The following is a 278,722-nucleotide window of genomic DNA, read 5'->3' as shown; positions in this document are numbered from 1 at the left end:
CTTATTTGGTTGGAAAGTCTATTTTGGGACTTTTTATCTGACACAGTAAGACTTAGGCAGAGCCTTCCTTTCTAGGAAAAGGCACATATTATTAGTGCTTTATGAGCAGAAAACCTCAGGCCTGTTAGAATAAGCAGCTGGCTCAAGATAGCACATTAGTTGCAATTAAAAATATTTTTTAGTTATTCCTGTGATCAGTTGGAATGACCTAGACTGCCTTTAATTTGTACTGGTGGGTTGGGTTTTTTGATTTTTTTTTTTTTTTAAGGTTGTTTTTTGGTGGTTGTTGTTTTTGTTGGGTTTTTTTTTTTTAGTTTTACCAACCTCCTTAGCTGCTACTTAGGATAAAGATGCCTTTCTTTCACTCAGTATAACAAGTATTTCAAATTCATAAAACAGCTCATTTACAGTGTTGAGAAGGATACTGTTGTTCTATCCTGACTGATTGAAACCAAGTGTCTGCAAAACTGAATACATGATAGTCTCTATACGTATATGCCTTCCAATATTTCCCCCCCCCCCCCCCCCTTTTTATTGTGTTCTGACTCAGAAGGAAAGCCAACTGCTCTGGAATCCCCTGCAAGATGGGATAGGGCTCTTCCAGGTGGGCTGCAGCTCCAGGGGATCCTGCAGTCTCCAGCAGTTTTCCTGGCAAGCGACCTTCGCCATCCAGACTTCCTACCAGCACAGCTCTGCTGGCAGGAGACCAGGCAAAGTTCTCCTGGACTCCTCTGTTGGTTCTGGTTCTGCTGGAGCTACTGGAAGATAAATGATCTTTGGGTAATATATTGGTTTGGACAGGTTGGCAAACTCAAACTTGAAAAGCTTCCAGGCGTGTTTTGTTTAAAGCCTTCTCAAGTGCTGTTTCAAAGGGAGCTGTGCTGAGGAGCAGGTTGTCCTGTAATTGCCTAATGCCTCGTTAATCAGCTTTTCTGAAGCACAGGACATACACTAACATCTTGGACTTAATAGAGATCGATTTGATTCAGTAAAGTAAGTCTGCGTCTGCAACTAGACACCTTCCCAAACGGCAACTTAAAAAGGTTAGATTTGGTCATTGCTTAAATCAGCAGCAAACTGAATTTTTGAGGTGATGGCTGTGTCAGCTTAGCTGTATCCCCTGGACCTTGCTGGACCCTGTGCTGCAATCGTACGTCCCACCGGTCTTCTCTGTGCAACTGGCATCGTTTAATTTTACAACCGCCTTTTAATTTAGTGATGTAGACACATTTGATCGGGATGTAAATTGCAGGAAAATGCTGGACAAAGAAATGAAACGCAGCTGGCCCCTGTCAGCCTTAGCCATCGTCTCGGGCTGGACTCCAGCTAGGACAAGGCTGTTGCTACTTGAAGGCGAACAGAGGAGTCACCGTTAAGCCAGAAACATGTCACCCCCTCTGAGAACCACCGCTCTTCTAGATAATGAGGGTTGATCGTTTTGTTTGTACAAATGCAACGTACACCACCTATGAATTCCCAGCTTTTCCATAAATGTTGCACTCGGAAGAGTCTGAGGGTTGTTGGAGAAGTTACTGGCTTGACAATGGGTTGTTTTCTTTGTTGGATTTTAATGAGCTTTTGTGATGAAAACCAAATTTCTTTACAGTGTAACTTTGTGGGGGTTTTTTTCATGCTTTGATTCAGTTTGACAATAAACTATCTGTGTTTTTTTTTTCATCCTCTTCATGTCTGATAATGCATATAGTTGAGGTCTGCCCCCAGAAATCCCCCTCTCCCTCTGCATGCCATTCTCCTTGGGGGAAATACTGGGGGGAAAAGCAAAGACTTCATAGAATCAGGCCAGAAGGTTCTCCTCATTCCATTCCTGTCCCAACTCTTTGGACTTGCTGGGCTTTAATAAAGATTAAAGCCATGACTGCTAAGCATCAAGGGCTTCTTCCTCTAGCAGCATATTTGGCAGGTAGGTTCAGTTCCCACTCTTTTTCTGTTAACCTGCTGAGATTTGAATTAAACAATCTTGCTGCTTCCAAAGCCACCGAAGCCTGTACACAAGCTGGAGATGAGAAAGGAGCAAGATTCTGGATTCTGGGAGGGGAATAAGGTGGTGGGAGAAAACAGATGGTGCAAACTGGTGGGGTTTCCTATACGACCCTGGTTTAGTTCCTGCGTGCAGCATCCCTTGCCTTGCGTTCGAGGCACCCCCTGAAGCAGACGGTTGATTCCCCACCTGGCTGCCCTTGGTTTGCACGGATAAACGGGAACCTGAGAGCGGATCAGGAGGCACGTCGCTGCATTTTCTTCCAGACTGCAGCGGCGTCTGTCTCTGTTGCACTTGGCAATGCCTGTTGTGAGTACATCCATCAGTGGTGATTTTGAGCAGGTGACCTGACACTGGTCTTGGGTTAACCAGTGACGACCAGTCTATGCTCAAACAACATTTATACTCTAAGCAAACTGGAGGGAACTGGGGGAGCTGCCTTTTACTTGAGTTGAATGGGTTCAAGGTGACCATGTGAAGCTGCCTTTCGACTGACAAACATCTCGGAGTTGGGTCTTCAGGCAGTAGCATCTAAGTATCGTGCTAAAGAAGTTTGGTGTAAGTTAAGCACCCGCTAGCAGGTTAGCCCACAGAAATATGAAAGCCTGACATATTTTTGTGTGTGTTTTTAATAGGAAAATCATTTTATAAATGTTTTTCAGATTTTTTTTCCTAATCTCTAACTAATCACCTGGTTACTATGTGCCATACCATGAGAGGTTGAGAACCGTAGATAGGTGTAAAATTCACGTGCATTTTTATGCACCTGAAGTTTTGGGCCATAGTATCTGGTGTCTTGTGCCATTTTGTTCCTTCATGAGCAAAAATGCGTTTGTGAGAAGAAGAGAGGAAGATTTTTGTTGAGACCTGAGCCCATTTCTAGCTTAGTGGGGCCACGTGCTGTCTAAGAGTAGGGGTAAGACTGAGCACGTCCAGGTTCCTGCCCTTGGCTCTGCATCACGGGGCCAGGTAGCTCTGTGACCCTTAATTTTCCTTTCAGTGTTTTCTCTAAATAGTTTGTGGAGCCTTGATGTCGTCTGAACCCTCTGTAACGCACCTTAGTAATTCAGTTAAGGCAGGTTCAGATGAATAGTAGTTCACTGGCCTGATCTCTAATCTGCTGAATGGATCTTGAAATAATAAGTGGAGGGATACAGGCAAATATTTGGGATGATGGTGGTTGCAGTTGGAAAATGGTTGGACTCCTGCATCCCGGAGAAGAGGATGAGTAGGCAGAAAGGATGGGAGCTGGGGGAGGTCTGGGGTGACTTTGTGGCACTGAACTGTGGTGGGCCAGGCTGTGGCATGGTCTGGCAGTGGGTGTACTTGGCTTTTATACATCTGTCATCAAAGTTTTATGAAAATGGAGAGCGTTTTAAAGGCTCGGGCCATGCAGGGCTTGGTCACACCACGAGATGGTGCAGCTGTGCAGCATTGGCTTTTAAAGGCGCCGTAAAGGAAATAAAAGACATTATCTCGAGTAAAAGCATCACCAGAACTTTGCTATCTGAATCTCCTGCCAGGGTTGCGCTCCACAGGTCCACGGATAACGTCTTCCTTCAGTTAAAAATCTCTCTTTAGTATTTCAGAGGCAATTTCTTCATTTGCCCAATGAATGCTGAGTTTCCTTTGCAAAAGGAATGGGTGTCTTCACCACTGAATGCAGGGCAGGTAAGTACTCACGATAATTTTAGTTAATGATGATTTTTTTTTTTCTTCCATGAAAATGCAGAATCATATGATAAGCACATGAAAAATAGAGAAACCGGTATTTCTCAAATAATTGAGTTGTTACACCTTGCCCTAGTGTGGTAAACCTTGTTTCTTCCAAAAGCTTTGCTGCTAACCTTTTTCGGTTTTTTTTTTTTTTTTTTTTTTTTAAGCAACATTTTAAATTGTTTGGGACTTGGCTGACGTACATCGCGAGAACCGTGGACAAATGTTAAGTCTCCAGGAGGTGGGGGGGGGTGGAAAAAGAAGAAATAAATCGGGTGCCAAGCTGGCAGGTGTGTAACAAGGCATCGCTCCCGCATCTTTTCCGCTTCCCCGCCGGCGCGAGCGCGCTGAGCCGTGCGCGATGCCGAGACCGGAGCCAGCGCGCGGGGGCGAGGGGGGACGGCGGCCGGGCCAGCAAGGCAGCGTCCGCTGGGGAATGGAACGCACTTGCAGGGCTGCGTCTCCCCCTGAAATCAAATCAAATCATCAAGTTTGGAAAAGGTCTCTAAGATCATCGAGTCCAACTGCCAAACCAACGCCGCCATGCCCGCTAAGCCATGTCCTGAAGAGCCGTGTCTACGCGCTTTTTGAGTATCTCCAGGGATGGTGACTCCACCGCTTCCCTGGGCAGTGTGTTCCAATGCTTGACAACCCTTTCAGTGAAGAATTTTTTTCCTAATATCCAATCCAAACCTCCCCTGGCGCAACTTGAGGCCATGTCCTCTTGTCCTATCGCTTGTTACTTGGGAGAAGAGACCGACCCCCACCTCACTACACCCTCCTTTCAGGTAGTTGTAGAGAGCGATAAGGTCTCCCCTCAGCCTCCTCTTTTCTAGACTAAACAGCCCCAGTTCCCTCAAACGCTCCTCAGAAGACTTGTGCTCCAGGCCCCTCACCAGCTTGGTTGCCCTTCTCTGGACACGCTCCAGTACCTCCATGTCTGTCCTGTAGCGAGGGGCCCAAAACTGAACACAGGACTCGAGGTGCGGCCTCACCAGTGCCCAGTACAGGGGGACGATCACCTCCCTGCTCCTGCTGGCCACACTATTTCTGACACAAGCCAGGATGCCGTTGGCCTTCTCGGCCACCTGGGCACACTGCTGGCTCATGTTCAGCCGGCTGTTGACCAACACCCCCAGGTCCTTTTCTGCCAGCAGTTAGCACATTGTCTGGTTTCATGTGCCCAGCACATGCTCTTGTTTGCTGCAAGAAGGTTGGGTTTGCAACCCATAAGTCTCCCTTGCAGCCCATCTCCTTGGCTTTCTGCTCTCATTGTGCGTTCGGTTGCGTGCTGCTTCCCTCCTGGAGAACCTGCCCTCTGAGGGAAGATTGAAGGAGTTAGGTCTTTCTTCCCTGGAGAAGAGAAGACTCAGGGGGGACCTCATCACAGCATTCCAGTACCTAAAAGGTGGCTACAAAGAGGACAGAGGCTCTCTCTTTGCAAGAAGTCATGGAGAAGACAAGGGACAATGGGTACAAGTTGCACTGGGAGAGGTTTTATCTTGACAAAAGAAAGAAATTTTTTACAGTGAGAACAGTCAATCACTGGAACAACCTCCCCAAGGACGTGGTGGAGTCCCCATCGCTGGAGGTTTTCAAGATGAGTTTGGACGGGGTGCTAGATAACGTCATCTAGGCTCCCTTCCCGTGAAAGTTTGGACCAGATGATCTTTTGACATCCGTTCCAACCTGGGCTGTTCTTTGATTCTATGACTCCCACGTGTCGTCCTCCACCTCCTGGCAGGCTGTCCCCAGGAATGGGGTGGCCGCCTGTCCTGGTGAAGGAGGAGGGCTCAGCCGCTCCAGCAGCCGATGAGGATTCATCCAACCAGGGTATCACCTCCAGCTCTGCTACGAACCCTCCAGCTTATCTTGGACACACTTCTGGCTCAGTTGTTCCCCCCTCTTTTGCCCCTGCTTTTAGAGGAATGAACAGATTTCCCTGAGCGTTCGTTGTTTTACTTCTCCAACTGCGAAACATCTGGATTGGAGGTCACTAAACCCCTTGCAATCCTGCTCCTCATTAGTTCTGGGGAGCAAAACCGCTCTTCTCATTCAGTTAGAATATTTTTGTTTTGCACATATTGCCATTTGAGTAGAGAAACAGCGTTACTAGAAGGGAAGATGAACGTTCACCAATGAGACAACATGGGGCCAAGAGGTGCTGATGGGTGTCTCCAGACACGCATGGGAGAAGCAAAGCCCATCTGGCTTCACCGGGAACATGATGCACCATGGGGTGAATTGCTTGTGTTTAACCTGAAGGTTCATTCATCCTCTTACAGCCATCCAAATATTTCGACAAGGCACAGCTCCAGCCTCAAATCAGTACGTTTATTAATATAAGCTGCCCTTGCAAAGAGTGAAAAAGGTCGTTCTTGTGGATTTAAATAAGCACCACAGGTTCTCCTGCCTTCCTGTGGTGAGGGGGAGGCTGCCTTGAAAGTTATATCCCAGGCTGGGATCCATGCCTGGGCCAAATTCCTGGCTTTTCTAGGTGACAGCTTTGCCCATCATGGGCAGCCTCCAGCTGCACGGGGCCCTGGGGGTGCTGGAGCTAATGGGACCCTACTGCAAGGAACGCCTGCATCTCTGTTAGCAAAACAAAGACGTTCTCTGGGCTGCAAAAATCAGATTATCTGCGAATACACATTCCCCACGAGATGCAGAATAAAGGTGCAACTCCGTTAATGTAACCCAACCAATACGGAGAATTTAATTTAAAAGGAGAAAAATTCCTTGAGAGGCATCTCCCACCCTTTACAGTGATATATAACCTGTGCCAGGGAAAAGGTCAGCTCCAGTTAATGACTTGATGTTAAAAGTGGCTCTGAGCTCCCCGAGATCCTGTTTCTCCTTGAATCGTTTCTGTTGCTTGGATGCTGTTGGGGCACAGGCACTCCTCAGCTCCACACCAATGGAAAGAAGGAAATTATCTGAGTTCCCATCTTCTGAGGGGTAAAAAAAAAAATCTACAAATAATATGTTTTCTTATACCTTCTGTAAAGACTGCAGCCTCATCTCATTTGATTCTATATCACCCTGACTCTCCCGAAAATCCATACTTTCGGAGCTGGGGGAGAAACACCTTTCAACTGCCTGCAGTGAGCCAGCTACAGGCAGCAAAGGGAATCGGTTTTTCTGGCTGCTTTAGATTTTCTAAATTTTAACTTTACAGAAAATCAAGTTCTTCTTTAACTTCTTCATAACAGGTTGTCAGCTCTGATGCTTTCGTGATACGTTTTTAAAATAATGAATTTGATGTGCTCTCTGACAGGCTGGATTGCACAGGCACTGGTTTTGTATGTTCTCACCCATTTTGGGGGATCTTGCAACCAAAATGGGTATCAGCTCCATCGTGGATACAGAATTGTTGAAGCACAACGACTACTTAGTCGTAATAGCAGGTTCCCTTCCCTAATATCTTTTTCAGCTCTAGAGCAGATATACCCCGAGAACTATTGCATGATATTAGCGAAGCAGGAATTGGATCATTATGAACCTCCATAATTAAAGAGAATAGCAGCTCATCCTCCAGCGAGACGAGCGGTTTGATAAATGTAGAGAAGCGCTCCAGCAAATGAAGCGGTTCAGGATCTGATGAAACTTAACCCAGAGGGAAGTGAAACACAAGTTAGCTGCCAAGACAGACGGTGGAACAAGAAACCAGAGTGGTTTATAGGTCTCTGCCTTCAGAGTAGAAGAAAGTAGTCACCGTTTCATGTTCCTCAGCAGCCTTGTAAGAAACATGGTAGTAGAGGGGGGAGCGCTCCATTGAGGGGCAACGTACCCATTTTACAGATGGGAAGTGGAGGTGTAGGAGGGAAGAGGAGAGGCCAGACCACATAGGTGACCTGTGGCAGAGCTTGGACATCGGATCCGGGTCCTCTATGTCCCACTCTGTGGCTCACAACATTGTCCCCTCCCCACAAGCTCACCACCCAGGTACTCACAGCCTGTTGGTGATGAAATACTGACAGTTTTTACTGGACTGAGGCGTGTTTGATTTACTGGTCCATACAGACTTGAAGCCCAAACCACCTAACCCTGGCTGGGGGAGGAAGGACACCTCCAGCCGTAGGCAACCCTTCCCCATCTCCATGGGAGACCATCACCCTCTCGGCTCTGCGGCACATCTCTCCAGCCCCCCTGATGTTTGCTGTGGTGGGGGGCCAGACTGGCTACAAGAAACCACATCCAATGCAGTGGCCTATGCCTTGGTAAACCTGAAGGACTGAAGTGGGAAGAGCATTCTTAAAAGCCTAATCTTGCTTGTGTCTCTATATCCTGCCGTTGCATCAGCTTTGGTTTGGATCTGAGTCACCCAGGCTATGCTGATGTAACAGCCAAGTGCTAGAACAACTTGGGTTCACTGATCAAAATAAATGCTTTGCATCCTGGTATAAAACCACAAACCATCTCCTGTCTCTGGTTCCCCACAGGTATGGACTCCAGACGCAGCACATCACCTCAAGGTACCCCGTCCACCAGGCTTTACAAACCTCTCATCCCTTGCCTCATGGTAGGAGCTTGTTCTTGACAAATTATTTTCAGCAGAAGCTGGCAATCTGGAACAGCAGAGTAACATCTGGAGTAAATTCAAGTCATGGTTGAGCATCAGCTATAGCTTATAAAATCGTCTTGACATAGTATGATAGTTAAGGTGAAATTTGCTGTAGGGAAGCATCTCTCCTGCAAAAGGAGAGGATTAGTAAGCGCGTGGTGAGCACTAGCAGGTCATTTTGGTGGAGGGGGGATGCATGTTTGCTCCCAGAGACTTCTAACTTCATTCTGGGACATCAGAGATTTCACTGTAGGAGAAGAGATCCCGACTGCCATGGCACCGCTGAGAAAACCCTGCCAGGAAAGGTGTGACGTGGAACAGGATCTTCTGTGCTGTGTCCTCCCACCGCTGTACTCCATGCTCTGGAGAGCTGGTTCTTCCACCATGACCGTGATTAGAGCTGGGTGAAAGTGCTCTGAGTTGCTTTTTTAAATGCTAGTCTTTTACCAAAACAAACCACAAACTTGTCCATTCCTACAAAACTTCTGCTCACCTCTCCTGTTTTACAGCCAGCTATAGAGCAATGAAAAAATGTCAAATTTCTTAATAGCATTTTCGAAGTTCAAAGCAGTTCTGTGATTCTTATTTCCCATTTTTTCCTTAAATGAACAGCAACTAGAGCCTAATTACTTTTATCTGCTAACAGCCTCTAGAGCTGGTCTAAGGGCTGTTATAAATAAGCTGCACTGCTGTAATGAAAGAAACACAGAGATGGGAAAACAAAGGCTGCTACAGTACCGGTGAGCTCTGTTTGGCCTCTGAACATTCAATTTGAAGTTGCAGCTGGCCTAAACCACTATTCAAGGAAAAGAAGTGGAGAGAGATGCTGATTTCTAAATGGTCCCAATCCAAGCCTGGAAATTGTATGAAGGCACAGTCCTGTTTTCCTAAATGTCTGTTCAGAGCGTATCCTGATGCTCTATTTAAAAACGCCCAGTGGCAAGGTAGGAAGGGAGAATGACTTTATCAGGCTAAGGTAAGCGGGAGGATGGGAAGCACAAGCTGTCAGGTACCGGAGCTGCCTTCAGATCTGTAAGCAACTTCAAAGCAGTTCAACAAAACACTCGCTGTCTGAGTTGGAAAACGTGCAAGATCGGGGAAAAATAACGTCAGATGCTTTTTGCTGGGGAAAAATGGTCGTGGGAGAAGTCTCCCTCATTGCAGGTCAGCCCCAGTCACTGGGTGGCAATAATCAAAAAGTCATATCCTCTTGAGGTGGGTGTTTTCCCTGCAGTTACCTGCTCCGGGTGATGTTTGTCTCCATCAGTTGCCTGTCCGGGGTATGTAACATAGCTTTGCTCATCCTTCAGCTCCCCCAGCCTGATCCGAAGCGCATTGCTTACAGGAAATTTGAGCAAAAATTGCTTTAGTCATGCCCAAAGCTCCATAGAAAGAACTAAACCCTCCTGTCTCAAAGTCGTCATCTTAAGCTCAGTGGACTTGGTGGGGCTTTCCAAAGATCATTTCTTAATGCAGTTTCCCCCAGGGAGAACCCTTTCCCGCATGGTTTTGGTTACTGCCTTGAGTGAATCAAATTATCGTGCTAGAGGAAGATAAAAGAGAGGCACTATTTTAAACACCGCTGTTATTTTAGGGAAGCTCCATGCAAAATTACGTTGTTGTCAGTGGGGCTGTGGATACAGTCACAGGTGACTGATGGTCTCCCAGCCGAACCGGGGAAGCAGTGTTTGTGGTGGGTTTCTGAACCCATGGAGAAGTGATCTGCAGTTCAAACACCGTGAGGAGTAGAGGTGAGCCTTCCTAGTGGTGATTAAAATTAGAGATGTCAGCAGGGACTTCTTCCTTCATGATAAATCCAAGCAGATCAAATATACAAATAGAGACCAGAAGACTGCATTGTAGGGAGCCATGCTGCAGAAAGTGAGCGGGGAGATGTGATGGATGACAAGGTCTGGATCACTTACACCGTGCTTCGGAAGAAAAAACAACCACAAGTTTAAAATAACAAACCATTGCCAAAAAAAAAAAAAGTCTCATTCGAGGAATATATTCAAAAGGAGAGTTATGTAAAATCTGGGAAATAATTGCTGCTGCTCTACTGGATGCCAGAGAGACTTCGATTGGAGCTGTGGTCAGTGCCAGTGTGCTCTAAGGCAGAAATTATAGATAAAGTGGGCTGGCAGAGCCACAGAAGGGAGAGTACAGAAAGCATGGCCCATAGGAAAAAAGCACACAGAGAGGTTTTTCTAGAAGAAAGAAAACGTTGTGTCAGGATAAACGCCTGGTTTTCAGCAGGATGTCAGATTTGTATCACATCTAGAAAATGGCTTAATTTTCAACAACAAAAAAAGATTTCAGCAATGTATTGGGACTACCGTACAGCTACATCCTAGCTATAAGTGAGCATGATGCGGTTGGACTAGATGATCGTTGTAGGTCCCTTCCAACTGAAATCTAACCTAATCTTCTTTTCTCTTCCTCTCCTCAAATCCAACCACAACACTCTGGCAGTGTACGAGTCTGCAGGCTTCAAACATGGCTCGGCACAAGCTGTGTGGCCTCTTCAGCATCCTTCACATTTCATATTTCCCCTGTGTAAGTGGGGACACCCTTCATCTGGACAAACATAGCATGCACCCTGCCACCATCACCATGCTGCGGGTGATGCTTCTTTCCCTTGACACCCCCCCCCAGAGTCTCTGGGACCACAAGGCACCCTGCATTTCCATAGGCACGTATCTGTAACTGGGATTTTCTGGCATGAATGCATCTGGGCTCACTTCAAAAGTAAGTGTTGTGAAAGCTCCCAGTGGCTGGGCAGGATGCTTACCTGGTGCTGCTTTGCTTTCGGGTAGCGTGAGGTGCAAAGCACCCAGCGAGGCAGCCTTAGAGGAGCCTTTGGGAAGTGTAATCCGGCTGGGAAGGCTGATTTAGGAGAAGAGAAAGGGGATGTAAGGAAATAGCTTCAAGCGTGTGTCATCGGAGATTTGTTTTGGAGTTTGGCTGAAATGGCTGAGAGCTGGGGTGTGGGTTTTTATTGAATAATCACCACTTTCTGGGTAAAGTGGAAAATGTTCCTAAGAAATCTCTAATTTTTCAGTCGTTCATGCAAAAAAGCCACTCTGGACCGTGCACTTCCTACGTGTAAAGTGTGGTCCTTTTAAAATGGCAGGTCCTTTGCTCCCCGGGCAGGTTATCGGAGCAGCAATCCCTGTGCTGCACCCAGCCTCCTGCTGAGGAAGCAAAGATTGCAGCTGCCAGGACCAGCAGAGAAGTGCAAACACGCACATTGCTCATTGCTCGGTGCTAACTGCTCTCCTTCAGCTTCACTTGCACCGCCTGGAACTTGGAAACCAGTCCATCCTGTTCAAATCCCCTCCCTCAACTGGCTCCTGGCCTTCAGCGCCTTAGAGATGGGCTTTTCCCTTGTGGGACTGGAAAATGATTCATCCTCCAGCCCAGGAATGCAACCCTGGAGGCATCGTTTGCGGTCCTCTCCCAAAACGCTCTTCTGGAGCTGGATTTCTGCGCGGAAGGAATGTGGTCTGGAAAAGTCCTCCCCAGTAAATCCTTGAGCAAAGAGGAGTCGAGTCCCAGTCTCATCCAGATCCTCACCAGGGGCAGAAAACATCCTAAAACTGAAGATGGGTGCAGCAGATGCACCCTGACGGCCAGGACTCGCTTCCTGCTCGGGGTGCGAGTGTCCTGCCCTTCCCTCCTCCCGAGGCTGGTGAGCCTCAGTATCACCCTCCTCCTCCTCCCTGTTTGCAAAGGGAGCGATGCTTCGCGCTCCAGGCGAGGCAAAACGCGTGCGAACACGGCCAGAAAGCCCGTGTGTGAGTGCACGTTGATGCCGTCATGTGCGCAGCGACGTCCCTGGCATCTTGTTATCCTCTGTCCCCAAGCAGTTTTGGTAAGAAGTGAAATCGCTCATTGCGTTGTGCGGATGCCTACGGGTAGAGCTGGTGTCCATTCGCTCTGTTGGATAATATGTTTAATCCAAATAAGCCAAGCCCTGGGCATAAAGGAGGCAATTCTGTGACTTCTGATGCTTTCCCTTCATGCCAAAAATTGCTCAGGTAATACTGCCCTTTGCAGCATGGGCTATTGATGTGAGCTGTTGTTCAGGAAAGCCAGGAAACATAAGAAGGAGAAATAGGGGAGTGGCACAAGGATGCCCCGAGCGCAACCTCTCCCTTGTATTAGGAGTTCCGTCCCGCACAGAAGCAACGTGGGTTTCTTCTTTAGTGTTCAAACACGGTAACCAGAACTGCCCAGGAAAAGGTTCTCGGCTCATTTGAGCTCCTCACCGGTGTCATTGCTCCAACCCGTTAAGAGCAGGCAGCTTCGGTGTTTTCACTGACTAACCACCAAAAGGCTCTCAGGAGGAATTGGTTTTGCCTGAAAATGAGCGGGTTTCAGGGAGCACCACCGTTCCTCACCGGCCTCTCATGCAGAGCTTGATGGCGGCTGGGGGGACACCATTACTTGTTGGCACCCAAACTCGTAGCTGGCTTTTTAGATCTAAATGCAACTTGATAGGATGTATGGCCCAGTGGGTAGTTTAGGGGAAACAAGAGACCTGGGTTTCAGCTCTGGCTTTGACTTTCTGGAGATCATTTCTGATAAGGCAACTTAACTCTCTAAACAGTGATGTTGCCTAAAAAGTGGCTGCATGAATTCTTCAATCACTGAAACATCTGTAATAACGAAAACCAAGTTGTTTCCCTCAAATAGCCCTTCCTCTTCCATTCTCAGAGAAGCTCTATGAGTCCTAGTTAACCCAACCTTCTCCAGCCCACCCTACGTGTGATCTCCTACGTGTGACCCTTGGGCTGGTCTACAAGTAGGTGGAGAAGACGTGCAGAAGGCCGTAGGCCCCGTGGGGAAGTGCATACAGCACCCAGCAAAGTGCCTGATCTTCATTCATGAGCCGGACCGAGGCTGTGACGGGTATCGGTGCCCTCCTCATCCTCACAGCAGCAGTATGGGAGCTCCTTCCAGCAGCCTGACGTGACATCTGATGTCGGGAGGGTTAATGGACCAAGCATGCGCGTCAGGTGTAGACAGTGCTCTGCGCCCTTTGGGGACCGTGGAAAACAGGGAGAGGCAACGTGTAGCAGGATGACAATTTTAGGGTGATTGATTTTTCTTGCTCCTTCCTGGTTGGCACAGGCAGGGCTGCATTCCTGCAAACAATAGCTCGCCTCAGGGCTGGCCCCAGCCCCGGCTACCTGCTGTACCCTCAGCCCTGTAGGCAAGTTCTTGGCTCTGCCTGAAGGTCCCTCGGCTCAGCAGCTTGCGTGGTTTGTCCTCCCACCCCTTCGCCTCCTAATTTTTGGAATTCATTAGCTCTCTTTAGCAGATGCGAGCAACAGGAGATGGTAAACTCAGCTCAGCTACCAGACTATCTGTCCTGGGGAAATTTTTGCTCTATTTTGGGGACAGACTCTGGGGAACAAACTCAAAAGTTCCCAAGAAAAATCCAGATCCTCTCCCAGGGCACAGTTCCCATCTGACACGGTACATGGACGTCCCCTACCCTCTCCATATCTGGGCACCACAGACTGGCAGCTGCTATGGCACTAATTTCGTGGGGGAGGCTGGAGTGCGTTGGTAGCAGGGCAGGGCTTCAGGATTTCATCCCCCACACCAGCCCTTATCAGAGAGTGACTTTCTGTAGTCACACGTGCAGCTGGGTCACTGAAATGAGATGGGTTAAAAATGAAGTTTGCAAGGGAGGGTGGAGTTGTTTTGTGGGCACTCAGGTATGGTCACCAACGTGAGCGATCAGGTTTCCCACAGTTGTGAAAGCTGCTGGTCTGCCTGAATGCTAAAAAAAAAAAAAAAAACAGTGAGGGCGAGAGCTCCAGCAGCCTTCGCCAGTAAAGCCAGCATGTCCTGCAACTACACCTTTCAGCAGCCAGTGATCCGAGCGCACCTTGAAACCATTGGGACCAGTTGGCTTCACTGAGTGCTAAAGGACCAGCCTTGTACCCCACAGGAGAGAAACCCAGGTCACATCTCCTGCAGGGTTGGGGTGAGCTGTTGGGGACCTGAGTCGGCTTTCTCGTTCTTGCATGGACATCCCGTGTAATCTTTTCCAAAAGGTATAAATAACCTCTGTTCGCTTCAGCTCCCACATGACAAGAAGACATTAATCCTTCATCTTGCTTGCTTGTGGTGTGATTCTCATGAAAGGACAATCCCAAGGAGCCTGGACCTCAGGGGATTGTCACCACCATGGCACAAGTGAGTTACTCCTCTGCTGCCCAAGGGCTGCGGCCGGATAACCTTTGCCAGGCTCGTACACCCATTTACCAGTGCCGGTGCAGCTGAGCCTCCCCTGCCTGGGCAGCCTTTGCTGCGAAATGTCTCCTTTCTGCCGGATTCAGCTGATGCTGGAAATCGCAGAGGCTCTGCTTGATGACCCTGACCAAAGCGTGCTGGAATTTGCTGGGTTTCATAAGGTTTTCATTAGGGCTGAGAGAGAGCCCCTGAGGTTTTCTGAAACTCCGAAACTATCTGTACAGCAGTTTGCAAAACCGCCTCGCTTGTAGGGATGTTTGTTTTTACTGATCCTCTCTGCTTTTTGTCGTCTTCTCCTCATTCTTTGTCTTCTTCCTCTTCAAGATTCATGTGCTGCTCTACCTAGGGGAAACACCTGGTCCAAACCACGGCTGAGGACTGAGGACAGGGTGGTGACAGGATGCTCAGGATGAGGTTTGTCTTCATTACCGAGCTGCCAGGCTGGTGCTTGGGTTTGTTCGTGTCTTTACTACCCAGTTCCTGCAGTGATACTGGTTGGGAAACCTTATCCATCTGCCTGGTATCATCCCTACAATAGCAACTGATAATCCCTGCTACCGTATTAAGACAGATATGAGACAGGTAAACATCTCAGTGCAAGGCTCCCACGATGCCTTACCCTGGGATTAAGTCTGTAAGTCATCTATATTTGCTTTGCAAAGGGCTGAATTGGGATTTAAGATCTCTAGAAGAAGAGTGTAATTTAATAACAGTAATCAGCAGCTGATAGTCTGGGTCCTCAGCTCAGCTGGTTGTGGCTTATGTAAAAATGAGAAAAACACTCAGGAACAGGAACACAATAGTTTTGTTTTCCTGTATGTTGTTCCCCCATGGTTAGATTTTGTGAAGTCCACCATGTCTCCTTAAACTCACCCCATTAGACTCTCCATCTCTTTACCTAAAGGACCAAGTCTTGCTGAGCCTTCATTGCCACCAAGTACTTCCCTGAAGCTTTTTGGCATTCTGGAAAAGCAGGCTAATTCCCTGAAGTAGTAGCAAATCTAAGCTTTTCTAGCACAAACCTCATTCACCCTAGCAGATAGTCAGCCAATAACCCAAAGAACACCACGTGCCCAATCTCTGGCATCAGCGTTAGGAGTCGGGTTTGATGGCAACCTGGGGGCGATGGGTTTGGCAGACTCGGGTCCTTCTGGAAGTCTCCCCAGATAAAACGAGGATCTGAATACATCCGGATCCAAACTGGAGCCCCTGTGCCGCATTCCTCCTCTGGCTGGAAGGCAGCCAGGGCTGCTGTTTGCCCGTGCCACGTCACGGTCCCACCTCGGCTATCCTGTTTTCTCAGCGCACCGGCTAATTCTTGGCGGCGGGGCACGAAAGCAAACGGAGAGAGGTGCAGAGGAACCCACGCCCACAGTGCACACAGGCACGGCCAGCCGCCCCCGGAGATTATCACCTCCCCGGCTGACCCTGCGCTTGGGCAAGTTGCAGATTAACCTCCCGAAAGGTGACAGTAGCTGTTTTGCTCCAAGGCAGGAGTCATTTGCCAGTGGGAGTCTGGAAGAAACGCCCTCCCCGAGGATTTTCCTCCACATTACCCGAAACGTAATTTTGGAAAAGAAAACACGCTGCAGTATATCACTGCAAAGCCTTCAGTAGCAGCCAGAGCTCACGCAGAAAAACCAAGGGAGGTCTGGCGTGGAATGTCCATTTCCATCAGTGTTGTTATAGCCCATTATTGTAGTCAGTGCAGTTAACACTCACTGCGGTATTTCTCCTTGCTAGCAGAGACTTAAGAGTGGTGCCTCCCACCTTCAAGGATGGGTCATAGACATTTTAGGACATAGAAGAGGGGTTCAAGATTGGCCAGAAGCCCTGGGAGACCTTGCTGTCATGCTACAAAATGTCATAATCTCTGGCCCTCTCTCCTTTTCTTTTGGAGGGGGAGTGCTTTTTCCCATAAGCCTGAGGAAACATGAGCCCCATATCCCCAGTTCACAGCCCAACATAGCTGGTTTAAAATGCATTGAGATTGCCAAGCAATAAATTGGAGCAACAGGTATAGGTTTCTTCTGCCTCAATGTTGTAACCCTTGTGCCAGAGAGACCGCTCCTGTCTTAACCTGCTGCAAGCTGTTGTCTCCGGGAAGGGGAACTGCACCTCTAGAACTCTCGCCAAAGCTATTCCAGCTAATATCAGCATTTACCCTTGTGTCCTTGGCTTGCCAAGGCCACTCTTTTCTTCTGAACCGGGAGAAGAGGATTTGGCCCTTCCTACTCCTGCCCGTGCGGGATCCACCGTTCGCACGGCTCCCTGCACAGCGTTGCCCAAGAGCTGTGCTGAAAGGGCTCGTTTGCAGGATCGAGTCTTCTCTGGATGCCGAGAGCCGTTGACCGACACGAGCCGATCGGAGGAGGATGCAACGGTTCCCTACAGCTCAAGACGATTGTGTCTCCATCGGTGCAGGTCAGCCTCGTACCGTGGCACTGCAGCAGGGGAGCACTCCTTACCGCGCTGCCCGGGCACCTTCCCTTGTCCCAAGACATTTCCATTTGCTGCCGTTAACCATTAACCAGCACACTCTTACCTGTCAAAGGCAGCTCTGTGCTGCTCGCAGAGCGCTGCCCCGTGAAGCCCCAACCTCCACCAGTCCGAGCCTGCCAGACCAAAGAGCAAAGCTGTGTTCATTTTCCCCACATCAAAACTCCCCTTGCAGGAGCTGGGGCAAATCCTGAGGCTGGTGCTCAGTCCCTTATGGCTGCCGGTCATCCCTGCCCAGCTCACGGCTTAGGGGTCATGGCTGGCTGAGATGTACTTCTCGGGGGGGGTCTTTTGCTTCAGTAAGTTATAAGCCCCCAACAAGTGAGGTCCTTGCATCTATTACGGTCGATATACATGCACATGTATTGCTTTCTCATTTTTCCCCATACCCAGGAGTACAGCAGATGGGGGAGCAGTAAATTATAGCCCAGTCCTCCTCTATCAAATATGTAGGGATCTGCCTATGAGGCACTATGTAGATTTTCATTTGGACATGATGATTTTGTAGGGCAGAGAAATGCCTGAGTGAGGCTACATGAGGAATGTGTCGTAAAACGTCACGTGCTTTGGTTGTGGGTCAAGGAAAGCTCCCCGAAATGTTCTCAGAAATTCATGCAATGCTTTGGCTGCTACAAGCCAGGACATTTAACCTCACTTAAGTAGCGATGGGTCTTTGCACTGATGACTTGAGTAGCTTGCGGGGATTTTTGCCTCCTTCCCTTGCTTTTCCAAACCGTGAGGCCCCTGCTGTGTTATCTCATCTGCAGGGTTTGGCCCTTCCCTCTTCCTCCCCAAGCTCCATACCCGAAAGCAGAGTGGAAATACCTTTGCAACGTGTCATTTTGCAAATACATCCTTGGCAGAGCCTGTTTCCCCATGCACAATGTTAACCTTGTCCACAGGCATGTGGGACGGGCAAGGCTGAGGCAGATGTGGGCCATTACACTGCCAAACCTTGCTTTGCACTTCAGGAGAGTCTTCCTCCCAGCAGCTTCTGATTCACCCCAGCATCAGCCTGTGACAATGTCCTCAGTGTCCTAGGCTTGCACTGGGACACTGAAAACAGCCTCATCTGCCATCTGTATGCATGAAAAAAAATTAAACCACAAAATCTGTGAGCTCTGGGAATACCAAGTCAAGGCTTAGGACCAGAATATGAGTGCATCAGGTCATGCACATGAGAAAAATAGCTGGAACAGGAACGTCTCAGATCATGTTTCAGTTATGAAAGTCAGGCTATTCTGTTTTCCACCAGTACTGAGTTAAACTGCTCGGAAATAATGTTTTCTGCTCTATAACCCCATGGCATGACCACAATTAGCAGGAAGCAAAAGTGCCTACAGCTCAGCACTAAATGAGCCCATGTTTTACGACAAACATTTTCTTTTCTCTTCGCATTGACTGTTCTAAACTGCTTTACATGTATTGCTATGGATTTGGGCTCCTTAAAAGCTCAACAGGATTATTTACTACTTTTTCACTGTGGCAATGGAAAGGAGTGGGGACAGGCAGCCCAAACATCACCTGTGCATGAGCCCGATGTGCATTACCCAAAGCCGTGGGTATAGGAATGACATGCTTCATCCCAGAGCTCAAATTCATGTAGCTGCAGCCATGGAAACGGGTTGGTTTACATCAGCATATATCAGCACTGAAAAGGACCCAGACACACAGCAGCTATTAATTAAACCCTTGGTGCTGGGAATAATGACTTCATGTGGCAAAAGGGGAACCGGAGCATGACGGACTTTGGTGCCGATCCTCCGAGATCTCCAGGTATCCTCACCCCACCTTCTAACACCTCCCACCAGAGCTGCCGCTGTACGACCCTCACCGCTGGGCCAGCAGTGGGCTTGAGGTTGGCTCCAAAGATAAGAGCAGAACCTGCCGCAGGTCCCCGTCTTCTGTAGACCGGAGGAAGACACAAAAGGTGGTTCCTCTGTTCCCTGCAACTGAGCATGATGAAATGAAAAGAATGAAAAATGAAAGGCGAAGGCTGTTATGGGTTTTATGAGCTGTAGCCTGCTGACATTAAGGGATAAATTGCTTGCTAAGACTCAGTTTTGGATCTTCAACCATGAAACTAAGATCTCTGAAGTGTTCCTCTCGGGTATGGGTACACCTAGGACAAATGAGCAGGTTCAGCTTGCGCCCTGAGTTGCAGCTATCTGTGATTAGTGGTACAGCGGTCTAATGTCACAGGTATTTTGGGTGCTCTTCCCATTACGGGTCCCTTAGGTCTAAGAGCGGTCAGTGGATGAGATCTGTGGAAACTGTTGGTTTAAACCCATTCTGACACCTGGTTTAGCTGATGAGCTCATCCATATCTATTTTCAGTTTGTGTGGGTTAATCGAAAAAATTAAGGAAATGGCAAGAGAAGCTTGATGTGTAGGAAGGGAAGGATTTGGATGGTTCCCAGTCCAGAAAGGTTGTGTAGTCTCCATCCTTGGAGATATTCAAAGCACAGCTGGACACAGTCCTGGGTCCCCAAAAGGCAGAGCCACCGGCTGACAACAGGGTACGGAGCGGTGCCTCCATGCCTCTCCAGTGAGGCCTCTCCATGCCTCCACCAGCAGCCAGCAGCACCATGCGGATGCCAGAAAGGAGCAGCTGGGAATGAGAGGAGATGGTTTGTCTTCAGGTCATCCACAGCCAGTGGCATCAGGGCAGCTTTTGGAGGGGGTGGCTGCGTATTATGGCCACCCTTTACAGATACTTTTTTCTTAATGGTAGCGCAATGATGATCCGCAGACACGGCTTTCTGCTGCAGAGGGTGGCTACAGCAAACACCGCCAGCTTCGCTGGGGTTTTCTGGTTTATCATTACATTTCTGCTGGGAGGGCAGCCCGGTTGCACGCTCCAATGCTCTGTTACGTCCCCATTTCGGCCAGTAATCTTGGCGGCAATCCTCCTCACCCCTGCTCGCCATCGCCCTGGGCTGCAACGCACCCAGGGCTCCAGCCTGCGAGCACAGGGAGACCCGGCTCGGCCTCGCCGGGAGCGCAAGAGCAGGCTGTCTGCCCCGAGAACCTCTCCCCTCGGACCAACTGTGCCAAAATTCGGGACAGTCGGAGTCAGGGACTGGAGCTGGGACTCTTGGGCCCAAGCATTAACGCGGCGCTGAGCAGCACCGCACCTCGCTTTGTCCGGCAGAGGCAGAGAAAAGGGGGGAAAAAGTCCTCCCCTGCCCTTCTAAATCTGGACAAAACAGGTTTCTAATTAAAGCAGCGCTTAATCATTATTGGTCGGCGAATGCAGGGCTGGTGGGTATTTGATGCAAACAGTGAGTTGGTTGAAACTCTCTCACACCGGCTCCCTCTTTGTCCCTCCGTGAGCCTGGGAATGGGTGTGATCTCCGAGTAGGAGTGTCTCTGCAGTTAAGTAGAGGATTGAATTACTGAACGCTGCCGTTCCCGAGCTGACAAGGTAGCAGAACAGCAAACAAAAGTGCCTCGAAACTAGCTGGCGAAAGAGGAGAGAAAGCGCTGGCTTCGGCAGAGAAGGGAGACCCGCGAGGATACCGCGTGCTTTCCAGCAAGGTAAGCAGCTTCCCTGCACCCCTCTTAGTTCTATTTCTAAAGGCCAGAACTGTTTGATGACTTTTGCTCTGTGGGATAGTAAGAAACACCCAAAAAAAATTGAATGGAGTTCATATTTTTTTAAAAATCGCTCACCTGGTGTAAGCCAGGATGTCTTTACTGAAAGCAATGAGCCCATCCTGATTAGCACCGGTTGGGGTTGGAACACGCAGCTATCTCAGCTCCCCAAGAACCCAGCCAGGCTACGTATCAGCTCCAAGGACACATGCTTTTCGTTTAGCTCTCTGCACAGACTGGCTTTGATTTCACGCAATGAGCAATTAATGGCTTTTTGTTTTGGCCTGGTTTGTTTTATGCTTTGCTGCTGTGGGGATTTGCTTAAAGCTCGCCTGCCTTTGCAGCGTGGTTACGGGTCCAGGCAGTGACAAAAAGTCGTTGTAAGTTCTCATCGATAGGTCTTGTTGTCGTCTCGTGGATAGATCTGCTAATGGCTGAACTGCTGGGCTGTTTTGCTCTGTAAGTACGGAGTTTTTTCTCATCCTGTTCATTTGAGATGCAAATTGCACTGAGATAAAATTGAGTTGTAATGGAGTTGAGCTGCAGGCTTACTTGCCAGTATTTTTCTTAGGCGTGCCTATTAAGAACATAAATATTTAACACAAAGGAGAACCGATATGAATTAGCATCTGTGGGAGGTTCGCACTTATTCAAGGCTGCCCTAGCATAGATGTAAACAAATGTTATAACAGCTGAAGCAAAGTGGCCTCACCAGAGCAGCGCTTAGACCATGAATCATCCAGGTGCTCTTCACACACCGCTGCTAAATGGGCAGATTAGAGCCGGCAAAATAGAGATTAGGCAATCACAGAGCATCGGCCTTCCTTTTCGGTGGGGTTTTACCATTCCCTGCCGCTCGGGCTGAGATGCCGGGTCGAAGCAAATGCGAGGACGGGCACTAGCCAATGCAGAGCAGATGAGGAAAGCCGTGACCCATCTTCCCTCGCCTTCCTCCTAGCAGAGCGAGGTGAGCCTCCCCTCTCCTCCTCCCTGTACGAACAGGCTGCCCTCTTCCTCCTCCAGCTCCCTTCCCACCGGCAGACACGTAGGTCTCATGACGTTATTTCCCAGGCAGGACTTTGTGGCAACAGTTGCCAAGGTCTCCCAGCTGGGAGCAAAGGTTTCGTGCCATGGCCACAAACGGTGTCAACCTGGTCTCCTGCCTTCCCCTGTATCTTGGGGCCCCTGGTTAGGTTGAGACAATAAACCCCTGCTCTTGCATGGCCAGGGATGCTGAAGACGCTCACGGTGTCTCCTGATCTTTTCCATGGAACTGCACAAGTTTTTCTGGACTTTGAGCACGGAGGTTGTTACCTTTTCTGCTCTGGACCCCACCGGGGAGGTGTGGGACGTGTGACACGGAGGAGATGCACCATGGACTCTGTGACTTCAGGCTGGATCTGTCCTGCAGCCCGGTCCTCCGGCACCAGCCATGCTGTGGTCATTTGTCCCCAGCCAAGGAGGAGACCAGCTCAGACACCTGCCCCGTGCTTGGAAGATGCTGGGGCTCTGCTCTGTGCCGGGCACGTCCTGCTGCACCAAAAGCTTTCCCTCAATTTTAAAAGAGCTAAATACATGGTAGCCCACGTGCAAGCAGAGCCCCGAAATGCCCTGTGCGGTGAAGGGGAGCTCGGGGCACGGCGAAAACCTTTGTGCTACCTGGCCCAGCTGCATTTTAGCCAGCCCTGGGGAACGCACGTGCCACCACCGCTCCTCCTCGAGGTCCCTCCTTCGTCACAGGGGATGGGCTCTTTGGCAGCCTTCCGAAATTTGCTCTGGACTGACACAAATCCACAGGTTGGGCTTTCTATGTATGAAATGTCCAACTGCACAAGGAAGGACCCCAGTGTGGACGCACCACACCCAAAATGTCTCTGCTCTAGCTCTTTGTTTATTCACCTATGTTCTTCAGCTTGTGTTGGCCCCTCAGAGAAACAAACCGTGCAGTCACAAGGGGATACACACTCCTACGACTCATTAAAGCCTCTCTTCTCATGCTCTCCCTTTCCACATAATACAACCCTGGAAATGGGCCTAATTATGATTTATCCTGGATGAGTATACATTTCCACTGTCTTTCCACTCATTCTGGGTGTAAAAGGAATGCAGGAAGGGGTGAATATTGTTGCTAAGCCTTTGGCATCCTTCAGTCCAAAAAGTCCTCTGAGATCTATGTTAATTTCTGACATCGGATAGTGTGCTTTTGCTTCAGTTGCCTTGATTTCCAAGGACCTCTGCTTGAAAAAGAAATCCAACCATTTGTTATCCATCTTTAGCTGAGCCTATTCATGCTTATCTCAGGCAGTGCTGGGCAGAGTAACAGTGAAACTTGTTATTACCTTATATCCAAGTCAAAGACATGAGACGTAGGGGATGCTAAATTGCATGGTTGAGCTTCATCCCGGCCAGTTCCTGTGGAATGAGCTATTCAGAGCGGCTGACCTCTCCTACCTAAAAATGTCCTATTGCCATGCCCGGGGATGAAAGAATAGGTTTCTGGCTGGCCCTGTATTTAAAACTGCTCTTACAAAACAGGATAGGAAACAGGCAGGGCTAGAAATCATATTCTTTCTGGGTGACAGAGACTATCGAGATACCCACCTTCCCTTTGGGAGGGTGCTAGAGCCTGAACTACTGTACTTTGTTGCTGTTTACAAAATAGCTGCCTGGGTTTGAGCAAATCCCACCCATCCCAGTCTTTCAGATGCCTAGTTCCCTTCCCTGTGCTCAGACAAAACTCCCATTGGCAGCTCTGGGTGCAAAAGGCAGTCCTGGATGAATGACTCTTTCTAAAGCTGTTTTCAGTATTTGCGGGGATGTTTTATTCATTTGGCTTTATGCAGTTGATGTGCTACTCTCTCAAAGCTGGCCTTCATTTCTGCCAAGAGGGGATTGCACACCACTCCCGCGCTCGCGTGCCGTGCTCCTGCGTGGGCTGGGTTTCGCTTTTTATGCCAAGCGAGTGCCAGATGCGCAGCCCCGTGGGCTGGGGCTTTGCTCCTGGCTGTGCCGTGTTGGCAGAGAGCTGTGCTTAGGCGGGCAGGAGCCCCAGAGGTGGGCAGCGCAGGGTTTAGCTCACAAAAATCACGACGCACCAACACCATCTATCACACCGCACGCGATAGCACCGGGGCGAAGTTATGCCTCCTTATTGCCCCGTGTTCCTCTGCCTCTCGGTCCCAGTAATCCACCCCATCTCCATTTGCCCCGTTGTCTCCCTGGACCCTCTTCCTACCACAACAGAGACTAGCCACCAAAAGCCATCTCGGGAAGGAGACGCGACCACGGGGTCTCTTGAGGGTGGGATGGTGGGGAGGTGGCTCCTCAAGGAGCAATCGCTTAAAGCGGGGAGATGCAGGTGGAGACTGAGTGGCACCCACAAAGTCACAGGAAGGCCAGGCGTGACCTTCCAGCCCACCCTGGGTTGCAAGGGCTGGATGAAACAGTGATAAACACACCACGTATGTGGCTCTGAACATCCCTCTGGTTTCACACAAGCCTAGAGGATAACGCTAGTATGGGTGACCGGTACCAAAAAGGCAGGTGTTGCTGGTGTTCCCTTGAGAGAAGATCCCGTGAAGGTCTGTCTCCATTTCAAAGACTTTAAAGCTCATATAAGCTAACTCACACCTTGGCTTAGCACCCCGTCCTTAAATGTGGAAGCCTGGGTTGGGTTGGTCGGTGCCTGCTTTTTTTTGACAGAAGCTAGGTGTTTTTCAGGAGAGGTGTGTCAGCCAACATACACAAAGGGAAAGCTTTCCTTTGCAGCTCGAGAAACAAACCTTTCCCCTGAGTAAATCCGTTGCATCTCATCGGGCAAGCGATGGAAATGCACAGTCACCCACGGAGCACCATGCTTAAGTCCAGGTCATTTCATTTGAAATCTGAAAGGTAAACCTGTTTTTTCCCAACAGTCCTTGGTTTCTCTTCCCAAGTTTGATGTGATGCTTGCAGGTCTGAACTAAAGCAAAACTGGACCGGTCCCTTCCTTTCGATAGTTAATATTAATCTTGCTGCTTTCCACTGGGAAGCCAGTGCTCTGGGAACCAGTTCTCCAGCCGGTCTGAGTGGAGCCAGACCAGCACCCCTGCTCCATCACCATCAAACAAAGGTGCTGATAGCAAGGGCTTATTCAACCACACTAGTTAAACTGTGCACCGCGGAAAACCTGCTCTTTATCTTGCACACATACATGTATGCACATATATGCACGTGCACAGTCTTGCAATAAATATAAAGCCGTTATATGCAGCAGCAAAAATCATAACTCTTAGACTTGGGTTTTTGAGAAGGATGGGCCAGGTGGGCACTGGTACTTGGGTTTTATTTACGGTATTTGGCTCGGTTCCCACTGACAGATCTGGCAAGCAGAGTCTCAGGGCACAGTGGATGGGACTGAGCTCCCACGCTCTAAGAGAGGTGAAGGGCTGCGTGGCCAGCGGGGCTCTCCGCTTGGCGGTTTTCCCCGTAGGCCAGGGGGACGGTAAGTCCCTTCTGACCAAGATTCACTGGAGCTGCCCTAGACCCAGTGTCAGGATGAGAGGAACCACCCACGGAGAGTTCTCCTTGGACTTAAGCACCCAAAACTCAGACATCCAAGTGAGGGTGGATGAGTCCCAGCCTCTAACCCCCCCCCTCCTCACCTTCCTCCAGGCTCTTTTAACCCTGCATAGGACGTGGTGGCCTTTCCTCATTTTCAGCTGGCAAAAAGTGCCTTCTTTTGAGGATTTCTCCTGAACTTCCAGCTGTTACACCCTTCCCATAAGCTTTTGAAGTGCAGCTGCTTCCCAGGACTCAGGGGGGTCTTGCACAGGTGACCAAACACACACTCTCTTCTCTTTGATATCTCAGCTCTGGTTTTACTTACCTGCAGTCATTAGGTTAAATAACGCTCTGTTAAAATGCTGCTGGGGGAAAGGATCGTCACTTTTTTTCTTGGAGGTGGTGAGTAATTAGAAGTTAGTTTGTGAGAACGTTTCTAACCTGAACCACTTCTCTGGAAACCAGGAAGAGCAATTGAAATGGCTTCAGCTTTGTTTTCCTTCTGCGTGCATCTCCTGCCCTCGCTGTGGCACGAAGCCCTGCCTTCGGGTTCAGTGCTGGTCCCCAGCCAGTGATCTCTCCCTTTCACTAGGGGAGAAAGAGCTGAAAGAAAGGAGAGATTTGTTCGTAACGAATTGGCAAGCTACGTGCTCGCCTTTCCCTTGGGACGTCTCTGTACCGTTACTGACTCAGTAACCTCACGAAGAGGAGCCAGAGGTGGAACGGATACCTCTGAAGTAGGTGTGTGCCAAGCTGCGTTTTATTATTTGAAAATAACGCACCTGGCACCATACCAGGGGCAATGCTGCTGCAAGGCGCTTGCACGCAGAAGGCTTTTAACAGCTTCTTGTGCCACTGGTTTTTTTTTTTTTTTCTCACGGATCTTCAGAGAAAGGTGGGTTTGCACCGAAAGAGTTTGTTATCGGGCACCGGGACTGATCTCGGGGAAGTTACTGCAGCTCAGGCTCTGCTGCTGCTTCTGAAAGCTTTGAGTCTAATAGGGCTGCCCTCCCCCTGCAGAGATGCTACCTGCCCGGGAGAGCCTGCTGCTTTCAAAGACATCCTGGGGAAGGACTTCCCAGGAAAACAGTGAGTCAAAACCTGCGTGGGAGCTCTGACCTTCTCTATGGGACACCAAGGCAAGGACTGCCAGCCTGCACATTCAGCCAATTTGCTCTCCCTTTTCCAGTGCCAGTCGCTGCTGAGCACTAGGCTCTGCATCCAGCATGATGAATGTGGAAACTCAGACTGCATGACTTGGGATTTGTGGCTGGTGTTAAGGCTTTCTGATTTAATTGTCAGTACATTGTTCTTACATTGTTGAGAACTTTGCTGGGACAATACAGCTCTACTGTTCCCAGGACAAAGAGTCAGTTGTTAAAATTTTAGAGGGAGGGTTCAGAAATAGCAGCAGTTTTGGAAAAATCTGCTCCTACAAATCAATTTCCCAAGACCATCTGCTTGAAGATCAGACTGCTGGAAAGCTACCAGCAGTGAGATAAATAGGACAAAGGAGATCATAAAGAAAGATGTGGAGAGATGAGCGAGTTTTTCTGGATGGAGCGAGGTGTTGAGCTAGAATTTATGGCAGGTGGAAATGAGGCAGCTGCAGGGACTAGTCAAAGTCAGAAGAGATAAATCGTGAGTTGCCTGCCCTTCTAAATCAGATGTCCTCTGAGGAATTTGAAGAGACAGTTGAGATACAGATTGAGGGCTGTTGCAACTGGGAAGGTGGTTATTTCCCCGTAACCTACTATTTCCTTGTTCTCCTTGCTTTTAAGTAAGGATCAATGGTAGGATTGGAGAATTAGCGCGAAGCCCATCTGCATGTGGCTCACAAGGGGCTGAAAGATAAAGGCTCACAGCACCAGTGGGTTTCTGGGAAAGACTATGTATAAGCTACTAAGTCAGAGATGCCAGAAATGGACAGGGGGTGAAGGCACGGGTTATAGGAAGACGCATTAAGCTGAAGGTCTACTTCTTGGTAATGCCTGGGATGGTCGTTGGAGATGGGGTAAATTTCCAGGGTTCAAGAGACACAGCAACTGGGTCCTGGAGAGACTGGTCAGCTTTTGTCAGACAGGGCAAACCGGTTATTGCTCTTGCAGAACCTGAGCAATTACTTGGCTAGGTGGATCCATGTTTGTGCATCCTTTGAATTTAGTGAACAGGGAATTCAAACCTCTACTGGGGTATAGAGCACTTCCAGTGTGAGAGGCCATCATTAACATAAAATCAACTCAGTGGTTCTCCTCTTCGTCCCAGGCTCTTAAATCGTCACTCACATTAACCCTGAACAGACTTTAGCATCTCAGTCCTCAGCATCCCAGCACTTGCCCCATGAGCAAAGAACAAAAAAGACCAGTCACCTGCGATGGCAGGTAGCTGTTTGGACGAGACGTGGTCTGGTGATCCCTGGCAGCCATGCATGGAAAAAGGAAAAACCCGCCCATCGGAACGCAGTGAAGTCCCTTCTTAGCTCCAGAGCCATTGACACTGAGAAGGTGAGCAAGAAGCTTCTTCACAATCTTAGTTCATCCTGTCCAATGCCCCATCTCAAGTTTTGATCCATCTCTACTTAAGAGAAGACTAAAAAAGCCCTTTGACCCCTTTTATGATCCACCCAGATGATTTGGTAGCACAGATAGGGGATCTTTTCTGACTGGTGGAGGTGGCTGACATGAGGGTCAATCCATGTTACTGCCTTAATGTCAAATTGACGGGAAGGCGCAGCTTTGCTGAAAGTGCATGTCCTGGTTTCAGCTGGGATAGAGTTAATTGTCTTCCTAGTAGCTGGTACGGTGCTATGTTTTGAGTTCAGTATGTGAAGAATGTTGATAACGCTGATGTTTTCAGTTGTTGCTAAGTAGTGTTTAGTCTAAAGTCAAGGATTGTTCAGCTTCTGATGCCCAGCCAGCGAGAAAGCTGGAGGGACACAAGAAGTTGGGAGGGGACACAGCCAGGGCAGCTGACCCAAACTGGCCAAAGGGATATTCCATACGATGTGACGTCACATCTAGTATAGGAACTGGGGGGAGTGGGGGCGGGGAATTGCCGTTCAGGGACTAGCTGGGTGTCGATCGGCGGGTGGTGAGCAATTGCACTGCGCATCATCTGTACATTCCAATCCTTCTATTATTACTGTTGTCATTTTATTAGTGTTATCATTACCATTATTAGTTTCTTCTTTTCTGTTCTATTAAACCGTTCTTATCTCAACCCACGAGTTTTACTTCTTTTCCGGATTTTCTCCCCCATCCCACTGGAAGGGGGGGGCAGTGAGTGAGTGGCTGCGTGGTGCTTAGCTGCTGCCTGGGGTTAAACCACGACCGTGCAGCACCTGAGGAGGGGCTCACGGTCACAGACCCCGAGGAGCCGAGCCCAGAGAGCACATCCCAGCCATTTAGCCGTCTCATTTCAAAGACATTAAGTAAAGACAAGCCTGCCAGCTTCCCTAATAAGCTGTTCCAATATTTAATTGCCCACCATGATCAGAAATAGCATCTTATTTCAAGGCCTGTTTTACGTAATTTTAGCTGCCAGGCAACAGCTCTTTCCAAGAAGGCTGAAGTGCTCTCTGTGGTCAGCCGGGTGCGTCGGTGCAGAGCCTTCTCCTTGGCATGCTGGCCACACTGAGCTCCTGAACCCGGACCTCACGGGACTGAGAGGAGGAGGGTGAGCCGAGCTGCACTTTTTCCTTTTTTCCCACCCCCCCAAAACACATATCCCATTCCCTGCCTCATCACCATGTCCCAGCACATCCAACATGGGTAATGCGATTCAGCTTCTCTGATTGCAACCCTTCCTGTGATTGTGCAAGAGGATAGGAGCTGTCACCAACACACACGGTTATGTATGTCGCAGGTGCTCTCACCTATGCAACCTTTGCCTTCCTGCCAAAAAATTGGAGGAGGATATTATGTGACGGATTGTGTGACAACATGAGAGAGAAGACAAGTCCCACTGCTGGACCTCCCTACCTATCATTTCCATGTGAGATAAAAGCCACTTTTTCTCCTCTTGCAACACGAAAATAAAAGACAGCTTATGTTGGTTGAGTGCCATACTTCTGGACAGTCACCGTTCAAAGCAACGGTCCCGAGCAGTAGCTGGTGAGCCGCACAAGGTAACTCAATGTTGAATTTCATTCCTCTGGGCAAAACAAGAGTTAACTGCTGTCCTCTCTGCAAACGTAAAATGGCACCTACTTGGGCCCAGATGCCCAACTATAATGGAGACAATGAAAGCAATTCAACAGCCCTGGTTTACCTCATCTAATGCCAGTCCAAGTATTCCCAATAATTAGGCCTTTCAGCCTAGAAAGGCTGGAGCCACAGCTGCTTCCTATTTTCCCGAAGCTGTACAGAGCATTAGTCATTTCACTGGGGTTTTTTTATTACCGTGACTACAGCCCAGTAAGTGTGCCGCCAAAACCCAGACAAGCCAAATCAGGCTTAATTCAGAACGTACTTCGGGAGTTTGAAATGATCTCCTATCCCCCTTCTGAGTCCTTATTTTCCCTCCCCACCCAAACAGCCTGAGTCTGCCTGAAGAAATGTCCTGCTAGGTCTGCTTTCTCAACACGTACCGGGTCGACCAAAATGAAGTAGTGATTGTTGGCACTTCCACCCCAACTGTTATTCATTAACCAATCTTGGGAGTGACCTTGACACTTAATTAGTCATCCAGTCCTTCCTGAAGGCAAAGCTTTTCCCTACACTGTGCTGATCAGAGAGGGGATGGGGGATCATATTTAGCAAGCAGGAGCGTTGCTGTGATTTTGGCAGGACGTGAAGGGGAGCGGGTGTAACAGAGACCCATCTGCCCTCACCCACCAGCTTTGTTACCTAGATCGCTTTAGGGAAGGCTTTGTTTTTAGCTCTGGAGGCTCCAGGTTGTTCCCACTGTGACATCCAGCCAAGATGCCAGCCACCGATGTTTGGTTTCCAGGTCCTCTGCCCTCATCCAACAGCAGCATTTGCTCTTTGCAGTTTAATCTGTAGTATCTTAACCGAGTGGGGATGACCCAGCAGAGCAGCTCCAAGCCAGCAGTTGTCTTTGCTATGCAGTGGCCGCTTCAGCCCACGCTCATCGTGTCAACTTGTCTCCTCTTTCCGTGGTTGCGAAATGGTGGAAATAGAGTTGCTGGCCCTGGAAGTGGAAATTGGGTAGTCGCATATTACTAATGTGGAGGCAAAGAGGGGAGGTACAGCTGCTTTAGTGCCTCTCTCCTCGCTTCAGAGGTAAAGTTGTGTCTGTGTACAAGGAAGCAAATGTCCATCCCCATAACCAGTTTTTTTTTCTGGTGAATTCCTGCCCCAGAGGCAGTTGACTCATGCTTCTTGCCAATTTGCATTTCACCCAGCGCTGGGCAAAACTGGTTTGACTGAGATAGGAACTGACCCGGACATCTCTGTTCAAACCCCACAATGAACCCAAGCCTCTCAACATCCCCTTTTAAAAAAAAAAAAACGTTAGAAAAGTTTCTGCCCTTCCTGGTTTCAGCACAGATAGGAAGTTCTCACTCCATAAATACTGGATTTTGTGTCTGGGCAGGAGTTGAATTATGGGATCATCTAATTAAAAACCCACATTAAATCATTAATGAAATGAGCTGTCTGATTATATAAGACATATTCCTATTATTTCTAACTTGGCTAACAGCCGAAAGAAGCTGGAAAGTCCAAAGAAACAGCCAACCTTGTCTGTGCTTCACACTCCCCCCAGCTTAATGACTAAGGAGGAAGGGAGAGGCAGCATTTCCCAGAAAAGTGGGGACCAGCACTAATGGGCAAGTTTCAGATGGAGAAAGGAGCTCCAGGAGCAGAGCAGATCCAAGATCCCTATTTTGAGTCAAAGAGCTTTGGGTGGGAATCGGTAGAGCATTGCTGGCTTTCGGAGGGTTTTGTCCAACACGGCTGGCTGCGCTCAGAGGAATCTCAGCATCCTTTGGGTTAACTTTTCTGATGGGAGAGGTTGGGATGCTGGGAGAAGCAGGGAGCCAGCTGTGTCTCACAGCTGCCAGTTTCCTGCGCTGTTAGCAGGCGAGCAAGACGCCTGCTGCCTTCCACAGGGAGCCGTGTCAGTTTTGCTGAAAAATTTCTCCCCCTGAAGTCTCCCTCACATACAAATGTCTTTACTGGATTTGTTTTCAGGTTGTTCCTGTTTTGATGCTGGAAGGAAAAGCTCTAAATAAATTTAAAAGATAACTGAGGGAAGGAGGCTTCACTTGGGTTTTTCTTTGATAGGGACCTTTTGAATGCTGTATTAAAAGAAAGGAAAGGTCTTTTGGTTAAAGATCTGAACTGGGATCATGTTTTTGGCTTCAGTTCCTGATAGACCTGGACTTCACAGTAGGTGAGTCAGGACCACATTCAGAAAGTGTCTAGCTCCTCTGTAGACACTGAAATATCTTCCTGGATCTGCCTTTTAATCTGTGTGGGTCTCAATTACCTTTCTGGGAACTGAGACGAAAAATGTCTTTTTTCCTCCATGCTGTTTGTTGTCTTGCCTGGAAGCTCTCTGGAGGACCTGAGAGGGAGATGAAGGTTGGTGAATGTGCTCCTGCTGGGTTCATGAGGCTACATGGACTCAGTCTTCCACAGTCCTTCAGACTGCGTTCAGGAACGAGTGAGCGTGTCTGACTCCTGCTACCGAGTGCTGACGGACCGTGGGTGCCTGCTCAGTTAGTCGAGAGGTGTTGGGGATGTGCTCAAAACACCCCTGGAGGTACCTGCATCTCTCTACTGCCTGTGCAAGGAGCCAGGGACTGGCAGCTCTGGGCTGGGGGAGATCTGGATGGACCAATGTTCCTACCTAGAACAGCAATTTTTGTGCTCTTACTTAGTGTGCAAACCCTTCAGGAGAAGGACCATCGCTTCTTATGACTTCATGGTGCCAAGTGCAGCACGTCTCTCCATGCTCTCAGAACATGAGCAATAAATCCCACGCCTTTTGGCCGGGGATCATCTGTCTTTGTTCTTTTCTTTCCTCAGAAGAAGCTTCTTCCATGGCTTTGTGCAATAGCTTCTTTATTTTTCATCTTACCGTGGCTCAGTTGTTGTGCCGAGTCGAGGCAGCCATGGCACCATTCCTTCTCGTAGGCGGTTTCCTACAGCTGAGCAGAGGAGCGCAGGAGAGGCCGTGGCCTACAATCAGTGCAGCCTTTTCATCCAGAGACAGAGAATAAAATGCAGTCAATCAAGTTGTTGTTTTTAACGTAGTACAATTGTTCAGCCTGTCATGAGCAAATGCAAATCGGGGGAGCGCGCTGGCGAAGCAAATGAATGCAAAACGCAGAAATCAGTGAGCTGTGTTTTCTCTCGAAGCTGGACCTTGATTTGTGAGCAGGATTGACTCATACGGGAAAGGTTGATATGGGTCTTGCCCCTACGCAAGCACAGTCTGTCCCGTGGCTGCTGCAGCAGATCTGAGCTGCTCAGGAGGCACCGGCCATGCCCCATGGGCCCACCAGCTCTGCTGGGATGTAACCCATCGTTTTCATATGCATCAGGTTCAGGTATGATTTGCTTCAGGAGGTTGCCCTGTAAACAAGCTGGGTTCAGAAGTTGCTTCTTGAGCAAAACGTCAGCTATCCAAGCAGTAGGAACAGGGAGCATAGCTAAGGGTAGTCCTTTTTTCTTTTCACGGCTGGTAGATACTATAGATGATAGATGGGACATGTTCTCCCAACAGAGGGGCAGCCGGAGAAACCAAAAACATCTCAAATGTCCCCAGACACCTTTGTGTGGGCAACTGAAACCTGAAACCTACCTCTTCCCCATACAGGCAGCAGAGCCTAGGTTGCTGCTCAGCTACGTGTAAAGACAACGTCTGGGTCATCAATTGGATGGCTCCATATGCTCTGCTGACTGTGCTGGCTAAGTCTCCATTGACCTTTACGGAGCTGAGAGCCTGGTGCCCTGCCCTGAGATACCTTGCAGGTGTCTTAATTTAGACCTGAACCTCATCCTCAAGTGGAAGGGCTTCATTCCATAGGCTCCCAGTGCCCCAGGGTACCTGACCCGACCTCCAGTGGCTGCTCCAGGAGGGCATGGGTCTCCTGGAGGTTCACTGTTGTCTCTGCCACCCCTCATGCCATGGTGAGAACAAAGCAGTACTGATGTCAGGTCCAACACCCCGGCGAATCCTTTCCACCTATTCAAATAGGGGAAAAATAATCCCACACCGGAACAACAGTATCCTATCCAGGCTTTGCTGGGCTGTGATTCCCACACTTTGCTTGGTCCCCCATGAGCATGGATAGCCTGGGAATGCAGGTTCATCCCACCTAACTGTTGATAAGTACAGCTGTGCTCTCTTCATAGTCAGCAGAGAGATAGAGACACTTCAAGGTGTGGATTATCTATATTAAACCTCCACTGACAGTAAGAGGAACCCAGCTGATTAGCACACTTTCTATTGTATCCAATTATATAGATATTTTGGTTTTTTTCTTCCTTTCCCTTCTAGGTCAGACTGCAGGATGACAGACAGTGACACAAATCTCCCAACTATTGAGAGAAAGCTGGGACTGCAGATATGGGGCATAGAGGTATGACAAGAGGCAATGATGGCATATGTCTTCTGCACGTGTGTGTATATATGTTTCAAGAAAGAGATATCTTGAAGTAATCTGGGTGGGAAAAGAGGGTCTCACAGGTAAGATACAGTGGGAAACAGGAGACCGAGCATCTCCCTATGCAACTTTCAACATGTTATTGCTTTGGTTTCCCGCTCTGCAAAACAGGGATAATATTGACTAAGGAAACATGAATGCGGTGGGACTGAAGCTGTTCCTCCAGCACTGGAAGCTTTCTCACCCCTTTGGGAACCAATGCAAGGCTGCTTTAGCACACCAGAAATTAATTCCCTGTTTCACCAGGAAGAGGGTTTACGCATAGGTAACCTTAGTCTATACCAGCAGCTGCTGTGGGGAAAGCACCCATTTTTGGAGCAAAGGCATCCCATGGAGTCTATTTGCACTTCATCCTTGTCTTTCCCACTCTGATCAATGGGTCACTGCAAGGAGACATACTGCAGCCTGCGAGGTCACCTTCTGCTTGTGGTGATATTTGGTTTTGGAGTGGAGCTGGGCTGTGCTCCATTCTGCCTTTTTCTGACCCAATTTGCCAAGAACGTTCCCCTGCAATGAGAGGGGGCATAGACTGAGGTGCAGAGTCCCCTCGGGAGCAGTGGGACGGAGCTCCAACACATGTCTCCAAGTGGTGGTGGCCCTCCACAGGTCCCAGCTGTGTTCCAAATATCACAGGGTCTTTGCCTTTCCATTTCTCTCCGAAGCACTGTACTAAGCTTCTTTCCAGAGAATCTGTAATTAGAGACGAGTCGGTTCACAAGGGTCAAGCTGGTATGCCGGGAAACCAGTTAGGCCACCAGAAGAATGCATGTCTCTAATTCCAGGGAACCACAGAGCCAGTTCAAGCCCAGGAGCTGCATGTATACTGGTGGGTGGCACATCCAGGCACCTACACTGGGCAGGCCTGGCTGGTTAATTGTGCACTTGCACCAGATGAAGTGTGCCATTAGGGCCTGGAGGGGTGAGGGACACATCAGTGTCCTCAAGTCTGTCTTTTCTCAGCACTGCTGGTTGCTATGAATCCCTGGCAAAGTGGTTATCCTAACAAAGCTCTGAAAGTTATCCTTGAACTTATGGGTACTGAGTAAAAACCATGCCCCAAAACTAAACCTAGGATGAGATGTGCTCAGTCCCCTGGGAAATTCCCTACAAATGCAAGCTCTGGAGCACTTCAGCCTGACCTCCAGGTCTTCTTGCTCCAGACCTACAGGATTGCAGAAGGGCAAGGAAACTAAAAATACTTGTCAATTTGTCCAGGAAGCATTATCCTTTGCCCCTTCTCACCCCTTAGTACTTTTTGGATATCCCCCAGAAGTGGCTTTTCCCAGCTCACAAGCACAGCCTTGATTCCTCCTTCTCCAAACCCTGATTGTCACCTTAGTGTTTCGTGCACCCCAGCTGTCCTTTTTCACACACATCAACTTCTGCCTCTGAAGCTCTAGCAATGACCCAAACACTCATTTCTTTGCAGAATATGAAGATGGTTCCTGTACCTGAAAAGGCTTATGGGACTTTTTTTGAAGGAGACTGCTATATAATTCTGCACGTAAGTAAGGCTAGCAAACATTGGTCTCTTTGGTAGGCAACTGGTTCAACCCTTTTTGTTTAGCTCTGACTTGGATCCTAGGCACCCTCACTGGTGAGAGCAGCACTGTGGGTAAAAGTGGTTGTACATGTACGGTCACCATCTAATCACACACCTGAATTTAATGTGGCTGTTGCAACAACACTGTGTGTTTAGTAAATCAGAAGTCCAGAGGAACCATTAACTTACTAATTCATTAAAATTATTTAACTGAGTCATATCCAGACATGGCAAAATATCCAGTACATTCCTGGCAAACTAAATAAAGGCCTACATTTGCATGACTTACGGGAGTCTTTTGGGGGTGTGAGAGTTGGCTGACTGGAGGGTCTCATTTTCAGCAGATGATGTGGGTTATGGAGGTGTGCCACTTGGTGTCACACAAGCAGCAAAGAGGCTCTGCAGCCCTTCTCATGTCCCCATTAGGACACTTCATCTGTTCCTCCCAAATTTGGTCCAGACCTACTTGCAACCAGCTGAACCCAGGCTAGCCAGAAGCATGAGGAATTTCTGAGAACCAACTCGACTATATGGGCTGTTCAAAATGCCTTGTGTTCCTGAAGCTCTGTGGGAGGATGATGTGTTGCACTCAGCTCCCAAACTTCCTTCCAAACCTCTTCATCTTCACAGAGCAATCCAGGCCCCATTGCATCTAACAATGTCCGTACAGTGGAAACCAGAAGCGTTTCCCAATTCCTGGGTCTGAGTGTCCCTCCTGCAAACATCTCCATCAGTCAAGAGACAGCAAAGCCTCCACTATCCCACAGGAACCAAAGGCACATCCACTATACGTCAAGCTAGGAAATCAGGCTGAGATAGCGATGCAGAATGGGTCTCCTGCTCTAATTCACCCTCCACATGCCTTTATGCTACCTTTCAAGTGCTGAATTGATTTGGTAGCAGCTACCCAAAGACATGCTTAGAGCAGAATATGAGTGTTCTTGCAAGGAGCTGACTACAGATATCGGTATAGATTTTGATGCTCACAGGCTCAGCTTATGTTGCAATAGCTTCCCCAGGTAGAAGAGCCCTTAATCAGCCCACAACTCTCCTTTCCCCCTGCAGATGGGAGGGTAAAAATACTCATCTATGCATTCTGCATCTTGACTGGAGCCTCTCCAAACAAAGATAGTCCACAAGACAATGGGACTTTGATCATCTTCAATAACAGGGTATTAAACTGAGTGATTTAGCAACAAATTAATTAGCTGTGCCTAGAGGAACCGAGCTGTATTTTATTCAACTTCTTCTAGTGTGTTTCGCTGTGGTATCACTGCACAAAGCAAATAAACAGAACTTAGTGTCAAATCCAGTTTATAAAATGAGCTTTTATTACCTTTCCCAGGTGTCCATGATAGGGTTTAACACAGTAGGTGCTGAAAAATAACTGGCACAACTCACATAACAATAAGTGCACCTGTTCTCAGATCCCTTGCCTCCTCTTTCTAGGCTATTGGGTTTTTCTGTAATAAGATGAATCACAGCATGCACACGCAGGCTCACCTCCATTTGGAGTTACGTCTGTTTTGCAAGTCAGCAGGAATTCAGAGGCAGTTTGTGTTACTATGTAGCGTGATATGAGAAAGAGAGTGGGAAAGAAAGGATAGTATCTCCAGGCAAATAAATAGCAGTGTACATTACATTTAAAAAGGTGATCTATGAATCATAGAATCATTTAGGTTGGAAAAGACCTTTAAGATCATCAAGTCCAACTGTTAACCTAGCACTGCCAAGTCCATCACTAAACCACGTCCCTAAGTGCCACATCTACATGTCTTATGAACACCTCCAGGAATGGTGACTCCACCGCTTCCCTGCACAGCCTGTTCCAATGCTTGACAACCCTTTCGGGGAAGAAATGTTTCCTAATATCCAATCCAAACCTCCCCTGCCACAACTTGAGGCCATGTCCTCTTGTCCTATCGCTTGTTACTTGGGAGAAGAGACCGACCCCCACCTCACTACAACCCCCTTTCAGGTAGTTGTAGAGCGATAAGGTCTCCCCTCAGCCTCCTTTTCTCCAGGCTAAACAGCCCCAGTTCCCTCAGCCGCTCCTCATCAGACTTGTGCTCCAGGCCCCTCACCAGCTTGGTTGCCCTTCTCTGGACACGCTCCAGCACCTCAATGACTTTCCTGTAGCGAGGGGCCCAAAACTGAACACAGGACTTGAGGTGCGGCCTCACCAGTGCCGAGTACACTGGACACAGGACAATCTCTTCCCTAGTCTCTTTTAAATTTTAATATCAAAATCTACAAAAGTAGGACAGGTTGAACGCATTGATTTTTGTAATTGCAGATGTGCTCAGTTTTCCTTGATAACAAGAGTTATAAAAGCACATAAGACACAAACATGCTTCAGTGCAATATGTACATAAGCCACATAAATGGTCTCCCAAATCAGGTCCCTGGCTCCAGGCTGAAGCTCTCAGGGACTATCCTAAGGCTCTGTCCTTTCTCCCCTTCCCCAGGAGAAAGGCAGAACTGGGAAAGGTCCTGAGATAGGGCTCCATGGTTACTTGGTTTTGGCAGGTCTCACTGGCCAGCAATGTTGTTTGAAACACGCATATGGGCTGTGTCTTCATCCTGACTCGTCTTTCCCAACTCTTCCAGACCAAAAGAACCTCTCACGGCTCCGCTGTGGATTTGCATTACTGGATTGGCAAGGATTCATCCCAGGATGAGCAAGGGGCCGCGGCCCTGTATGTCACCCAGCTGGACAACGCGCTCAGGGGGAACCCCGTGCAGCACCGAGAAGTGCAGGGACACGAGTCTGAGACCTTCCAAAGTTATTTCCGCAACGGCATTATGTGAGTAGCATAAAATACCCTGCAACGAGGTGGGTTATGGTCCCCGGGGTTCCCTCTGCTTCTCCACATCTCAGAGCTATCAGCATCCCAAAAATCTGAAAAATATGGATCAGCACTGAAGTCGGTCAAAATTCAGAAGAAAAATTTCCTATTTTGAAAATTTTAGTTGTAAGCATTGAGTCTGGAACCGTGTCATTCTGTTCTACTGATCATTTTCCCAGATGTTTGCTGTGATTGCACCTCCCTTTTGTTCACCTTAGGGTATTCTTTCCTCTCCTCTACACACTTTAGATAAATATGTCCATTCAGGGCAGTTCAGACTAATATCCACAGGGAAAAGAAGTGCTGATTTGGCTCACACTGGGAGTAATATTCCTGTAGTGGAAGGAAAGTTTGACTCTGAACTTCTGCCATCTAAAAGATACTGTTGAATCCAATTCTGTGGTCTTTGCTCCCTTTGGGGTCTTTGGAAGGTGACTCCAACAGCTGTCCTCCTGGAGGACCTTCACTGGCAATAAACAGCTTAAGTGCCTTGCTTTTAAACAGCTGAAGAAAGCTCAGATGAAAACCCATCCTCAGTTAATACCCTGTATCCCAATCTGGTTTTTGATACCTCTGTATTGTGCATCTCTACAACCTTTCATGAGTTTCCTCAGGACTTTTGTGAGGCAAAAAAAGTGCTTTTATCCTCATCATAAAGATGAGTAAGGGGCAATGAAGGACTAAACTTCAGACCTTCAAAAGCATGTAGATTTAGAAGTCTATTTGGAAACCTATCTGCCTCTGAAATCAGGATGAGTTAGACTTCTTCTTGGTCTAAACCACATCCCTAAGGTCAAGCAGGAAGTCTGAGGCAGAATTAGAAATTAAACCAGGCTCTTTCCACACCTTGGCAGGTGGACTAATCACCAGACCATCCTTCTGTGGATATGTTCAACTGGGCCAAACAAGTCTAAAGTACTGTGAATCATTCACACGCCTGACCACGTTTGCCAATCTATTCCAAGCTATGATAAAATACATGTATTACCCACATGGCAAAATTATAAGACTCTTAGTAATCGTCGCTTTTTCCCACAAACGGCAATTACATTCTGTCAATTATTACTATAGTATGAACATTGGATCTGTTTTCTAAAATGGTATAGGATCTGTGGAAGTGGGTTAGCCTTGCCCAAAATCCAGTAAAAAGGCTCTGGGACTTCCCTGGGGGACCATGTCCTTTCATGATGTGATCGTGTCTTCCTTGCAAAGCTGCATGGAAAGGAGGGGATGGCATCATGCAGTGAGGCAATACAGTGCTAACAGCGGCTATTACAAAGTGTGTGTTCAAGGATGGAAGAACAAAATTGGTAGATTAAATTTGAGAGGACAGTGTCCTATACCTTTTTACAACAGCATTTTGTTCTACTTATGGCAACAATTTCCTCTCTAAGCTACTTTTAAAAGAATAACTATTTTGAACAAAACCAGATTTTAGCAAAAAGTCTGTTTTCTGCAAAATACATTTCATTTTTTAATTGAGTGTTTAGAGCATATTTCAATTCTGAGATGCCACTGCCATGGTTAATGGGATTTTCAGTTTGGTTGTGTTGCGTTTCCATTGCCATCCCTGACCTACCTGTTCATCTACACACCTTCTCCCAAGATGCACAAAAGCAACACAACACCCATAACAGGCGGATGAACAACGTGAGGAGTCATGGTTTGACCAGGGACCATAAACAGTAGCGTGAGGCAATACAGCATTTGACATTCCATTTCTAGGACTTTGAGATTATATTGGCTCTAAGTTTTTTGGTTGTCACCAAAAGCTTGAGCTGTTCTCAGAGGGTAGAGGGAAAGGCATTTTCTAACCAGCTCTAACTCTTTATTCCCTGCTACACAACAGCTACAAGAAGGGTGGAGTGGCTTCAGGATTTAAGCATGTGGAGACCAATATGTACAACATCAAGCGTCTTCTTCATGTCAAGGGGAAGAAGCATGTGTCAGCCACAGAGGTAAAAAGAAAAGCCCTCTCTTCTTATGGATCATTTCTCCTTGCCTCTACTCCTACACCCATTTTCGACCAGGTTTGCCTGCTAGACAGCTCATCAACCCCTACTACAGGATTGTTTTGAAGACCTTGCTTGGGCATTTGGTATTATTACGAGAGAAGCCATTGAGCTCTGAATAGCTGAGTGCTACAAAAAATGAGGATATCATTGCAGACCAGTTCTCACATCCCCAGGGGCAAGTTTGCAATGGCTGTGACTTGTCTCCTGCAGCTCTTGTTGTCCCCCCCCTGGTTTGCCAATTTCTTTAATTTCCTCATGACAGGTAGCACTTTCCTGGGACAGTTTCAATAAGGGTGACGTTTTCTTGCTGGACCTCGGGAAAGTGCTGATTCAGTGGAACGGCCCCAGCTGCAGCATTGCTGAGAAATCCAGGGTGAGTACAGACCTTTGGTTTACTAGCAGTATTTTGTGATGCCTGGAGGGGAAAAAGAAAAAAAACAAAACCAAAAAAACCCCAAAAAACCAGCACTCAGTGTTTGCACAGGGAAAATCTCAGTAAAATCAGCAATACACAGATAAACAGAGAAGATCATGGTAAATCATCTACTTGCCCATCTGCTGGTATCAGAGGCCCAACAAACTGCTTTGCTCCAGTTCAGACCTGGCCTCAGCTTGGGTTTCATGGACGGCCGTGAGCACATCAGTAGCTCCAGCTCCAGAAAGGCATCCAGCTCCTCTGCTTCTGGGGAGGTCCGTCTCCATCCCTCTGTGACCCGTAGTTTGCATGATGTGGGACTAAAAATTCAGCAGCACCAGTAGGTTTAGCTGCAGTAACTACCCCATAGGTAGATGAATTTTCTTTTTTTTTTTTTTTTTTTACAGAATCACAGGGAATTCCAGCTTGGTCAGTATGAGACAAGCAGGAATACATAACCCAGGTGTTGATAGGTCAGATCCATAGCTCTTAAGGCACTTTGCAAAGGGGTCATTATCCTTATTTTACTGATAGAGGAACTGAGATACAGAGATGTAATAAAGCAAGATATATTAGTGGGTTATCAGCAAAGTTGGTGGCCTAATTTGTAGCCAGTCATTATTAAAAGACAGGTGGGACTGCTCTTCACATGATAGTGCCTGATGAGCTAGGAGATGGGGAAGCTTCGCAGGGAAGGCACTTTTCCAGGACACAATGGCTGGAGAAGATCCAATGGAGGGTGGGGAAGAGACAAAGAAACTCTCAGGACACAGAGAAGGGGGAGCAGGTAGAAGGAAGGCTGCTGTGAGGAAGAGGCCATGGTTCATCTCAGGCCTGGCAATCAAGCAGGTCGTTTCCTAGGTCTAACAAAGAGGGGCCCCTTTCAAAGCTATTGCGGTAAGAGGCATGGAAAAAAGAATTCAATGGAAAATGGAAATTTCAGTCTACTTAGATGCTTGGCATTTCAAGCTGCTTTTTTTACAGAAAACATCCACGGGTTTTGAATACTTGAAAGATTTAAATGTAAAATGTCACCACAGGGTACCCAGGGTCCTGCAGCTCTGCAGCATCCAGCTTCGTTGTCCTCAGCGTGCATGCATCTCTCTCCAGACCATCTCAGAAGATATTTGGACCTGCTCATGTACAGTCACTCATAGGCAACACCTGCTGTGGCTACTGTGTGCCTGTGCCCTGCGGGAGCGAGCACCCGGAGTGACTGTAATAAGCAATATTTTCCTGAGAGTTAGTTAATAAGCAGGCGTTATAGACATCCTCTTTTTTTAATAGCTAAATTTGGAGGACACTAGAAGCTTCAGAGCTCTGTGGTAATCTGGCTTGGACTATTGGTGCTTAGTCATTGCTGTAGGTCTGAGTCACGCTGAATTCGTTGTCTGGATCAGGACTTACCCCCCGGTGATCCTTGTGCAGGGTCTCGTGCTGGCTCGCAGCATCAGGGACAGCGAAAGAGGTGGCCGCGCTCAGATCGGCATTATTGACAACGAGAAGGACTCCCCAGACCTCATGCAGATCATGAAGATGGTGCTGGGTGAGAGGCACGGGGAGCTCCGAGACGCCATCCCCGATGCGAAAGCAGACGAGCTGCAGAAAGCAAATGTCCGGCTCTACCAGTAAGTCCAGGGATGGGCTGCAAACCCTCTCCTTTCTCACGGCGAGTGCTGTGAAGCTGACTCTGCTTGGTGACTCTGTCTTCCAGTGTCTACGAGAAGGACAATGACCTGGTGGTACAGGAGATAGCCACCCGACCCCTGACGCAGGATCTGCTCCAGCACGAGGTGAGAGAAAGCCGTCAGTCCTTACAGCGAGAAAAGGATGCTGTGGCTTGCTATATTTTCAGCTGAGCACCTGTTTCAATGGTATACCCTGTTTCCCGAAAATTATCAGCCCTTCCAACCATTCAGGTTTATCAGGTGTCCTCTGAAAACAGGACAGCTTAGCCCTACTAAGTGGCCAGAAGTAGGTGGTGCGTTGAAGCTGCTCTAACGAGAGATGGCAAATTGACCTTCTCAGCCAAAGATGACATTAGCTTGGCAATCAGAGTCAGGGATTGCTGTGGGCCAGCAATATATTCCAGATGGAAATAAGGCTTCTCAATACCTGATGTTCAGGGATAGCCTTCCACCTGCAGAAATCAGAGCAAATAAATACTCTGCTCACAAAATCATGAAGATACGTTTTCCTGCTGTAGCAAGTGGCTGGTTTCAGTGACCCACCCTGCAAGGAGATTCCTTACAGACCCTCTGTTCAAAGGCTTTCAGAAAACAGAATAATATCCTTCTGGCTAGAATTTGTCAGAGAATTGCTCATGCTTAATTCTCTGCAGTGCAAAGCAGCCTGTTCCAAAACAGTGTTGTGCTGCAAGGCTCCAGCTCCCTTATTCACCCTGGTGTCAGCCTTGTTAAATCTCAGTCTCCTTCTACAGGCATGCAAAGCTTTTGCTTTTCTTGCCAAAGTTCAGTCTGAAAAACGAGAAGCCTTTGGTCACGCAGTGGTTTGTCAGTTTGGAGCACCAACTCTCTGCAGTGGAGACAGGCTGCTCAGCAGCCATCGCATCCCCTTTGGGTTCGGGATCCTGCTGCATCCACAATAATGCAACACTTTTAGCTCCAGATCGGGGACACAAAATAGTCATGCAGAAGATGTCTAATTTGGACTTTTCCTGCTCCTTTAGTAGCAGTTTTGGCATAAATGAGCACCACCATCAGCAGACTGAGGATGATATTTCAGCATACACTTCTCCTGGAGCGTTTTGGAGCTGGTGTTTCCATTGGTTTGGGAAAATCTGTCATGAGATGGTAATGGCCAGTTTTGAGCAATGCCTAAGAAAAACACATATTTTAACTCATTACAGTTAAAGGGCAGCTGCCTGGGTCAGGTGTGCTCACAAAGTCAGCATACTCATGAACCCTTGCACTGTAGGGTTGATGGTAGTTGTAGTCCATTTATGAACCACAGTAAATTCATCCTCTGTTGCCTCTGCTAATGATTGCACCAGGGTTAGAGCTCTGCAAGGCAAGGAAATGAGCTAGATCTACATCTAATCTAAATCTTCCAGAAGGATCCAACCCGAATAGGCTACAAATTAGGACCTCTGCCTGCACAGAGTTTTTTTATGTCTGTTTTTTTTGTTTCACCTCAGGACTGCTACATTTTAGACCAAGGTGGGTTTAAGATTTACGTCTGGAGAGGAAAAGCCTCCAGCCTGGAAGAGAAAAAAGCAGCCTTCACTCGAGCTGTGGTGAGTTGTAATATAGTGCAAACAATGTCGTGGGAGGTTGACTAAGTGCTAATCTAGATCTGACCACTAATTACAATTAAGTGTAGGTCTTGAGGAGCTGGCCTGTGTAATAGCAGAGAGAGAAGTTAAACATCTAACAGAGGCGTGATGACGTAAACACAAAATTGTTAGTCACCAAATTGCATTAGAACTAAGACCTGCCACTAAAACTACGAAGAAATTTGTTAAAGAAAAGAAAGTGTAAAAGAAAATACTTTGTTACGCAGTAAATGGTGGATTTCTGGAATTTGTTGATTCAAGAGATGGTGGAGACAGAGAGTATCAGCAGGGTCGAGATGGGATTAGACAAATTCATGGTCGAGAGGTCCATAAACAGATATTAAAGGGGCTCTTACATTCTCTCTAACATCCATGACCCATTATTGTGGATGCTGGGGAGAGTGAAGGGATCACAGCCACCAAGCTCATGTGTCACTAAACGGCATCTCTTAATGCCACTGTCCCAGGCCCACGGACCACTGCTCTGGCCCTGAAAGGCATCTCTTGTGTTCCCAACCAAGAGTAACGCCTTGTGCAAGTCAGTGGGGAACTTGATTACTTGGGGTCTCTGGAAAAGCCAGACCTTTTATGTAGGTGCTACAGGCCTCAACTGCAAGTCCATTACAGGCAACAAGTCTTTTTCACAGCACCAATGGATCTGGGCCCAGGTTCTGCATGTGTCCTTGTTTCGGCTGGAATAGAGTTAATTTTCTTTCTAGTAGCTGGTATAGTGTTATGTTTGGGATTTAATATGAGAAGAATGTTGATAACACACTGATGTTTTCAGTTGTTGCTAAGCAGTGTTTAGTCTAAAGTCAAGGATTGTCCAGCTTCTCAAGCCCAGCCAGCAAGAAGGCTGGAGGGGCACAAGAATTTGGGAGGGGACACAGCCAGGACAGCTGACCCAAACTGGCCAGAGGGGTATTCCAGACCATGTGATGTCATGTCCAGTATATAAACTGGGGGGAGTTGGCCTAGGGGAGATCACTGCTTGGGAACTAACTGGGCATCCGTCAGCAAGTGGTGAGCAATTGCATTGTGCATCACTTGTTTTGTATATTCCAATTCTTTTATTATTGTCATTTTATTATTATTATTATCATCATTATTATTGCCTTCCTTTTTGTCCTATTAAACTGTCTTTGTCTCAACCCATGAGTTTTACCTTTCTTTCCCGATTCTCTCCCCCATCCCACTGGGTGGAGGAGAAGTGAGTGAGCGGCTGCGTGGTGCTTAGTTGCTGACTGGGGTTAAACCACAACAGCCTGTGAATTTGAAGATGATACAGGGCTCTTCCACTGGGTAGAAGAAGATCTGTTATTAACTGCTATTAATTCAGATTAGTGAACCTGAGGCAAGCACAGGGCTCACATTAAGGTAGAGCACACCAGCATAGTGCCCTGGCACCTATGCCGCTCCTCCAGATGAGCTGCCATGCAGTTAGTTATTTTCTGGCAGAGCATGCCTCAACTCTTCCTTTCAGAAAAAAATTAGCCTCGAGGGAGCCTGAGCAAGTAAGGCATTTGGTAGGTTTTTTCACAAGTTGGCACGTTGAAGTAAATGCTACAAGGGAACTTAGCTTTTAATTCATCTGTTCACTTATGTCAAGACCATAAACGGCCTCATCTTCAATGAGCTCTCACTAGGAGATACTGAACTTCAGTGGCCCCACCTTCAACCAGCCAGGTTGAGACACCCAGCCAGGGAGACACCCAGCTCCAATACCAATTGCACCTATTGTCTTGGAGAAGAAAAGCTTAGACAAATTTTGCCTTAAAACTTATCTCGCAGTCCTCTGTGCTCCTTTCAAAAGCTTAACTCGGATGCTTTTTAGTAGGCAATCAATCAGCTCTGCAAATTCTGGCCCTGAGCTACACATGTAGAACAAAAGATATCTCTTTCTTTCAGTGTGGCAGGTGGGAGGGATGGGAAGACCATCTGCTCCGCTTTTCCCTGGGGGTAGTGTGTGGCTGCAGTATTTACAGCAGAAGATGAATGCTCAGAAGCCCACAGCCAGGCTCCTTTCCTGAACCACGGCTGTCAGCACTGTACCTCCAGGTCATCCTGGAGCCTGCAGAGATAAACATGAGAGCAGTTCCCAAAAAACGAGCAATGACTTTGGCATTGTGGCAGAACACAGATAATTTTCTTCCTTCTCATATTGTATCAAGCACCTCTTTTGAAGTAGTCTTTTAGCTCAATAGTAGTTCTATCGCAAAGAAATAATGTGGTTTTAGAAAAAAAAAAAGAAAAAAAAAATAGAGATTTGTGAGTGTTTAGTCCCTTCAGAACACACATCATGCTCTGGGGTACTTAGCTGGCTCCATCCCTTCACTACCCTGGCATGCATGCTCTCTATCATACTACAGGGAGGACAGTCTCCTTGTTTTATAGAGGGACAAAAAGGTTGGAGAAAAGCAAAGAACTGAACTAGGCTCTTGGGTCATGGGCGCACCCCACCACTGCTCCCTCCAGTCCTAGATCCATCCCCAGAAGCCATCAATGGAGCTGTCTGAGATAGAGGAGGAAGAGTTTCATTAGACCCATTGAGTGAGATTTTCTTCAAGATTAAGGTGCCATGTAGAGATTAAGTGTCGGATGTGACCCAGGCGACCAGCCTCTAGGGTTAGGGTTCAGTCCCCTAAACACAGAAATAAACATGGATACTACAGTGAGAGCTTGTAGGCATCTCTGTTTGTAAGTCTGAACGCAAGTCTTGGGGTGAATCCTGCCCCTTGGTCATGTGTTCACTGGAGGATGTTCACTCTTTGGGCTCTTTCAGGTCCACATCCCTCTTCCCATGTGTGTAAAAAGCTCCGTGTGTCCCCACTAATGTCCTTTTTCAACCCCACTAGGGTTTTATCCAAGCCAAAGGCTATCCTTCATCCACCAACATTGAAGTGATCAGTGATGGAGCAGAGTCAGCCATGTTTAAACAGCTCTTCCAGAGGTGGACGGAAAAGGATGAAACGCAAGGACTGGGCAAAGTCTACACTACTGGCAAAATTGGTGAGCATGTTTGTCCTGGATTTGGCTTTCCTACCTGTGCTAAGCCACAGCTGAGGGAACATCATTCACATTAACTGTCTCCTGCCTTCAGTATCCTGAAAATCTAGTGCACATTCTTGTCACACCTTGTATTTTCCACCTTCTTCAGTAGATGCAAAGGATTTGGGAACTGAACAACATTCAGAACTGCTGAGGCTTCTTATATGAACTAAACTGCCACTTATTCCAAATGTAAATGTTGGCAGAAGATCACTTTCATCTGAAAAATTGCATGTAAAATTTCACACATGCAGAACTTCCTAATTTTCTTTATAAAGGGCTAATACTGAACCTGATAAGGAAGTGTTGAACAACATTCTGCTTTCATTTACACTGGCATCCATCCAAGACCCTCCTGACATCAATGGAATTATTCTGTATTTACACCAGGTGTAAACGGTGCCTCAATTTATCACACTGCTGAAGTGAATATTACAATGCATTAACCCCAAAGAGTAAACAATACTGAAGAGAGAGAACTTGTTGATGAATGGTGGGATGGTGACAGAGATGCTGAATGTCTCCATCAATAATATCCTGAGAGCCGCGAATCTCTTGGCTTTGCAAGTTCTCTCTTTTCTCTCGACCTCTGTCTTTCTCTGTGCTGTCCATAAATACTCTCTCTCTTTATCATGAGCTGGAGAAATGTAGCCATTTTATTTCTGAAAGCAACATTTTAAAAGGAGGTAAATATGTATAGATTTGGAAAACAATTACGAATTTTCAGTCAGGAGACAACTAATATCTTTACCAGCCAATCATTACTGGAACGCGCTATATGGCCAGTTGCCAGCCTGTAACAGATCAACACTGGAGTGTGTGAGCTCTTGCATATTCCAAAATCAACATTGGCTTACTGGTGGCAAGACTGACTTCTTGCAACGGCGGACCAGGCTTTTCTCGCGTCTATAACGATTGCATGTGTGCGTGAGGGTGATGCAGAGGGTTTGTATGTAACTGTGCATTCACCGGGTTCTTGGTTTTTTTTCTGCTGGTGCATGCAGCCAAGGTGGAGCAGGTGAAGTTTGACACCACTCAGCTCCACGCCAGACCGGAGCTAGCTGCTGAGCAGAGAATGGTAGATGATGCCTCTGGGGAGATAGAGGTGAGAGAGCTCCTTTCGCTGACAGACGATGCAGTTACCAGAGCGTTTCCAAACGCCTCTGCCTTTTCACACGCAGCAGCTGTACGGAGCTGTGGAGAAGTGCCCACCTATCCTCCCCAAGAAAGCGTGGTTTCAGCCAGAGCAACCTGCTTGCCAACTTTAACTAACGCAGCAGTTACAGTAGCTCGGGGGCATTTCTCCTCCAACCCATGGCCTGTGGAGCAAAGCAGTCACCAAGCTGACCCCTCTCCTGCTGTGTGCATAGGTCATGAGGCGATACAGTCGATTCCCTTCTCACCCTGTCTCTCAGTTAGGTCCATATCAACCAAACTTGTGCAGAGCAGAGGCCCCTCTCCCATTCTTGTGGCCTCCCATGGAAGATGGAGCTGGTTGAGAGAGGGACTGTGGGGCTGAGAGGGACCTGGAGGCTGCTCCTCCTTGAGGGCTACAGACTGCTGAAAGTCCATTAATGGCATATGTATTGTGGCGGTCATTGGAGAGACCGGACTTTGCCAGCAAGCACTTAGTCAAGCTGGGGGAACATAGGCTGGCGTCTGGAGGAGAGGGGAAGGTTTATCTTTCCAACTGAAGACCTGAATTTCAGTGGTCTGCTGGCAAAGGGGCTGCACTCCGTCTTCACGTTGACTCCACTGCTGCTCACCGAGATGTTTCTTTCACTAGGTGTGGAGGATTGAGGACTTGCAAATGCAGCCAGTGGATCCCAAGACATATGGGCAGTTCTATGGGGGTGATTGCTACCTGGTCCTGTACACCTATCTGAGATCAGGCAGGCCTCACTATGTCCTCTACATGTGGCAGGTAGGTCAAGACAAAGCAGAAGGGGCTGTTCCCAATCCAGTTCTTCCCAACCAGAAGAACTCACACGCCCTTTGCTCATTAGTTGTCCCTTGCAAATAGCCCAAGCTGTGCTTTGTAGGCAGCATGGACACTCTGAGCCCAAGGTGGCATCAGACTGAGAGCCAGCAATGTCAGACAGAAATAGTGAAGGATGATGTGACTTACAGTGCTGAGGTCAAACTTTGCAGTCTTTCAGATCGTCCCTTAAAGCCTGAGCTCCTGGAGACACGTGAGTATATGAATATCTCTGCTTTCCTTTTTAAAGTATACTTACCTCCCCTGGAATGCAGAGAGAAGCTTTGAAAATGGGATGCTAAAGCCTCCAAAACCAGAATGCAAGTGAAATTTAAACATCTGGTCGTCTTAACTCTGATCTCACGATATTATATGCAGGGCTTGGGATTGGCAAGATGTTACACCGTGCAGAGCTTTATACCCTTCACCTCATCACGTTACATGTGGCATCTCTTTCTTCCCCAGGGTCGCCATGCCTCTGTGGATGAAATCACCGCCTGTGCCCTCAATGCCATCGAGCTGGACAAAAAGCATGGGGACGAGGCAGTGCAGGTGCGCGTGACGATGGGCAAGGAGCCCACACACTTCCTGGCGATCTTCAAGGGCAAGCTGGTCATTTACGAGGTAATGTAGCTTTGTGCGCATGGGCAATGGAAGGTGCAAGAACCAACGATGGCTTGGCAGTTGCGATGGAAATAGTCCAGGAAAATGGGCTTGTATTCAGGAAAGGAGCCTGCCAGGACTGCATGGGCTGGCAGATGGAAGTGGTGGAACATTTCTACTACTTCCCAAGTAGTCTGAACACCATATGTGTAAACACAGTCCTGGACTGACCCAGACTCAGCTGTCCACCCCTGAGCTCCAGCGTTAATGTGTAATGTTCTTTCCAACTCTATCCCAAAATATTTTGCGGAGTTACAATACGACAATCATCCTCTAAATTACAGATACGACTATCCAGAAAGGGTCCTCCAAAATATCCTACAGTTACGTGATTTGAGTTGTCCCTGCCTGAATTATATCACATTAACTACTAATCCACTTCACTTGCTGCTTTGGCTGTCAGCGTCAGTGGTGGAGACATTGCAAATGGCTGGGGAAGAGGGAGTTTGCCCTCAGCTCTCAGTGTTGGTCGCACCATACAACTTCTATGGCAGGCGTTCAGCTAGGCTGAGTGCAGCTGGAAATACGAGTCCAGCTGCCTTGCCCAGTTTACATGGCAAATGCTTTGCAGACACTGAGATCTGTTCACATTGAACTTGAACATCTTGATGGGAGGTGGGAGAGACTCGGAATAACCAGGGAGAAATGTGGAAGTTATGACATGTGGGTTTTATTCTGACCTGGAACCAGAAGGTATTTGGATTTCCTCACCTGCTCTGTGCAGGACCGTGGTCCATCGCTGGAGCAGTATGGAAGGTTATGGCCCCAAGAGCCTTCTTCCTCAAACCAGCTGCACCCTGGGTTTGCGTGTCCTCCTCACCTCCCAGTACCATCCTTCCCTCTGTGTCCTTGCAGGGCGGCACGAGCCGGGCTCAGAAAATCACGCCCGAGCCGGCGATCCGCCTCTTCCAGGTGAGGGGCACGGACGAGATGAACACAAAAGCCACGGAGGTGCCAGCCCGGGCCTCCTCGCTCAACTCCAACGACGTCTTTCTGCTGTCGACCAGCCAAGTCTGCTACCTGTGGTGCGGGAAGGTGAGACTGCAGTGAGTCCAGGGAAGGCAGCTGAAGGGACCCAAAATGGCTGATGTGGGGCTTGAGCCTCCGACCTCCACTGAGCTGTGGGCAGGTAGCCCATTAATTTCGATAGAGCGAGGTGCACCCAGGAGAAGGCTCTGTCTGTGGAGGATCAGCAGTAGCACAGCCCTCTTGCTACAGAAGTAACCCATCTTGGGATTCACCTCACCTCATTTTAGATGTACCTACAGCTTTCAGCTGAATAAAGCACCCCAAGTTCTCCAGCTGTAAGAAATTAGCCAGCATTAGAGCATATTCATTTATCCTGGTTCAGTCGTGTGTTTCAGGATGAGATTGTAGATCAAACCGAAGCAGAAGGGTTGCCCAGAGAAGTTGCAGATGCCCCATCATTTCGAGTGTTCAAGGCCAGGTTGGATGGGGCTTTGAGCAACCTGGTCTAGTGGAAGGTGTCCCTGCCCATGGCAGGGGGGTTGGACTAGATGATCTTTAAGGTCCCTTCCAACCCAAACCATTCTATGATTATATGAGTTTTGGTCTAGATGCCATTGGCTGCGCTGAATGTCCCTTCAAGGACTAGAAATGGATTCTGAGTGACCAGCTCAGATGAGACCCTCAAAAGCATTCAAGCAGGTCTAAAACTCTCCAGAGGAGGGTAGGACCAAGCCAACTTTTCCCCACAGATAAGTTTTGCCAGGCTGTCCCTAACTCCACCTCAATCTTACGTCCTGAACACAGGGATGCAGCGGAGATGAGAGGGAGATGGCAAAAATGGTAGCTGACATCGTTTCCAAACGGGACAAGCACACCATTTTGGAAGGACAAGAGCCCGCAGAGTTCTGGGAAGCCTTGGGAGGCAAAGCACCTTACGCCAGTGAAAAGAGGTAATAGTGACCTGCTTGTTCCTCTGGGCTTGGCCAGGCAACATTAAGCAAGGGATCAAAACTTTGCAGGAAGGTAAAAATAAGCACTCTGATACTGTGTCCTCACTAAAGGGAGAACGAGGTCAGAATATCACCAAAAGCTTGGTCGGAAACCACACCAAGATGTCTCTTTCCTAGGTTTTGGGTCAGGCCTTCTGTGAAGTAGGAGCTGCAGATCCAAACCCTGCAGACAAGGGTGTGCTACATCCTCCTTTTCCCACAGTAAATCCATCCCATATCTTGTCATAAGGGCTACTTGAATCCCATGCTCCATTTCCAGCTATTATTGGGTTTATGGGCAGCCCCAGAAGATTCATGAAACTAAATCTGCTTTTGAACAACCTGGATTTCTCCAGCCCTCTGGGCAGGTGATGGGTTCCTCTGCAACCAAATGATCTGATGTGGCTTTCACCTGACATCAGGCTCATCTCCACAATGAAAGAAGGGTTCTGCTTTTGCCCTCTTTGGGTGGAGAAAAAGTTACCTTTAAAAATTGTTAAAATGGTCCAAGAATCCCGAGACCCGACTTTGCTGACTTTCAGGCCCTCAGATGAGCGTTGCCATGTTCCCACCTCTTCCATCAAGGTCATGACAAGTAGCGGCAGGGCCCTGCAGTAAACCACAAGGGAAAGGTTTCCATCTCTCTTGCTTTTTCTTTCCCTGCCATGCATGAGGAAGGTTTCAAGAGCAGATCACACACTACCAACCTCGCCTCTTTGAGTGCTCCAACCAGACGGGTCGATTCATCATGACAGAGGTGGTGGGCTTCTGCCAGGAAGACTTGGATGAAGATGATGTCATGCTGCTAGACACATGGGAAGAGGTCAGCACAGACTCCCCTTCTCCCCAGACGTGTTTTCAAACAGGTTATGGCTTAATTGGTTTGAATCCATCCTTCAAGGTGAAACCAAGGGTAATATCCCTTCTGCCCCATCTCCAAACCCTTCACGATGCTTGGGCGCATGTCCAGTCCTTCACAAAACACATGAATGAGGTAGTATTGCTAGCCCCGTTTCAGAAAGGAGGAAACCAAGACACCTGGTCCCTGCCTTGCTCCAAGTTGAGAAGAGCTGGACCTGCTCCAGTCTTTGCCAGCTCCTATAAGGATGTGGCACCCAGAAACCCTCCCCCTCATTTCCCAGCACCAATGGTGACAACTTGCTTTAGACTATCAGAAACTGTCTCCGGGGGCTTTGCTTTCTGAGGCCATTGGAGTTTTGGCCCATGCAAGGACTGAGTTTAGCTACCTTGAAACGTACAAGAACTGTTTCCTGAAATATTTGTGCTTTATGCCTGTGTCAAAAGCAAAATCTGTCTTGGCTGGGAGTAAATCTGGGATCAAAATCCCAGGGAACTATTGGGAAACAATATTTCCAGTCTTATCTCTGCTCCAGTTGGCAGGGGAGAACAAACAGCCATGTCTGCACAGGTCTTAACTACTCGCTGATCTTCAACACCTTCTGTCCTTGCAGATTTTCCTTTGGGTTGGCAAAGCCTCCAACACATACGAGAGGAATGAAGCAATTGCTTCGGCTAAGGAGTATCTGAAGACCCATCCGGCAGGGAGAGACTTGGCAACTCCGATAATACTGGTGAAGCAGGGCTATGAACCCCTCAACTTCACAGGATGGTTCAACGCTTGGGACCCCTACAAATGGAGCGTAAGTTGCTGGAAAAGCCCTGTGGTGTGCACGCGTGCTCAGCGGTGCTTAAAGGGTGTTATTGTCAGTGACCATATCCTCTGTGGTGCATGGAGCGAAACCTCGCTAGGACATTACCTGAGCTTCATGCCTTCCTGGTGCTACCTGAGCAGCTTCTACTCCTTCGCCAGCAAAAAAGTAGCTGGTTTTGGTGAAACTGAGGCTTTTGCAAATATAAGTAAATGTGCTTGAATTCACAATATTCACATTTTTATTTTAAAAAAGGTTAGGTTCCAAATCAGGTTTGTGATTTCAGCTAAAAATGGGTTGGGACTGCTAGTAGTAAAACCAAGTACAGAGTGAAAACAGAAGCACCCCACGTCATAAAGAAAATTGAAAAAAAAAAATGTTCATTTTTTCAAAATGCAGTCACAGAGAAAAATTTATGGCCCAGCTTGAAGGGCAAACTCTGGCGAAATGAAAGATGCGAGCAGACAGGTCTCGTGTTCAGGTTTGCAGGCTGCCCATCAGAGCCCAGGAGCTCCTGAGCAAGGTCACCCTTGGTCCCTACATAGAACCCTTCTCAAAAGCTGATTTACAAATACCAGTTCTTCGCTATATAGCAATGGAAACGTGCCTGAGGAGATGCCTGGGAAAGAAAGAAGTCCTTTTTCTCCTCTTTCAAACACATGGGCTTCAAATCATTTCAGGAGTATAACGCGGAGCAGAGATTTGCTGTTGTGGCCAGCGCATAAAGCCCCACGGCGCACTGTAAGGACCCAGTCTCCAACCTCGGTTGGGCACAGCGTGGTTGGACGGGGGAAGGAGAGGTGCACTTAACTCCACGCAGACCATGCACCAGCCGGTCCAGCCAGCCTGGGGACTTTGTGCTACAGCACAGAATATATTGGGAATAAAGAACAATCCTGGAGGGGCTTTGGTGATTAATAGAGCCAGAGTATCGGTTTATAGCAAACAGCCAGGTGGAAGCAACGCTGCCAGGCTGTGCACCTAAATTCCTGCCAGCTGATGGCACTGGTGTTCACGGCTTAAACAAACAAACAAAAAAAAAAAAACCAAGGCAGAGGATGATGGGCAGTTGGGAAAAGCTCAGCTCCCAGATGCTGTATTCCCAGAGCTTTCCCCGGTGGGCTGCCACTGATTGTCCCTTCTCGCTCCTGTTTTTTTCTATGAACATGGGCGTTCAGCCAGTTCGCAAGCAATCCGGTCTTCTAGTTGCCCAAAGGGCTGTGAGTGAAGTCCCATGCTGGAGCCTGCAGGTGGGACAGCCAGGGCAATGGCGTGAAGGTCCCCAGGGGACTTCACACTGCAGGAAAACTCATACAGAGATATTTTATTTCCTGTAACTGGGTTTGCGTCGTCTTTCTTTGCAACCAGTGTGGTGGTAGAGAGCCTGTCTTGACAGCCGGGTTTGGACAGATAAGACAGCAACTCCCAGAGCAATGACCTGTAAAACAATGTTGATGCTTAGAACAAAGGTCAAACCTTGGTTTTTTCTGAGCAACCGCTGAAAAACAAGGATACAGCTCATAAAATATGTGCCTCTCAAAATATCTCCTGTAGGCAGCTCCAGCAACTACAGACAAGCAATCCAAACTGTTGACATCCCAGAAACATCTGGTGTGTGTGTTCATTGCTCGGTTTTGGGTCTAAATTTGTTTGCTCTGCAGTCCATGTGTTTATGTTGTTTGTTCTTGTTGGGGAACTTTGCTCGATGATTCTGTTAAGAACTGACATCTCCTGGCTGCTTAGGAAAACACAGTCATGAGCTGTGCTAATATATCTAGTATATTCCATTTTTTTAGGAAATAAGAGGTAGCTGGTAATACATGGCACCAAATTACAAGAAGTCAGGGATTGAGGCTTTGAAAAATCGGTTGCTTTAGCTAAATGAATCAGGGAAGGGAAAAAAGGAATATTATTTTATCCCAATTTTTCATACATTGCAAGATTCATTTAAAATTTAAGAGATTTCAATCCTGTAGTAAATATGATTTCTCTTCATTTGCCTTCTGCTCTCTCAAGTCTTTAAATTTCCTGGTTTCACCCATTACTGTACAACTGCAAAGGCTAAAGTCCATTTGTTTCTTTGTTTTCAAGTGAAAGCTCAGATTCTGGCACAGTCTCCTGATTCCAGGAGCTGGGATGTGCAGGAGGCACCAGCTGCCACCTGCATGGGCACCACTCCGCTTTAAAATTCATATGATCTCCTGACCCCGATAGAGAACAGGAGCATGTGCTAATTAAAGGCAGCCCGTGCTTCTTACAACTCTCTTTATCTTTAGGATGGCAAGTCTTATGAGGAGATGAAGAACAGCTTAGGAGAGATGTCGGCTATATCCGAGATCAAAGTGGTGAGTTGCTTCTCGACCATATGGGTGGGAAACGCCTGGGTTTAAGCCCCACCACGTCCCCCAGCCTGTTCGCACGAAGGAGAGGACATAATGATCAGGGCAGGCATGGGGACCTCAGGCTGTCAGGATCAGAGCTGTGCTCCTCCGTGGAAAGCAGAGGGAGACGTGATTAATAACTCATAAATACACCCAGATCTCCTGGGGCTTTTCCAGTCCTGTGCAGAGGCATCTGTGAGCAGGAGACTGGCCAGCTGCTTTCTAAACTACACACGCAAATACAAGTGTGTGCAGCTATAAGAGTGTGCAGTTGTATGAGTAGTTTGCAGCGGTGGGGCCCCTGAGACCCCAGACAAGGAGCCCCCGGTCAGGGAGGGCACAGCCCAGTGGGAGATCCTACAAAGCACAGAGGAAACCAGATCCCAAGAGTCCCAAACGTGATTGTCACACGGAATCAGTTCTGCCCCGGACAGGGGCAGGAGGAAGGCTTGAAGGAAGTGGCAGGGGCTTTGAACCACGAGAGATGGCATATCAGGGAGGGTATGCAGGTAATTTAGAAGTTTTAGACATGGTATATATCTAATCTCACCTTCTGTCCTCCCACATGCACCTTCCCTTGCTGTTACCGTGAGAAGAATGAGACTACAGTGAGTATTTTCAGTTATTTCTAAGGGCCCTCATCAGTGCTGTGCTTTTCACAGTCCTAACATCACGATGTAACGTTGATGGAGGTGCTGGACTAATGTTTTAGTTCAGACTTTCCCTTTGCTGCTTTGGAGCAACAGACCAACAGACAGTCTGTGCCAGAAACAGTCCCCCAACCCCAACAGAGAGGAAGGTCCTGGGATAACCCCCAACTTGCTCTGCCAGAGCTTCTTGTCTTGACATGTTTTCCTACCTTTGGCAGGACCTTAATAACATCAGCCTGAACAAGAAAACCCTCAGCATGACCAACTTGGCAGGTTCAAGTATGGCAAGTGCTTCCCCTGAGTATAAATCGCACTTCAACCACAGTGACAGCAACAGCTACAGCAATAGCAGCACCTACAACAGCAGCCCTTGCGTGGTGCCCAACGGCGAAGGAATTTACTCCCGAGAGGTGCTGATGAACAAGACGGTGGATGAACTTCCAGAAGGCGTGGATCCTACTAAAAAAGAGGTGACAGCATTGCTGGTTTGATGCCTTTGTAGCTTAACCTGGAACTTAGTCATTGGCTAAGTGCACTAGTACTTTAGACTATTAAGTCCTGCTTCAGGTTCAAGGAGATACCAGCTGGACACATAGGTCTCATCAAAAAGCAGGAGCTTCACGTAAGAGGAAATTGTAGTAGTTTTACCCTACTTGATGTATTTCTTTTTTTTTTTTTAGGGGAGCGGGGGGAGAAAAATGAGTTTTAAATAGTTACTTTTCAAACTATTTTCTTCTGCTAGAGTTGTTTAATTCTGCCACCCAACCTCTGTCCTTGGAGGGACAGAGAATGAAAAGTACAGCTCCTGCGAGACAAAGTGACACAGCTGAGAATGAAGCCAGGAGTTGCATTTTGCATGGGCTGTGGGTGTTTGTTTTCATTTGAAACTCCTTCCAGAAGAGATCTCTTTTTTTTTTTTTTTTTTTGTCAGAAAGCTTGCATTTCAGCAAATCCCATCCAGGGACAGGGAGGAATGCCACATCTCAGATTTCCGATCAACCCAAGGATTTTGGCAACGTCTGTAGCTGAGTCCAAGCAAGCCGATGGGAGGGACAAAGGGGCCTGATTCCCTCTCCTCTCTACGACCCGTGTTTGACCAATGTCTTGTCCCAGCAGATCTCCTGGCAAAGGCCAACACCCACAGCCAGAGAGCTGATCCACAGCCGGGCCAGCAGCTCTGCCCCACGGCAGTGCCCACGTGCTGATGATTGTATTTCAGCTGGGATGTACATGAGCGCTTTCTTCTACCCAAAATGCCAGGGAAAACTAAACCTCCGTTTCCCACAGGGTCTTTCTCAGTATCACTGATGAGCCCATTATCTACAAAACCTTCTGTCTTTCTAGCAGTGAGAGTGACTATTTCCAGTGGAATATTTGGGGGGTGGAACCAAGCGAGGGGGAGATGCTTTCGCTGTGAATCACTACCTAAGAAACCACCCAAAACTTTGGCCAGCAGAACATCACCGATGCACCATGAATTGTCCTGGCCTCCATATGATTAGCAGGCACCAAACTCCAGCCAGAGCATGCTAACCCCTCAAAACCAGAGCATTCCTTTGGGCTGGTGGGCTTTTATTCCCCTGGTACTTTGGGAAGCGGGATGAGGAACAGTTGCTGGGACGTTCCATTTCCCACCATGAGGACAGGCAGTAGGACAGGAGCTATTGGCCTGGAATCGGGGGTCAGCACTGACACAGAGAAGAAGGGATGCAGCCGATGGGGGTGTCCCGGCCTCTGCAAAAGCCAAAGCTGACCTTTCCTTGCTCTCTCCTCCCGCTGCAGTACTATCTCTCTGATGCTGATTTCCACGATATCTTTGGGAAGTCCAAGGACGAGTTCTACCAGATGCCCAAATGGAAGCAGCAGAACGAGAAGAAGCAGTGTGGACTCTTCTGAGACCACAGGGGCCATCCAGCTTCCAGTGACTCTGGGACCAACCCTCGCTCTCTTAGGAGCTGCAGGGAAGAAGTACAGACATTTGCTCAATGAACCCAACCCAACACCTCAATCAGGCCAAGCTCCAGTGCAGTTATTCCAGCAGCCACTGTTCAGGGGACGGCTCCTTTCTCCCTGCAAACCCTGAACCTAAGGAGGCAGGAATGTTTCTTCTGCAGGAACGACTTTGCAGGATGTTTTTGCCTCTTTTTGACACTTTATTGCTGATAGCCATGAAGACAAGTGTGTGTCACACAACTGTACTGTAGCGTCTTCTTTCCTCTCCATTTTGCAAATTGCCCCATGCACAAGGTCATGATCTTCCTTAATTTGTAGAAGTTTAGAATTAGGCAAGACAAAGGCTGCTTGCAGCTGCTATGTAAATTCTGGGTGGGGAGAGGAGGGGGAAGCCCTAGAAGGACAGAGGGGGAGCCCTGAGTTCAGGAAAAAGGTAATGGAGTAGCCAGATGTGTGATGGGGTAGCCCATGACATGACACCAGCCAGTTCTGCCCCTTCTTACCTTGCAGAAAAACTACTCGCCAAAGAACAGCAAGAATCAGTTGTAGACTAACATGGCTAGCCCAGTGCAGGTAAAACAAATGAGAACCTGGCTTGGAAAAAACCCACTTATTTAGAACATATTTATTAGCCAATCTATTTCAAGAGGATGATGAGATTTAGGGCTAGACATAGCTGTTGATTTTGACTCTCTTTTTTTTCTCATTCAGATATAGCATCTCCAATCTCACCTAGCCTCCATGTGCACAACTGGCATGTGCAGGTGATCGTAAAAGTCCACCTGCCTGCAGACGAGAGGCTTGAAGAAGCCAGGAGGGATTTGGGTATGACCTGAGGCAGAGTGTGTCCCATGGAGGGTTTTGTCAGGGCTTCATCCCTGTGATGTCCTTTGGGCTGAGAGCGCCCAGTCCACACTGCAAGCTCAGTCTGATTGGGGAGGGGAGGGGGAAATGTGAGCGATCAGTGATTAAGGGATATAAATACTTTTCATTCTCTGTAAACAAAAGAAGGAAACATGTATGTTTAAAAACTCAGAGGTGTGGTTTTGCAGCTTTACTCCATTTCCAGCCTGATCGGTGATTCCAAATAAACAGCCAACCAGCAGCACTGAAAGTGTCCTTGATCAGCGTGTGGGGTAGAATGGTAGTAGGGAAAAGCTCTGCAGGGCCAGAGATCCTTCAAACACCTGGTCTTTAATGGGATTTGGGATTTTTTTTTTTAAAAGAAAAGAACAAACTGAGAAGGTGGGGTCCCCCTCTGTTCCCAAACACCACATAGCCAGGACCATTTGTCTCCCTATGCCCAGGTACCCTGCTCTTGAAGACCCCCCCCATTGCCCATGGTGGGTACATGGCTCTTCAGCAGTTGGCCTGAGTGCCCACCCTTGCTGCAGGGATGTGGGGATGGAGCTGAGAAGCTGCGGGTGGCTGTTGGTTGAGGAGCTAAGAGCTCTCACGCAACACCCGGGACCATGCGCTAGTGGTGAAGTGTCACTATCTGGCTGGGCTGGAGGCAGGGACCTCCAGGTGATGGGGTCTTCTGGACAGATCTTTATGTTTAAGAATTGGTGGTTACTCCAAATAAGCCACAACCCCATCATTACCTCCACGCTCCTGCCACCATTTTGTCCCACTTCTGCTTGAGGGGCCAGCCCAAAACCCATTTAAACCCCCCGTGCAAAATAAGGTACGAGTAAAGCAGAGACACAAATCGGCCGAATTACCTGCATGATTGCTCCTGTTGTGTTCACACTAGATACAAACAGTGCACGTTATCCCTGTTTCAGCCTCTACTGCCACTGCTGGAAGCAACAATATTTGCACCGCCCTGCTGCGGCATCCTCCTGCCAGCTCCTAAATTAATGAATTGCATGTGCTCCTCAAGAAAATGCAGCGATGGCACCTATCATCAGCCCTGACTGTGGGCCTGACGGGCATCATGCAATGAAATAGAGACCAGTGGAAATATAGTTGGATTAGGGAGATTAGGCCAGTTTGTTACAAATTGCTTTAATTCCTGCTGCTGTGATGCTCACCAACGCACGTGGAGCGCTCCTGCCAGGACTCAGAAACCGGCACAGGATTTTACAGATAATAAATCCTTCTGATATTTGAGCCTGTTAGAAACTGCTGCTGCTCTCCTCTTCTCATGGGGAGAGTTGGTTTTACTCTCTGCCTCTGATTTCTAAGCGAAAGATTCTCGCCCACATCCTCCCTTTCATGCCGCTTGCTGCTTTTGCTGTGGTGTCTGGTGGGCCATGTCCTGTTTCTGCTGCTCTTTTCACCAGAGCTCTTCCCTAGAGTGGGGCTCCAGCACTTCCTAATCTGCTCAGAGACGAGGTCCCTCGATAATGGCACGGACCATGTCCCTTCCTTTGGGGAGAGAGGAGACCTTGTAGCATTGTCCATCTCGCTCTGGTCCATCCCATCTCTATCTCAGCTACTTTCTCCCTGTCCCCCTCTTCGCTAGTGCTGGCCACAGCAGACAGGTGAGAGCTGGTTTAGCTCAATAATTCAACTGAAATCTAATCTTGCAACACCAAAAATGCAAATAATTTGTTCTTAGCCAACTCAGCGGGCTGATCCGACTCGCCCCACAAGAGCTGATGCTGGCACAAGCCAAGGGGCAGGAATGCCTCTGATCGTGCTCAAGCCGCATGGTGCAAGCTCCCTGTGTGGTACAGGGCAGCCTTGGGTATCCTTCGTTCATGATTTTATCCCATGTTTCCTTAAAACAAAATGCTCAGAGCATCCTGGGAGCAGGATGTCCCTGAGTTGGAGTCAAGGATGCTCCAGCCTTGGCCTTCAAATGTGTCTCCTGATACAACACGTCCCAGCCCAGAGGTGAGCTAAGAGAGAGCCACGTCACTGCAGGACACCCTGTTCTGACTTGGTGGCCTCTGCCGCTCTTGAACTCATTCAACCGCTGGTTGTTAATTCAGTATGAGCCTTTGAGTTGTGGATATAATTCACATTTAATCTGGCAATGGTTTACAGCATCACACAATATTATAGTCAAGAGGAAAAAATCAATGTGTTCAGCAATGATTACTGCAGCATAATAAACTCCAGGTAGGAGTAAATGAAACCCAGTTTTGCAGTGGGCCCAAGGATCACTAAATCCAGGCTATTTTGGAGTCAAAAACAGGTGGGGGAGTGAGTGGGCTGGAATTTGTTCAACAGGACATTAACCTCTTTGGTATCAGCCCATCCCCTCCACAACCAAGCATGAAAAGCTCCAGAAAGACTGACACCTTTAAGAAATTAAGCAGGTCTGTCTATCTCCAACTTCATGTGTGTTGCATTCAAGTAAGACAAAGAGGCATATAGTGACAAGTAATTGGACTTTTCCAGATTTTTTTACTTTTAATAGTCTAACAATAGTCTAACACATTGTTAGTAACACAGTTAGCACTTCAAATTATATATTATTTTATTTCAACAATATTCCCTTAACTCTGTAGTTGTACTCGAAGAAAAATCACTTGTTGCCATAAATACTGTGTTGCTGTTCAAAACACTCCTGTCTGTTTGTGCTAGGTTACCTCTACAGTGCAAGTGGGACCAGACTAACATTTACAACAGTTTCTACTGCCACTTCCTCTGTGTTAAAAATGACGTTTTTCTATAAAAACACAAACAAAGAAAGTTTTACTGCATTACAAAAAAGCCCTACTGTCAGTTGAGTGTATTTCCACTGTCCTCAGCAAAAGACATTCTCTGAGGTCCCTTTGAGTGGGTTTCACTTTGGGTCAGAGGGAAATCTGCCGTTCGGCAGCTTCTTTCTCCTTCACAGGATGAGAGGCAGGCTTTGAATGCAAAGCGACCTGGCTGAGAGCCAGGCACAGCGGCAGAGTAGTGTTCGTGTATTTTTTATTATAATACAAAAGGAAAGTCGAGTTATATAACATGAGCCTTTGTAGTGCAGCTTTCTTTTTTAATCTGTAACAGAAAAGAGCAGAATTGTGTCCCCATTTAAGACTTCATTTGGTGAAAGATGGCTAACATCTGAAGTTGCAAGAAGTCACCTGGCTTCTGGTCACTGATTTCAGTGGTGAGGTGGATTTTTTTCTTGCACAGATGTTGGGTGTTTTGTCCAGATGTCTGACCGAACCCAACCCAAGAGCTGTACTTTGCTAAAAAGGAGTCCCTATCCTCTTGCTAAAAGCAAAATTTAAAAATCACACTAAACGAAGTGAACTAAAAACACAGCTGGATTGGTCAAACAGGTACAAAAGGATTAATCTCAACAGCAGCATCAGGATTTCCAGCACGCAGAATGGAGAAGGTCAATGGCTATTTCACATCAGGGGTCCTGTGGAGCACCGTGTGCTGCTCCAGAGAAGGCACTGGGGATCTGCCGGGTCCCTGATGTTGACAGACTTCACACACTGAATTCCTTCTAGGTCTGTAACGAGGTTCACTGTGCCATGAAAGAGCTGAGCTGCTAATCACAGTCCTGGATATTGACGTACACAAAGAGGGTGGAGGAGGAGTACGGATCTCCATTCTTGGTTAGAAGATGGATGTGGCGATAACCTGGAAGCAGAGACACAGATGGAAAGTGGCCTTTAGTCCGACTGGAAAAATATTTGCTAACATTTGCCAAGACCCTGCAAAAACATCGCCCTGCCTCAGAGCATTTTGCTCCCAGTACCCCACAGAACAGGCAGGTCTGAGAGGCATGGCTTTGAGCATTGGTAACATATCGTGCCCAAGGCCACTGGTGACAAGGGGATCCCTTCTTCACAAACAGAATTAACAGCTGCCCAATAAACCGTTTATCATCTTGATCATTATCATACCCCAGAGAGAGGACCTGTTCTGACCTGAGGTACGATGGATCTGGACCTCTCATCTAGGATACTGGAGTTTCCCAGAGGGCTCAGTGGTTGTGAAGAAGAGGGAGCAGGGCCTTACCTTGCTTCAGACTAGTGAAGGGAAGGGTGTACTGCCCAATGAAGTCATTCTTGGTCGACATGTCAAAGTCTTCTACCACAAACCGGACCAGGGCAAGTGCAGGGATCTCTATGTCAAATGTAAACTCTTCATCCCATTTCGGGTTAAAGCCTGGGCAACATAGACAAGGATGGAGATCAGAGCTGCTCACAAACAAGGAAGGAAGTGAGAGATGCTCACAAGCAAAGATGGAGGTCAAAGATGTTGGCAGATAAGAATGGCAGTCAGAGATGCTTGCAAATGGATGTAGACTTTGCCTGACTGCCAACCTAATCTGACCCAGGCCAAAGGTCTTAGGAGGTGCTGAGACCATTTTTCCCAGCTCTGATACTGATTTGCTACCTGTTATTAATAAAATCCTTCAGCTTAGGCTGCTTAGTGCAGACCTCAGCACCATGGTCCCAGAAGGCAGCGAGGAGCAGGAGGGAGGTGAACTCAGCTCTGCTCCACAGGCTCTCACTGGCTGATACATGGATGTCTCTGGTTGCCATTGGACCAGCTGCAAATTTTTACAGCCCTAAACCAGGGGTGAGCAAAGAGGAGAGCTGTGCCTTTGTGTTGTGACAGCCTTCTGGGGCCTTAAGCCTCACTGAGTGCTTGAGGTACACCCATCTGTCACCATTCTGTGCCTCAGTTTCCCTATCTGTGAGAAAGGTTAATGAGGAGTGTCTGATTACATAAAGCATCATCAAGTCTGTGGACAAAATGTTTTATGTCTCCCTGCATAAGGGCAGTGTCTGAGACAGCCAGACTAGCCCTACTTCTGTTATGGGTAAGGATCTCATGGTCCAGACTCACAAAGCAAACAAAACCCAGATTGTCACATCAGATGAGAGTTGAAGAGCAAGCTCAGTGCTCTCTCTCCAGGTCACGGCGGGTGCTCTCCGCAGTATCAATAAACCACTCCCCAGAAACAAACAGGAGAAGACAACCTGTTTGGAACCCTGCTGCCATCGGCCCAGCCTGTGCAGAGCAGAAGCTCAAGGACAGCAAAACGTCAGCTCAAGCCTGCTGGTCATGGAGGGTCTGCGGACAATTTGGCAGGAGGCAGGGATATTTCAGCTGGCCCTGAAGGTGCTGAGATGGGCCTGTGGATAGTGCCATAGCAAACTACCTGTGCTGGGTCGGTGCGCTTTATTTGGACTTTCATAGGATTAAATCAACTGGGCTGTTCAGATAACACACATCTGCTCCTGACCCCCTTCATCCTTGGGGAAAAAAAAACGGTGTTGCTGATCCCATGGGAGCAGAAACCATGAAAGTTGAGGTCACCAGCTGAAAGTTGAAAGTCATCAGTCCTAGGACAGTAAGTTTCACTGTACTGACATCTTGTGGGGGGGGGGGTTCAACCCACCTCAGAGCCACAGTGAGATGCTCAGAGCTGCTGAGCCAGCAGGTTCCCACAGCCTCTCGAGCTCCACAGCTGCACCGCCGTGACCTGACCTGTGCCCACAGCCCCTGCTTCAGTCCCACCAACAGAGAATCATAGAATCATTTACGTTGGAAAAGACCCTTAAGATCATTGAGTCCAACCATAAAATGTCAAACCAGGTGAGCTGCTGAAGCATGGTCACCTATCTGAAACCTCAGCCCATGAAAGGCAACCCCTTCTCTGCAGCTGCCTCTTTCCAACATTGATGTTTTCATTGTTTGATTCACTTTCCATTGGGCAACACTCCCTCCAGCATCACTCCAGTATCACTCCAGCCAGCCAAGGGCTGGCCGTGGGGCCGGGTGCGCTGAGCAGCCCCAAGGAACAGGCCTGGCAGGTCTGGAATGTTCCCTACACAGCTTTCACTCCAGACATTATAAAAATTATTGTAGGTGATGGAAATGGCCGTGAGCTTTAGGAGCCCGGCCAGATGTACTCAAAGAGGAAAGAGGAAAAGGGAAACATTGTTAGCAGGGAGGAAAATATGCATTGGCTTTCTAGCGGTTGGCTCTTAGCCCACACAGAAAAGCAGAGTGTGTATGTGTGTACCTGTGTGTTTGTCAGCAGGAGGGTGAGGACTCATTTTTCAGATTCCTACTCCCTCATTATTCCCACAGGAGAGAGGGCTGAACTTGCCCTCTGCAAACTCAGAAGGCCACAATATTCAGACCCTCACTGCATGGAGGGAAATCACAGCCATGTTTGACCAATGGCCCACAGGAAGGTGAAATGTCTGTGAGATCTCTTGAGGTCAGTGCTGGGTAAGGCTTGAGCCTGGCTCTTTGGAGACAGGGGCTTATAGCTTTCACCCCTCATCTGTAACATTGCTGTGGTGCGCATTAATTTAGCACCAGTGCCGCTTTGGCCAAGAGGATGAGCAGATGCAGTGTCCCTGCCTTGTGAGGAAGCTCTGAGCTACAGGAAACAGTCTCCTTTTACAGAGACTATGTTACATATAAAAAGAGGCTGAGAGAGGTCCAGTTATCCAACCTGGAGAACGCTAAGGGGGTTATTATTGCCATCCTCCACTACCTCCTTAAAGAGAAGATAGAGCCAGGTTCTTCTTACAGGTGCACAGCAAAAGCTGGATGCATAATGGGCACAAACTGCAACAGGGGAATTTCTGGTTAAGAATGGGGATATTGTACTTTATCATAAGGTCAGTCAATGACTGGATCACTTAAGAGAGCCCAGAGAGTCTGGGGAATCTTCATCTTTTGAGATATTCAAAATCCATCTGGGCAATACCCTGAGCAACTTGAGTTAACTTTGAGTATGGTCCTGCTTTGGATAGGGGTTGAAACAGACACCTCCGAAATTGCTTGCAACCTCAGTCTTTTGTGAGTTTGTGACACGTTCAGGATAAAATCAGGCTCTGAATAAGCCTTCTTTGGGAAGATCTTGGCGGGGACGCATGCATCCCAGGTCAAGTCCAACTGCATGGAGGTAAAGAGCACTTCCAAAGCTCTAGCTCTGCAAATCTGGCAGCCAGCCTCAAAACAACTCATATGGCTGATGTCGTTTTGCAGGGAATTTCTGTCTCCAAACATCTTAGAGAGACAAAAAAGGAAAGAACCCCTGAAAGTAATTCTCCATAGGGACATCAATCTGAGGGGCTAGTTCATGCCACCAGCAGTCTATAACCAGGGTCTCTGCACTGAAGTAGGCCAACAGAACCTCATGTATCTGCTTAGCGTGGGCAGGCTTGGGTGCACCTGGGCAGGTCTGGCAAGGAACACTCTGCTACATGAAAAGAAAGGGTTACTGCCCCATGGGAGCACAGCATGGAAGAAAACCCCTTACCATTGTTTTCAATGACTTTGGTCTGCTTCTTGTTGTTATCCTGTTGGACGCCGTGGATCTCTACTGTTACCTTAGGATCAACGATGGAGTTTTTGCTTTTGTTCACCTTGGGCAGCTGCTGACCAGAGATGATCTGTGGAGGAAACAGAGGAAGAGGTCAGGACATCATTAGAAGAGGGGGCTCCCTGGCAAACTTCCCTCTCCTTCTCCAGGAGTGCAGGACCTGCTGTGACAAGCTGGTGCTGGTCTTTCAGAGCCAGTGCTGTGACATCCTTCAGAGGAAGTTGTCATGAGTCAAAGCACCTAATGAACATTGCTCCAGCCCAGCCAGCTGGCTAGGTAGGGGGCAGGCAACTTTTCTAACTGTCCCCACAGTGATCAGATGATACTTGGAAACAACAGTGGTGACTGTTGACTGCATGTCTGCCTGTATGTTTCTGTAACGACAGCGAATATTGTCATTAACCTCTCCTATTGCCAAACATTAAACATGTAAGTCCCTGGAGGATAAGACCCCATGCAGGACTAAAGCAGAGACCCCAGCAGTGGGAAATGAGTAGGGTTAGGACAACATTGCCCAGGTGGGACAGGAGAAGGAGAAGGGACAACCTACACACCCCCCCTGAAGGTGGATGCTACTGAGACATTTTCTGATTTCTATTCTTACTTTAAGCAGAAGCTTCTTCTTTGTCCCCCATGTTCCTTCTGTGATGGATTTTGGATTGAATTTGGTTTGCTCATCCCGGAGGAATTCCGGCTTTAAGACATACCCAGAAAACCCATTGTCCTGGAACCGACCCTGGTAGACATCCATTTCTGTGCCTGCTGTCTGGAAATTCAGGGCAACTGCAACATAAATAAATAAATCCAGTCACTTTCAGATAAATCAATGGGTATCTTTTTATACTAATTCTTTTCACATGAAATTGCACTTCACGGACATAAACATTGGCTTTTCCACGCTTCAAACAGCAGTGATAAACTCTGACCCTCCCAGCCTGCTACCCCTGAGGATTTCTTGCATTCAGAGATGTTAGAGACAGGAGGACCCATTACAGCCATCTCATTTGTCCTCCTGCCTTCCACAGCATGAAAAAGTGTCCTGCATTGAATTTATGTCACCTGGTTGAGCAACTGCATCTTTTAGATAAACCTATTCATTTCTACGCTGAAGGAGTTATCTCCTCCAGTGAAGCCAGCAAATCCTTCTCAGATTGTTTCTCTGGCTACTTAGCCTCATTATAAAACCTCCTTTCCAGCTCAGATATGCCTACTTTCATTTGCCATCCTGAGGGGCATTGATGCCTCTGTTGGTTAGACTAGAGAGCTCCTCACTGTCTGAACTCCTCATGTAGGAGTATAGAAGCTGTGATCAAATCATTTCTTTATTGTCTCCTGCCCAAAATAGGTCAAGCCTCACTAGTGTCCTAACACCAGGCAGATTTCCTGTATTCTTTCCAATTTGCCATCATTTCTTAAAAAGCATTAATGTCAAATCTGGAAGCAGTCTCTGTGAACAGTCTCACCAATACCACATAGGGAGTGCACATGGACCACAGCACCTCCTCAGTACTCCACTGATTTCTCAAGGGTGATGCTAACCTCTTCAGCAACTTCTAAGACACCTCCAGGACAGATGGCAATTTATCCTGGTCCTGGGTCCTACATACCCTGTAATACTGGAAGGCCAAAGGCATTTTAAGGCACTCCCCTCTTTTTCCACTTGCAAGGAAGACTTTAATAACTGCAGTATACCAGTTTTACTGGGAGCTGCAAGTACTCAGGGCTTCTGAAAAATCTTATTTTGGGTGCCCAAATACTGAATTTGGATCAGATAAGGCACACAGGTCTAGCCTTAAGAGTACCCCAAGGGACCTGATATTGCCTGCCAGAGACTCTCCTGAGGCCAGACTCAGTGCTGGGGAGACAGGCCAATGGGTTCTACCTGTGCCCCCCACCGGGGCTGCAGGACCCAGCGAGTTCATACGCTGCCAGGCACATCCAGCTCATGCAGGTCTACACGGCTGGGGGCCAGGAAGCCCTGCATCTGCAGCTTCTCCTGTCTGGCTGGGCCACATAGGCACAACTGGTACATCTCCAACATCCAGCATCACCAAGAGAGCCCACCATGTCATCACCAGCCTGCCCACTTACCACTACACCAGGTTTCCTGGATGAGAGCTATAACATAATTCACTTAACAGGCTCTGGGACCCTTGTTTTCATCAAATCTCTGAGACATCAATATACTATCAGGGGCCTCAACGCCCTGGGAGCAGGTATGATGGGCTGCTTTGACTACAGCTAACAGCTCAGGCCATGGCTTGGCCCTTATGGTTATGGCCTTGCTCTAGGGGTCAAGAGAGCTGAGTTTGATTTACATCTCTGTCAGAGATTTCAGCACACTTTTCAGTAAGTGACTGTAACTCCGGGCTCTCTCCTCCTTTGTTAAATGGCAATAACTCTGCTTCCAGTGAAATTGCAGGGATGCACACATTAATGTGCAGGAAAGGCTCTCCTAATGGTTTTGAGGTGGGCCAGAAAATGGTCTATGAAAACTCATTGAGCATTGGCTGAAGAGCTGATCTCTCCCAGTGACCACTGAGCCTCTCTGCCTGCAAATGGCTTGAGATCGCACATCTACCTCAACTGAAGACCCTCCATAGACAGCTCATGGGCGACCCAGCCAGGCTGACCCTCTCTGACCTCCCAGTTGCACCCACCGATCTGGCAGCCGACGTTCCACAAGTCGATGGGGTTGTAGTTGGAAGAATCTGTCCTCCAGCCTGCAGGGTAGATCCGGCTCAGGTGCCTGATGTTGTGATGAATAAAACTGGTTCCTACAGAAAAAAAAAGAAGAAAATGACCCTTTCAGTGATGGGAGCTACTTTTATCTCTTCTTGATGCTGCTGTATATACTGCTTCTCTGCCTAGTGAGTCTGGCTGAATGTGAACTACCTGTATAAAATGCCCTTCTTGGTAACAGCCTCTATGATATGAAGCTATTCCCACCGTTTCTCAGTGACATGCATGACCAAAAAGATCATAACCCACATCTTTCAGGATGCCTTTTCCTTGTGCTTAACCACCACTAGCTGTCCAGTGTCACCACTAGCTGGGACAGAGGATGGCCTTTTGCCAGGGCAGAACATACATACCAGACTCCTGGGCTAGTTTCAGAGCTTTGCTCTCTGTGAATGATGACATCTCGTAGAAAGCCCGAGGATGGCTGGGGTCCTCAAAGCCATTGAAATGGACACTCTTGCAGTAGACAACTGTGTCTGAGAGCTCCTTGGCCAGCTTCAAGGTGTCACTCTAAAAGCAGGAGAGCAAGAGGTTTGTGGGGAGTTTCTGCAGTCATACTCAAAAGTAATAATCATGTTTTGTCTAGGACCCCTGGGGCTTCTCTTCTCCACCATCCTCACACGAAAAGCATGCACACTATCAACACTCAGTGGCACCCCTTTGCAGAGAGAAGGTGGAAAAGGGGCAGGCTGCCCTTGCCATGTCCCTTGTCCTGGTTGGAGAGTGCTAATCCCTCCTCTCAGAGCATCACTGCCCTCTCACGCCCATCCTGGCCTGTCCAATGATATCACTGACTTCCCAAGTGTTACTACCAAGAATATTTAATTTTATCTGGGCCATCCCTCCTTCTGCATTTATTTGCATGTTATTATGTGAACGAGTATTTCAGCTTGGCTATCACAACTCACAAGTGATTAGGGCTACACACACAGTAGCAACTAACCCAATCAGCCTGTATTGGTGAGCTAAGAGAGGATTTTACACAACAGATGCTTTGCTGTCCCAGCACCCTTGTTACATGATGTTCTCCAAATGGATTCTCTCTTTGTTGGTGGGATACCCTTTCTGCTGCGCTTTGCATGATCACTTGTATTTCAGCATCAATAGCTGTCTCCAGCTGCTAAACTTTACAACAGAGCCTTAGCAATGAGTTTTCCTGTCCTGGTCCCAAGCATGCAAACCTGGAAATAAGGAAAAGGGAAGGATGTTTTGGCCTCCATGGGCTTTTTTCCCCTTGAACTAGGTGAAGTGAGAGCCACCAGCTCCCATCAGAGGCAAGAAAAGAAAATGACAGACTTCAAAATTATACACATCATTGACTACAGTTCAGAGAAAGAATTAAGACTCTCAAAAAGTGAGCAAATCAGCAAGGGGAAGCATAGATCAGACCAGATCCAGAGGCAATGTCAGCTTTGCCATCAGTGGGACTGAATGTATTTATATCACCTATGAACCTGGTCTGCAAGGGATATGGCCTTCACAATGACCTGCAGTCTGGAAAAATGAATGTCCTCACATGAGGGAGCAAAACACTGGTGTAAAGGCCAGCCTTTTCCTCCCAGAAACAGTCAACCCAATTTCTTTGGTAAGTGGCCACCCCTTCGCCATAGATCTCTAGCTCTTCCCTCCCTCCCTCCTCTGGCCAGTGAGGGTGCAGGTATGTCACAAAATGTGACTAGAAAAGCACCAGTCTCTGGTAATAAAGGAAGTCATGATGGTCCCATGACAAATAGATTTCTGGAAATCAGAGATAGATTGAACATGTGCCCTTCCACTGCTTCCATAAATGCTACATGGTCTGTCCCAGCTGCAGGGTCCTCCAGCCTCATTTTCGGAAAGAAGCCAACCTTCATGCTTGGCTGTCTCTGCAAGATCTCTGTGCTTGGGACAGAGATCATTAAGCTGAGAAAGCACTAGGATCCTTAGCTCCAGCAATTTCAACAATTCACCCTTACATATCCCCAGCTGAGTAGCTGAAACCACACTGAAAACTGTGTTAGCTGGGAACATATTAAAAGTGTGTTTCAATTGCTTTTCTTTTTTCTTGTTTTTTAGGCATGGTACAAAACCCACCTAGAAAGTGGTTTCCCAGCATGAGTCATGGGATAGGCTAACAGGACAGGATTTCCTGATGCAGGACTTCAGAGCCTTCTGCAATAGGCAAAGATCTTGTTTATAGCTTTTCTGCCTCTCCCAGTCTGCCCCTTTATGGGCCTCAGTTACTTCTTTTACTTACTTTCCCCTTCTGCTGTATCTCGGTCTTTACAGATTCATCTTCAATTTCAGCTGCTTCATCTTCATCAGAGACATCCTCAGCCTCCAGGTTGTTGTTCCCATTTGCTCCGGTGGGGTCCTCCCGCCTGCTCAGCTTCTTGCCTTTCACAAGGATCTTCCCTTTCAATTGCTGCACAAGGAAAAGTGGACAAAATAGCTGGTGATTAGAAAAGGTTCTGGCCCACCCTGAAGGAGCAAGGATATAACAGCTCCTCAGCTGTAACCAGCACCAGGGCCTTTTAGAGTTGCATCAGTCACTGGTTATTATCCACAGATACAGGTAAAAATAAGCCTTTTTCCACTGAGGCCTTGCCCTCCCTCTAGCCCGCCCCTGAGACCACAAGCCACGAGTCTGAAAACTGCAGATAGCTCACCGATTCCCCTCTGATACAGAGCTGACCAACCCCTCAACTAGACAACTTAAACTGTTGTGCTGTTAGAGGCAATAAAAATACACAATTTTTTTCAAAACTGAATGTGGCTCAGCAAACAAGTCCAAGCCTGGAGGTCGGGGCTCATGGGAGCTATTTGCGGCACTGCTTCTGCCTCTCTGTGTGGCCCCGTTACTTAATCTACCCCAGTCTCTGCAATGTATGGTTATAAACACATGCACAACTTGGGAAATGGCATGAGATCCATGCAGCGACCGAAGCAGTGCAGCCCTCTGCTCCTCTAGACATTTTAACGGGGAGAGAGGTCCATTAAGCTCTGGACAGGTGCCTCGTGCATAGCAGACACGGGATTTTAATATGTAAGGGATCTTGCAGGTGAAACCTTAGGGCGATGACAGCCTAAGGAAGAGTTCCCAGACACTTCCCAAAGATACCTCCTCTTCTGAAAAGAGCTTCTCCATGGTACAACACTAGTCATAACCAGAAGCATGTGCCAACGTAACACAGCTGACTGCTCAGCTAATCCAAGCAGCACGTTTCTTGTGCTGAATCAACTCTCTCCAGCCTCTTTCAAACTCCATGTAAAACCCTCCGGTGAAGGAACACACCAACAGCACATGGTTGCTCGCAGACCACCACACCACTGATGTCTCTCTTACGTATCTCTTGACCGTGGGAGGAAGGCTGAAGCCTGGAGAGGGCTGACTTTGAACACCAACAAGGCAGCAGCGATGCTGGCAGCAGGGAGCAGTACGGAGAAGGGTTACTGCCTGGGTGCAATCTCTAAGTGTGCAGGTTATGCCTTAAAATTAGGAGCACCCCTAAAGACTGCAGCTTCCAGTGAGGTCAGTGGGAGATTTGCTGCCACCTGGACGTGTTCAGTACTCCTTTGGAGGGTGTTAGTTACTCCAGAAAAATGCAATCTCAGAATTAGTCAATACAACCCCTCAATCCATGTAGCATGTTCCTCCTTTCTCAGTGACACCCTATATTTGCCCCTTCCACAACAGCAAAAGCAACAAACCCCACCATTCTCAAATGACAGGACTGTGGAAAACCAAGGATCTTTTATAAAGCAACACAGGCATTTTCAAAGAACACAATTCCCCCTTTGTGGGTGCAAGCAAATTGCATCACGTCTTTACAGAGACCAGCCCAACTCCTCACCACCCAGCTAAGCTGTGGATGAAGCTCGGTTTGAGCTGAAATTTGACACTGGCACCCGATGCAGCAGCCAGGAGCGTTTTTCTTCAGCTACCACAAATTATCTGTTTACATCGGGGCACTTTCCCTGTCACTCAAAAGCTACACAAAGGCAGCTGAAGGAATGTACCAGTTACTGGGAATAACAGGCCCAAAGGAGCAGTCAGAGCACAGCAGTATCCTCCTCCCCATCCTCAGACCGTCCCTCATCCTCCCAGCCCCTCAGCCTTCTTCCAGGCAGAGCTGTGACCTGCTTCTTCACACCCATAGCTGGGACATGAATCGGCTCATCTTCAGAGTCTCACTTCAGTCTGCTGCCCACATGTCTCTGCCCACCCTCCTGCCTCAACATCCAGCTCTTCACTGTTCTTCCACAACACTCACTGGCAGCAGGTGAAATCCAGTTCTGTGTGAGTTTTTAGACTCCGGTTGACACTTTGAATGGACAAGCCTGGAGGGATTGCACTGGGGACAGTGAGGAGGGGCTCAGAGAAGCCCCTCCTGTCCTTCGCAGGCTGCAGATAGCAACCTGCTATATAATATATTATCTGCCTCTGCTTTATAACGTCCCATAAGAAACGTTACCGCCTCATCTCACGGCTCAACAGTAGAGAACCAGGGACAAGGAATTTGGGGCAGGTTGCTTGATTCTTAATTACCAGTAGGGCTACCAACCCTTTTTAAGATTCTCCAGTTCAGGACAGCCTGTCCAGCAAGTGGGAGGTGTTATTTCTGGCACAAACCCATCCTACATGGCTGAATATCATCAGCAGTGAAGTCACAGCAACATGGCCTCCACCTTGTCTCTTCATCACACCCCATAGCAAGGCTGCCAGCAGTGGGTCCTCGGTGCTGCTGTTATCCTGTCTAGACTGTGGTTACTCCAGGAAACCTTGGATATGCTGCAGATGCTCCCCATGGGCACAGGGACACTGGTCAGCCCAGACTGTGTTGTACAAGACTCTCCATAGGGCAATTATGATGGTCCCCTTTGGCCTTGAAATCTACAAGGCTGGCTCCCTTCTGGAGTCCTGTTGCATTGGAGAGGTTTAGTATCTCCCTATGCAGGTAACTTCCATCGTGCCTACAAGGGAGAGCAGCCCATGTGCCACCCAACTCCACAGGAGATGCATTAGCTTATTGGTCCACAATGAGGGGTGAGAGTCACCCCAAAACAAGAGCATTTTCATCTCCATTTCCAGCAGAAAGTGCTATTCTATTGTAGCATTGCACTGAATCCACCCTGCAGAAGCTGCCAGTCCCAAACATTGTCTTCCTTCATTTAACATGGGTGCTAGGAAGCAAAGCCCTAAATTTGAGTGCTTATCTTTAACAAGGTTTTAAATAAGCTGATACACACAGACAAAAACACACAAATGCACTTGTTCCATCTCTCTTGGTTCCCCTTCATGTGATATTAAGTATTTCTAGCCTGAGGCAAAAGACACTCAGCTCATCAGTTCTGCTCTGTTGAGCAGATCCCTTGTCTTAGGAAGAAGCATTAGCTGAAATACTCAATAAATATTCTCCAAGTAGACCATAAAGCTATTCCAACTGCCTGTGGCAAGCCCAAGGCTGAATACAAGTTAAGAAAAGGCTACAAGGACACTGGACTACTGTGAACATATAGTGGAGTGGCTGCTGGAATACCTGCAACTCTTTCCCTTCCTCACGTGCCCTGTAAATGGCATTGCCTTAGTTCTCCACAAGTGGAGCTCCCCTGCTTTCCCACCTTTTCCACTGCATGCTGAACAAGCTCAGCTCTGCAAGTGAAATAGTTCTGACATGGCTTTTCTTCCTTTGGGAGTCTGCGAATTGGGACATGGCAACCATCTTAAATGAAAGCACTGTTGATTTTATCAGAAGGAGCAAAGCTGCAAAGAGCAGAGGATTTTAAAAGATCTGCATACACATGTTTATCTCACCTGAAACTTTTCTGCCCCTAATAGCAACCTGAAAGCTATGGCAAGGTCTGATTTCCAGTTTTCATCTCAGTGAGAGTGGAAGATTTGTAAAGCAATCCACCTTATCAAACTTTCTGTGCCTTCGACACCTCCTTTAGAGTCAACAGAGAGAACTAAACACTCCCAGGGTGTGATTCTTTTTGTCTATTTAGATAAACACTTAGAAGGATGTGGACCACACCTCCAACTCCCCTGACTGTATTAATTATTTCTCAAATGGACCCCTAAGTGAAGTGCTCGTGTACATGGATATAGAGGGTCTGAGCACTGCCACCTTACATCCTGCTTTCAGGTTGAAGATATCCATCTCCCCAGATTTCTGAGAAGCTGTGAGGAATAATGTGTTCACATTCATGAGGAGATGTGCAGACCAGCTGCACTAATTGATATCACATCTCCATCTGTATATGGCTTTCAGCCTAGTTGTAAACTGAAGTGTTGCAGGGTTTAGCAATGAGTGGCACCAGAGAACAAAGAGAGTCTCCAGAAAAGGGGAAGAAACCACATTATCAAAGGAGGTTTTGAAGGATTTGAGGGAAACTCAGCTCAAGAACTTCAGCCAAGAAGATGCACTGCAGACAAGACACAAGCTGGTCTAATGTTGGAGAAACATACAGATGTGCAGTTAGGCATAAGGCAGAAGGACCTGAAGCCACATTCACGCTAAGTATACGGTGCAAAAGTAATCCTCCTGGGCAGACAGTTCCTGGGGTCCACTGCTGACTTAAGAGACCTTTGACTGAGCCTGGTCTGGACTTAGCTGAGCCAAATCTAGAGGCGTTTGCTGCCTTGCTGTGAGCACACGGCAGAGCACGTCAGCCACCCTGCTGTTCAGATCAGTTGTGCTGAGCCCTGCATTGCCGCTGCTATACTCAAAGTGGTTCCTGAGCTGCATGGCTCAAAGTGATTGAATGGGGGCACTGGACACAGCAATGGGTGTGACTGATGGGACAGCCGGTGGGACAGCGTGGGATGGCAGAGGCCCCTGCCACTGCACTGGGCCTCCCAACTCGGGGTGCTCATGTTCCTGAGGGTCACCCACCAAGACAGGTCTGTTAAGCCCAAAGCCACTGTTGTTGTAAACAAGGAAGTCCAGGAACAAAGAGATGGAGGGGTTTCAGATATGCCTAATAGGCTGAATAGTTGCATGCAATGTTGGCAGCTGTTTTAGTCTCATTGCAGGGCTGGGGTTTTGCAGCATTTCTAGCTGGGATGCAGGGACAGGGGGAAGGAGCCCTGGCAGACCCCTGCGCAGATCAGAGATGGGGCAGAAAGGCCTGTAACAAGCAATCAGCAGCAGAGACTGGATCGGCTCTTCCCTACAACCCTGGCACTGCCTGAAGCTTTTATGTGGCTTTTGGCCTTTCATCCTACAGGCCTTTAATTTACTATTGGGACCCAAAGACAGCAGCTTGAGGGAGATATTTAGATGCTCTGTGTAGCCCAACACTGTTCCTGAATGGAGCCTAATAAATCAGATGCCTGCCCAGGGCTGAGGTATGAATCATTAGCATGAATTCAAACTGTGTCGATCTTCCTTTAATTACTGACATTCCCCTGCTAACACAATCTGCAGCAATGCTTTGCCTGTTTTTATTTACAGCCTTTCAGCCCTCTTCCCAGTGACAGATCCTACCCTTTTTCTAATATAAAAAATACTATGTTGTCCCAGGCTTCCCCATGTCAGCTTCACAAGGAATTGGATAATCCAAGAGGTTTCTGGTTTGGTTTCTTTTCTTTAATGTTTCAGCTTCAATGAATTTTCCACCAAAAAAATCAGCAGTTCAGCCCTTTGTACTCTCCTAGTTCACGTAGCAGGAAGGCAGAGGAAAAGTACCACAGAGAAAAGGATAGGTTTTGCTACATTGGCAATTTTTCTCCCTTTAAACTAAATGGATCAGTCCCTCCAGTGGAGCATATCAGCCCAAATCCATTCGCTAAGGTAGATCTGGGCTGTTTTGTTCCAGCTGGGGCCATGTGTCCATCTGGGCAGGATGTTAGCAGGAGGTTAGATGAGCACAGGAATGGGAAAACCATCTTTGGGAAGCTGGGGTCATTCCCTTACACACACATCACACATTTCCTTCCCTGGTGTTTCTCCTTTCTTTCTTCTTATCATTCCCCTGGTCACAAGGCAGTGTTTTGAAGAGCCATCAGCAGCTTTCCTGATCCTGCACTGGGGATAAATAGCAAGCCAGGAGGTGACACTGAAGACTTTGATTTTTCCAACTCAGTAACAGCCTGCAGAGACCTGCCTCCATGCTGGGTGTATCCTCACCCTGGGAGAGTCACTTCTTAAATGGAGGCACCTTATCTGTGCCAGTGCAAAGGTCCTGCTGAAGCAGCAGCATTAAAAATTATTATCCATCCTAATTTATTGCACTAGTGTCTAGGGACCAACCCAGATCAGCTTCCCTCTGTGCTAGGCATTGTATCAAGCGAGGCATGACACTCCCAAACAAAAGGGGAAAGTCAGAAAGGGAAAAGAGAAAAAGGGAGAGGGAGAACAAATATAGAAGATATTTTGGGTGGATCATTTTCCTCTCCTTTCTCCCCTGCTGACTGCCAGCTTTATCCCACCCACAAACTCCTTCCAGCTCTGGCTAGGCATGCTCATCCAATTTTTGGCAAATGATTTCTTTAGCAAAGAAATGCAGTTTAAAGGGAACTGCAGCTATCCACAGAGAACTCTGTTTCTGCAAAGTGCTTAAGAGAAAAGAAAGAAAAACACAAACACAAAGGGTGGAAACAGATGAATGTTCCATTTTGGCTTCTGTTTTAGAAACAATTATTTTTTTCATACCAAGATTCCATTTCCAATTTTTTCTAATTGTCAGCTAATGATTTTATAGTTGTGATCCACTGCTGAGGACTGTATATCTCCTTCCCCCTGCAGGGTCCAAGCTCAGCTCCTAGCTTCACGGCTGCCCTGAATCATGGGAATCAAAGGGGCATCTCTATGCAGCCACCTGCCTCCGTTTGTCCTCCATAGACATCTCCATCCCCACCACCCCAGGCCATTCTCAGTGGGAGGACACTTCGTGCTTGATACAGTTTTAGGCTACCTGTACTGGTTTTCCCCTTGAGTTTTGAGGGGCAAAAAATCACAGTTGTCCTTCCAGCCCTCATCACTTCCTAATCAGCAATCTAGATTCCACAGTAGAGCACCAAGGCATTAAAGGAGGAGGGGAGCGTATGTTACATCCCTCAGCACAGAGCAAAACATCTCACCTACCATGAAATCAGGCAGTGTCCAGTCTTGCTGGATTAAAAACACAGAGACACCTTGTAGTACCTCCTTGTGGTGCTAATCTTTCCTGCATGTGCAGCAACCTAACAGTGCTTCAGAGGATTAGCCTGAAGAAGTTCATATTCAGCTTTGGGGTGTGGGGAGCAGACACAAGACAGACCCTCAGCATTCAGCTCCTCTGGGACAAGCCAGAAAAGCAACCTCCTCACGGGGTGAAGGACATTCCCTGGCCTTGGTAAATGGACCAGGAATATCCTCAGTCCTGGAGGGAGGTCTCCTCTGAGACCTTAGACAAAACAAGGAGCAATGGGGCATTTTGTGCTTGATGTGCACAGGCTACTTCTAGATACTCCTATTTCTCATTCCACCTGTCGCGGTTTAACCCCAGCCAGCAACTAAGCACGACTCGCTCACTGCCTCCCCCCCACCCAGTGGGATGGGGGAGAAAATCGGGAAAAGAAGTAAAACTCACGGGTTGAGATAAGAACAGTTAAATAGAACAGAAAAGAAGAAACTAATAATGGTAATGATAACACTAATAAAATGACAACAGTAATAATAAAAGGATTGGAATGTACAGATGATGCACAGTGCAATTGCTCACCACCCCGCTGATCGACGCCCAGTTAGTCCCTGAGCGGCGATCACCCCGCCCCCAACTCCTCCCCAGTTTATATACTAGATGTGACGTCACATCGTATGGAATATCCCTTTGGCCAGTTTGGGTCAGCTGCCCTGGCTGTGTCCCCTCCCAACTTCTTGTGTCCCTCCAGCTTTCTTGCTGGCTGGGCATCAGAAGTTGAAAAATCCTTGACTTTAGACTAAACATTACTTAGCAACAACTGAAAACATCAGTGTTATCGACATTCTTCCCATACCTAACTCAAAAACATAGCACTGTACCAGCTACTAGGAAGACAATTAATTCTATCCCAGGTGAAACCAGGACACACCATTGCCCACAGACAATTTCTGTTCCTCAGTAAGTGCAGTTCCCACCAGTCCTCAAGACTATTGTCCACGACTTGGCACCCAGCAAAAAGATAGACCTCTCCCTTGTCCTACCCTCAGAAGGCAGAAAGTGCTAGAGTGGCCTTGCTTACCTCTGGGGAGGGGAACTGGGATTTGTTTCCATCAACTGGGGCAACCAAGAGCATGTCCTGCAGGATCGTCGTCATGTGCTGAGCCATGACCTTCTGCTGGTCGACGCTGCAGTGGTTCTCCAGGGAGATGATGACAGGGTATGGCGAGGTCTAGAAAAAGAGAGCAACATACATCGTCAGTGAATTCTGCAATTTGACCAGTCTATAGCAATTGATATAAACCTCAGTGCTGTTTTCTCTGGAAACGAGTGTGTCAACAATAGGGTCTAGTATTCTGCTAAAATGAGCATTTGTTAAAATAGGACAAATTTAACTGTGCAGTAGCTACTCAGATCTCTGCTGATGCCTTCCAGAAATGATGATCAAATGGACAGGGCACCAGGCTGGGTCAGGATGCCTCCCACAGACTTGCTGGGGCACTTTGTTGAGGCTCCCTGTGCCTCCATTCTCCACTTGCACTGTGGGTCAGAGCACTTTCCTACCTCACAGGAAGGACTGGGAAGGGAGGCTTTGAAATCACTGGGTTTACTCAAGTCCTTAGGTGGAATGAATCCTTCCTCCATTCATGCACAGGCCTGATCTGGTTCCCTGTGCCCCGACCCCGGTCATTTTGTGTGCTGAAGGCATTGGCATTGTCACTGCTTTATAGCCCCAAAGGAAACTTGCTACTAGCTCTCAAGTGCACTGAAGGAAAATAGCAGAAAGTCCAGTGAGCCTGGACAGACCCAAGGTTTTTTAAAGGCTGCTGGCCCAGGACTGCCATACAAGAATCCACACCTGTTCATTCCATTTAAAGCAGAATAGCAGTCCTTCACATCAGTCCCTCCAAAATACATGCACGTGAGTTCCTCTAAACTAGGAACAGACCCTGAGACATCAAAGCCACACAAACCATGGGCTTGTTTGTATTTCCCACCAGGTGTGCTCAAGATATTGGGCATTATTTTCATGTAGTGGGGTCCAGGATGCAGCTGTGCTGGTACAGATTCAAACTCATCCTCAGATAGTGCTCTGCCCATCCAGCAACTCCCAGGAATGGATCTCTGCAGAAAGCAGAACATGTACGCCCAGACAGAAGGACACATCTTGTACCCATGAGAAATGCTAAGGAGAAGTCTTCATTGTTTATGCTCTCTGCTGGGAGGGCACAGACCTACTATCAGTATTGGATTGTGCAATATGAGAAATCTCAGAGGGTCCCTCGTCCTTACTTTGAAAGCATAGTTCTTGATGGCCTTAATGACATCGCTGAAGAGGATCTTGGACGTGAGAGTGTAGCCATGATAAATGATGGGCTCTGAGTTAGGGCCATCCCAGCAATCCAGTTCCACACAGCGGCAGCCTTTGGTGAGGGCTCTGGAAACAAAGAAGGGACCTGGTTGGGTTCTAATCCTTCTGCTCCATCTCAAAATGAGGGTGGATCAGGCACAGGTATTTGCCTGGGAAGGCTGATGGGAAGTTTAGGGAGCAAGGGAGAAAAGAGGAGCTTGGAAAAATGGGAAAGCAGATGGAGAAAGGATGGGATCAGGAGAGCTCAGGGTCAGCAAAGAGAGCTCAAGGTTGAGCAAGGGAAACACAGTGGGATCTGAGAAAGGAGGCAGTGAAAGTCCAAGGTAAGAATTATCCAAAGAAAAAGACATAGTGAGTGCCAGATGAGAAAGGACACTCATGACTGTGCCCCAAGTCTTTTCCCAAAGATGGTGAAGAGAAGAGAAAATCAAGAGTGGCTGCATTGGAAGAAAGACAGTAAGAGAGTCAGCCTTAGAAGCCAGGTCACAAAGCCTGGATGATGTGACTTCTTCATCTAGATCTGATAAGACATGAGAGATGAATCCTCAGAGCTGTCAGGGAGACAGCTGTGGGAACTCCAGCATAGCTGGGGAGACCACTGAGGGCCAGTTTCCCAAACTGAGTCTACAGACTGAATTTCCACTTGAAACTCCTGCCTCTATATATCCATACTTTCATTTTAGTTTACTTTCAAATGTAGGTTCCCCTGTACAGACTTATCTGTCTAGGAGGTGATCTTGTCTCTCTTACAGTAACTCCCTATACATTTCAGATAACACAACTCCTTTAACTCATTGCAATAAGAATCATGGGATTATTTCTTTTTACTACCAAAACATTCTGCAAGAGGCATTCGAACAGCTACTGAAAAGCAATTTGTGCCAGATTTCACTCTCTACTCTTTTGAGATTGTGACTCTAGACAGCCACTGTTCACTGAGAATCAGATAAGTAATAAACAAAGACAGAATTGCAGTCATTGGCTTGCTTATAAGGAAACACTGTCTCACTTGAAAGAAGTACAGGTCATAGCAGAAGTAATGTAAGGTGGTTGTGCAAGTTAGTAAAGGCCACTGCAAACATCTGGCCATGAGACATCAGACACCAGTCGTTGTTAAAGGCAGAAGTAGGCAATACCTAATGTTCTGTCCAGGGACGCTGTGGGAGTATCTGAGCTGCTAAAGAGGGACCAGGCATAAGTGTCCTGATCACCCGCACTGCTTCATTAGCTCACGTCCCACCTCTTTTTTTGGACCGCTCCAACTAGGTCTCTCCAAAATAAACCCCAGCATGGTTCTAGGGATAGTCCATGCCAGGGGCTACTCCCAAAAGGCAGTACAGATCATAAACATCACAACAGTATGCATCATTTTGGCTCCTTCCAGTCCCCACACAGTCCTGCAGCTCTGTCCCAGAAATCTTTGCACCTTATAAGCTCCTTGCACTCTCTCATGCCATATTCTGGGGAATGCAACGTACCCCCTCAGCATCATGCTTTGAAAACACCATGCTAGAGGGCTGCAATCCAGCCTCTACATGATTGCAGATATTTTAAACTACTCCCAAATGTGGTAATTACACATCTTACAGTCAGGTGGACACCACATGGCGCCCAGCAGAAACCCAGGTCAAAGTGCTATGAAAAGTGGGGCATGGCCAACCTGGTTTAGAAACAGCTCACCCTGATGTGAACATGGGCCAGTCCACATTACCTGGTCTCGGGGTGGGAGATTGCTTCTTGGTCCTCTTGCATCTAGCGGTATAGATGCACCCTCTCTATTCTATAAGAAAGAGGTCAACTTCTCACACACATAAATACACACGCATACATTACCTGATATAGGCTTCTGTGCTGCTTGGACCTGTGAGCTGGTCTTCCATAAGATACGTATTGTGTGAGGATGACACCAAGTAGTGACTGAGAGGTTGAGTCATGTCCTGGTAAACTTTACGGTGGGAGGAGTTGAATATATTTCCATCATCGGACAGCAGGTACATCAGGAAACCATCTTTGGTCATGGCATTACCCCTCTTGGCTGCCAGATAAATAGACAGAAACCCCATACTGAAAATCTGACACCACCAGGTTGTGCCATCATCTTCACCATGATGCCTGCTGCTCTCCGGAGGATCTCAAAGGCAAAACATGCTCCCTAGGCATTCAGCTAATTAAGTAAAGATATTGATGCTGTTCAGACAATGACAGCTTCATCTGCCTGAAAATGCTTTTAAAACCCCTTCACAAGCATGGCTTTTTATGGCACTTACTGTCCTTGATAACACCTTAAAAGTGTCAAAGACAGCCCTTACCTCACCTGTCTCTAGAGATCTACAGTGTAAAAATCTCCATTTGAGCACTTCAAGCTTCCTTCATGCCAACACAGAGAACTTGTCAGATGTCTAAACATAGCCAGATAAATCCTGTCTAGATTATCCAATGAATACATGATTTGCAAAGAGTAAATGCAAAATTACCCAACTTTGGGGAGAAATGGAGATCTCTCTGTATTGAGGGACTGAGCTAGATCTCAGTCTAATCCCCAAGTCTGACATCTGCAAAGCACTGTTTCTCTCCTGAAGGTATACCAGGATAGTGTAAAAAAGCCCTATGATCCTGTGTCCATTTCTTGAACGTGTCCGTCAAGGTGCTCCAGACTGGAGATTCACTTAATTTCTGAGCAGAAAGAGTTCTGTGATTGCTCTGCTAAACAGCTGTCACCTTCTTGGCCCTCTACTCATACATAGATCTCATCACCCAATGGCTTTTCAGGTGCCCACATTCAAAAACATCTGCCTCCATTCCTGCTTCTGGAGAACAGAAATATTGCTACATTCTTAACCTTGCACAGCCATGTGAGGTCTTGGCATTTGAATAAGCCATCAGAACCTTTCCCTTAGGAATTTCCTCACCCTCTAGCCAACTCTATATAAAACCCTCTCCAACTGCTCAGCGTACTCAAGCCAAAATTGAAGGGAACTATTTCCCAGGCTCTCCTGTACCCTCCTCTCCTAGCGCTGTTAATGTTCCTCTAGAAGACTGGTGCTTTAGAAGCAGCTGCGAGAAGAAAATGACACACATGGCTCCAGAAGAAAGTAGCAGCAATGAAAGGAAGATTTTGAACCAAACCAGCCAGGGTTTCCAACCTACCTCTTTCATTTGGCTCATATCTCTGAATTAAGGCAGGGGCAGCAACAACAGCGTCTTCTTCTTGCTGTGTCTCATAGAGGAACCTCACCAGGTTCTGGCAGGACATGAACCCTTCTGCATCTGAGTATTTTTGGAAGATCTTGTCTATTTCCTTCCTCTCTGTCAGTATCTTGTAAAACTCCTCTATCTCATCATCCTCCAGAGCCTCTGTTTTGGACTTGTCACAGTGCTGTAAACGTAGAGGGGAGAAGGAGTGAAAACCTTCTTTCCTTCTGGCATATGCCAGCCGTAATCTGCACCAGGGCTACACAACGCAGAACACAAAATAATTGGAAATGGTTACTGGCCAGTGAATGAGAAGCACTTGGTCCATGACAATGGTTCTCATTGACAAGGCCAACAGTCATATAACAGTTACAATTATTATTATTTACTCATATTATCAGTGTGCCAAAAAGCACCAGGCATGGCCTTGAGCTTCACTGCACTGTGTACTGTGCGAACCATAAGTTAGAAGGACAGCTCAAGACAATCTAGGTACAAATCAAGGCTCAAGAGAAATGTAACTCTTGATCTCAAGTGGTGGAGGAATACAGGGAAACAATTAACTCAATGCATCTTAAACTGCTGATAAAGACCGTGGCCTAAAATCCAGTAAGTAAAGTGAAAAGGGCCTTACCCTTGACCTTAATGGGTCTGAGCCCAGGCCTCAAGAGACTGTCAAGGCTAGTAGTAGGGCTGCTTGCAAAGATGGCATCAAAACCAACTTTAAAAAAAATCCTGCTAAACATGTGCACGTTTAGGTATGAAAAAATCCCTCTTTCCATGGAAATTTTCCATTCTCATCCAAAACCCACCAAGTAACAATTTCAAATCAGATATCAGCTTCTCAAGGAGCTGTAATTCAAATTCTTCATGCCCCCATGTTCCTCTGTGGTTTGAACTTCTCTACTAGATAGCAGGTCTGACAGATCACCACAGTCAAGGACTTGTTTGACTGTGAAAGATTAGGAGTTTAAGATATGCAAGTTAGTGTCTCCATGAAGGACAACAGCTATTCCAACATCAAATATTTCCAGTTTATTTAAAATATTCCTGGGTTCAATTTTTTATCGGAAATTACAATTTTTCTGTGGCAAATCCTGATACTAATTTTGTGGTTTGTTCCTAGCAGAATTCTTCATGGAGAGGTGAACAACTCTTTTTCAGTCATCTCTGGGGTGTAAACCTCTGCATTAAATATGGGCTGAGCAAAACAAGCTGCAATGGAATGCAAGAGCCTATCTCAGAGGAATCACTTATGGCAGGGAGCATTATACCACTTCCAAGTGTTTTTCCCTGCAAATTTCAGCCATCAACCCACTTCTAGTTAATGCCTTGTTATTATGATGATTGCCTCTTTCTCAATATCTAAAGCAAGCAAATAGGCCCTTAACGGTGGTGTCCTAACCTCATACAGCCCACTCACTTCTTATATTTCAGGTAAGCCTGAAAAATGTCATTTTTGGCATGGACGTCAAAACCCCTGCAGGACATGGCTTGCCTTACTTAGCCTTTGGCCTAAAACCTTCTCTTCTTCAGGCCTGAACTTGGAACAGAAAGTGTGCTCCAGGCCACTCAGAGGAGGTTATGGTGCATTACATTTCACCCTTGCTATGGACAAGTTGCTATCAGTTACTATGGCTTAGCCTACAGACGGTAACTTGTCAAATCAGAGGAATTAAATTGCTTTCCATCTTCAATTTCTTATGACAGATAGAGCTATTGTCCTGGGATTTATGATCAAAATGCATGTCTCAGTTTAACCAGTCATCATACTAATCTCAACCTAACTCTGCTAATGATGTCAGTGATGGCCACGGTGGCTTTGGCAGTGCCCCAGGCAAGATGATAATGAGGGACTTTCATCCCCTGAAAATCCTCCCCTGGAGTCCTTCACTATCTGTTTATGGTGCACATAGAAAACCAAACAAAATTATCATGATACACAGCATTTCACAAACTGAACCGATAGCAAAAAGTTCAACTTGTCCTGACTTCAGAATCTGCTGGGTAGAAGCTATGGGCTCATGTCAGGGATGGGACAACCTGTGAAATGCTCAGTACTACAGACACCTTCAAATTAGGTTTGAGCAGTCCAGGAACTGTCTTTTCCTTGCTGCCTTCCTTTTCTATGATCCTGTGCTGTGGCTTTAGCAGATCTCACAAGCTAAGCTGAGCATGATGCTTAGCAATTTTAAAAGGAATATAAAGAGGGAAACCAACTGGTAGAGACCGCAGGGATGCCGTGAATGACAGATGTTCTTTTCTTCAAGACATAACAGGGAAAATGACATGATATTACTTCTAGAAAACTGGCATTATAAGTGATGTGCCTTGGGAGGTTTGTTCATTAGTGGCCATTGAAGATTGTGATGGAAATAGGACAATAGCATTGGCATCATAGTCATATTCCAGGACAGAGCAGATGCACAGTATAAAAGTGAGCTCCTTCTGCTTGGGCTACAAGAGCTCCAAATTAGAAAGAGAATCTCAACCCAAAATACTGTGTTTTACCTCACTTGTATGGATCATGAACCATGAGTCCTGAATGAACCTTGGCCTGCCAGAAAAAGTCAGAACCTTTCTGATGCACCAGAATGAATATTCAGGTTGAAATGAAGCAAGCAATTAGAGAAGATTTGCACAGTTTCTGGCTGCATTGCATATGTCTTACTCGGGTGTGTCTAAAACCTAGACGAGGACACAGAGTTATGTAATGAAAAGCAAGAATAATGTGAGAATATGCCTTGTAGCTCTGTCTTGAATCCTTGATGACCCTTCCTTCCTGTGATTAAATGAAGAAAAACTCACTAAGACAGAAAAGATCACCCTTTTAATATGCTGTAATGTCTCTCAGTCCATCTAAGTTTAGGCAATATGTAAACTGAAAATATAATTGCTTTAGGACCAAGACAGACTCCTCCTGGAGGCAATTCAGCCCACAAGAGATCTGAATTAACCTCTGAAAAGCCTCTCTTTCCAGTGGCTATACAGGAAACTTACAACAATTACATGCCTAATGAGGGTACTTCAACTAACTGCTTGCATTTAGATGGGTTGAATCAAGGTTTAGTAATTACTTGGAGTCCTTAAGCAAAAAGAGAATTGAACTTCATCAAGTTTCCACTCCTAGAGCTCCCTTGTAACTACTGCAATAGGAAAAGAGGCTCTTTGAATGAAGAGGAGACTGCGCCTCTTAAAAAAAAGGGTGTCTTTTCAGATTCTTGATGTTTGAAGATGTAGGGAGTGATTCATCTGACATATGTGAGATGTATCCTTTAGGATGAGGTGAATCGCACCCCTGCCTCCATTATTGGCTTGACCTACACAGACTGCAAAGGAAGTTTAAGTGTTGGTGACTGCTTCCAATGTAGATGTCTGCACTGGAGACATCTAACACAATCAGAGGAATCCTAGCCTTATTGTTATTTTTCCAGGGTCTTCCTGAGCAGGGAATAAAGCATGGGATATGCCAGCCAGAGCAGGCAGTACATCTGGAAGACTTTGCAAGCTGAAATTCTTTAAGATCTGCTGATGACCTTCCCCCAGTTCTTGCAGAGGTACCAGAGAGACAGAGAGACCTCCATAAAGCAAGGATTAGGAAACTCGTTCCTCCTTTGGGGGAAGGTCCTAGTGACATCTTGCCAACCTTCCCTGCTATCTGCTTACAGGAAGGAGCAGAAGAACTACTGCCTGGTGCCCAACACCACCCACATGTTTACCGCTGATCAGAAAAAGCATTTCTGAAACTGCACACCCATGAATTCAAATCCTCCTTCAGACAGGATGGAAGTTTGGAAATTATCCAGATGTTTTATCTCACCTCAGCAGGAAGGCTTCTTTAGAGAGAAAGAAAAAGCTTAACAACTGAGAAATTTTCATCCCTTTCTTATTTTCTGATAGGCTCAGCCAGCAAGCTGAATCTTGAGAATTTAGAAGTTTATGTCCCTGACCAGATTAAATATGCCTTGGGCCATTAAATCAACCAGACTGGTCCAGGCTTGGGTGCAATATTACGTATCTATCATGAATCTGGTTTTTTTTTTGCTAATTTGCACTTTCTTTTTGTTTACACCTGTCACTTGGCACCCTCCTACCCTGAGAAGGTGAGGATCTTGGTCCATAATTGTAACCAAACCAATTTCAGCCAGACTTAGGCATTGAGACATGTGGTTGAGGCACACAGAACTCCTGAAACATCTGGGACTCAACGTGCACTTGAACTTTGCTTTTCCCTTTTTCTCACATTATCCATGTTTGCATCTCATCTTCTCTGAATCCTGGCAAAATTTGGCATCAATGGTAAGGAAAGACCTTAACATACCTTCATTAAAAGCATTGTGCTGGCCTAACTCAGTTGTTAGTGGGAATCTGCTGACCACCAAAAACCGAGAGTCCTTCCTTGGTATGAGAAAAGATGCTAGGAGTTCACTTTAAGCTTAGGTCTCCAACCAAAGCTGAAAGCCGTGGGAAACCTTGACCTCAGCCAACAGCAAATACTTTATCTGCTTGCTTTCATTACCTGGAAAATCTTCTTGGCATGATAGTCATCAACTTCAATGTTCACTTCTTTCAGGAAGTTCTTGAGCTCTTTCAAGCTCATCTTGTTGTCTTTGTTTTTATCAGCTTTCCGCAGGCAGGTATGAATCCAGCTGCAGGATGATGTAAGGAAATCTTTCCAGGTCAGTGCCTAGCCTAAATACCACCCTTCTGCTGCCCATGGTGGAGGGGGAGGGGGGAGAATATCTTCTAAAGACTCTGAACCACCTCTCCAGCTGCTGTAAATCAGCATGCTACCACTGAACAGCTTACATCATCTCACCTTCTGCTCTGAAAGAGCAAAATGGTGCTTTGGCAGAAGCAAAATGTGCTGTAATACAAGTGACCGTGGCCCAGGAGAAGCTTTTCACCATCTGGCCAAGGCTGGATCAGCTCTCTTTACCCTGCAGGAGTTTCTGGCCACAGCCAGAAACAGTCTGATTTCTCTTTTATGACAGAAAGTGCATTCTGCTCCAGAATGTTAAAATGGGATAGAGGAAGGATGAAAAGAGCTCCCAAGTGGAGCTTGGTAAACCCATTGTTATAGATTTGATCAATATTCAGTATATCAAGGTGAACACTCAACAAAGATTCTCCAAAAGAAGCACTAATATTAATTTTTGGGCTCACCTTCAGCTTCTGTATTTTTTTAGGGATTTCTGCTTATATGTCTTAAGAACTTTGTTGTGAGCAGAATCAAACCAAACTTTGTGGGTCTTGGCTTCCCCTCATGAAATGCACAGGGTCTATTACTGTATCGTACTGTGATAATGGTTCATAAGAGCTTGGTTTATAATAACTTCAGTATATCTACAGATCTGGAGTAATTACTATAAAAAATGAGCTTTTTAATGTGATGCCAGATACTTTGAACTGGGTCTCTCATGTTCTTTCAGTCTCTTGGGAAAATAATGTTAGACAGTTGAGATACCTTGCAGTTTTAAACAACAAAACACATGCTTTTTGCATTGCTTTACTGTCAAATAAGAAAGGTCATCCAGAAAAATCTCCTATTTTTCAATAGAAAAATGATCAAAGTAACAATTTGATCTCCATGAATGTAACATTCCACATCTTGCATAGGAAGTTGCTTCAAACTCATTCTAAAAAAATCTTTAAGCAGAGTAAACCTCAGGATTAGCAAATACCAGCTGAGGCATATAGTACCATAACGTTTTAACTGGGCCTTTCAAAATAACCCCCAAAAAGGGCATTAACTGACAGCCTTAGGGACTGTAGATGTAACCCTGAAACAGAGTATTCACCACAGCTACCACTGCATTCAAATATTTCCAAACTATGGAGATATGTGTAAACTGTTTATAAGTATTGTTTGTCTCATGGATAGTTGAACTTTCTGTCTTTAAAAATCTTGGCAGGTGCTACGCAATGACCTCAAACCACATCCGTCTTAGCCTGGCAATATTAATACTCCCCTTCTTTAGACACGGAAACCAAAATAAAGAGAGGCTACATTTCCCCAGCTCCCAGGGACACAGCAGGGCCCTGAACCAGGGTCTGACTTGGACTGATTCTTCCCAGAAAACAAAGTTCAAGTCATGAAGCTCCCATGCACAGAGGATGCTCTGCTGAGAGCATAACACCATCCACTCCGAGGTGGAGAACACCCCCTCCACCAGCTGTGCTCCAAAGAGCATCTGCTCAGCATGTCAACATGGTGCCAATGGTGTGCCACCCATTTATACCCGTCCCCCGCACCTCAGCTCCCCTTCACAGCCTTCCCTAAAAATAACAGGCTGGAGTAACATGCAACTCTAGCGAGCCAAAAGGAAATCCAGTCTGTCATGGCCAGAGGTGAGCAGCACGGTTGGATAACACTAACTGTGTGTAGAAACTACTCTTTTTGCTCTAACCACTGCAAAAAAACACCTTTTTTTTAAAAGTCTGCAGCCATTTCCACTGATCATGAGCACCTAGAGGTCATGCACATATCCAAAGTCGACTCTGGAAGGCAATGTGTGGGCAGCAAATGCATCTGTAAAAGAGTATGCCCGGGTCCTGCCTGCGAATGGAGGATGCTTTCCTGTTATATCCTTTCCAGGGAGGCTGAGCAATGTAGGAGAGAAATCAGAGAGCCCACTAAGAGCACAGGCACACAGTGGGCACTCTCGCTGCAAGGACAAGCAGCAAAGAGAGCAAAAGGAGACTACAGACAACTGGAGCCTCAGCCTGTTGTTTCAGCAAACAGCAGCATTCAGTCCCCAAAACACCCAAACTCCCCATGCATCTGGATCCCCTCAGGTTTGAGAGAGCTTAGAGGAGCTGGATGAACTAAGCACTTCAGCTGAAATTCTTCTCATCTGATACAAACATCATTTTGCAGCCCTGGTTGTGGGTCTTCCTTTCACCTTAAGCACCTCTTTGGGCCTGGGTGGATTAGGCAAAAGCTGTTCCCATTCCTGTATACATCCAGAGAGAGCCTGCTTCCTGCCTCTTGTTTTTAAAGGATCTGCCAGCTCCAGCGCTACCAGCTTTCTATTAGAAACTAAAGAGGGATGACTGAAACTATCTGGCAGATATCCCATGAATGTGCTCAGAACAGAAATGCTGCAAAACTTCTGGTAAGAGCTTTCCCACCAGAAGAAAAGCTCATACATAAATCCCAGAATCGAAGCAGATGGTGCCACACTACTCAAATGAAAAGTCCCCTGTATTTTGTGGTCTAAAGTCTTCCCTGCACACATACCTGCAATATTTGCTAAATAACCTATGCCAGCTTGTTGCAGGGTTGAATCTGAGGCTTAATAAAACAGTACTGTATGTATAAGAACATCAGAAGTACTCATCAAGCATGTGGGGAGTTTTATCTTTGTGGGAATATAGGACTGGAAAGGACACATAAGACATTAAATAGAGTCCCTTGCTACCACAGGCAACTCTGTCATGTTATAAACTGAACAAACCCCATCTGAAACTAGCAAGGTTTTTGCTTTCAATACTTGTTTTCAAAATCTTGCACATTCCTTACTTGCTTTGCAAGGTTTTGGAGGCTGGAAAAGATACACTGCAAGGCAATTCTCCAGTCATGGGGGACAGGCAGGGGACCCAACACTTCTCATCTACTGACTCTTCCCCTTCTGTGCTCACAGATGTGGAGAACACTTGTGAGGTTTAAGGGAGATCTGAGTAAGCCCACGCTGCCAAGCAAACCCAGTGAAGACAGACTAAATTTAAAATCCCAGGCTTTAATTAAACTTCATCAAATTTCAAATGAGAAATCATGCTGTTCTGTAATTCCAGGTTACGTTAAATGGCCTGAGACAATCCCAGATTGGAAGCCAGCACTGCACGGTAATTACTCTTCCAGAAATACGGCTTGCCTACCCACCCTATTTAGCTTCGATTCTGCTTTCCAAAGACAGAGAGGCACTTTTCCATGCTGGAAATTTACAGCCTTCTTCCCTTGCAAATGTCATTGTTATTTTCCCCCCCTTAGCAATCTTGTCTCTTCTTATGGGGAAGTTTTTCAGCAATATATTCAATTTGACAGGCTCCAGGGACAACTTTCTGTAGCCCAGATTTTCCCCATACACTGTTGGGTGGGGGAAGCCTTCACATTTAAAAGGAAAACTGCCAGGGTGCAACATTTCCAACAGCACCGAAGTTTCAAGATTTCAACTTGCCTATAGACTGCTCCCTACCACCATGGACACACAACTGATAACACTGCTGAGGAATGACTTTACAGCCTAGAGCTTGAAAAACCATCCAAAAAGACACTCATAGTGCAGGAGATAAACACAGCATCCCATGCACATCAGAACTAACGGAGTCTGATTCCTTTAAACAAACAGCACTATGGTTGTGCAAGTGCTTATTAGACTTCAGAGAATCCACAGAACAGTAAAGCCAGATGAAAGCTCAGCATTTATGTGCCATCTCCTTCATCATCAGTACATTATTACCCAGCAGGGAACCCACGTGGAGTGAAGCCTTTACTGAGGGCAAGACTCCCTGGTGCTGGCTCAGGCTCAGACTCCAGCTTTGTGATTTTCCCCAGCTGAGGATTTTGCATCCTCTCCACAGATGCTTTGATGTTGAACAAGGCATGAAGCTCATGCAGCCTTCTCTCACTGAGAGCACTATCTGGTTTCCTCACTGATAGCTGGATGCCTATCTTTGTGAGGCTTAATGGAACTTCATATTTTATGACTGCTGTGGCTCTGTCAAATCAGGGTGAAATCAGCCAACGGGTTCATATGTCACAGTCAGGGCCTCAGACACACAGGGACTGCAGAAAATCCATCAAAACCTGCACTCACAGGTATCCTCTCTTTTTACCTGGATGTGAGACCTGTGGTCACAACACAACTTATTGAGCGAAATGCAGCCCTGGGGAAAATTCCGTGTAAATTCAGCAGAGCCAGGATTTCACCCAATAACTAACTCACTCCCCATTTCACAACTAATTCACCCTCCTTTCCTGCTCTGCTACTTTTCCTTTCCGACGTCTGCAGGGTCACTAGAGCAATTGCAAATTCTTTCAGGGCAAAACTTCCTCCCGTGCTGAGGCAAACAAGAAGTAATTTCACTAAAGTCAGTGGAGCTACCCCAGAGTAGATTTGGCAGTCAGAAGAGAAGAATCAGTTCCCTCGCCTTGTATTACTGAGAAACATGACAAACAGTACGGGCTTTTCATGCTTTGCCAAGAAGTGCCTGTCCTGGAGTTTACTGCAATGCAAGTGAAACGGACCCCTGAAGAATACAAAAAATAATGATTGTTTTATCTGGAGCTCCCTGAAAGAGGCAATTCTTTGCTTAAGGAGCTATGTGAAGCCTGAATCCACTCTTGCTTGTATCACTGTAAAACAGGGGGGAAAAAGCATTGGAAACCAGGGAGTTTGCCCGGGTGCATAATCAGTGTGAGAGAAAACTCAGTGCCCAGGGCCAATAGGAAAAAAGGGGGTTAGTCTACTATCTCCACCCACAAAGACAAGTGCTTCTTTGTCTGCGACTAATCACTTTATAAGGCAAAGGATACTGTTGGAGTTTCTGTTTCTGGTTCATGGAGTTGCTGTGGGCTATGATTTTCCCAAGGCCAGAGATCCAGTGGTTGGCATCATCCTCTGAACTTGCAATGAGGTCCAGGTTTTTCCGCTGGTCTTTGAAAATGATGGAAAAGCAGCGATACTCTGGGACATCCTTGGCGTATTTTTCCATACCTTCTGTTTTATGGCCTGACCTCACATCCCGAATATCTTCAATGGAGACTGTGGAAAGAAAGCAGAGCCTGCTGTCAGCAGGGGTTCAGTCAGTCTCATCTCTACTTGGCGAGGGATATTAAGAAATTACTCTTTCTCCTTTTCCTGCAACCTCTGGAGGATTCCCTTCCCTTTCCCCCCTTCCCCAACCTTTGGTACTAACGAAAGCTCAAATCAAAAGGAGCAGAAAGAGCGAGAAATTTTAAAAGGAAAAACTCTTTCCCCATGTTCTTTATTTAACAAAGAAGCAGAATATGCACTAGATGCCACACTGTGATATCATGTTTGAGATACAAATCACTGCTGAGAGTTTGGTTCCGGTCCTTGGAGCATCCCTGTCTTGATCTCTGCCCCCATCTGAGAGTGGGGAGAGTGGAGCTGTGCCTCCCTGTGAACATCACCTCACAGGAAAATGAGAGGTGACTTCAGTAAAAGGAGGACAGGGACCAAAATAGTTATTCTTTAGTTTGCAAAAAAGTGAAAAGGTAAAATTTAAAGTCCCATCTATTCTTCTCAGTCACAGTAGTGCAAATTAGGGAGGCAAAGACCAAAGCTTCAGAGCAGTTTGGTGTCACCCGTATGCTGTTCTCACCCCTGTCAAGGGTGGACTTGATCCTCTTTGCTGTAAGAAAGCAGAATACTGCTTTCAAGACCATCCTTGCCCATTTTCATCTCTGCCCCTCAGCTAGTGGAAATGAGCCCTGAAGTCACACCAAGTTTGCAAAATGCACACACAAGGCAATCCAGAAAGAACGATGCATTCAAGAGACTATGTTATTAAACAAATGTAAGTAACGGAGACACCCCTACATTGCCCTTGAGAGCATGCAGGTGCCCTCAAACTGCTGAAATCAGGCAAGCTCCCAGCAGCATGTACACCCTCTTTTTGTCTTTCATGGGCCACTTAATACATCTACAAAGGGCTGAGAGGAAAGGACAGAAATTGCTTAATCACGTTTGACTGCTGAGAAACAACACTCAAGTAGGGATGGCACCTACACACAATAAATGGCAAAAATGTTTGCAAAACAGTGTTGGAGTCCATAACCGAGAAAGTCTCATTGCATTTTCTTGGGTGGGAGACAGACCAGTTAACATTTTGCAAACATCTATCAATACCATCTTGGGGCACATATAGAAAAGGCAACACATCTGAGAGATACTCAGCCATCTTCTATAACAAGCATGCCAAAAAATAGATATAATCACAGGAATTTGAAAAAAAAAGTTAGCTTAACTTCTCCTCTACCTCAAACTGTAAATTACAGGTAAAAATGATTTCCTGTGTCACAGATGCATTAGATCAATTTTATTTGTGCTTTTCTTGAACAAGCTTTGTTGAAAAGCAGTCCATGAGTGTAAAATATCCCCATTCTTTAGCTGAATAGGAAAAACTTGCCTTTAAACACCCATTTTATCCACTCCTTCATTTAAATTGGTGTAATTTCACCATATGCCCAGTTCATTCAAATTCAACACTGCAGAAAAACACAACTCAGTATCGACTCTGCACGTTTTTCGCACAGCTGCCCTGGGATCAGCCAAAAATCATCAGGTGCTCATTAGAGTTTGAAAACTTTCCTTTTTTCCCAGAGCAGTCATGATAATATTCAGCTGCTAGGGGAAAAAACAAAAAACAAAAAACAAAACAAAACAAAACAAAAAAAACAAACCAAAACCACCCAGAACTTCAAAAATCAGTGGCTTTCCAAAACCAACACTTGACATTTGCTTTAAATTCTCACCACATGTTGGGGTGGTCAAACATCTTCCACAGCACTTTGCTGGTTTGGTTCCTATACAAGAGCATACCATGAGGACCTTCCTAGGCCTGGCAAAGCTCCTCCCTGACAATTATGAGCAATTATCTTTGTGTGGTCTTTTATTATCAGTTCATAAAGGCCAACGGTTGATCAGTCGGAGGGGAGGGGAGGAAAAGGTTGGGTTGGGATGGGCTGCTGTGGAATTATGTTATCTGGCCAATTTACCGTAGAGTGAAAGTTTATGGTTTTCCGTACTAAAAAGGCTGCAATTCCCTTGCAGCTCGGCTGCTAATGGAGAGCCTTGCTAGTGATTTTGCCCATTAACTAGGACATTGGGCAAACAATAGTGATTGTACCTCAAGTAGAACTACACGCTTAGTGTAAAGGATGCTATCATGTCTGGACAGATTCAGTTCAGTCAAAAAGTCTAAAGTTTAGTTAGGCTCCTTTTAGAGCCAATGGGAAGAAAAGAAGCTTTTGCAACACAAATGTTCTGTCCTATTTAGACGAAAACTTTAGAGTAAGATAAATCATACCCTTAATCCACAGCTACAGTGGACCCTTGATCAGAAAGGAAGTCCAGGCTGAGCATCTCGGATGCAGATGTGTGCCATGCAAATGGTCCATAAGTAGGTGATTCTCCTCCACTCCCAGTATCTTCTGCTTATGGCAATGCAAGTGGAAGGATCATCCTGTTGTTCCTCATCACCTGCCAGGTGCTCACTACTGCTTGGTTCGTAAGAGTTATTGCCCCTTCAGAATGGCTAGCTAGTCTGTTTGTGCAATCAATCCCTAAACTTTGGGTTGGCAACGACCTAGTGTTTCCAAGACTAGAAAATCTGATGTTAAATATTGGAAATTTAGAACGGATTCTTTGGAACCCATTACCTGGCAAAGTGAATCCACTGGAAAAGAGAACTGTGTGGGAGGAAAAAAAGATTGAAAACCTGTGTCTGGAAGGGCTGGCTTGATCTCTTTGGGGTATGCTGAGAAGAGGATGATAGAGGGCACAGAGCTCCTCAATGCAGAAAAGGTACAAAGAAGGCTGAAGAACAGGATTGGTGTCTACCGTAGCCACGCAAGAGACAAGGAGAGAAACTATCAACACAGGAACTGTTAAAGCAGGGTGAGGGAGGACACTTTTTAAAGCTTTCCATAGCTTGGTCGTGTGTACTGCTTTCATCTATCAATAAAAAAGCTGAAGCTAAAGGAGTCAGCCCAAGCCATCTGCAAATGTTATCTCTTTTCTGGAAAATCTTAACCCAGCATGAGTACATTATCAGCTGCTCCCAGTGAGCATACTGTATTAGCAGTCCCAAACTGTGTGCTCAGCTGAGCTATCTGCAAGGACAAAACAGAAATAACTGGGGGACAGAGACATTTCACAGCAGAGGAACACTTACAGCAAATACCCATCAATCACGTATCCCTGCAACCTCCCTGTTCCTTCCCCATCACGCCACCATGGGGAGGTAACCACAAGCAGAAGAGAATCTGGAAAGTTTGCATCTAGTTCTCCTGAGTGTTTATGTCTGCTGAAGAGGTGGTTTGTGTAAAGCCCAAAACATGAAGCACAACACAAGGAAGCTTGTGTCCTTCCTGGCCTCCAGACATCAAGTCAAACAGGTTACATCCTGGTCAGCCTTCCTGGCTGCTGTGGATGCCGCTTGGCCAGTGCCACAGCCGAAGGCTCCCCACTGACATGGACATACAGCAACATTCCCTGGAGCCAGTGAAATTACTCCTGTCTGAACTAGTCTCAGGGAGATGTTGAGAACTTTCTTTTTAATCCTCCCTTCAATTTTCATCACTGGATACTGCCCTTGTCCTCCTCCCCTGCTAATTCTCGGACCTTCTCCTGTTTCACCCATGGCATTAGCAGGCAGGTATGAGTCAGGTCTGCAGGATGCAGGAGGCCAGTTTTGACAGCCATGATGTTTTCAAGCAACCAACATGTATCTTTTGATTTGGATTTCTCTCTTCATGGCTTTCAAGGAGCTTGCTGTTACACTTGCAAGCTCATCTCCTCATGCAGAAGGAAAAGAAACACCACTCAAAGGAAAACAAAAGCTGTGATTCACACTGATGTGCCTGTAACCAGACTTAGAGAGTCTGCAAGTACCCAAGTCCAAAACAGTGACCCACAAAACCTTGCTGAGCAGGTGCAGAGCCTCACCTGTGCCCTCTGCCTGACCCAAAAGCTCCCCTGTGCCCCAGAAGTTAGTTCCTTCCTTCAAGTGACCCCTGCACAAAAGGCTTCCCACCTCTCTCCAGCAGGACCTGGGCTGGCCTGACCGCCCTCCATGAGGTACCCTCAAACACATCCCAGTGCAAGGATTTCAGCCCTACACACATGTGGAGCGGGGATGGATGTTTGTGTCAGAACCATTCCTGCAGGAAGCAGTAGGGAAAGGGACATAAATTCAATCTCCCCATCACCCTACAAGCTGTAACCCCAGAGCCTTCAGGCACGCATCTGAGTCGCATGCACTATGAGCCATTGGGCAGCCAAAAATACAAGTGTTTAAGGGCCAGAAGGACAAGCCTGACAATGTGCTTAATGATTAGAGCGCTTGTCTGAGAGATGAGCCCTGGCCACTGGCCTCTCCATCTCTTCTCGCATCACTGCTCCTCAGGTGAAATGTCCGGACCGTGCTGGGAGCATGGACAGTAAAACACTTTGGTAATCCTAAAGAATACAGGGAAAGGAAGAACGAAGGCAGAGAGCAATCATCCTTTGCCTTCCTCCTGTTTGACAGGCAGCCCTTTGAGAGGAGATATTTTGTCAAGAGTCTTACAGAAAAGAGAGAGAACAAGGAATTTAACCTGCATCTCCTGCAAACCACTGAGCATGTGAAGGACAAGGACCAAAAGGTGCTTCTTCTTCCTTGTGCCTTTGCTGATAAAGAGGGAGAGGAGGGTCAATGTACAGACACTTGGAGGCACTGCCAGAACAGCTGTCCTTGAGTTACTCATGAGGGGAGGGGGGCAGTTTTTTCACTCTGGGGGAAATACTCCTCAGATCCTTTCTTTTCCTTATCCTACCTCCCTGTCATTAACAAGTGATCTCTGCAATGTGGCATTCAGTCACGCTGAATTACTCCATCTCGCTCTAATTGTCTCAATAAGTCACTTCTGTTTACTGTCAGGAAATGCAGATGAGAAATGTACTCAGCTGTTAATGGCTTGCACCATATTTGCACACAATACTGCACATCTGCAGAGAGATCAGACCTTCACCAGCTGCAGCTCAGCCAGGCTGGCTTAGCATCTTGTCAAGAACAGATGAAAGCTGCTACCTGACCCCAGGACTGCCCTGCCAGCCAGGATGGCTGCAGCGAGACTACATGAATTTCACAACACACTGAGCACGTAGGGCAAACTGGCACTGCGTGCTGCTTCTCTCTTTGGTTTCACCCCAGAAAAAGCAGTTTAGTTGATTTCAGTTTCACCATAGGCGGCTGATGCTAATGGCCAAACGCAGCTGGGATCGGGACCTTTGTAATCAGCAGGAGCTGGAGCACTGTCAACTCCCTGGGCTGGGAACACCAAAGGTTATCCATCACCATCATCCCTGAGGGATGCTTTAACATAATGATTCAAGGGTGGGTTTAGCATGAGCCCCACTGTGCTGTGCCTTCTTAGCCCTGACCGCATTGCTCTTTCATCTCCCTGTGCGTGAATTACTGCAGGTCCCAGCTGCTGATTCCTCATCCGTTCTCTTCTCTCCCTCTGCACTGACTTGCTCAGCACGTTGTTTTAACTTGAGAACTGCTGCACAGCAGTCTGCCCGCATTGCTGGTGTGTATCACCAGCTGACAACCAGTGATATAATGCACGTGTAATTTTACAGGTTGTTTCGAAATACCTTTTAATATAAGGTCTTTACCCAATCTTTCTGTCTACCCATCAACGCTTGGAGCACTGATGTAAATAGAGTGATCTCTATTTACATTCCTTCCACACATCACAACCAGAGCCCTGCAAACTATTTCTGCAACTAGTTCCTACTTCTCCTGCCATTACAGTGCTGCTAAATTTGGATCTAAGGCTCTCAACACTTCTGTCTTTGCATTTAACATACGCTATGGAGAATAAGGTCAATATTTGTCAGCACACTGCTTGTGATGAAAACTGTCCCAGCAACGCATGCAGTGGCCTGATTCAAAATTAAATCGAAAAAACAGGCAGCTCTGCATTTGAAATGACTTGTTTTATGGGTTGAGTGATTTTGATAAAAACTAATGAGACCAACAGACAGACGGTTTTGTTTTCACAGCTGACGGCTGCCTTGCATAACACATTCACATCAGCAAATATTTTTCCAGGGACAAATACATGTCTGACCATGAAGCAATGATTCCTAAAGAAACTGCCTAACCAGCTCCAGAAGGAAGGTGTTGGTGCAGTCAAATGCCTGCTGTGTGTATACAGGCTGCTGAGAGTTTCTGTTGACTTTAGGCACTTGTCAGGAACAATTTAAAAGTTTTCACTTTTTGACTTCAGCAAGCACAGAGCAACATCACGTCCTTTCCGTTCTCCTGCAAGCAAGCTCAGGGCATTAATTCAATAGAGACAATCGTTCATTATTCCACAAAAATGGCATGGTATGTTCATTGCATGGCATTTTAAGGGTGTTCCTAAATTTCCCAGGAACTCAAAAATTAAGGAAAAAGCTTTCTGCTGAACACTGGTAGTAGGCTATACACATAAAGCTTTTGTACTATGTTTAAACCATGCAAAAATATCCTATAATTGGGTTAGAAGTCAGAGGAACTGGAACAAATTGTGTGCATTTTTAATAGTACGGATAATTAATCATTAGATCAAAATATCAATTACATTACTTTAAATAATAATACAATCATCACTTGCAACATTTAGTTATGCAACTGAATTTAGCTCACCTCTGTAAATTGCTCCCAAAACTAATTCTTTTAACCAAAATACAGAATACAAAACCAAAAATAGTAGTTTTTATGTAAAGCTTTTGGCCAGAAATTGAAATACTTCGGCCAAAACTCCCAAACTTCTTTCTTGACTACACAGTTCGTGACTCAATGACGCACCCACAGTGAGTCATCATCCTTGGTGCAGTGTGTGAAGCTCACTCATGGCTGTCACGGAAACGTCATCTCCCTGAGCCTCCAGCAGAGAAAGTGTGCAGGAGGTAGCAAAGCACCAGCTTCTCCAGGGCTCCACGGCAGCACCCCTAAATCTAAACAACTTATTCAGTCTTTTCCTTCTGGCTTCGAATATTCTCTTTCTCCACCAAATGCTCAAAAGCATGTTTCACTGGAAAGTTTTCAACCATCCCTACAAATCCCCAAGTTCAGAGAGTTTTTAGAGAGATTGAGTGTGGCTTAAGTGAGCTCACACTAGGGATTTCAGCTGGTTTAAGAAAAGACTTTCAAAAATTGATTTCGCCGAAAGCAGCACATACCTTTTTTCTCATTTTTTTCACGTAGATTAGACCTGATATTTGACCACAGCTAAACAAGACAGTGTTATGGACAGGCTGCTGCTCTTTGAACACAAGCCCCTCTGCCTCCTTTGGCTCCCCTTCCTCGCACCATAGTGATGCTCAGCTCAGGAGTGAACTGGCTCTGATTGAAGTGTCCACCTTGCACAGACCTTTTCTTTGCACCAAAACTGTTAATCCTGCCATTTGAACCCTGTTGTCTCAGCCCCAGGGAGAAAGCTGTCCCATGTGTAAAAGCCTCATGGGACAAAGAAGCATCCACCCTGACCATGGCTATAACAGAGAGAGAACAGATAGCAGCAGTGTTTTTAAGGGCCCAGTATGCAGCTCAGACACAGGATGCAGCAGGCTATGGTGAAAAATGGATTCTTAAAGGTGCTTTTGTGCAACCCTTCATGTCCAGCACTCCTATGTTTCTGTGGGAGCCGACAAGTGAGTACGCACAGGGCCTAACATATTTGTTGGAAAACTGACCAGTTAAGATGCTTCAAGGACTTTTGGAAAAAAACTGTTCCCTTGGGCCTAAATACTGAACACTGGATTATGGATAATAAGGAAAAAATGGATTAGGTGCTACCTGCATAGAAACCGTATTGGAATGGCAGCCTACCCCCCAAAAAGCCCTGTGGGTAATACAACTATCAAGACAGCATCCAATCTAAATTTCCAGTTGTTTAAAATAAAGACAACAAAGGAAGGTACTGCTTGTACCCCATGTATCTGATCCAGGCAAAATCTGTGCCTGTGACAACCCTGATATGTTGGGGTTTTTTAACTTCAAGCATCTGAGATTCTTCTGTCTAACCTTGGCAGTCCCCAGTTTTATCTACTAGACACCACCATACAAGGGTTTACAAATAGCTTTTCTGCATGATTATAAGAACAGTAACAGGAATAACAGGAAACTGTCCAAACAAAAACATAACCCTTACTGTACCCAGACTTTGCTCCTCTGAGGTTCCTCCATCTGCTTGCTCTCAGCAATGCTGCAGATAAGATTAGACCTGAGTTTCCATTCTGCTCATTCTTTTTCCTTCCTAAAAAAGGCAGCTTATCTGCAGTTTTAGAAAGGCTTTGTAATAGAGGGCAAAGTTACTGCCTGTTAACAAGGAAGGGTGACCCTCTGGGGAGACTCGCCTTGAAGTCCCTGATTTTGAGTATCAAATCATGACCCTGCACTCTTCCTCTGCTTTTTGATTGCCTACACACACCGAACCAAATGAGAAGGCAGCCGTAGTGATAGAGCCTGCCAGAGGACACAGCACTAACCAAGGGTAATCGTCTCTATACCTAAACACAAAGCAGCCCGCTGAAGTCAAAAGCTTAAGAAACAAACTCAAACCCAGTGATCACTCTGAAAACTTGGGGATGGAAGGTCTCAGAGGGCCAACAGAGGAGAAAGGCATGGGAAAACAGATGTCCTTGGCATTATGGCTAGGGACTGGGCGGGTGTCAGTCCAGTACTCACCTCTCTGGTTGACTTCCAGCTTCAGGTGCATCCACAGCACCTTTGGAAAGCAGCCCCAAGGTGGCCCTCCAACCATCCCAAAAGCTTGCACCACAACTGCCGGCACAGCTTCACATCCTCCCAGGAGTGTGTGGAGGACAGCCTGCCCTGGCATGCTTGGTAGGTCAGCCTGGCACCAGGCATGCTCCCGTAGCCAGCCGGGTGTACAGGTGCAAAGCCAGCCCAGCTGGAGCCCTGCCAGAGCTTGCTTTTTCAGAGCAGCAAGGACAAGCTCTGCCTTGACTGCCTTGTCTCTCTTCCTGCTATCCTGATGACAAAAAAAAAAGAATCTCCAGGGAAAGGTGTGCATGCATGGAGACCTTACGGAGCATACATGTGGGTGTGAGTCAGTAGGCAGTATTACTCCATCTTTACTTTGCGCTGAGGACACTCCCAGGGCACAGCAAGTTCTCCTTCCTGCCGCCGTCTCCAGCAGTGTGGCAACGTTGGTTTGCCCAGTTAGCAAAGCGTATCTTGAGTGCTGTAAATCCACACCCATGCAGACACACTCCCAGCCTGTGCCCAACACCCAGCTCAAAGGATTCAATCTTGCTGCAGGGCTCTTATTGCAGCTCAGTATATAAAAAAAGTTACAGTTCCAACAGCTCTCCACACCACTGCCCCAGCAATGGAGGCAATGGCTTCAACCAGTGCTTCTCCAAGCAGACATCAAGGTCCTGGAGCCACAGCACAAGGATGCCCGCCCATTTACTTCAGAGGACTAGGTGGGGTCTAGACTGTTGCTGGAGATGCTCTCAGCCCCCATAATTTGGAAACTGCTGGCTCAGAGCACAGGAGAGAAAGCTCTGAAAGTCTTTCTTCTCCACTCACATCCTTATTTGTTTTATAGCAAGACATTACCTGGGAAAGGACTTTGCTTTTATATGGGACAGAGCTCAACAGAGCAGGCATTCCTAGGGAGCAAACATCCACTAAGGTGTCTGCATTTGTTCTTGTTACCATGGGTTATTGCACTGGTACCTAAACAGCTGAGCTCAGGACCCTGCCATGCTGGGCATGCAAACACACAGTAAGGGACAGCGTCCAATCCAAGGCCTTTTATAGCTAGATAGAGCAGGAGAAAGGAAAGGATGCACAAAGAGATTAAATGAGGTGCCCAAGGTCATGTGAGAAGAGTGTGGCCATCAGGGTTATAAACCCAACACACTTTGCCCTGCTGCCTTACCCCTCCTACTGGAAATCTTATCACTGCTTGTGGGAGGGGGTTAATTTGGAAGACCCACCCTTCATTTAGTTAATTGTGATTGCTACGAAAAAAAATTGTGTAGCTGACGTGGGCAGCATATTCTACATTTCAACATGCCATAAAATATATTCCACGTTATTAATTTACCTCCTGGCTTTGATGATTAGTGACAGAGAAATATGTCAGAAAAATACCAAATGAGAAGAAAAAACAGATATAAACAGATACTACACACCCTGCCCGATCCTGTTTTGACTGAACGATTGGGCTCCTGGTCCCAATTATGGCCCCAAGCTGGGCAATGCTGGCACAGAATGGTTTTCCCTGTGTCCATATAATGGTGACTGTCGTATCTGGATGTTTTACAATGGGCCAGATTCTGAGTTTCCAAGATTAGGATGAGAACAGGCTTTCCTTCCCAGAGATATCTCCTGCCAGCCCTTGGGTCTTCACATCTCTGTGGTTCCCTTGTGAGGCTTAAATGCCAGCTTTCTCAGTGGCTGCAGGCAGAAAAGTGTCCTGGCAGAGCCCAGACCAACAGCCCAAGCGCACCATACCACACTGCAGATGCCCAAGCCATGTCTCACACTGAGCATTAGGGCTCGGGCACCTGAGTAACCTGAACTCTTGCTTTGGGGAGGAAACGAGCCAGGCAGGGCTGCCGAGACCAGCACGGCCCACCCCACAATGATTTTAAGCAGTAGCTCATGAGCTTGGGAAATGTGGCCATTCCTGACATGGTGGATTCCTCCCAGCTGTCTCTGGAGCTGACAGCATCACCCAGTTTGTGTGTTACAGGAGGTATGAAGGATCTGGTCTCATTGGTCCAAGCCCTACCTCCACAACCGCAAGCATAATGGTCCTGGTTCACCCCAAGCACCTCTGCCCACAGCACCCCATGCCTATGATGAAGCAAACTTTACTTACAGATCTGCGACTCCGGAGACCTCAGCACCTTCTTCGATTCCTGCCATATGGTTTTGCAGTCCTCCTGGAGCTTATAAAACCTCTCCTTTCTCCAAGAGCCTGACTTCACTTTTAGCAGCTGGCTGCCTTTCAGGAGGAACTTGAGATCCTTGTCATCTTTCAGGCCTGCAGAGAAACAGTAGTGGTAATGTTGTAAGAGTCAACTCAAGAAATGATGCTCACAGGATCTTCCCTTCCACAGGACACTGATCACAGACATAGATAGACCACTACAGTACAGCCAGGTCTGGGGAGGACAGCAGAGCAGAGAGACCCAGAAATCTGCCATGCCACACTTTGTGCTCACAAAAGAGGCTGGAGCCTTGTAGATTTCTTAGACTTGAGTCCAAAGACTTTTGTACTATAATTATCAGGTGGCTTACAAACATAAAATATCTTCTTCCCAGCAAATATAGTCTAATGTTAGGATGCAAAAACTACAACAAAACCAACAACATAACAGTAAAAGCAGAGGAAAGAAAGTTGTATGACTTGTAATTGGAGTACTGTGAGGAACTTTCAAGTGATTTCAAATATATTCTGTGACAAATTTCCTTTGTGGAAACAGGAATACACAAAGATATCTCTCTTCCTTCTCTGGCAAGCAGCCCCCTTCTATCCACATGGGAATTTTGAAGATCAGTGTCATGAAGCTTAGGACATACACAGATAAGTTTGGTGACAGGCAGCATCACATCAATAAGGTAGCAATAAGGTAACAACCATGCTCTCCTCATTGCCCAGCTAGTATCCGAGAGGACCTTTATCTTTCTTACCCTACTAGGCCACCACAATGCCAAGTAATGATAACCAGACCTTCTGATTCCAGGAACTTCAGATTTCACATCTTAGCCTAGATTCAGGAAGGCACTTAGACATCTCGAGAGCCAACAGGCATCTACCGAGACTTTGAAAACATAGATTTGGCATTCTACATGGTTTTGAATGTCTCAGCAGTATATGATTTCCACATACCTAAATACCTTGGAGAATCTGTCCCTCAAAACAACCATTAATTACAGATCTGGAGTGTGTGGGCTGGGGAGGGTGAGAGCATGAAACATGAGAAACACATCCTGGGCTTTCGGTAATAGGCACCTTGCATCTCTCTGACATTGCATGAAAGGCTGGTTCAAAGCTGGTGAAACAGCATGTAACTCTGTAGTACTGACCAAGCACATCCCAACTCAATGGGATTTTTGCTAGCCTTATCTTGACAATGCAGATAACCACTTGGCCGCTTGCAGCCACCTGACACTCCCATCATGGGAAATTTCCCAATGCTACATAAACATAACGTGGGGTCTCACAAAGCAGAAATCCAAGTTAAAAGTGATTTATGCAATAACGTTTATATTGCAGTGTGACATTACCCTGTGACATTGGGTTTGTTCTTTTCTGGAAGACACAGCTGCCTTGAATTGTTGTTTTTTAAACAGGGCAAGGCAATAAACTACCAAGAATCACTTCAGGCCTGTTTGAAAAACAAAACCTAGGATGAGATCCAAGTGGCCAAATCCCCAGATTCCTGACAATTCATACAGGAAACTGAAGTGCCAGATGCTGCAGAGCACCAAGGTAGGTCATGGTAGCTGCAGCAAAAAGCAGCACCATGAGTTTGTAACCAGGATACATTGGCCTAAAGAGAGCATTTTAGTTTGCCAAAGAAAGCCTGAGATATCCATCAGAGATAATATTAGGGGTGTCCAGTGTCCACTCAGTGAGCCACTCACATCACTTTACTGGTGCAGATGCCAAGGAGCATGCCCGGAGCCGAGCTTGGCTGAGGCATCCAGAGTTGAAAGCACCACAGTGGGAGCTGGAGATCCTGAAAAGATGGCTGTGGCCTCTCTCTTTCCTCTATATTCAATTAGCTATCTCATTAATTAAGTGTCTTCCCATGCTACAGCATCCCCTGGGCCTCTCGGCTCATGTCTGGTCTGGAGGTTCCCAAGAGGAGAATCTGAATGCTTCCTCCTCTGGAAACCTCAGAAAGAAACTCATGGAGGGAATTAAAAAAAACATCTCCTGCAAAGCACAGGGTGAAAGATTGATCCCAGCTATGGGATCTGGGACAACCTCCTGGGTTTGCTGAGGTTCAAGCATGCCCAGTGGTTGACAAGAGGCCAGACCATCCAGATGAAGGACAGACACCACAACAGCTTCACAGGTCCTTGGTCTCCTGAGTTGTGGTGTTAAGTCTTTCCCTCCAAGGCAAAGGTCTTCCAAGTGCAGAGAAGATACCACAGACTTAGGCCTCACTAACATCTCTGTGGCACCCTCAAGGTTCCTGGAGAGGAAACAAACTTCTTCCTTCTCTCTATTCACCCACATTTCTGTTCTGGCTCCCAGTCTCATTCCTTCTCTTTCTTCAGATCCCAACCATGCGAGGCATCGTTATGGGACTAGGAGGAGGACACGTCATCCTAGGGTGACATGAGGAGGAAAGCAGGAAAACCATCAGATCCTTTGAATGCCTATGTGCATAAGCGTGTAATGAGAAATCCCTGTTAACTGGGGCATGTTTCGTTACACAGGCACTGCATGCAGCATGTGTAACGTGTCATGCTACCTGGACATCTCAAAGATCTGCACCAATGTAATACAGGCAAATCTGGATGGGCACAAGCAGTGGTCAGGGGCAGATTCCTCTCCTCCAGGCTTGATCCACATAGGTCAGACACAAGCTGGAGCTCAGAGCCCTTCATCCTGCTCACTGGCACAGCCCAGTCAGTACATTAGCGTGGGTCAAAATTCCCCTTCCTCTTCAGAGGATCTGACTACAGGTTGGGAGCAGCCCTCCCACTCACCCTTGGCCACTGTGCCTGAGGACCAGGGCAGGTTAAATGACTTGGCAAAGGAGGCCACTGCACTTCACAAGAGCAGGAGGGAAAGATGAAGAGGGATGGTGCATGGTGAAAGCATGGCAAAGATCAAAGATGGCAGGGAGCGTGAGTCAGAGGGCAGTGAGACAAGCCAGGGAGGGGATGAGGACAAGGTTGCCTATAGGAGACAGCGGGTTTGGCCAGGAAAGGGCGAGAGGGCTAATCATGGGTGTCTAACAGCTCTGTCACTGCTTTGACGTGGGAAGCCTTTCAGATAGAGAGCAGTCACCCAGAGTTGATCTCTGCCGGTGGTGACCCCAAGTACTGACTGAAGCACCCAACGGTGGGCCCAGAGGAAGGAGGAGCATCCCCTTAGCTGGGTGGGCACAGCCTGTTTCAAGCCTGCTTTGTATCTGTCTAGCAGCAGTTCAAGCTCAGACAGCTAAACTGGCTAGGAAAGAGGGACAGTGTTTTGGGCCCTGCCTCCTATGCCCAGTCCAAGCACCGCCACAGACTCTTTAAATGACCTTGGGTAAGTCACTTAGCTTATCTATTCCTGTCTACAAAGCACCAGCATTTTGTTAGGCCAGAGATGGAGCAGAAGATGCTCTGATCTCCTGATACAGGAACGACAAACACACCCCTGATGTGCCAGCGGGACATTACTCTCAGCTGGTCATTTGAATTGCTTTCCAGAAAAAAAACCACCTTTTCCCAGCAGAAACTTCATTTTGGGTTTTATGCCTCAACCAGCTCCTGAGCATTTCTGCCAAACAACCCCATGGAGCTAAGGAGGTTTGCAGTCCAGAGCTCCATCTCACAGCAATGGAAACTTGTGTAAAAGAAACCAGAGTCATTATACACATACATCATTTAAAAATTAAAAAATACTGTGCAGCAGGACAAGGATATTGGTTTCCAACTATATAACAACACTAGGCATGAGAAGCACAATCACCACACTGAAATAGATGTCCAAATCCTGCCTGAAACATGTGGCAGGACTGTGTCTTTCTTAGCATCCTCTGTGAAATACCAAATACATACTTGGCACGCAAAATTGCAGAGTGTGTCTCAAGGGTCAGGCCCCACTCCTTGCAAAATATCAATCACTTTCTAAATGGGATATATTTAGTGTGCAGTAATGTTCAGAGTGAAAATCATGTTTGGCAAAGGTAGGAGTCCCTCAAGCACACACAGCACTGCAATAACCATGAAGTTAATATACTGCACTATGAAGGTTTAGACACTAAGACATCAAAAATCTTAACCTTCATATTATCCATCTCAGGTTTACAGCAAGCAGGAAACACAATAAGACAATAGCTGTCACGGTAGAAGCCAGGCTTTGAGTTCACTAAGGAGACAGAATGATGTCTACAGAAGACAGTGATAATCCGTATTTCTGCATTGCTCACTTGCAAATTTGCTGATCTGATATAAACACGTTAATTACAACTGCTACAATACAAGCCTCCTCCTGCCTGCTCTCCCCCTCCCACCTGGTTTAAGGCCAGACATAACTCAGGTTTTCTGGTTTAAAAGGGCAGAAGGCCTTTCTGATAAAATCCAAAGAACTTGGGTGGGTAAATGGCAATTTTCCATTTCCACCTGCCCTCTGTAGCCACAGATATCAAGGGACTCGCATCCACTTGGGCTGTCTTTCCAGACAGCAGGAACCAGCAATGAGTTCATGGCCGGACACAGAAACTCCCTGGGTTTCCTCTTTCTTTTCATCTGGTGAATGCAGACCTCTGCGTGGTTCCTTGGGCTCTTATAGCAACTGGCAATACACCACTGAGAAGTCCTAAAATCAGGCAGGAAAAGGGCACTGACTTCCCCAAACAACCTCAACCAGCGACAGTTCAGAAAGCCCAGCAAGAAATCTGGAAACCGACCCTTTGCCAAAGAGGTCCCACTTTCTTTGATGCCTCAAACGGAGCGGTTTACAAATCTGGCGGGTGGTTACAGGCAAAGGAAAGGAAAAGAAACCTCGGGAGTTTAAAAATAACCTTGGAGCTGCCTTTAGGGTGGAGCAGTGCCTCTGCGCAGGGAAAAGAGGCAGAAATCAAGCGGATGCCAGAGCGTGGAAGTGTCGGGGGTCTGACCAACTTGTCCCTTACCCAGCCTGATGCCGTTCAACGCGGCCACTCTACGACTCTGCTCCCGTAGGATGTTTTCCTGGGACACGCTGCGCTTGGGCTGCCTTCGGAAGCACTGCATCATCCAGCGTGGGGCTCGGGGAAAGGCGTCGGGAAGGACGGGGGGGCCACGCCACCCCTGCAGGGATCCCTGCTCATCCAGGAGCCTCCGGCGTGCTCCGTGTCGAACGGGGCTCCGAGGAGGGAGCGGAGGCAGCGGGGGAATGGAGGCAGAGGACGGCAGGGGAGGGCAGAGTCCGGCCGGGGGTGGGACGGTGGGAAGTCTCTCCTCCTGCTTTGCTCAGCAGCACACAAAATTAGACCGAGGCGCCTGCCGGCAGCTGCCTAGGTAGAAGGAACAAGTTTTCCTACAGTCATACGCCAGTGGGTTTTTATGCATCATCTCCAGGGGCTGGAGGAGTCCCAAACGTTGTTTGTGGCTCCTAATCAGTGCCTGGGGCTTGTCAGCTTAGCCTGCCCACAAACGCCTGGATCAGAGGGAGCCTGGCTCCACCCTTCCTCTTCTGTGCAAAGCGGCTCCGTGCTGCTCCCACTGACTTGCATTGAACGGGAAGCTAAAAACACCTTTTAGCCAGGGCAGACGTAGCCCAAAAGCTGCTCGGAAACTGTGTTTTAACGCTCTTCTTTTTCCACCTAGAGAAGAGCGTTTTCCCAAGACTCTGGAGAGCGTCTTCTCTGCCACTGATTTCCTGTGTGACTTGGGTGAGTCACTTACTCTGCGTTTCTGCGTAGCTCTGCGTTTATTTTTGTAGTTCAAATTTATCCTGCAGCCTGGTACAGGAATAAGCCCCCATCAGTGGCTTAATAGGTCACTGATTACACAGAATCAGAGAATAATTAAGGTTGGAATGGACCTCTGGGGCCCTTTAGTTCAACCACCCAATCAAAGTGGGGTCACCTTCAAAGGTAGATCAGGTTGCTCACAGCCTTGTCCAGGTGAGTTTTGGATATCTCTAAGGACGGAGACTCCACAGCCAATGTAGATCCCTGTGCAAGAGCTTAGATGTTCTTAGTGAGGAATTTGTTCGTTATGACCAGTATAAATTTCCTTTGCTGAAACTCATGACCATTGCCTATTGTCCTGGCAATGGCTGGCACTAAAATCCATCTATTCCCTAGCCATGACCCCTTCTGTGTTGAAACACGGCAGCTATACTTATTAAACTGTTCCATCCCAGGTGAGTTTATAGACCTTGTTACAGACTATTTTTTTTTTATTGCCTTTGTTAGCTGCTGCCCTGCCAGGCAAGCCAAGGGTGAAGATACTGCTGGGAGATGGAGTCAAGCTGGGGTGAATGTGCCTTACTGCAGAACCAGCACATGTGCGAGAAACCTGACAGCAAACCACATGTCACTATTTCTGCTGGAGACCTAATCAAAGGCTTTCCATCACCAGCGCCCCGTCATGTTCAACACAGGTTTTAGAAACTTATTCTCTATTTCTGGTGTCTGGCAATCCACCCATCTTCCCTTTCTTTCTCTGCATTTTGAAGGAAGCCCTACCAACACTCACAGGTAAGCACAGAGGATTGGTTTATTTGACCAGAACAAGGACAGGATCAGAGTCAGTAATCGCTGCCATATGCCGCATGTAAGAAACTCTCTGGGGACAAGGTAGAGCCATTGCATGGCCTTGAACAGTAGTACAACAAATAACGCCTTTTTTACACATAGCAACTACAAATCATAGACAGCAAAGGAGAATAAAGGCATGTTCTGGATGGGACATTGCTGAACATGTTAGCCAGGTAGTCAGTAGGTGTTTGAGGAAACACCTCCAGCCTTTTCTGAGCCCCCTGTACCTACAGGGGCTGGATGTTAGAGCCGTAATCTCTGTGGTGCTCCCCTGGGAGCTGGAAGCTTTGCTTTTGCCCTGGCTAGGAGGTGGGCACCATGACGTAATGGCTAGATGATATTTATTAGCTAGCAGTCTCTGAGCACTTCCCGTATTTCACATTGTACTGGAGAGGACTGATCTAATTACAGGAATGGGGAAGAGAGTGGTCTCCCCTACTTGCCTTAGCAAAACAATTTACTTCTTCTGCACCAGTTCTCCTGTCCAGCAGCAGCCAGAGTCCCATAGGGATTGATTTGGGAGCACTCAGAGCCCCTCTGCTTCATTTTCTCATTAATTCCTAATAGTCAGTGCCAGTGACAGCACCGCTCGGAGCTTTCCAGGCCCTCAGAGAACATTTTACTGTACTTATCCCTGAAGTTTGCACATACACAAAGCACAGGATCAGCATTCACTGAGTTTAGATACTTCTCCAGAATAGCAATGTGCGAGTTTTGCTGTTGTGAGGGCTTCAGAGATGCAAAGTAGTTAAAATCAGTTTGTTTTGAAAATGAAAATGAGATCATTGGGCCAGAAACGCCCTGCTTTGGGAAACAACAGTTCTGGATGTATTGTGTTCTTGAGGTCATTCAAAGACAATGTCACATCTCATAGACGAAGCCTGATGGATAAGTGTGACACTGTGGGTTACATGGCATTGGTTATTGATGTTACATGATGCTGCATCACACTCCAGTGCTAGAGGAAGTGATTCCTGCAAATGGCTTAGGGAAAAATTCTCCAACCCTTATTCATTGCAGGTAACACCTGACTCGGTCCGAAGCCTGCAAACACTCAAGCATGCAATATTACCCATGTGACCAATCCCACTTAAATAAATGGCCCTAGTCACATGAGTGAAGTTATTCATGTCCCCGTGCCCAGGATTGGGGCTGTGCTAATCATCCTATTGATTCCAGCTGGATTACTCACAGAGCAAATGGAAATCAATGTGAATGAGGATGTCAGAACATGGTCCCAAAGTTAGCAAAGTGCTTTAATGCACAGGAAACAGGCACTTGAGATAGAAAGGCTGTAGATTCTGGTAGGAAATGGGCTATGTGAGAAAACTATTAATGCACAGGCTGCTCTTCAGACAATTTTCCAAAATTAATTAATCTCCATCACATCCTTATACAAAGGAGCTAAGGAAGCACTATTACCACTTCACAGAGGAAGAAGCAGGTTGGTTTTGAGCTCTTTGGAGCTGGACCTGTTCTCCCATCACTACCACATTTGGGCAACACCAAAAGTGGTGCAACCCTAATACTGATTATAGTCTCTTTATGCCACACTGACACAAATGACATGACAGAAGTCAGCTGCTGATTTGCCCAGACTTGTGTTAATTTAGGACTGGAATGAAAATACCTGTGCTGGTGATGACCTCACTACTTCCCCACTGCATCACGCACCTGATGGAAATTACTCTATTATGACTAGTAATGCCTATAGCAGTTACATAACAAATAACAAATGTCATGTAAAGGGGAGGTTTCCCACTAAAAGAGGCCAAAGGTTGTGCCTTGCTCTGTATTTGTTACCAAGAAGAAAAAATTAGGTCTATTTTACATGATGCTGTTCTTTGAACACTGTAATTTCATCTTCCTTCCCAGGCTCCCTCACAGCGAAATTCAATAGAATTATTTTAACAAGAGTAATAGAACAATCAGAGTATTGCTGCTCATTAATGAACTGTAATGTCTGCCCCTACATATTCCTAGTCCTCAGCAAGTGTGAGACCATTCAATCTAGGTGAACTCAGAATCGATGAGAGTTTGGAAAAGCTGTATTCAGCTGGTCTGTAGTAACATGACAACCTGCCATCACATGTTAAGTTGATGGAGCACTCAGAAATTGAAGTTCCTCATGGTAAATAAAGTTTGAAGATTACTTTTGCACACCTAGTATGAGTATTTTCAGTGCAGTGGCTGCCTGGAAATGAGCACAAGCGGCTGCAGCACTGGGCAGTGGCTGCTGTTTGGAAAAGCAGAAAACCTGTCAAGTGATGAGGATTTAGTTGGTTTCTCCAGTGCTTTTGCAAATCACTGATGTTACCTGTGAAGTGCATCTGCAGAGGCCCCTTTTGTCATCTGCCATCACCCCATGGTTATATCCAACATGGCTTTTATATCAGCTCTTTAGCAGCCCTGGGATCAGTGTGGTCCCAGCAATGGTGAGTTGTCTTCCAGCTGAGACCCTGTGGGAAGGACAGGACAGCAAGCATCCTTCCATGTCTGCAGGGTCCCACCTGCCCTGCCTTTCCCTCTGGAGTCCGTTCTTCACTTCATTCATGCCCTTTCACGTCCCACCTGTAGAAACCTCATTCCTTCCTCCTTCCTTGCTACCTCCAGGACATCACTCACTGCTCTCAGCTTTATTCTCCCCAGTCACGCCTCACATCCTCTGAGGACCAGCCTTGCCGTTGGCACAGCACAGCTTGAGAACAGCCAGTTTCTCACCACCAACAAAAAATGCCAATGGCTCCTCTACACCAGTGCTCCCCTTCGTGCTCCCTCCGGGGGAGTGGGGACCAGGGAGTGGGTGCTGAGACCATAAGCATCGGTGCATCTCTGGCCAAAGAGGATGCTGCTTGTTGACGGTGGGTGCATCTCCGGTGCATGTGGTATGTACCAAGTTCCACCTTGTGGTGACACTGAGAATGGGCTTCTCCACAAAGCCCGTGGCAGCATCAGCAAACCTCATTCTCTTCCTTACATTGGCTTTTGCCCACTCTACTTCCCTTCCAGGGTGCTTGAGAGCCGGGGCAGGGTAACCTTAAAGTTTCATATCAGAGTTCTCCCCAAGTATCATCTTGTGGCTGTGCTTCAAATCACTGCCTAAAACCTTCCTCTGCTGGCATGCTGGCAAGAAGCTGTATGATGGGCAGGTTTCTGATGCACTGAGATCAGCACTGTCACCCTGCCCAATATTTCTCAGCCCCACTTTCTCTCTGTATCCTTTGGCTGTCTCGCCTTGTCTGCAAGGTTTCTGGGAGGACAATGGTCCCTTCTCCAGCTCTGCTCTGATCAATCCATGCAGCCCAGCCATCTTTCCTCAAATCAGGCTGGCTATATCTAGACTGCCTACTGGGAAGGATTGCAGGCCCATGCCATCACCCAGATCATGCTACGTGTTAGCTTGCTGTGGATCAAAACCATGCTGGGGAATGCGCTGGCAGTTAAACAGTGCAGAGCCCTGGCATTGGTTTGTATAGATGAAGCCAGGCTGCCTGCTTAGACATTTCACAGACAGTTCAAATTGTGACCTTTATTTGTGAAAATCTTCATAAATCTTTCTGCCAGTCTGGGTCACTCAAAGGGAGCTTGGATCTATGCACGGCACTGTCTGTGACCCATCAAAAGCTACTGCCCTGTGCTCTTGATGAAGTCCACGTGAAACACCTAACTAAAGCTCATTGCACTCAGGAACTCAAAACCAGACTGAAGGTTTGGTTCCGTCCTTCCACTAGTCCCTCCACCACGATGCACGTAGAGATTTGGCTGCCATGAGAGGCACTAAAACAAACACTGGCTTGCAGTAAATTACAGCTTTTCCAGTAGCTGGTGTGAAGAGTGAGAAGAAAGTAATTGAAAAGAAGGATATCAACTTGATGGATAGGACCAGCACCAACAGCCAGGAGCACTCATGCAGCTTAGTTGCCTAACTCCTAAGACACATTTCTGGGCACATGCTGATGAAGATGTTCTCTTCATAAAACCAAAGTCAATTCTAGGTGGGTCCCAGCTTCATTTTTTCAAGGCCACTTAAACAGCTTTTCTCGACATTTTTTTCAGGAGCTGAAATTTCTTCTACAGGTGAAATGCAGGTCACTCTCACCATTCTGTAGCAGGGCAAAATTTGTGCAATAATTAAATTGCACAACTGAATTATGCAAAACTAGGGGAAAAAATCCTTTTTTTCCCTTAAGTGATTTATCTGGAATTTCAGCACCCTGTAACTTTAGCCAAAAACAGCCAACGAGACTTGTTGTTTGGTATCTCAATACAGGGCTTTAAAAGGTACCCATGTGAGGGGCAGCCCAAGGTGTGACAATTTCCCCACACAGATTGTCTAAACTGGCTCATTTAAAGCGTGGAAGTATCTCAGTTTGGAAGAAACTGTGGCAAAATCTTCTCTACCTGCATAAAGAAAAAGAGAAACCTCTGTGTTTGACCAAAGTCTGCAGCCTTCCATTCTGGTGGGCTTGACCAAGTAAGGACTGAGACCCTCCACCTATGGTAAGGACCTAGGAGACCCATGGGCTGGGGGTTAGTCTTGCAGTATTTAGATATGTACAGTCCACGGAACAAGGAGCCAGAAGACAGGGTACAATTCACCTGTCTAGATCCCTATAAGCCTAAAATTTCTTGCAGATACCTACATTTAGTCAGCTGAATCCCACCCTGAATGATCAAGTCACCAAGTATTTGTCTGCAGCTTTCCTTCATAAATACCCGTTTATACATTTCGATCTCCCTGTAAAGGAAACTATACTTTGCTCCCAAATCATGACACCTTTGGCTCCAAGAGCTGCCTATCCAGTCAGCTGAGTTTCTGGATCTTGCACAAACCATCTCTTCCCCACACACCTCTCCCTCTTGCTTTTCCCTGTAGTTGGCTGTATCCTTTCATCTCTACTACTTACAGCAGTTTTCCAAGCGACTGCATTTCCTCCTTCCTCCTCTTTCATTTCCTCATTAAAATCTATTTTTCCCCAAGCATCTTCTTGCCCTGACTCATCTGCTTTTGGGCCTGATGTTTGGGCTTTGCACACCGGCAATAATCTCAAAACCAACTGCAGGCTTTAGTTTTACTAGAAGACATTGCTCAGATTGGAAATATAGCAGCTTTTGTGTCAAAATTAAAAAAAAAAAAAAAAAAGAGTTTTACTTGTCCTGTCTGAAAAAGGGACAAGTTGCCTGTTTAATGTACTGAGAAGTGTCAGTATTGCAAATTCTTCTGCACTGCTAGAAACAGTATGGCTCAAAAAACTCCCACATAATGCATCAGGCACAACCTGTATCAAATGGGGTGTGCTAGGAGAATTTGTTTGTAGGAAAGGAGACCAAAGTCACCAGCTGCTTCAGAGCACATCCCAGCTGATCTGAAGTAGCATTATCTCCACCCACGGAGGTTGAAGCCCAGAAGGACCTTCCTCGGTGCTCCCAGCTAAGAAGGGCAGGTGGAGATGATTCATTTAGAAATTTAAATCTAGAAGTTAATCATCAGGACTAGCTGACAGAAGAAATAAGGAAATGGCTTGTTTTGTAGGATTTTACTAACCCTTCCCTGCTGATTCTCATCCTGGGCTGCGGCAGAGGGCATTCCCATAACGGGGCTGTGGCATTCCATGCACAATGTACACAGTGTCTTGGATGAAAAAGTCAGTGTATAAGAATAAGGCATAGTACAAATTAGCTATTCTATAATCTGTGCGAGCACAAGGGCTCCCAGTTCAGAAACAAACCAACTTCATGAGGCAAGAGAAAGATTATTAATAGCCCACAGAGTCTAGCAGATTCATTGCATACAATATGTAGCTGACCCTTTATAAAATAAGCAATGAGAAACCCATCCAGCCAAATTAAACACATTCAAAATAAAAGGCACAGACTGCTAAATCACAGCAGCTACTCTGGCTCTGCGGACAAGGGAGCATGCTCAGTTTTCTTCCCAGGACTCAGATCTCCATCCAAATGCAGAGTAAACAAAACTATACAAAGTTTTCAGAAACTCTCATCTACAGTACTACCTGCTTCTGCTACCAGAATGTATCTCAGGTGTGTCCTACTGATTGTCAGATATTTTAATGAGACTGAATCATGTGCCTGTGATTAATTCTGACATGGTAAATACAGCTTGTTGTTGTATCTATGTTGGAAAAAAAAAGAGACAAATTGAAAGAAAGAAACTGAATTTCAACATACAGCCATACACAAAACGTATCTATAAACCATAGTATCTGAGAAATTTCTGACAAACTACATAGCACAAGTGTGATACGGCTAACAAACGAACATGTGAGCAACTTCTCTTGTCTAAGTAGTCTGGCATTCAGAGTCACTTTGGCACTTGTGTGTGATATGTGTCAAGGAACTTCAGTAAATATTTTTTTAAAAGCTTGGCTCATTCAACACTTGTGTAGATTAACAAACAGCCACTGAATTCTTCTTGGTTCGTAGCCCCAGAAGACTAAAAAATATTTACTGAAAAATTACCCACAGGACAGAATAGGAAATATTTTAATAGTTCCAGATGTATTTCTTAGCTTTCTTTCCCCAGTGGTTGTATAATGAATGAGATACCTACAAAAAGTATAACATTAACCTCTGTTTCACCTTCCTGTCAGATTTCTAGCATCTGGGAAAATCAGAGGGAAGATTTCTTGAGCCTGGGGGAATCTTTTCACATTTCTCCTGATAATACTAAACTGATTATATTTATTGTCAGTCACTTATTGCTCTATTAGTTTATTTTTGTTTATAGTTCGTCTATAGTAAGAAAGCACCTATCTCATGAAATAAAAATAAGCACTGTAGACTTTTCCCATTTCTGTGCAATCACAATATCCCATTTCAATCTGTAGCTATCACAGCCCTGAGTTGTTTCTGCTCATCAGAGTAAGTAAAACGCAATGAAGAGGTAACAAAGCAATATATTAAGGTCAGACAAGGGAATAAGGGATATTTCATTACCCTGTCTATCAGACAAGCCTCACAGTCTCAGTACCAATTGAATCTTCTTAAACCTCACTTGCTGGAAGTGCAGAGAGGATTTCTTTTTTAGAAACATTCCTTATTTTGTACTTAACATTTGTAGAGTCCTGTGGACAGACCCTGAGCTGAGGTGATTTATCCTTCTCTGCTGTCTTCACCAGAGCCCACAGAGTTTACTCGGTTGAGCATCCATCCCACTCTGTTTCACATAAAGGGGAGGAGATTTGAATCAACTTTTCTGGACTTGCAGACACTTATCCAGCCAAAACACCCTTCCTACCAACACAGCTAACCCTATCAACAGAGAAAAATCTGTCATCTCTCTCTGTAACACTGATTAAATGCTGCATTACTTCCAAATGAGAGAATGGGGAGGCAAAAGAGGAGGGAGAAGAGAGGAGAAAAATAAAGCTCTTGGACAAGATAAGAGAGCTGAAATGCAAGGACATTTGTACAGACTTACTGTTGCAAGCGAGGAAAGTGCCATTTGATTCCATTGCTGCAAAACAAGCCGATGTGCAGCAGCAGAAAGGGCTCCAGGAAACAGCTGTGCCCAGATGTTAGCACTGGCCTGGGGTGGAAGCCAGACCCGTGAGGCTCCCCCTGCTCCCTGCTCCAGTAATCCCCAACGTCAGCTCCCTTCGGAGAGGCCTGCTCCTTCCCCTTGGCTGGAAATGCGTCTTCGCTGTGACTCCTCATTTATTTCTCTCCCGCATCCGCACGCCACCGCCTGCCCAGCGCATCGACTGAGGCCAAGCGCCCGAGCCCCAGCGCCGCGCTGGCCCTGGCTCCTCCCAGCTGAAAATTGGCGTCTTCACCGCTGGCCCAGCCTCCTGCATTTTGCTACCGCTGCAGCTTGACAACGATGCCTCTTTTCCTGTTGCTGGCACGTTTTCACGTTCCGCTCCTTTCCGGGCAAGGCTTCCAGAAGACACCGAGTACCGCAAATCTGCCCTTCGTGGTCCCCAAATCAAGGAAAGGGCCTTAAACAGATGCCAATGATAAGAGTCTAGGTCTAAAGAGCTTTTAGACACTGGTGGGGGCATATTTCTTTCCGCAGGGAAAAAAAAAAAAAAAAAAAAAACAACAACAAACCAGGTCAGAAATTACCAATGTAGAAATAGAAGCTGTAACCACAAACTCTCGCAGAGGCATGAGCTTAAAGCAGAAGAAAAGTTACAAGCTTTGCATTTGAGACAGCGAGACAGCAGAAAAAAACTGCACTGTCCCAAGGCTTTTACTGAGTGGAACTGATTTCTTCCACTCTGTCCCCTACTCTTGAATTAGATATTTTTTTAAAGGTAGAAAGACAATGCCCACAAACAGGGAGGGGGAAAGAAAGGGAATCCAGCGCGGGAAAATAAAGTTTCCCTCTACTTGAATGCTTGGGGGAGGTTTTCAGTTCTTGTTTTGCTGTTGTTTATTTCCATTTCTGGTTATTTAGTTTATTTTGATGCAAACAATTGATGGAGTTGTTGGCAGATTCAAAGCCCTCGTTCCTCAGCAGCTGTAAACCCAGCAGCTCCACTGACAGAAGGGAAAAGTCCCTCTCTGATGGTGACTGATCTGGGAGACACATGGTGAAAAATACTTTAAGACTAGGACTGTTTGTCCCTCCCTGCCAGGAACTGGGCTGCTCCTTTGAGAGACCAGATGCTGCTCTCAGATAGTTTTACAGTCCACAAATACAAGGCTGCTGCCACCACCCAAGGAAAATTGCCCTAATATAGCAAAACTCCTGTGCTAGTACAAAACTAACAAAACCAAACAAGTGGAGAAAAAAAGAGCAGAGATTTCACCCCGTGACTCCTCAAAAGCCTCCTCTTCTACCTCACAGCCACCAGCATGGCATGGGGGGCTTATCTCCCACTAGACACCTCCCAAAGAAGCCAGGAAGGAGCATCCCTTTTGCAAACCCACAGACAAGGAAACATTGACTTGGACAGGGGCAAACTGTTTGGCTGCAAGGTTGGCTGCTGGCAGGCAGTACAGCAGCTGGAGGCACCTAAGAGATTCCTCGTACAGCCTTAAAAGCCTCAAGGCAGGGGGATTTCCAGAGGACACCACCAAAACCTGTCGCCCTTTTAGCTGATGGGGAAGAGTACTGGAGGGAGTGTACAAGAGGCTGGTGGATGAGTCAGCCAGACTGGAAACTCCAGTAAAGCTGAGGTGATGAGGACATTACAGTTTTCACAAGGGAGGAAAAGTAGAGAAGGACAGTTTGAAAGTGCTGACTGAAATGGTATTATAGTAACTCCTTCGCTCTTCTCTATGTCACACGCCATTGCGTCCTCACATTGCCTAACACAAGCCCCTCACTTAGAGACACACCAGCCAGTATCCCTATGCTCTCTGTGGCAAAGGGGGAAAAATGTAAGAGAGCTACTTTAGTCCCAGAAATGATGAGGACCATAGTCTGGATAGAACCCTGTCACAGCAGTGTAGGGCACAATGGCACCAAGACGTGACCATCGCTTCCGTGCGCTGCTGTGAGCACCACTGTGATTGCACTGCCTGCCTCAGGCTGGACAGAGCACCACCGAGCGAGCGAGACAGTTTCTCTGCCATCATCCCTTTAGATTTGAAAATGATCCCCTGCATTTACCCCTTCATGACAGCCCACTTGTATCTTCTTGTGCTTCCTTCTTGCCGTGCTGCCTTCTCCATGGTGGTAGCAGAAGTGGTAGCAGAAATGGTGTGTGTTAGGAGGTTTCCCAAAACCTTGCCCAACTTTTCACTTTTCCCCATTACACTTACTCTCTTTGCATCTGTACACATCCAGAAGATCACTATTTAGGCTGCTTTGAGCACTGTGGGACCTTTCTGCCACACTAAGCTAAGTCATCACTAAATCCTTGATGGGCTTGATATTGTATGTGTGCTCAGAGCAAGTCTGGTACTCGCAGGCAGCCTTGCATTTCTTGCATTCATCAGAAAGTACAGCAGTCACCATAAGAGACAGTGATATCCTGCAGCAAACACCCAGAAGCTGAGATCGCACAGCACAGATCTCATAAGAGCCTTGTTTCAGAAAGCAACCGTCCTTTTAGCTATATTTCTGCATGCACACCATATGTGCTTGAATTCCCCTTCCTTGGCATTGCTGAAACCAATATATGTCCAGAATAACAATGAAACCAAAGTGACATGAGGAGCTACGGGGCTCCTGTGAGCTGCAGAAATCCTACTAACAAACAGTATTCTAAGAATAATAGAGCAGTTTAAGAATGTCACATGAATCAAGGCTCTGAGCCCCATTTTGGAGCACTGCACTTATTGTATTCCATCCTGGTCTGGATTTTGACAGATCCAGAAGGTGCAAGGTGCGAAGGGGGATTGCTCTCTAACTAGTTAAACAGCATCACAGCTGAGTGGTAAGTTTAAAACTGGTGACAGAACTGCAAAAAGTCAGCGTTCATCTGGAAGCCCTAAAAGAGCAATTAATTTTATAACCAAATGTGTAGTTAATGTGTAGCTGCAGTCAACTGTTACTGTATCTTCGCTTATTTTTTAAAAGCTGTCTGAATTTCTGACTGCTTCTTCCCTGTGCTGAATACAGCTCCTAAGCTCTACCCACCATCATGCTCACAACCAGTTTTGTGGCTCTTGATCTTCGAGATCAAACCAGGATTCGAAGGGGAGAGTTCAGCATGATTAAAATTAAACAGCATTCCTTTGTGCATGTTGTCTCTACTCACAGCAGTAATACTGTTGCTATGGGTCAAAGAAGGCATACAATTTATTCTGAGCAGATCGGTCCCGACATCCATAACATGGCATTTCAATAGCTTTTCTAGGCACTGCAGGTTTGTCTTCTGTGCTTTAAAAATTAACTTCTACAGTGAGATAACAACAGGACTGCAAAATCTTTTCTTTTATTGGAAGGTAACTGAGTGAGGTGACTGCATACTCTCTCCCCATGCTGACTTAGCTCTATTTATTCCTTGATAAAATTGCCTCCTCCAGGATTTTACAGCAGGCGAGTTAACATGCACGGATTGTTTCGCAGGAGGAACACACCTTTTTTAGCAATGAAGACAAAACCTAACAGAAAAACCTGCTTTCCTGAATTCCACAAATACATTATAGATTACAAGGAGGGCTGGATTTATTCCCTCTGACTCCTGTGTGCACCACCCACAAGCAGTGACTTCACCGCTGAGCCCAGCTTGGTGTCTCCCAGCTTTCCGCAGGCTGCAGGTTATTACATTTAATGGCTCCCCCAGATTTAGGAAGCCGCTTTATTTCCCTGCTATTGTTGTCATGGATTTTAATCCCCAAACCGTCTTGCCCGGCTGAAGAGGAATGTGAGGAATTCCCTGTGGCGTCTCAGCCTGTTCAGCTCCTGTTCTCCACCTTTCCAGTGTTCCTTGGAGTCAGGATCCTGGCTGCCCACAGCTGTACCTGAACCTAAGCTCCTCCTCACTACCATCCCAAAAGGAAGGCAAGGTTGGGATGAGAAAGTAGAATACCAATAAAAATTAAAATGATAGGATAAGGGCATGTAAATCAAGGAGAGGAGCAGGCAGTTGTAGGACTTCTTGGCCTCAATGCACAGGGTTTGTTCTCCTTGTTTGCATGGGTAGGAGCTATAGGATGGGACCCATATGCAGAATAATGCATTAAAGGGAATATTTAGAAATGCCAGTACAGGAGGGAGAGGATAGGAAAGGACTCAAAGTCGACATCACAAAATTTTCTCAAGTGTGGAAAGCAACATAGACATGGCAATGACTCAAGAAATAAGCAACCTGTTATTTTTTGTTTCTTTCTCCTCAGTCTTTCTCCTCCCAGGAAAATTATCCCTTGAGGCTCTGGCACCCAGGAGGGAGGGAAAGCACAGCTCTTCCATCCTGCTCCCAGCTCTCCCCTCTCCTCGGCCACAGAAGAGGGCTCTCAGGGCTAGAGGAGGGAGCAGGACTCCCATTTCTCAGTTGCACTGGAGAGGGGTGGTGGGAGGATGCATTTCTTGAGCAGCAATCTCTGAACAGCAAGAGGCCAGAGGTGCTGTGAGACCATCCTTGGGGCTTCTCTTCAGACTATGTGCATATGGATTTGCTGCACAAACATGCCTGTGGCAGCAGGAGCTAAGCAGCTGCTGCTCCCAAGCTGCTCTCAGGGTGGGGAGATGAGGTTCCTGGGAGGTGGAGAAGGGAAGAGGGGACATATCGCAATACTTGCATCATCCTCCCAGACTATCACAAAAGGCCTTTTCTCAGTCCAGAGCTTCAGGCTTGTGTCAGTGACAACTCTGGTACCCCCAGATCCTGATTAAAGGAGGCACAAAGGCCTCACAAAGCCCATTTTGCTTCACAGCTGCTTTCATTTGGCTCAGCCACAGCCCAGACTTGGGCTCAAAGACCTCCCAGCAAAGACAGCAAGAAAGAGCCACACTCAGCTCTTTGCTGAGGCTAAGACAGGCCTTTTCATTGCACTCCTTGCACCAATTCACCTTCCAGCCAAAGACACTCAAACACCAAAGTGCACACCATCAGACAAAAGCAATTACATTTCAAATGAATAGAAAACCCCAAAGCCTGCTTTGGGCACCCTGCTTTTTTCTTGTCTATACCATCATTTTCTGAGCTCATCAAGAAGCAGAGTCAGGGCGTTTCTAGGCCTGGAGACAGGCTGTCGGGTTGGCACTGCCTTCCCAAAGCAAAGCTGCCACCTAAAGAGTACAAGGTCAGCACCATGATATTTTACTGAGGGACAAGTCCTTAAAGCCAGGACGCACCTTGATCAGCCCACTTGCTCTCTAGCCATATAAATGAGCTTGGAAGGAGTTAAATGTCAGCCAGGCTGGGTGAGGAGCCTGCCTCCCTCTGTAACACACCCTCCAACCCATCCATATGCAGAGGTACCAAGATGTTCAGCAGAACTGGAGTTGCGGAAAGTCAAGGAGATCGCCCTTTTCTCATACACATACACCCCTTTGCATTCTCCTCCTTTGTTTGTGCACACGCAGCCCAGCCCAGGCAGCAAAGAGCATCTGCAGAGTTCAAAGCCAAAAACGTTTGCAGGTTTCAATTCAACAGTGAACCGTAAATCACAGCAAACCCAAAGCAAAGCAGTTTACCTGTCTCCACTCCGAAAGCATGACTAAAGTGTTGATTTAATTGTACGTAGTGGAAGGAGTAGCTTTTCATCTCAGAGGAATGCTACACCGCCCAATCACCAAGTATTTCTTATGGAGAAGAAGCCTCCTGGCTCCCTCTGCCTTTCAGACTCACACACACCCTCCTCATCACAAAAATGTTCCCAACCGCCTCTCCCAAAGATAACAGCAAAGCGCTTTGTTTGCTTTGGAAAAAGGACTCAAGATTTCTGCTGCAGTGACACAGCAGGAGTAAGAAGCATTTGGGGGTTATATGGCCAGCAGGGAGCTTTGGTAACCACGTGTTATTTTTTTGTCAGCAGGAGAATTACTGAAACCAGCACAAAAGAAAATGTTGTATTAAATAGAGTTCACATCAATGCAGAAGCGGGACTGGAATTTTTCAGACACTTCTGTTATAGTCTGGCTGTTCACTGAAATGTTTTTTCATGTCTTTTCCCAGTCTGTTTACTGTTTTAGATGGGGTGTCTATCATCCTCAGATCATCGGGTCTCTCTACATCCAACTGTCATGTAAATAAGTCAATAATAGACTTCACCTGCAAGAAGCACGTTGCAATGTGGGGAAGAGCAGTCTTATGGCTTGGCAGGAGCTGGCAGAGCTCAGCACCTTTGGAAATCAGGTTCCCTTAGGAGATAAAGTGGAAAAAGCTCAGGAATGGGATTTATGACTCTCCAAGAATAGTGAGATTATTGGGTTCGTGGACAACTCACTGGACAAAGTAATTCCCTGTAGTTTATAAACTAGGCTGGAGTGGAATTAACACAACAGAGTATCATAAATTTCAGAGAACGGGTAGGGCAGCCAGATGCCTTGTTTATCACCACGGACAGCTGTGCCAAAATATCTTCAGACTGAATGATGTTGATGTATCCATCTGCATTTAAACCATTTATTGCAACAGTTACCCCCATTCAGGAGACTAATATATGGCCACAGGAAAAAGAAGCGACAGATGCTGGGATGTGTAAAGCTAAACCTGCTGCAGGAATAATCCCATACATGTCCCATTAAAATTAATGAGGTATTTCTGCTTGAGCAGAAGATAAATTTGACTTACTAAGCCAGTAATACGCCTACCTGACTCTGTATATCTTAAGTATTTGGAGGGGTTTTCCCTCCACTTATACTAAGTAATCAAGCACAGCTCTAACCACCACATAAAGCAATAAAACAATCAAAAGAGTCATCTATCAATGTATTGGTCACAATTAAAGACTTAAAGAGTTACCAGCTCACCAAGTCTCACCTTGATTTCAGACTGAAAAATTATATGAAAATAGACGAAAAAGTATGATTACGCATAAGATTTTGAGAATAAAAGACCTAGGTTTCTCTACTTATTCCAAAAAGTTCATTATAACTAGGAATTTCAGTATAAAGGAGACACTTAAAGAATTTGACCTCTGTCCAAAGGTCAGGTACTAGGTATGATTTAGACATCTCACTAATTTTGTCTTCAGACTAATTTTAATTTGTGTTGAAAGTTTTATTTCATATTTGTTTACCTAATTTCTGTACCTAAATCACTACAGGGTAGATTTATGAGTGTCTGAGAGTCATTTTTGTGCATTTCTATGCTTTAACAAATTTAGGTTTAAGTAAGCTCTCTAATGTTGAATTCCCCGACTTTAAATATTTTGATTCTGGGATAATTAAAATGTCTTTACCAGACAGCTGTACAGAAAAGTACATTTAGTCTTAAACACTTATTAGCAAGATTGGGGGGGGGACGACGGACTTCTTTTAAAGCTATGAAAAGCTCATCTATTAACAGTGAATGAGAAGCTCAAAGAAAATATCACATGTACAGTTCAGTGCATCAGTAGACAGCATGGATCAGCCACACAATGCTAGACAACTACATATGATTTATAACTGTGTGAATGATTTAATAAATCTGACCATTAATATGAAGTTAACGTTGCATGAATGAGAAATAATAACCTAACTGGGGAACCTAGTAACGTACTAGACTTACTGGTATGAAAATATTACTTGGCATGATTATCACTGTTAGCAAAGAGGAACAGTAGCAGACTGGTCCCAAGGTCCTGCCACTTTTATCCATTAATGGCTGTTTTTGATATATCCTAGATTACAATGGAACTGAGACACCGAGCTTCACAAACACTAACGTCCAGGTTAGCAAGCACATTTCTAACCTCAAAAGACCACAGTCATTAGGCCAAGTCATCTGCTGTCAGGAATGCTTGACATGCATCTCTTCTTTCTTGCACCGTTGCCTCTTTACAGCCAATAGCACTGGGGTATACAAGTTAAGTATGGAGGAGGGTTGATGATTAATGTCATAATGGTTCCTTTTAATATACTTCATCTGTCAGCTTAATTCTCTGTAACTGGGATAATCACAATAATTAGATGCAATTGTTCATATCATTACCTAATTGCAGTTTTTTTCAGTGTAGCAAATTCTTATGAATTTTAAATGTGCAGAAAATACGGAAAGTCTGAATTACACCTACATTTTAGAAAATCCTATTACGTATAAGATTTCCCCACAAGTTTAAACCGCACATGAGGATCTTGTGATACCAAAGCGTGCAACACAGGTAGTCAGTGATGTTACAAATAAGACATTTTTATTTCTGATCCTAAAGAGTTAAAACTACAATTCGCACAAGCTCAGTGACATCAGACTTCCCTCCACTCCCATCTGAACAATTCATGCAGAGTACAAAAATGTTCTTGGAACTGCTAACATCTCCAGAGCAGATATTTATGCAGAAAGTATGCAGGAATTCCTGTGTCTCCCAGAGTTCTAATGAATGGCCAGCATTTTTGGTGTTAATTTATAATCAGCCATGCTCTTTGAAAAGCCAGACATGAGATGAAGAGAAAGACATATACTGAAATCATTTAGGGCCAAAAAAAAAAAAAAAGATCAGAGAAGGTGACAATTTATTACTAGATTAATTTTTAGATTAATATATTTCCTAAATGAATAAAAGGATGAACTGGTAAAATCTCATCAAATGTATTCAAAAAGAGTATTCATAAACTCTAATTTAGCTTCTTTTAGTATGTAGTTTCATTTCATAAGATGAAAGTTAGGAGCACAGTTCAATAAACTGTCACTGAAGAGAGAGGAGCCTTTGAAAAGAATGAAGAGGACCAAATTAAGATGCTGAAATATCTCAAAATAGACAGAGTGAATACCCTTCATAGAGGTAGCGTTTTAAGTCTGAGATCACGTGCTTTATCTTTATTACAAAGGGAATAATAAAACTTTGCTTTAAGTGCAAAGTAGAACTCAAGTTTATATATAAAGGTGCAACTGCTACTTCCAAAATGATGCATTTATACTCCTGATAGAATCAAATGCAGCCACATTCCTCTGGCCTGTAGTGTTATTTGGATTTTTGAAAAGAAAACACCAAAGCGATATCAGGGTGCAGAAAGAACCATAAAAGTTGCCCATTGAGGAAGTATTTTATTGTTTTTTGGTGCCTCCTCATCAGTTCTGCAAGCCTGGTGCAGCCAAAGCAAAAAGGTTGAATGACTCATTTCCTTCCTGCTCCTGCTGTAGGGCACCTTAACCAGCAAAGCCTTTGCACAGACGTGCATCCCCTCCAATTGTAGGAGACCTGGTTTGTGCAACTGCGTGCAGACGTGCCTGTGGAAACAATACCTGGAAACTAAAACACAGAGCTACCCGATTGCTATTAATATATACTAGTGGGATCCCAGCTACAAGCTTGTGGGCTGTACAAGAACCAGAGAAGAAAACCCTGAAGCTGTGGTCTGGGCCTTGCCATTGAGTTTGATCCCTGAATCCTGAAAACGTCACCCTCATCACTCCCTCTAGCCACTTGCTTGATGGAGCAGAAGGTGAGAATCCCCATGGACATCTATTTTTCTACAGAAATTGCGCTCATAGCTGACACAGTCTGCTTATATCAGTGGCGGATCTCCTTTAGATGAAAGGTAAAAAGGGCTGCTCTGCCAAAACAGAAGACAACCCAAAAAACGAGCTTTGCCTGCTTATTGAACAGTTTCACTTAAAAGCATTGCAACGGTGTGGTGTCTCAGCACAAGAACACACCAGTAGGACATGATGGCACGTGTTCTCACTGGTTTATGCCTTATATTCAACCCCAATGAGGATGCAGACCTGATGCTTTTAATTCCACGGTGCCCGCTGCAGCCCAGGTTAAAATGAGCTTTTGAAGGGTTTTGCTCACTTTCTAATGTATCAGGGATAATTCTGGGCTGCACTTTGGAGATGTAGGGGTGTATATTTTTAAGGCCAAGAGCAATCAAAAAAATAATTCACCCTTTCTGCTCAATATGAAAAATACGGTGAAGCCCCCAAAATGCAAGCATTTCTTCTTGCATTAGGAAACTTGTTTTAAGGTCAAAATTAACACTGTAATGGATTCCATGCTAAACTGTAGCACTGAGGCCATACTTTGATTGTTAATCTGTCACTGATAGTGTCTGGGTGCTCCTGTGGGGGAAAAGTGCTGCTCCTTGAACTTAATGACTTGAAAAACAGTACTTGGCTGCCTTAACACAGAAATCTTCATGTCATTTCAAGTGCTGCAGGATGTCCCAGCTGGCCTTCTGCTTCTGCTCCAGAAGGCTGTCAGTACCCGATAGATCCTGCACCAATGTCTGCCAGTCCCTGGCAAAGGTGTTATGTATCCTTGGGCATCTTACACAACAGGCACCTAAATGTAGGCAACTGTAGGTAACACTGTCCTAAGAGCAAAACCTTCCCTTGGGAGACATTTGCTTGCTCAGAACTCTAAGGAAGCTCCTGTGTTAGAAACAAGCCCTGAAATGTTAAAAGATCACATAACTAGCCCCCAGAATAGCCTGCCTAGAGATATATTATAACACAGACACAGTAATAGAAGAGTTACTAGGTGCAGTTTACAGCAGGGCATAATGGGGAGAAAAGCAGTCATTCTGGGACCTCTCCACTAGGGCAATTCCCTGCCCTTGTCTCAGTGCCTTAGGTGAAGGCCAGTTAGATGGCAATAAATGAAGGTAAATGGAAAAAACACACCCCTTGCTTCATGATTTCCTGGGCACAGTAAAGGGTACTACTGAATGTACCCTGCTAGCCTGGGCAGAAAAGAAGATGCTGATTTTGTAGGCAGGTACCAGTTCATCTGGCTGGTGAACAAGGCTGCCTCCTTGCTTTCTTTGATCCACTGCAGGGCTCACATGGAAAAGCATACGCAAGCCTGCTGGTTTGGCTGAGCCGGTCTTATCTTTCCCTACCAGCAAAAATGGAATAATACACTGGGAAAGTGAGGTGATAACACAGCTGTACATTTTTCTGATGACAGACTGCATGCCCTCAGGACACCACCACCTCTCGCGCTCTCCCATCCCAGTGGGACAGATATTCTTTCTTTCATACTGAGTTCCCCTGACCATACTCCTACAGACACTATTTCCAGTGAGATTCCTCCCAGTCTGCAGGAGCTAGGGCACAGTTTGGAGCTAACTTGGGCAGCAAGAATCAAAAATGAGGCCAGGCTGTCCTTCGAAAATCCAAGCCACTTGCTTTGCCTTTCTGCCACCAGCGCTAGGTTGCAGCAGCTGTGAGCCCTCTGTTTCTCTGGAACATGGCAGTCAGAGACCCTCCCTCCAACAGCACAGCCTATGTCCTCTCCTTGCACTCCAACTCTTTGCAACAGATGACATTGTGTTGCCTGTGATCAATTTACTTATGTCCCATCCTACCCTTGCAAGGGCTTTGGAAGTAGCTCTAGCACTCCATATTCATGTTGACCCAGAATGAACAGTCTCCTTGAGATGATCTTTCGGGACTAAAGCATGTTCTTGTTCAGCTATAAAGCCCTAACTCAGCTGGCCTTCTGGGTCATTTGTCTTTGCCCAAGTTCCTGAGTATAAAGGGATAAAAATACATTTAAACCCACCCCATTCATCACCCTGAACCAATGTAGCCAGGAAACATACTGTTTGGAGTTTGGCCTAAATTAACAGCTTTCAGAGAGGTAGAAATAACTCAATGCTAAGGTAAAATTTAAAAAGCATTTCTCCTGAGGTTCATCTTAGAAACTTCCCTCTCACCTGGCCTGACATTCCTGTAAGCTTCAGCCCCAGCGCTCTCAAGTGGCTGCCTCTAGACCTCAGCGTGCTGACCAAGAAGGAACACTGGATTCAACGAGTTTACACTAAATGTAAGCTGCCTGAATCTGGGCCTGTCAGGAGCACCATCTACTTCAAACACATTTTTGCTCATGCTTTTATTAAAGCAGAACGAAGAGCTGGGGACAAATCCAGATCAAAAATCCTAAATGTCGGTGTGTTTGGATTCCTTTTTCTTCCAAATTAGGTGGCAGTTCCTCATTGCACTGCACCGTACAGGAAGTGTATGGGGGTCTTTTCCGTCTTCTACTCCAAAGATTCAGGCCTCGCCCCATCCTCTACCAGGCAAGGGCTTTGCTCAGCACATCTTCACATTACAGACATCTAGAGCACAGACAGGCATGGAGGAATGATTTGCATTTTCCCTTTAACTTATTCACCCAATGCACAAACCAGGAGAGCAGGGGAATAGCTGCAAACAAATTGTGTCTGAAAGTTTGCTGACAGGAGGCTGAGAAAAAACTTACCAGATAAAGGCAAAAACAAAAGGTGTTTAATTTCTTGTGCAAAAGATTTCAAGACAAGGAGGGAAAGCCTGGTAAAGTACTGAGGCACTGGGACAGCACAAGACAGGCCCAAGCCATGGTTTTCTGACAGCCATGGCTTGGCTGAATGAGCCCAGCCAGATCAGTCACAAGGGGGAAAAAGTAAGTAGTAGGGTGATCTCAGACAGGAGCGCCCAAGGGTATGGAGAAAAGTAGAAGGAACAGACTGAAAGTTTCTCCTCTTCCAAGGTTTCTTTGCATTTATAGGAATCTTGGCTGCTGTGTAAGGAGAAGAACTTCCAAAAGAAACTGAAACCCCAGAAGGGAATCAAGGGAAGAGAGAACTGTATTTCCTACTAAAAAGAGTCAATCAGTGGGTTATTCCCAGCAGCATAAATTAGCTATTGTGAAGTTCTGCCGTGCCATGCTAGATTGCTTCCAGGACAGAAGAGGCTCACACAAACTTCGTCCATGTATATATATCCGTGCAAACCTGGAATCTGCAGTGTAGGTATGGGGAACAGACATCTCCCCAGGGATGTCCCTGAAGGGTAGAACAACACTATTAAGCATCAATTAAATCTTTTTGTGACTGCAGAGTCTTTAAGATCTGGAGAGATGAAAGCTGTGGTCCACCACCATGCAGACGATGTGCCAAGAAATGGATTCATTTACCAAAAATAGCACTGAGAAGAGCCTTTATGACCACAGGAAAAAAAAATCCAGAGTGTGAAAATGCTAACCATATTCTTTAATTTGGTGAACAAAGACATATCCAGAAGCAGAAGCCAAATACTGGGTTGTGAATCTAACCAGAGGCTGCTTTCCTTGTTAGCTTTCATAGATTCCTTATAAATAATTGGTGGATCCCCAGCTCATCATGGAGCACAGAATGAAAACCACTAATTTTAACAAAGCATGTTCCTGGGTAAACTGGTTTAGGCTAAATGTAATAGGTTTTGACAAAAGGAGGTCAAACTCTGTAGTCCAATAACCCTCTCTGACCCAGGGACCTGTGAACATGTTGGTGAATGTAGAGTATGAGCCCCTTGTTCTGCTCTGCTTGAAAGTCCCAGTGTCACACCAGCACTGCACCCTCCAGCTGGATCTCTGCGTGGAGGCGTAGCCTGTTTCCAGCTTAATTAGAGAGCGATGTATCTGCCCAGACACTGTCGGAAAGGAATGACTGGCTCCTTTGTGTATGCATTTCCCACATGCTTCTCCTACATGTTGGGTGTGTCTGCTTTGTAGGATCCCATGCGGCTTGAGTGAAATTACAGTGTAAGTATTTCTGCAGAAGTACGGTAATACCCACTGACATGTTTTAGTGAGGGACAGATTTTTAGATACAGGAGAGATGTGTGAGAAACAAAGAAAAGCCTAAAGTCAGGAAGTGTAAACTGGAAGCAAGTGAAAGGGTTGACTCACATCAGGACACAGCTACAAAATAACACCACACAAGATGGTAAGAGAGAAAATAACCAAGAATATCCAGGTGGAACTGCCAGTCACAGGTTATTTCAAACTGTCTCCAAGAGAACTGGAGATGATCTAAGTAGAGCCAGCAAGGCAAGATCTGTAAGAAATGGGTAGTCCATAAACTAAATAGGACATTTGAAGAAAAAAACAACTTTGGCAGGACAAGGGAGCAGTGCAATGTCAGAAGCCAGCCTTCAGAAACTGAGCTGTTTGGCATTTTTCACCTGAAACTGAAAGGTTATTTCTCCATTTTCCATGTCTGCAAATTTTACTTGGGTTTTAAAGTCAGACTGTGGATGCAGGTTTTAGTTCATCTTCAAGATACACATGGTAACATGCAAAGGAGACCTGCATTCCTGTGATACCTGTTTGGCTGCACCTGCAATAATTACAGGATAATATATAGTTTTGCCAGTGTAGTGAATAAACACACTTCACCTAATACACTAGTAAAAGAATATGCTGGTTTGTGATGGAACTATTTTTACCTGCTCAGGCGTCTGACCAGAACAAAGATTTAATACAATGTATGTTTTTAAAGGCTTTCCTGAATACACGGAAACCTTAATAAGACCACTGGAGGGCAGCAACGTCAAAGTGAATCATTCATCAGCGTAGTTTTAGGAAAACTTTTGTGAAAACCCAAACCCAAACCCAAGACGACGACCTAGGCAAAGAAATAGAAATAATTAGAAATAATTTTCTGCTACCCAGATGCAAATATGCAAACCAGTGCAATTCCTCCGGTGCAAAAGATAGTACTGCAATATCATTTCACTTACTTTCCCACATCTAAAGAATACCACATGAAGCCTGCATGACTTGTCCTGTTTTCAGAAAATGCTAAAAAATCCAAACATATTTAGAGTCTTGATGCATTCTGAACTCTATGGATTTGTGTTTTTTTTAAAATCAATATATAAGCCAAGACTAATTTTTATATTTTTTATAAAAATATAGATATATTTGAATTATATTTGCATTTGAGATACGTATAGAGATATATATTTCCAAATGCATCCATATTGTTGCATTCATGTAATGGGGGTGGCACATTCAGCAGGATTTTTAACTTTGATTTTTGTTTTTAAGACTGTCCTAAATCAGTTTAGTGAGTCCTCCCTTTGTAAGGAAGCCCACTCACATTAGTGAAGATTTTGGTGTTGCCATGAAGATAAATGTACAAAATTTTCTGCGAACTGTTTTGATTTAGTGAAAGGATGCTATTATTAGTCCAATATTTACACATTTAAAGAATACATGTTGACAATAATTTAAGATTATAGTTAGTCAAACACAGCTGTCCATTGCTTTAACATATATAAAGAAATATACTAGCTGACTTACAGGCTCAGGTCATAACATCTATCTATACTTTTGATAAAATATGAACAAGGTAAATAAAACTGCTGTGGAGCTTGCTATTTTTGTAAAAAGCATAAGATACAGTTCCACTCTGCAATGTAGCTATGTACACATCGCCTCTTACTCAGTATTTGAGCTCCCTGATTGCATTCAAATCACATCTGGCCATTCCATATACAAATACATTCTGTTACTGTCAGTCTTAGAAAGCTGACAAACAGAAAGAAGGAGCTGGGCTTGCCTTATCCATAGTGTCATTTGGTACCTGGATGCCTGAACAAACCACTCCCATGACTGTAAGGTGATTTTATCAGGTTACAACAGGAAGGACCTTTTCTGAACGTGTTACTACCAGAAGAAAGCATGGGTTTGGACAACAGTTGATCTTTTAGGAGTCCTCATGGGATAACAAGGGATGTGTGGGGACCACCCAAGGACTGTGAACAAAATAAATATAGAAAAGCAATGTGATCCTGACAAGACACAGAGACTACTTTTAAGAGTGGAATAATCTGGACTTTAGCAGAATTTATGATTCCTCTAAGGTCTGTGACTTAGGCTACACCTACCTTAGCAAGTAGCTTGGTGCGCTAGGAGCAGAACTGCAGTGCAAAAAAGTCGGTGCTTAGGAGACAATGTCCACTCTGTAGGCATTTGGGGATGTTTTATTTCAGATTAGCTTTTGCTTGGTCCTGTACATTAAGAGTCCATTAGCTGACAGAGCACATGAGGTGAGCTCCTGGAAAGCTTAGCTTCAGATTAGTTTCCTCCAAGAGAAATGTCGTTGTGCTCCACACACAAGTATACAAAGTGGGGCCCCAGTCAGAATAAAATCTCACCTTATGTGATACAGAGGGGAAGTCTGGTAGAAGTCACAGATGGCAGTTAGAGAAAGTGTCTACATTTGGACAACTTATACCTGTAAATGTAGGCTAAAGTTTCTGGTTTGCTTTTTTTTTTGCCATTTCCTACATGCATGAGTCTCTTCTCAGCTTTTGGAAGTTAAGTTTCTTAGAATGGTTATAAAGAAGATGTTATATATGCAAATTGTTCTTAATTTTTATAGTATTTACATGGAAATGTCAATACGTATGTGAATTAAACAGCTTTACAATGGGAACAGTGGCATTTATTTTTTAAGTTTATATGAGTAAATGATGATGGCGTAAAAATGGAGATCTAATGAAAAAAATACCAGTGTCTCATGGGAAACAATTGTGTATAGCTCTGTACCACTGTTTAAGCCCTCCCTTCTGATCTTGCATTTGACTACTGGGCAGATGGATCTCACCTTCACTTCCAGATTTCATGGTGGGTTTCTGAACTGCAGTTGGAAAAAAAAATCCAGCTTCTAAACTGAGATGATCTGCTTGGCAAGTTACTGAAAGACAGTAGAGATGAAAGTACAGAAAGCTTTTTCCACATTCAGTTTTCATACACATCTATATACTATTTTAAACAAAAACATCTGCTTTACTGCCACTACTCTAAGGCTTTCTTAAAGGCTGGGAAAGAATTCTTTAAAAAAATGCTAGATTTTATTAACATTCCAGTTAGCAAACAGATGTTATAATCAATTGTAACAGCGCATGGCAAGAAAAGTTGGAATTATGATATGAAAATGTGTCAAAATGTGGATGCTGCAGCCTACTTTTAAAGGCAAGGACACACCTACATCCCTGCACAGAAACAAAGCTGTGAACCTTTTCTATTGGAAAACACGGGTATCTGGTCCTACCCTTGTCAGATGTCAGCGATTCCTCTGAGTTGCCTTAACCTTCGGAACATGATATTGCAGATTTGCTGAGCTTTCCCTTGGGCAACTCTCCCTTTATCACAGGGAAACTAAAAACACAGCAGTGCCTCCAAGTCTGATTTGGTGTCTTATTTCAGACGCAGACTTTGGTGAGCAGATGAACTAAAGCTTGTGACACCATGTAGTCACAAGCCTGTGTGCCACATGCCTACAAACACCAGTTTTTCAACGCCCCCCCAGGCCTTCTGCTTATCTGCTCATAGAGCAACACCTGTTGGTGTATTAAAATTATTTTTTGCGATGGTTATTTTCCGTGAAGTACCATAAGAGGGCAGTAACATCGCCCACATCCACTTCCAACCCCTGCGAACCGCCTTTACAGTAACCCTGATGGAGCCCAATGACCCCGATAGCGATGGAGGAGCCCCAGGGCCCACAGTCTGGTTCCTTCACTCTGAGCAAGATGCAAGGGGAGGGGGGGGGAGAAAAAGAAAAAAAGGAGGCAGGACAAGCAGAAAATGCTACGCCAGGATGGTTTCTAAGGAAAATATCACCCACTTCAGCAGGAGCAGGCGGCTGTTGTTAGCAACCGGCGTACACAGCCAGGGCCCTCCGGCAGGCAGAGGGGGAAGATGGATGGTTTCTGGGGCTGATGATGAATTACCCCATCTTGCAGCCCTCGCAGCCCAGCTGCAGCCGCAGGGACGAGCCCTGCCTCTACGTGCTGTGTGTCGCAGCTGGGGGAGAAGGCGAGGATTCGTCTTCTTCCCTCAGCTGCCAACCTCGAAGCCTGCACCGGAGCCTGACGGTGGCGGAGGGGCAAGCCAGGCCTCCCGGAAAGCCCAAATCCCCTCAAAAAGTTTCGAGTCAACATTTTATTTCGTTTCTTACTAATTCATACAGCGCCGCTGCTTTAGAAGAGCGCAAAAAGTACCTATTTTGACAGCGGCAGGGCAGAAACCGGGTACGAGCCCCACAGAGGCACGGGGTGGGTGCCGCCCTCAGCCCTTCAAGAGCGCCAGTACAATAACATGGCGGCGGGAAAGCGGCGAGGGGTTGTGTGAGGGGCGAGGAAGCCCGGGAAGGGGTGTCATGGGGCTGCCCCCCTCGTCCCCCTCCGGGGTAGCCCCGGACGGAGCTCAGCCCCGGCTGCCTCCACTCCGCCCCCGGGCCGGTTCCCCCGCCCGGCGGCCTGGCCCTTCCCGCCCACACGGTCGCTCAGCAACGGCGGCGCGGCCCGGAGGCCGAGGGGACGGCGGGAGGCCGAGGGAGCCGGGCCGGCCCGGGGAGAGCCCAGCGCCCGGCTTGCTGGTCATGGCTCGGCGGAGCCTCTGCCCCGGCACGCAGGTAACGCAGCGGGGCTGGGCGGCAGGGGCACACGCACCGCGCTGCACACACACGCCGCCATAAACAGCCTCACACAGATGCACACCCGTGCACACACGCACCCCACTCACACGGACACACGCCCTGCACAAAGGCTGGCACACCCAGGCATATCCCCTGTACAGGGCTTGTTACTCCCTCACACACGCAAAAGACCCCCACACACACACTCAAGGTAGCCCCATACAGACACACTCCTCCATAAACCATGACACACGCGCACCGGGTGTGCGCACACAGAACCCTGTCCGCCGCCATCACCTACACGCACAGACACACCGTCTGTGTGCACGCACGGCCTTGTACACACACACACACACACGTACATACGTGCCGCCACACCTCAGTGTTCACATGCGAACGCGCGGCGTGCCTTCGCAGGTACCTTTCCCAGCCCTTTTCCCCCACTTTTCCTCCTCCATTTTCTAATTCCAGCCATTTGCATGCATCCAGGGATCTCTTCCGATCCCATCTCAGGCTTTAAGCGCTAACATCCTCCTTTTCTTTCCTCAGGACATCTCCCACTTGCTGGCTAGCACCTTTGAGGACCTGTACACTAGAGATGTCTTCGGGGTGGACATGGAGACAAACTGGATCAAGTCCCGAGGAGGAGACAATGTTTATCATGAGAGTTTTACAGAGGAGCTACAGAAGGTACAAGGCGAAACCACGTCAGAGTTTGGAGCTCTGTTCAACTTTCATTGCTACTTCATAATTTCTAGATCTTCCGTAAAATAAAATAAAAAGGCAGGGGGGGGATCCTAGAACTGCCATTTTAATGGAAATTTGCTTGAGCATGGTTTCCCACAGAACCTTTCATACAAGTTAATATTCACCACGTGCTCCTTCATGATATTCTCAGCTCTGGACGGATTTTCAGACACAGAGTAAAACCAGTAGCCCTTTAAATGCCTATTCTACGGGCTGACAACTTCGCCCTGTAACTACCAGTCAGTGTACTAGACTTCCTATGTTGCAATAAAGTATTCTCATGTGCTGCATTTTAAAACCAGATGCTGCAAATATTATTTATATATCCTTACCGTAGTGGTGCACTATGACATATAATCCGTTAACGTTTGCAACATTGTTTGGGAATCTTGGATGAAATCAACAGCAGAAATGCAAAATACTTTTATTAATCATTGCTCTGATAGCTATTGTCAGTGTATAAAAGTAGAGGCTATTGCTGGATGATTTCAGCAACAGGTATTTTTTCCATTTTGTGTCATCATGCCCTCTCAAAGGTTATCAGAACTGAAAAATCTGAAGTTTTCTCCTTCTTTTGAGTCATTTATGAATATATTGGTGGACACAGTATGTTCTGAGTAATAAACATGAATACTTACTCCCTAAATGGACTGCTTGGATAAGATTCATTTCAACTGACAGTACATGTTTGTAACATGTATGTTACAGCTGAACTAGTGACTCAAGGCTCTCTCTCTCTTTTCAAGAAGAAAAAAGAAAAGAAATGGAAAGAAAAAAACAAACAGGCACTTTTAGGGCACAGTCCATCTGATCTATTTTAGGTATCAACTTTGGCATGGGGTGGAGTTGTATCCTGGATTCCAGTGACAGTGGAGGGATCACAAAATGAGCAGGAGAGGAAGAAGCCTCTCATTTTAGCTGAGATGCATCCTATCCTTTCTAATAAAAAAATAAATAAATAAAATTATTTAATTCTATTAAATGAGCCAAAAGGTTAGACCTTGTTATGTAAAAGTTCTACAGAAAGCTCAGTTAGGCTACAGATGCTCTTGACACCAATGCCTATCAGTTTCTCTTGGTGTTGGTGTTGTATGTCTCTGTGCCTCTGCTATATTCTCTCTTTAATTTACATTGATGCCTCTTTGAGGCAGGATTTTTCTTTTTGAGTTATGCTTGTAAAGCACTTACCACACTGGGCAGAGTGATCAAAAATATATCAGGAGGAGTGAAGTATCACTACTGGGATATTTTGGAGTTTTAGAAACCTTCTTAGTAACTAGAAGGGAACATTCCCTTAAAATTTATTCCAACACTTATAGGCAAAATACAGTGCAGTAGTTATGGTCCCACAGAAGGTAAAAGACAGGCATTTCTGTTGTTCTGGGAGGCTCTCCTCATCTTTCACACATTTTTCTTGGGTGGTGCTCCTTACCCAGCACAAGTTAAATGATAGGAATGATGGTGGTTTAGCAGGCCAGTTTATGCTTGCAAAGTAACGGTGTTTTACCAAGCTATCTCTATTTACCTCTCAAAAGCAAATAGAAAACATTTATCTGTAAGGAGATCTTAACAGCTCAAATTACACTCATTTCTCTACATTCACCCATGCCTGTGACAGCTTCTTGCTGAGTATAAGTGCCGACTGACAGAAGCTGACATAGTAGAAGAGAACATCATTCAGGCTCAGGATCGAGCAAAAGCTGAAGAAGAAAGGGCCCTAAATGTGCTGAAGGCAGATGCGGGGAAAGATTTCAACAAAATGGGATTGCCACCAGGTGAGGATTCTGGAAGTACTGTCTTTCCCCCGTACATGCTTATGGTACCTGGAGACCAATGCAACATTTGTCTAAATCACTGGTAGGACTGACACTAGGCTAGGTGAGCTTTTGCTTTGGCTTTACATCAACAGAGTAACTTTGAAGGATTTTGTGCAGAGATTCAAGTAGAGTAACATCTGTTTAACACTGTAAGAAACTAAACAACCAGATCATTTTCAAGGTATTAAATTTGTGATTAGTGACTTACCACCTAACTTTATTACAAGCATACATACCTTGATATATAGCAGCAACAAACAGAGATTAAATGTTTCTCTGATGGCTGCATAGCTGGGCTTGAACTGAATATAGAATTGTGGAAATGCACATCCAAGTCTTGGGATTAAAATACCAGACTGTTTCTCTATCCAAACATATTACCTGACAGTGATGAGTTATAAAGACAACACTACTTTGGATTGATCAAGATAGTGTATCTTAAGGGGCTAAGCTTTTTGTTTGTTTGTTTGTTTTGTTTTACCATTGCAGTGGCATCCTCTTTTAGATGGATTGTGGATAATGAACTTCTCAGAAAAAATCATTTAACCTGCCCTGATGACTACATCACTGATAAATTACCTGTTACTAGAGCACCAAAAGGTAACTTTTGAAGCAGAGAATAATTTAGACTTTTTAGAACACTCTATAAGAATTGAAGCATTGGAGGATGTAGCAGATCTGATTATATTTTTATAGTTTTCTGCCAAAGCAGAAGGGACTCTAGTATTACAAGCATAAAATTCCACTACAGGGACATTGTCAAAATAAAATTGATAAATTAAACATTATTGAGTTTAAATGTGCTTAAGTATGAAATTTAATGGTGGTCGCACATTTGTTTACAGTTCTTTCCATCTGACACAAAAACTGTATTAATTGTGACTGCTCTGCCTCTATTCAATTTCATTAGCACAAAGCTGCAACTACATCTTGTATACAGAGAATGGAAGTGGTTACATTAAAGTAAAAACTATTTTCAGGGAAATAAAATTGTATTCTTTATTTTGGGTTTAAAATTTTCCAGTTCTGGAAGTGTGTCAGTTTAATTTGCAAGTGAAGATCAGTAAGAAAAATCTTTTGGGCGATGTCAAGACTGCTTTACTTCTTTTACTCATGTGTGAGCCAAGGTGAAAGGTTTAGTATCACTAAAATGAAATTTTTCAGTCAAGTCAAAACAAACATTTCAGACTAATCAACTTAGTCACAAATTCCAAGATTTTGGATTTTTTTTCCATTGTAATTCCAAACAAAACAAAAAATCTAACATTTTAGAGTTTCCTCTGAGGTGACAATTTTGTTGTCTAACTATAGGAACATGGAACTAGATGGTACATCCTGTTTATGTCAATTTTCTGATTGATATAAGTCCATCATATACATTTTTTTGTAAACTGAACAGGACATTCTAAGTCCCACTCACTTGTAAGATTAACTTAGCTTTCTCAGAGTAATATAACCTTCTTTGTATATAGCTTGTTTAATTAATATTTTTAAAAGCTTTCTTATTAAAGCACTAAGCTTCATTTGTGCAAAATAAACTATAAATATAAATTAAATTCTAGAGGATTTAATGTGTATTTTTACCATCAACAGGACTAAAATAAATTCATACACCTATGCTTAAAATAAATGCTTATAATTAATGTTTTTCTCTCATAGAATTAAAATTTTCTTTGAATTGCAGGAAAATCAGAACCTGGCTACATCAAAGAGACATTTAGTTTTAAACAGCATGTTTCTTCAGGCTCGCGGGACCAGATGCCTGCAGAGGTTGCACACCTACAGACAATATCTGGTAGTCTGTCACATGTGTCTTTGTGCACATTAACTCTGCCTTCAACTCCAGACTCTAGCCACCAGACTAAAAAGACAAGTAAGGTACATTTTATAGATTTATTTATTTTAGTCTATCGGCACTGTAGGGCCTATTGCTGTTCCTGTAACAAAGGGTGAATATCAATGCATTGTTGGTTTGGCTTCAGTACTTATTTTATTTGATTTGTTAAGAAAAGAGAAATACAATATTTCTATATGAATTTTCAATGCTGTATAGCTTTAATTAGACATGTACAGATACCTTTTTCATCATCCTCAAAATTGCTGTGTTTAATTTTGCACCATGATCTCTTTGTTTTTCAAAGAAAACTAGTGCCTCACAGAAGCTAGCCTGGAAAGACAGTAAGTGCAAAGCAGAGGGAGAAAGTGAGTGTGCTTACCTTGCCAAACTTGAGAAAAAGCAGAATTACTTGAAGAACCCCCGCTTCTTCCCACCAAATGGTCTTCATGGAGGCAAATCTCTTGTCATTTCTCAAGAAAAGGTGGCACAAACTATAGCCAGAAGAAAAGCAGAAGATAATAAAGGGTATGCAGTATATATAGTTTCTCGATTCTGAGCTGGAGCACACAGAGAACTCCACTATAGAATTACTGTGGATTTACATGTAGATATTTTGAGCTAAATGTCTGTATAGTCTCTTAGGAAACAAAGTATGTCTGTGTGACATTTTGGTTTTGCTAAAGGAAACATTTTGCCATTTCTCATTTTATCAGTATTTAAAGAACTAGGCAGTAAGATAACGTCTCCCTTTTTTTATCTTTCAGTGACACCTCATTCGTTCCTGTGTTTCTTGCCAATCCACCTACTGTTTTATTTTCTGATTATGAAGTTGGTCAGGTTTATGAGGTGAGAACTTACTTATTTGTAGAGAGTTAATTCTACCACTGAGGAGCATTATGTCCTGCCATGATCTACATATTTCATCCAATCTTTTGGCTTTCTGCAGTTTAACAAAAGTCTGAGTTTCTTCTTTATATTGAATTAATGACCCTTTACCTTCCTTGAAGGTACTCTTTCACACATGCCACTGACACACTGACCAGTGAAAACTAGAAGGGACCCTTTTCAGTCTCTGCTTCATTTTGGTAGTATCTGATTCAGTCTTTATTGAATAAACTGAGATTTTTAGGTTGGTTGTGATGATAAATTAGTTACTACTAGCAGAGTACTAGGGAACTGCAAACATTATAATGAGTGATGATAAATACAATGGAGTATTTTATTTTCTTTTTGAATGAAGATGACTATAGAGCTGCAGAACATCACTTCAACATGTCATCACATAAGACTTATCCCCCCCTCTACTTCAGCATTTGCCATTGGGCCAGGTAAGGGTTCTTTTTACTGCCTTTAAGATGTTAACACCTGAGAGATCTAATTCATCTGCTTGAACAACCATTTTTCAGAGACGTTATGTTTGGTTCTGCTATCCGTAGTGCTCAGTTCGTTAGAAACTGAAGATTGACTTAAGTCTCTAGGACCTTTCGCATGCAACTCATAAGCAGATTCAAATGGTCTAATGATGAATTCAGGAAGACTAACTAACATTAAAGTGTTTGAAGTTAGATTGAAATGTATCTATGGAATACCTAGATTCAGTTTTATCCAAAATTCATCTAGGAACAGACATAGTTTCCACTGAAATCATTAGGGGGAGAGGGCAAGAAATAACATACTTCAGTTGCAGCATATTTAGAAATTTAGATGCCCCCATGTAAGCCTTGTTGTCTTGTGACAGAAGAAAACTGGGTAACATTTTTTAGGTTTCTCCTCACTCTGTTTTCTGTAGTTATGAGAAGTGTATTTCAGACAAAAAAATCTTCTTTGAGTTCAGTGGAAGATATGCACATACACAGATTACACTGGCAAGCCTTTTGTAGTCATTCCTTTTTATCAGCTTGACTTAGGCAATAAATGAGGAGAATTTACAGGCATCTTTCCAGAGGGAGATGCGATCATAAATACATATTCCAACTTTGGGAGGTTTTAATGTTTTTTTAATTCCCTGCATTTTTTTTTTTTTTCCAAGGAAAATTTCCAGGAAAGGGAGGAATGATTGCTCCTGGGATGACATGCCAGTATACGGTCCAATTTATTCCTGAATATCTAGGAGATTATGAAGATTGTATATTAGTGGAGACCCAAGTATCAGAACCTCTTCTGATCCCGATCCAGGCTAAAAGACCACCTCCAGTGTTAACATGTCAGTAATGTCCAATTCTTAAGTTTCTCTAAAGTTAAATGGACTTGCATTTTTTTTTTCATTTGTCTCCAATTTTATGTCACAGACCAAATGTGGACAAACTTGGCAGTGCAGTTTCTACACTTTGATAGCTACCTAATTTTCACTCATAATAGATTTATTAGTTATTAAAATGTAATCCTGTCAAATTTTTCCTCAATTATTTGTTCTTGCCACATCAAGCTCATTTTTTTTCACTGTATTAGAGGAGTGAACAGGAGCTACTTTTCTAGGTTTGTGTCTTGTCAATTCCTGAACTCCTAACTGTAATTACTAATCGTAAACATTAAGGAATTATGATTTAGTTATAAATATTTGATGCTGTTAATTAATATTCATGGAATGTTACATTAATTATATATGGCTATGACATGTCTGCAGGATTCACTTCTCAAATATCTAGCCTCAACTGTAACAACCAGGATTACTTTTGCAGAAACTTGCTTTGATTTTTTGTAAATTCACCTTTCCTGTTATACTGAGCTTTTTTAAAAATCATCTTACTTTTTGTTATCATTCAATAGAGTCTTTAAGTAGGAAGCACCATTAAAATGTAAAATGAATGTAGAAATGTGCAGCTCATACTGTTTAACTTTCAAATGGAAAGAATTTGAGGGTTTTTAGGATTGCAGCACCTAGCATATTCACATGCAGTAATGTTGTCTGTAAAGAGTTATTTAAGAAGTAGCTGGCTTTACCAGCTGTTACCCTCCACTGTCTGTGTAGTCTGATTTTCTGTATTACTCATTGCAGTGCCTCGCATTATAGACTGTGGTTCCTGCCTTGTTGGAGGAATAAAAGTAATGATGATTTTGTGCAGAAATGAGGGAATTAGCACTGGGAAGTTCTGTATAATGCCAAAGAAAGCCTGGCCACCTCCTAATTTCAGGGTGAGTGATTGGAAGGGAAATACTGGACATGGTATGGTGTAGGTGCCCTGACATGAAGGCCTTTTGAGCTAGTCATGGTATATTAGCACAGAAGTCATAAGGCCTTGCTGGGGACATCTGTATTGTGCCGTTCGCTCAGGGATTCACATTTATCCTCAGGACCAATCTCCCTGGATGTCCATACCTTCTGCTTGTGCTCTGGCTTGCCTCTGGAAGAAGTTGTCTTGCTTAGTGATGAGGTAAACTCAGGCATAGATCAGGGAAAGGACAACTGGCTTGAACTTTAACCTTAGACCTTAGCAAATAGAAATGCAATCAGTTCTAGCATTACTTGAGCTATTTTCCTCCCCCTTCCCACCAAAGATATCACTTACTGACCTTGCTGCACCTGTAGACCCTAGCAGTCCACTCCAGTACTGCTCTGTCTTTAGCTTTCCATCACAAACCACGGTCTAAGTAAAATGGATAAAGAATACAAGATGTGACTTGTAGACTGGCATTTTACGTGCTGGAGAAAAGGCTGATGGGATAGCTGATGTGTCAGGTTGTCCCTCCTGAAATGCTTTACAGTTCCAACCCAAAGTGCGTCATAAGCATGGAGAAACAAGACAGATCTCCTATGCTCAGGCATAGCTTTTCTTCTGTGAACACAAATATTAGGGCTCCTGACATTATCATTTGTCTTTGGAGACAGCACCTTCCCTCCTGATTTCACCAAGGTAATTATAAAGCGTGGAGCATTTCTTCTAATTAAGCCATATACATGTCACTTACTTTTGAGAAGTGTGAAAAAAAATTACAGAAAGGGGTAAAACAGTGATGTTGTATACTGCCTGTTTTAGGTAACCCTGTATTTTAAAAACAACGACCTGATCAATTTAATTTAATCTTTCTTTTTTCTTCTTTTTTTTTTTAACACCTTAGTCTATTGCCACTGTAGGTTTTGTGATACAAGATCCTTTTGGGATCCATCCTGCTGTTTTTGAGCTAGCTCCAGGGCAGAGCACAACAGTAGAGGTTAGTACCAACTGCTATAGAAAGTATTTGTACTTAACCAAATACATTAGCAAGCAAGATCATTGTAGAAGGTCTTGGCTGGACCTTGCAAATATGGGTTTGTGTGAGCAAAAATGCTCAAATCCTTTTGTGCACTTGTGCTGGAAGAACTGCAATTGTGAGTCTTACTGGAGAGTCTTTCATTGCAACTTCGAAGACTTGCTTAGCCACTCAGAGACCAGTCAGATTTTCCCCACGCAAAGAATCCTGTTAGAGAAAACAGGAATCTGAGAACACAGGAGTGCTTATTTCACTCCAGCTGGGGCATCAAGTCCAAGAAACTTTTCCTTTCTGAGCTTCCTTGGAAAAAAGAACATTTGGGGGAAAAAATTCTTTCATTGTAGAGCAACAGGTACAAATCCCTCACTTATGCTGTACTCTTTCCGGAAAAAGATCCTGCAGTAGGTGTGCATTAATGGTTGCCACCACTGCTTTGTCTGATGTGGACCACATTTTATTATAGCATCACTGTGGAGAAAGGAAGAGTGATGTAGAAAGTATGGCTAGCCTCCAGCTCTTTATTTTACCAGTGCCTGCTGGCTGTTAATAAGAGGAATGGGTCAGGCAGGTGTGGATAAAGGAGAAACGTTTCTCCTCCTTTCTGTCTCCCCAGGTGCATTGCTTCAGCAGGGCCAGGCACATGTGGGAGAGAAAAAGGAGACGGATTTAGCATGGGTTGGGTTTGCAGGTGGTAATGGATAACAGGTAGAAGAGCCATGGTGCACATTACACAGCCAAAGGTTTTGGCCCCTGAACCTTTTTTGTTGAGGTGGAACTCGGGGAGGGCACACAGCAGCTGCCCTGCTCACACTGTTGTAGCTTGACAGGCAGCCGTGGTGTTGCTCAGTAAGTGACTGAGGGCAGATACGATTCTGAGGGTGCAATTCATACAACTAACCCAGTAGACTGCCCACGTCTCCAGTGACTATAAAGGCAGCCTCTGGTGACCATCCAGATACACACATATAAGTTTAGTAACCCAGAAAACACCTGTTTCTTTCTGGTTTCTATTAAGGGAATATGACACTGTCTGTTTCTTGCAAATATAAGATTTAATTCCTGATCACTAGAACTGTGAACATTTATAAATTGAAGTTTATTGCTTCCTGGAGAGAAATCAGTTACAGACATTGCTATTTCACTTCTCTCTTTCAGGTAGTGTTTTTCCCTTCTGTTCCAGAAGTCTCACAGCAAACATACACCATTGTTTGTGACAATTGCCAAGTCAATGATGTTACAGTCACAGGTTTGTTTCTAAAACCTTTCAGAGATCACATTTCTAACTCTGTACATATTCAGATAATGTTGAGTGGTGCTTGATGGCTTGAAGTGATGGTAACATCTTATGTCACTGGATTAAGCAAATACTTTGTCCCCTGATGGTGTTAAATGCTAAGCATTTTTATTATTATTATTATTATTATTATTACTGCTCCATCCCAATGCATGAAATACATGGGATTCAGAAAACACTGAGCTCTTAACCCACTGTAGCCAAAAGTCCAAATGTAAAATGTCGCCAAGTAGCAGAAAAAAAAATTGTCATGTGCAATTGGTTTCTTAGACTTTTATATCAATAAGATAACATGACAAACTATAAAACATCAGCTTTAGCAGGGCAGAAATACATTTGGGTGTGAAGCAGATTTGGGGCAAGTCTTGGATTAGGGTATTCAGGAGAGATAGGCAGTCTTTGGATTAGCTAATGAAACCAGTTGAAATTCTTGTAAATGTTAGTGCTTGTCCTGTAATGTAATTGTGAGTGCTATAACATTAGGCTTGACTTGTAGTCTATTTAATCACTTTATTACAGGTATTTCCTTTGGAAATTTTTAATAGTGCATTTGCTGCTTATTTTTATTTCAATATACTGCTCAAAACATCTGGAAGCCACATTATCAACCATTGCAAACACCCTGCTCACTTCAGTGAAACAATGCTAACGTAAGTGAGCTGAGGTTGTGGGCCTGAAATCCAAATTTGTTAAATTCGTGAAGAGAAGATCTCTATTGATATATGTTGATACACGGAGAACATCAGGAAAATATTGTACAATTAACACATTGGAGTTCTGAAACTTGAGGAAACACCAGATATAATCAGTAATGGCCATTGCTGGCATTTGCTGTTAATGAGTAATGTGAACAATGTTAATAGCGAGATGGTAAACAGTAATACCTCTTATTTCTTCAAGGCGTTGGACAGCTGATAGCTCTGGAGCTTTTGTTTGTCACGGGTGGAGAAAGCAAACATGAACCCGGTGAAGTTACTGATGTAACAGCACAGCATCTCATACGATTTGACCCCCAAAACCCACATGCCACCGAGGAGAAGAAATTGGTTATAAGAAACTCTACGTATGTAGCTGCTATTAATAGAGTAATGCTCTGCAGTCTGAACATGCTGGTAGGGATCTCACTTGTGATACCATTCTCTCTCAAGCTGGAGTAACCTTCATGCACCTGATAAAATCTGTGCAGAAGCCTTGCTTCTTTTTGCTCCATTGTTTAGTAATTAAGGTTCAGGGATATGCTTGTAAGAACAGGAACTTTATACATAGACAACATGTTATGGCAACCAGTAGCCATACCATTTGGTTCATACACTGCCAAGGTCAATATATTTGCTTCAGTATAGCTAAATCTACAACTCCAAAAGATTCATAAATACGGATGGTTGCAGGAAATATTTAACAGGGTCAACCAGGTGAGATTTATCTAACTTTACACATCTACAGTGTATACCTGTGCAACTGAGCTAAGCACCCTATGCTCTTTTCCTTTCCTAGTGCAGGGAAATAGATACTTCTAAGGATGCAATTCTGACTGTAGACATCTCCCATAGGACAAGACATAACACATCCTGGATGCCACTGGATCTCCACTGATTAAAATGGGAGCCCAATGTAACTAACTCGTATTAAAACTTTCATATGATTTCTACTATTGAGTCCTAATAGATTTAAATATAAACTCTATTTGAAGTCAAGGAATATGTCCCTATGTACAATTACGTTGTACCGAAACTAGTGGCATCCTGATTTTGCTTAAAATTAGTTGGGCAATAATAGAAGTACACTAATGTGCATGACTGCAGTGGTTAGAGGCTGCAGACCATCAAAGCAGTGAGGAGGTCAGTGCTGGTTTTAGAAACATTAATGTAGATTGCTACTTGCTACAGTGAATTTCTGGAAGTTTGTTTTGTGGCCTGGAAACCACACATGCACAATGCCAGAACAGAATGCTGTTTGGGTGAAGAAAGTGTGATTCAGTGAATGGAATACTGTAAACTGATGAAGGATGTGACTATGCCAATTTCCATATTTTCTTTGTGCTATAATCGTGACAGCAGTCCCTGCACGTCTGGTGTCAGCATTTGTATGAAACAAAGCTGGACAGGCTGAGACTGAACTCCACAGAAGCAGGAAAGAGAAAACTTTCTGCTGCTATAGAAAGTGATACGTGTTCAGTTTTGTCATTGATGCTCACTTTCAAATTCCAGTGTCCTTCCTCCCCTTATTAAGGCAAAGGATTTGAGGTCAGCAAGGTTTTAAAACCCATGAAGACATTCCATGGAATAGGATTCTGCTGAAGCAAACTAGTTAAGCAACCTTTTCTGGATTACAAAGAGTATTGCAGAGCCATTGCTATAATCTTAGCTGGAGCCACTGTGTTTGTTGACATGTTAAAGACCACATCTTGCACTTGGATTAAATTCAGAATGTTATGTAGATCAGCAGCAGCAGTGATCCAATGAAAACATACTGATACCAGCAGGAATGGTCCTGTTGATCTCAGATTCTTGAAAGAATTGTAGAGTTTCCTAAAAGTTACATTACATGACAAGTTAAATAAGGCAAGAAAGTGTTAATATATCTTACATGTTTATATAATTTACTTCCATGTATTAGCATTTTCTTTGTACAATTTATATACTCTGACTCTGTGCTACCTCACCAGCTTTGTAGCTTGCAAAGACTGCTAAGTCTAACCCCTGTAATTTTTAAAGAGAGGAATTCCCTACATGGAAAAAGGAACTTAATATTTTCTTCCAGTATTTTACTCAAAAATATCTGATTTTTTTTAATCATAGCTTTTTTGTTGTTTATTGATCTCCTTGCAGCCATGTAGAACTTCCTTTCTACTGGCAGATAATAAAGCCTAATCTGAAACCATCAATACCAGAAGAAACTGCAGACTTTATGAAGCTCAAATACAATCGAGACACAGAGTCAGCCTTCTCCCTAAATCCTGAGCAGGGAGTTTTGCTTCCTGATGCAGATCATGAGTTTATTCTCACTTACACTCCACAGGAGGTATGGCTTGTGATTCCTTCCTATCTACAAACTCCAGCTGTGTATTTTTATGCAAGTCATAAAGTTCTTGCTGTGCAGCTTTCTAAATTAAATTTAATTAGCTGGTACTATGCTCTGATAAACAGTGTTCAATATGTAGAAAGTTACTAAAAGAAAACATGTTTTGACTGCAAAATACGAGACAGTTTCTGATCTTATGTCATTTTTGGTACCAACTGGACACAATTAATATTACACTGAAACTATGGACACATCCTCGTAGCTGCAGCTGTGCTGGCTGCTAAAGTTACCACCCTCACCACAGTACCAGCTCCTTCACAATCTCCTGACCCTTCCCCTTCTGCTGAGTGGGCTGTTTTGGGGATGTACCCCATACCTACTGCAATCTAAAGAAGTTTGGTTAGCAAACAGTTATTATTTAAACTGTTTCCAGCTGTAGCTTTTTTGGGCTGAAATGGGTCCTATGAACAGCTATGCGGTAAATTAAGGGGATAGTAGTAGCCTTTGGCAGAGAAATCATGGTATGCAGCTGTGGGTATGCAGAGGGGTGCAATGATGCTTGAATGCAGCTGTACCAGTGACTGTTGTCCTACTTTCTGCTCCCCTGTCTGTGTAAATAAGGAGCATGAGCTCACTGTATTTAAAGAAACTCAATCCAAAGTAAGCCCAGCAGTGGGAATATCCCATGCTGTGGTGATTGACAGACATAGGAATACCTCAAATAAGTATGGAAGAAAAACTAACTGGGTTTTTTAAAGACTCTAATCAGTTAATAGAAAAAGATATTGAATTAACAGGTACACTTAAATTAATATCTCTTTACAAAAAAATTAATCTTTTGCAAAGCCCTTCAGATTTAAGGCCTGCTTCTGTGTTTCCTCTTTTTTCCCTCATTAGAATATAGAAGACATCCTCTTTTCCCATGATGGAGAAGTAGTGTTTCTTACTCAAAATCAGATTGATGGTCAATTAAGCTAAATACCCTGGAGCTGTTAGGAGAAACTTTAGGTTAGTACAACAGTACTGAGCTTAATTTGGGGAGCTTTTGCAGATGCTTGTGTGTAGTATGCAATATGCTAGGGAAATAATAACAGGCATGTCAAAAATGAGTATTTTTCTTGGAACTGTACACCATGAGATCAGAATCTGGCTTAATATTTTGCAGTCAAATATGTTTTCTTTTAGTAAATCTAGAGTTTGAATATTGTTTATTGGAGCTTACTTAGTACTCAGATGATGATCATTTATCCTTTAAACGTAAACTACTTTTTCATCTTTTTTTTTAATCCTCAACATAACTGATTACTTGACATTAAAATCCTCTCCTCCTTCATCTGTGTAGCTGAAGAGTTATCACAGTGTGATTCAGATGGTACTGAGGGACATCCCAGAATCACCTTGGTAAGCTGAGAAACAGTAATTCCTGGTAAGATGTGTAGCCATGTTTTAGCAATGCTATTACATTGAGTTACTGGGGTTCTTCATCTTTCTGGTGATGATGGATTGACAATTATAAATGATTTTATCTGCACAACTAATTGTGGTACAAAGAGTGTCTCTGTGATCTTCCCTCATGTCTGAACATATGCCTTAGCCCTAGCTAGGGCTGCACCTCTCTTGGAAAAAGATAATACTGTCATTTTGTCTGTTCATTTTCCAGGCTTCCTGCTGAGATTTCCAGCAGGTTTTCCTGTTATTACTGTTTGTCACAGCAGTCTATGACTGACTTACTTGTTCATGAACAGATTGGGACAACTAGAGTACATTAAAGAACTACTGTAATTTTTCCAGTTTTTAATTGTCCCCAGCCTGAGCTAACTGCATACCTGCAGTCTACTTGAGAAACTGTTGATGATTTTCAGTTTTGGTCTGGCAATTAAAGGATGGAATCCAGTTTAAACACCAGTTTAAGATGCTTAATAATTCTGCCATATTTCCTCCCAAAGTTTGGTAAAAGAGGGGATGCTTCAAAACATCCCGGAATACAAAGCAGAGGATGTAATAGCACTGGAAATAGAAGTTAAAGGATCAACAGAACCATTTCATCTTCTTCTGGAACCATACGCCATTATCGTCCCTGGAGAAAACTTTATTGGTGTAAATGTCAGGAAAACATTTAAGGTTTGTTTGCTTTTGAATTCATTGTTATCATGTGCTTTGTGTCACTAGTTGTCATAGGTGTTATTAGAAGATATCAGACAATCCATGTTATTTTAGTTTTTCTTAAATATTTTTAAAGGAGGCTGTGACTCCAGGAGGGTCTGTACTGAAATCCTCTAGCAAGCCTCCTTAGCCCTACACTTCAGGCAGCAAGCTTCATTCTTTTTTCATCTTGCAAGTTTTATACCACAAAGTTTTACCCTTCTAAATGTTTTTCTGGGTCACTAACCTGTTGCTTATCACTTTGTCACTCCTGTAGTGTAAAAGTTTTCCAGTTGGGAGGAATAGCCAATGGATGATTAAATTACTTCATAACAGAGGCACTGTTCATGCAAAGGACTACAGCAAGCACAGAAGAGCAACAGAAGTAAAATATGCTGCGGCTTACTAGACCTTATTCTTTCCTGCAGGTTCTGAATGTTTCTGTTTGACCATTATGGGACAGACTGCTGCTGCGATTGTCCACTCATCATCCTCATCTCTATAGATCAGGATCATTTTAATCTTAGACTCACTTGGGAAAAACAGGCCTGTTTGTTAGCAAGAGCCAGGCAGGAATACATTTCCCAGTTAATGCTTCCCATTTTTTCTTAAAGATACTGCTAATCAGGTTTAGTTTTATGCTTTCTCTTCCTACAAGTTCTTTTTCAATTTAAGACAGCCATTTCATATTTTCCCGTAATCCAGTATAGCTACATGTGTGGTATAGGTAATTAAGTGACTTACTGATAATATAATGACATTCCTCGCAGTTTCCAATTGTTTTTTTAGTCTTAAAAAGACAAGAATTTGAACTGTGCTTAGAGATAACTGTGCTTCAGAGAACAAAGTTATTTGCTGTAATTAAGAAATAATGTCTGAATACATCTGAAGAGCAGGCCAAAGATTTCAAGAGCTTATATCATCTCCCTCACAAACAAGTCCTTTGCCAAAAAAAGGCTGCTTTCAAAAGAGAGATGTGAAGTTTAAATTTAGAAGGTCTGTTACATTTTTGAAAAATGGTGAAAAAGTTTAAAAGGCTTCAAATATTATAATGTTCTTTGAAAGAATGGTTAATGGATTTTCTTCAAGTTTCAGAAAACACCTTCACCTGTGTGAAGGTAGCCACTGTGTTAAATATAGTGCTTATATAATCTGAATATAGTGCTTTCAGCATAGATCTCCACATCTGAGCTACCTGGACTAAGCTTTCCTTATAGTCCTTGGAGACCTCGTTGGCAGCATCCAGGGGGTGATTAATCTCATCCTATAGGCTAAAAGAGGTTGGAGGAATTGCTCCCAGTGCTCTCTAGTTGGCTTTATTTTCAGTAAAGAGAATCCTAGGAGATGAGGTCAGATGTAGCTCGTGCATCTGTTTTGCAGACACCTGAAATCCAGTAAGGTGATTCCCACTTCTTCTTGTCCTTGTTTTACATCACAGAGGAGAAAGGAAAGGGAGGATGCAGCATTATCATGAAAATAAGAGTAGTTAGCGCATGGCACTGGGTTAGTACTGTTCAAGTCAGAGGTTAGATGAAGTTCTACGTCTTTCCACTCTTACCACGCTCAGTTTATTTCAAGATTCAGATGAAAATACAGTATGTTGTAGCTAGATTCAAGGTATATTAGTAGGTTGTAATGTTTAGTGGTGATCAGGATATGGTTAGAGTTTGCAAAGTATGTAAAGTAAGACTTGCAATACCTAGTTTGCAGTGCATCAGTACTCTCAGCAAATTGGCTTGTTGCTATGAAAGCTTAAAGTGGATTAATTGTCTCACTGATTTTAATTGTTTTAGATGTGGAATAACAGCAAATCATTGATCAAGTACACGTGGGAGAAAATCATGCCCTGTGACATCATGGAAGTTGAACCTCATACGGGCATCATAGGTAAAGTTTCTGTGACTTGCAAGCACCAATTAATGACAGAAATATTTAAATTTGTATCAGTGGAAGAGAAAAGTCACAGAGCACTATAATGCAAGCTGCAAAACAAGATGTGATCCCTAGCCAAGTGAAGCCAGGAGGAGACTTAGTTTGGTTCCGGGAGCTTCAATAACAGGCTTGCAGCAGGTGGTTTCTTTGCAAAAAGGTGAGACAGGACCCTGAATTTTTCTTTTCTAGATATGAATAATTGCTGTGAATTTGAACTGGCAATTACTGGAAGCAAACCTGGGTGCATCAGCCGTAACCTGCAATGTAAAATTGAACACTGTCTAGAGCCAGTTGTGCTGCATGTTGAGGCTGCTTTTAAGGTAAGGAACAGTTCAGTGTTGCGGGATGACTAGCTGTGGGGCCTGGCCATTGTCCATATAAAGCTTTTTGCCTCTTAAAGGCGTGGCAAATCTAAAGCAGTTACAAACAGGAATTATTTTTGCTGTCTAGTAACTATTGAGGCAATGTGATTACTCCCATGACAATAAGAATTTTTCTGCATTACACGCAATGCATTTGCTTTCTGCTATTCTCTGTGAAATTGAATGTTAATCTTAGATAATATATGCTTCTTAATTAGGCAGTTTTGGCAGAAGTGTCCATTCTGACATGTGTTTCCTGGTGTCCTAGGGTCCACTTCTTTGTATTGATGTTCCATCACTCTGGTTAGGTTTGACTAAGCAGGGTGAGAGTGTGTTAAGAACCTTTGAGATTAAAAATCTGTGTCAGCTGCCAGCACAATGGAGAATGCAAGAAAGCCAGGTTTGTCTAGCTGAAAGGAATGAAGAGGTAAGTCACTGCTATAGCTGGCTGTGTTCCCTCTTTAGCTATTTTTTCCTTATGCTTAGGAGTTGCAATATTCATTCCAGTATCAAAAGTTCTAATTTCTGTGACTTCTTATGGAACTGGTTCCACACAGTTCCATAAGTGCACAAGTTCTTTTGAGATTAAATGCTTCTTTGCAATTTTTCTCTGTTTCCATGTATTACAAATCCCCTGCCAGCCTGATGCAAAGACATATGGAGTATTTCCTGTACGACAGTGATTTCAGCTGCTGCTGATATAAATAAGCATAAGACATTATCAGAACTGAGGCTGCTGAACACTCCTCCCACACACGCACATCAGCATCTTGGACAAGAATCTCAGCACCTACTGAATTGGGCCTTTTGGCTTTAAACAATAGCTTTGAAACATGCAGGTGTGTCCCAAAGTAACTTCTTACCACAATGAATACTAAAACTATTGTTTAATATTATCTAGACTGTGATGTGTCAAATGCAGTCCGTTCCAGTCTTTCACTTCAGAGCTCATTCCACCATTTCATATGAAATAACTAAAGCAGCTCGGAGGCAATACTGGTGGCAAAGAATTGAGTGAAAGCTGCTATCTGCAGACCATCACATATTCCTAAAATTAATAAAAAATTAAAAAAAAAATAGAAGGCTAAATACTTAGTTTGATTATTTGTGGCACACAGTGGGCTTTGTAGCTAGATTTCTCCTTGGTGTTATGCATTAAAGGGAAGTGAGGAAATCTGGACTCTGGGGTAAGTGCTTTTTGTTGTAATGAAAGGCCAAATTCTTCCTCTAGGGCTCTTTACATAATTACCCATGCAAGGAATCGAGTTCACTTGTTTCATGGCAAAATTGGTCTAAATGCTGTTCAGCTGTTCTGTTTTTCTGGACAGACTGCCAGTTTTGCAAAGGAGAGAGGAGCTTGTTAAGTGGGAACTTTCTATTGACCATCAGGAGATGGAAGCCTGTGAGAAATTGTACTGTATCCCCATGATTTCTTAAGCTTCGTTTTCTTTTCTACGTATCATGTAGATATCTCACCAACTTTGGGTGAAAGTTGATGGCAAAAAGAAAAGATTTATGAGTGGTGGTTATGGCAGCCTTGCAAAACAGTTGTGTGTGTGTGTGTGTGTGTGTCTATCCCTTTTCCCCCAGAACAATTATAATCAGAAGTGCCTGATTAGGGATAGGGGTGTCCTGGAGGAGACCCTGTCCTCACAGTCCTCAAGCCCTTACTTCTCACTGTTATTCCTTTGTCCCCTGCCATTCCCAACAATTCCCTGAACCCCAGAGAGATTTTAAACTTTATCTCTTGAATTTGTCATCCCAGAGCCCATTCATATCCCAGTGAAGATCATAGATCAAGTGCTCCATTCCTCCTGCATAAGAGCTACCCCTTTCCTTTTCCGAACCTCTCCAGCCCCCACCCCACACTGGTGCTCTTTCTGTTTCCACTCCTCCAGCCCTCCTTCCTTGACCTTCTGTCCAAGAATCTCCCCAACTTGTGGCATCTTGTGTAGCTGCTGCTCAGCCCCTCCACTTGGGAGGAGACACTGCTACTGCTGCTGGCTGCTTCTCCTTCACGTTCCCCCTCACTCCATGCACAGGCATCCCTGTTATGCCCTTGGCTCTGACTACCCTTCTCTTAGGTCTGTGTTTTTATTAGCAGCCCCCATAGAAGCAAAGTCCTGCCTCCTTGTCTAGCCAGGTTTTCACAAAGCTAGCATTGTGCTTACCAAAATCAACCCAGCTGGGACTCCAGGAGCAGAAAGGACATGTCTGAGGGAAAACTAGACACATGCAAGTCCTAATTAGATTGTGTGGCTTCAGCATTTTACGCTTGCTTTGCAGATGTCAAAGAAATTTCTGTTTCCTCTCTCTTCTCTTAGGTATCTCCCTTTACCATTCAACCATCTGCTGGAGAAATACCTCCTTTGGGTATATGCAGTGTGTCAGTTCAGTTTACATCATTACTGTGCCAGCGTGTCCAGACAGTATTAGAACTAGAGGTAGAAAATGGAGAAGGAAGGTAAGGGGAAAAAGTGGTATTCTGCTTTTTTTTTTTCCTGAGATTCACATATGATTTTCACTTTAGGTAGTTTTATCTCCGAAAACAAAAATATGTAGCAGGAACTCAGAGAGGGGTTGTGTAACCTATCAATGAACTATCCAATCACTAATATTGTTAAATAAACATAATCATCATTCTTTCCAGCATGCTGTTGTATGTCTAGCACATTTCATTAACAATAACAATAGACCATCTGTGTGTTTATTTCCAGTCATCTTCCTGTTTTTGTTGAAGTTCAGACCCCCCAAGTGTGCCTGATATCTAGTCATCTAGTATTCACTGAAATTTATACTGGAGTTCCTGCCAAAGCAACCAGCAAACTTTTTAACCAGACACTGCTGCCAGCAAAATACTTATGGGGCAAGGTAAATGCGCTTCTAATGGATGAAGCATACAGCAGGGATGGAAATTGCAATTTCCATCAAAATACAAATAATAACTACTCTTAAAAGCTTTCCTGATGTATCTTTTGAGTAGTGATTGCTGTTTACTGGCTTATGAGCAGAACTACAACTTGAGACCAGCCTTTATGAAAATATTAACTACCAGTTGATGTCAATATGCTTTTACTGACTTTGGATCATCCCTGGGAGAATGGGTGGGCAGAGATGTGAGAGGAAATGGGATGTAAGCTACCAGAGTATTAAACAAAGTACCATGGCAGTTTAGGGTTTGCATTTAATTTAGCAGAGCAAAGAAACAATGGTGCTTTTAAATTGTGTCTAAATTTTGCTTAAATTTCACATTCTGGGTGGGATTCATCTTACAGATTAGGGCCCCTAAATTTAATGTCAGTATTTAAGCTATGGTCTGAACTCTATTTTCAGTCAATGGAAATCTGAGCAGGAAGGTAGTCACAAGAACATATATGTCTAGTGTCATTTTGGATGCTGTAGAGTGTTATTCCTGACCTCCAGGTGCCACTCAAGAAGTGTGGTCTCTTGTAAGTCCTGTCACAGTAGCCAGCCATGCATGTATGGCTTGGCTACCCTCTATGCCTGTGTTTAGGCAACTGAATCCTACCCCATCTATACAGTCAATGGAGTCCAGGGGATTATTCAGCTCCTCCTAAAATGGACACTTTGGTCCATAGAATGCTCTCTAACACATACTAACTGGATGTCTGTTGGCCACAATGGTAATGTGGATGCCCACTACACATACAATTAGGTGACTTAACCGGTAAGCTGAAACCTACTGTCAGTGCCTTGGTCATTCAGATCTACTCTGACATCCAGGATTCAGCTAAGTTGCCTACATAAAAGCATTCAGTGCCATCCAAGATGTCCTCAGGTGCCCAAGGGATCCTAACAGAGCATGTGGATGATATAGAACCTATAGGAAAACCTTTCGGAACAGCTGGAACCTAGGAGGAATATCCACAGCATTTTACATGGTATGTGATGCTCTTGTGTGAGCAACTGAGTTGAACCCCTGGATTCATGCCATGTGCAGTTAGTCACTTAGGGGAGGTGCCAACACCAGGATTGTCTCTGTAGACCTCTCTAGTCAGAGGAGAGAGATGGGGCACCTCTAGGATCCTGCTCCAATATCGGACACATTGACTTCACCCTGGAAAGGCTTGTGACTGTGAGAGGGACAACAGTGACTCTGCTCCCAGCCCAGATGCCTCAGTTGGGCACCTGAAGTTATTTGGAATGAATGTAGGCATGAGGATCTTAGGAACCATGGGGGAACTGTAATGCAAGCCTCAACAAACTGTATGTGTTGCTACCTGAAAGTGTCCTAAACCTGAGAATAACTCAGTCGTTATAGTCCTCTTTGATCTGAAGAGAAAATCTGAAAGAATCAGAGTTAGCTGAATGTCTGTCCTTTCTGTTTGGCAGCTCATTGGAAGTCAGGCAGCTTTCTGCTCCACCACTGTCTTCCCAGCCCGTGGCACCTTAGGCCCAAATGAGGAAAAAGAATTCTGCATAGAGCTGTCAGCTAACATCATGGTGAGTTTAAAAACTGATGCAATTTTTGTCAAAACAGCAACACTAGAATTCTCATCTCACCTCCATCTGGCAAAAGGAAGGATTTTTATATACAAAACATAATGCTCTTTTTTCTATACAATATCTCTGAAATTGCTTTTGCTTTAGAGGTACCATGGTTGAAGGCAAGAATTAAAGCAGTCCACGTAGCATGCAATTTTCTACCCTGCCTCTTTGTTTCTCAATTGTTCTTGTTTTCTTTCTTTCTTGAATGCCTATTCAATTACTCTTAATGCTTATCACTTCTCTTGGAGCATACAGATCGTCACTTTGAATTATCCTAAACTAAATGGAGCAGACTGGCATATATAGGATACTTTTGCTTTTCTGAATGCAACTGGGCTCATGACATTTTGATATTTGAAAACTTAAAAGGGGCTGATGGGACTCAGAGTCTGCAAAATAAGGTGTAGACTGCAGAGTTTACAAGCTTCAGGATTCAGCCATAGACTTTATGGGGGCATTCAAACAGCTGATTTAATGCAACTAAATAAAGGAGCTTCCTATAGGTATTGCGTATTAGTTCCCATTACAGTCACTGGAGACCTAAGTTTCATTTATTTGCTTAAGAATAGGTTTTCAGTACTATCAGAGATGCCCTAGCAGATCTCAGATACCCATGTATGTCTGGCATATGTGGCACAGGATCGCAGTAAACTTGAGCCTCCTTCATGGAAAGCTGGAAGCTCAATAGGACATGTTGGGCATCCGAAAGGGCACTTTTGCATATGGCTGGGGACCTGAATGCCATCCAAGCCACCTATAAGAAAGGCGAGCTAGATGCCTAAGTACAGTTAATGAATCAGTGGAGTTTTAGAGCTCATATTTGGAGTTCACCTTTATAGGTGAACTCAAGGGCTCACATTTAGGTAGTTAGTTTTAGAAGTCTGAATCTGGAGCTGAATCCCAGTATGTTATTTTATGCATGATGCACTGATTCATGTATTGATAAAGCAAAAAAGAATAGTAGTGTTGAATTACCCAGAGTACTGGTGTGACTGGGCCACATAATTCATCCTACAAATCCTGCTTTTAAACCCAGGCAGAAATAAAACCTTGGTTTTGGAAGATCATTTAAGCATGACTAGAAGTGATTAATGCTTGGAGCTTCAACACTTGCAGGAAGTGTGTCAAAAATCACTAATGGAGCAGGTTTAGGCTTATAGACTGATGTGGGTACAAAGCCAAGAAATAGCCACAAATATTTAGCTTGGTACTGCCTTCTAAGCAAATCTGATGCTGGCAGAAAATGCACTTAAAACAATTCAGTAAAACTTTTCACGATTCTATTGTAGTTCTGGTTTTAGTCCAGTGAAGTTTATCCACGTTTTCTAAATAAATTTCCTAATAAGGCTGCCTTTCCTCTGTGATATTTGCATCATTCACAAGGAAATTTGACTCTTTGCCTTTCAGGGTGAGCTGAAAGACCTTACCCTTTCCTGTAGCATAGAAGACATGACTGAACCCCTCTTTCTGAGCATTTCTGGAGAAGTGAAAGGACTGCATGTCACCTACTCAGTACCTTGTGACAGTGGAGTTGCTAGGTAAATCAAGGGTTTACCCCTGAACTCAACAAAAATTACTTCTTCCCAAAGCAAAAGTACAGTAGAGAGGGAAAAAAACATGTATCTCTGTGAACTTCATTCCTCTTCCTGCTGTAGGCAGCAAGGATAATAAAATGTGCTGGGACAATTCACTGAAGGTGCCTGTGTGAAGAAAAGGTACTGGGTTTACATCCTAGCCAAATTCAGCATCTTCATAAGCCCAAGAGAAGACTGGAGAAGAGCACTACTCCACTCCCACCATTGTTTAGCTGCAACAAACTAAATTCACAACTGTGAATTCATTAATTCATGAATAATAAATTGGTGTGAAGTTAACCGCACATCTGCACATTAGTGAAACTCATGTTCATGTGTTGTGTCTGTTCTCCCTTGTGCTACTGGCACTTGCAACCTGCCAGTTGCCTTGATGCTTTTGTGTATAGAGAGCATGAAAAATTACCTTTCTTCCTGGTAACGAAAGTGTGGGACCTCTGCAGTCCTTCACATGTCTGTGAGTAACAACTATTTTCTGGAATGCCCAAAATTTGCAAATTCAACTCTTAGGTGTGAATTTAGAATTACAGAATTATACCCAAGATCCTGTATTTTGGACCATTAAGTTTTGTTGTTGCACTGTGAAACATGACATTAAAGAAAGATGAATATACTTCTCTTTGACTTGGTATATCTGACTGATTTTTATTTTATTTTTCTGATATGTAGCATGATTACTGTCTTTTGGAATATGCTCATCTTTATATATTTTTATATAAATAAAAATGGCTTTAATTTGGTAGGTCACCATGTTATACATGATAAAAATTTTACCCAAAATAAATCCTTATATGGATAGAAGTGAAAAAATGAAAAGCAGTAAATGCTGATGACAAAAATCATAGGCTGCATGGTCCTTTTGCACTGGTTACCACAATAACATTGCATATTGCACATTATTAAATCTACTGAAATTATCTGTGGTGTAGCAAAACAAGACTGATGTTTTAACACTAATGTAATTTTTTCTGACAGTGACGAAAGACAAATGTTACAAGGCCCGTGTAATCTTCTTTTGGACTTTGGATCTGAAGTTGCATTCAAAGACATAGTAAAGCGCCAACTAATTCTTACCAATCACACTGGAATCAGTGCTCCATTCAAACTAGAAGCTGAGTATTTTACTGGCTATTCACTTACTCCAGAACAAGGAATCTGCCTGTAAGTCTTGCTTTTCTGCATAATGACTCAAATATTAATTTAGGTCTGGATTAAATCTGAAATCGGGACAGAGTGCTATTGCCTCTGTCACAAGATACACTTTCTGCAGTGCTGTGGTGGGGTTTTCTTAAGCTCTCTTACTCTGTGGTAATGAAACCTGCTGGTGAAGTTTCCTGCAGAAACAGCTAGCTTGCAATGCAAGGATGGAAGATTTAGCTGGTGTAAATGGCAAAACACTCTTGTTGCCAATGGGCTTAAGCTGGTTTATACCGCCCAAGGCTCTGTTGTGTTAGACTGTAGACAGAATCTTACAACTCTTAAGCTGATTCACTCTTAAGGATGTTACTTTCAAAAAATGCTTTGTAGGTAGTCCTTCTTTAGGTTATAATGGCTGCTGATTTTGGAGTAGGGTAGAGCTGTTACTTTAGCAGAGTCTTTCTCATTTCACAGAATTGTCTTTGTGGTTTTTTTAATTTTTTCAAGCTCCTCAAGCTACCTGGTGAAAAGAAGAGGGCCCGTCACAAAACATGCAGCCAGAAGAGCACGGTCAGGTATGAGAATAGTTGTTAATCCTCTCAGTGGAGAGAAGGCAAAAGCCAACTGACTACCATATTCAGCATTAAATGTGCCCGTTAGGCACCTCATTTCATTCTTGGAGTATCTGGCGAAGTCTACACAGTTAAATGATTTAGTTCCTCAGTTCTTTCTTGAGTTTGAAAGCCCACATTGCATAAGCATTAGGTCAATCTCTCCCTTCCCTCCCCTTCTTTTTTCTCTCTCCCCTCCCCCCTGTTTTCTCTCTCCCCCTCCCTTTCTTTCTCTCTCTCCTCTTCTTTTTCTTGAAAACTACAGTCTGAAACAAAGGTGGGTGATTCTGGTGATAGTTCACTCCCAGGATCACTCCCAGCACACAGTATGGATGACATGCATAACATTTGGCTATTTCCCTCCTATGAAGTCTTCAAATACCATTGCAGCAGGCTCTTTTCCCTCAAACCCTTTTATATACCCTCCCCACTGTGGAAAGCTACAGCACAGCCCATCTATCATTTCTGTTGCATTGTACTGAAAAATAATAATATTTGGAGCCACATGAGACCCAGGGAAGGGGGAAATAAAGTGTGGATGTGTCTTCTGTATCTAAAATAAAACTTGGACGTATTGGTACCTTGCCATAGTGTTTGGTATCTGTTAGAAAGACAGAGCTTTTCAGCTGTTGAATTAGTACTTAAGACTGCAAAAATGCTGTTCTGACAGATTCCATGCAAGCGTATTGATTTAGAAGGCTAGGTGGCTCAGAATGTGGAAAGGTGCTGCTCTTTGTAATTCATTCTTTGTGTTGAAGAGCACACAGAGGTAAACAGGCAGCTGCTAATAGAAAGATAACCAGTTAGCACAAATTCCAGCTTATTTTTCTCAAATTGAGGGTGTGTTTTCATGTAACCAATTAGTGCCTTGCATATCCCAAAGAGTCCTGGATCAGGTTGTTGGAAGGGAGTCCTTCTATGAAATAATCTCTGCAAGAACTAACTCTCAAAAAACAAATTAAGACCCACTGCAGAAGGGAACTTGGGTAAAGTGGTATAAACGTGGGTTGTGTAAATGATCCCAGGTTTTTCTGAAGCCAGTGAGGTTAGGCTGATTAACACCAGCTAAAAATGTGGTCCTATATATTCTTTGAAAGACTAACTTTGTTCCATTTCCTCAAAATTCATCAAACGCTTCTTTGCTGTGCTCCTTCAGAGTTTGCAGCAGCAGTGTTGTCTCATGGGAAGGGAGTAGCTTTCCATATACAACCTTCCACAGGAACACTGAAAGCCTTCCAGCAGCTAATCATAGAAATAACAGCTTACAACAACATGTGGGGAGAGTATCGGGATGATCTTTTCTGTAAGGTAGGTGGGGCTTTGGTTTTAAGTGAAGTATTGCTATAGCAGATTTTACACCAGTTATATTTCCCAGATTCCTTTTTGTTAAAAATACTTTTTCAGTTTATTAGGACTTCTGTAAAAATTCAGGGTAGATATTGCTATACTGCTGCCTCCAGCAACATGGAAGGAACAATCGTTTGCTCTTGCAGTGCGTGGTTTAGTTTTGTGGTAAAATGTTTATCCCTTGGGAGGTTTTCATGTGCCTTTAAAATGACTGGAGCAGTTTTGATTTATAAAATCTGTTTGGTAGCTGGCCAGTGCACTACTCTGCTCTACCAATACAATATAGTTTGCTGTATGGAAAAGCCACAGGAAAGCTGATGAATGTATGAGGTATTGCATTGTCCTGCTGAGAAGAGCTTTCGTTAGCATATGAATTAGATGCCGTCAAAATAAACCAGTCAAAAATATTTGAAAATCAAATCAGTTTTCAAAACATGCTTTTTGTAACGGAGAGAACTAAAGTTTTATCTTGATTCTAATAGCAAAAATTCATTTTTAATAGGTGGGAGACTTACAACCTAAATTAATTCCTATGCAAATGACTGTGAAAGGCTGTCCAATCTTCCTACAGATGACAGGACCACAAACAGAGCAACCCATAATAAGGTATAGCACAAAATACTGTCAGAGAAGTCAGGGAATTAAATACCTTTGGACTATAGCCAACACACACACCTGTTTCCATCTTTTTGTGATATGAAAAGGTCAGCAAAGTGACTGTCAAAGTACAATATCTGCTTCTATAACACCAATACATTTGTCTCTGCCAGCATAATTAGAAGAGAATCTGCATACAAGCCTTCTCGGGTTTACCAGCAATCACTGTTCTGGGTTTACAGTCATAGAAGTTCACCCAGTCCAGCCTCATCTGATTCTGTGGAGATGGAAACTGGTACACAGTGGCAGTTGTCATCATCAATCACAGTTCATTTCTCCCGGTCCCTTTACCTGAACCAGGAGAAATGCAGCCCCAAGGTAAATAGGGGCAGGGGAAGGTTTAAGCCCTCTCATACAGCAAGGTGCATCTGCACATCTGGGCGAGGGCTAAGGGCTGGTTTACAGGGACCACGGCACTACACACTCAGCCAGCTGCCATACAGTATGACTGCTTCTTTCTGACTTGAGAACAATTAGCATTGTGCATCATACTGCAGCCAAGAGCATTTGCAGTGTCAGCTCTGTAATGGGTCATAGAAAATGGATTTAGCTATCCACCATAAAAAAAAAAAAAAATTATGCACCTGGAAATCTGTGTCTGACACAGGTCAGTCCACTGCTGCGTAGCCATTTGCTGCTGCTGCCAGAGTGTTTCGCAAAAGCTGACTTCACATGTTTACCCTGAAACTTCTGAGACAACTAAGAAAACTGGAAAAAAGAGACTGATTAAATAAAGCAATATTGTACTTCACGGTATAGGCCACGCTTTACCTGATAGCCACTCTTAACAGATTGCCAGTGTAGCCAGATATGTTTCCACTGTTAAACAAATCTTTAATGATTTCAGATATTCACTTTTATTTTCTGCATGTACTGACAGCAAGGTTCCCCCCCCTCAGGTTTGGCACTCATGTCTCTGGAGGGCCTCCTGTCTTTCGGAGGATCCAGCTCAACAATCCTACTCCCTTTGGTAAGAATGACTTTTGTACAGCAAACATCGACACTTGCGTTGTGCTCCTTATGATAATAAGAATAGAAGAACCCATTAACATGTTAATTAACAGGCCTACTTGTTTCCTAGTCAAGATGGTTTTTGTAAAAATAATGGTAGTATGTAAGAGAGTGTCTAAGCTGTTTTCTAACTTAGCTAGTACAGAACAATAATACGTGTTGTCAGGTCTTTATATGCATAGTAGTATTTATCATTATGGCATTACTGCCATGAATATTAGTTTGCTTTCTGGAACAGTAAAGCGGGTAAGCTCCAGCCAGAGTGTAGTAGAATATATGTAATTGACTCAAATGTGTGGTTACTATGAAACTGCACATCCTATCCTAATGTGCCTGGGTTTATGCTCATTGAAATGATGGGAATTCAGGGTTTTCCATCCTGTTTTCTTAAATCTCTCACAGCACTAACCCTGGTCAATCAGATGTGCTACCTGCTTCTTAGTGGCATCATCTGACTCATCCGTGTTTAGTCTTTTGTATCTCAAGTGAGATTTTAAGCTCTTCACGGCAAAGGTAAATCACCTTTTTTTTTTTCTTTTTTTCCCAGAATGCCACCAAACACATTTGCTTAACAAACAAAATACTCATAATTTACTTTAATGTTATTAAAAGTATAATTTAGGACCTAGAGACTGGACAAGCTATAATAAGAGCATAGCACACAGTCTTACAACAAGCATGGAAAGCTTAAGATATGCTTTAATACAAATCCAGTTGCTAAACACAAATTTGTTACTTGGTATTCTGGTTCTCCAGTACCAACTAAGCTATGAGTCTTCTCAATGACCAGAAATAATTGTCCTTTCTCCTTTTCAATTCAGACATCCGCCTGGACTGGGAAATTTACAGCCAAGAGCAAGATGATAAAAAGCTGGTGGACCTGTTGATGTTCTTTGGAGACCCTTTTCCTCCTGAGGACATGGATGAAAATGAGACTGCATCAATTGGTAGCACCTCAGAGTCAGAGATCGTGTTAAAGTTGGATCAAACTGCCATTCCCTGCGGAAGCATTTATCCAGCTTCGCAAACCACAGATGAGGTCAGCTGTTAGTCTGTTTTTTATACTGCTGCTGAGATACATGATGGGTTTCTTGGCATGAAAGGCTGAAAACAATAACACACGATATAACTTGTAACTAAGAGCTAGATTGTTAAAAGAAATGTCAGCTCCTCTCACGGCAAATAGCTTTTCAGCTTCTCCTTTTCTTAAAATTGTTAGAGAAGCAGATGAGATACTTTTTAAAATACTGTCATTGAAAAACTAATGCCATTTTTACATGAAAGTGTTATGATATCTAAAACTCCTTAATTTAGGTCTGCTTTTCTCATGGGTCCTGTATGGTGTCAATGTGTGCCATAGTCAGGGAGCAGAACCTAACCTGCAAAGTTCAAATTGCAGCTAATGATATGGAGGTATTTATCCCAGTGCTAAAGTTAGATTGGTTCTATTACTCTGTTAGAATATGGTAACATCTATTACATGTGAAGTTTGATTATAGTATGGCAATTTACTGTCTTGAAGAGCTGGGAGTGACAGGGAGAAGGTATCATGCAGGATATGTATATTTTTCTGGCAAAAGTTTTACAGAAAAGGTATTAAAATCACATTTTCTCTGCTTCAGCACAGAAGGCATAGTTGTTTTGAATATACGTCTAACCTTTCTTGTGCAACAAGGGAACATTATTGCCCTGGAGTGCTGGTTTGTATAATGGGTCAGAGATGTCACAGTTGAGTACTTCTCTTGGTAGAACAGGACCCAAGCGTGCACATTTTCCAAGGAATTCAGGAGCAGTTTCAGGAGAGCAAACCTATGCGTGAAAAAATTAATGCACAGGACACATCCACATGTCCAGCTTTTGTGCCAGAAAAAAAGAAACTGGAGTTGGCCTTACTTACTGACCAGTGCAGCAGTTCCCTGTACACTTCACTTGCATTCCTCCTTTGCAGCGTAACAGTTTTAACCATTCCCCACCCTTGTGTCTCTGCAGTCTTCAGACTCCGACAACAAAGAGAAGGAAATCATCACTCAAGAACCTACAATACAGAAAATCGTCTCTGTACTTATACGACCTCATGAAGGGGTTCCTGCAGACAACCCCTACTCCATTACCCCAAGACAGATAGTAAGCTTTTACATTTTCTTTGTGCTTAGATTTAGCCTATTTTCTGCAGGACAGAGGAGACAGAGAAGCAGGAGGAGGTAGCTTTGGTTTGGGGTAGAGCCTACTAAGCAGTGAAACAGCAGGCTGGGAGGCTTTGGGATCTTGAAGATGACCATGAGAAGAGTTTGCAAAGTCAACAGAAAAAAGAAAGTGCCTTACCTACATTTCAGCAGTTAACTGGTGACTGGAATTAAGTGTTCAGTCGTACTAGGCTCTCTAGAGTGGCATCTCTGGTCTTCTCACTTGGATTGCCTTGGTGTGGCATTAGGTGGGAGGCATCCGGCCTCAAACTTTGGAAGCATGGTATTTAACCAGGGCGGATTTGCTAAGTAGACGTGGCAGAGCTGGAAAGCAGGCTGCTGGGAAAGGGGTGCTCTGTACACAACTCTTTTGGATAAACTGTTGTAACCCACAGTACTTCAAAAGTAACTGGTGCAAATAGGGGCCACAGTGTCACAATTCCTTAGGAATAAGAAAAAGCAAAGACAGCACTGGAAAGATCTAACTGTGAGTGACAGGGTTGCCCAAAACATCAGTGTATCAATTTTGATTCTTAAATATTAGCAAGTTTTTTTGCCAAAGGGTTTCAGTTACAAGTTAGAATGAGCTAAAGATTACATAAAAGAAATAATTACAGAAATGGCATCTCAAAGAAATGAAGCCTACAGTCAGCTCTGGGGTGATTGAGGCTGTGATAGTTCAGATAAACAAGTGCCTCACTGTGGAGGCAGCCTCTATCGGGTGTAGCCAGCAGCGAGCTTGGCCCATGTGGAATGGAGTTGATGCCTATGCAGTCATTTAAGTAGTCCTCTGCAGAAATGTTCTCCATGTTTCTGCTATTGCTCCGGGAAGGTCTGTTAGCTCAGGTGTTGTGCAGCACAGCTGGCCAGACCTGGCTTAAGTCCATGTCTGAACAGCTAAGATCTCTATGACCACAATGCACAGACCCTGCAGTGTTATAGGATGTGACAGTGCTTACTAGCTCTGCTCTGGCCCTGCTAGACCTTAGGCAGAGCTTTCTTATGCTCCTCACCACCCTGAGCAGGGGAACACAGTGCAGGAAGAGCCTAGCTAGTTTTGCTTCTACTGAATGTAGGTCCAGCAAGACCAAACATCTTGTCCTGTGACCACATGAGATGGGAGAGTTTGTGTCTGCACAGCACTAGCCTGAGAGCAGTACATGGCACATGGCCCCTGAGCTTACAAACTCGGCTAGATATGAATTGGCTCTGCAGGGAGGTGGCAAAGGTTTTTCTGCAGCAATAGCAGGATTTAATCATAACCCGCATATATTTCTGCAGCAATAGCAGGACTTAACTGTAATATGCATAATGCACCTAAAGAAAGCAGAATCTATTCAACCTGTAAATCTACTGTAGCTGGATTGTGCATTTGATTACATTCCCTGCTGTCATATAAAATAAAAAAATAGCCAAGAGTATAGTGAGCTGCAAAATACTCTTAATTCACGCTTGTAACTCTTCAAAAAATATTTCTTTCATCTATGAGTGCTGTCAGTTGTGGGAGAATCATCTGAGTTAGTTAGCTATGGAGTAAGTGAGCAGAACTGGGTATTTTTAAAAACAGGTATGTATATATGTTTATGTACTTACAGAGTTGGTCTGTCACTGTGCTTAAACTCTGTTGATGCTAAAAAGCAGCTACACTGGTATTTGCAGCTGAAATAATTGACAGTTTTGTTGTCACATGTTGTCATTTTAGGGCAAGTCTGAGCGTAGCCCATCCCCAGGAGATCTCATGCTGCTTGTGCAACTCAGTTTTAGCAGCTGAGGATGCTTGTGCAATCCCAGGCAGCTCCCTGCACTACTGAACTGTTCTCTCGACTGCAGGTGGTTCCAGGAGGTGGCAGCATCTCCGTTTGCATCTCCTTCACCCCACACGTCCTCCCAGAGAACGTGACTGAAGTGCAGCGTGAAGGGTTTGTGCTGGGTTTCATGAGCCTAGACGACAAGGTAAACTGACTCCCACAGCAAGGCTAAAGATGGCTAGAAAATAATCGTTTCCCTTCCTGTGATTTATGTACAATCTTCTGTGTACCTGGCCAGTCTGTATAAACAGTCCTGTTCCTGCTACCCTGTACATCCTTCCTTAACTAGGGTGGTTCATTTGTTGTATTTGCCTTTTAGCTTGGAAGCATTCTGGGGTGGGAATGTCACCATCTTCTTACATTGTCTGGTGCAGTAGACCCCAGACAAAAGCCCAGGGTTTGAAACGCTATCACAACATCAGGTTTTATTGATAACAATAGTTAACAATGGGACTGAGACTCAGGACTGCTGAGTTCTGTTCCTGGCTCTGCATCCACCTTCCTGTGTGAATTTGGACAGCATATCTCTCCTCTGGGAAACTTCCTCTTCAACAACTGCAAGTGCAGCTCACAGGCTAATGTGAGGCTTGAATAGTGTTTTATGAATTGCTCTGCAGTTCTCTGACATGAATCATTGCAAAGGTGCAAGGTATAATGAATGAATGATAATGGAATATTTAATAAAAACGTCCCTAATGCTCCTGATTCCTGGAGAAAGAAACATCTGCGCCTGTATTAATTAACCACAGCCATTCAGAGTTCAACTACTGCTTAGCTTTTTGCTGTTCCTTGCATGTTACCACCATGTCTTACAAACAGGCAATACATTGTCAAGCAGAATCCTATTTTGGCTAACAGCCTCTCGGGCTAAAAGTAGGGTTTCGGGTTTTAGTGCTATCATTTTACACATTGTTTCTGTTCTCATTTTGTTGTCAGCTTGCAAAGACAGTGCCTAACAAAGTGCATCGCAGACATGGCTATGAAGCTCCACCGTTACGAGTAGACATGCAAGCTTTTGTAAGGCATGCTCTGTAAGTACCATCTCACTGACAGCTAGTACGCTCGCAGAATGAATCAGCCTGGAGGGCAGGGCTCTGACCAGCTCCGATTCTTTACACTCAGGTTAAAAGTAGACACGGATCATGACAGAGGAATGGTGTTTTATTCAATGGCAAGTGATCTCGTACCAGAGCAGCCTCTGTTAGGAGTAAGTATTTCACACACCGATGTATTCAGCTGGTTTGTACTGCTGTGCTACTGCAAGAATTCAGAGCTGTGTGCACATGGTTTTTAAAATGCATCTTTATCCCCAGTAGCCTCATGTTGCAATTTTCTATATTGCGCATAACAAGATAGGTAAAACAAAAGGGCTACAAGTACTTATCAGCTAGGAATAAGCAAAGCTGAGCCATAAAATGGCTATTTTATATGTCTTTGTAGCGGAGTTTGTAAATAGAAAAATAAGTACTTATTTTCAGGACATAAAGGTCTGATAGCAGAATGAGTCACTTAGAGTGGCCTGGTCAGTTTCTGTGACCTGTGACATTCAAAGACTTTTTATTACATTATTTGTATTTTGGTTTTTTACTCAAGAAATTTTGAAAAACACAAGTAGAAAATACTGGGTTGCTTTGGGGTAAAGTCCTTCAGATCCCCAGTGGTGCTGAATGACCAGACAGACTAGCACAAACCTCTCAAGGGAGTTACAGCTAACCAGTTTTGAATCATTTCTCCACCAGGTTTTGACAGATTCGGTAATGACTCAGAGTTTGAAACTCATCAATTGCACTAAGGTTCCTCTGTACTTCAGGCTCCTTCTGTCTACGCCCTTCAGCCTGTCCAGCACAGATCCCAAAAAGAGCACCAAAACATCCCACAGCAAGAAGGAGGAAAAAGAACAGCATCCGCAACTTGTACTTTATCCACAGCAAAACATGCTGGTAGGCTCAAAAATAATAATCCTGTGCCAGAATAGATAGTTCAGTAATTGGTGTGTTAGCATGGCCCAGATGAACCACAAGAAAAATACAACCAGTGTAGAAGTCTCCCGATTTCAGGGGAAATAGTGGTATATTAGCAAATGCCAATTATTGCAGCTTTGCCTGCTCTATTGCGGGTACAAAGTATTTTTCTGCAGCGGTCCTGATGTGCTTTTCTCATCAACTCTGACCTGCTGCAAGCTCCTGTGGTTTTTGGAGCTCAGCTAAATCAATAGCCATATATATGCTGGACAAATTAAAAGATTTCCAAAGATTGCAGGCCCTCATTTCTTCAAATTACATGCCGGCAGTGCAAACAGAGAAAAATTGTTTTCGTTTTGGGTGTATACAATGACATTAAAGGAAATGAAGTCCTGGAGTCAAGAATTAGCTAGGGTGCAAAGAATGAGCAACAGTTGCATTTTTGAAGTGTGCTTCTCATTTTTCAGTGTTCATTTTGACACAGACACATACATCTTAATTCTGCGTGTGCAGGAAGAAAGAAGACTTATATGTCTAAGACAGCTTTGGGAGTATGGTGTTTGTAACCTCAGGAATTTAGAACCTTTGTCTTGCTAGAGGCTGTTTGTTCCCTGTGGTTTGGAGATTAGCTGTTCACCTTTACACTCCATCTCCGTGTACTGGATTCATAGGAAATAGCCGTGTTTTTTCTTTAATTATAATGCTTTGTTCCAGTGGGAATTTGGTTGCTGGCATGACACCTTTTGGTTCCAGTGGGAAAGTGTGTGCCTGGGCCTTTCAGCAATGTTTACTTTGGATTTCCTGCACAACAGTGTCTTCTTATGTGATGGTCATCTGAATTCCTCTTCCCACAGGTGAAAGTGTCATTCCACACAACTCTGGAGTTACTTACGTATCAACATTTGCCAGATGCCCAGCTGCTTCCTGGAGTCCAAGTGCTCCAGTTTGAGAATGGAGAGAGAAAGCTGAAGTTTAATCAAAATCTGGTCATTGAACATAGTAACCGCACTACCCAGGTAAGATCAGAATAAGATCTCTGGGCCCTGAGAAAGGGCTGTGTTCTATCAGCATCTCTGACTCAGAATCAATGTGCCTTAGGATTTACTGGGCTTTGAAATACACCCACCTCTAGAGTAAATTGTGTCATCCAGTTAAAGTGGATGGCCACAGGTTTGCCAAAGGAAACAGCTCTCTGTTGAGACTGCAGGTGACTTTCGGAGGGACAGAGCGGTTTGGGGTCAGCACCCTGGTGCTCGTACCCCAGCTCTCTGCACAGCATGACGGCTTGATGATATGGCTCAATCAAAGGGCAGCACACCCGATGTCAGTGTGACTCTCAATGTCCTTCTGAGACATGGGGTCACGACTGTCTCGGCGAATGTGCCAGCGGCTGAGTCACCAAGCACTGCCTCCTGCAGTACCCAAGTGCTTCTTCAACGTCTCCCGAGTCTGTCTAATTCATGTGGTGTGGTCACAGCCCACACACATTTAAAGACCGATCCCTTCCAGATGGAAAGCTATAAACTCCCCCAAGTTCTTCAGCAGTTCTAGTACACTGCAGGCATTTTTTTATTTCATACCAGGTATTTCTGAGGACTGATCTGCGTAAGATCCAAGCACCATATCTAAGATACAGTCAATTTAATAATAATCTTGGGCAATCTGCACAAATTGAATGACTCACAGTGGGCCATATACAGTCCTAAGGGACGACAAGATGCTGTAATGTCTGCATCTCTCAGAAAACCCTCATAACAAATCAGAATGTTCACTCTGTGTTGCTTCCTTAAGACCACAGTGTCTGGTTTGAAAACCTATCCCCAAACAGTACAACAAGCAACAACTTAATTCACTCAAAGCTGTAGAATGGGGAATTGACTCTGACAAAAGAACACAGAACAACTACTCTTGATTCAGTGCTTGGGGTTAAGAATGATCCAGCTGTAGCAGGTATTATTAAAGCTCTATAAAAGTAAGTGGGGTTTTGTTTTTTGTTTTTTTTTTTCTCCTTTCCCTTTTCTCTGTTTTGTAGCTGGTCCCAGTGACTGCATACCTCACTGTTCCAGTTCTGGAGCTCTCTTGTGACACGGTTGATTTCAAGACCTGCTTTGTTGCGCAGACCAAGACTGAACATGTCTTCTTGTGTAACAGGAGTGGCTGTAGAAGTTACTGGGCTGCTTTGCTGGGTATTCTGGTTTTGCAATTGGATTTCCTTGTTACATAGTTTCGCTCTTCAGTGTTTTTATTTAGTAAGACTGCATGCACTCACTCAATATATAGCCAATATATGATGATGTTGGCTGCAAGCCTATCAGGTCTGCTTCTGTTCTCACTTATGTGGGCTTTTTCTTTTTTTTTTTTTTTTTTTGACATCAGTGTATCTCTACTGATTTCAGCAGTTACTCCAGATTGAACCAAAAGATTGAATCACAACCCTCACAAGTACTGGACATGCTTTGCTCATTTATAACACTGTCCTAAGAGGCAACAAGAAGCAGTAGCTCCTCATGAGTTCAGTTTGAGCTTGTGCCTAACAATGTTAACAACAGGTGGGCTTCAAGAGAAAGAAGATCAGGGCCTTATTATTTTGACGTGGAGACCACTGATCACTCCCCTTGATTAGAGGATGACAACAGAAACTGGCCACACGCACAGAAAGCATCTGATGATAGTGCAAGACATGATTTACTAGTTGGCGCGTTGAGTGCTACGTGCTATGCAAACTTGTACAAAGGGTCTTGTATTGCTTTGTTTGATATTTGCCCCTTTTACTGCAGATGAACAGGAAAGGCATAATGACCTGCAAGTCTTTTCTGTCTCCCCTACTAATGGCGTTTTGGAGGCACGTGAAGGGGACCCACCTACCAAAGAGATTCTGCAGATCAGCTTTACTGCAAGGTACGGTTAACAGGACTGAAATCTTGCTGTTATTCCCTGTCAAGCCCAGACTTCTATTGCGAGCAGTCACTGAAAGCAAAGAGCGGTTCTGCTCTGTTCTTGTGTTATCAGGCTGCTCATTTTGCTTCTAACACTTGCCAGTCCTGGGCTTCCAGCTGGTACTTTTTCCATGTAACAGTATTCCCTACACCGCTCCCGTATATGGGATTTCTTTTGGTTTTGGCACCAAGAATTTCAGACCTGAGATTTACCCACTCAAAAATCATGCTGTTTCAACAGTTGGCATGACACACAGACTACGTACCACTGGATAAAATTCCTTTTTTAGGGCAATGTCTTCAACAGAGGGCAAATCTCAGGCCTGTAACTCAGTGCAGAGGCTGATACAACAGTTGAGTCCTTTATGCATCCAGCCCTTTATTAGGACAGAGGGAGAAATGTATCTGGAGTAGTTCAGAATTCCAGTAAAGCATGTTTCACATGCAGGAAAGTGCAGTGTCTTTTGCAGTCAGTCTCGGGGTCCTCCATTATAGTTTGTGGCTTTTCTCCAGAAGAAACTTTTGCAAGTCCTTTACCTCCCTACGGGCATTCAGAGTAACTCCTGATGAAGCAAATAGAACAAAATGTTGTTCTAATACAGTAATACAATTTGTTTTACCCTTGCTTAGCCTGGTGCAATGTTTAGTGCTAGAGTCATGTTGATGTTTGACAAGAAAGAAAAAAAAATCCATGTATTTTCGTTGCCTCTAATCCAAGGGTTTTCTACACAACAAAGATAATGTGAGCTGCAGGCAAATGACAGCAAAGAACAGAAGAGAGCAGATGAAAATTACTTTCTTTGTCCTATAAACATCTAATATCGTTCTAATTATGTTTATGGACATCTTATCATTTTGTCAAGGCTAGGAATTAGTTGTGAATGGCTGAGGTAGCGACCTAAAGCCTTTAATTTCTTTGCTCTAATTAGGGAGCTGCAACTCCTGTAAGAAAATTCAGCTTCCCTTACAAATTATTTTCTTGGAAGTTGTTACACATGGTGGCAGACAGTTTAAGACAAGTCTATCCCAGTGATTTCAGAGAGCTCTGAACACTGCTGACAGAGAAGTTTCAAGAACCAAACTACAGGTGACACAAGTTACTGTCGTAACTTCGATCTCTCTGGAACAGGCTGTGAGATCTCCACCCCTGGAGCTACTGAAACCTCAGTGGGACGAAGCCTTGAGCAGCTGCTCTAAGCTGTCCCAGCTCTGAGCAGTGTGGTCGACCAGAGACCTCCCCAGGGTCCCGACTGCCTAAATTTTTCCGGAGCGCTTCTGAATATGCCTGAAGCACTTCTTTTTGTCTGAAAACAGATACGCTAATCAGCATGTCTGGAAGTACCAGAAAGCAAAGATGTTGCTGTATAGCAGCCAGCTCGTCTGTTCAGCTCCAGACAAAGAATTCCCAACACAGCAGAGCTCAGGACCAGCATGGCATTAGTCAATAATTATATGCAAGGTGTGAGGTGATCTTAATAATTCACCTCTCTAAATCAGTGGTCTTCCTACAGGGGAATTTTGTATGAGAAGGGAAAAATAAAAGTTTTCTGGCAGAGCAGGCTTTTGCCTCAGGCCTTTACAACAGCCGTCTCTCAGACGCAATGACGTCCTTCAGATGAACAGTCTCGGTAGTGCTGGGTAGCGTTAGCCTTAGGCAAATTATACTCTAAGACTTCTACCTAGTGCAAAACTACGCTTGCCATAAGCTTTTTGCTGTTGATTTACAACCTGGACTCCATTGACTGCCCCTCGTCCTAGGGGAGTTGACAGAAACTTTTCCTTTTCAAACTTTGTCTGTCACAGGGATGAGTTTTCACATCAAGGCAGCGCAGGCATTTGCTCCCAAACACTAGCCCCCCCCCAGCAGACATTCATTTTATTTATTTAACTAAAATAGAATTTCACAAGTAGGAAGATACTCAAGTTCTTCTTTCAAACATGAAGTTAATAATCCAATGTCTTTACTTCACGTACAGACTGGACCATTCTTTTCAAACATCCTATATGTAGCTGTGGGATGTAGCACTATGAAGTGAGATTGCCACCCGCAGACTTGACATAGTGCTTGTGACTAGGAGCAGTTTATGCCTTAGGGAACCATTCTCCCCTTTTTCCTCCACAAAGTAACTAATCTCATCCTTAAACACAGAATTGCATCTAGCTTTATGCAACTGAACTGTCTTTTTGCTCTGCATTTTAGGGGCGACATTGAATACGAAACTATCTTGACCATTACTGGAACACTGGGAGAGAAGCCTTGCAAGCTACAGCTCAGGGGACGAGGAACATACGATGGAAAGTACGAAGACCCGTAATTTAAGCAAGACAATGTCAGACAAATGTCAAGGTAATGGGGTTGGATGCAGATGTGCCATCAGTTGAGCCTGTATTTCCATTTATGTCAGTTTTTTTAACATGGATCAGAATTTTAGCAGAATAAAATTTTAAAGTTATGAGGAAAAAAGTTCATGGTACTTTAAAGAAAGCAGCCATAATCTCATTCTGTGGTATTGCTTTTATTGCTGTGATAAGCTTACCGTTACCCACAGAACCAGGCTCTGCAAAATAATCGGTTTTAAATTGCAAAGCAGCTATGGTAACAGGCCAAAACCCTCTGCATATCACAGTATGCCTCAAATGACAATTAAAGACTGTTTGTACCTTAAAAAATAGCTTTTGTTTTGCCTTGTTTATTTGTTTGACATTAAAATGGACACTGACACATAACAAAGGCAAGAATTAGTGAATAGGCCAGAAGCCCCCAGGCTGTTTTCTCAGCGCCTTACATGAAAAGGGGAAGAGCCAACTTTCCCTGGACTCCTTGGAAAATTACCAACCTGCATGTTTCATCATGCTTGGGTTTTGAGAGCATCCCCTTCAGCTACAGAGGGAGGAACCCTTCCTCCTTTTAATTCTTTCCCCCCACATGGTTCCCATTTACTCACACTTCTCTTGAAATGTTTTTAGTATTACTTTAGCTAAAGGTCACTGAAATTCCCACTTCTGAGCCTGTTAAGTTTTCCACTCCCGTCATATAAAAGGTTTTTGTTAAAGGCAGTGTGTGTGGGGAGGAGGGGGCTGCAATCCACACTGGAGGAGAACAAAAGATGTACAATAGCTGCCTTCTGCCTAGTTTAAAACAGGCTTGTACTAACAATGAGAACTCATTTTATACACAGGACCCTCACTGTGAAGAAAGGACCCTCGAAGATGGCTAATGCCCCTCTGCCCCCTCTGTATAATTTAATCGGTTTTGCTCTAAAATATAGCACGCGTGATTGCCGAGTGAGGCAGACTATAGAACAAGAATGAAAATATCTCTCTCTAGCTAATCATGACCTTCAAATAATAATCACCATAAAAAGAAAACAAATATATTGCAAAACCCCAATTGTATTATTAAGTGCAAAAACAAGAGCCAGGACAAAGAACTTCAGTCTGTGTTACAAAATTAAACTTTGCTAACATGTCAAAGACGATGAGTACATTTCTTTTTCAAACTGTTAGCTCTGAGTTTCAGTGATCTTTCTGCTCATGAGAGAGAGAACAGGTAAGGGAGACTTCACAAGATTAAATACACATTTGTATTAGCACTGAAGTACGGAGATGTCACTGATGTTCACGCAAGTGCTTGCAGTTAAGAGTAATGCTGAAATCTGTTTTATGTTAGGTAATTAAATATTATTGAGCATAAGCTTGTCCTCTAAGTTAAGAGTCACACAAGCTGATAATTAGAAATGTGTTGGAAAAGATGGAATGGCCGCTTTCAAACTCCTGGCTTCTAGCAGTTCAGCTGAACCTTTCTATTCAGGCACCTCCTGTGTCTATTACATTCTAGTTCTTCCACTTTCCCCTGCTGGAGCCTTGAGAGCAGCTTGGTTAAAATCAGGAAGCTACAGCACATCCTCCAGCACAGGGACAATTTAAGACATAGCCAACTTATGACTTGGATAGGACAGACAGAGTTGTAAAGGAAATGATGTTAAGTCTCTGCACTGCTTTCAAAACAAGCTGTTCTAGACTTCTTGCAAGATGGTGAAATCTTTTAAGAAAACCCTGGAAAAGCCTTTTCCTGTGCACTGATGTTTTTGAGCGACCCTTTTAGACAATCTGTCATACAAAAATACTGTACCAGGAACTACTGCTCTCTGGTAATATTCACAGAATAAAGGGATCGATTAAATTAGAAATATTCATTCATCATCACCACACAAGGGCCTGGAGTTGAACTTCAGCTGAACTAATTTCTCTTCTCATGTCAGAATGCTTTTTAACTCTGAAGCAAATGCCAGTTTCGCATTTTCCCACCTGCTTAGTAGATCTGTACGATTTATTCTACTTTGCCATTTGTGCCTCAAATTTGTAGATCTAGTCACGAATCCCTGAATCCACTTGATTTCACAGTGCAAATCATTTCCTATTACTAGAGAAGGCAGAGAATTAGCTGTCCTGTTGTTTCATCAGTACACTGGAGTTTAGTTCCCTGGGTACTCAAATACTGCTGCAGCGCCCATGCCAGTTCCAATGCACATTGATACAACACCATATGCTCTGAAACAGAAGAACACATGGTATTAAGATGACAGATGAGTTTTACATCATCTGGGGAAAAAAGAATACAATAAATTTGAGCTACCCACTGCTCTCCTGTGTCACCAAGAGATTCTAACTCTAGAGCAGGTCCCGGTGCCCTGGAGTTCTTGCAGGGTGTTGTTTGCAGAGCACGTGGACAGAGGTTTCTCTGCCTGCTTTCTGGACAGTGTGCCAGAAGCAAGCTCCTCAGACATATGAGCAGCGAGCTCAAGCTAGAACTCCTTTGATTCAGGTGGGTTGAGGAATAAACTCTTCCTCTCCTGCCTCCTACCACTGCCCTTCACAGGGCTTTGCTATGTAGAAGTTCAAGGTAAATTTGGATAGTCAGATGATGTGCAGTTGGATTTGTGGAAAAACAGAGTGCAAAACCTGATTTCAGAGCAAGTTCTTTCACTTCGGTTTGAGGTGGTTTATTGTTACTGCCCGATTTGCTTGGCATTTAACAGCTCGCCACCACTGTTACTCTCCCCTCTAGGCCAGGGCACAGCTCTTCCTAAGATGCAAGTGCAGTGACACTCTATGTGCCAGCCCCAAAGGGAGCAGTGGCAGAGCCAGCCAGCAGCACCTACCAGCTTTATTCCATACGTCAGGAAGAGCCCGAGCCCTGGGCAGAGAGCTGGGACCGGACTGTCACAAAGCTGGACGCAGCCCAGCCGTGCAGAGCCACCAGCTCCGACCACCGACTCGCTCCTCTAACGCTGCACGGTGGAGGTGTCTACCCCAGGGCCCTGCACCACCACGGACCAGGAGAGACTCCGCGTTCACGGGCAGCGAGACATGACACAGCCCTCCCTAAAGAGGGCCACCGGGAATTCGCGTGCAAAGCTACCAAAGGGATGGAAAAGCTTAACCCAAACTGATGGTTACCTCTGAGCCTAAGTTACTTACGTACACGTAAGGCATTAAGGCTAATACTGTTCCTCAGTGCTCACCTTTTCCCTCTGCGCTTCAATTCATTGAGCAAAGTGACAACTTGACGAGCACCAGTACAGCCCAGTGGGTGCCCCAGTGCTATTGCTCCTCCCAGGGGGTTGACCTTCTCCATGGGAATGCCCAGCTTTTCAACACAGTACACAGCCTAGAAAGACAGAGGGAATGGTTTCATGGAGATGCTCTCGCCCCCGTTTATTCTCAGCTCTCCTGCAACAGAGAGCTAAGAGGACTGCAAAGACGACTGGTGATCTCATCCACATACAAAGAGAGACAGCAAACCATCCTAGGCAGCTCTAGGGGCTTCAAAAGATTTGTGCTTAAAATGAATTTAGCTCAAACTACGTTTGTTATTACACAAACTCCACATCATTGTGTCAGCTGCTCTTAAAAGTATGAAACAGTTAGCACTCAAAGGCCTGACTCCAGCTAGACCCTCTTTCCCAGTGGAAAGGAGTGGAACTACATTACTAATCCAAAGCACACAGAAGTGAGCTAAGCCTATCAACTCCATCTCAAACTCAGCCCACTACTTCCTGACAGGCATGTCACAGATTTGTGGAAGACACAGTAGTGGAGTTTCTACCTTTCATTAAGGACCTCCAAATTAGTGAGTGCAACACATTCACACTGACACCACCCGATAAAAAATTACAGCCCTTGTGAAACAGATTTTGCAAGTTGGTATGAGGATATGATAGTAAAGATTACATTCTTATTCAGTGGACATATTTTTTTCTTGTTTTGTTTGGTTTTTTTAAATATTAAGCTGTATAAGCAATGCCCTGCTTTTTTTTTTTTTTTGAGGGAAAGGGAAAATAGCCTGCACATGTTATTAACATTTGGTTGAAGATGTAATATGTGGAACAAGTCTGAATCTTAATTTGCAGACCAAGCTGAAATATACTCAGCTACCAAGCAATGTAGCAACTCAGACAGGATGATCACTCACCTGGCTTGCAAAGGCTTCATTAATTTCATATATATCAATGTCATTCAGAGTCAAACCTATGGTTCAGAAAAGTCAGGATTTAAAAGGAGATATTTTCACCGTATGACTATATCAAAGAGAATAATTCACTGACAGCCTCTCTTTATGAATCCTAGTTCCACTCCACTAATGACAAAAAGAGGGGAACCTTGGCTCCATGCGGGCTATCTACACCTGTACACGTGTTTATGTACAAAAAAGTCTAAAGACTGCAAAAATGTCACATTCATGGTATTGTGTCACTGAGTTTGCCAAGTTTCCTTAAATTAAATGTGATTTCTTTGCAGAGGAATTAAAGATTGAAGGGTATTTTGAGACTGAAAGGTAAAACTATAGCTGAGCTTGCGACCATAGCAATGATATGCGGACACAACAATAATCATCAGCTATAAAAGCTATTTAACCTGATGAGTATGATAAGAACCCTGAGGAAAGCCTGACAACTGTTCAGATGCCAAAATTGTGTAGAAAAAAAACCCCAAAACAAACACAAAACCCACACCCCCACACACTGGTCACATTAAGGAATTAAAAACAGCACTACATGATCACTAAATCTCTTGCCACATGTTAACTGTTTGTTGAGACCATGCGGGGATTTAATCCTGAGCTTCTCAAAGACAAGTGAATGACAATTTATACATGAGTACAAGTGAACAGTATTACAATAATCCCAGTCAGAATCTGTTTTAAGGTTTTGAATTTAAGTTCACTGTTCCTATGGCTGATAGCTGCACATGCTAGAATAGTATAATCTTAAATTTCAGTCCACAGAGTCTGATTTGCCAAACACTGTATGAATGACAAGGGGTTCTTACCTGCCTTCTCCACAGCTACAGGGATTGCGTAGGCTGGTCCTATACCCATAACATCGGGTGGGACTCCAACCACAGCAAAGGACCTGAGCACTCCCAGGACTGGGAGTCCCAGTTGTGCTGCTTTTGAGCGTTTTGCCAGGAGAACAGCAGCTGCTCCATCACTGACTTGGCTGGCATTACCTGTTGGAACAGATCTATTAACACCTTTTTTGCCTAAGCACATTCTATTACAAGGCAGGTAAACCACAGGAACACCACAAATTTAACAACAGAGCTGACCTGCTGTAGTGCTACCATCCTCTTTGAAGGCAGGCTTCAGCTTTGCCAAACCTTCCAGGGTCGTGGAGGGCCTAATCCCTTCATCTTGGTGCACGGTGATTGTTTTTTGGTTGCCCTGATCATCTAGAACAGTGGTCTTCACTGGAACAATCTCAGTTTTAAACAGTCCCATCTGCTGAGCTTTTGCTGCTCTGTTAAAGAAGAGTATAAAAGGTTAAAATATTCTGGACGTGAATTGCAAGGGAACTAACACCAAGGAAACCAGTTAGTAAGAGTATGAACTACGGTGTGACTTTGTATACAGGCACATCATCACTGAGCAGTGGATGGGAAGACAGGCGAATACTTATTTCCATTCATGGGAAGACAAACTTCTTGCCTCTATGTCACAGGAGATAAATCGCTAACGTTATGGGCATTGTCCCCAAACCCAACTCACAGGATCACACGCTTCTGAGCAAGATCCCCGTTCTGTTCTCATCAACACCTTTGTGACTGACCACCAGCAGCCCACAGCATGAAGTTGTACTTGTCCAGTAGTACAGCCACACCACAATTGTAACAAAATAAATGAATCCTGATGTTCAAACATCAATTCTTATTTTTGAGTTTAAACAGGGCAAGTGGTCTAAGCCTCTACATAACACTAATGATTTCTGACAAGTGAGGGAATGGCTAAAGTTTCACTCATTCCTGGTTTTGTCTTGCTAAAGACAAGTTGAGCTTCAGACCACAGACTTCAGGTATAATCTTCTGGCATTTAAATGTAACCTTTCAACCCTAAATGATTGCAATTTATGTTGCATAGTTCAGTGTGACTTCACAGAAGGTTATCACTTAATTTAGCAGTAAAGGTGCAGCAAAGATAGGGTCTGGTCCCTGAGACAGTAGCATTAGTAGTAGGGAACAACCGACACGACCGGACTGATAAAGCAGACAGAATGCAATTAGCTAAATTATAATTAGCTCAGGACACACAGTTTTAATCTTTCATATCAACAAGGTATTTAAAAGCCTTCACAGTAAAGCTGATATAGAAGATTTCCCTTCCAGCAGCAGAGCACCCTTTACAGGGAATACAAATTGGAGACTGAAAGCTTGTTTCACCCCCTCATCACTTTATGCTTTTACTAATAAAATGAAAATATTTAATACTCCCAGGTAAGCGACAGTTAGAGCAAAGTGCTGAAGGACAGATCAGTAATTCTGCAGACATCCTGAGACCGAGGCCAGAAAATCACCCCTTTCCTCATGTGAGAGGTGAGGATCGCGTTCACATAGCCTTTTGCGTTATCAGTTCAATGTCAGTGAGAAAGGCTGGCATGCCAAGTTCCCTAAGAAGCAGAGCCAGAATTTAAAGGTTAACTGGCCTGTGCAGTGGCTTCCTGTATTAGATAAATAATTGGACCGGGGTGATGCTTAAACAGAGCCCTGAAAGTTAGTTTAACTCTTTGATTAGCAGCAACTTTAACATATCACCTGCCACTGGACTGCCAGTACAGCCCCATGGATTCCAGGGGTCAGTTGACTTTGGCAGTGATTTAACCTAAGAGGAAGGTTATTAGAGGTAGAATTGGACTCACTTGGAGCCAAACACCTGCAGTGAATACAAGCCACTCTTCTCATAAGCTCAGCAGTTCTCTAGAAACTGCTACATTTAAACATTCCCTCTTAGAAAAGGTTCCTTCTGCTGCCACTCCCGCGTTCAGTTTCAGATGATACTGAGCCAAAGCCACTATGAAAATACTGCACCATACATTCGTTTCACAAACCTCACGGAGGTTGTATCCTTTGGATGCTGAAAAATACAGGGGCACTCACTGCTCAAGGCTCGCAAAATTAGTCACACAATCCCCAGTACAGCTCTGGGGTTGGGTTTCATTATCACACAACCCGGGACATGCACTGATCTTCGCTCTGATCATCTCAAGCTTCTTTACTCACTATTAAGGTTTGGAAGGCAACACGAAGGCTGCACTTAACCACTCTTTGGAAGTAGCAATGCGTTTTCCATCTGTATTTATTCCTTAACTAAAAGGTTTTAAAAAATAAAAAAAAAAAGAAAGAAAAGAAAAAAAAAGGCATTTACTTTTGTTGGGAAGCCAAGGCAAAGGCATCTTGCTTCTTTCGGGAAACTCCAAACTTCTCTGCCACATTTTCTGAGGTTATTCTGGGGAAAACAAAATCACAGAATTAATCCAACAACACAGCTGACGGAGCTGCAGTTAGCTTCTACTAAGACAATACAAGGTACAAGCAGTGGCTTCAGTCTCAAAGCTAACTGCTGCCTTCTCAATCTAAAACTGCTTGGCAGAAGCAAATCCTGAATCAAATCTAGGACCAAAACAAGGTTCAAATCCATTCTCCTTGCTCATTAAGCTGTTGAGTTTAAGACATACGACAAGGAAATGTTTCATCAGAGTCGCTGATCTCCCCCCCACTTCACGCAATTAATCTTCTACCACAACCAAGGAGGATGCCGACACATACAGACCCAAGCTCACCACATTCAGATTGATTTGAAACAGTACTGTCACCGAAGAGACAGACCACCTAGAAAACCCTTGAACTTTGGGAGGAGGAAACACTTACCCCATAGGAATAAGGCAGTCTCGAGCTTTGCTGTTTTCCATCATACTGGAACTGATATCACCAGGGTTATTTGCACTTCTAAGGGACATCGTTTCCACGCTAAACACAAGACAAATTTGAATTTGCTACCAGAGCTTTCATACTACATTTCTGGTAATTGCTCGCTTAAGACTGATCAAAACTCAAGTATCTTGACAACATGCTTTCCTATCACCCGACAGAAATGCAGATAATAATTAAGAACTGGCTGAGGCAGTAGCTCTTCAATCATCAATATAAGAATTACCATGAAAAGAAAACAGATGGCTGATTAAATTGATCCTTGTTTCACTAAGAACAGGATACCAATGTCAACAGTTAATTTCTTGTGTTTCCACAGCTAGGAAGGAATTCCTAATGATTCTGACGCTTTTGTCCTCAAACATAACGAGAAACCTAAGGTCCTAGGACTGGAGTTTCCAGCGAGATTGTCAACAGCCATAAAAATGCCACTTACAGCTTAAGAACCGGTTGGCAGTATAATAAGAAAAGTATTAAGCAAACCACGATAAAGAGACTTCAGTGAGTTATGCCATTTGTATTTTGCAACATGAAGAATTTAAGACACGAATCCCAGAGGCTGCAGTCTTTGACCTACAAGTGAGTTAACCCATTGAAGATATCCAAATTTACTGCAGAAATACACAGCCATCACTTAAGACTAGTAAGCTTTTGTAAAGTTGGTCTAGACAATGAAACCTACGAGGGGAAGAGGGTTCAAATTCTACTCTGCACCACACAAATACACTCATGAAGAGTAAATAACAAACCATTCATGGAGAACACAAGACAAGCAGAAAGTAAGGTTTTCCACCAAGCAGCTTATCGTAAGTGCTATCAAGAATTTAAACTAACTCTAATATGGGACACTGCATTACCTGACTTCAGCTGCATCTACTCCCTGAAGGAAGGTGTAGAATCAGGTTTTAAGTAAGAGCAAACCACAGCTACTGCATTTTGTTTTGTCATCCAGTCTCTCTCCACCTACAGAGTGGGTGAGTCCACTCAGGGGAAGAGCATGACTTGGGATAAACTCAACTCACAAAAGCTATTTGTAACTTACTGATTTTATTGTCTTCATGGAGGACCCTGCACGGTAAAGGCCAAAAAACTTCTCACAATGAAACCCCGATGGCTTGCATACCCAAAGGTGCAAAGGCTGGATCCCAAACGCTTCAAGCCTTTTAGTACTTTTATGCATATCATTTTGGTGGACACTGCCAAAGCAACTTCTTGAAACGAGTGTGCTAAAGTGAACGAATGAAAAGCGTCATGTGTTCGAGCACAAGCTTTCCCCGTGAACACCAAGTGCTCTCCCTACATCAGAGGAACATGCCTGTCTTGCTGAGCTGTTTATTTCGCAGCAGTCTAAGAAGGGAAGGGCGTTCTCAACATCAGATCTTGCTCAACCAGGTACGTGCAGGTGGTGGGAAGTTGTAAATATAAACATTTTCCTAAGGACTACCAGATGACTGTGTACAGTAATAATTCAAGAAAGACTTAGAGTTACCAAGGTAAAGAAAAATAGAAACCCAGTATTTTAGCCTCAGGATTACTCAATACTTTTTTTAAATTCGTTCTTCTGAAGTGAATGTGTATATGGTTACTAGTATTTCTCCAAAGCCAACCTAACATTTACATAATCCTCTAAAAAATAAACACTTCTTATGACATTAGGACTGAAGCAAAGAACAGCACGTCTGTCCACTGCAGAAGAACATCTCCTGTAAGTCTGTAGAACAGTTATTAGCATGAGTAGAACATGAATTTCTTTATCTAAGACAGCTGGTAGTCTTCTAAGACACTAGTTAATTGGAGATTAGTTAAAAAGCTAATTATGGCAGGCTCTTTCAGACTGTCAGAGCTCTGCACACAAGTGGTACCCGACAGCAGGGCCAGAGGACCCTAATAAAACAGGCTTTTCACATGCTTTTAAGAGATACACAGCCTCTTATTGCAACCCCAGCAGACAGGTCACTAGGACCAAAACTTCCAGGAGAATTAAAGGATTATCAAGCATCCTCCCTCAGACCCTTTAAGATGACCCAATCTTCTGTGAAAGTACTCAGCAGCCTCTGGAAATACACAAATTGCATCTGGAGCCACCACTTAAACTCAGGTCCTAATTTTAGAGTTTATTCACCCATTTGTCAAATGAGGACAGCATCTATTTCCTTGGTGGGGGACAGATCTGGCTGGAAGGGGTTTCTAATTCCTCACACAAGAGCTACTGCAGAGGGACAGAGTGCTACCTTCAGGAAGCCTAAGCAAATACCATAAAAAGACTTTCTTACCCACAGGCCAAGCCAATGTCATATGATCCATTTCGGATACCACCTGTAACAGCAGTGCACAAACATTCTTACTATCAAGAGGAGCAAAAGCATTTCCATTCCAGCTGTGGTTTCATGAACACCTGAGGCACCCACTACAGCCAAACGGGGCATTCCCTCCGCCCTACCGCCTGCCAGAACGTGAGCCAGGTCAAGGAGCTGATGGGGCTGAAGACTAACCATGACCTGACATGCAACCAGAGAGGACTGGAGGGACAATTCTAGAAGCTGCCTGATATGGAAGCGATGGTAGAACTTATCCTCAGAAAACAAGTTACTTCTCTAGGGGTAAACTCGGCCGCTCAAGGATATAAAAGTATTCAATTAACAACAAACTGAAAATTCCTAACAGCAGAAGACATTATTGCTATTTTTACTGCTCAGAGAGATTGGATGACAGGAGACATGAGTACTCAGGGTAGGGCAGGCACCAACTCCAATCCAAGTGCCCATAACACTTACCAGCTATATTGATAATGGCCTGTAGCCCGGAGGAGCACTGCCGGTTCACACTCGAGCACGGCACTGTCTCTGGAATACCACTAGAAAATAAGACAGCATTGGCAAAAACTCAGTGACAAAAACCACCCAACAATCCAAACATCTAAAGAGAGCATTAAGCCACTTGATTAAATTTTAACCCTCACGTTCAAGACAGATCCCTTTATGCATTTGTTGACCTATTTGGTCCTGCACCAAAAGAAAGCAAAGTTCATAGATAAGTTCCACACTTGATCTGCGAGCGGCTCTGAGTGCTTCCCCACAGGTCTGTCTTTAGAAGGTCCTCTGTAAGCAGGGCCCTCTCATGTGCCTACTTCCCAAGCTCTGATTGGGGCCAGAAATACTGAAAAGCTCTGCATTATCCACAATTACTGGTGGGCTCTGTCTGCACGTCTCCAAAGTAGTAGTCATACACTGATTTACAGAAGCAAACATCAATTGGCAACAGACACTGACTGAAATGTTTGGAAGCTGGAATCCAGCTCACTATGAGCCATCGACCACCAACACTGGGAAGTGAACAGAAAGACCTGAGACAACTTGATGGTTTTGGGACCATGCAGAGCAGAGAGAAGTGCAGCCCTGCAGTACAGAGAAGCTGCAGGTGCAGCTGGGAGCCCACAAAACAAGATCTCCCATTCAGAGGCTCAACACAGGCAGCACAAACAGATTAAACAGCCTCACCTCTGCCCCCCTGTCCCTTTGCCATCAGGGTTCTCCCAACACTCAAAGTCTAATTTCTAGGCAAAAGGTGATTTGCTGTAACTTCCTAGGAGCGCATGAGCCTCATTACAACCTCTGACCCAGTGCTGCTTCATAGCCAAAGCCTGAGAAGAAGAGGAAGAACCTTGATCTGGTTGAGCGTTTACCTTAGAAACTGTGCAACTCTTGCAATCAAAGCGCCAGCTCCAGGCTGCAGCACGTTTCCTGAGTGCAAAGATACGATTCCAGTCAATCGGTTGCATGTCCCTCACTATTTGCTGCACACATCAAAGGGATGTTAACATCATCATGGCTTAGTACTGTCCGGCACCCAGATCAGAGCCCCACCACTCGACAGAACAGTCACGAAGGACGCACTGATTTCATAAACCTAACGCTACACGCTAACCCCTTCCAACCCCACAACACCTGCAAGTATGGGACACCAGGAGCAGCCTATCCCAGAGAGCTATCCAGACCAGGAGTTTCAAGTTTGGACAGAGGTTGTTCACTCACCCACACAGATGTCTCCCAGGACCTCAGGACGAAGACTGACATCTTGAAGGACAGCTGTCATAACAGCAGACAGCAGTTCATCGGGTGTAGTATCCTAAAAGCAGAGGGGATTAGCGCTACTCAATAAACACTGTTAACTGCCCTGTCACCAGTTCACCCTCAGGTTACCTCAGAGAGCAAGCGTACAATGCTTAAGCAGCTTTGCTCCACTTCTCAGCTCATGATGGTTGTTGTTTTCCTACAAAAGCAGAATTACTCTGCATGTTTTTTTACCCCAGGTATCTTTCAAGCACTGTAACACACACCCCGCTTTCTTACCTAGCTCGGTTTCATATGAGCACGCTTTGCAGGGCCTTCAAAACCAAACAACTACGGTGAGTTACGTGACACGACTTAGCAAGTAGAACCCCTCAGTTTACTTAGCGAGAGAAACACAGGTGACCCCTCAGCTGGTGGGAAGCACCGCCGGCGCGTCGAGACCTATTTTGAAGGACGACGAGCGACACGCATCCTTTGGGGCCATCCTGGCACCATGCTGTCGCCTCGGTCAGAGCCCCAGGACTCACCCCGTGCGGAAAAGGGCGGCAGGTCCGTGCCACCTGCCCTCGGTACCCCAGCGAGCCGAGCAGGCGAGGGAGATGCCGCTTCTCTAAGCGGTTGCTCTGCTTGACCGCAGCAGGTAAAAGCAGCGTGGTAGAGACCTACCCCAGGCTTTAAGGGGAGGCGGGAAACTCGTCGGTACATTGACTGAATTTTTGGGGGGATGCCAAGCGGTCCTGCCGCACCTGGGCTACATCCCCGCTCCCGGCATTAAAAACGTGAGAAAACGTTGTCTTTTAGACCGTTTCAGAGCCCCGCTCCCGGGCCGTGGCTGAGGGGCAGCGGGCAGGCGGGGGCCCAGCGCCCGTGTGTGGAGACGGGGGTCCCCAACTCCCTGTGAGGGGGCTCGGCGCCTGTGGTGGGGCTCAGGAGGCCCCAGCCCCCGAGGTGGGGAGGCGGGCAGGGAGGCCGCAGTACCGCCGGGACCCCCCCGGGAAGGGGGAACAGGCGGGCTGGACCCCCCCAGCCCCGGCCCGTACCTTGAAGCCGCCGCGCTTGGCGCGGCCGATGGCGGTCCTCCGCCCGTGCACCACCACCACATCGTCGGGGCCGGCGGCCCGCGACGAGACCCCGGCCCGGCTTCCGCACGGCGCGGCTCGAATCCCGGTGCTGGTCCCCGGGGGGGAACCGGCGAGGTGCCCCAGCACCAGCTGCACCCGCCGCGCCGCCCCGCCGGACGGCGCCGCCGCCATCTTGTCGTCTCCCCCACCGCCGCCGGGGGCGTGGGCGTGGACGCGGTGAGACTCACCCCCTCGTTTGCATAGTCCCACCCCCGCCCCGCGATGGCCCCGCCCCCAAGGCTTAACCCAGGCCTCGGCTCCCTGCATGGAGGGGGGCAATAATAAATTAAAATAAAGACGCGAAACAAACAAACAAACAAACAAAAACAGCAAAAGGAACAACCGATTAAAGATAAATAAAGGAACATTAAAATAATTGGATTTAAAATAAATAAAAAATTAAGTTGATAGAGAAAAATAAACAAAAAATTTAAACAAAAAATAATAAAGGAAAGGGGGGAAAGGGGGCAGAAAGGGGGGAAAGGAAAGGTAAAGAAAAAAGGAAAAAAGAAATAAGAAATAGCAATAAAGAAAAGAAGAAAAACAAAGGAAATATTTTAAAATAAAAATAAATTAATGAAAAAAATTAAAATTAAATAACTTTAAAAGGAATATAAAAACCCGTGCATTTGGAGCATTTGAACAAAGCGGGACGCCAGGACAAAGGGACACGCAGAGCCGCAGGGTCCGAGAACTGCACAGATTCATTATTTCGAGCAAACCCCACCAACCATCAGCTCCACCCCTGCCTTGTCACCCCCCCCCCCCCCCCCCCCCCAGCCCCACTGCCACCCGGGATGGTCACGGTCATGCCAGGCAGCCCCACTAGGAAAGGACTATACTGGTGTGCAGGGGACAGGCGATGTCCCCCTCCAGCCTCCCCCACCAGAGAAAATCATTTCTCGATGGATACGTAACGATGCGGCGCACAGGGAAAGCCACCGGGCCTCCTACAGGCAAAATAAAATAAAATTAAAAACAAAACAAAACAACCAAAAACCAACTTTACATGGCATAATATTACATTCTCTTTTCCTAGTTTCATTCTGTACATCAGAACACTGCGAGGGTTTTAAAAAATAAAAAGGCAAAGGCACCTGAGGAGTGAGTCGCGCACACACACGTGCACACACGTGTGCACACACACACACACGCACGCACACGCACACACGAGCCGCATCCATCCACGGAGGATTTGGGTGGTTTGAGGGCCCTGGGAGCGTTTCGGGGCAGCCCAGACCCGGAGTGGCCGGGAACCCCGTTTTGCTCTCAAGGCTTTGGAAAGAAGGAGAACACCCACCCATCACTGAAGGGCTGAGAAAATCGAAACCAAACAGATTCAATGAAATAGGAGAAAACAGCTTAAAAATGGGTTTGGGTTTTGGTTTTTTTTTTTAGCTTTGGTGAATACACACTTTGTTACCCTCTTCTGACAAAACCCTTCCCAGCCAATACCGATCTTTTTTTTTTCTTGTATTTTTTTCCATCCGTCCCATATTACTGAACAGATTGATGGATTTGGTCCTATTCACAGAATAAAATTCTTCATTCCCCCCTCGGAGAGACGACTTTAACCCCCCTCCCCGAGGAGGGCTGCCCATCACCGCTGTGGTCGACAGGCACAAACCCCTGGTACTGTCCCGCCGCAGCTCCCCGGCTTCACTGGAGCCCAGCCTGGGTAATAACTGGCCTCTGCAGCTTTGCAGGCAAATTTATAGGGAATCCTTTTAGCTATTTCTTCTAATTTGCCCTAACGCTACCAGTGTTGGTTTTTTTTTTTTTTTGAACTGAAATAACTCTAATTTTTGCTTCTCTTTTCAGAGGTGTGGACAAGGAAACGCTCCCACCGCCACACCCACGGTGCAAAGTCTTGATCTCTTTCACACGGAAGAATTCAAGGATGTGTGAAGTCACACGAACGACCAATTTCTCAATTTCCTCTTCAGTCCAAGCAACACTTTTCATTTTCAATTAAAAACAATATTAAAATAAACCTGTGTTTGACACACTGGCCTGAAGACAGCAACCTCCCAGGAACTGCTTATTTAACCCTTTGCTGCACTGGGTGGAAATAGCTAATGCAGCAGTGAAGGGGGAGGTGGGATGGGGCAATTAATTTGTCCAAAACAACCAAGATCTGGTTAATTAATAAGCTTCCAGGGACTCTGTGCGTGCGCCCTGCCCAGGTTTTCCAGCAGGGCAGAGCTGGTCAAAGATACTGTAGCCCAACTCTGCTTTCAACTGGCTCGTTTTGTCCTACAACTTCAAATATACTGTGGGAAGAAATCTGCTTCCAGCTGCCCTCGACGGAGGCAGCTCTGCTCTCCCAGTCTGAGGCTCCATGGTCCTGCAGCTGCTCCCTCGGGCACCACCATGGAGGTGATGTCCCCCTTCCCTGCACCCGGGGCTGGTCCCACGAGGCATGGAGGAGAAGGCACCCAGCCCTCGGCAGCCCAGATCCATTAGGCTCCCGCTTGGTTTTTACGGAGACCCACTGGGATCCTCCTGCAGCTCTGCTTCCAAGACGCGTCGCCGTTCCTCCAGCCCCAGCGTAGTGGCACGGGCACGGGTTAGTGGGGCTACGGCTCTACGGCGAGCCGCCCTCGCCAAGATCCCCTCCAGCTCCCACCTGAACCCTGACGGTTCCCAGCACGAACCGGCTGGTGCTCAGCCCTGCCCACCGCAGGCATCGACAGCATTTAAACATCCTTCTGCATGGCCCGTGGCAGAGGTCCCAGGCATCCGTCCGTGGGTGTACCCCACAGAGACCTCCTGCACCCCGAAAAGACCCCCTTCTTCCAAGACTCGCACACACACGCGTGCACACCCACACACACACGCACGCACAAAGGCAAAGTCAACACGGCTGCTGCATCATCGCACCCGACTCCGTGTTTTGTGCCGAGTCGAGCATCACTCCTTGATTGTAACCGCTTAAGGCACAGAACAGTATTAAATGCTGCCCCGCTGGAGACTCTGGCTGGTCCCGCGACCTCCAGGAGGGTTCAGTCCCCTTGTGAACGGGGACACCCAGGTCACCCCGACTCTGCGGTCTGAGGATCATCTCCTCTGGCTTGGCCGAAGCCCTTGTCTGTTCCCCTGCGAAAGGTGGTGATCGCCACTGAGCATCTTATTCCTCCACCGGTCCCGGGGATGCTGCCAGCGTCACTGTTGTGCTGGAAGAGGACAAATCCCATTTGCTGCACTTTCCCCAAGAGGTAAGTAACACGGCAAGGGGAGACAACCCCGGTGTCGCCGGCGGCAAGGAGGTTACTTGGTCCGAGGCCAGCACCCGCGCAGTCCGGGAAATCCCTTGCTCCGAATTCCCGGCGCCGACAGTCCCGAGCGCAGCTGGGAAATCCAACAATGTGGCGGGTGCCGAGCCAGCAACGAGCAAGACGGGGTCTGCGGCGGCCACTGCCAGGACAGCCCAGGGCAGAGGTCTGAACCGCAGAGCGCAAAAGGCCGCGGGTCTGGCGGCCGCCCCCCTCCCGCCGGCGTTTCCCCATCCCCGCTGCCAGGGGCTCAGAGCCCGCAGTTGACGAAGGGGTGTCTCAGCAGGTCCTCGGCCGTTGGCCTCCGCTTCTCCTCCACAAAGATCTGCTTGAGGAAGTTGCGACAGGAGTTTGAGACGCCGTCAGGGAGCTGGGGGTTGGTGGGCTGGGTGGCGATTTTAAAAATAGCCGCCATGGCTTCAAACTCTGCCCACGGTGGCTTCTCCGTTAACATCTCCACCACGGTGCAGGCCACGCTCCTGCAACAACACCAAGCACACAGGGGTGAGACAGCGGGTAAGGGACTGGAGTGGCAGCTGTGCATTTGAAGTCTAACGGGCTCTAGGATTGCGCCTGCCTGAACAGACTGCGCAGGGAGCAAACCCACACCGGAGATGGGCGCACGTCTCTGGTACGTTTGGCCCCCTGAGGCTCACTCTTCACACGGGTTCTTGGCGCTGGGCTCTCCACTCCCACGAGCCGGAGTGAACTTGCAAGCCTCGCCCTAAAGCTGGTGGCTTTTCTGGCTACGCTAACTGGCAGATATTAAGTTTCATGAAAGCGTGTGAGAGACCTTATTGGTCCCTGAAGGGAAACTCAGGCACGAGTTTAGACACCACAGTTTCAGCAATAGCATGTAGTTCCCCAGGAAGCTGAGCCAGATTGAACCACATTTGCCTACATCCAATTTCATCTCTGACGTGCATCTGAGAAGGAGCATGTCGGATGAACAGCAAAGAGCCTGAGAGGTTTCCCTGTGCTTGCTGAGGAGTCCTCATCTCAGCAGGGACCCTCTCTGCCACCTCCATTCATAGTTGCTCCTAAAAAACTGAACCACATTTCCCTCCCATCAGCCAGAGCAGGTGGTGCAGGGTACATGGCTGCCTGCTAAGGACTCCCTAGGTTCCCCCCGCAAGCAGGTCTCTGTTGGAGGGACTAGTTTTTGTTGACCCTACTTGCTTGGGCACCCAACGGAAAGCATACTGCGAAGACAGTGCTTCCTCCTCATTGGGAGGATTAGTAGTGTTATCTCAACTCCTTCAGGCTCCAGCTGACATCCTCCACAAATCAAAACATTCACAAGCAGCCAACGATTTTGGTTGTCTTCATGCCTGAGCCATATGCAAACATCTAGCAGCAGATTTTGAAAGGCCGCACAAGATCCCCCTGAGTCGAGTTTACCTAACCTAAAATCAGGGCCACCAAAACTCAACAGCTCTTTTAGCAAACTTTGTTATCAACCTGCTTTCCAGTACTGAAAAGCAGCTATGGGGACGAGCTGCACATGACCCTCACACATGATAAGAGCTTCCAAAAGCAAGCTGTGATTCTGAGTGCTCTTGTTTTGGGCCCTTCAGCTACAACATGCTCCCTCTGGATATCTGCATAGTTGATCCTAACAGTTAGCTCCTACTTCCATCCTTTGCACTGCTCCGTCTTCCAACTACTAGCTGTTGCTCCCATTACAACTTCCCAATGGGATTGTTCAGTTTAAGCGGCTGTGGTGGGGTTTCTACTGTACTCCTTACCACACATCAGCTTTCCTTCCGTAGCCCTCTCCACTGATAACTTCTGGGCTCATCCAGTACGGTGTTCCCGTGACAGATTTAATCCCAGTCCCAGACATGCAGATGGTCTGGATGCGTTTGCTGGCCCCAAAATCTCCAAGTTTCACATTTCCAGCAGAATCTCTCAAAATATTGGCACCTGGGGTGAAAAGCAAAAACAAAAACCCCAAGAGATGAAGCAGTAACCTGAATCAAAGTGGCTACAGTGAGGAGAGCAGGAAGGGCACGGGCAAAGAGTCGGACATGAGGGAGCCCAAAGGGCCTTGTGGGGGCTGGACTCAGCATTATGTAAAACCCCTTTCTCCTAAGGCAGCTGCTCTCCCTAAGGGTTGACTCCCACCGGCATCTCCTCACTCAGCAGGTTTTCCAAAAGTGAGCAGTGAATGGGAGATGACAGATCATCCTCCCCACCCACACACAGCAGAACAGAGCCTCAGATCTCTCTGAATGCCAGGGTCTCTCAGTTCTTGGGTATGTTACACCAGGTTTTTAGGTGTGTAAGGCCAGTTAACAATAATCCCTTTCAAGAATAATTAATCTGGGCTTCCCAAGCAGAAAAACAGCACAAGATTTTGGTTTCAGCTGCTCGTTCAAGATTCTCATGGTTCAAGCTGGTGAAGGCCAGGGACAAAAATACTTTAAATACCAGATCCCAGCACTATGTTTTGCACAAGAATTTATATTGGGACGGGAGGAGGTTGGGTTGAACAAATGCAAGCAACCAAGAAGCTTCTCTGTTTTATCTATTCACCTTTAATGTCCCTGTGGACAATCATATTGCTGTGTAAGTAGAAGACTCCCTGCAGGATCTGCCTGGTGTACTTCCGTGTGACGTTCTCGGTCAGAGCACCGTAAGCTTTTAGCTGGTCCTTTATTGAGCCCTGTTGCAAAGAAACAACACGCACCAACCGTAAGGACCAGCAGAACCATCATGTCACAGTGACTTTTTAAACTTTCCTGACCACTCTACCTTCCAGCTCAAAAACCCCCACTCTGCTGTAGAAACAGCAAGATAAAAATCCACTAAGTGCTGAATGGAGCAAAGACTTGTCCTCAGTGTCCCAGATCCCCATGGAGAAAAAGGTATGGTCTCTGGTGCGTATCAGTGCTACCTTCTGCCAACATTACAGATCTTTTTCCCCCTCTAGTGGCTGGACGTCACCAATAGCTCATGGAGAAGGACTAAACTGATGAGGAGTTACAACTCAAGTGAGAGGATCAACTCGACTAGTTCTTCAGGGCCAAGCTGATGAGTCAGTCTTCACTGAAGCTTCCTCCCACAGCTTCTCACAGCAAGGAGCACCCACTGCCATGAGGCAGACAGACTCTTGAGGGACATGTTCAGCCCCACATGGGACTGCTTCAACAAGACGACCCAGGGTAGACAATTTGCAAGTACCTGAATTTCTGACCCAGGCATGCAGGCTCCTACTGGTTTGATTCTATTGATCAAAGAGGAAAGGAAGCAGGGGTGCAGACATCTATCATCTGCAAGAGGTTGACCCCCTTGGTTTTAGCTCTATTTTCTGTCCACTTGGAAATGGATGTCCCTCACTATGCCAAGAGCTGGGTTTTAGCACAGATGAACCAAAGGCAGATTTGGAGTTCAGAGAGGTCGCACCCAGCTTTACCTCCAGTATTCAGATTAGCTGGAAAGCAGGAGGGGAAACTCATCCTGTTTCTGCCTGTCCTGCAGCTCTGGGGTTGATCCAAGATTGCCATAGTCCTTCTGTTCTGGAAACAGCGGGCTGTTCTGCTCCAAGTCAGTCACTCAAACTGTGTCAGCTTTTCCACATCCACCCACCTCTGCTGTTGCTCTGCCCAGCTACTGCTTTGGCCTTCTTTTGAGGCTGGTGGTGATCCTATGGATGGGCCTCTCCATTTCCTTTCACACTGCTGCTGAAGTAGCCTGAGATGCTCTGAAATTACCCCCTCATAGAACTTGTATGCAGGGTATGTTTCCTCACCCACAACCAAACAACCTTTCTTAACCTGGCCTCCCTCACCCTGATGGGGGGACATCAAACAAGAAGGGAAAACAGGGTCTTCAAGGCCTGTGGTCAAATAAACCATTCTGTTTTCCAAGCATAAATTCAAAAAAATAGTTTATAGGCAGGGCAGCACAGAAAAGACAGAGTCAGCCCTTTAATGGGGGCAATCATAAGAATGCCAGGCTAATGGTGCACCCAAGCTTGACCCTATGAAAATTTTGCCAAGTTGGCTGTGTTAAATCAGAAGCTTGGCCAGACCCAGCATTGCAGAGCTGCTGTCCTGCAAGGTTTGCGAACTCATTCACTTCCACTGGCCTTGGAAACAAAAGCCCTGAGCTGCTTTTGTGAAATGAGCCGTTGTTGCAGCACGGAAATCAATCTGTATTTGGTCAGAGCTCTGGTTTATCATTAAAAAAAACAAATATTCAACTTCCAGCCCTGCTGGACACTGCCCCAGTATCAAATGTTAGTTTCCTGACTGCTAACAAACATCGGCACGCTGCAGAATAAGCGGCAAGGAGACTGCTGAAACTCCTGGAGTTTACTCCTCTGGGTCCATGCCTCCTGATAAGGCCTGAAAGTGAGATGCCTGCCTACAGGAGAGAGGGAGGACAGGGCTTGGAAGGGACTCAAATGCGTGGAAGTCCACCTGATTACTCATGTGCAAGATGCATTAGGAGAGCTTCTAGCACGCTTACTAATGACCAAAATTATTTGCGACCAGATGACTTAATAGTCCCTTCTGACCTTACAGATTCTGTATGAACAAGGGTTTATTCTCCCACACTCTGGGGAATGAATCCAACTGGACAGGCAGGATTTAGGAGAACAGATCCTCTGGCAATGTAAATAGAGTTATGGTAGTTTATACCAACCAATGACTTCGTCTAGATAGCTGATGTAATTCACATGCTCGCAAACAGAGAAAGAGATGTTCAGCTAATCTGCCTACATTCTCCAGCCCCTTCTTAGACTCTCTCAAAGCTTTCTGATCTTCTTTTTCCCCAGGGCTATCTCATCCTACATCAGCAAAGTCACAAACTGAAGCCACTCCTGCACGAGAGGATAATGCTACCAAGAAAAAGTTCTGTCTTGAACAAGAGAAGACTTACAAGCGAGTAACACTGTTTTTAATACACACGTGCTGAAAGCCATAAATAATTGGTGACAGCTGTGGGTGGACAGTTGTACTATTAGCTTTTCCTGCAGGGATTTGCAATAAATACTTAAGGATGGGCTCAGGCCACAGTGTTTGGAGCCAGATCTGGATCATGTCCCACATTCACCAAGTTCAGATTCCAGACTGTGAACACACCCTGCTCCAAGATTCAAACCTAAAACCTGCCTTCAAGGCTTTTGATTTTACCCTGTGCATGTTCAGGGGCTTCACCATGACATCTGACTCATAACCTAAGCTTTCCCAAACCTCAGGGATGCATCCACTGTTTTGGTTTGGCTCATAGAGCAGCTCAGCTGAACAGTTTAACTCCAGATCCAAATTTCACCAAACTCCAGGGCAGTCTAAATCTGTTCTCTGTCACTCAGGACAATCTTTAGCAGGAACCGCACTTACCCCTGGCATGTATTCAACAAAGATAGACAGTTTCTTCTCCTCAGGATCCCGCAAGCACCCGTAGTACTGCACTATCCTGTCATGACGGAGAGTCTTCAACAGCTGAATCTCACATTCTAAGGCATTCACCTCCTGCAACAGAACAGACATGCTTCGTGACAAAAGGGAACGGTTACTTTGGGAATATTATCCAAATATTGCTCGATGCTGAGCACTCTTTTCATAGCACCTGTGAATCTGCCCACTAGGACACCATCCACATAAGGCTGAGAAACGAGAAGCGCTGCCCTAAGAAAAAGGTAAGGAGAAAGACAGATAGAATATACACAAGGGCTTGGCTTTGAGACAGGTTTACTTATTATTACTTGTGCTCAAGAAGTTTTTCCGGAAAGATGTGAATGAAGACACCAGCAAAGCTAATGCAGTACCCAGAGTGGGAAGAAGGTGAAGGGAGCAAGGCCAAAACTAAGGAAGAGCAGACAGACCTGCAAGAGATGATACTTGAGACAGAGCAGGACAACATGACCAAGGAACTAGGAGATAGAGAAGTCACCAGAGCATGCTGACTGGTGCCACAAGCCATTCAGGACCACTCCGAAGAGGGAAAACAACACATACTGCCTCCGCACGCTGTCTTCCATCAGGGACACGGACCCCTCTGCCACCTCTACCCTCAGCCTCCAGCCCACAATTCCCCAACATGCTGCAGAACGCAGTCCTGCCCTCGTACTCACTTTACTTGTCTCTTGACTGTCAGGGTCGAAAGGCACCTGCTTCACTGACAGCTCCCGGCCAGTGTCAGCATCGTAGCAGAGATAAACTTCCCCAAAAGCTCCTCTTCCAAGCAGCTTCCCCAGCCTCCAGTTCACAGGCGCCTGCAGGGCTACACAAGAGAGGAGAGGGTTGAGAGAAGAGCACAGCAGGAAGACTTCAGCATCAGGGTCCATCTGAGCCTACAGAATGCTGATCAGGCTCATAATGAGCTCACCAGGGCAGGCAGTGAATGACCTCACCACGGGCACCATAACAAACCAGTTTTAACTGCACTAGTGCTACTGGTGTGTGTGTGGGAAGTCCCCCAGTCTGCATTAGTATAAAGCAGAAACAAGTCCCAGAAAAGTCACATTTCTTTAAGAGTCCTTCCTCCAAAAACTGCTTTCTTAGCCAATGTCGGACTTTCTCTCCTCTGCTATAGGAGTGGTTAGGATACAGCATGGCAGAGCAGTAACCCAGGCAGGGACCAGTAAAGAGTTTATTTCACTGGTCATTCCTAGGTTGTTACCCATTACCAAACAGGCCCAGAATGCACCAAATTCTATAGCATGGGCAGTCTTGCAATACCAGAGCAGCCTGCAACACCACCTTTGGGTGCTGGGATGATAGCAATGTAAGCCAAGGAACGGAGCCTCTGTACGCATTCACTCCCACATCCCAAGTCTCCTGGAAGCTTCTGCTGCATGAGCACACCGACAGTCCAACACACTCAGCAAGTGATGAACACCAGCTGACCCTACACACGATCTCAGCTCAAGGCCAAGGTAAGATACAGTGTGTTGTATTAAATCTTCCTCATTGAGACATAAGCAAGCGCAGTGAGCCTCACGTTGGGGGTGGAATCAAAGTGCATTCACACATGGTTAGCTTAGCTGACACCCAGTAACTCAGCAGGTCATGGTAACGCAATTTTCTGTCAAGACCTGGATGTACTGAGACCTCAGACACTAGTGGCTTTGATTCACTTACAGTTCCTAGCTTTTGTAGGGGAGGTGCTGAAGACCTGCAGACCTTTTTCACAATTGTTCCACCATTTGGGCCTGTACTCGTCATACTGCAAGGTGCTGAGCTTGCTGTCCCCATTAAAGCTCTTAGTTCGGCTAGAAGGGACAAGCTGAAACAGGTTCTCCTGTGGGAAGTAACTCCTGGGGAAAGTCCTCCGGCCTGCAGGAGAAAAGGGGAAGAGTTATAGCAAGAATGCACACACCAGCTTGGATCTACCTATCACCACCTTCTTACATTGCTTTCCAAATCCAGTGATGCACCTCTTCAAATTAAACGAAATAAGTTTAATGAAACTGAAGCAAAGCCCTGGGAACATTTTTAATTCAATTTAAGAGTTGTTAACAGCAGGCATTACATCTAATGCAGATGTTTCCAGTGGGTACACAACAGTTTAATTGCATTAGGGGTTTTGTTGGTTGTTAATCACAAATAAACTCTGACCAGGCAGGGATTTACTCTGCAAATTATCCCTGCCATCCCCTAAGTCCACAATACAAATGACCACACAAGCAGTGCCAGATTTCGTGATAACTGCTTTCACAAGGGTGGTGTCAGTGAGAGATGAAGTTCAGTCTGGAAGGCTCAATATGCTGTCTGCATGTCCTCAGCATTTTTTTTCCAAGGGAATTTGATTCTTATTCAGTTTTGCCTCCCACCACTTGCAGTCTCATACAATGAAAGAAAGAGGAGCAAGAAGGTGATGGAGTGGTCCCCAAAGCTCAGAGCTCACCAGCTTAAAACAGAGATGTGAACAGATACTGCTACCCTGAAATTGCTAGGGGATTTCCTACAGCTCTGTGAGAAACCTGCTGTAAAGGTCACAAACAAGCATCCTCAAAAGCAAGCAATTTAGGGGAACAGAAAGGTTGATATTGCCAGGGATGAGAAATGCCAGTCATCCATGTGGTGAAGTTAAAACAGGTGTAAGCAGAGGAGATGCTGAGCACTGACTTTCATACATGCTGTAGATGCTCAGCACTTCCCAACCCCAGACCCACAAGGTCTCACAGAGGATCCTCTTCAGAATACACAAGTGAAACACAAATTACTTGGTGGTTCTCCCTTTATTAGAAACCTCTCCTTCCCAAGTCTCTTCAGTCCTAGGCAGTGTCAAAAGCCATCGAGATCTTGGACTGAGCACCTCCCTCCCCTGCTACCCTCCATCATTTTCTTACCGTCACTGTAGTCCTTGCGACTTTGGGAGAGGTGGTACTGCCTCGGGAAGGTCCCACCTTTACCAAACCTCTCGCAGAACGGGATGTCGAAATCTGACAGGAGGGAAGAAGACACGTGTTTCTGAGATCAGCTCAGTATCAAACGCCCAGAGCATTTCTTATGGGAAAGCATTCTGGTCTTCATGCTGAATTACAGGCAAGAACAAAGTGACAAGCTGTTCATTTACATGAGTGTATATTTCCCAAGGCTCACTCCGAAATCTGTCCACAGTGACATACTCCTTAGTGGAAAATAAGGGCTAGACACACTGGTCTTGGGGCCCCTAAATCAAAGAGGTTTAACTGCTTACTTTATGGACCCTGGCCTACACTGTTCAAATACAAGGCAGGGGATTAACATAGACTACGCCTGGTTTCCAAGACAGAGCACTAAACATCTTATTTGCACATGGAAAATGCAAAAATTAGCGTGGAAACAGAACTGCCAGGCAGGGTTAGGCCCAGATCCATTTACTCCAAAACCTCTGCTCTGATATCAGCTATTTCCAGGGAAATGCAAAAATCCAGCACTTGGCTAACACCGGACAATCTCTCCCCTCTTTCGTTTCAGATGCAACTCCTGACCTCTGAAAGACAGAGACCAATTTATACCCCAGAGGTCCAAACTTTTATATTTACTTTGATTAAATGCTAGAAAGATAGAGTTAGAATATACAGAAGGGATTAAAGACCATCAGAGTTTAGATTAGACATGAGATTATGAGAGAGATGGATGGACATAGGAGATAAGGACATATTTTTTTAATAAAAAAAATGCTGCACAGAAAGCCATTGCTGGTAGCACTGAATAATTTGAGATTAAAATATCTGCCACTTCCCCCCCCCATCTTTCACCTCCTGTTTTTCCTCCATCCAACTCTAATGACACAGTCCATTCTGATTGTTTGTTTGTCTTAGCCTGGGGCCAGGAGCCGCTCCTTGGAGACCGTTCCTGGCCTCTGCTGCACTTCAGCATGATTTCCCCATTACAGCAGCGCGCAAGAGGAGTGCATAATGGCTGAAATACGGTCAGCAAGAAAAGCAACAAGGACAGGTCAAAAGGTTCTCCGCAAGCCACGTGTGAGCAACGATGCAGAGTAGTGTCTCAAAGCAAAATGCCTCCCCTACCTCTAGGGATGTATTAAAACCTTCAGTGACGTGGAGTGACTGCAGCTTCATGTCTACAGTTCAATCTAGAAATCCTGCCTCAGGCCAGAAATGAGTTATCATGCCACAGGCTGACTCCTATTTGCTCATTTTTAATAGTGAAAGTCATTACACTATTACAGAGTTTCCATGATTTAACCAGCTGGATGTTTATAAGTGATTAAGCAGTAACCGAAGATCCTTGCAAGTTACCAATACACTTTCTCTAACAGCATTTGCGGTATTGCAGATAATTATTAAAGCACGTGGAAGAGGTATAACTCCCTAGAGAGTTTGGGACTTGGCTTTTGCTATGTAGGAAGTCAGGATTCAGAAAGTGCAGCTCATGGGTACTAACAGAGACAAAAGATGATCCCACAAAGCTGTTTCCAGCTTGGCAGAACCTCGCAGTTGTCTCCAAATACAAAAGCAAGGCCCCCTCAGCAATTTCTTTCAACACACAACTCAACTCCGATCTTTCAAACAGCTTTACTTGCTTGCATCCATTTACTTCAGGGCTCTTGCTACCCAGTTTGGACTGTTGTTGCTGTAAATTGATTCCCAAACCAGGCCCAAAGGTTCTTCGGTGCTACCACTATTACTACAGAGCCAAGAAGGGTTAATGATGACAAGATCAGCCCTGCCTGTGTTTCATGCTCTGGGTCTTTTGATTTTAGGAAACATTCATGTTTCATCATTGCAGGGTCATTTTTGAAGTGTAAACTAAGAAATGGAGCTGTTTGTTTGATTGATTGTTTTTAATTACTTTTCATGCAGTACCATCCCTCTAATAGCCTTTATCCAGTCTCTTTACTACATGCTTTTCATACTTTTAAGCAACTACAAACCTCCAAGAGTGCTTACCCATGCAATCAAGACTGTCTTTGGGATGGGTCTTCCTTCCAGGAACAGGGGTTTGGGTAAAGGGAGGGCTGCAAAGAGATGAAAAAAAAAAAAGATACACTTTATTATATCAGAAAGGCTATGGAATGAATTAGGAAGTGATTACAAGCAGAAAGGACAGGCTACACCACAAGATGCACTGATCACTGATCAGCCCAGTAGACCAAACTGAGCTCCCATCCTCAACCTGCACAAGAATGAAGATTGTTTTTTTGCTGGATCACAGCTTGTTCCTGTGGCAAACAAAAGGGATGCTGCAAAAAACAGAGTCACGAGGCTGAAAAGAAGCAGCCAAAGACCATAGCACCTATGCACAAGATGGCACAAAAGGAGGGCTGCAGATGTCTCTTCCCTCAAGGTCAAGCGCTCAACCGTGCAACTCTGCTTTCTATGAACATTGCTTAGTTGCTGCAGATGTACACACTGGAGACCTTCATGCGGGTCTCCCCTTCTCTACAACATAATCCCCCACCTTCCTCACACAGGAAGGTCTGTACCACAACTGGGCACACGCACCTTCGCAGAAGACCAGGAGGGAGAATGCAAGACTGGTACTTCAAGGCTCAAGGTCTTTAAACTACATTGAGAGGATGATAAAGCACTGCAAGGGGATCTCAGCAATCCTAATTTCACCCCAGCCTCTGTAAAGGCCAACAGGGTGATCTGCACAGGTTGCTTTTCCACTCTCCCTTTTAACAAAATTGGCACAGTAGTAGAAATCTGCTTTGTAAAGTGCTCTGAAATCTACTCATGTCAAAGCTGATCACAGCAGGTTTGCTACAGCAAAGAGGAATTTGTTGTGTTATTTCTTAGCATCAGACTTGTCACGATGCCTGGTGACTAGCTGTGCCCTCTTGAGGCTAATGCCATCTCAAGCAATTGGCTGCAAGGGCTCAGCTACATCTTTGCAGGAATAGCCATACTTACTCCTCTTTCTGCCTTTGAAGAACACAGCCCTCCTTGTGCCTTTTCCAGCTCCTAAACCCCATGACTGACAACAGCTGCCTGCTTCTTTGTATGTGAAATCAATCCATACTACCCTCTCGCAACCATGCCAAACACTCTTCTCTCAGTTCACAATCAAGTGTTACAACCAGGCCATGCTCCTTCTGTTCTTCCTAGCAAAGTCTATGCAAAAGCAAAGCTGGGGCATAGAGGCTGGGAGCACAAGGAATCCAGCTTCGATACAGCAGCAACAATGAGCAAATACATCACAGGAAATTATTAAAAGCCACAAAAAGGAAACGGACATCGATGCTGAGACAGATCCAAAGCACACAGAGCTGCAAACCCAAAGCACGCTACACAATCAAATCAACACAACGCAGACCTGCTGGAACACAGCCTCGATGCTGTATGGCAAACACAACGGGGGGAAAAAAAAAAAAGAAAATCTTTGATGCAGATGGAAAAAAAGATATACTGCTTCCCAAAAGGACACTGTGTCTTATACACAGCCTACTGTGCACAGCAGCAGACATACAGTTGCTGTGCACGTGTGAGCTTGGACCAACCAGCCGCACCAACTATTGAATTGCAGCCTGTGTTAGTACAACGTGTCCTAGTTGCTTCCTGCTGAGAAGCTAAACTTAGTTGTTGCTCGTCTGGTGTCCTCAGCACCTTGACTGACACGCCTGTGGCTGCTGGCAGTGTACAGGGGCTGCCGAATTTACAAGTGGTCAACGCAGAGCAGACAGCATGCCTGGGGAGGAGGTGACACGTAGAGGCTAACGGAGTATTGACCTGGTGACTGCAGAAAGCCAGGGGGGTAGGAAAGGGATCTGATCGAAGCAGAAAACTGGGGCACACAAAGCCAGGCTGTCCGCAGATCCCCAGCTACTTTGTCCAGCTCAGATTACTGCAATTCAAGTCATACCATCGCACAGATGTCTGTGCTAGGATCTGGTTTTTAGCGTTCAGGAGAAATTTGTTTTTCTCAGGTGCATCCTCATCCCAACAGGAACCTCAGGGGATGCCACTAATCCCACTCCTCTCCCACTATGGAGCGGAGGCTGCATTTCAGCTTCTGAACTTGGTGACGTGCACGACTCACCTGTCCACAGATCTGTCCAGCGACTGGCAGCTCCCAGACAGTGACTCATCAGGGCTGATGAAAGCTTCAAGCATCTGACAGTGAAAGAAAAGGGAAAACAATGAAACCATAAACCGTAGCTCTTCAAGCTCCAGCACTAGCAGACCTCTGCAGGGTCAACAAGGCTCCACTGAAGACAGCTGATTTACACCAGCTGGTGCCAGCTCCAGTAGAGATGAGATCCAATCTAACAAAAGTTTTCTTCCCCATGGAAATCCATTTATGATGCCCTCTTTGGATTATTGTTCTTTCCAACTGCTATTTACTAGTAGGGAAGCCGAGGCAAAGATAATTAGCACCCTGATGTTGAAACCATGCTGAGAAGTCAATGAGATTCAAAGTGCTCAAGTATTTGTTTAAAAAAAAAAAAAAGTAATTAAAAAAAAAAAAATCAGGGCACAAATGATGTGCCCAAGGCCGAGCAGCTATTGTGCACCACAGCCAGGATCACAGCCCTGGACTCCTGACTTCCCCAAGGTGTCCTGGCACACAAGACCAGCCTTCCTCTCCGGTGATAAGTGAAGCATCATCAGGGCTTTTGGCTGGAGGAACTGGCTTGGCTCTCACTAGCTCAGTGAGTCAAAAGCTGAAGTTGTGTTGCTTCCTGGATGAGACATTGTACTGGACGGGGTTATTTATAGCTGGTTAGTAACAATAGAGGTTTTGTATTGGGTAGCAAACCTAGGGGCTATGTGCACTTCTATGCGGAGCAGTGCTTGCTCAGGGCCACGCTATGCTGCGGTCAGTACGATGTTTCCTCCTGGCTGCAGACCCATTGTGGACACTCGCTAACCCCTACTCTGAAGCCAGCCCCAAGCCTAGCTCGTTCCCAGGAAAGCTGAGCAACGAGGGTTAAACACCACGTGGAGTCACCCTTTGCTGGCTCCTGGACCCACATCGCTGCTCCTTCCTCCTGTACAGCAACAGCCTCCCTTTCCATGCGCTGTTCCTGCGTTCAACCTCCTCAACTGGTTGTCATAACAGCTCGCATTGTTTTGGCAGGACAGTCCCAATTGGACAGTACGATTTTTCTCTGCTTCCCAGTTTTTACCCCAAAGCCTTATCCTTCAAAATGCACTAGCCAAAGAGGAGCAAGACCCCTGCTAGACCCCACTCCCCACCTCTGTCAGCCATGCCAGGTCTCCCCCAGCAGTTAAAATAATGCTGAAACAGACTCATTTCTCAAAAGCATAAAATTGGGAATCTGAGCAGGCTCCATACTCAACCTCTGTTCATCTGCCAAGCTGGTGTCAAGGCAAAGACCGCAGTTACATCACAGGCTTGCACAGGGGCATCCCCCAAAAGGCAGCAAGCACCAGCTTCTAAGTGGTTTTTCCACCAGGCACAAGAATATTCTGAGGGCAAAGCCCATATGGGGAAAAGCATGGCTGCTCAATGAGAAGAGATAAAAAAAAACCAAAAACCCAAACCATCCCCAAATCTCCTTTTTCCTGCATTTAATTTGCCAGAGAAGGGCAGAAGGCCACCCACAGAGTGATGCTGGGGAAAAGCAAGGAGAGCATCTGGGAACCTTCAGCAGGAGCAGGCTCAGGGCTCAGCTAATGCTAACAGAGCTCCATTAACAGCCAGTGGAGTTGTGCTGATTTACACCCAGGAGGGTTCATGGGGACCCTCCCCCTGCACACAGACACACTTTGTCTTAATCCTACCAAACGTGTTTGGAAGGCATGTGAAAACAATAGAAAGCCAACTTTTGGCTGCAAGGAGCACAAAATACATCTGCACTCTGATGCTGCCAAGACTCACCCGGAGTGACTTCTTATTTTATTAATGGCTGTATAATAAACTGTTGAAAACACAACTTTGCCATGGAAACACTGGCACAGCCTGCACACAAAAGGGAAACCAGTGGGTGCTACTTGAGTGTAGGAAATGAACGTCTCCCCATGCAAGATCCTTGGGGGCCGTCACAGCAGCCTGCTGGAGTGAGCTTAGTGCCTTCCAGATGTCCCTCCATGTCCCTCCTGCATGGCCAACCCTCCTGCAAATTGTGGACCTAATCCTGCCCTTCCAGGAGCTTTGCAAGAATTAATTTTGTGCCCAGACAGCCCAGCTGACTTCTCAGGACCTATACTAAGCTCTTTGGAGCTATAGCTTGAACAGAGATGCAAATGGAGAAGGAGATGTAAGCTGCTCCCCCTCTGGTCCCTTGACACTGCAGAGTTTCCCCCATCGTGGGTACGAGATTGACTGGAGGAAGAGGTACTGCTCATCACAGTGCTGAAGAACTAGCTGCTCTTTTATTACTGAGGGATTGGAATATCCAAACTCCTTATTAAGAGAGGAAAAAAAAAAATATATGGGGGAGGGACAGAGAGACAAAACCGCAGAGAGAGGCTGTGGGCAGGGCCAAGAACTGTAACTGGAGCTCAGGCAGAAACAGCACACGGGAAGAAGCAAGAGCTGCTGACATCCCCAAGCTGTTGCAATCGCAGGCAATCGGTCGCTTGGCACACTCCCTCGTGGTCCCCAGGATCCGGGAAGGCTGCGGCCACGAGGGCCCGACAGCTGGCATGCATGCGTGTCCCAGATCTATGCTAATCCAGAGCTACCTGAGGGTGCCTGAGCATGTTGCTATCACTACTGCAGCTGGCTTTTAGGGTTCTTGGAAATCAGGCCTGCTGTTTCTTGAGCATGTCAAGCCCGGGGGCACCCATTCCTGGAAAAAGCTGGCCTGAGCCCCATGCACAGGGCCCGCTGGGAATTTAATGGTGGGAACGCCACTCACAGTGCAGCCTCCCTCGTGCCTAACACTGTCCTGGTTTAACCCACACGCCCTGGCCCACTTACATTCTGATCCATGGTCTCGGGGATGAACTCGCCCTCGCTGTTGATGCTGGTATAGGATCCTTGGCGAGCGATCTGCTGCTGCTCTTCAGGAACACTCCCTGGGGGCGGAGAACTCCGGCCAGTGTGCAGAGAGCCTAGGACAAGGGAAAGGAACAGGTCAAGGAGAGGAGTTGCCACATCCAAGTCCTTCCAGAGACAGTGTTCCAGTGATCACAGACCTCCTGGAAATGCTGCTGGGTTTGAACTTGTGTGGAAGGAAACGGAGGAGCTAGAGATGCGATACTGTTCATGGGCATCCTAAAAAGCTTTTACAACAGGGACAGTTTGTTACTGTGGGGCCACGCAACATCTAGCAGTCTTGGCCTTCAACCTACCCTGGATCCTAAGAGCTCTGCACTGTATCCAGGTGCTCTGTCGATGCCAGAAAGAAAAGGGCTCCAGAATTTTGTTGTGATACAATCAGTCAATCTCAAAGCAAAACACAAACTCCAAACCCACCTCCCTCTTTGACCTCCAGGCATTTCCTCCCTGGATCACATCACTGCCTTGGTCAGCAATCTGGGGAACAGCTCAGGTGAACTCAGTGCAACATCACTTTAACAATTCTTATATGGAAAACAATTTGAACTCACATATCCCTCTTCTCTCCCCCTTCCTATATGAAAGTAAAGAGGAAGAAAAACCAGCCCTCAAAGCCGACAACCATGGGGAGGGGAACAATCTACGGGATCAGCTTGTCCCATGTCCTGCCAAGGGAGAGTTGCCTCCCCCGTCTGTAGCCCCAGAGGCTCCACACTTGCAGCTGGCAGAGCCTCCACACCAGGCAGAGCCACCTGGAAACCCCTAAGTTTGCACCTCAGCACAGACAGCAAGGCTTTCACAGGCTCCCCCTCAGGGCTCGTTTGCAAAAGGGGGTTTTCTATTCTGGAAGAGAATTCCACAGCTTCCTTACGTGGACATCCCACTCCTCCCCCTTATTCACCCAAATCCACCCTAAATGATTCCTTGTGCCTTTTTAGGCTTTAGGGAGTGTTGCCCTCACTTGGCCCAGATGCACAGGCTTGGCTCTGCTTGTCCTTCTGCAGTCCCTCCCCTCCATCCCTGGGCTGTCATCACTTCATGGCAAGGAATTGCTGACGGAGGTCCGTGCTGTTCCATGCTGGAGCTTTAACCAGGCAGCATTGTGCAATGTGAGCCTTCACACAACAAAACAACTTCTTTTCAAGCAGAGTTCTAGAAAGCACTCATCCTTGAAAAGTTAGAAAGCACATGGAGATGCATTTCCTTACACTTTCTATCCATTTTTTACGGCACTCTTGCCAACTCTTTGGTTCATTACTACCATTTGGTAACAACATGCCCAGGCTAAGCACAATATTGCAAAACAAAGTACTGGGAAGGGGCCTATCCCATCATGAATAGTCAACACTGATCAATCAGCACAACGCTTCTGCCTCTTCTGCTGCTATTCCGCATCACAGTTACTGTGCCAGATTGATCTCTGGCATAAATCCATCAGCGTGATCAACACTGCAAATCCGAGTCCCCACCTTTCACTTAAGCTGATATGCATCAGGAGCTTCTAACGTTAACAGTGTCACACCAGCATTAAAGATCACTAAATCAGGCTTGCTGGATTTATAGCAAATACATAGATATCTCTGTCCCATGGTACATCTTCCTACAAACTCCTTGCTCAGATTGTAAAAATAAGAGTCATATGGCTTTGAGTTACTTTTTTTCTTCTTCCTATTTTCCCCTTCACAGATTTCCTGCAGGATAAGAACACAGTGAAAAAAGTCCAACTGAAGTAATGCCAAGATCAAGGGGAGAGAATCTCTCGAGTGCTGCTGCGCTCATAATGAACTGGCTTTCCACCAGCCCTAAAAACAAAACCAGTTGGGAAGTACGGCATCCTCTCTTTGAAGATAAATAAACAAACGTTTAACCATTTAACAGTTCGGGCACCCTGGATAAATCACTGCATTATCATCCCCTCGTTTGCTTAGCAGATGTCAATCCAGAATGCAGCATAAGGGCATTTGGGTGGCTCTTGCTCCAAAAAGCTGCTAGAGGATTTGGCATGGTGTAACCGCTGTATCTTAGCTCTGTTTAGCATTTCTGTTAGTGCTATGATGAGGTGTGGGTCTGCTCGTGCAGTGCTGGGATCTCTTGCTGCAACAACCCACTCACTGCCCAGAAAGTCTTTGACTTGGATTTTACAAAGAGCTGCATGTGCCCTGTTTGACTTTGAACCCAGGGAGTTAAATGAGATTTATCACAAGCGTAAAGACTTCGCATGATCTCACATCAAGCCTTTGCCTGTAACAACTACTCCCAGTCATCAGGTCAGTTTTGTTTGACCTTCCAGAGTCACACTTCCTGCCAAAAACTGTAAAAGGGGATAAGACACTAGCCATTTCCCAGCAGGCAAGGAAGTTAAACAAAATGCTTAGGCTTTTACACACCTGCAAACTGCTGGATTGAACCAGATCCCTTTCAGCCAGGCTGTTTGGGTAGAAGAACTGCTCAAAGTAATTTATGCAGCTTCACACCTCCAGGAGCACTGATTGCTGCTGCTTTGCAACCATGCATGCCCATCTGCCTGGGAGGAACACGAGGAGGTGTTGAGAGCAGAGCCCCAGAGCCCAGAGTTGATTCCCCCTGCTTCCAGCCCTATCCTGCCCCATTAACAAAACCTCAGGCAATCTCAGTGCTGCTGGTGGGGGGAATGGAAAATAGGGGTCAGGGAGAAAGAGCAACTGTGGTACTCAATGGCAGGCATAATTCATAGTGGGGGCAACACAAGGCATATTGGATATATTAGATAATGCTGCTTTACCAACCCAGAGGCAGAGGAAGAAATGGACAGAGAAGCGCAGATGTGCCTGTTTGACACATCACGGATGGTCTTCGCACTTGACCTAATACTCAAGAAACAGCAGCAGCACCAGGCAGAGAGAGGAGACCCTCAGGGGACTGTCCTCCTGGGGTCGACAGGATTACATCAGCTTCAGTCCTCAGACCCAGCGGGGATGGGGCAGGCTCTGAGGCACTTCTTTATAAGCCGAATGCTGGCCGGATCTCAGCAGGTCTATTCAGGATTCCTGAACTCAGAGAAACTCTGCAGATTGGCACCAGTTGAGCATCTGACCTCGGTTACCCTTTGAAGCAAGGTGCTTTGGGAAGGGATTCCTGCTCCATGTTACACACACTAATGTAAAGCTATATATTTGAGACTAGGGCACAGCATGTCCTGAGCAGGGTGAACCAGGCCAGCACGGAGACTTACAGTCACTGCTGGCATCTACTGGGGTCTTTCATGTTCCCTTCTGTTATTTTTATTTAAGAAGTGTCTTTCATGCAGTATGTGCAGAGTTTGTGGTGCTGCACGTACAGCCAGCTCCCCTGTGCCAGGGTTGGCCTCCCTCCACCTTCACATTCCCTGGCTTCACCCTTTCCCTGCCCTGGCAGGTCCTTCCCAAAACTTCACCCATCACCGATCAGCATCAAGCAGGGGTCCCGATGGAGGGGAGAAGCCCCTTAAAAGTCAGAGCCGGGGAGGGTTTGCTGGCAGCCGCCTACGCTCACAGCTGCAGCCACGGAGAGCCCAGCCCTGGGATGACGTCGCCACAGAGCTGAACGAGGGACATGACATCAAGATGTGCCGCTCCGCTGAGCCCTGGCAGAAACACAGGGCTCAGGATGCAGCAGCACAAGAAGAGGTAAACCTGCAGGAAATTTCTCACTCTGTGATTGTCGAGGGGAGGTGTGAGCAGATGGACCAAATCTCCCTTGATATCTTCTTTTTCAGTAGGACCCCTACAAGACTCCCTCCTCTCCATGCTGACCCTTTGAGGATGGATTCCTAGATCTTGCTTTAAGGCAAACTTCAGGTTACTTCTATACCAGTAAGTAGGACAGAGCCCATTTTCTAAGCCCTAAAGCAGCTGGCATGATGGACACAGCCAAATACTCCTCCTCTTCTCAAAATAGAGGGGGGGGTCTCATCCATCCCAACTCCTGCAACAGGTCTGTAGCCCATGCTACCCCAGTTTGTACCTGGGCACTGCTAGGACGGCAGTCAACAGTGCAGGGTTGGCCAGGGAACGGGCTATGATTAAGCAACCTCCTCAACGGCCAACCAGTGCTCGTGTCCTGTCCCTGTGAATTTAATGGCACAGATATCACCTCCAGGCCTTTGTTTCTCAGAGTCATCTGGCGAGGCTGTGCACCAGCAAAGTCTTTGCGCCATCTCTCTCTGGAGATCTGCATTCAAATCCTTCCAGTGTGCTAGCAGGGGTTAGATGCTGCTGCCCACGTGTCCAGGCACCCATGAAAACCTGGGCACCATCACTACGGTGGCAATTCTCCAAGGCGAAAGTCCTGCTGTTCCCATGGCTAGTCCGTATTTGACAGGCTGGACTCAACCAGCATTTGCTCCTGGTCTGGACAGGGCTGGCAGGCACATGATGCCATGGCTCAGCAACCTGGTTTGCCACCGTTGGGGTCTGGGCGGGGAAGCAAGCTTTTGGAAAATGTTTATGCTGAAACAGTGATTCTGGAATGGGGCTCTTGAATAATTTGTGGATAATGTTCTGAAACATGTATTTTCTCCAAGTAAATAAAAACAACCCTCAGTTATCTGAAAATCCAGAACCCAAATAGATTTTAGCCAAAGTTTCCTGGCACTCAGCTGAACATTTGCAGATGCTGGACGCTAAGAAACTGGAACATTTTCCACTACCCCCCCCCCCAAAAAAAAAGGGGGGGGGATTTCCACTGAAAAAGTTGGGGGGGGGGGGAGAAAATATTGACTTTGCACAAGGTTTTTCAGGGACATGGAGTCAAGACATTTTCTGTCCAGCAGTAGCAAAAATAGCCAAATCTTCCCCAGAACATCTACCCCCCTTCCAATGTGCTTGTGCCAACAACATGCAGTTTTATTATTTTTTGCTGCTGCTAACATGGCAGAGTCAGCAGAAAAACATGAGACATCCCAGAAACACTGAGAACATGACCCTGAACTACCTTTTTTTATAAAGTCACTTTAAATCTCCTTTTAAATGTGGTTTCAAGAGAAAAGCTGAACTGAGTTAAGATCGTCTTTTGACAGCAACCACTTTAATGACAGCAAAAGCAAACACTGTGAAATACCTTGCAACTGCAAGTGAAGAATAGTTTCTCCTACAGAAATCCCAGCCTCTTAGGCTGCCTTTTGACTATCCACCCAATTCAGTGAAATCCCTGGTTCATGGAACCACAACACAGGATCATCTCTGTCTATTGCCTGATGTTCAGTTTTATGCTCTGTTTGAAACACTGCTCTCCCTTTCAGCTCGCTGGAGTTTCTGCCCAGCTGCTAGATTACCCAGTTCTGACTCAGGAGGTCAAAAAAATGAATCTGCTGGATTGTGAACACCTCCTAAGCAGAGCTGCAGTAGCTTCAGACAGATACCAGATAACTCCACGTTACCGTGCATAGACTTTGTTGCAACCTCTTTTCAAACTCAGAGCAAGACTGAGGGTCTGCATGGAGAAGAAAAAAAAAAAAACAAAAAACCAAAAAAAGATGACTGTAGCATGCATTGGTTACTTTTGCTGCCTAACTATGTTAACAGCACCAAGGACACTGGTTTTGGTGCATTAGCAATCAACATGCAGACCATCCTGAAGATCCCAACGTTAGCACACTCTACATCCTACATCTGATGCTGCCCAGTCCTTCTCTTCTGTTACCTAGATTAAACCAGCACATTACACCTGTTCCTCCACTCTGCTACTCAGGCATTCTCTCAAAATCCATCTGTACCTCAGGCTGTCGCCCTTGCAGAGCTGATATCTCTTCCTTTGTCTGCCTTGTCTTATCTACAGGGTGCTCTTCAAGGTAGTGACACCTCACGGTCAGTGGTGCAGTCCTGGTCAGGAACTGTCTTGGTATTACAGCAGCTCCAAAACAGTAAGGAAAGGCCAAAGCATGGCATAAAAGTTAGTAGGAAAGTCTAACTTTGCAAGAACTGATCTCCCTAGCACAGCTACACATGGAATCAATTCTGCCCATCACGCTCAGTTCACACATCAGTGACAGCTCCCGGTGCCACAGCTCTTTGCTGGCTTACATTAACAGCTTAACAAGCGCCAAAAAAAGAGCAGCAGAGATGTTTTGCTCAAGCACAGTTTCTGCTGAGGCTCTGTGCCTTACCATGTATTTGTGTGTGCATTTCATTCAGGCTCATCTAGTGACTCTGCCAGACTCTGGGCAAACTCTCAAGAGCCATGTGAGCTAGGAAAAAAAACACAATAGAAAAAGACAACCCTAGTACATCCAAACACAAGGCCCAAAGAGAGCTCTTGTACATGTACCACCCACCCCTGGCTTCAGTAAGAGTTGGGCAGGGCTGCACAAGGGGCTATAATGGACCTATCCTAGAAGAACATTTCCTATATATCATTGTCCGAGATGCAACAAACCACAGGATATGTTATCAAGGCAGCACAGGCTATGAGACAGAGAAAGGGCAAATCCTTGGAGAAAAATACTCTTTTGTTGCACAGGGAAAAGAGTTTGGAACTGTTTGCTGCTATGTAAGTACAGAGGATCTTTGGAGGATGAAGTATATCTTCATGTATATTTGTATAGGAGGGCCCCACTTTATTCGAGGCCTCTGATGCTGTCATTTCTACAGTTGAGTAATTGTACGAAAACAATAGGGATCTGTGGAAATTACCCTGTGACCAGCACCCACAGACATGGCAGAGAACGTCCACTGTATGACAAAATCGTTAGTCCTGCCTATAGGTTGTAATACAAATAATTATACCCCTGCTATACAGTCCTATGGGTTGCTTTACCAGTTCTGCACAAGGCACTCTGCTCTCTACAAAATCCTACACAGTTCTTCACACAAAAGGTCCTACAGACAGTTTATCAAGAGTACTTGTCATTTCAAAAAGCTCAGAGTATTTTAGAAAGCAAGAAAAGCATAAATTCAAGCACAGAAAACCAAAGAAAAGACCACACAAGGCTACAAACAAACTCCAGTCCCTGCAGGGCTGCAAGAAGACACTAGGCATTTGCCAGCCTGGCTTCAGAGGCTGCAGGTATCTACTCCCAGCACCTCTGAAGGAAAGGGATGCTCCCCTTCATCTGACATGTGACCACTGCAAAACACTGTGCACATCCATTCTCCTGAGAAACCACAAAAGCAGCTACCACAGACTTCATTTCACCAGCAAGAACAGATTGGTGGCACGGAGACACATATTTGGTCCTCATGTGGTGAAGCTGGTCCCAGCTCAGGAGCTAAGGAACCCAAGCCCATTCAGCTACATTATTCTGCTAACTGGGAAAGGGGAAGAGACACCGAGAGAACAGCAGGTGGTTAAAGGAACAAGTATGTCAAGGTCTCAAAAAGCCTTGGCTTTTTGTAGATCCTCATTCTTCACTTTGATAAAGCTCAGTAGCATTGAATTCACTGGAGATTTTTATCAGTGCATTTCCCCCCTCAAATTACACGTCAGATCCCCTGTTCTTCTTAGCTTTCATGCCCAGCGTGTCTCTGCTCAGCACAACCTCATCCGACCTGTGCAGCTTGCAGAGTCTCTTCCTCGGGCTGAGGATAAGCAGCAACTGCACTGAGTTACTGGTGGGAGACATCAGGGTGGCCGCCCAGACTGTAGCAACTACAGGGTTGTGACAGAAAAGAGAAAGGGGATGGTGGGCAGCTTGTAATAGCACAAAACGCCCCACAAAGCATTGCATTTCACTGACCTGTTGAATACTTCCGCGTCCTCTCGGAGTCTTTGTACAGGGATCCCATGATATCACCCATGGATCTGGAGATCCTCATTTCGTGCTGTTTACTGTTGTTTGGCTGGAGTAGCTGGTAATCAGACAAAGGGAATGATCAGACTCAGTCAGAGCCCTTGTGGACATGCCATGTGAAACCCTGTATTTGGCTCCCCATTACCATATTACCCAAGAACTATTAAAAAAAAACCAAAACAACAACAAACAAAATTATGCACATAATCTAGAGTGATCCAAAAATCGTTCACAAACAATTCACATCTGTTACTGAAATACTCTAATAAGGTCCAGTTGATAATGGTAAATACAGATATTTGACATAAAAGACTGTTTCTGCACTGCATTATTTCCAGATAGATACAGATACTGATCCCTGGCCTGAACCTAAGTTTGCAATCCCAAAATCAGAGCCTCTCTTCCATGCTCCCTAGACTTCAGTGGCAGCCTAGGCACTGCAGAGGTTCCTCTGTGACAGAGCAGACAAACAGAGAGTGGAGGACCAGGCTCTGCTGGGGAAGACATATAAGGGGGAAAGCAAAGAAATGCATATCCAGCTGGTAACTTAAATGGTAGTGACTGAGTCTTACCAAAATAACACACTACAGTGCGCTGTGATTTTGTGACAATTTTATGTATGACCTTGGAACCGTATGTTCTGATGTGCAGGAGCATGGCTACATGCTTCAGGAAGGGATGGATCCACTCTCAAAGGTATGCATGAGTCTACCTGGCTTCCCTGCTCTTAGTAGCTGACTTGCAATACTGCTATGTTCCCACAGCTGCTAGGGCAGGTTGCCCCATTTCTGCCCAGGATTGAGGAAACCCCAACTGATGGCTCGGTTTCCCCTGGGACTCTGATCCCTGCACTTTCTGAGAGCCTCTCAAAAGGAGCAAAGTTCCAGGAGCTGTGAGCACCAACATGCTCATGAGCACAAGCGCTGTGAGTTTCAAGACTCTCAGTCTTGCTGGTACTTCTAGGAAATATAAGGAAGAAACAGAGTTGCAACATCTGCAAATCCCTTGCTTTACAGCCTATGCTTGGGGCAGCACGACATGTGCTTTGGCAAGACACTCTGTGCAGGCAAGGTCAAGCTAACAGGCTTAACTGCAAAACCACTGAGCTCGGGAAAAACAAATACATAAATATGGAAAAAAAGACAGTCCTGCATGAGACTGAAGGATTCTCCAGTTTGCTCTTCCTGGCCTTTAGTACTGCAGCACCACATGGAGGGAACAGTCCCCATGCTGCCACCCAGCATGGCAAGGGCCAGGGCATCACCTTGTATATGGAGGAGAGGCTACAGAGGAACGGTGACACCATCCCTAGGCAGAAAGCACAAGGGGTTCTCTTGGGGTTTAACCTTGTTTGAGGATCAGTATGGTATTTAACCCTTCACAGGATGCAGGAGCAGCTAGAGGGAACTGAGCTCAGTCTCTGTGCTGCCACCACAGGAAGATTTGTGAGCAGCTGAGCCAGAGCAGGGCTGACCGCCCTCATGACTAGCTTGCCCTCTGCTCTGCACCGTCAAGAGACTCGTTTCCACTCCCCAACACAATAACAAGGCATCTCGGTCCAGACACAAAAGAGCAGAGAAGGTGAAGGACTCACATTCGCTTTCTTTGGAGCGCTCACAAGGATCCGCAGGCTCTTCAGGGAAGGGCTCAGCTCCAACTGTTCCATCGCTTTGTCCAAATCTTCCTGGGATTTCAGCGCGATCAGGAGCTGGAAGGGATTGAACAAACACCGGAGCACGGCAGTGTCACACTTTTGGGTAAACAGAGGAAGCCAGATCCTTGCAGTGAGCTGCTTGGGAATCGGGGGATGAGGGAGGAACCCAAGAAGGCGGATGGAAAACAGAGCCCCCATGCCCTCCAGCTTGCCGAACTCTAACATTTTCTTCCAAGTTCTCATCTACCAAGGAACAGACACAAAAAATCACAACAAAAAAACATCTGCAAGGAGAGAGCTTAAAGGTCACATCACCAATTCAGCTAGTGGGAAGAGGAGAGGGCTGAGACAAAACCTTAGGCTTGCTGTCTGCTATTCTGGGGCTGCTCTGATCTTGGAGTTTGCAGGCAATGCAGCCCCAAAACAGCCCCACACATTCTTCCTGGGAAGGCAGTCATGCAATGGTGCTACAAGAAAGCAATGAGCTGCACCCAAGGATTTACTCTGGTAGATCCTCAGTGGCCTTCCCTACTGCTGCAACCTGTGTTCCTGCACACTGACACAGTCTCCCTAGTGTTTGGGCATCAGGTGAAATCAGGGAACATCTCACAAATAAGAGTCTCTTCCCTTTTGATGTGAAAGGTGTACATTGCTCTCCCTCCAAGAACCACTTCTTTGACCCCCAGCAGGGAAAATTATCCTCTGCTCTTTATAAGCTAAATAGAACAGAGCGCTACACAGTGCTGTGTCTATCAGGCAGCTAAAGGTCCTAATATTTTCCTGGTAAGTGGCAGACTATTGCCCTCGTATCTCCAGCTGGAATTTGACCCTCCTGACATTGCTGTGTGGTGTACCACGTCCTGCAGACAGCCTGCAAAGCTTCCAACGCCCAACACAGCTGCACTTCAGAGTGGCTCCGTGGCCTTCTGTTGCCCTAGGCTAAGATTAAAAACACAAGTTTTTGCCCCTCATTCAGGGCCATTCTGCCTAATCTCACAAAAACCAGGCCTTAGCCTCTGTAGGTTGCCTCGGGCATTGGCACTGACTCCAGCCAACACAGCACGTTATACTCATGCCTGTGCCAAAGTACACAGCAGTTCCACCTACCAAAGGGACCGAGCAGCCACAGCTCCCAGAAGGCTCTCACTGGTCTTACTGGGAGCTACAGCTGCCCAGAACTCCTGAAAGGCAGCTCAGCCCTCTGAGCGATCAGGGTTCATGCCACCAGCCACAGCAAACGCACCTCAGATCAACCGCCACAGAAGACTACACTCAAAAGCCGCCTGTGTCTACCTTTTTGATCCCAGGGTGTTGCCAAGGGTTTGGCTGTTGGCCCACAGGCAAATACACCTCAGGCTGTGTGCACTGAGGCTAGGACTTTGGGGATGACCAGGTCAATGGAAAACTGTGGGCCCTGGCCAACAGAGATGAGGTTTCACCTCAGGAAACTGCTACAGTCACCTCCTCCACCCAAGGATCACAGCCTGAGCCCGCCAAGCTCCATCTTAGATGTCCGCATGGCGGCCGTTTCTACAGTGTGAGCACCTCAAGGTTTGGATTGAATTTCTCTTCTCCTGTGTGATAGGAAGGTTATCTTTCTTCCCCATTTTGCAGACAGGGAACCGAGCCATATGCGGGCCACCTATTTCATATGATAAATATCAGGCTTAACATCACTGTCATAGAATCATAGAATCTTTTAGGTTGGAAAAGACTAATATCATCGAGTCCAGCCATTAACCTAGCACTGCCAAGTCCACCACTAAACCACGTCCTTAAGAGCCACATCTACACATTTTTTGAACATCTCCAGGGATGGTGACACAACCACTTCCCTGGGCAGCCTGTTCCAGTGCTTGACAACCCTTTTGGTGAAGAAGTTTTTCCTAATATCCAATCTAAACCTCCCCTGGCGCAACTTGAGGCCATTTCCTCTAGTTCCATCACTTGTTACTTGGGAGAAGAGACCGACCCCCACCTTGCTACAACCTCCTTTCAGGTAGTTGTAGAGAGCGATAAGGTCTCCCCTCAGCCTCCTCTTCTCCAGGCTAAACAACCCCAGTTCCCTCATAAGACATGTTCTCTAGAATCTTCGCTAGCTTTGTTGCTCTTCTTTGGACACGCTCCAGCATTTCGATGTCCTTCTTGCAGTAGGGGGCCCAAAACATCCCACCAAGAAAGCCAAGCTCCCGCAGCTGTGGATAGCAGGTGGTCCTGAGCTTATAACTAACTTAGGCACCCAGCTTCGAGATACTAAAATCCAGGTCTGCAAAGGGGCACTGCAATAGCTAAGTTTAATGCAACCTGCTATTCTGTAGAGTTCACAGTCCCAAACTAGATACCCAGGACCTCTATAGCTTGCATGGGAGAGTTAGATACCCAGAAATGGGATTAACAGGTGAGAAAAGGAAGCTGCCAGGTGTAATTGCTGGAAGCAGTGGTGATTGCTGAGGAAAGACAAGGCCAGTTCTCAAATGATATTTAAGCAATGAACTCCAGGTTGAGCTAGGAGTGCTTTGCTGGTGTAAGGTATGCAAACATGGTTGAGAAATTTCTACAAGACAGAAAAAGAGACTATAGAGCAAAGCATTTAGCACGTTCACCCAGGAAGAGGGATGATCAGGCTGTGCACCCTTTGTCTGAAAACTATTTAGTTATTTGTGTGTAGGAAAAAGATTCCAAGAGGAACTCTTGAGAAAGCCTTGCCCCAGGATATCCTACAGGCTGCAGGGACTTGAGAGTTCTCAACCAAACCAGATGGGGAAAAGTTCAGGAACATGTCCCTTACCTCCCAAGCAAGGGACCTAACCAGCTGGGGGGGTTACAGAGAACACCAACACCAGTCTTGGCTGGGCTGGGCCTCACAAGCAAGGCTGGAAACAGATTCCCAGTCTGGAACAGGGCTTGGACATGAATGAAAGGAAAGTACTCACAAGGTAGATATCAACTATTCAGGGCTCTCAGTAGGTTCATGGAGTAAATGGTTAGACCACAGTTCATGGTTAAACTTTGGGATCTGAATGAATCACCCATGTCCACAGCAGATATCAAAGATGGTATTGAATATGTCTCCCAAATGCTGTGCAGCTGTTCTCAGACAGTCTGTTTCCTTAAGCAGTAGAGCTGAAGAGATATTCTCTTGGTGCACTGTTTCACCCTCTTGAAGTTCACAAGGACTCCACACGTGCATCAAGCAGACAAGCCTTCTCTCCTACACTCACCCAAACAGAAATGAGAATGGTGGAGAGCTGCTCCCTCGTGGTTCACCACCAAGCAGAATTTGACTTTGAACTGTAAGTATAGTCCCACTGCTCACCCATCCCTTTACTGAGCTCCTCACCAGCATTCAGAGCAATCCCTCAGCTGCTGCTTTGAACAGAATGTTCTGCAGGTCACTCCATCTCACTCCAGTATCACAACATTAACATGTTTGCATGCCTGCTTCAGAGGAGCCAAAAACATCAGGCAGAAATTGCCCTCCTGTAAAAGGGACTGGAGCCAGTATTTAGCTTGGCTTTACCTATTACCCACATCTGGCAAGTAGGTTTTGCTCCATTTGGCTTCCAGACTGTGGCACATATGGATATCAGGAACAGATATCTACTAGGCACGAAACTAAATATACTCATGCAGAACCATGGAAGTAATGGCCAGGGTGCACTTCCAGTAAACAGGTTTATTCTGTCTACAGACGGAGCAGCCGTGACAAACAGCAAAGTTTACCTACACAAAAGTTTCACTAAATAGAGCTTATTAGACTTTCTTCTTGCTTTTAAATAGTATACTCCCCTGGAGCCTAATGTTTTAGTATGGGACTTGGTATTCAATCCAGTGCAGTCTAAGAAAGTGAGTGCAAAGGGTGCGTATTCACCGACTACAACAATATTGCTAGAACTCACTCTGTAAGACACTGCAGAAAGCCAAAGAATAGTAGGAAACAGGGTTGGGGAAAAATCCGAGAGGTCAATTAGTTCATCTTCCTGCCCAATGCAGGACCAACTGGCATCAACAATTCTCGACAAATGTTTATTAAATATGCTTTTATCTCCTCCCCCTGTAATGGTGCTTCTACCACTTCCCTAGGCTTTAACTCTCCCTAACCTTCTGAAATGATGCTGAGGGACAGCCTCAGAGGAGACAAGCAAGGGGAGGTTAGAAGGAAACTGGTGGCACACCGAGGTTCAGTGTTCTGCCTGAGGTCACATCACAAGTTGGTCACGCAGATGGAACGACAAGGTAACACTTAGACCTGGAGCAGCTGTTTAGCAGCGCATACAGATCAAATTCAGACAGAGCATTTGCCGCATAAGCCAGTCTTTCAAACCATAACACAGCCGACTGTCTGAAAAACACCACGCCATGCTGTCCATGGCCAGGCCAGATTTTGCTGTCCCACTCATCAGAAAGGTGAGCCCAGCCTAGTACATGCAGACATGCCCCATGCGGTACACCCACGGCCAGGCCCCGCTCTTATCTATACCAGCCCAAGCCCGCTGATTCCATGGTCCCACCAGGATGTGATTCATGCGTGCCCCTGCTCCACCCAGCTGGCATGCTCATCTTGCTGATCCTGGCTTCAGGACTCCTGCTTCACCGGGACAGGGACTGCCATTTAGTGAGCTTTTGTAGGGGCCTGTTGACCTCAGTGTAATTTTGGTCTACAAGGTGCTACTGCAGGAGAAACATCTGATGGCAACAAAGGATTACTGCACAGTTCCCTTTGAGCATGAAGAAAGGGTGAAACATTTAATTGTAACGAGTCTGGGGTCAGGCTACCTCTGAGATGTGCAGTCATGAAACGAAAACCTGACCCAGAGCGCACTAGGAGCCAGATGCTGGCGTGTCACCATGTGGACGTGTAGGCTATCTCCCCGAAGGTCACTTTTGTCTGTTTATAGTGTTTCCACAATAACAATCCTGAATTACTACTGCTCAGACCTCTGTGCAAAGATACGGGTTCTCACAAGGAGGAATTTTTATGTATAGAAAAACAAAATACTGAAAGTCATCCTCAACCATAAGAAGTCAGGAGTTCCCAAATGCCTGTTCATGGTCCTGCTATGTTCTGTGCACATGCCCAGGAAGACAGTCTCTAACATGGGATCAAATGCATTATTTAAGCTTCTGTTTGCTGCCGTTGGAAAAAATTCCTCTTCCAGTGGAAAGAAACCTGGAATGAAATGAGTCATTCCTGGAGAATTCAATGGCAGGCTTTTCCCAGGAGGGTTGTCAGAGAATGCCCAAGATTAGAAACCTGACTGCATTCAAAGCCAAAACCCAGTGGACACTTTGGTATCACAAGGTCCCTATTATAAAAGAATAGCAAGTTTTTTGTGGATCAAATCTCCATAGAAACAGAAGGGAGAAAAAAAGAAAAAAAAAAAGGAAAAAAAAAAAAAAGAGACAGCTCTCATCATGACCTCTGTCTCCATTCATACCTTAATGAAAGGCTCTTAGTCACTTGCAATTAATACTTTAACAAGCAAGCTGTCAGGACAGATCCAAAAGAATTTGTCTTTAAAAGTCCACCTATTTGTCATCTGACCCTCTCCTCCTTCCCAAAGCCAAAACCACCTTGAGAGTCCAGTGGCTCCAGATGCCTGCCCCACTCACGGCAAGATGCCTCACAAGAAAACACTCAGCATGCCAAAACAGATGCCAAGGATTGCCCCCTTCTAGGTTGTCGTGGTTTAACCCCAGCTGGCAACTAAGCACCACGAAGCTGCTCGTTCACTGCCCCCCCACTCAGTGGGATGGGGGAGAGAATTAATTCTATCTCAGCTGAAACCAGGACATAGGTAAAGGCCCTTATCAGTACCCTCCTTTCAGACACAGTGCTGGGCTCAAAGAAAAAGTTGGAAAAACACAGTGGCCTATGTTATGAAGAAGGCTGGAGAAGAAAGGTCTTCAAGCCTTGAAACGCAAGGATCACAGAGGGAGGGTTTTTTGGCTGATTGTATGTGGCCACAGAACTTGCTAGAGGAACCTTCAGTGATGCACATTTCACTGCAGACCTAACCACAAGAACATGCACATGGTTCTGGGGTTTGGGGGTGAAACAAAGTCGGTGCTAGATAAAAGTACGCTGTGTTAGCAGCACTGTCCCTCATGCTCTGGACTTCATGCTCCTGCAACTGCCCCCAAGATGGGAAGGCTTCATATCCAAACCAAACATGCAGTAGCCTACAGACACTTCATGTGGCTCTCAGGAAAGCCATTTGGTCTTGGCTGTTCTCCTCTCTGCCTTGTGTGTGCTCTCACCAGCCAGACACAGTCTGAAAGTTGGCCCTATCGCCTCAAGGGTGTTAATGGGAAAACATCTACTGCTGCTGACTGCGCGGCTGAACTGACAATGTCTCCATCATCTCAGTTACTTGATTCCTCCCCCTGTTTGAGTTAGGGGGATTTGTTCTTCTGGGGGATAGACAATGTTCCTGTGTCACCATTTAATAGGCCTTAATTGAAATAGTTTTGAGAAGGGAAAAGCCTGGCTTAGAGTCTGAGAATCCAACTGAGCTATGTCCAGACCACAGCTCTTGCACATTCGCTAGCTGGGAGGCACAAATTAAGATTTTTTTTACATCCATGTACACCACTAAATTAGGGCCTTAAGAACAAACCACTGCTCAATCCTGAAGTGGGCACCAGGCACCCTAAAACCCCCCCTTAGCAGAAAGGAGAAGAGTACCTCATTGTTCACACAGACTAAGTCCATCGTCTGTCCAAAAGCATCCGTGACCTTCTGCACCACTTCTTTGAATTTGACTGGTCTTGGAAACTGGATAATCCTGTATACACAAACAAATACAACAATAGTCTCAATTTAGTAGAAGCATACTGGAATTTGGGGTTAGACTGACAATTCAGAAGAAAGGACCCGTATTCCTCCATGACAAAGCATAAAGCTTGTTCCTTGCTTTTACACTCATAGAAATGCTGCTCGTCTGCTATGCCCAAGAGGGGACTTGACCTACCCTGCAAGAACATCTACCAAAAATCCTAGTGCAGCCCCTCTGCTCCTCCCCCTGCTGTGAAGTACGGGTGGAAAAGAAGAAAGTCCAGCAGCCCTTCACTGGAGAAGACACAGGATGAGGCACTGGTCAGTGATTTATCATCTCCACTTTCAGCAAGTGGCTCTGAGTAGAGCAGAGGGATCTAAGAGAGAATGATGCGTTTTGGCATCCTGTGACTCTCTTGCACCATCACATGCAGCAGCTCTACAGGTACATATCAGCAGGTACAGTCCAGCCCTACGATAACATGACTTAAACTTTCTTTGGCTTTAACATGCAACTTGGACCATCAGCCTGTGAGTTTCCAGCCCTGTGTCCTGCCCTGCCACAGTCACTGAGCACCAAGCTCAGTGACACCTTCCACGAAAATGTCAAGCAGGGAAGGGCGGGCAAGCTTTAACTCCCAGCTCTATTTTTATGGGACCCATGCCCACAATCTGGTTATCTTAAGTAAGTGTCATAGGCTGCTAATCAAAGGATGCATTTCTGTAGAGTTGCAGCTCAGCTGTGGTTCAGCAGGGCTCAAGAATTAAAAAGAGAAAAGGATCCAAGCATGCACCCTATATCCCTGGTAAGAAGCACTTAATGACTTCCAGCTTCGAACCACTTTGCCTGTGTGCAAATCCCAGGAGGTACTTGTGGCAAATGGGATGACAAGGCAAGGCTCTTGCATATAAAACTGTAGTTGATTTTAGGGGAACAAAACCTGCTGTGAGCTCATCTGCAGCTGGTTGAAGTCAGTAGAACAATGTTGGGTAAAAAAGGTAATTTGCCCCTGTACAAGTGGGGGAGTGGGTTGGGTACATACCTTTTTTCTCCTTCATATTCAAACTTGATCCTGACATTTCGCTGCTGAAAGAAAAAGCAGAAAATGGTTAGGTCCTAAACTGCATCCCAGATTGACTCACAGATCCAAAGCTGATGGGAGCTCTCAGGGATACTCCCCTAACTCCAGTGGGCATCTGGTCTATTTAGGGCCAAGCTACCTGCTGGACTCGTGGACTTTGAGGAAACTCCACATTGCTGATAAATGTGCTTGTTTACAGAAGACCTTATTTTTTGACAAGAGGACACTGATTCATCTGTATAACTGTTAGTTTTAATAAAATGCATTAATAAAAGTGGAAAATTGCAAATGCTCTGAATTCAGTTGGGAACAAGGCACTATTATCAAAGAGGCAAACATGTTAAGTGTCTGATGTCTGTCCGTCTTCAGCATTCCCCATGGATTTACCCCAGTACTTTTCTGTTGGAAACCCAAAAGCAAAGCTCAGAGGATGTTTAATAGAGAACACAGGAATATTTGGGGCAAAGAAATAAGAAGTAAAAGCAAGCATCCTATAATGGAAGTGGAGAGACAGTCTTGGATTTTAAAAGCCAACAGTGCTGGTGTGGTGGTGGGGCTGGCTGTTATTTTGTTAGGACCTACAAAATGCAAAGTATATCAGGCATCACTACACTATACACAGTAAATGCCCACCCTGAACTCACTTGTTGCTCACCTCAAGAGAAATCATTAAATTTCCCCAAAGAAGAGCCAACAGTGTCACAGGCAGACTGGGCATACAACTGTGCAGGGACTAGTAAAAGCCACTTCTCCCATCCTCTATTTGTGCATATTTAGCAGCAATTGAGACCACAAGGAGCCTTTTCATTCATTCAGCTTCTCAGACCGAGCCTGAGCCAAGCACCCCTCTAGCACCCCTTGGCTCACGCCAGGACTTTCCAATGGTCTCCAAGGCAGATCAAAACCCTCTTTACTTCTCAGACCAGGTTTAGTCACCCCAGTTAACCAGGGCTCTGCCCCCGCTAGTGCACACAAGCCTCCTCAAACAGTAGTTTTCTTCCCATGGAGAAAAAAGTGCTTGCCACCTCCCTCCGAGGTGTAACACGAGGGAGGACTCAGTCCTGTGCTGCCTGCATCTCACAGGGATAATCCCCGAATGGGTGGGTGACAGCCCTTCCTGAGCAAGGGCCTTATCTCTCACCCTGGATTGCCAATGCGTGAAGGCACACTTTCCATCCTCTCAGAGGGAAAGCAGAGCCACAGTGAAACAGCTTTGTCTCTGATGAGGAAAATGAGCTGGACGGGTGTCCTCAGGTTTATTTTTAAACTGACAACTCCTTGAGTTCTGCAAACACCCACCGAACTTCAGGAAGTCAAGGCTGGAGGCAATACGGTTGAAAAGCTTGAAAAAAAAAAACAAAACAAAAAACCCAGCAGATTCAGGGTAAGCATGTTGGATCATCCAAAACGCATCCTTTTCAGTTCTACTTGTGGCATTTTCTGTGTTTCCAGAAAGGCTGGGAAGAACCAGTGCCAGGACAGTCACCAAATGGGGCACTCCAGCAGTGTTACAGGCCTGTGCTAAGCAGGCACTTACATCACCTCAGTGTCTACAGCCAGTTCTCCAGACCCACAACTTTTGGACAAACTCCAGGTTCACTTGTAGAACAGGCCCAACTCGTAAAAAAACCAAACTAACTCTAAAACAGTCCAAAATTCAAAAGGAGAAGAGATGCCCATAACCAACCCAGTGTTGAAGGTTGAAATCATTCTAGAGAGACAGGCAAATACAGGTGGGATTGCCACCTTGGATTATCTCTGTTGGAAAAGGAAAAAAAAAACATATGGGCTCTTTTATGCCAATTTTTATTTGCATGTGCCTCTCTGAACAGGGCCTGGCTGATTCACCCCTCCTGGATGCTGGCAGTAAATCAGCTGATGTGGGTTCACTGCATGTAGCTCCACAAAGCCCTTCTCTAAAGTAAGGGAAAAAGTCAGGGAAAAGAACTTTCGAGGTTTCTCCTTACAAAGGAGCAGGACGTGTAAGGGGAAAAGCTCACGCAGCTCCAGCCTCGCTGCAGGAAACCTTTCAAAACACAGGTTTCACTTTCAGTGCAGACCCAAATGCTGCACTGAGCTGGGACATAGCACACAATGCCTGTTTATGCTGAGCAACACAAATTTCGCAGACAAATAAGTTTTGAAAAACAGCTTGTGGCTGGAAAAATGTCAAAACACTCATATAAAGCTCCAGAGAGAGAGAAGAAAAGGAAAAAAAATGAGCCACGACCCTCCTGCATCCTTTTCTTCTACATCAACAACAGGGTTGATGTGCTGTGGCCGGAAGCCAACAGAAGTAAGCCAGCTGCCCCACACTGCTCCGTTCTGCTTCTGAGTAGAGCAATAAACACACCGGCTGCAATAGGGAAATGAAAACCGACTTCATTTGTTAATTAGATTTTTTTTTTTTTCTGATATAAAACACATTAACCTCTCACCTTCCTCAAAGAAACCAAGACCTTAAGCTTACAAGCATTTGGAAGAGGGATGAATATATATTTATCTATAGTCTGAGAAGTTGCTTACAGTTTTATTTTTCAGTCTTCCCTTGGCTTGTTCATGTTTTGACCCACAGTAAAGCTGAATTCATCACTGCTATCAGCAATAAATACTTTTTTCCTTTAAAAAAAAAAAAAAAAAAGAAGTGGGCAGTGCCCAAAGCACTAGGAAGCCCCAGGGGGATGCAAAGCACTTCCTAAATGCTGGAGCAGGCTATGATTTTTTACACCCATGGAAATCTGGTTTGGAGCAACCGGTTTGAGATTACACAGGGAGTCTGGGGCACTGCCAAGCGCTGGAGCAAAATCTCATGCAAGTCTGCACCCAGCGTCTCAAATGCACGATTGAGGGGAAGGCAGGATCAGCATCTTCTCTGTAAGGACCTCAACACAATGTAAAAGTGCTTGAGGGCAGGCTGTGGAAGCTGCCAGGTCCTACTCACTTCTGCAATTTTGTGAGGAATGAAGACAACAGCGGCGACTCCTTGCACAATCCAAGTCATGCTATTTACCCTCCCTGCCATCAGATGTCAACTGAGGTTAATGGTAGCCTTGTTCTCCCTCCAATCAAGAGGTCATTAGTTGCTGTAGGAGAACAAGCTGAGACATCCAAGAAGGGCATGTGTTAAATATGGTGGAGGAGACGGGTAAGGCCATGCCACAAGGCACCAGCCTTCAACACTGAGCTCTACCAGAGGATTTCATTGACAGTTTCATGGAATGCTATGAAAGCTGAGGCAGGTAACAGGAGCAAGCAGGGGAAACTGAGGTGTGAGGTGCTTTTCCTAAGGGTATGAAGGAAAAGCCCAGCCTGGGGGCAACAGTTTTAAACTGCAAGAGGCTAGATTTACATTGACTATAAGGAAAAAAAAAAATTTATGAGGTTGGTAAGACACTGGAACAGGTTGCCCAGAGAAGCTGTGGATGGCCCATCACTGGACATGTTCAAGGCCAGGTTGGATGGAGTGTTGAGCAACCTGGTCTAGTGGAAGATTTCCCTGCCCATGGCAGGGGGGTTGGAACTAGATGATCTTTAAAGGTCCTTCCAACCCAAACCATTCTGTGATTCATTCTATGAAGCAGAGTGGCAGAGCCAAGCATAAAATTTAAATGTTTGATCTCCCGGGTTGTATGTACTGAGCAACTTTCCCTCTTCATGTGCATTTCCGTACGACATGGGGCACAGAGCAGCCCACGTCTCGGCTGGCGCCTGTAGGCCCTGCTGCGACACAAACAAAATAAGCGACAACCCTGACAGGAAATACCACAGTAATTCCCTTCGTTTCTGGAATAATTTCTCCTCCGAGATACTTGTACCGGCATTTCCTCCAGCCCCACTAACAAATAGTATTTTACTCTTTCTTGCCATCCGCCTCGGAAAGGAAAAAGCAAAGCCACCGTCGTGGCCACAAACCCATCACCATCTTTCCAGGCTTTCCTTGAGGTATTTTTAGCTCCTTCCTCAAAACTTCTAATTTCACGAAAAAGACCACAACTGCCGAGCTTCAGAGGAAGCGCTGATGGGAACTGAGGCGGGGGGAAGGGGGCAACCGCTTCTGCCTGCTCGGCTGGGGACCACGCACCCCGGCAGGCTCGGCCAAGCTCGGCCCCCAGAGCTGGAGCAAGCAGCCCCGCGCGCTGGTTTAGATTAAGCAAAATGTTGGAAAAAAATGGAAAAAGTGTTTCCAAACGAGGTGAATCATGATCTTATACAGAGATCCCTGAAGAGCTGACTGCTGTTTGTAATAAAAAGCACACACGGAGAGCAAGAAAACATGCGGTTAGGCCTAAAATGGAAGCAGCTTCGGAGGAACAGAAGGTGCTGAACACCCAGAGGGTCGATCAGATCAGGGTACGGGTCCACGCTGAGCGATGCCATGCCTGCGGAGAAGGGTGTCCGACGCCACAGGGATGTCCTCGCTGCATCGCCTCAATGCCACCGACTGCAGGCAGGGACCCAGCAGAGGAGACGTCCCTGCACCTCCACGTCTGCCCGTGCGCTAGCAGGGCACTGAGAGCCGAAGCACCTAAAGCTGCCACCCTGTAAAATCCCAGTTCAAGGACTACCCCCATCACATCCTCTCCTCCTCCCAAATTCAGCCGCCGTCAGAAACAGCGTTCTGGTCGGACTCCACCTCTGTGGCTAGCTTTTAAAGCTGCTTTTGTCAAACCTAACCAGAGGACAGCTTTGCCCATGCTGAGACACCACAGAGACAGGGCCTTTGGATCACTCCTTCCATCCAAATCCATGGTTGCCTCACAAACCACCTGGGACAAAGCCTCCAACTCCAGCATTAACCCTTCTGAGGTCAAGAAAGGCAGGAAAAATCATCACAAGGGGCCCCCCCATCCCTTCAGCGCTGCACCAGGAGGGGCTCATTTCAGCTTTGCTCTTACCCACCCACGAGACCTTGGACGCTTACTTTGCCTCAGTTTCCCCCCTGGGTAAAATAAGGGCAATGAAGGAGACCCATTTCTGCATGCTGGAGGGTAAGCAGAGGGATTATATTCACTTCTCTTATTTTCTACTTGTTGGATTAGGAAACAATGAGAAAACCCCGCTGAGCTGTGCAGCGTTCAAGCATTAGTGCTCTAGTTACTCCTTTGTACAAAGCCACAAAGCGGTGGGATTTCTCCTCAACTTCTGGCTTCGGCCAAGAGAAATCAGCACCACAGGGCCAGGCTGAGGGGACTTCTGCACCTCCCCGATGTGCACGTTGTTTGCATTAATCCTGTGCTCGCCCCTGCTTTTAGCAACGGGACGTTCGTTACAAGCCAGACAGTTGGACCACGTCCCTAAACCGCAATAGGAGATGACTAATCCGCATCATTAGGAATTATCTGCACAGAACCCCCACGCACTTCGGGTTATTCAGCAACCAGACAGAAAGGGGTTTGTCTGGGATTGCCCCCTTCTCCTCTCGGTGGGTGGAAGCTACAAGATATCCTGGTCCCCCTGGATCCTTACAGCTCTTTTCCTCCGAAAAAGCAAGCCCAGCACGTGAGCAGCTCAGAGGCAAGTGGAAAGATGATGTCTAGAGGGTCATTGCTCCCTGTTACAGATATTTTTGGTTTATACAGCAGCAGAAATCACAGGCTTCAAAATGTTTATCCAAAACCACCTACCTGGCAGGGAATAGCTTTTTTTCCAGCTGGATCTCTCCTTGGTATTACTCTCTTAGCACCCAAGTCAGCTCCACACACAGACAAGGGAAAGCCTCTTCCCCAAATCCTTGTGACTCCACTGCCTTTGCCATCTCCAGCCAAGCCTTTCCCAACCGGTGCTGCTCCCCTCTTGGTCCCTTGCTTCTGCTCCCCAGGTGGGGCAATCCCTGCAGATCTCCTCATAAAGACTCCCATCTTCAAGGTGATATTTATGGACCCTCATCATATTCCCCAACGGTAAAACAGATGTGATAAAGCCAAACTCCTTTTAGGCTGCTTGAAGACCTACAAACAGAGAGCCCTAGAACATGAGCTGTATTTTATTCTAGTTATGAGCAAGCCTTGTCCTGCATCGAACTTGCCAAAGAAAAGAGAATCCGGAGGTAATTTACTAGAAGAACAACTTTTAGGTCAGTCTGACATTTGTTGTGCATGGGAAAACGTTCCTTGCAAGTATTGGACTTCATTGCCATGGGGGAACTTGCAATCAAAATTAATGTGCCAGAGGAATTGCTAGCTGTCATCAGCTGTGATAGAGGCCCACACCAATGCCTTGTCATTAGACCGAAATGCAGCACTGACAACCAACTTCATGCTGCGAGTTGCCAAGTGCTATTTATGTAAATAAATGGATTTGCACATAAATAGACAGATGCGAAATAAATGTTAATATAATTGCTCCTTTCTCCTCCACGCTTTTGTTTGCGATTTCTAATTCTTTGTGGTTTCCCTTCTTATCCCTTCCACTCATCTTTTTCCTTAGTGATCACAGTGCAGATCTTTATTCTGCTGTCTCCTCCTTCCCCTCTTCAGAGTCACTGCTATAAACAAATTCCTTTGTCTGTTCAGTCCAGGAGACTGCCTGAAAGGACTCCTTCCAGCCATGCCAGAGGATGCACGAGGAATAATGGAGTGATAAAAGGAATAATGGAGGAATAATAGTGCAGAGGATGCACTAGGAATAACGTCAGGATGATCCCTCTGCTCCCAAAGAATGGCTCCCTTTTAGATTGTGACTCACATGCAGAAGGAAAAGGGTGTCCATCTCTATCCCTCTACCCTGTTTTCTCACAAGGCAGAAAGGCAGCATCACGTAGTGGCTGACGCACCTGACCAGGACACTCAGGAGATTCAAGCTCAGCCATCACATCTGCTGCCAGCTGCCTGGACAATCTAAGGGAGGAAACTCATCTGCACCGTGCATCAGATACTGCTATTCTCATTTCCAGCTTGTTCTGCCATGAGGCGTTAGACATCCAGAAACTCAGCCTTATTCCTCAACTCATTTGTAAGGAAAGAAAACTAAAAAAAGAAAGATTTTTACACAATTTGCCAAAGGATGTTAATTTCATAAGATGATCTGAAGCAAAACTGTCGATATTTTGGGAAAAAATATTGTGTAGCACATACCGCCACAGACTACTTTCTTGTGTGGCCCAGGCCTACCAGGAACACTATCTGGCAGGCTCCAAATTTCAACTTCTGTCAAGAGAGAACAAAGGAACCCCTCCAGGAGACAGGGGTGAGATAACACTTTGGTTGTGTTCCTCTGTGGACCAAAAAACTGCTGCAAGCCACAAAGGGACAGATTAGTTAGTCAACACATTCTTATTTAAAGTGTTTTTCAGTGGAAATTTGGAACATTGACTGAAGGATTCCCATGCCTCAAAAAAGCATTTTTCCACAGAAAAAGAGATTTTTTTTTTTATTTTTTTTTTTTTTAATCCGACAACTGAACGTCCAGACCCAAATTTTTCAATGTGAGCATGTTGCTGCAGGGCCTCATAAGAGACACCTACAATAAGATTCCTGAGAGGAAAATTTAGCATCTAAATGTCCCATGCCTCACTCCCCCTCTCCAAGATGGAAGACTGCGCAGTGCATCCTTCACTCCAACCAGCCAACGTGATCACAGAAAAAAATAAAAAAGAAAGGAAAAAAAAAAAAAGGGGAACACCAAGTACCAAAGGAACAACAAATCACAGGCATGACAACAGCATTTCCAAAACAATCTTCCCCCCCCCCCCCCCCATCAATTTCTGTGCTAAAAAACAAGGAAAAAAAGTAAAAGTGACCCAAACAAGTCAATTAAAAGTTTCTGAGCTGCAAACGTGAACCAAGTCCCCACTAATTCCACCTACTTTGGCCACTCCCCACCTCGCAGACTAGACTCCCATCCTCCCGCAAGCCAGACTTGTTCCAGCTAGTCCAATTTAGTGAAGCAACAATTCAACATACTCCAACGCCCTTCATCTCCTGGGGCCTGTTGGTCTGAATCCTCAACCCCGGATGTGCGAGGAGAGCAGGATGCTGACTATTTGCATCTCCTCCATCAGAAAGCTCTAAGTAACAACGAGCACGCAGCTACGGCTGGTCTGCTTATGGATAAAAAGAAAATTCATAAAGAAGGCAACGTTTTTCCAAGCATCAATGCTGTAACTGGGAAGGAAAGTTTGATTCCTAATATAATAAAATTAAACGCAAGTGGCAGCCAACAATTCTAACGCTGATATCAGAGCACAATGTAACTCTATTGGTGACTTATAAATGAAGATACAGAGTGGATGGGCGGTGGATACGAATTTGATTGCAAGACGTCAACTTTATGAAAGTTTTGTAGATAACAATTCAGCCAACGAAAACTATTATTTTCCTTATTTTTGACTAATTATCTGGTTAACTGTGTATCATCTGCTGCATTTACAGCGACAGTTTTCAAAAATGACAGCAGGGATTTTCCCCCATTGTGAGAAAACAAGTATGTTATTTAAGAGAAGTCTAAAAAGCTTTGCTATCCTGAAAGCAACCCAAGATGGCTTGGTATGGTCCCCACCCATCAACTTGCAGAAAATGCTACTCTCAGAGCCATCCAAAGCTGCGCTGGATTGTCTGCTTTGCCTGCAGCTGCGGAGAGCCAGCTCTGAATTTCTCCGGTCAGTTTTGTAAACATCTTGGACTTATTTCAGCATGAGCTGAACACAAATCCAGTGATTCAACTTGGACAGCTGCTACCGCCAGGACACACTTTTAAAACAGACATGCTACGTGCGCAGGTGTTTTCGTCTGCATGTGTCTAGGAAGTCTAGAGGGATTCGGGAAAGGATCTTTCCCCTCTGCATCCAGAGTTCTTTGTTAGTAGCACAAGTGCCATTACAATATGCGTGACGACAGTAAATGACAATTTGTTTTCTTCCTTGCTAGGCATTCAGCAACTGCACAGTTGATTGCAAGCTTATTCTAATCCATAGCACTAGAATTCCAAGTGGATTTGCTCGTATGCTTCTCCAGCAGCTTCCCAGTCCTCTTAATTATTTTTCCCCTTCTTTTTTTCTTCCTTTTCTGACAACTGAATTCTTTCTTCACAGCTTTTGTGTTCACGTAATATTTGTTCCATACACAAACAAGCTATTAAATCCACTTTAGCTATTATATCAATGTCAGCGAATAATTTCTGACATTGCTCAAGGGACAACATTTTTGCTCACCAAATCAACTCTGAATGTGCAACAGCGCCAAAATGTTTGGTTTTAGGAGCATAAACACCAGTAATTAATATTCAAACACTTTATATAAGAATGACATTATTCCTCCCAAAAGAACCTGAGTGTCTACAGCTCAAATTTAGCAGTCTGTCTTTCAAATATCTGAAGTAAAATGTGCACATGATAAATACTGTATTTCATCAACGCTGTCAACAGAAAACATTTGACTAATCCAAATCTTAAAGCTGCATAGCCTGTAACAAGTTCTACTACTTTCAGTGCTAAGCAAGAGAAAGAAGTGCTTTGGGGTGGGATTTGAGATTTAACACCAGTTTCAGGCTCTATTGCTATATGCTACATTTGGAGTATCACTGTTCTCTGCTCCTCCATTGTTCCTCTGTGATAGAGGGAATGCCTGTAGCTTCTTTACAGCTCTTCAGAAAGGGGTCCTAAATTTTATGCCTCGGTAAAATTATGTTATTTCTGACATGTTGAGCTCCTGCAGCACTTGCTAACTTCAGTTCTAACATTTAAACTCTGTTCTCCCAGCATAGTAAGCACCATGCCCACCTCTTTGGTCTACTGGAGTTTAGGGTGGACTCAAGCAATGCCTTACCTGTTTGCTGGAGTGGACGCTGTTTTTATTCCTGTTGTTGTCCAGCAGCCCCCCACATTTGCCCAACGCTGCCAAATCCTTCATAATAGAGTTCAGAGCTTCTTCTTCATCTGCAAAAGAAGGAGAGACAACTGAAGTGTGGAAGGCAACCTCACCCCTGGAACTGCAGAGTAAAAATACAGCATTGCAAATACAATCTTTCAACCCAAATGGGTCAAAAGACACAGTGTCTAGCCTTCCTATTAAGAGAGGCATTCAAAAACTACACCACAGTCCCTCCCAGCCCATCGTGTCTTGGAAATACAGCTTTCTTCATCACAGGTGAGACAGATCCTCAGAAAAGCCAGTAGCTGACTGTGGGTGACCACTTCTCCAGCTCACAGCCCATGTCTGCTGCCCATGGGGTCCTTTGGAGAGAGACCCATAGGCCAGATGCACTGTCCAGGGGGCTGGATCCAGTTTCGAGGTATAAGGTGGTACTCTACAGGACAGAAACCCTTCAGGACCCAGAAAGCTCACACAGCAGGTGATGGAGTACAACACAGTTGTTCATCTCCTCATTTCCACCCTCTTCATTTAAAGATGCTCAAGAACCACAACTGATTTTCAAAACTAGAGCCAGTGAGAAACCACAGGAGAGGGCAAAAAACTCATTAGAAGAGCTAACAAACTCAACTATGCTGGCTAGAAGAGAGAGACACACTGAGAGTCCACGTGGTATTTCCAATTTCTGCAGTAACTAGAAAACTTCGAAGGACCCATTCAATCTGAAACCAATCTCCTCCTTTTCAACAATTTTACATCTATGGTTGTGGTCTCTTAAAGCAGCTATAAACTATTACATTGCAAAATACCAACCACAAGCACTAAAAACCCTATCAAGACGTAGGGCACGGCACACTCATTAGAAGGGTGTGAGACCCCGCTGCATGCTCCATGCTCATGATGATACAATCAAGACAGGCAGGTATCAGGCACATGCAGCTATTACTGTAAAAATACAAATACAGCTACCACATTTTGTGTAAAACTGAGTGTCTCCAGGGATAGAGCCACCCCTACGCCAAGCCAGCCTGGAGATTTAACTCCAAGTCCGCAAAGACATGAAAGATAACAAAAACTACATTAAATCATCCAGGATTGGACCCAAATACTGAGGTTCTTTCCCCAGGGAGGTATATGTCCTGGATCCTCATACTCAAGATACAACATCATCTCATCTTTTCCCACTCCTCCTGCTGGGTTGTATCAGGACTGAAGCTGTGAAAAAAAACAAAAGATGTGAGAAAAAAAATTCTCATCCATGCTGTGCACCCAGAGCCATCTCATTAAAGAAATAAGGGGAAAAATGGGGGAAAATGTTTAAAATCCAGTGTCACTTTTATTTTAGAGCTCAGAAATGAGCTCTAATGCCTACATCAGGCCTTAGGAAAATACCTACATTTTCCTGTAGGCAATGCGTGTGCATATAAATATTTAAAATATAATATAAATATATATCTACATATCAATATTAAATATATAATTAATAAAATAATAAAATTCATATCAAAGTACATTCAAGTGCAATTTGTCTTCTCTTCCACATTCCCCTACCCATGAAAAACACAGGTATGTTTTTCCAGAGGGGTGGCAGGGAGCATAACCTGAAATGGTGCAAGAAAACACTCAAGAAAAAGGTAACTTTCAGTTCTAATTCGGGGGAAAAAAAAAAAACAAAAACCAAACACAAAACCAAAACAACAAACCAAACACAAATAAATGCCAACAAGAATGTTCCCACAGTTTGGGGTCTGGGTTGGGTTTTTTGTTTGGGTTTTTTTTTTTGTTGTTAAAAGGGACCTCTGGGGACAAGCATAGTTTTCCAGACAGATTTTGTAGTAGGAAAAAAAACAGCACAAAAAAGAAGAAAAAAACACTTTTTTGTGGAGGGGAAGGGAAAGGAGGGGAGGGTCAAGTTAAAAAAAAAAAAACAAACACAAAAACAAAAAACACACACACCGCCCTCCAGGAATTTTCCACCAAAGCTATAATCTCTAAAATATCCCTCACCCCTTTCTTTTTTTCCAACCCGAGAGACAACAAAAGTTTCCTGAACTCACTGACACAAAACACAGTCCATAATGACACGGGGAAACAGGGCTTCAACAGGCAGTGGCAGAGCTGGCCTTTTGCTAGCAAAACCACCACATTCACCACCGCTCTCCCACCTCCAAACCACCCTGGACATGCCTGGCAGCATCTGCTAAGAGATGCATCTCTGGTTACCACACTGGTGCCCTGCAAGGATATTCCAGAACTTTTAAGATTCAGCACTGCCTGTCCCAAGGAGGGACAGCAGGGTTTGCTGGAGGTCAGTAGTAATAATAATAAAAAAATAATATACCAACAAACAGTGACAGAGTAACTTCAAAGTTTTCTGGAGTGACTGTAAGCTGCTCCCTCCATTCCTCCCAAGAGAAAGACCTGGCAGCCCCCCAAAAACTGGCCCAAGCGCCCCACAGACCACATCCCAGAGAGCTCCCACCACCTCCCATGGGTGCCCGTGAGGATTAACCATGCAGCTGAGAGCAATAGCATGAACCATGCTTTTGCCAGGATGTCTGCTGAGCACATGGCATCACTGAATACATTAAAAAAAAAGACAGATCTTTGAGCTGAAGTGGATCCTATCACTATTACCACTAGAGACGAGTGAGTATTCAGCGTCACTGCTTCAGTGTTATTCCTATGGGGTACGTTACTTTGTCACTCATATGCACAGTAGTCACAAGAGATTGCAATGTAATATCACTAGAAGGAAGGTGGAAGTGAGCAACCCTGCAAAATGCAGAGAGACTGTGATTGGAAATCACCTCTGCAGGGTGTACAGAAAACCTGGATGTCCTTGCTGCCTATCCTACCACATGGGGCTTATGCAGGTCACCAAGTCAGGGTACTCAAACCAACTTGTGGCAAGCTGTGTACTGATTGACAAAGCAAGGAAGGCCAATTTCCCATGGACTTCCGTCATCTCCTTAAACACCGAGGGGTTTCCAATGTCCAGGAAAGATTGGGTTTATATTACATTGCCCTCAAAGCAGTAACAGAGTCTTCCTCCTCCACCTACCCATCAATTTTGTCAAAACTTTTTGCAATGTGGTCCTCTGAGTTCATCAAATACAGGTTTAAAAATTCCTGGTACTGCAACCCCCACCTGCATGATTATGAAAGTCACATTTCCTCAGAAAGTCAGGCTACACATCTCTGCCAGAAGCGTCCTTTTGCATCTCTCCCAAGACAGCAAAACGAGAAGCATGCACTCACTTTCAGTAACTGCTTAAATTTAGCCCATTTTCAGAAATATCCAACCATCAACTTAATCAGCCTAGAATCAGTCTTGTAAAACTGGGCTGCAGCTGTCCTGAATCAGGTACTAGAAGGAAAAAAAAAAAGGGAGGAAAGAGAAGATATTTCTTGTATTTAGGCTGTTAACTCAGCATCTTTGTTCTTCCATCTACTAAAAAGCTGATGCCAAACAGCATTCTGAAGAGCATTTGATAATTTTTATTATGAAACATGAGTGTTACTTGTCAAAAAACCAAAATACACATCCATGCCATCACTGCTACAAAATAAGGTAAGAAAACTTCTTCCTATATGAGCAGGAAAGGTTGTTTTCTGCTGCTAGAGCATGAAAGAACATGACTTAAGCACAAGCAGAAATATGTAATTTCCTTGAAGTAATGTATTTCTATGTGCTTAAGTAGCTTTTAAACTACTTTTAACAGTGCATTTTTAGTCCAAGGGAACTGCCATTTCAGAGGGACTATGACCAAAGTCTCAACTGTTCAACACAAAGCGAAAAAAAAAACCCCACACCATGCTCTGAAGCAACTTCAGAGCAGAAGCACAATTTGCATCATCGGTTGCAAAACCAACACTTCCCAGTCCTCTCCATGACAGCTTTGCACAGGGACTGATGCTTTCCAGACTAAGCCTCTTGCCCATCCTAATTACTGCTCTTGGGGTCTCCAAGCTGACTCCCAAGAAGGGTGGAGAACTTTGTTCCATGGAAACAAGCAGCCAGCTCAGCCAGTTCAGTCAAAATTCAAACAAGCACTGAAGCTTACTGGATAATTAAATCCAAATGCCACTCTCAAGCTTCTCCAGCAAAAGAGGAGTCACAGGCTGCTTGCTCTCTGTTTGCCTTGGTTTGAGAGAGCAGAGGGTGCAGGAAGGACGGCTCTTCCAGGGAGAAAATGCTGGGGAATCAACAGGAATCCCATGCCCAAGGGACATGCAAGATCGGTTTCTCCTGATCTAGCACTGGCAGGACCCAAGTATGCTTCAGCCTTCTGAGAAGGCAGCATTGAGACTACACAGCAAACATCTTCCCAGGCTTTGCCGCAGCTCCAGAACAAAACAGCTGCAAGTTGCACAACACCAATGAAGTATCCACAAGAGTTCAGATGGACTCTGAGGCTTATGGAAACCACTGACTTTGCACAACGTGAGCAGGTTCTTGCTCCTGAACAAACTTCTGGCCCAGCTTCACTCTTGGACCGTTTTGTACAAATTCACTTAAGGCATTGTAGGTTGACAGGATGAATTGTACAACGAAGCCTGCTCTCTCCCCAGCACAGCATGTAACGAGGAATATTTCTATGATGGAAGAGCAGGACAAAGAAAAGCTGATTACACAGACAACAAAAATGAAATGTAAAAAATCAATTGGGTTTAGCACTTTCCCTTTGACCCCAGTGTCTCTTCTTCCATCCTCAGCTCTTACTTTATTTTCAGCTATTTCCCTTAGTAGGAAACTCATTTCTTTCTTCCCTACTTCCCACCAACACCCCAATTTTGTGCTTTTTAAATCAGCTTCCTGTGACAAAGCTCATGCGATCACACTGCCAGCTCATCCAACCAAGGACCACTTCCAACCAAATATAATAGCAGTCTCAAAGATATTAATTTCCCAAAGGTAAATATCCACAGTCACATAGAGGAGAGGAACACACAGAAGTAAGCCAAGAGCATTCCCAGGTAGCAATGACCAGTGGAGCTACAGTGGACACGGGAAGGTTGGTTTTATACTTTTACTAAAGTACACTGATCCGTTTTGGCAGGATCTTATATCTAAACCAGTATGCCTCCTTCTCCCATCAAGTTTTCAGTTCTGTAAGATGTTAAGACTCACAGATCTCAGGCGCTACCAACGTGAATCTAGGACATTCAGCACTTAGCAAAATCAACTATGAAGTGAAATTAAAAAGCCACAAGATGACACATCTCTCTGCCCTTCATATACATGTTTCCGGTGCTGCTACATTGCTTCGGTTCCAGCATGCGTGCGGGAGAGAGGAACCTGGAGTTTCAGTCTTACTACGGCAGGCTCACTGCTGAATGAGGGGGAGGCAGGGAGGAAGCAAGGGAGAAATAGCAAGCCTGAAGGTCAACACGGACCACCCAAAACAATTCAACAGTCAGGAGAGAAACCAAATGAAGAAGGGACAAAGGAATAATTTAGCTCTGTTCAGATGGTCTAGACAGTGCTGTTATTGTTGGCTTCACTAATAGGTCATTACTAAGAGGCAGCTTACGGTAGTTCCATGAAGCTGCTTCCATCAACACAAAAAAAAGCACCAGCTGGATGAAGCACACAGAAAAGCCTACAGAAGTAAAACAGAGTCTTGTAAAACATGGCAAGTTCTGATTTCGGCCTCTCTGCACACACCAGGCAGAGCTAGGGCTGGGAAAAGTCAGGGAAAAATCCTGGGCGTTGCAGAAGGGAAGAATATTGTCCTCTGAGTCATCACTGAGCAAGGCTGGAGCATATAGCTAAGGGGCCGCACGTTGTCACATACACTTCCGCTTGGATCCAACGTAAAACCACAGATGTGACCACTTGTGGTCACTAAAGATCCCACTGTGCTTTTCGCAACCGTGATGTTGATAGCCCAGTTCAGCCATCGTGCCTGTGTAAATTCCAGCGGCACCCCTCATCGCTAGCATCCACCTCTCTGGAAGGTAATGCAACTGCTGGGGATATCCCCAGGCAGAGGAAGAGTTCTGTGAAGGCTGAGAGGGGATGAAGAGAGGATGGGAAGCCTCACAGAAACATTGTCACCTTCAGTAAAAGCCCTTTCAAAAGGCAAGACTTTGAACATATAGTAACAAAAATATTGAAATGTAATAAAACTTAGTGGAAAGAAATACAGAACTACATGACTATGACACTGACAATCTTAACTCTGGCCTGCAAAGGACATCAGCCTTTCATTTTCTCTGTTTTTTGAAAATACACAATTTTTGGATTAACTAGTATATGACATTTATCATTTACCAAAGAGAACCTCAACTGAAAGCCAAGACACCACCTCAGCATCACTCAGTACCTGCAAAGGGCAGTCCCTGTCCTGATGGACTTTCAGCTAAACTGTCAGATGGAAAGAGAGATGAGCTGTCTTTTTTGTCTCATTTGATGGACAGGAATCTGAGAGAGACAAAAGTCTTGCTCAAGACTACACAAGTCTGCAGCCAGAGCTAAATACATTAAATGGAGCTTAAATTCAGAAAGGACTTAACTTGAGCTAGCCTTCCTGGCTGTATACAAAGGCCACAGAAATTCATTTAGCAGCCTCTACCTCACAATCTTGACCTGGAATCACGCAAAACAGCCTCTTTCAGAAAGCTGATCAGAAAGTCTGTTTGAAGAGCTCATGCACTTATTCCAATAACCTCTCTGTAACGAATATCTCTCAATTCCAGTTTGAGTATAGCTCGCTTAATATTCTACTCATTAGATCTTGATATCCCAGTATCTTAAAGACCCCCCTCTATTAACAGAAATCCCCCCCCATCTTCTGCAGGTATTCACAGACTGCAATCTCATCCCCCTTTAACTCTTCTTCATTTAACTAAACGGAAACAAAAAACTTCTTACATTAGAGTAATCCTTAATTCATTCCTACAGCTCTTTCCAGTTGTCTGTCTTTTTTTTTTTCTTTATGAAGAGCAGAGCAAACATCAGAGTAGCATGTAATGTTCAATGGCCGCAACACCTTTTCATTTCTATTTGCCATGTGAGCATGGGGTAACAGCAAACTTGGCCCACATGTTACAGTGAAAGTTCATATCTGCTGGACCAACAGCAACCTGGACTGCCCACTGCATTCATCAGAAGGTCAATGTCATACCAGTCCTGGGTTTGCTTTTGTGGTCCAGGGAACTAGACAACACTAACCTAGGTGAAAGCAGGTGTCAAAGAACTTGCTTGTGAAGGCAAATGCTGCCTTTTCTCCAAAAGACAGACAGAAAAAAAGCTTGGCGATGAAGAGAAAACCAGGGCTTCTGGGTTTCTTCAGTACCTGCAAACACCATCAACAGACATGTACAGCCACCAGGATTCAGGCCATGCACCAAATACCAGGGGCAGAGGTACCAAGACAGCATAGACTTGATGATCTTAAGGGTCTATTCCAATCTAAATGATTCTACCATTCTAAATGGCATAAGGGATCAATTTGTAAGTAAACACCATCACAGTGACTGTCCCAATCAATACTAGGAAGGAGACCAGTGAGCTAGAAGCTCAAGAGCTTGACTTGGACCGTAACAAAAGCCTCTAAGCAAGTAAAGGGACCCAGACACTCTCGTAGGCAGGTACAAATACTGTTTTCCAACTCATCCCCCTTAGAAGGGCTGTCTGCGAACTACCTGTGGCAAAACAGATTGCTGTATGCATCCATCTAGTGAGAGATGCAGATGAACCTCCATGTAAATTAAACCTACATGCACAAATCATTTTGCCACTGTCTGGATCAGTGTGATAAAGAGAAAAATTATCCAATTACCCTCCCCCAGTCCAGATTACTGTGCACTGGAGCAGACACACCAGTGGAGCACGTTCCCTTTGCAAGTCAGCAAAGGCTCGCTGGCAGCTGGATCCTGCTGTCGTTCACCCTCCTGCATCCCCACCCAAGGGATGGCAAGGTCACTCCTGTGTACAACTCAAGGGCAGGGCACAGCTCAGCAGGTCAAACAGAGCAATTATACACGAGGAAGTGAGGAAAGACCCATCTGATATGCAGGATTTCTTGGCAGGACTTTGCTCACTGACGTCTTAAGCTTGGGATACACAGATTCACATAGGTAACTAATGCTGTGGGGTGCTGGGGTTTCCTGAAAGCATGTTTCTCCTTATCAAGGAATTATGATGCTAAAGGGTGCACCATCTAATAGGTATAGAAGATCATTAATACTTTACCTGACAAATCAATGGTAAACGCTTGCTCTCCATAAATGACATTGGTTTGGGTTTTGAATTTTTCTTTTATAGCACAACCAGTAACTGCTTTGTGAAAAGAAACAAAACCAAATCCATCAGAAGCATTTGACATCTACAGATGTCCATCACATCAAATGCCCAATAAAACATCTGTGGTTTAGGGTACAGTTATACTATCTCGCAGGCCCTTTTCTCAAAGGTAAAGCTCATTTTGAGAGTTCCTGCCTCCTATTCTACCTCTACCCCATGCTATCACTCAGGTGACCCATACAACCATTGGTAAAATTGCGCAGTCAACAGGTCAGAGAACCTGTTTAGATCAAAAACAACCCTTCCCTTTACATCCCCTTGCAAAAGGGGATAGAAATTAGTGCTCAGGAATGGGCTTGGGGGAGAAGGCAAGAATCTGTTTAAAAAAGCTAAACCAGTTATTTTTTAAATTATAATTAGTAAAACTGTATATCACACATGTAACTAATTCTAATCACCACAATGACAGGACCCAACCAGTCCCCAAAATACTCATGTACACAAATAAGCAAACACCTCCAATATAATATTAAGTGATTGGGCTCTTAACATGTCTATAGAAGCATTAAGAAAACAGCAAAAGAGAATAAACTGGCAAATAAATGAATGTGTTATGTCATAACGTATTTGAGATCCAGGGTGTGAGATAATGAAGAACTTCAACTGCCCTCTGAATTTCCCCAGGGAAAACCAAAAGCTAACACAACGCTACTGGGACTGCACCTTGGTTTAGGTAAGGTGAGAGCAATGCCTTAAAACACTGAGTGATCTTGCAAATACCAAACCCAACAGTTCTCAAGAGCATTGACTGGCAAGTTTTATCACTTATGTAAAAGTTTCAGTGGCTAAGCCACAAATCATACAGGAAATTTCTCTTGATGAACGCGAAGAGCTGTGGCACAATACTGACGTACCCTCATCCCAGAGATTTACCAGGGACCTTTGCAATGGAAAAGGATCCAAAAGGTGTTCGGTTTAGCTCAGCAGGGAGGGAAAGCGGGGTTACATCTGCAGCTCACTACAACCCTCCACTCCCAAAATAGCCATCTCTCTGACAGCACCACGTGCAGTAAAATTCCACGGGATCAGAGCCGCCGGCGGAGCTCTCCCATGCTCTGCATGCCCTCCTCCACGGCCCCAACCCTGTGCACACTCGTCACCACGTGTCCCCCGTACATCCCCGCACACACGGAGGGTAGCAAAGCCTGGCTAAAAAGCCATTTTCTCCCCAGATACAGCCCGTGCAATATCCTGACAGACGGATTCAGTTAGGGTAAAGCAGCTCAGGGACGAGGGCACATAAACTCCCCGGCGTTATATGATGAGGGGAGCTGCTCGGAGGCTGCGCTGTGGTGTGTATCGGAGCTGGACAGCTTGGAGATGGACAAAAATCTTTGCCCTTGTGGTGTTTATCCTGTGGCTTTCAGATAAAGGCTTAGGCACAAAACCTGGCCCTCCTCCCTCCTTCTCACAGCCCCCCTCTTCCAGCAGCGCAGTGTTGCTGGGCCCTGTACCAACCTGTGGGGTCCAGCCATGGCACCCCACACCCTTCAACCCTCCTCGGCTGATGGGGCAAACATCTGGGTTAAAACTGGGTGGCATGTGGTGTGTGTGTGGGGGAAGATTTGCTGAAGAGGGCAGAGTTGGGGAAAACAGGTGCTGCCCCTCATATCCAGCCAGCGACTTGGATCCTGGAGCACGAGCCGTGATGGTTCAATAATAAAAAACACACCGGTTTTCAGTGATATGAAGGATTTCAGTGCTTCTCCAGCAACTGCTGACTGACCCCGCTCCCCGTCACCACAGGGCAGTGGGGCTCAGCCCAGGCCCAGCCACCAGGCCCGGGCCACCATGGCACCCAGGGCTGCAGCAGGGTACACAGGCCCAGCCGTGTCCCCAGGCCATGCAGGACAGGACAGGACCCCGGCGTGCCAGTCATACCCACCATTTCTCCAAGAAGTCACCCCTCAAATACTTCTCCAGCCCCTCGCAGGTGTCGTTTTGCTGCCCGAAAGAGCAGCAGCACGGCGCCTAGCCCTGCATGGGTCCCCAGCACCGAGCACACCACGCAGGGCTGCGACCCACACGAGGAGTTCTGACGAGCTCTGCGCTCCTGAGACTGTTTTTGTATTTAGTCAACTAAGCAAGACCAGCGCCCACGCCTCGCCCTGTGACCCTCCATAGCTAACTGGAGCTTGCCGTCCGTGCTGCCTCGCAGGCCCCCAGTCAGATCCCCTACCCCCTGGGCTGCTCCCTACCAGGGGAGCAGACGAGGCCGCCCCGTTGTGGGAGAGGAATTCGGCCATACCCGCACACGCAGTGCCGAAGCATGGGCCGCGACGTGGTTTTTTGGCTAACGGAGGGGTAACTGGGTAAGCCGCTTGGCCTCTAAGTGCCTCTAAACTTGGCTGTGAAGCGGGCAGGTGTGTTTGCAAACCCATCTGAGGCGTGCAGGGAACGACGAGAGCGCACCTCGGTCCCCTGCTACCGAAGCTCGTAAAGAGATCTAAGGCACAGCAAAGATTAAATAAGCAAGTCTCTGTCAGCCAAAGAGCAAGCATTTACCCTACGGAGCACCAAAGAGAAACTTAACCCAGCCTTGACCATTCCAGCTGCCAAAGACTTCCCAGCCCCAAACAGGCTCCCGCACTGGGTGGCTCCCAGTTGCAGCCCTGGGGAAGATGAGAGGCAGAGACAGGAATACGGCAGTGAGAATCAGGGCTTTCCTAAAAAAGCAGAGTGCTGCAAGATAAGCCATGCTAAATCTCTGCCTCTTAGAATCACAGAATCATTTAGGTTGGAAAAGACCCTTAAGATCATTGAGTCCAACCACAAACCTAACTCTGCTCTTGGACAAACCTATTGTTTCTCATTTGCTTTTGCAGATTAAAGTTAGTCTAGGAGAGCTGCAAGCAGGGGCTAGACCCTTAAAAAGCAAAATTAACCACATTTAAGAAAATTTTGTATGCCCGTAGCTCCGCTGAGCATTAAAAAAAAAAAAAAAAAAAATAGAGGGGCTCTTTGGTGTTATGGGACGATGCTTCTTCTCCCACAGCATCTGCCTGCAAAACTCCTCACCACTTCAAAGGCACCAGGTACTGATTTCTCTCTCTCATCTCACAACAAACTTTCACAGCTTCTTTGATAACTCTGCCCTTTGCTCCACAGACACTAGCTACCTTTTCCTGTAATGGATTAACATAATTAAATTAAGCTTGGGGCAATTTTTCCAGCCTGTTTTCCTGCTGAGCTTAAAATTTTCTCCTTCTGAAGAAGGGCTTATTCGCCCTGGTAGCCTGTTTTTTTCCACCTCTATCAGTTTGGTCTAATAAAAGATATTACCCTCTCCCCACAACCCACACCTCTCTCTTGAGCACACTTGAAAGGAGAAAAATGTTTATCCAGCAAGAAACGTAGCTGGCAAGTTATTTCCCCTGACTGCCTCCAATACCTTTGAAGGTTATTTGCAGGCTCATAAAGACCTCTTTCACCCTCCCAGCCCAGCTACTTCCAGTGCTCAAAGCCACAGCCCAGAGCCCATGAACTCCTAACCTGTTGCTGCAGCAATGACTGCAACGTCCCAAATACAGTGATGCAGGTCCAGTCCCGCATTCCCCAGGTCCCCAAAGACAGAAGGAGACACAGACACCTCTTAACCGGACACCCCTCGAAAATAACAAAACCTGAGCTAGAAAGCCTGATGTGCCTTATTATAAGATAAACTGCTGCAATTCATTCTGATTTTTTTTTTTTTTAATGGCTCTCAGCATACAAAGAGCAAGTGAAGAGCAAAACCATTGCCTTAGATTGAGGAATGAGGAAAACGAGGCATGGGAGAGCTGAGACATCAATGCCTGCAGGCATGGGGATAGGGAGAGTTGGTCTGTTCTCCCCCCACCAACTGGGGCAGTTCTCTCCATCTCAAAAGCCCCCCAAAAAACCTGAATTGGGTTAAATGGCCAGACCATGGCTGTGCAAACAGGCCCCCTCCACCTTCAGCAAGCTGCTCTGCCTTCTGCCAGCCTAGCCTGCAGTCTTCTTCTCCAAACACACCCACTCTGTCAAGGCAATACTGTAAAAAAGCATCATTCTCCCATCTCCCGCACTTCAGATTACCTTTCTGCTGAAGCAAAAGTCACACTCACTCCAGAAAAGTACTAAAGACCTAAACCTTTGAGTTACACGTACATATGCTGAACAGAATAGATAAGCATTCCTGGAGTTTTTATCATCAGAAACACATATGCATGCACACAGCATTTCATAACCAGAATTAGAATACTTAAGTCATTTTTAAACAAAAGGAACAAAATTAGTGCTTTTTATATCAACTTCTGCAGTTTTTTAGTATTACTTTTACTGTGATGCAGTGTTTAAACACAGCAATTTTTAACTGCTATTGACCATGGTCCTTCCACTGTGTTGTATTGGAGATGTGGACATCTTTAGAAGTGTCATATGCACTTGCTGGTCCACAGCTACATTTTGATCAAATTATAAAGAGCTCTTGGACCCTTGTGGAGAGGTGGCAGATGGAAATGGACTGCAAGCTGGAGGAATTGCTCTGTGCCAGGAGTAAGAGGTGGGATATCCTGCTTTAGGACACACATGTTCTCCACTCCAATTTCTCTCTCATTATCAAGGCTGAGAAAACCAATGTAAGAGGCATATGTCACTTGGACTCTTTGAGGCCTGAGAATAATGGCAACCCAACAACCATGTTAAAAATGAGTTCATTATTATTCCAACCAGCAGGAATTACAGTACCAAACTGACAGCAGATAACCACTTTAGGCTCCAGCACTGCTTTGGATGACCAGTGTCCAGCAAGGTGTGTTGGGGACTAGCCTTCCTGAAGATGTCTCTCTCAGACCAATGCTCAGTCATCTTACCCCACTTCACCTCCATACCCAAGACCTGACCCACTCAGGAAACATGTGGTCAGCTTCTGAAGCAGTGACTAAACACCTACAGCACGGCTACATCTCTCCCTCTGGAAATCACAAAGTCCTTCCAACGCCATTTCCACCTACAAACCATCCCACTGTTCTCGCCACCTTCCTTTTCCATGCAAAGAAAGAGTCAAATGTTTCAGTACAAATACAATTGTTACAGATCTGAAGTAAAGTGTCCCAAGGACAACACTAAATGGGAGCCCAAGAGATTTATTGAAGACCAAAGCATGAAGCAAAACCAGAACAATTCTGTCCCAAGATCCTACGCTGTACCCAGTTGTTCTTCCCTCCAAAATTAAGCCCTCTAATCTATCCTGCAGAGACACACCCAGGTCTTTTACAAACAGCACTACGAGAATAAATGTTAAGCGACATGGTCATGGCCATGTCTACACATCATAAGAAGACCCAGTGCCAAGGACCTCTGCTTAGGCTGGCCCCAAGCTGGCACATGTAGAGATACCGTCTTGGACCTGCAACAGCAGAGCAACCTACCCGCGGTGCTGGGATGCCACAGTTGCAGAGGGCTAGTCCAAGCACCACTGCACCGCATGACACGACCAAACTGCTATGTCAGAGGTGCAGCCCACGGAGACATCAGAAGTCCCCACTTCCCACCTTGTGGTCTCCATACAAGGTCATGCAGCTTCCCTAGAACGTGTCCAGGAGTGAACAGTCCTATGCTGAACTCTGAGACACTGAGCAGACTATAAATAGGAACCTAGGAAGAAAGGTAGACCTGGAATGGACCTTCATAGATCACTTCATCCAACACACCTCCTCTGTGGTCTACCAGAAGGGAATCAATGACATGACTGCAAATTCCCTGCTCTTCCCTTGAAAATGCTCCCTCACCCCAATGCGTAGAAGAAACAAACACACATATAAAAGGAAGGGGGGAAATGAAACTAATAAACCCTCAAAATTTAGCCTAATTTTCTGTGCGTCAGCAAAGCTGTTGCAATGATTCAACTAACAAACACCACTCAGTAACACTAATCAAGATACACATTACTTCATCCGTCTTGCCCCAACAGTCAAGTCAGAGACCAAACTCAGGACCACACCATGATCCTTTCTGAATGCAGCCTGGCAGATCTCACCGGTCCCTACACAGGCATTGATGCTACGTTAGTGATGAGCTATAGCAACGACCCAAGCAATGACATTTGGAGAAGGGGACGCGACCAGCACCTTCCATCCACATACAAGCGTAAGCAGAACTGCAAATCGGTGCAAGACTCCTACCGATTCAGCTCACGTTCCCAAAAAACACAGTGCCTTGCAAAAGGGTGCTCTCTTCACTACAGTATTCCTACATTTACTGCTTCTCCAGTGCATCCATATTATGTTTACAGCTGACAGTTTGAAGGCACCTTGAGCAGTTTGTATCAACCACACTCTCTGTAAAAGAAGTCATCAAACTGACTATCTGCTGAGAACTGGACTGGAGCCAGCAACTCATTCCCTACTGGTGCTCAGAGCAAGTCTGAACTTTCCTTCTTAAAACAAACAAAAAAATTACATCGACAAAGGAGTGGTTTTCACCTTCAAAGTGAAAATGTCTCTAAAAAATTTGGGTTTTTTTTCACCAGGGGTTTTAAACCAAAATTTGTCATTCTTTACATTGAAGCAGGAGGTCTGGACTTTCTCTTCCCTTCCTTTTTTTTTTTTTTTTTTTTTTTTTAACTTGGCCTTAAAATAGTCCTCTCCCCACAAAATCTCTCTTCTAGGTAACAGAGAAAGCACAAAAAAATCAGAGAGGTAAAGCCAGGATGTGGTAAGCACTGCTTTTCTCCTTTCTCCATGGGGGAGGACAAACAGTTAAGGTGTGGCAGTGGCTTAACATTATTCATTTTTTAAATTCAAACCACTATCAAATTCTGAATCACTTTTATACCAGGTTTGCAAGGACAATCCCTAAATTTACTGGTATTTTGCCCCACCTCCCTTCTCTCCTTCCCCCCCCCCCCCCCAGCACCATTTCAACCAGCCCTGAAAAGTTTTGGGTGAACTTGTGTAAATTCTGCAAATGTGAAAGTGCAGGGCTCAGCTTCAACCAAGACTCCTCCAAGATCTCTTCTTTCTTGGGTCACCTGGTCAGGAAGCCATTCAGGAGATTAATTTAGGCTTCTCTGTAACCTGCCTCTTCTGGTGAAGGAAACAGGACAATCCAAGCTCAATTAGCTCCACGTGTTAATCAAGCACTGACACCCACGTCGGGTAGAACCTGGCTGTGTTCTTCAACCTGCTGAGCTTTCTCTTTTCAGCAAAATTAAAGAAAAGGAGCACAAAACTCTACAGCTGCAAACTGCTGCTGCCTGGCAGAATGGCTTGTAGACCAATTTGGAATTGGTTTTGTGGTCAATGCTCATTCTGCAAAGAGCTTTCTCATACTTTGCCATGCTCATAAATGCATGGAATGCTGGCTGAATCCCAAAGCCCGCAGCACTGCTGTCAGTAAGGCATGCATCTCCTGCGAAGTCCTTTACTGGGGATGGGAAGACACCAAGCAATCCCTCCAGCTGTGTCACACCTGTGTGACAGTTTACAAGCACAGTGAAGAGCATGAACATTTTCCTGCAAGTAAGGTACGATTTTGCAAGAGTAATGTGATAAGTTTGATGGCCAGTGGCATGAGAAGCTGAAGGGGGGCTGGGGCTCTCGCACTTATCACATGTTCATGTGAGACAGTACTACCAACCTGATTATTCACATGCTAAAACTGAGAGAGTCCAGCACTTCCAAGTGGTCCTGACTTCTGACATAATGAATTTTGATTTCTGACATAACGAATTTTCTTTAGCAGTAGAAATAAGATCAAGATCTTTATGTACCTCCAGAACTATAAACAATTTCCACTTTAAAAAAAATTCTCCCTCAGCATCACAGAGCATCTGATACACAACTGTTCCAGGGGAAGAGGGAGAAAGTGCAAGTAATCTAGGTCACCAATTAGAAAAGCAATATACTCGGGCTCTGCTTGAAACAGAAGCTTCCTGGGGAGAAGAGATACAGGGAATGAAGATGCTCTGCCCAGAAATACAAGGCAGACTTGGGAAGAGGCTCCACCTAGAACATCTGGGCACACCAGATCACACTGACGATAAGAAGAGAATTTGTCCAATTTTGGCACCACTGACCAGCAAAAAAAAATTAGAAAGCAACGTAATATTCAGCCAGACCATCTTGGCAATGTCTCCCACTCCGTTGTCATGCTTGGTAGCCCCAACCAAAATTAGCAGGCTGCAGAAAACTAATTGCTTCAGGGGAATCCAGTTCTTACCCATCTTTCCATCTACATCAGGCCTCCATTCCACCGGTCCCAGACACTTGTACCTTATCCTCCACTCTCAAGCATCCACCCTGTAATAACAAACATACACAGAGGTTACAGATTAATTTTGACATGTCAATGGGGACAGCAACTAACAGGACCACTCTTCACAAAGTGTTTCCCCACCACCACCTGGGCTGGAGGAAAGAGGAGAACCATTTAGTTAGGAATTGAGACCAGCAGTCTGCCCTCCTCTATGCACCCCAAAGGTAACACACCACAAACCTGGTACGTTTATGGTTTTAAAATCTTGGAGTAAACAACTTATACTTGTGCCATAGGTCTCCTTTTGTTAAGAGCAGACCATCTTTAATACATTATACTTAAAATGTATTTTTACATTATATAATGCAACCTTAAAGCAATACCACCTTTAACACATTACGTTTTGCAGCATCCCTGTGGGATAACACTCACTTTGGGACCAAATTGACAGCAGGACGTGGAAAGTCAGTCCCAGAAGCAGCCTGCATCAAAGCAGAAACCTAAATTTAGGCCTTCCAAATCCCAGCCAAGGTTCCTCAAGGCTGGACCAGCTTTCCTCTGACCGCATGGGAAAAAAGCCAAGTCTAGGCAGCTCTCGGAAGCAATGTATGCCCCATACATCCCTCAAGGCAGGCATGTCCCTAACAGCCCTTCCAGAGTCTCTGTGTGTTGCCAAGTGCCACTCATGGCTATCTGCTAATCTGCCCAAAACCGATGCAGAAGTGGGTTCAGTTACCTGGCATGCTGCATTTAGCCAAAGCTCTGTGCCCAGCAAGGGGTTGTGGTTTTGTTGGGTTTTTTTCCTCACCAAGAAACTTAGTGTAAAACCGAGCCTGCTGGAGTCAGTCTTGCTCACTAGCGAAAAACCTCATTTTAGACTGAACAAAGGCAGAACCCACCTAAAGATGGGCACCTTTTAAAGAGCAGTGTGATAGACGCAATCAGCAAAGACCAGTCCACTTTAGCTGGCTGATAAGCACACAGATTTCTTGGTTGTAAACCTGTGTGATAGCATGAGTAAATGGAGAGACATCTCAAGTACTTCATCAGACTCACAGGGAGAGAGTAAGACATTCCCATCCTGCAGTCCCTGCAGGCAACATTGCCCCAGAGTCAACGAGAGCTGTGCAAGCCAGGACACAGACACGAATTCTGGAGTGTTATGTACCATGCATTGGGCAGAAGCAGTAGAAAAAGGCACTTTGAAAATCTCCCAGCTCAGTCAAATCAATTTAAACACAATAACAAATCTGAAGTGAACCAGGAATGATCACAAGCGCGGATTAAAACGATTTTCAGCAGCTCTGGCGCCTTGGTGCTGGCAAGCAGGAGGATATTTATCCAACCTATTTTGAGAGAGACGAGCAGGAAGGGAAAGCGATAAGAAAGCAGCAGAGGCGGAGACGTACATGTGCCCCAAATTGCGTTGTTCCTTTTGCTGCTGCAACTTCCTCTCAGGACAGCACCATTGAGCCTAAGAGCCCACAGCCGCCACGGACTCTGCTCTGTCCATTTTCAAGACAAAGGAGAAGGCAAGGAAGTAACTAACAGGCTTGGGAAAGTTAAAAATCCTGTCTTGAAAAGGAACCGGTCAGTCTACGCAACCCCGAATCAAGAGAGAGCAGAAAACCACCGAGAAAGCAGTGTAAAAATTCCATCTGATTATAACAAGAGCAGGAAACTGCCCAAATCTTCACTGCTTTTGCTTTCAAAATTGATGCGACACTTCCAGCAATTAAGCTGCGTGCAGAGTTTGCACCGGAGGCCACAGGCAGATAGCCTGGATTAACCCTAAATTCCTGGGATAGCCCAGGTTAACTCGCCTATCAGTGTAATAGACTTTTCTAATGGCTTTCTGGAGACCTTCCAGACCTTTGCAATCCATCTCTAGTTACAAAAGCATGCACCTACAGGAACCGTGCAAATGAACCCTGGAAAAAAACAGGTGACCTTTCCATCAACAGAGCCCTACCCTGCGCTCTTCTCCATCAACTCTGCCATAGCAAGCCCCTGAGACCCCAACGACCAGCTCATGAGCAAACTAGCCCCCGCACACAGTGCAGAAAATCTCCACGGATACACGAGAGAAAAAAGGTTTTCTATTTTAGCAGATCTCTTCAATCCTGAGGACAGCCAGCCTTCAAATCGGACTGCAAACACTGGCAATTTCCGTGGCTTCCCAAAAATACATACCAGCAGCTTCCTGTTACAGAAGGACAAATTCCTGTTTCTAAGTAGAAATTTTGTCCTTTTATTACCTCCCTTAAAAAACAGGGGGGATAAAGGGAAAAAAATAAGAGGAAAAAAATGGAAAAATCCTTTTTCTACTCCAATGCACTTCAAAGGAGAATCCCCACTTCACCTCCCACTAAGCTCCCCGATCAGAGCCTTCAAGTGTTGGCAGTTTACAACACAAACCAGTGAGCGTCCGAAGCAGGGCTCCCACTTCACACTCCACCGCTCCCACAGCTAGCAGAAGCAGCCTCTGCTGTAAATCTACTTTAAATCTCCACTCTCAGCCCTCAAACTACTGCCCTGGTAACCTCGCCATGCACAAACACCTCCTACCAAGCAATGAAAGTAAGAGCTCAGCAAAGCATCGGCTCCCAGGGATGTTGGGGCAATGCAGTACTCGGATTCCAGGTGTGTGTCGTGCACAAAAGAGACTTCGGCTGCTCCTGTCTGCTCAGGAAACTGCTGGAAATTACTTAACCTGCAGGAAAGCCCAGTATAGATGCTCTCATCTAGCATAAAAGCAGTTTTGATTTGATGGAGCTGAACTCAATTCTGCAACCAAAGTGGCTCAACTTCATTACTGCTACGTGAGTGCAGAGTATGAGTATCCATGCAAGAGCTGTATGTAAGGTTATTAATCCACTTTAAAAATTAATCCCAGTTCTTCCCTTTTCTCCCCATACTCCAGCTGGGAAGGGATTAAGCAAGACTGAGTTCCAAGGGAGACAACAGCAACGTACTGTCCAGCTAGACATGACTCCAGTCTCTGTGCATCTAAGCTGTGGAAAGCAAAGTAGGGGAGGAGAGGATGGGGAAGAGCAATTTTTCGCTGGGTGGAAGGGAAGACAAAAAAATGAGTGGAAGAGACTTACTAGGAGGAAGAATGTAGGGTGGGTGTTAGGAAAGCGGGAAGAATACAGTCCAGCATTGAGAGCTGGAGTCACCAGCAGTCTATCATTGATTTGAAATGGGATTTACGGTATCATCTACCCCCAAAAGGGCTGTTCTTACCCCACTGAGGCTCAGCATCCAACATATAACATGGCCTCCAAGTTGGCATACCTTGCCACTACTGTAGCACAAGCAAGTGGCATCTCCCTCTGCGGTTTATCATCCGCAGGCTTCGAGGGAAAGCAGCACCTACTTATTCCTGCCTGAGCACCACTTAACACTTTGGTTTGAAGGTGTAGGGACACACCACCATAAAAAAAAATAATAAGCCACAGTTGCCCCTGAAATGTGGCTCAGCTGGAAAGCTACTCAAACAAGCATTGCTAAAATTGGGACTTTCCTTGTTTTTTCAAGCAGCAGGGAACAACATGTTGGGCTCAGAGAGTTTAACAAGCAAGAGTCAAGCGGAAAAAATCTCTCCTTTTTAAGAGTTGACCACATTAACTTTCAGCAAGTTTCCGGGAGTCCTGCCAGGGCGCTGGAGTTTTGTATACTACGGAACTGTTAAAAATATTATTGTAAATGTTATTTTCAAAAAGCTTCAGAGGCCAGGGCTGGGGTAGTGTTAAAAACAACACCAAAGCAAATGAGATTGTTTTAATGGTGAGAATACAAACGTATGCATGCTGATAGCTCAGTCAAACAGCCTGCAGGCTTGGCAAAGATGGATTCAAATGCAAAGAGAAAGTGGTTGAAATATTACAGGTTTCCTCAGATCATCTCAACCTCATCCTTATAGTTTTGTCTAGACACTCAGAACATTCGACCCTGTGCACATAGAACTGCCCTGGAAATAGGATCCATATTGCGGGGCTACGCAAAAGAATAGCTAAATTTTGGTGACACTTCAGACACGTAAGATCCTACTCTCATGGCATTTTCCACTCAGGTTATCCAAAGGATGCACCACACAGGGGTAGTCAAAAAGTAGCCATTTAAGACCACGCATCTACATAGATATGGCACTTAGGGTCATGGTTTAGTGGTGGTCATGGCAGGGTTAGGGTAACGGTTGGACTCGATGATCTTAAAGGTCTTTCCCAACCTAAATGATTCTATGATTCTATGTTTATTAGCAAGCAACTGGGATGGACTTTTTGCAAACACACATGTAACCAGGCCAGGTTTGCAGACATATCTCTCCCAAGTGGGCTCAAGAGACAAACTTCATCAGCCAAGGTGAGGAGGAAAAAAACCTTTCCTGAGCATGCACTGATCAGGCTGCTAAGCAAGAAGTGACATCCATGCATCAACACAGCTCACGTAAGGAGCAAGCCAGTGCTCTGGGAACTACAGCGCATGAAACCCAACAAGCAATTCAATATGAATATTCATCAGTTGAGGTTTCTTCTCCCCATTTTTGGGCACGACACCCCAAAACTGCTTGAGAATCTTTTTCACAACATATGTTGCTTGGAGAAGAGATCTGTGCTTAAGAGCCATCGTGCACGATGCAGGCTACCTTTAGTCAGTGATGCAGCCAATGCAGCTGTATTCAACAGCCGATTCTAAAGAAAAATCTCCTGAGCCATCCTGTTGATTCCAGCACAACATGTACTTAGAATAAGAGCTTTAAAACCTGCAAGACTCCTGCTGTTAACTTCCATGACAGCTCTTTAAAACAGCCATCGAGATCTTAAAACCTCTCCCCTCTCAACACTTCCTCTTCACGCAAATGACTTCATAAGTGAAATGTTGCAGACAGCATGCTCCAGTAAGTGTTCTTGCTTTACAGTAATAATCCTTTTACCAAATTCAGTGAAATAATCAGAAATTTACACTGGCATATAAAATAGCTTTGATTTTGCATACAGATCTCAAACTTCTGGAAACCCATTAAAAAAGGAAACAAATCAAAAGGATTAGAAAGGACTCTTCTATCAGCAAAAATCAGACAACACAGCCCTATCAGGTCAGAGTTAATGTATTTTTATATATATAAAATATATATATATATTATATTTTTATATATATATAACATAAAAATAATATCTATATCTTTATATATATATGTATGTTATACATACATACATATATATATATATATATATAACAGACAAGTCAAGCAAAGCAAATTTCCAGAGAACACACGTGATCCCCACCTGATTGGTTTTTTACTTGCATCAAGGTCTGCACAGTGCAGAACTGTGTCTCTACTGAACTCACACTTGTTACAGAGGAACTGCCTCCGTCAGCAACTGGTGGAGTCAAACCAACTTGCAGACACCCTGATTACATCCCAAAGCCCAGCTCAGTCCCACCATACACTGTGCCTAAATGCAAATTTTTAAATCAGGCACTGAAGTGACAAAGTCTAAAGGATCCTCATCTCCTGCAACCCAGTATGTTCATCTCCCCAGAAGCCAGCCGAGTCAGGATTATTTAAACACACAACCCTGCCTGCTGAGGATGAAGGTCTGCAGCTAGAGAAGAGCACTGTTCTGCATCATTTCCCCTTTGAGAGGGCAAAATCCTGTCCTTGGATAGTTATATGTGCACTTACAAAGCAGAGAGAAACCCCGATGCAAGTAACACTAACAGAAAAGCATTTGTCTCAGAGCAAAATCTTTCCTGCGAAAAGCAATTGGGAGAAAAGCATCTGCGCAGCACCGACCTGCTATCCAGCATCAGAAATGAATAGTCTCTGTGAACGAAGCTTTACGCCAACGAGCTGCAAAGCCAATGTTGCGCAATGGAGAACGTGGCCTGTGAGCTGGCATCTGGACCAGGGACGAGGACACCCAGTTATCTGTGAGGATAATGACAGGCAGGAACCAACCCTGCCTCTGTAGCTTTGACCTCCAAGAGTATCAAACGCATTACAAACTTTATGACTGGTCCAACATGCTCTAATGGGGAGGTTAACGCTAAGTGACCAAGCTTTGGACCGGGAAAGAGGGAGGTCCATCTCATCCCCTAGGTGGGCAGCAAGACCTCGTGGCAGGATCAAGGCTTTGAAGCCACTGTGCCATCTTCCACGCTCATCCCACCTTCTAGCTGACCTGCTTTCTCTCACTTGCAATATCCTGCTGATAGCATACAGGATAACGCCTGTATCTCCTGTGAGTCGTCCTACCAGCCTTTGTATACCACCATTTACCCTCAACCGGCTGCGATCGATAGTCCCTCTCGCAGCCATCCCACTGCACAGCTTCCTCTTTAACAAGCTGCAGCCTCACCCCTGCAGCCTGTCTAGATTTGATTGATCACAACACGACTTTCCAATCGACTGCGAAGCCAAGGGCTGAGGACTAATTGACCATTTTCTTCTTTCTCAGCAGCTACCTGGTTATTTTGCTCCTTCTGCGTGGGCAATAAATGTGAGCTCCACAGCACATGGGGAGACCAGGACCTGAGGATTGGCCCCCAAGAGCCACCGCAGAATTTGCAAGGTCCTTTTCTTGCTCTTGCCACTTCTGCCACGCAATTCTGTATTGAGATTAAAACAAGGTGAGGATGCAGATCTCAGCAAGTGCTTGGTGGCAAGCGAAGATTAAAAGACATGCTGTGGTTTTGGGCAGAAGGACCATGTTTCTGCACAGCCCCAGGACACTGCTGTCTCCACGAGCTGCTGGCTTGTGCATGCCATCGGTGGGGTGGTGATGGGGTTATGAAACAGAAACACGTGGGTCAGTTTCCACAGAGGTTTTGTTCTCCTTGTCCTCTTGACTTGTAGTTTCACATGAACTCAAGTACGCTTGCCTTCACGTGTGACTGAACACAATAAAAAATTAGCCATTAGCAGCGCAGGAACCAGACTGGGCAGCACGCGGCCATACGCTCACACAACCTTACAGGTCCGTAGAGCATATGTATTGCCTGAAGCTCAAAGTCCTCAGGGCCTCCCAGGTCTGCCCTACCTCCTGCCTCTCCTGCCAGCCCTTCGCCATCCAATTTGCACATAGCTGTGGCTCTGCAGAGCCCATGCGCAGGCTGTTGCTTGCTCCGGCACACACAAGGCAGCTTCTTCTGGAGAAGGAGAAGCAACCTCGAGTTGCCCAAACTGTGCCACCCACAGCCATCGTGTAACGGTGACCTGCTCCCCAAGTGCTGCACCGACTCTCCTTCACTCCCCAAGCCCAGTGGAGGGAAGCAAAGATGAGGAAACTGAGGAAAAGGCAGATCTTGCCTCTAAATCCAGCTTAGGGCATTGCAGAGTGCAAGGCTGAGAGCAGGACAGCTCACCAAGGCCAAGAGCAGTCTGCAAGGGAGGCAGTGATGAGTAATTTCCTCTCCTACAGCATCCAGCCTGGTGCGGTGCAATGGAAAGTCACAGGCAGCAGAAGGCTGTGGGCCTTTTCGGCCATCTCGGAGGAAGTCCGACCTGAAGACTTTCAGAAGAGAGAAGCCCATCACCCTCGAGAGACTGTGGACCAACAGTCCAACCCCGAACCGTCATGGCAGCCGCACAACACCTCTGAACTGGAAGACCAGTTGCTCAGCTGCTCCAAAATCAGGTCACTTATTAGGCACAGTGGGGAAACAGTCAACTACTTTTAGAAGAAAGCTCTGGAGAAATACAGTTCAACTCAATATTGATTCCCACGGCCCCATTACAGACAGAATTAATTTCCAGGATGGAAAGAAACATATGCCTGCATATCAAAACAAAATACAGAAGCCTTTCCAGTTCTTCAGCTGCATTTCAATGGAAACCAGAAGGCTGTCACACGATGGAAAGATTTCAATTTTCTAATTAATCCTCCCTGCTGAGCGTTTAATGCCGCTAATTGATGAGGAGAGGCGGTGTCCAGACAGTATTTGCAATTGCTTTTTACATCTTTAGACCAAGTTTTCTCTAAATTAAATAATACTAAGGCAGATTTGCTCCCTGCATGCACTGTGCCCTGCTCCAGCTCCCTCCTTAGAAGATGTCTGGTTGAAGGAAGGGAGGCAAAGCCCATCTCAGAGCTCGTTTACAAGTGTTGGAAGTTTTCCTGGAAAACGTCATCTGCGATCCTGTCACTTCCACAGAACATGCCAAGAGAAAGACCATCGGTGCCAGGGACACAGTCTGTACCATGAAACACCCAGCCCCTACCCTCCACAGATCTAGGGGATAGCTTCTCCTGATTCAACAGAGCAATTGCTTAGCCAAGAGATGTCCCGTAACACCGCCAGAAAACCACACAAAAGGCACCGTAGTGTCAGGAAACAGATCATCGGGCCCCACAGCACAGCCCCAGGGGCCCAACACGGTGCCACCACCAGCAAAAACATCTATCTCACTGGTGGCAGAGCAGGCTTGGTTGCTCACCTGCACCACAGAACGGTCCTGGTCTCTAATCCTAAATATTGACTTCAAACTGCTTTTGACCAGGAGACACCTTTGGACCCAGCAGAGTGATCCTAAATGCAAAAGCCAACACAGTCTACATGAGAAGGCAGCTCAGCACATGCTTGGATGTGAAATTTCTGCTCCCATCCCCTATCTGTGTTGAGCACATGCTCTAGTTCTTCTCTGAATTAGTTAATTCAGAAAATTAGTTAATCTGTCCCTTTATACTCAGTGCTCAGTGATTTCAATCTGGGAGATGCTAAGTGCTCTGAGCTGCAAATGAAATTGGGGAGTGCGAAATAAAAAAAAAATACATGTGCATGAGGCCGTGCTATGGTTACTGAGGAGTAACAAACGAAGCAGTGTTGATGGTCCCCAAGCTCTGGCCTGAAACTCCAGCACTGATCTGTTTGTCATAGCAATAGCATTTCCACCTGCACCTTTCTGACATCTCCTCTGGGAGTCTTCACACACCACTGTCATAGATCATGGCCAACGGAGCCCAGGCCAGCTGTGCAGATGTCTAGCTGGCTGACCTCTCCTTACCAAAAGGCTTCTAATTTTTTTCCCCCTATTATTATTATTCAAACCACCTACTCCATCATAAATGTAAATTAAATTAGCTTATTCCTAAAACATTAAATAAAGACGAGCTGACGCCTGCACAAACTGAGTCCTAGCAAGTCAATGGGAAGGCTCCAAGCATTCAAAGCATGTCAAGTCTAGAGCTTTTGGCCCTTTTACTAAAAAATCCTATTGCTGCAAGCAGCTTGTGCACGTGCAAGTCAAGTCACGCGCGTGCAGAGTCCCTCACCTGCACAGGCTGGCTGCTACTCTTCCATAGTACCCTGAGTAAACTACTCCTGTCTGCCCAACAGCCTATTAATAAATATACACCAGGGAGAAAAACTGCACGCCAGCAGGGAGGTGGACAAGATGATCTAATAGGACCTTTTCCATCTCTTAACTTTTATGCTTAGTCACAGGATAAATATCTCCCACGTTGTAAAGAAACATGCTGGCTTTGCTTGCCTGCTTATGTTGGGAGAGAGTTGCCCTCTGAAGACATTTCGTTTTCTGGCTGTTATTTCACTCACGCTAACAGGACTTACCCAAGGAGAGTTAAGCAAAGGAGGACTCGCATTTGCCTGGCTTTCGGCTTTAGTGAGCTCCGAGGCACCCAAGCAAGTCCCCTAATTCCTGTCCCAGCAGCCACAAGCAGCGCAGGAACCTTGTTTCTGTATTATCAGAGTACTTGTGCTTCTCTGAGCACTCAAGCCTGATCTTGTCCAGCATGGAGAGGCACTCAATTTACTTTTACAGAAAGCAGGTTGGCAAGAGAACAGACAGCAAGCATCCCCTCCATCAACCAGCTAGGTCAAGCCTCCTGTGACAGACTGTCAGAAAAGAGCTGGGAAAAAAAAAAAAAAAACCAAACCCAAAAACTCAAACAAACCCCAACCACCCCAGAAAGGGAAATGCAGGGAACCAAAGGGTTTGGGCAGAAGAGAATCCAGTGCATCTTAGATAGTATGGCTTACATTGCAGTTTGCATTGGCAATGACTCATGCTACTAGCAGCAGCAAGGCCCTCTTCGTTTTAAAATGCAAAAGAAGTACAGCATGCAGAGAAAGGTCCAGCAGCTGCATTACTCCATCATCTCCAAAGTGTGTTCAAGCAAAGCATGCACCAATGTGCAAGGTTTCTACAAGTGACCATCCTCACACATAATCCAAAAAGCAACTGAGAGCCTCAGGATCACAGATTTGCAAATTTCACCACAAAAGAAAAAAAACCCTTTTCCTGCATAAATTCTAAAAAAACCCTACACACCATAAAAAATCCAAAAGCCACACAATCTGGATCTCTTGCAACCAGACGGACAGCAAGGGATGGGGAAGCAACGCTGGAAAGGGAGTCAGGAGTAGATGGTTTTGCTGTGTTTTCTAGTTCAGCTGCTGGACCACGGGATGACCCTGAGCATTGCCAATTCTCATAGGATTCAGTGTTATTCATAAGTACCCGCTTTCTGGAGTCACATGATTACATCAGAATCCACACTTCCTCTTTTTTGGTTAAAAAGAACTACTTGTAGATGTCAAAAGTTGAAGAAAGCAGTATAAGTCATGAAGTTTGAAATGCTCAAACAAAAAGAAACAGAAAAAATTATAAAGAAAGAATCATTATTTTAAACTTAATTATTTATTTTTTGGAGGAAAGAGTGTGATCCAGGATTCTTTTCCCCCAATACTATACACTGGAAACCTTACACTGGGCAGGGAATGACTTAATCTGGGAGCGGGGAGGGTCCAACATCCCCATCTGTAAATTACAGATCAGAAAATACAGCTTTCATAACACCTGCCTAGAAACTAGGTAGCCCCTTGAGGTACCCTGATGCTGGCCTCCCTAGTCAAAAGAGCATTACGCATTGGGGGACGATATGAAGGGATAGCAGTTTAAAAAAATAAAATAAAATAATAATACAGCAGAATAGCTTTCCAAATTTTGCTTCCACTTATTTTATCCAGCATCAAGCACGGTAAAGCTTTGGAAGTCAGCTATGCCAGCTCATCTGCTGGCATCCTCTGCTCACCAAAACTACCGGATTTACAGCCACTGGTGGGTCTTGCCCAGCAGAAATACCTTATGGTAATAACTAGTCTGTAAATAAGGATTTGACCTTCTGAGAAAGCCTTTGTTGGCTCTTACAGAGCTCATGCCATGCTGCTGCTGAGCCCTGGGGCTGTGCTTCAGCTCACTGTGCTAGCCACCACAGCACGTGGGCTGCAGCTAGCCACCACTTCAGAGTAATAAACTTTGGCCCCGCATTCAAATATCCACAAGCACCACAAAGAAGAGAAGACTGCAGGTCACATTTATTTCCTTTTTTTGCATGGAAGAAAAGATCTAAGATCTAGAAGCCTTACATCTGGGGTGTGCTATGCTATGCATTGAATACATTATATCTGTGGAAAAAGGGGGTAAACGCTACACTGCTGATTAAACCAGTGGTCTTTACCCACTCTGCCCAAAGCTAACTAAGATGCAGAGAAATTCAGAGGAGGAGGAGGAGAACAGGAAGGACCTGAGAAATCGCGGAGCAGACAGCGGTTTCTGGTGCAGGGTGCTTGCACGGGCAGCAACCCCAGAGCCAAGGCTGGGGGGTTAGTGTCTGCCACCCCATGGTTGACTTGAGCTCAACCGTGCCATTCCTCGAGCGAGAAGGATTTGCTTTTCACCAGCTGCGCAGCCAGAGACCATAGCAAGTCAGCTGTTCCTGCCTCGCAGGACACGCACAGGGGCAGAAAAAGGAAGCCTTGCTGTTCGCTGGCAAACATTTCTGGGTTTCTGCATTATCTCATCTTTGAGATTACGAGGAAGTGAGCAGAAACCTGTTCAGTCACATTGTTCCCGCTCACCCCTGGCCAACGGCCGGGCCATTACGCTTCTGCGTTCTTGCTGTTCCCAGGACAGATCTGCTGCCCCTCTGCAGCCCTCGGGCAGCTCCAGCCCGTTCCCGCAGCACGCCGGGACACGCTTCTGCCTGCCCCAGCGGCAGAATTCAACCACAGCCAAGCACTGGCAGAGAACATGCACAGCACGAGAGGTCGGTCCACATCTATTAAATTCCTGAACTCAGCTAACACTGCTGCATACAGTGTTTAACAAGCCTAACCTTCGCCCCTTCCACCACCTGCAAAGCACGGGCACATTAAATCCACCGCTCCACATATCTCCCTATTCAAACAATTACCTTCTGCCTACCAAGGATTACCCCTCCCTTCTCTCTGCCTGCTCTCAGGTGCCTGCAAAGCGGAGCTAGACCACAAAAGATACTGCAGAGGCTGCCGCAACCTGGCTGCAGAGGTGGCAAAACGCTTGGGGACCTCCTGCTATGTGAAGTTATCACAAAGCTATCGCCGCTCTGATTCTCCTCCAGTTAATGCTAATCTTGCTGCACTTGGTCCTCAGGGCTGTGAGTAGTGCTCCTGTCAGCCTGCGCAGACAAAACTGGAAAGCGAATCAAGGGTCTACAAATAAATAAATAAATATTAAAAAAAGAAAAAAAAGAAAGAAAGATTGACCAAACACTAAAATACCTCTTGCTAATACTCTGTCTTGCTGCATCACTATAGAATCAGTCCTCTATTTGAGCAAACATTATCAACAAAAAAAATTGATGGAATTATGGTTTTGTTTGCAGAATTTTCTCTGCACCTCCTTCTCCTTCCCCAGAAGAATTTGCTTTAAAAGAAGAATATCACCCATAGTGTTTCTGTGCTTGCTTATTTAAGAGGAAAAATACGGCATATGGCTCTGCAATGTTATTAGTACCTTTCCCCTTTTTACAGCAAAACACAACTAAGTGAGACATGCTACGAAAACTAAACAGAGACGTGGAAGCTACAGACCTTTTTTTTTTTCCCTCCCTTTTTCAAATGAAGTATTTTATTAGGCAAGCTCAAAAAAACAGATCACACATACAAAGAAACGAGTTTGGAAATCCCCCTCCCTCCACCCCCACTGCTATTTGCTAAGGAAACCAGATACCCCAACGCAGCCAAAAAATGATCTCAGCCATTCTTAAGAGAGCCTACAGTGCATTTTCATGAGTCATGGAAAGCAACAACTCGTTGCTTTGGTAATGCTAGGTAAGCAACTGGTCATCCATCCACAACCAGACTTTCAGCAGTAAGTCAAAGAGCAGACCTTTTCTTGACAGACTACGTCAGGGACAGCCCCAAAATAGAGTTTACCTTGCAGGAGGTTTTATAAGACACGCCACAAAGCATGTGCTATAAAAGCACTTGGCAAAGCCTTCAGCAGCCAGGATCCCCCATGGTCCCGATCCCTGCGTAGCAGAGGTGTTTCTCAGCACCCCATGCTCTCAGAGCAGGCAGAGATGCCCGCTATGGGCAGCGAATGGAGGGGGAAGCAACAGAGGCAGGGATTAGCGAGAAGGCGGCAAGTTCCTTACCCACACTCTTCCCACGAGCCGGAGCAGATAGGAAACCTGCTGCCTGCCAGCCCAAAAGCCAACGCTGGGGCAAGCAAGCTTGTAATAAGAATTGCAGGATGCTTCATCCACCAGATCCCTGCCAAGCAGGGGTCTGTGGTGACTGCACAGCACATACATACAGGAGTCGATGCACATATGCACACAGGTGCATGAAAGACATACTTAAGCTGAGGTTTTGGAAATCCAGCCCAAGACAGGTCAGGGAGGTGGGAGGTTCCCCTTCCAGCAAGGGGAGACCCTTTCCAACACATCCCACGTTTTTCCAGAAACACCTCCCACCTTCATCACCTCTTGACGACTCCCACAGCAAACACACAGCCACCACTGCCTGAGAAGCTCCCACAGAAGTGAGACGCCAACCTGCACCTCTCCGGCAGCGCACACTACAAAAGGCAAATCGACTTCCCGTGTAATGATGAACCGGGTAATAGAAGTCTTGCTCCATCTCGTCCAAGTCCCCAACAGCTTTGGGACTCTGTGGTGGCCCAGGATGAAAGCACAGCGTGCCACACCAGCTCCCTGGAAGAGCCTGACAGGCTTCCTGAAAGGGAAGTTCTCCTGCACAGGATTTCCTGGACATAGACCAAGACTTGAACTAGCTCGTCCCCAGCTTTCCCTCTAGAGATGAAGACAGTTGAAATCTTCAGCGCCTTTTGTGCTGGGTCCAAAAGCCAATTGTGTGGTCCCACCTCCTATAACACAAACTGCAAACAGAAAACACATCCTCACCCCTTACAGCCCCATCCTGAAGCCAACAGGGGATGCACCAGCTGTTCGTCACACCAGTAATGCTGTAGGTGAAGTTGCTGAAATATTGCGATGACTAAACATTTTCTCTTTTTCTTGAGCCATCAGCCAGGTAACACAGTGACACGCATCATGCACATGTCTTGGGGAGAGCATCGTGGAGAGCCCCAGCAAGCATCCCCACCCCAAACAAAAATAGGCAAGAGCGGGCATGGTTCCTCAAATCCTTCACGCTCAAGAGATCATTTCAGCCAAGCAAGGTGAAGCCATGCGAGTCTTCAGACAGATACCATCATCAGGATATGTAGAAAACAACACAGCTGTCCTTTTGTCGGAGCCACCCATGACTCAAGTCAGCATCCAGGAGCACTTTATATTCCCCTGGGCAGCACTGCCAAAAGTGACCATAGCACAAGAGCGGGAGCAAGCAGGCATCAGCCCAGGCCACCAGTGAAGCAGATCCCCCCAGCCAGCAAAGCCAGAGAAAGCCAAGGATGGGGAGCAGGAGAGAGCGCCGGGCAGTATGGTCCCACATCCAGGCAGCCCTGATGGTCCCGTCCCAGCTTCAACACCCAGAAAGCTGCAACAGGAGACATCAGCAGGGCTTCCCCTGGCTGCCACCATCAGAGGAGCAGCTCCTGGGAGTTAACAGGAGCCAAGTGCAGAGTTTTCCAGTAAAAACTCAAGAAAGAAGCATGACAGGACTTGCCCCATCATGATTCATCCAAGGCACTGCAATCGTCCCCCTGTGGCTACCGTTCAGATGGAATATACAGCAAGAGCACTAAAACGGCACCTTTCCCTACTTTTTTCCCCTCTGGCAAAACACAGCACAGCTCAGGAGCAGCTCTAATGCACCCTGCTGCTGCGTTTATCCCAGGCAGCAACAATGTCCAGAGCCGGACCTTGAACCTTTCAGTAAAACCAATGATGCAATATGCTAACCACAGCTCAATACAGTCTCTGTTTATCTCTTTTACTTGCCACCAGCACCATCCAAAGAGAAATAACTGAAATATCTTGCGTATTTCTCTAATGATTCTTGCTGCTCTGTTAGCACCGGCACCGAGGGACCAAGACCAAGGAGCAGCAAACGCATTCCACCAGTTTGTTAACTGGGTGCTCAGGTTTCCTGAAAGCCACTCTCCAAGTGGGAAGCCAGCAGGACTGCAGCAGAGGGACCGCTGCTGTATTTTTGTGCTGAAGGGCAAACAGAAGGCATCGAGGCTGCACCAGCAAGGAAAGCTTTCCAGGAGCTTGGCCCAGCCTGGTATCTTTACTGAAGGATGCTTCACCAGTTCAGCAAAACCAGCCCTGCTCCACAGCTCCACACTACATCAATGCATTGACCAGCCTCAAGAGAGGCAAGGTCCAGTCTCTGATCTCTGATTTCCAAGTACTGGTCATTCGTTGCTTACACACTCCCAGACCACTTTGCCCCACTGTCCCAGTCCGCACACCTCCTTCCAGCCATCCTCTTCCACAGCAACTACTGTTACTCCTGCTGTAGATACCAAGCGGAGTTATCAACCCATCAGCATCGCCCAGACATAGATAACACTATCAGCTGCCCTTTGTGGTGGCACTGCACTGACCCAGCAGGCAAAAAAGGGACAGTCCCCAACCCAGGGCACTCCCTGAGTAGTGGCAGAGAGGAGGAGGTGAGAGGCTGAAAGGAAGAGGGTATTTAAAACAGGGTTTCTGTGCACACACACGCCTTTCCTTCAGCTCACCTTCACCACCAACTATAACAGACCTCACCCTACACTTTCTCCCCAAGCCATTTTCCACAACTAAGCCTTCTTATCACAGCACTCAGGAGCTGGCAAAAGCCAGACGTGCCCATCACCCTGTGTCCACCACTCTTCTGCAGGGTCCTCATGCCTTGGGACAGGGAATCACTGCTGCCACCTTGCAGAGCAAAAGGTGCAAACAGCCCACTACGAAGAGATTAAATATCTGCTAGATTCTTTTAGGCTCTTATCATGGAGGGCGCTGCACTATTTCCAGTTTATGAGTAGACTATCATGATCTGACCTCTGCTCAACCACAAAAAACCCAAAGAGGTTGTAGCACAAAAGCACCAAGCAATCCAAGTAATCCACCATCCTCATTACAATGGACTTCCATGTAAGTATATAGAATAGAATAGTTCAGTTGGAAGGGATCTACAACGATCATCTAGTCCGACTGCCTGACCAATTTGGGACTGAAGGACAAGGACAACCTCAACAAGGACAGACCTCAACAGATTCCCCAAAGAAGTAGCATCTTCCTCCAAAACTCTGCATGGAGACAGCAGCAGCAGAACTTGTAGCACAATACAAGGTTCACTTTTGCACATGATGTTTGTTTAGGCTAACGCGTGTTATGTGCAAAATTTTCAAAATTTGGGGATTTGTGGGCACACGGAAGCTGCTGTGCCAGAAACTTTCACATGGACGTGACAAACGTAATTGCTCCAGGACAGTCCTAGTAGTGCAGGAGCACTCAAAGTATTGCAGAGGCCACAAACACCCTTCAGCAGTGTTGGATTTAAGATATTCCCATCTCCTTCACGAAGACTTCTTATCTCACAAATTATTTTCCCAAAGCAATTGTACAGAGTCTTTTTTTCCTCTGAATCATCTAGCTATCAATCAGATTACTTTCTTATTTAGCACATAAGCTCCTGGCCATAGTAGGTTTGCAGAGCGCCTCTAATCCACCCACCCAGGGCTATTTTTTCAAGCAACGTGGTGTTTAATCACTACCTGAACACTCAACCCATCCTCCCACCCCCTTCAAGGAGCTGGCCCGCACACATGCTGTTTATGCAGCAGCCCATGCAGTAGCTTGGCCAGTTCCTTCCAGAACCTGGCCCGTGCTGCCAGGCACGGCACGCAGCACACATTGCCGACCGGACTTTGTCCCACGCCGCTTCTACGGTGCTGAGCCAAACCCCGGCTCAGCTCCACCCCGGGTTTCATTGCTGTTGTGGCTTGTCCTCCCCGGGCTGCTCCAGATTATCTTGCAGAGTGGAAAGCATAAAAGTAGGGGAGCTTTCACGGAAGTGACAATTAGTTCTGCATTAAATGGCGGCCAACCTGCGTTTTAACTCAGGAGAGCAGGACAGGCTCCAGCCTACTACAAATTCTCATTAAATTCAGAGTCCCTTGGTCTCCACTAACATTTATATTAGGATCTTCCAGGCTAGGAAAAGGTGTTTGGGGAATGCATTTGGAAGCTGAATTCCCCTCTTTTAGGGGAGTACAGGTATACCTTTCACTCTTGACTTCTACAAGCCTCCAAAAGCCCAGCTCAAACCCTCTGGGTAGCCTTCGCAGATGTCGCAAGGGCTCTGGGAACACAAGGTGGCACCTGAGACCAAACACAGCGATGACAATAGCATGTCCCCACCCTGGGCCACAGAGATGGGGGAGCAGAGGGAAGAGCTGCGAGCAGCCACGGGGCTCGACTGTGAACGCACACCCTCAGCTCGCTGAACCCTTCCACCACGACTGCTGCGGCACCGGGTGAGCCGGCTTTGGGCCAAACTCCTCCACGGGTCCCCACCGCGGGCCATGCTGATGCTACCTCGTCCACCATCCGAGACTCAGCTTGGCCCCAAGCCCTGCGGCTCCCGGGAAAGCTCCTGGAGCAACAGCCCCAGTGCTAAAACAAAGCAGGGAGCTGCGTACCCCCAGCCTGCAGCCCCAAAACTCTCTGCTAGCCCCACTACAGTGTTCTTCTCTTGCTCTCCCTTCCCACGTAGTCAGTCTTCTGCAGGGAATAGATTCCCAGTGGCTTTGAAGAGCAACTACTTTTAAAGAGATCTTTGCTTTTTCTTTCTTTCATCATTACGGATGAGCTAGGACGGTCTGATTTGGTTGAACACCGGTGCCATTTTAGTGACTAATGGGAAGATTACTTGGCCAGACCAGATCAGAACTGCTGGACAGACAGAAAACAAACAAAAATGCCACATATCCATGCTCACGCGTGCTTACTCGCACCTTCACAGACAGAAAAACACTCGTCCATCTGATGCTCACCACAGCGTTCACATCAGATGAAGGCTCACACCACACGGGGTACGGGACAAGCCCGTAGAGACAGCATGTTTCAGGCACAACCGAGATGATATTCGTCATCTTTGCATCTCATATCACACTCAGCAAAGGCATAGACAGTCCTGACCCAGCATACACAGCCACATGCGGGGATGGGGAACTGCTCCTTGGAGGGACCCGCTGAAAATGCCTGGTCACCCATTTCCCCTTGTGGAACTTAAATAAGAAAATAAAGTCTGGGGATTGAGAGCGAACCCGCCAGGTTCAGGATCAGTATGCCATTTATAGCTTTTCTGAAAATTGTCTGAGGAAATAAAAAAAAAAAAAAAAAGTTGAATTCCATATTCCTCTTCTTATAGCTCCATAATGCATTTTCCATCTCCCTGGTGCACAGCTGACATTCTGCACATTTCTACGCACATTGCACTTGGTCTGTACTACGTGCAGAGAAGGGAGTGGAAGAGACTGAGCCCAGCAGCCTCCTGCTGCTGTCGGGCATCAGCGAGCCCCAGCCCGGTCGCCCGCAGCTCTCCTTTGCAGGAGCTGGGCTGCAAAGGGCTCAGCCACCTCCTGAGAAAGGCTGGCAGGTGGGATGCGTGTCCCTCTCCTGTGCTGGATCTCAGGATCTAAAAGAGTCCAGACATTTGTAGAGACAGAAAACGTGTTTCTTTAGACCAGATGAACTGTAATTGAGTATCTCTGGGTTTTTTTTTTTTTTTCCCCCCTTTTCTTTCAGATGATCTCCTCAATTAGAAGAGCCAAGGTAAGCTCAGAGCAATCACTCCCTCCTAACTCTCAGCGCTGAGGTTTGCAGCTTCTGCGTGTAGACAGGCTCGTACGCTCCAAAGCCAGTCTGCATTCACCAAGCATCTAATAAAAGATATCCCTTCCAACAGCAAACCCTGACTCACTTCCCTCTAGCCTCAACCAGCAGGTCTCCGACAGCAGGGCCAGATCAACCGGAACAGAATCATAGAATTTGAGTTGGAAGGGACATTAAAGATCATCTAGTTCCACCCCCCCCCACCATGAGCAGGGACACCTTCCACTAGAGCAGGTTGCTCAAAGCCCCATCCAACCTGGCCTTGAACACTGCCAGGGATGGGCCATCCACAGCTTCTCTGGGCAACCTGTGCCAGTGCCTCACCACCCTCACAGTGAAGAATTTCTTCCTTACATCTAGTCTAAATCTACCCTCTTTCAGTTTAAAGCCATTACCCCTTGTCCTATCACTACATGCCCTTCTAAAAAGTCCCTCTCTGGCTTTCCTATAGGCCCCCTTTAGGTACTGGCAGGCTGCTCTAAGGTCTCCCCGGAGCCTCCTCCAGGCTGAACAACCCCAACTCTCTCAGCCTGTCTTCACAGGAGAGGTGCTCCAGCCCTCTGATCATCTTCGTGGCCCTCCTCTGGGCTCCTCTAGGAGAAGATCCTGCCAGCTTTTACACTGGTTCCCATGTCCACCTGGGGAGAGCAGGGCTGGAAGCGCATCACCTTCCACACCGCAGCAGCAAACTCCATCCCACTGCTCTGCCGGGGAGCCAGACACACCGTGTGATCCTCGCCAGCATCTTCCCGATGGGAGAATTCAGAAAACACATCAAGTCCCAGCTGCCTGCTAACACCATGAAGCATCACCAAGCAATAGCAACATTTCAGAAAGGATGGAGAGAGGACTGTGCTCCTCCAGCTGCTGTAATCGCTGGCTCTTCGTGACGCAGTCTCTCCGTCCTGGATGAAAATCCAGACTACATCTCTCTGCATGAGCACACTTCCCTCATCTGCTATAACAGCCTCCAGAAAAAGAAACACATCACCCATCAGCACACGTTGACAGGGTAGAGCTGTGGGTTTCTGATGGAGATTTAAGAACCACGGAAAAAATTGCAGTACCAAAACCCATTTAGAGAAGGAAGGTATAAAAGAGCCTTTAAATCCACATGCCACCAGGCTGGCAGCCCATCCAGCCTTGTGTCCTGCCTCCAACAGAAGAGCTTTTACAAGCTGCGAAACCTTCCTAGGGCAAAGGCTGTGCCCAGCCATGGAGGTATGCTCCAAATCTGCAGGAGCCCTGGGAAACCTTGAACCCCCGTTTATAACTAATGTCAAATTAGGGGTTCTGGAAACTGGACCATCCAACGCAGGTATCACAAGACACAGGTAGTCACAGGAAAGCCCCCAAATGCAGCTGATCTCTGGCATGCCCGAGGAACAGCTTCCAAGAGCTGCACTCCAGGCACGAATCCTGCACAGAGCTACATCAAGCTGCACGTGCCGGACTGGAAATAAATTCACAAGGCGCCACAGAAGGAAATTCCCCCAAACCGCTCACACTCACCGAAGAGGCGAAAGAGCTTGACCCTGGAAATCCCTGGGATCGCTTTAACTCGCACAAATCTCAAGACTCCAAAGCCCAAGCGAGCCCCGTGCTTTCAGTCCCCACATCGGCAATGCGTGCAGACCCTGCACCGAACCAGGGGCGGGTCTACTTCCAAAAACCACCGGATTACACGACAGGAATTGAAGAGGAGGATAAAAGCAGCAGCAGAGGGGGGAAACCGCTCTCCAAGCTGTGTCACGGCCAGCGAGAGACGCGCTTGGCCACAGTGCACGACCTGGCGAGCCTGCGGGCGCACACCCACTTGTGTTGGCACACGGCTCCCCACCTCCGCTCCACTCCCCGCCGGGCCGCCGAGGGCTGAGGTTTGGTGCCGGCGGAACAAATCCTCCCGGAGCATCAGCCTGATTCGTGGCACAGCTCCCCACGACAGCCGCTCGCTCCGTCCAGGTGGAAATCCAGCTTCCCAGCTCCGCCAGCCAGCACGGTCACGTACGCCACACGGGTAACCGGCTTCCCTCGCCCACGGGGGTCCGTGCTAGCCGCAGAGCCTTTATCCTCCCCACTGCTCATCCCATCCTCCCCACTCGGGACAGACTCTGTGCAGGGAGGACTTTGCTCAAGGGCCGGCGGGGCATTCCCACAGCTCCCTGGCAGGGACACGACGCTTTCCACCGAAGCGGGACCCAAGTGACTGCAGCCAGCAACACGCTCGCTGGCTCAACAGTTTAAGGCATCCCGGTAACGGGACCGTCCGTTTCAGGGTCTAATCCTGGCGCTCGCTGTCAGGCAGCTGCACCACGGAGAGGCTTCCAGGCTGACTCACGGCACCAGGCAACAACCTGGGAGAAATAGTTAGCCGAGCGCGCTAACGCAAGGCGAGGGCTGTGCCGGGGGAAGGTAAATCCCCGAAGGGGAGGCAGGTCCTCCCCGTGCTCTGCACCCACGCACACGGCCCCCCCCCCCGGCTTCCCAAACGCAGCCGAGCTCTTGTCCCGGAGGGACAAGCTCCCGGTTGCAAGACTAGAAGGGGAGGAAGAAAAAGCCCCCGAAGCCAGACCCGGCTGCAAAAACTCTCGGTCACCACTGCGAAAAAGCCAATTAAAAAAAAAAAAAAAATTAAAAGAGCGAACCAAACCCGCAGCCCGGAGCGGGAGTAGGGATTTACCGCCCGCGGCGCGCCCCGTTCGCGGGATTGGGGGCGGTCGGATAGACTTACCGGTCCGGCGGCGCGGCTAACCGCGGAAGGCCATGCCGGGTGACTCGGAGGACCGCGGTCCCAACGCTTGGCTCGGCTAGGCACCGTTCGGTACGGTACGGCTCGGCTCGGCTCGGTTCGGTTCGGTACGGTACGGCGGCGGCAGCAGCGGGACGCGGGGCGGCGCGGGGCGGTGCACAAAAGCGGGAGGAAGCGCTGACGCGCGGCGCCGCCGCGGCCAATGGGATGACAGCGGAGGGGAGGAGGGGGGGGGGTTCGCGGTGGGCTGGTCCCGCCGCCACCGAGCGAGCCGCCGGTCCTGAGCGGGGGGGGGGGGCCGCGCCGCGCCGCTAGGGGGCGCCGCCGCCAACCCCACCCCCCCCCTCCGCGGCGCGGTGGGTTGGTTGGAGCGCGGCCCGTCCCGCGGGGCAGGGGGACTCGCACACACACACACACGACGGACTGGCATGGCCGGCCGGTGGTTGGGGTGAGATTCCCGTCCACGCAGCCCCGTTCGGTACCGGTGGGGTTCCGCCGGTCCCGTAGCTCGGATCAGCACCGGTTAGACCCCCTGGGATCTCCCGCGTTTGCTTTCGAGGAGGACCGATCCGACCAGCTGCGCTCCAGCTGGGGGTTTCTGAGACCTTCTGAAACGGGGGGGGGGGGGGGGGGGGGTGGGACCGATCTGTCGCGCTTAGGGTTAACTTGAAAAAACAGGAGATGATGAAAAACAGTGTTGAAACTTGCTGACTCCGGGAGATGGGGCTTCATGAGTTGAAGCCTTGGAGAAGCTGGTGAAACCTTGGGGCAACGCAGCTTTCCGCAGCGCCCGGCTCTCTCCACGCGGCCGGGACGCAAAGGTGGGGAGAAGGGATTGCTCTCTGATAACTCGGTTTGGGTTTGCCTCCTTTGGGGGGAATTGAAGCAAAAGCGAGCCAAAGTTAAGACCAAAGGGTAGGGTAGGCTCTCGACTGTTCCCGAGCTTTGCTCTCCAGAAGAGCTCGGGGCTCCATGGGCAGCTCTCTGTGGGAGGTAGAGCAGCCTCTGGGCTGCTCCGATTTACACCCACCTGTCCCAAGCCTCCTTTGTGTGTCCAAGTCCCTTTGGGCTTGACTCTCTGTACGGGGAGAGAAAGACGGCATAAAGGGAAAATTCACCCCTGAGCAAAGGGCCAACAAGAGCCTTGTGCCTGAAAGACGGGTGGATGTGGGGCTTGAGTTTTGTACCAGATATCACTCAGACTGGTGGGAAAGAGAAAATTCATGCAGACAGTGGAAAAAGTAAGTAAGAATATTTCTCTGATTATTTCCCTGTTTCCCCATTTAGTAAATGCGTTGTGGAGAGTAAGAGGAACAAAGTCAGTTCAAGATATTGGGGGGGGGGAATAGAGAAAAAAATGGGTGGAATCCTAAACCCAGACCTATTCCCCTCAAGTTTTTAAGGACTTGCTGCTGCAAGAAAGTTTGAGCCATTGCCTATAAAGGCAATAGAAACCCCAACCAGGGACCTCTCCTGAGAGATTCAGATCTCACATCCTCGTATACAATCGCGTGACCTATTAATAAAATCCATAGAAACCAATTCTGTATATACCAAATAACAGCAGATGGCTCCAGCCCAAACCGCTCTGGGTTCCCTCACTCCATAAATGATTTTACTAGGGCCAGTCGTGTTCTTGATGTAATTGAATAGGTTTCACTCTTTTCTCTCTCCCTCCCCCTCCCCAGAATATTTGTGCAGCTTACGGAGAGACATCCAGGGGGACTGAGCTGTTGCTGGAAGGAACCTCTGACTCCAGCTTGCCTCATCCGTTTGGGAAGCGGCGTAAGTCTATCCTAAGCCACCTGGCTTTGGGAAGGAGGTTGCCTTTCTCTGCACCTTCCCTCTAACTCTTAACAGCTTTTAATAAAATTCTGGTAACTTGGCACATTTGAAATGTTTTGGCTGCTGCCCATCGGGGATGTGTGTAATGAATTCTTGTGCTGCAGATGCCTTTCTGAAATAAATCACATGTGTTTACCTTGGGAACCAGGCACAGGACCCCAGGACTTCAGGTTCAAGTATTACAAGGCACTAAGCGACAAGCAGCTCCTTTAAAACCTCCTGGGTTTAATGGGAATCAGTTAGGCAAGCACCAATTACTGCTGAAAACTCCTTCCAAGCTGCTTCTCTGTTCTGAAGGTGTTCGATGCCACAGGAATCCCGCAACGGGGTTTTCAATTCTAGGGTGTTCCTGAACAATACAAGGATCGTCATGTGTGTAAAGGCTGTTTCCATTGATGTCAACAGCTCTCTGCTGATGGGCGTGCTAAGGATCTGCCCCCAGATTCTGCCTCCTCGAGTTGCTCTTCAAAACATTTACAAAGCCGGGCAGAAGAACGGACAGAGGTGTGTGGCTCTGCACGTAGTTTCAGATGTTCTCCTATAAGTGCGCGCTGACAGCCTTTGCCACGTTTCTGGAGAGGAGTGAAAACCTGGTAGAAAGTGCACAGTGGAGAGCACTGCTAAAACCAGTGTGTTGCAGACAGTGGTTGCGGTGGCTCCATACGGGGAAATAAAGTAGACGTGGGCTGTTCTCTGTCCCTGAGGACAACAGGCATGGCATACCTTGTACCCATACAGCCAAACTCTCCCTTCTTTTCCAAAACAGTGTCCAAACTGCCATTAGGAAGCATTCTATGGTGCATGCTGTCCCATGCCATGCTGGTGTATGTGCTAGTTGGCGAGATGAAAACCATGCCACACATAAAACGTATAGATGTGTGCTCTGATTCTTCTTAGTTGACTGGTATACATGTTGGGGTGGATATGAAAGACTATATTATCCTGATAATATCTTCACTGAAAAGTTTGATGGCACAGGTGGGTAATAGTGAGCTATAAGAACAACTGATGGTTCATCCACAGACCAAGAACTTTGCAAATCACAGCCCCAGGCTGTTCTATTTATGCTTCTTCTTTAATGGTGGAAGTATTAGTATTTGCTGTGGGGAGAAAAGGGGAAGATACTTGGCTTTTACCTAACTGCTACTATTTTGGGCTATGTTAGGGCTCCTGCAGGAAGTGAACACAGGTCCCAGAGCACTGACCCAATTCTTCTGTGACTAAGTATGCTCCGTCTAACCTGAAATTCTCCCATGCCTTCTGTTTGATATAATATCCTTTCTTGCTTCCTGTCCTAAACAGCAGCATAAAGCTGTTGTGTGCTGTGAGACGGCTTTCTCTCCATCGAGATGGCTGCGTATCGGCAGTGGGTGAAATCATTCCTATACTTAGTATTCCTGTACAGGAATGATACCATCTCAGTGTAAAGGAAAGAAACCAATTACTCAGAAAATGTGTGCTGCTTCACAGCTGAAGGCTGGAGCTGGTAATGGACTTGGGTGGGATTTCAGCACGTAGACACAAGCCTGCGATGCTGAAACCTCTGCATGGCAGCGCCTGGGCTTGGCAGACCTGTGTTAGCTGCAGCTCCTCCTTACCCAAGATTAATCACAGGTCTGCTGTTTACTGTGGAAAAGCAGGTGGAAGAAGAGGGCTAGAGATGTCCTATGTCCCTCCTGCAGAGAAGCCACGTTTATTTTGCTGAAATATTCCCACATTTCCCATGTGTTCTGACTGCTGCAAAGCTGAGCAATTTGGGGACTACCTGACAGATAAATCTGGTCAGGACCCACAGACCACATGTGTCAGCATTCCTGAGGGTTTTATGCTGTTCCCAGAACATGCCTGAATGTATGCAGAGGTTTGCTGAGGACAGACATTTGGGGACGGCACTTCATCTCTACCTCTGCTTCCATTTTACAAGAACCACATTGTGGAGCGGTTGAGAGGGGTGAGAGTCAGCTTCAGATCCCTACTGCTGAGGGGCCGCACACTTCCCAGCTACCTTTCTCTTCCTCTCCTGTTACATGAAATGCTCCCTGGCTGATATGACCATATGCTTTGCGGGGCAGATGCCAAGATCTGCTGTATGAAAGCCCTCACAACCAGGCAAGACCAACAAGGATTTGAAGCCTTTCCTCTGCCGTGGCAGGAAACTGTTTGTCACAAACAGCACATAACTCCTCCTGCCCACACAACAAGTTAACCTTATGGGTTAGAGCTTGGGTTTATACCCCCTCAGACTGGGGAGGAAATCCTGGGCTCCTTCCCAGGCTCGGTATGCAGGGTATTACTAGCATCCACTCCGGCATAAAAGGTAGGTGGCAGCAGCAGCAACCGTATTTTAAAAGAGAAGGGTGAGTCCTGCACTTGAAGATAAAATGCAAGGGCCCTGTCCTGGAGGAGAGGGTTCAGAGCATGAAGACCCAAGAGCAGAGGAGCACTCTCCATGCGCTGTCACCCATCGACCACTCGGGAATATTGCAATCTCGGGGGGTTAGAAAGTTGCTCTGTGAAGGGGTCAGAGCAAAGAGGTGCCCCCCAGCCCTCTCTGAGGCAGCGTTTGTGTCCATCCACCTAGCCGTATGCTGACCATGGAGATTTTTCAGATCTTAAGAAACAAACGCTGAAGGCTAAGTGTGACACACAGAGGAAGGTAGCAGCATGCAGCAGCCAGCAGCATTGATCAACCAAAAGAACAGGTTTTAACTCATATTTCTTCCAAGCTGGGTGTGACTAAAATGAGATTGAGTTCTGTAGAGGATTTTTTTTCCTGGTAGTCATCATATGCACTTTCATAACTGAATGTAAGTTTCCACGCTGTCTTTGTTCCATGACTCACCTTCTCTGCCCAAACAGAGGGAAAAACATCTCCAAAAAGGACAAAGTGAAAGTGAAGAGAAGCTGATTTCTGGGTAGGTTGTAAAGCAAACGTCGTAGGAAAGCATTTCTCTGTGATGCTTTTTCATGTGTACATGGAGCTTGGAACCTGTGTCATCCAAACAGTATTTGCAAGGTGACTCTGTATATCACACTGGTGACAGGTGTGGAGCTGAAAGCCCTGGAGAGTTATACTACCTGTCTGCAAACAGACCCAGTTTAGACTTTCTCAGGAAAGGTCAGAACTATCCCAGCATATTTATGGGCTCATCTGGCACCTGAATATTACGGAAAATAGCACAAGAAATACTGTCTTTGTGGCATTCACAGCTGAAACTGCAAGAAAGCCAAAAACAGCAGGGAACATCCTGCGTTTCCATCCCACCGTCCCAGAAAGTTTAGAGAAAATCTTGATACTCTTCCTGAAAAGAACCAAGATTCTCCACCTTGCAATTGGCTCCTCTGGAGCAGAGTCTAAGGGATAAGAGAAGGACTGAAAGAGCATGGTCC

At 45.8% G+C, this 278,722-nt stretch overlaps 5 protein-coding genes and 2 long non-coding RNA genes across 13 annotated transcripts; 3 read left to right on the top strand and 4 right to left on the bottom strand.

Moving 5' to 3' along the window:
* Positions 1 to 20,346: 20,346 nt before the first annotated feature.
* VILL (villin like) lies at positions 20,347 to 59,351 on the top strand. Of its 4 annotated transcripts, XM_030010309.2 has the most exons (21): positions 20,354 to 20,588; positions 21,044 to 21,104; positions 33,660 to 33,741; positions 35,255 to 35,329; positions 37,979 to 38,175; positions 40,067 to 40,175; positions 40,495 to 40,605; positions 42,076 to 42,275; positions 42,362 to 42,440; positions 43,805 to 43,903; positions 46,798 to 46,951; positions 47,995 to 48,095; positions 48,777 to 48,914; positions 49,434 to 49,592; positions 50,487 to 50,666; positions 51,405 to 51,550; positions 52,268 to 52,412; positions 53,062 to 53,250; positions 55,536 to 55,604; positions 56,509 to 56,760; positions 58,073 to 59,351. In XM_030010309.2, exons 2-21 carry the CDS (start codon positions 21,076 to 21,078, stop codon positions 58,184 to 58,186), a joined length of 2,628 nt encoding a protein of 875 aa, XP_029866169.1. In that variant the 5' UTR covers positions 20,354 to 20,588; positions 21,044 to 21,075; the 3' UTR covers positions 58,187 to 59,351. The 4 variants fall into 4 exon arrangements, with proteins under 4 accessions (XP_040978653.1, XP_029866169.1, XP_029866170.1 ...); XM_041122719.1 differs by lacking the exons at positions 56,509 to 56,760; positions 58,073 to 59,351 and adding an exon at positions 56,237 to 56,287 and having other exon boundaries at positions 20,347 to 20,588; XM_030010310.2 differs by lacking the exon at positions 21,044 to 21,104 and having other exon boundaries at positions 20,356 to 20,588.
* A 2,232-nt stretch (positions 59,352 to 61,583) lies between these two features.
* PLCD1 (phospholipase C delta 1) lies at positions 61,584 to 118,916 on the bottom strand. Of its 2 annotated transcripts, none has more exons than XM_030007758.2 (15): positions 118,597 to 118,916; positions 104,555 to 104,719; positions 93,449 to 93,677; positions 88,430 to 88,559; positions 83,866 to 84,094; positions 82,552 to 82,753; positions 80,640 to 80,784; positions 79,429 to 79,578; positions 71,479 to 71,646; positions 69,596 to 69,752; positions 69,161 to 69,277; positions 67,105 to 67,283; positions 66,438 to 66,570; positions 63,164 to 63,313; positions 61,584 to 62,782 (listed from the first exon to the last, which is right to left on the bottom strand). In XM_030007758.2, exons 1-15 carry the CDS (start codon positions 118,628 to 118,630, stop codon positions 62,691 to 62,693), a joined length of 2,280 nt encoding a protein of 759 aa, XP_029863618.1. In that variant the 5' UTR covers positions 118,631 to 118,916; the 3' UTR covers positions 61,584 to 62,690. The 2 variants fall into 2 exon arrangements, with proteins under 2 accessions (XP_029863618.1, XP_029863617.1); XM_030007757.2 differs by lacking the exon at positions 118,597 to 118,916 and adding an exon at positions 109,542 to 110,117.
* A 17,814-nt stretch (positions 118,917 to 136,730) lies between these two features.
* Positions 136,731 to 176,584, top strand: DLEC1 (DLEC1 cilia and flagella associated protein). The gene is made up of 38 exons (XM_030007756.2): positions 136,731 to 136,833; positions 137,386 to 137,526; positions 139,202 to 139,358; positions 139,890 to 140,000; positions 141,085 to 141,278; positions 141,542 to 141,762; positions 142,002 to 142,083; positions 142,478 to 142,565; positions 143,267 to 143,440; positions 144,233 to 144,369; positions 145,294 to 145,386; positions 146,581 to 146,671; positions 147,620 to 147,782; positions 149,548 to 149,740; positions 151,083 to 151,141; positions 151,687 to 151,861; positions 153,676 to 153,769; positions 154,004 to 154,134; positions 154,445 to 154,603; positions 156,501 to 156,640; positions 156,894 to 157,047; positions 158,530 to 158,640; positions 160,093 to 160,223; positions 161,253 to 161,438; positions 161,922 to 161,989; positions 163,182 to 163,333; positions 163,875 to 163,978; positions 164,929 to 164,999; positions 165,862 to 166,079; positions 167,030 to 167,164; positions 169,054 to 169,176; positions 169,968 to 170,062; positions 170,154 to 170,238; positions 170,771 to 170,971; positions 171,847 to 172,008; positions 173,025 to 173,178; positions 173,770 to 173,890; positions 176,129 to 176,584. The coding sequence occupies exons 1-38, from the start codon at positions 136,801 to 136,803 to the stop codon at positions 176,241 to 176,243; spliced, it is 5,022 nt and encodes a 1,673-aa protein (XP_029863616.1). The 5' UTR covers positions 136,731 to 136,800; the 3' UTR covers positions 176,244 to 176,584.
* On the bottom strand, positions 164,841 to 167,068 carry LOC121233166. The gene is made up of 2 exons (XR_005932024.1): positions 166,699 to 167,068; positions 164,841 to 166,144 (listed from the first exon to the last, which is right to left on the bottom strand). It is a non-coding gene; the product is annotated as an uncharacterized LOC121233166 (long non-coding RNA).
* A 719-nt stretch (positions 176,585 to 177,303) lies between the features above and the next one.
* ACAA1 (acetyl-CoA acyltransferase 1) lies at positions 177,304 to 189,529 on the bottom strand. Its single transcript, XM_030007759.2, has 12 exons — positions 189,302 to 189,529; positions 188,223 to 188,316; positions 187,874 to 187,931; positions 186,966 to 187,045; positions 186,465 to 186,507; positions 184,132 to 184,230; positions 183,629 to 183,709; positions 181,540 to 181,730; positions 181,261 to 181,440; positions 180,404 to 180,459; positions 179,454 to 179,599; positions 177,304 to 178,479 (listed from the first exon to the last, which is right to left on the bottom strand). Exons 1-12 carry the CDS (start codon positions 189,512 to 189,514, stop codon positions 178,404 to 178,406), a joined length of 1,317 nt encoding a protein of 438 aa, XP_029863619.1. The 5' UTR covers positions 189,515 to 189,529; the 3' UTR covers positions 177,304 to 178,403.
* An 857-nt stretch (positions 189,530 to 190,386) lies between these two features.
* Positions 190,387 to 273,626, bottom strand: LOC115339806 (mitogen-activated protein kinase kinase kinase 3-like). Of its 3 annotated transcripts, none has more exons than XM_030010298.2 (17): positions 273,470 to 273,626; positions 251,594 to 251,673; positions 235,054 to 235,163; positions 225,254 to 225,297; positions 224,121 to 224,220; positions 217,373 to 217,486; positions 215,725 to 215,836; positions 207,954 to 208,087; positions 205,104 to 205,177; positions 203,012 to 203,079; positions 200,963 to 201,055; positions 199,752 to 199,946; positions 198,743 to 198,891; positions 198,009 to 198,140; positions 195,196 to 195,325; positions 194,406 to 194,583; positions 190,387 to 193,136 (listed from the first exon to the last, which is right to left on the bottom strand). In XM_030010298.2, the coding sequence occupies exons 2-17, from the start codon at positions 251,595 to 251,597 to the stop codon at positions 192,908 to 192,910; spliced, it is 1,866 nt and encodes a 621-aa protein (XP_029866158.1). In that variant the 5' UTR covers positions 251,598 to 251,673; positions 273,470 to 273,626; the 3' UTR covers positions 190,387 to 192,907. The 3 variants fall into 3 exon arrangements, with proteins under 3 accessions (XP_029866158.1, XP_029866160.1, XP_029866159.1); XM_030010300.2 differs by having other exon boundaries at positions 199,794 to 199,946; XM_030010299.2 differs by having other exon boundaries at positions 225,254 to 225,294.
* A 664-nt stretch (positions 273,627 to 274,290) lies between these two features.
* Positions 274,291 to 275,372, top strand: LOC115339994. Its single transcript, XR_003922884.1, has 2 exons — positions 274,291 to 274,728; positions 275,176 to 275,372. It is a non-coding gene; the product is annotated as an uncharacterized LOC115339994 (long non-coding RNA).
* Positions 275,373 to 278,722: the final 3,350 nt, after the last annotated feature.

This window comes from Aquila chrysaetos, chromosome 3 (assembly GCF_900496995.4).
Source record: "Aquila chrysaetos chrysaetos chromosome 3, bAquChr1.4, whole genome shotgun sequence".
NCBI classification, from domain to species: domain Eukaryota; kingdom Metazoa; phylum Chordata; class Aves; order Accipitriformes; family Accipitridae; genus Aquila; species Aquila chrysaetos.
Note: the sequence above shows the minus strand (reverse complement) of the source record. Positions and strands in the feature narration are given on the sequence as shown.

Bases quoted from the DNA above. Each gene is read 5' to 3' on its own strand.
- VILL (XM_030010309.2), top strand. From the start codon at position 21,076: ATGGCTGAACTGCTGGGCTGTTTTGCTCT. The intron at 33,742-35,254 runs GTATGACAAGAG...ATTTCTTTGCAG, and splicing joins TGCAGATATGGGGCATAGAG to AATATGAAGATGGTTCCTGT. The intron at 40,606-42,075 runs GTGAGTACAGAC...ATCCTTGTGCAG, and splicing joins GCATTGCTGAGAAATCCAGG to GGTCTCGTGCTGGCTCGCAG.
- PLCD1 (XM_030007757.2), bottom strand. From the start codon at position 109,644: ATGATGCAGTGCTTCCGAAGGCAGCCCAAGCGCAGCGTGTCCCAGGAA. The intron at 93,678-104,554 runs GTAAGTAAAGTT...TTCTTTCCACAG, and splicing joins GTCTCCGGAGTCGCAGATCT to TCTCCATTGAAGATATTCGG. The intron at 63,314-66,437 runs GTAAGGGGTTTT...TATGTTGCCCAG, and splicing joins CAAAGTCATTGAAAACAATG to GCTTTAACCCGAAATGGGAT.
- DLEC1 (XM_030007756.2), top strand. From the start codon at position 136,801: ATGGCTCGGCGGAGCCTCTGCCCCGGCACGCAG. The intron at 142,566-143,266 runs GTAAGGGTTCTT...TTTTTTTCCAAG, and splicing joins AGCATTTGCCATTGGGCCAG to GAAAATTTCCAGGAAAGGGA. The intron at 143,441-144,232 runs GTCAGTAATGTC...TACTCATTGCAG, and splicing joins ACCACCTCCAGTGTTAACAT to TGCCTCGCATTATAGACTGT.
- ACAA1 (XM_030007759.2), bottom strand. From the start codon at position 189,514: ATGGCGGCGGCGCCGTCCGGCGGGGCGGCGCGGCGGGTGCAGCTGGTG. The intron at 186,508-186,965 runs GTAAGTGTTATG...CTGCTGTTACAG, and splicing joins GGCCATTATCAATATAGCTG to GTGGTATCCGAAATGGATCA. The intron at 178,480-179,453 runs GTGAGCACTGAG...CTTCTGTTTCAG, and splicing joins TTGAAGCGCAGAGGGAAAAG to AGCATATGGTGTTGTATCAA.
- LOC115339806 (XM_030010298.2), bottom strand. The intron at 208,088-215,724 runs GTCAGTGAAATG...CCCTTGTCCTAG, and splicing joins GACGCGGAAGTATTCAACAG to GCTCTCTGCACACTGGCCGG. The intron at 198,892-199,751 runs GTAAGTGAATCA...TCTCTTGTGTAG, and splicing joins CCCTACAAAAGCTAGGAACT to CCCTGCAGGCGCCTGTGAAC.